The sequence below is a fragment of the Erythrolamprus reginae genome, chromosome 9 (assembly GCF_031021105.1).
Source record: "Erythrolamprus reginae isolate rEryReg1 chromosome 9, rEryReg1.hap1, whole genome shotgun sequence".
In the NCBI taxonomy this organism is placed as follows: Eukaryota; Metazoa; Chordata; class Lepidosauria; order Squamata; family Dipsadidae; genus Erythrolamprus; species Erythrolamprus reginae.
The window spans coordinates 38,828,034-39,113,464 of NC_091958.1; the positions used below are offsets into that span (position 1 = coordinate 38,828,034).

The following is a 285,431-nucleotide window of genomic DNA, read 5'->3' on the forward strand; positions in this document are numbered from 1 at the left end:
ATCTCCTCCTCAAGCAATGAGCGTCCATTTTACAGCCCCAAAGCACCTCCAGAGCTTAGTCCATAAATGGCATTTTTATCTCCCTGCTCTTCAGCAGTTTGCACACAGAAGATCCACAGGAACAGCTTCTTGCAAAGCTGCATTGCCAAGTGGATAACAATGTACACACAGTCATCCTCATATAGTGACCGGTCAACGTTATGAGGGTGATGAAAAAGTAACCGTAGGACTGTAAGACTTCCCAGGCCTGTCAAGCAACTGAAAACACTAATGCGGTTTTGCTCAGTGACCTCTTTGCTTAACGACAAGGTGGCTGGTCACAATTGTGGTCGCTAAACAAGGACGACCTTTAGTGCCAAGTGCGAGAACCTCAACAGGTTGATGAAGACTGGCTAGTCAGCGGTTCTCAACCTTTCTAGTGCCGCGACCCCTTAATACAGCTCCTCATGTTGTGGTGACCCCCAACCATAAGTCTAGCACCAATTCTCCCAACAGAGTTTGAAGCTGATTGTCAGGAAGGTCAGAGGGACAACCCCACTATAAACACCTGATTGGTCAGATTGTAAAAATATGTTCCAAAGCGCCCCAATAGAAACTTTAGTTCCTTACACCATGGGAAATTTGTTTTTTTCCATGATTTTAGTTGACCCTTGTGAAACGATCATTCGACCACCAAAGGGGTCCCGAGTCCCCAACCCCCAGGTTGAGAACCACTGGGCTAGGTGGACAAGCTAGGCAAGAAGTTGCAAGAAGCCAATGTCCAGCTGCCAAAAAATGACACAGTCAGAAGACTTCAAGGGGACTAAGATGGAAAAGTCCAAATTTGAAAGATAGGGTCTGCCAAGGGCTTCTCCCTCCCCTCCCCCCTCCCCCTTTTTGAAAGCTTACTTGTTTCCTGCAAGGCCAAACAGCACCAGCGGCTGGGAAGATGAACTCCGGCAGAGCTTCAGATGCTCCTGGATCAGTTACAGAGCCATGGGGCAAGCAGCTGAGTTTCCATGGCAAATGCTCTCCGGTAACCTAATAGGCCCATCCTTTGCATCCCAGGGAGAAGCAGGCATGGCCTGGGTGGACGGAGAAGCAGAGCCGAGAGATTGAGAGGTTCAGCAGCCGAGAGAGATGGAGGGCCCGCTCCCTTCCACACTCACATTGCCTTAAAAACAGTAGAATAGAATAGAATAGAATAGAATAGGAAAGGACAGGACAGGAATGGAATGGAATAGAATAGAATAGGAATGGAATGGAATGGAATAGAATAGGAATGGAATAGGAATGGAATGGAATAGAATAGAATAGAAATGGAATGGAATAGAAATGGAATGGAATAGGAATGGAATAGAATAGAATTCTTTATTGGCCAAGTGTGATTGGACACACAAGGAATCTGTCTTGGTGCAGATGCTCTCAGTGTACATAAAAGAAAATATAGATTTGTCAAGAATCATGAGGTAAAAACACTTAATGATTGTCATAGGGATTGGTAAGCAATGAAGAAACAATCAATATTAATAAAAATCTTAAGGATACAAGCAACTAGTTACAGTCATACAGTCCTAAGTGGGAGGAAAAGAGTGATAGGAATGATGAGAGAAAACTAGTAGAAATAGAAGTGCAGACAGTAAAAAGTTTAATAGTGTTGAGGGAATTCTTTGTTTAATAGAGTGATGGCGTTCGGGGAAAAAACTGTTCTTGTGTCTAGTTGTCTTGGTGTGCAGTGCTCTGTAGCGACGTTTTGAGAGTAGGAATGTCCCCTGGACGCAGCGGTGGGCTATGAGCCGGAACACTAAATTGCGCTCACCGCCACGGCTTGTAAGTTCTTGCGGGACCAGCGCGATTTTGCTGCTGCACCTGTGGATGAAGCAAAATCGCACACAGAGCTGCAGGTGCGCCTGTGTTTCAGCATGCACGGAAGCACAAAAACCTTGCCGCTGCCTGGACGCCACCCCCCCCAGTTCAGGCCTCACTGCAGTGAGGGAATATATAAATGCTGATGGTCAGATGACCGCAAAGAATGAGCATCTTTCCACCCCTGCCCCCCAATCCCATCAGATGAGAAGCAACCCTTCCCCTCGCTTCTTCCATCTTAGAAATGGAATGGAGCTGGAAGGGACCTTGGAGGTCTTCTAGTCCAGTCCCCTGCTCAACCAGGAGACCCTATACCACTGATGGTGAATATTATTTATTTTGTTAGAGTTGAAAGGGACCCTGTAGGTCATATTGATTGTTTCTTCATTGCTTATTTGACCCCTAAGACAATCATTAAATGTTTTTTTACCTCATGATTCTTGACAAATCTATATTTTCTTTTATGTACACTGAGAGCATCTACACCAATACAAATTCCTTGTGTATCCAGTCACACTTGGCCAATAAAGCTATTCTATTCTATTCTATTCTATTCTATTCTGCCTCAGCGCTCAGCAACCACAGGGAGGCTTCTCCAGCCGGCGTGGGGGGGGAAGCGCCTACAATTCCCATCGTGCCTTTCCTGGGCGCGGGCGCGTAACGTCACGAAGGCGTCCGGCTCTGACGCTCCCTGATTGGACACCTGCTTGCCCCGCACCTGCCTTCCCTCGGACTGTCATGGCGGCGCCCGTTCCGGGGATTGATGACATTGCCGGTAGCAGGCCCGTTGCTAAGCGACGCGGCAGCGGCTGGCGCGGCCTGGTCTCCCCTGGGGCCTTTCCTGCCCCGAAATGAGGGGCCGCCCCTCACCGTAGCTGTCGCCATAAGATATAAAGAGCGGGCGGCGGGAGAGTCTCCCCGGTCCCGGTGAGCAGCCGCAGCGGATCTGCGCGGCTCTTCTGTGGCCTCCGCCCGCCTCCTGACGTGCTACACTGATTCCCTTAGAGGTAGCGGGGGGGGAGGGGTTGAGGAGCGCAGGTACAAGTAGTCCTCAACTTATGACTGTTCGTTTACTGACCGTCTGAAATCGTAACGGGACAGCAAAGAGTGACTTGAGCCCTTTTCACATTGAGCGGTAAGACCATGACAGTATCCCCATGGTCAGGTGCATAATTCCCTCTAAGCTGAGCAGTGAGCAATCGCTCACTTAAAAATCATCATCAACTCAGAGTTTTCCAAACCTGCCCAGAAGTTGAGAGGGAAATTTTATTATTATTTCTGTGCTGCCCAGTCCCAAAGGGACTGCCGCTCAGACACTATACTTTTCCGCCCACCCCCCCAAAAAAATTAGAGGGAACACTGGTCAGGTGAACAGAGTCACATGATCCCATTTTGCGACCTTCTGACAAGCAATTGGGGAAGCCATTCAATAAACGACTGTTACTAACTTAAGAATTCTGGTTATTCGTTGAACAACTGGGAAGAAAGGTCGTAAAATGGAACAAAACGTACTTAAATGTCTCATTTAGCAACTGAAATGTTGGGCTCAGTTGTGGTCATATATTGAGGACTACGTGTATTCCCCTAGATCAGTGATGGTGAACCTTTTTTTCCTCGGGTGCCGAAAGAGCGTGCGCATGCACTATCGTTTATGTGCAAGTGCCCACACTCATAATTCAATGCCCGGGGAGGGCAAAAACAGCTTCCCCTGTCCCCCGGAGGCCCTCTTGAGGCTGGAAACAGCCTGTTTCCCAACTTCTGGTGGGCCCAGTAGGCTCGTGTTTCGCCCTCCCCAAGCTCCAAAGGCTCCTGTGGATCCAGGGAAGGGTAAAAACACCCTTCCCCATCCCCTTGGATGCTCTCTGGAAGCCAAAAACACCCTCCCAGAGCCTCTGTGCAAGCAAAAAATCAGCTTGCTGGCACACACATGCACGTTGGAGCTGAGCTAGGGCAATGGCTCAAGTGCCAGCAGATATGCCTCTGGCGTGCCACCTGTGGCACCCATGCCATAAGTTTGCCATCACTGCCCACTCTGCAGCCCATTCCCACCTTACCCCATGCAAACGCAGGCAAGGAGGACTGAGCCTGCTGCTCCCCCCCCCCACCTTTGTGGGCTTGCCTGGACAGAGCCCTGCTGACCTTCCCCAGAGAGGCAGATGTAGAAGCCGTGCTGGTGGGTCTCCTTGAACCCAAAGGGAAAGTCAGGCGGTAGGCCACAACCTGCTAAGATGCGCATGGATTTTGCAGGGCGAGATGGACTTCCTGATCCTCTTCGGCTTGTATCTCGGCCTGGTGCTGCTCAGCGTGGCTGTCTGCCTCTCCTCCCGACGGGAGCAAAGCTTCTCTTGGACACTCATCAGGGGCACAAATCAAGTAAGGGGCATCCAGCTGTGTGCTAGTTTCTGCCCTCCCAACACTGATATCCATGCCTCTGGTCACTTATTTTCTTTTTATTTGTCAAGTTTCTACACTACCCATCACACTTTATTTGGATGGTTAGGAGAAAAAAACGAAGGCCCAACATTAAAACTGCTCCTCCTTCCAACATTTTGTAGGTCAACCTCTATCCCATCCTTCATTGGCAGCCCCTATTCTAGTAAGAAGTAAAAGGAAAGTTTTCCTTTACATGGACATCAGCCCCTTCCATGGAAAAAGATGGAAATGTTTCTTGTATGTCACTTCCTGAAATGAACTTACTGATTTATAAAGTTTATGGGCTACTCCAATCTGTTTCAACTTTGGACAGCTTGCAAAATACAAAAATAAATACTACAGTATGAAAACACAAACGAAATCATGAAGCCAGGGGAGAAACCTTTGTAGAACAATAGCATACAATGGATCCACTACTGGCTTTAACCAGGCCTCAAAGGTTTGTTTAAAAAGAGTTGAAGGAGGTCCATGCCAATCTCAGGAGGGACAGGATTTCAAAGATTAGATTTCATGAGAGAGAGGACTTGCTTTCTAAGGCTGTTTCAGCCTTCAAACACTGGGACAATATTTGATAACATCGCCTGGCCAACCTTTGGCTAAGATGCACATCTGAGTATCATGCATTCCACAAACCAATGGCCTCACCCGGTGGCCTCATGTGGATGTTAACAAGAGGGATGAGAGCCTTGAGACCTGTTGTATCCAACATTGTATCTTCTCCCCCCCACCTATCCTCTCAAGCTAAACCTACCCATAGAAAAGGGAGGACACTATGAACCCCATTCTCAGCCCTTGCAGATAGCCCAGAAGCTGATGATACTGAAAATTGCCACTAGATCAAGTTGAATCAGGTGGGCTATACCTTCCCTACCCAAGCACTACCAGAAATCAGCAACAAGAATAACCAGCGTTGTCTAAATACCGAGGATATGATTAGGGTGGAAGCTGTATGGGTATCTTGGGAGATTTTATTATTATTTATTTATTTATTGGATTTGTATGCCGCCCCTCTCCGAGGACTTGGGGCGGCTCACAACATGTCACAAACAATATATCATACACATATCTAAAAATCCAATTAATATACTAAAAAACTTTTTAAAACTCTAATAAGATTTAAAGTCATTCATTACCATTCACACAGCAGGATGTACTACAGGAGGCTGGGGTCTAATGGCCCCAAGCCTGGCGGCATAAAAAGGGGTTTAAGTTTTAACAGAAGGCGAGGAGGGTGGGGGCAGTGCAAATCTCGGGGGAGCTGATTCCAGAGGGCCGGGCCCCCCCACAGAGAAGACTCTTCCCCTACGTCCCGCCAAATGACATTGTCTAGTTGACAGGACTTGGAGAAGGCAGACCCTGTGGGACCTAACCCGATCGCTGGGACTCATGCAGCAGAAGGCTGTTTCAGTGGATGACATCATTTGATGTAGGATCCTAATTTAAACAAAATATCCTGGAAGAACTGTGAGGTAGTGGCTGTCTCTCCTTGTTGATGGGATCATGTCTCTGTGTTGTCCGTCCTTTAGAATTCTAAAGATGTGGAAGATGGGTTCAGCAATGACCCTAGACCATCTTAGGGCCTCCTTAATTGCTGATTGACATCTAACAACCTGAAGGTTAGCATCAAGGCTGACATCCTGCCTTTGGTTCCTGAGGGTTCTGGAGCAAAGACCTTGCAGGTTTAGTGAGTTGATCTGTGCTCCCCACCTTTCCTTTTTAAAAATAATTTTGTTGCCTTTTTCCCATTTGACGCAGGTGTTCTCCCGTGTAATTCCGGGTGCAGTTTATAGAGCAGCTCAAAAAGCAATTCATGGACTCTTCCATTCACGGTATGTATGTATGTATGTATGTATGTATGTATGTATGTATGTATTTAGTTATTTATTTATTTATTTATTTATTTATTTATTTTTCTAATTGCCATCTGTTTTCTTTATTGGTTCTGGCATTTGTGAATATTGGCATTAATTGGCCCTCAAAATACCCGAGCTTGGCAAAATGGCTTCCTCCCAACTTGCAACGTCTTTTCTACGTACTCCCCTCCTAGTTTTATATTGCCTACAATTTTGTGGTATCAATGTTGACCATTCCGTTTTGTTTGGGATGAGGTCTGCTGGACTATTGTCCTCTTTCTTCAAGACCTTTGAGTTGTTGGAAAGAAATTGCTTCTGCCTTGGCAAGGCCTGGCATGTATTTATAATACATTCAGCATCCCCACAGCATCCCCTCAGGAGCTCCTAGAGCAGTGATGGTGAACCTTTTATTCCTCGGGTATCAAAAGAGCATGGGCACGCATTATTGTGCATTTGCAAGTGCCCACACCCATAATTCAATGCGTGGGGAGGGCAAAAGAGTCTTTGGAGAAGGCTGGCATACAAATCTAATAAATAATAATAATAATAATAATAATAATAATAATAATAATAATAATATTAATATTAATAATAATAAAAACAGCTCCCCATTCCCCCCGGAGGCCCTCTGGAGGCCGAAAACGACCTGTTTTCCAACTGCTGGTAAGCCCTCCCCAGGCTCCAAAGACTTCCCTGTAGCTGGGAAAGGGTAAAAACGCCTTCCCCCATCCCCCCGGAGGCTCTCTGGAAGCCAAAAACACCCTCCCAGAGCCTCTGTGTGAGCCAAAAATCAGTTGGCCAGCACACACAGGCACATTGGAGCTGAGCTAGGGCAACAGCTCACACGCAAGCAGATATGACTCCACGTGCCACCTGTGATACCCATGCCATATGTTCGCCGTCACTGTCCTAAAATCTAGACCAGGTGTCCTCGAACTTTGCACTTTAACATTTGTAGACTTCAACTTTCTGGAAGTCCACAAGTCTTAAATTTGAAGACCTCTAGTCTAGAATCCCACCCCACCTCCTGGCAACTCCCAGAGCAGCTATGGGACAAAAGAGGCCATTCTTCACCAAGCTTCTCAGCATTCCCTCAATACTGTCAGACTTTCTACTAAATCTGCACTTCTGTTCTACTAGTTTTTCTCATCAATCCTATCACCCATTTCCTCTCATGTTGACTGTATGACTGTAACTTGTTGCTTATATCCTAAGATTTTTATTAATATTGCTTCTTCATTGCTTATTTGACCCCTATGACAATCATTAAGTGTTGTACCACATGATTCTTGACAAATGTATATCTTATTTTATGGACGCTGAGAGCATATGCACCAGGACAAATTCCTTGTGTGTCCAATTACACTTGGCCAATAAAAATTCTATTCTATTCTATTCTATTCTATTCTATAGAGCAAAATGGCGGGCATTCTGTAGTTATAGCTCACCTTCTAATTCTTTGGGCCACCCAGTCTCAGTAGAGGTTCCTACATTTGGATGCTTCAAAGGGGATGGTCTTTGGAAATGATACAAGCCCAAAAAATTAAATGCACCACCCTAAATTTACAAAAAGTGGAACCTGCCTTGGTCAGCTGTTCAAACGCAGCTGCCAGGTGAGGTGAATTCACCTACAGCAGGGGTCCTCAATTCTTGGAGTTAAAATCCATAAGTCTTAAAGTTGCCAAGTTTGGAGACCTCTGACCTACAGTGTCTGTATTGAATTCTGAGCTAGGATTGTAAACCAAAGAACAGGTTTTGAGGCCTGATGGGCAACCTCAGGTCAGAGGCAGTTCCCTCGAAAGTGGGGAGAAGAAATGCATCTCATTCTTTCCTTGCTGCAGAACGTCTTTCTTTGTGGTCCTGCACTTGATCTTAGAAGGTCTGGTTTATGGCGAGTACACCTGGGAAGTATTCAGCTATTGCCAAGAGCTGCAGTTCAATAGGCTCCTCCTCCTCCTCCCTTACGTCCTGTTGGTTGTGAATGTGACTTTCTTCATCCTCTGCTCCAAAAGTAACCCAGGTGAGGTCCCTTCCCTTGCGATCTCAGCTCTTGGACACTATAGCACTTAGACTTATAGCATTAGCAATTATATACAGCTTCACAATGGTTTTATAGCCCTCTCTAAGCAGTTTACAATCATCATATTGCTCCCATAATCTGGGTCCTCATTTTACCCACCTCGGAAGGATGGAAGGCCGAGTCAACCTTGAGCCTGTGGTAAGATTTGAACCAGTGAACTACAGCCAGCAGTGAGCAGAAGCAGCTTGCAGTACTGCACTCTAACCATTGTGCCACCAAGGCTCATTGCCACTAACTACTAGCCCTGTCCTGGGCAATTGATGGTGCCCCACTGCCTGCTGGCTGGCAATGCACTGGACAAGCTTGTTTTCTTTCCATGCCAGTAGAACCTTAACCTTAAGGCTTGAATACCACTTGGAGTCTTACCCAATATATGTACTGTATTTTTCGGAGTATAAGACACACCTTTTGCCTCCCTAAAAGAGGCTGAAAATTCAGGTGCATCTTTGAATATATTTTTTTTCAAAGCACCCTAACCAGGTGCTCTTACTGCTTGCAAGCTCTTTCATTGTTACTCTCTCCAAATAAGTTTTTTTTAAAGCCCTAACCAGCGGATAAAATAATGTGCTGAGGTTGAGCAGACCAAGGACGCTAGCCAGATGAATATCTGATAAACAGATTCCCCTATTTTTCTCCCCAAAAACTAAGGCGAGTCTTATACTGCAGTGTGTCTTATACTCTGAAAAATACGGTACTTAAGAGGCTTTATTTTATTTTATTTTATTTTATATTTGTAGGCCACCCTTCAGAGACTCAGGGCAGCTTACAACATAAAGAATACATACATAAACATAGCACAGTAGAAATAGAAGTTAAAACCAAACCAATTTAAACACTAAAATCCATTAAGCATTCTAAATGCAATTTAACAAGCCTGAAACCCATATCATTAAAGCCCTGCAGTCATATTCATCCATATCTCTGTCATAACGTGGGCTGGACCAGAATATCTATGTTCAACAGCCCCAAGCTTGTTGGCAAAGGTGAGTCTTCAGCATCTTCCAGAAGGAGTGGGAGCGGTGCGTATCTCTAGGGGGAGTGGATTCCAATTGCTGATATACAGGTAGTCCTTGACGCTTAAAGACGCTTAAAGTGAGTTTTGTCCCATTTTGCGACCTGTCTTGCCACAGTTGTTAAGTGAATCAGATGGAGGCACGGTGCATGAAAGAATTAGCTGGGCATAACTGGGCATAAGGGATGTAAAAAGCAGCCCAGAGATGTTTTTCTTCATATAGAGCGCGAGACATTTGCTTCAGAGGAGAATGGTGGATTTTATCTCTAGGGCAGGAGTCCCCTAGGCTGGCTGGAGAATTCTGGGAGTTGAAGTCCACAAGTCTTAAAGTTGCCAAGTTTGGAGACCTCTGCTTTAGAGTGTCTCTCATCTGAACCCTCAATGCTAATTTTATGGTACTTCAGGCCTGTCCAGGAAGGAAATTTCACGACAGCAAAGACATTCTGCTGCTAAGATTCTTTGCTTTTTCCCACAAGGTATCATCACCAAATCCAACCAGCTTCTCTTTGTTGACGCGTACGCATACGATGGCCTGATGTTCCGCCAAGATGCAGAATGCCCTACCTGCGCAGTGAGAAAACCAGCCAGATCCAGGCACTGTGGTAAGAGTCTTGGTTTAGCACAGAGGTCTTCGACTTCAACTTCACCCCATTCCTAAGAGGTCTGTAAGGGGCGTATATAAGCACACCATTGTGCCTACTGTCCCTGTCCTACTGTCCTATGTCCAAATTTACCTATACCTACTTTTCTTTTGTTTATGTTTATATTAATACCTACTATCTGGTACATGCTTGATTAAATTAAACTTAAACAAACAAATAAAATCCCCATTCCCTCCCCACTCTAAGGCCAGCCAGAAGTGGTATTAACTGGTTCTCTGAACTACTCAAATTTTCACTAAGGGTTCTCCAGAACCTGCTGGATCTCACCCCTGCTTTTGCATCTGTATAGTAGTGGGTTCTAAGAACCCTTTATTACTAGTTTGTGTGTGCGCTTGTGCACAACCCAGGCGGGTGGGCAGAACCTCCCACCACTGGCTTTATTGTTTCTTAGAACCGGGCTGAACCAGAAGCAACCAAGTTTTTCCTCCTTGACCAATGCAAACCTTCTTTGCTCTTGCCCCTAGATCAGGAGTGTCAAACTCAATTTCATTGAGGGTTGCATCTGGATTGTGTTTGACCTGGGGCTGGCAGGAGTGCCTGTGGTAAAGTTGGCATGGCCAGCCCGATGTCACTAGTGTCGGTGCCTATGGTGGCCCGAGCACTCTGCCAGTGAAGAGGGGGCTCCCAAGCTCTGTTTCCAGCTGTGACAGCCTCCTTCAATCCTCTGCCAGCAAAAACAGAGCTTGGGAGGGCCGCACACGGCAGAGGCACCGCAGGTCGGTCCCTCTTCGTTTCCAGGGTGGCCCCACAGGCCAGATCTAAGCACCCTGCAGGGTGGGTCCAGCCCGCAGGACTTGAGTTTAACACCCCCGCCATAGTTCGAAATGTTGCCTTGTTTGGCTTTTGACTTTATTGTGGTTCCTTAACATTTTGAGCCTCCTCCCTTTCCTTCTCAGGCGTGTGCCGTGGTTGCATACATCGTTTTGATCACCACTGTATTTGGCTCAACAACTGCATTGGAGCCTTCAACATCCGGTTCTTCCTTTGCTACCTGCTGACTCTGACCTCCATGGCTGCTTCGATTGCGGTCGTAACCGTCGGCTTTCTCACCCAGATTGTCCTTTTGTCAAATCTGACATTGGGACATTATATCGATGACCAAGATCAAGAGCATCCAGTTGATACCTTCTTCGTGATTCAGGTAAATATTGACTAACTGCTGACTTGTGCATTTTTCACGAGGGGGAGGGGACTGGACTTCAGAAGCCTGAGAGTATAGAATAGATTGAAATCATGTCTTTGTCTCGGACACTACATGAAAACAATGATAGGACATTAAATGATTTTGCTGGCTTTTTAATCATCCTCATTACAATCTTTTTTTAAAAAACAAACAAACAAAAACATAGAAATGATGTAACATTCCAGTTTACACATTATCGAGGTACAGTGGTACCTCTACTTAAGAACTTAATTCGTTCCGTGACCAGGTTCTTAAGTAGAAAAGTTGGTAAGTAGAAGCAATTTTCCCCAATGAAAAAGCAAATAATGTGTGCAAATCCATTAGGAAAGAAATAAAAGCTTGGAATTTGGGTGGGAGGAGGAGGAGGAGGAAGAAGAGGAGGAGAGTCACTGCCGAAGGAAGAAAGGGAGGGGAATCAAAAAATTCAAAACTTTAAGGCTTTAAAAAAAAAGGTACTTTGAGGCGGCTTGGAGCCTCCAATACACCCGGGGCGAAGCTGCCTCCCATACACTGGCTCCCATAAACTGGCTGCTGCTGCTGCTGCTACCTGCTTCCTCTTCCTTTCTATGCTGAAGGGCTCCCCTCTCCTCTTGCTCGCTCACTTTGTAGCCGGCGCCTATCCTTTGTGGTGACTCAGCTACCCAGAGCGAAGGGAGGGTTTCTTTTCTCTCGGCACTGACAGAGGTTTATTCCCTGCCAAGTGCCCAGAGAAAGGAAAATGCTTCCTTAGCTCTGGACTGCCAAAGCCTCCTTAAGCGCCACCAAAAGGCTCCTCTGGCAACCTGTGGAACCAGTAATCGTGTGATATTTCCTCACAGAAGGTAGCCATATGACCAAACTGCTTCAGTAGAAGACTAGGTGAAATCCAAATGTTTTTACTACCGGTTCTGTAGGCATGGCAGGTGAAGGGTGCTGCAAAGCCTCCATTCCCACACCACTCTGGAGCTAGCCAGAGGTGATATTTGCTGGTTCTTCAAACTACTCCGAATGTCCGCTACCAGTTCTCCAGAACCTGTTGGATTTCACCCCTGCTCCATGACCACTGAAATTCTCTTCCAATTCAGATTTTACAAGTGATGTTGCCAGAAAGAAATATTTGCCAGACTAGGCTTAGGAGGGGACCTGGAGATCCCGAGCACCTGGATTTTAACTTAGTTCTCCTTCTCTTCATAGGAACTTTTCCTGACCTTTCCTAGAATTGTATTCATGCTGGGCTTTGTCATCCTTCTCGTGGTTATACTGGGCTCCTATTTCTGCTTCATACTGTACCTTATACTGACCAACCAGACAAGCAACGAATGGTTTAAATCAGCAAGATACTCAGAGCAATACAGCAGAGAGGAAGGCTATAGAAACATCTACTCCAAAGGAGTCTGGGCCAACATGGCAGAAATTGTGACACCTCTGACAGCTCTTGCAGAGAAAAGGAAGTGAATCCTTGTACACCTGGAACTGGCAAAACGAGTTTGCACATTACAAATTTATCTTCCGTAGAATGATTTTTTATTCTATCTACTAAAGCAGGGGTCTCCAACCGTGGCAATTTACGGACTTCAGTTTCCAGAATTCTGGGAGTTGAAGTCCACAAGTCTTGAAAGTTGCGAAGGTTGGAGACCCCTGTACTAAAGAACTATTCAGAAGTAAAAAATGAGTTAACCTACTAGATTGCTAATGTGAGCATCGAGTGCTATTGTTTGCATTTATAAAGTTTGCCTGCTAAAAAGCCCTGTGGTGATGCATTGTTGTGGTGGTGAGTGGTTGGTCGCAGTTAGGCGGGTGTTTAGACATGATTTGGTATTTTTTATCCCTCTATTGACTACTTCCCAAGGACCTGGGAAAAACAGATGCTGTTAAAAGGTGTCATTGCAGGATTTTTTGCCAATTACTATTGGAATTATCTTCATTCTCCTTTTGCCACAATCTATTTTTGTGTCTCTTTGTATTTTATGGTTTTCTCCAGTTCCTTCTCCTAGTCCGCTGGCTCCAAATCCTGCGATGTCCATTATCCAGACTTGTCATTTTATGGACAATTGTTAAGTCCTAGAGTATTATGTGGGAGGTGCTTTCTGTATTATATAATTATTATTATTACATATTTTGGGTGATGTAAGATGAACAGAGACCTACATCTATTTCATTTCCTGCTGCAAATTACTGGGAAGTTCCACTCCAGAGCCAATTCTGCAAGTATCTGGAACCATGCAAAGCCCTGAACTGCATTATGTGGATATTTGATGCCTCTAAGAGGTCAATTCTGTAATTGGGTTCCTCTCATTCTTAAATGATGTGGGTTAAATTTCTGTCTGAGGCTTCTACTCTGCCCTCTGTTCCTTTCCCTGCTGAATTACACCGACCAACATTCCTGGGAGAGAAATAATCAGACACATTTGAAGCCTTCAGCACTCTCCTTTAATTACATTAGAATACAGTAATGTAAAAAATTGTTTGTTTATAAAAATATTTACAAGTTAAATCAGACAATAATTAAAAGCTACATGGTTGCAAAAATGTACAGTGTGGTCTTTCTGGGTATTCTGGCAATGCAAACAAAGCCACTGGTTTTCTAAAGTGATAAAACCCACTCTCCTATGAAAAGCAGGCCAGGTTTCCTCCCACACCCGGAACCGCTCACTGCCACATCATTAACTATCCCTGCACACAATATTTTTTTCCTCTAAAGTGCTTTACTCGACAAGTGCCTGGCTTCAGCAGGCAGCCACGTCCAGGGAGGTCCAGTACTCTCTCTGACCAGAACAGGTGGCCAAGAGCTGTTGACCTGTGATGAGAAGCAGCACACAAACCTGCTCTTAGCGCAACCTCACGTTCTCTGGGACTTGGGTGCAGCCAAGCGCCCTAGACCAGTCTTTCCCAACCTTGACAACTTGAAGATATCTGGACTTCAACTCCCAGAATTCCCCAGCCAGCAAATTCTGGGAGCTGAAGTCGAGATATCTTCAAGTTGCCACGGTTGGGGAAACACTGCCCTACACAATCACAGTCTGGACTTCCAGGTCATCGTCCTCCTCATGGGCTGTGATCACAAACTCTCCCGTGTGCTCCATTATTTCAATGTCTTCGGAGGCCACCATGGTCACAGTGGCTTCCTCCACCTCCTCTCCACCCTCCGTGGTCAGCACAGCCCCTTCACCAATTGCTGAGGCCAGGGTCATGGCGACCTGCTCCGTCAGACTCTCTGGAGTTGCTATGGCGATCGTGTCGGGGTCCACACCCTCTGCTGTCAGGGTTGAATCGTCTGCCACCGTGACATTTTGGACAATTATCTGATGGCCAGAATTGGCTTGGTTTACTATCTGCTGAACAACCTTCATGATGTGACTGTCCACCTGCATGGGGGCGGGAAGACAACCAAGAATAACTTTATTGTCCCTTTGAAGGTACATTAATTGGCATGCATTAAAATGAAATTTTGTTGCGTACAGCTCTCAAAGGGCCTGCGCCTTCAATATACACCACGTGAACATAAAGGAATAAATAAATAATAAAAGACAAAATTATGCACAAATACAATACAAGGGAACACTTAAACAACACAAGATAATTCCAAGTAGATGACACGTCTGTGAAATCAAACTGTCCCCTTAGGAAGCAACACTGATGGACAATCAATTTCACATGTCAGCACATTCAACTTTGCACAGAACAAAGGATTCAATGAGAATATTTCATTCATTCAGATCTAGGATGGGTTCTTTGAGTGTGCCCTTTATTTCTTTGAGCAGTATATATGGCAGAGAGAAACAAGAGAGTCTAGATGGGATGTACATGGTGAGTAAATCAAATCGTGGGAGTTTACCAGACGGATGGCATAGGGAACAAAGCTGTTCCAGAATCTGGCAGTCCTACTAGAAATACTTCTAAACCCCCGAGAGGGGAGTCATAGAAAAAGACCATAAAGTGGGTGGTGTGGGGGTCTCTAACAAAGTCAACACTCTAAGGCCTGTATTGGCTGCCGATCAGTTTCCAGTCACAATTCAAAGTATTGGTAATGACCTATAAAGCCCTACATGGCATTGGACCAGAATACCTTCGGGACCGCCTTCTGCTGCACGAATCCCAGAGACCGATAAGGTCCCACAGAGTTGACCTTCTCCGGGTCCCGTTGACTAAACAATGTCTGGCAGGCCCCAGGGGGAGAGCCTTCTCTGTGGCTGGCCCGGCACTCTGAAGTCAACTCCCCCTGGAGATTAGAACTGCCCCCACCCTCCTTGCCTTTCGTAAATTACTGAAGACCCACCTATGCCACTAGGCATAGGCTACTTGAGGTATCCCCAGGTTAATGTGATTTATTTATGTATGGTATGATTGAATTGTATGGCTTTTAATGATATGGGTTTTTAGATGTTTTTTAAGCATTGAATTTGTCACATTGTTTATCGCTATTGTGAGCTGCTCTGAGTCTTCGGACAGGGGCGGTATACAAATCTAATAAATTATTATTATTATTACTACTACTACTACTACTACTACTACTACTACTACTACTACTATTAATGCTTTGATCTCTAAGCACATAGCCCTGAGTCTTAGGAGAAGGGCGGCATAAAAACTGAATTGAATTGAATTAAATAGGTAGGTAGGTAGGTAGGTAGATAGCATTTATAAGCAGCATTATGAATAATGGGAAGCAAGCTTCCTATAATGAGCCGGGGTGGAGCAGCAGGTAGAGTGCAGTACTGCAGGCCACTGAAGCTGACTGAAGATCTGCAGGTCAGCAGTTCAAATCTCATCACCGGCTCCAGTTGACTCAGCCTTCCATTGTTCTGAGGTGGGTAAAATGAGGACCCGGGTTGTGGGGGCAAAAGGCTGGCTCTGTTTAAAAAAGTGCTATGGCTAACATGTTGTAAACTGCCCTGAGTCTAAGGAGAAGTGTGATATAAAAATTAAATAAATAAAATAAATAAATCATCTCCGCTGTCCTCACCACTCTCTGTAGGGACTTTCTATTTGAGGCACTGCTGCCATCAAACCAAACAGATGCAATTTATTAAAATGCTCTCCATTGTGCCTCTGTAAAAAGTGGCCAGGACAGAAGGAGAAAGATGTGCTTTCCTCATCTGATGCAGGATTGCACGCTTCACTAAGTGTGGAGAGACCAGTTCTGATTGTTAGTTTTCTGCAAGGTACATTTGTCTTTGCTTATCATGTGCATCGGGACCCAGCACTTCAGAGCAGGATTACATCTTGCTGTGGAGAAAAACTGGTCCACACACAAGCTGTGGCTTTAAGGCTGAAGTCCTTGTATATACCCTGATTCCCAGGGTATTAGTACTGCTCAATCAAAAGCCCCTCGTTCAACCCACAAAATAGGAATGGGGCCCCACCTCAATCCCATCACCACATTCATGAAATGTAGCTAATCAACAAAGGATTTGTCAGGCCAATTCTGAACTAGAGACTCACAATCCAGTTTTTTAGGCTTGCCTCACACTAAAAGGAGAAACGAGAGATCTCTCAGCAAAAACAATTTCCTATTCTACAATGTTGTTCATTTTCCAAGGCACTCTCAACAAAATCTGAAATGCAGTGAATGAGATGCAATTCCATTTCTGAGAGCAAGGCCAAGTAAGGAAAGATATCCAATTTGGGGATCAGAAATTTCAATCTTGAAATTTTGCTGTTTCTCTGCGTTGTGTGAGATCCAGGAATTGGGGGGAGTGGGGGTGCGGGGGGAAGACGGGGATGGGTGATGGTATTAAACACTTGAGGAACAACCGTTCAACCTTTTCCCTCCCCCCTCAATTCCCTTCTAATTCTTCATCCCAGATTATTGCATTTATTAAGACTTATTTATTTATTAATTCGACTTCTATGCCGGCCAATCTCGAAGGACTCAGGGCGGCTTACAATATAAAATACAAGACAATAAAAAGAAGTCAAAAGTTATAAAACATTAAAACCCTAATAAACATAAGAAACTAACCCAACATGCACACTAAACATTCATACAATTTGGCCACTGATGTTGTTGGTTCATGGCCCCTAGACCTGTTGGCAAAGCCAGGTCTTCATGGCCTTACAGAAGGCCAATAGTGTGGAAGCAGTACGGATATCAGGGGGGAAGTTGATTCCATAGAGCTGGGGCAGCAACAGAGAAGGCCCTCCCCATGGCCCCGCCAGCCTGCATTGTTTGGCTGACGGGACCTGGAGGAGGCCAACTCTGTGTGTTCTTATTGGTCTCTGGGAGGTATGTGGCAAGAGGCGGTCCCGTAAATAGTCTTGCCCTGAGCTGTATAGGGGTTTATAGGTAATAATCAACACCTTGAGTTGTGCCCGGAGACTAATAGGAAGCCAGTGCAGCTCGCGGTGTGTTACAGGGGATGGACACAAAAATGGAAACACTTGACTTTTTGGCATCATGTTTGAACATGTTCAAATCAATCAAAACTTGACATATTTTAAATATTTTTTAAAAAAATCTGTTATTTGATATGCTTTTTAAAACTACCTTTTTTTAACAGAAATTTAAGGAAATTGGTTATAACTTTCTAGAAATGGCTTTCAAAGAGGCCAAATTGTTGGTGTTCGAATGGCAGGCGCTAGTGTAACAGAAAGTGCCCTAATGTTTGGCCTTTCAAGAGGTGATGTCTCAAAAGTAATGTCTGCTTTTGAACGAGAAGGGAAAACATCCTCAGCCAAGCACAGGTCTGGTCAAAAATCGAAGTTGTCTGAGAGAGACTGTCGGACTCTAAAGTGAATTGTTAGAGCGGATCACAAGACCGCAGCTCCAAAAATCACTGAAGAGCTCAATAGACATATACAGAATCCAGTTTCCACAAAAACTGTTCGAAGGGAGCTTCACAAACCTGGATTCCACGGAAGAGCTGCAAGGTGTTTCTATTTTTTTGTCCACCCCCTATGTATGGGTGCAGCTTGAATTCTTAATTTCAGCTGGCTTCCGAAATAAACCAGGGCCGAAAAGAATTTCCCTGAAGGAAAGTGGCTGACTTCAGGCATCCTAGACCCACCACAAGCTGGTGGATGAAGAGACTAAGCTAGAGATTACCTCACTGGAATTGGCAGGGCCAAATGCTGTGCTTGCCTACTTGGGGATTTAGCACTTATGGGAAAGGATTTGCTCCTTGCAGTGCCGAAAACAGCCATCACTGCGATTGTTAGAAAGCCTCCTTAGGGCAACCCACCTCGTGCCTGGTTCCTTCGATGATCTCAGCAGCTTCGCTGGTTTCCAGGTCTTCAGCAGCCGTCTTTAGGAAAGAACACACAGCAACAATTTAGCCATTCAGAGGCTCCTCAGGGATGTGACCCCTTCCTCAGCAGTCCCAACCCACATCCCTTATGCACTTCCTAGTCTTATCTGGGAGCATGCATGATGGGTCTCCATAGTTCTTGGCCCACACAAGGTCTTCAGTGGTGGGATATTAATTTCTTCCCTGGGGAGATGCGTTTACCTCAATTATGTATTCCTGTGTATCTGCCACCACGGAGGAAAACTCCACCAGGACTGTTGGGGGGTCTTCCGAAATTACCGTTGCAGCCAAATGGTCAGCCGATTGGCCCTCCTCTGACCCCACTGCTTCTTCAGCTTCTTTCAAGGCAAGCAGGCAGCCACCTGGGGAAGGTGGAGGAAAAGAGACAGCTCAGCAGCAATTAAAAGAACAGCAGGAAGAATTTGCCCTATTAAACAGTGCAACGCCCAGATGCAGAAGAGTTGCTTACCTAAATAACTGGACCCTTAATTAAGTCAGGTGGTAAAAGAGAAGTCGAAGATATCACACAAGCTTTATTACACTGAGAGTTATACAGAATTTTTAGGTCAATGCATACTCTCCCCTTATTAGAGAGATTACCCAGGAGGGCAGACAACTTTTTTGTAGACTATCTCCTCGGGGACTCAAACCCGGCTATCACATGCAGTTGCAAAATTCTGTGCAGCTGCAACAACCACAAGTAAAATCCAATTACAGAATTAAAGATGTTCACTGCACCAATTTCTTGCACTCTTACTATTTTTAGAGAATCTATACTGCTCAAAAAACTAAAGGGAACACTCAAAAAATACGTCCTAGATCTGAATGAAATATTCTCATTGAATACTTTGTTCTGTACACATTTGAATGTGTACAACAGCAGGTGAAATTGATTGACAATCAGTGTTGCTTCCTAAGTGGACAGTTTGATTTCATTTATTTAGATCAAGGATGTGTTATTTGAGTGTTCCCTTTAGTTTTTTGAACATTATTATATTACTTTGACTTCTATTTTCAAGACAACCACACCACTTATTCCAGATCTTATACTAGTGTTTCCTTTCTATTTTTTACTTACTTTTTACTTACCTTCCCCTGGGACTAACGAAGCTTCAAATGCTTCATAGCACTTGAAAGAGATCAGGGGGACTGAGACTGATGGAAGTGCAATGACCAGCTTCACTACTGGAAGCCAAGAGAGGGGTAAGAGCACACACCTGTCTTGGAGACAAACTATCCTCCGTCTCACCTTTGGTTCTCAGGTGCCGATTGAGGGTGCCGTGCTCTGCAAAACCCCGGCCGCATTTGTAACATTTGAATGGCTTCTCGCCCGTGTGGTGACGGATGTGGCGCACCAAAGAGCCTTTTTCCCGAAAGCCTTGGCTACAGAACTGGCAGACAAACGGCTTTTCATCCAGGTGTGTTCGGAAATGAACCTGCTGTGCATTCTGTGGGAAAGAAGGGTGAGTCAGCCTGGATTTCAGAACTGACAGCTTTCCAAAATTGATTTTTCAAAACCGATATACTCCCTCCCAAACCCATACAAAATAAAAATGCAATTCAGTTTTAGGACAGAAACTTCCTATCTTCCAGGAGCAAGCGCAAATAATCTTACTGGAACAGGCATCATCAAACACCATTTGGGTTTTTATGGATGGATGGATGGACAGAGAGATAGATACAGTGGTACCTAGATAAGAACCAGGTGTTCAAGATTTTTTTTGCCTCTTCTCAAAAACCATTTTCCACTTACAAACCCGAGCCTCCAAAAATTGTAACCGGATGAGGCAGGGAGAAGCCTCCATGGGGCCTCCCTAGAAAACTCCTGGGAGGAAACAGGGCCAGAAAAGGTGGGGTGAAGTCTTCGTGGGGCCTCTCTAGGAATCTCCTGGGAGGAAACAGGGACGGAAAAGACGGGGAGAAGCCTCCGTGTGGCCTCTCTAGGAGCCGGGGTGGCGCAGCAGGTAGAGTGCTGTACTGCAGGCCACTGAAGCTGACTGTAGATCTGTAGGTCAGTGGTTCAAATCTCGTCACCGGCTCAAGGTTCAGCCTTCCATCCTTCCGAGGTGGGTAAAATGAGGACCCGGATTGTGGGGGCAATATGCTGGCTCTGCTAAAAAGTACTGTTGCTAACAAGTTGTAAGCCGCCCTGAGTCTAAGGAAAATGGCGGCATAAAAATCGAATGAATGAATGAATGAATGACTAAATAAATAAATAAATCTCCTGGGAGGAAACAAGGCCTCCACCCTCCCTGTGGTTTCCCCAATCGCACGCATTATTTGCTTTTACATTGATTCCTATGGGAAAAAATGCTTCTTCTTACAAACTTTTCCACTTAAGAACCTGGTCACAGAATAAATTAAGGTCGTAAGTAGAGGTACTACAGTATATCTAAAAAAACCAAAGTAACATGAAATGGTCATACTTTTCGTCTTGAGAGGGGAGAGAGGTGGGTCAGGTTACAGGAATACAGTGAAAAAAGCCACAATTTTCATGAGATTTCCCCCTTCTGCTTTCTGATAGAAATTAATTAATCAGGGCTGTGATATTAATACTAACATCTAAGATTGATAGGTTCAGCAACAGTTAAGGCCCAAGCCCACAAAGTCTTAGAAAGGTACTAAGCTCCTACCTTGGTCTTGTACCTCTTCCCACATTTGGGGCAAGGATATGGCCGCTCGTCAGAATGCACCCGCCTGTGCCCCTTCACATGTGCAATTGTCTTGTACAGCTTGCCACACTCCCCACAACGAAACCGCCGTTCGTTCACATGGACTTCCTGATGCTTTTTCAGCAAGTATCCTTTGGTGAATTCTTTGCCACACTCATCGCATGTAAAAGATTTGTAGTCTGGGGTGGGGTGGGGTGAGAAACGAAAGGAGACAGAAATAAATTTCTTACAAATGGAAATTCCAGGACTGTTGTCAACTTTAAAGAAGGGTTTCTATTGGCCCGCTCACAAAAGCCTGGCCAAGCAAGCATGACTGCACGACTTACATTCCTCAAAACCAAGAAAAAGGAGTTTCTATGAAGATTCTCAGTCATCCAGTCAGTCATGGTTGTCCCAAAGGTGTTTTTGCAAAAAGGCAACTGAACTTTGTTTTTCCTGGCAGATGTTTCGCTTTACATCCAAGAAGCTTCTTCAGTTCTGACTAAATGGTAGAGAATGGAAGGATTTATATTCCTTGCAGTCATCTGGTCATCAGGACTATTTCTGAGAGTCGTTGAGGCCATCAGAAAGAATGCTAACAACCAGATGGCTGCAAGGAATATAAATCCTTCCATTCTCCACCACTCAGGCAGAATTGAAGAAGCTTCTTAGATGAGAAGTGAAACATTGTCAAGGAAAAACAAAGTAAGTCCAGATACCTGTGGGACAAGACAAGGAACAGTTATCTGATGATAGCTGATTGTTCAAGACTAGCTGGCTGGAGAATTCTGGAAGTTGAAGTCCACAAATCTTAAAGTTGCCAAGTTTAAAGACCTCTGGGTTAGCCCAAGCAAACAACTTACCTATTTAGCTTAACTGTAACACGGTACCTGGTTGCACAGCAACTAGATTTAAAATTAGCAGGCAGATTTTTGAACCAATAGAGGCCAGCAAAACTGCATCTGGATGACCAGGTATTTGGGTATTAAAGCAGGGATCTTAATACTCATCTGGACAAGTTAGATACACAAAGGGCAAAAGCCAGAAATAGGAATTTCAACAGGAACAAATGCAAAGTCCTGAAAGGACTTTGGTAGGAAGCTTCAAGGACACCAAAAAGAAGAAAGGCCTGGGATCTTGGGGGATCATAAGCGAAATAGGAACTTGCAAAGTGATCTAACCACAAGCAAAGGAAATCTGATTGGCTGAATCAACAGATAGAAAGTGTCCAGATCAAAAGAACTTATTGTTCCCCTTTATTCTGCATTGGTTAGACCTCATTTAGAATACAGTACAGGAAGTCCTTGACTTATAACCATAATTGAGTGTGTAATTACAAGTCATGCCAGTCAAGTAAGCAAGTCCTCCTAATTGTATAATTTTTGCAGGGAGCAAATGCCAGTTTCCAAATAATCATAAATTGTGGTCATATAACCAGCGGCTGCAAATGCAGATGAATTGCCAACCATCCAAAATGTGATCGTGTGACCACAGAGCTCTCCTGCCCTCCGCCAGCTGTTGGGACTTTGAATTTGGGGAATGTTGGAACTTCAGTTACCAAGCTCCGATCCCAAGTCAAAGACCATCTGTACATCCAGTTTCGAGCTCCATATTTTAGGAAGGAAATTAATGAACTGGAGCAAGGACCTCCCACTTTGGCAACTTTAAGACTGGTGGGTTATAACTCCCAGAATTCGCTGGCTGGGGAATTCTAGGAATTGAAGTCCATCTGTTTTAAAGTTGCCACTGTTGGAGACCCCTGAACTGGAGCATATCTAGAAGAGAGCAAATAAGATGGTGAAGAGATTGAAAATAAAATAAAATTCAGAGGGGGGTAGGGACTGGAAGTACTGCGTATAGTTACCCTGCAGGGGCTCAAAACTGTCTTCAAGTATCTGAAGAGCTGACAGGTAGAAACAGAACTGAATTAATCAGCTGTTTCAGAAGATGGCATAAGAAAGGATCTGTTTAAATTATAAGAAAGTAGATCTCATCTGGGCACCGTGAAAGTTTACCATGTGAGCTGGTCCGCAGGCTCCCTTCCCTGGACGCATTTAAAGAGGATCTCAGAACCATCCATCAGGAATGCCGCCCTGGACAGGTAAGTATACTAGATCAGGGGTCCCCAACCTTGGCAGCTTTAAGACTCCTCATCCAGCTTGTGGGCTTCAACTGCTGAAATTCTGGGACTTGAAGTCCACAAGTCTGAAAGTTGCCAAGGTTGGAGACCCCTGAATTAGATTGCAACCTTGGTACGTCTATGGAAACTATGAAATGAAGTAACATGAATACTGAAACTGTAATAATAATAATAATAATAATAATAATAATAATAATAATAATAATAATAATAATTTATTAGATTTGTATGCCGCCCCTCTCCGAAGACTCGGGGCGGCTCACAACAAGCGATAAAACAATATTGTACAGGCACAAATCTAATATTAAGAAAAAACTAAAAACCCTATCAATTTAAAAAACCAAACAGCACATACATACCAAACATAAATTATAATAAGCCTGGGGGAAAGGTGTCTCAAATCCCCCATGCCTGGCGGTATAGATGGGTCTTAAGTAGTTTACGGAAGACAAGGAGGGTGGGAGCAGTTCTAATCTCCGAGGGGAGTTGATTCCAGAGGGCCGGGGCCGCCACAGAGAAGGCTCTTCCCCTGGGGCCCGCCAGACGACATTGTTTAGTCGACGGGACCCGGAGAAGGCCAACTCTGTGGGACCTTATTGGCCGCTGGGATTCGTGCGGTAGCAGGCGGTTCCGGAGGTATTCTGGTCCAATGCCATGTAGGGCTTTAAAGGTCATGACCAACACTTTGAATTGTGACCGGAAACTGATCGGCAGCCAATGCAGGCCACGGAGTGTTGTAGAAACGTGGGCGAATCTGGGAAGCCCCACGATGGCTCTCGCGGCTGCGTTCTGCACGATCTGAAGTTTCCGAACACTTTTCAGAGGTAGCCCCATGTAGAGAGCGTTGCAGTAATCGAACCTCGAGGTGATAAGGGCATGAGTGACTGTGAGCAATGACTCCCTGTCCAAATAGGGCCGCAACTGGTGCACCAGGCGAACCTGGGCAAACGCCCTCCTCGCCACAGCCGAAAGATGATGTTCCAATGTCAGCTGTGGGTCGAGGAGGACGCCCAAGTTGCGCACCCACTCTGAGGGGGTCAGTAGTTTCCCCCCCAGGGTAATGGACGGACAGATGGAATTGTCCTTGGGAGGCAACACCCACAGCCACTCCGTCTTGTCTGGATTGAGTTTGAGTTTGTTGACACCCATCCAGTCCCCAACAGCCTCCAGGCACCGGCACATCACTTCCACTGCTTCGCTGACTGGACATGGGGTGGAGATGTACAACTGGGTATCATCCGCATATTGATGATATCTCACCCCATGCCCTTGGATGATCTCACCCAGCGGTTTCATGTAGATATTAAATAGCAGGGGGGAGAGGACCGACCCCTGAGGTACCCCACAAGGGAGAAACCTAGAGGTCGACCTCTGACCCCCCACTAACACCGACTGCGACCGACCGGAGAGGTAGGAGGAGAACCACTGAAGAACAGTGCCTCCCATTCCCAACCCCTCCAGTCGGCGCAGAAGGATACCATGGTCGATGGTATCGAAAGCCGCTGAGAGGTCAAGAAGCACCAGGACAGAGGACAAGCCCCTGTCCCGGGCCCGCCAGAGATCATCCATGAACGCGACCAAAGCAGTTTCCGTGCTGTAGCCGGGCCTGAAACCCGACTGTTGAGGCCCTAGATAATCAGCTTCTTCCAAGGACCGCTGGAGTTGGAGCGCCACCACCTTCTCAACAACCTTCCCCATAAAGGGAAGGTTGGAGACTGGATGGTAGTTATTAAGCATGGCTGGGTCCAGGGAAGGCTTCTTGAGGGGGGGGCGCACAAGTGCCTCCTTATAAGGAGCCGGGAAGGACCCCCTCCCCAAGGAGGCGGTGACAATCTCCTGGACCCAGCTCCGTGTCACCTCTCGACTGGCCGAAACCAACCAAGAGGGACACGGATCCAGTAAGCAGGTGGCAGAACTCACAGCTCCAATGGCCTTGTCCACTTCATCAGGTGTCACCAAGTCAAACTCCTCCCAGACAGATGGACAAAGACGTTTAGCCCCAGTCACCTCGACTGACTCATTGTCAGCCGATACTGCTATGCAATTGGAGTCGAGTTCCGCTCGTATCCGAGCGACTTTATCAGCGAAAAACGAGTTAAATTCCTCAGCACTGCCCTGCAAGGGCTCCCCAACTCCCCCCTGATTTAGAAGGGAGCGGGTCACCCTAAACAGAGCAGCCGGGCGGGATTCCACTGAGCATGGTACGCGCATCTTGCTGCCTTGAGCGCCACTTTGTAAGTCTTAATAAAAGCTCTTACAAGTACAGTCCTTGACTTACAACCACAACAGAGCCCCAAATTTCAGGCGCTGACACGTCTATAAGCGAGTCTTGCCCCAGTTGTTAAGGGAATCACTGCAGTTGTTAAGTTAGTCATGTGATTGCCAAGTGAATGTTGGCTTCTTCATAGACTTTGCTTTGGAAAGTCACAAGGGGTGGTCAAATGACTTGAAGACACTGAAACTGTCATAAATACGGGTCAGTTGCCCAGCCATCCAAATTTTAATCATGTGACCATGGGGGTACTGCAATGATCTAAGTGTGAAAACTGGCCGTTAAAGTCAAATTTTTCAGTGCCATTGTAACTCTGAATGGTCACCAAATGAACAGAAGTTGAGGACTGCCTGTACTGCTTAAAGCAGAGGTGTCAAACTCAATGCCCACGGGCTGCATCCAGACCGTGGGGTGCTTAGATCTGGCCCACAGGGCTGGCCTGGAAAGAGCGAATGACCTTCCCGTCGTCCTCCTGAGCTCCTTTTTCTCTGGTAGAGGGTTCCAGGAGGCCGTTGCAGCCAAAAATGGAACCGCCGAGCCCACTTTCGTTGGCAGAGTGACGCTGATCTGACCATGCCCCCCCAGCCATTCCCCCCCCCCCCAAAGGTCAAACATGAAAAACTCAATGAAATCGAGTTTTTACACCCCTGGCTTAAAAGTATCTTAACATCAACTTCAGCTTTTACACACACAAAGCACACATACACACAAAGGTGCTGTCTTTAGAGAACCCAAGGGAGGACTTTGCCTGCAGGACCCTGGACGAGGAGAAAAATGTCATTTTACCTAGATGTCCACTGATATGGAGGTCGAGACTACTCTGCTCCCTGAAGGTTTCGTTGCAATAAGGGCACGCATGTCGCTTACATTCATGGGTCGCTTCAGGATCTAGCTATGAGACAGAGGGAGCCCAGCATAAATTACTTGTGCATTTGACTGAGAAGTCTTGAATCAACACTCTATGAAGATTACAAGAGAAGGTTAAAGCAAACTCAAGAGTCCCATTCTTATACGCAACCATACCACAACACAACACAGACTATGAAAGACATGTATGGCAGGAAAACAAGAAGGCTGCATTTAAATTAATAAGGGTGAACTTACAGTTTCTATGTGCTCAATTTCCACATATTGCTCTTCACACAATTTCTCAGATGTTTCCACCTCTTTGTTCTTTAACTCCTCAGCAGCTCCAGCAATGCCGTTTTCATTGGATTTGGCACCTTCCTCTATGGAAACTCGCTCAATCACAATTCCAGAATTCCTCATGGCTTCTCGTAATAAGTTCTCATTGTCCTCCTGGTCAGCGGGCAGCTCCTCAAGACTGGACTAAAGGAAATAGGAGTGCAGCAACAATTACTGCTAACGTCAGCATGAACCCCTAAGAAAGAACCATCCTTAAGTCCATTTGCTGAGATAAGTATCATCCACTAAAGTGAAATACAGGAACGCAAAGCCAGAACTGAAATTTGCACGGCAAAATCCCCAAGTCTTTCCCTCCCTTGGGTGCCTCCAGGTGCTGCCCCCACCCCATGCCCAATCCAATTCAAAGATGTTTTTAGAGTGGTCACTCCAAGTGTGAGTTGGCATGCAGCTGTGTTGTTCCCAGCTGGTTGACTTTGGAGCACCATCTCAGGGAGATGCAGGGAATGTTTTGTTGCCCTCAAATCCTCCTCCTTCCCATTCAGTCCCCCTAGAATTCATGGCAGCCATTTTGGCGACAAAGGGCAGCAAAGCACAAGCATGAGATGAGAACTGACAGCTAAGCAGGAAGAAAAAAACATTTTCCTTTAGCTTAGAACAGTGTTTCTCAACCTTGGCCGTTTGAAGATGTGCGGACTTCAACTCCCAGAATTCCCCAGCCACTGGCTTAGAATCCTACAAGGTGCCAAAAGTTGTTCTTTCCGATCAACATTTGTCATTGTCAGGCTGGCTTCGCTCAGAATTTAGGAAAAGTAAAACTCAGAGTCCATTTTGAACTTCAAAAGTGAACTTTACTAAATCAGAAGTGAATGCATCAAAAGAAAAGAAAAGTCTGAGGAAAAAGGCCTGATATTTGCCCATATCAAAGAAACCCCAAATGCCCCCCTTGGCAATTCATCCAATCCCCATTGTCCATCTTCGTCAGGTAGATGCATCTTCACCGGCCCATCATACTTTTGGAATGCACACCACTAACTCACCCCTTATCACCCCTTCTCAGGGGGAACGAAACTCTCTTGGCCTTTACCATAGAAACATAGAAGAATGACGGCAGAAAAAGACCTCCTGGTCCATCTAGTCTGCACTTATACTATTTCCTTTATTTTATCTTAGGGTGGATCTATGTTTATCCCAGGCATGTTTCAATTCAGTGACTGTGGATTTACCAACCACGTCTGCTGGAAGTTTGTTCCAAGCATCTACTACTTTCAGTAAAATAACATTTTCTCACATTGCTTCTGATCTTTAACACCAGAAGAAACAAAACTTACTTGGACTCCTCCAGCAGACTTCCCCCTCCCAAATCCCAAACACTACCCTCGTTTCTCATGGCAGCTAAAGTGTAGTTGAAGGATGAAACACAGTGAGGCTGACAATCATACTTTTGACCTCAGGAACCCTTCAAAATGTGATCCTCCTTCCTAACCTCTGTCTGAGAGTTTTATTTGTCTGGCTTACATTTGAAATGCACTGTCCATCCTTCTCGAGACGAACCTTGAGCAGGGAGTCGCTACTGTGGCCATTCTGGGATACGGAACAGGACAGGATCCCTCGCTTGCCCCGGTGTTACAAGATCATCTTTCCCCCCACAAGAGCGATTGCACTAACCTCTTGTCCCAACGCCTTGGTTTCCGAGACGGGGAGCTCCTGCATCTGGACATGGACTTCATGGAGGACATTCCCTTTTGCATCTGTCACCAAGTGGATTACAGGGGAGGTCTCCACAGACGGAGCTGCCAGCGAGGGGATGGCTTCACTGCTGGAGCTGCTGGCCCCTTAAAAAAATAAAAGGCACATAGCTCAGAGTGCCACCAGCAGCTGAGCTCAAGGGAATGCAAGGCAAGCACTTCATCAGCTCCATCTGGATAACCTGGGCTGCTGTCCTGCCAGAGGACATAAGGCAATCCTGAACCTTCAGGGGATGCTTTCACACAACTATGGTACACCAGTGCTGTTCTATGGTAGAAAAGAGATTAATGCTTGCCTAAAGGCTTATCACATGTTCATGGCAGAATTCTGACAGGGTATGACTCTACCTGAACTATGACAAGGCAAACCCCAAGAGATTTCCCGCTCCAGAGGCCAGGACCCTGCACAAAGTCTGGCTGAGCATGGAAAACTATTTTTTGGTACGGGGTGTTGGGCTGACGAGGGCTAATTTGGGGCCGTGTCTCTTCATGATTCCTTGTTGTATGACTAACCTCTCTGTGCATCAATTTACTGAATAAATAATATAAATAATTCTTATAAATAATAAGATGAATTGGTATAGGTTCTACACTTGCACATCATGCTAAAATCAAATTTTCTGGGTTCACACAACACATTAACAAAAACAACCCAACACACTGTTCACTACAGCAGTGTTTCCCAACCTTGGCAATTTGAAGATATCTGGACTTCAACTCCCAGAATTCCCCAGCCAGAATTCCAAATATTTTCAAGTTGCCAAGGTTGGGAAACACTGCACTACAGTCAGTACATGAATAAAGTGCTCTGCATGACCCAGGGCTTATTTCTATTCTGTTCACTGGCACCAATCAAAATCCTTCACCTTTTGTGTGTGTGTGTGCTATTTATTGCCTTGCTAATCCAGAAGGCCGTGGCAACGTGCTTCCTGAACCTAAAGCCTGCTTCCATGGCATAATTAGGTGTGATTAGGACGGCCAGTTCTTTCACCCCTGTTATGGAAACTGGCCGAAAACAAACCCTCCGAAGTCCACTTCTGGCGTAGAGATCGATGGCTCTGGGTAGACAAGAACCAGATGGTTTATGGGGTTTTCAGAATATAGTGCTACCTCTACCTATAAACGCCTCTACTTACGGACTTTTCTAGATAAGATCTGGGTGTTCAAGATTTTTTTTGCCTCTTCTCAAGAACCCTTTTCCACTTACAAACCCAAGCCTCTGAAACTGTAAACGGAAAAAGCAGGTAGAAGCCTCCGTGGGGCCTCTCTAGGAATCTCCTGGGAGGAAACAGGGCCCGAAAAGGTGATGAGAAGCCTCCGTGGGGCCTCTCCAGGAATTTCCTGGAAAGAAACAGGGCCGGAAAAGGCAGGGAGAAGCCTCCTTTGGACCTCTCTAGGAATCTCCTGGGAGGAAACAGGGCTAGAAAAGGCAGGGAGAAGCCTCCGTGGGGCTCTTCAGGAATCTCCTGGGAGGAAACAGGGTTGGAAAAGACGAGAAGCCTCCGTGGGGCCTCTCTAGGAATTTCCTGGAAAGAAACAGGGCCGGAAAAGGCAGGGAGAAGCCTCCGTTGGACCTCTCTAGGAATCTCCTGGGAGGAAACAGGGCTAGAAAAGGCAGGGAGAAGCCTCCGTGGGGCTCTTCAGGAATCTCCTGGGAGGAAACAGGGTTGGAAAAGACGAGAAGCCTCCGTGGGGCCTCTCTAGGAATCTGCTGGGAGGAAACAGGGCCGGAAAAGGCGGGGAGAAGCCTCTGTGGGCCTCTCTAGGAATCTCCTTTGAGGAAACAGGGCCTCCACCCTCCCTGTGGTCTCCCCAATAGCACACATTATTTGCTTTTACATTGATTCCTATGGGAAAAATTGCTTCTTCTTACAAACCCTTCTACTTAAGAACCTGGTCACGGACAGAATTAAGTATCTAAGTAGTGGTACCACTGTACATGTTCAATCCAAATGGATCTATTTCATCCATGATCTGCCCCATGTTGTCTCTTGCCACCAATATCCAGGATTCACTTCATTAGAGTAGATCAGGGCTGTCAAACTCAATTTCATTTGAGGGCAGCATCAAGGTTGCTTGACCTCAGGGGGTATGGTGAGTGTAGCCGAAGTGGACATGACCAGCCTGATGTCACTTGTGTTGGGGGCACCTCTGGTGGACTAGGCAGGGCTGGGGGGGGGATCAATTGTCTCCAGAGGAGGACGGTGAGACCAGAGAGTGCCAAACCCTTGTCCTCCAGAGGAGCCTTGCCATCGAGAGCCTTGCCCCTGGATGGCAGCAGAGGGCAAGCAAGTTTGTTTTATTAGCACTCTGCCAATGAAAATAGAGCTTGGGAGGGCCGCATGCACCCCCCCCCCCCCAAAAGCTCTGTTTTCAGCTGTGACAGCCTTTTGCAGTACTGCGCCAGTGAAAACAGCCTCCACCAGGTTGTAGACCAGTGCCTGGATCAGGCTGGATCTGACCTCCTGGCCTTGAATTTGACACCCCTGCTGTAGATGTCCAAGTTTTAATTTTATTTATTTCTTTATTTTCTTTATTGTATTTATATGCCGCTCACTCCAAACAGACTCTGAACGGCATATAAATTAATTCTCTAACTCCTCCTTTCATTCTGAATACCACCATAATATGACTTTTCTATCAGGTATTATACTAATCAGGGAGTTTTCCTTTTGTGAATTAATATTTCCTCATTTAGTGATATTCCACTGAATTATGGCATAAATGATTCCTGTAAATTATTGCTGCATAAACCTTCGGTGCCCATCCTCCCCTCATGCCAAAGTGTATCAATTCTATTCCTTTCCCCCAAAGGCAAGGCAGACACACCTTGCAAGCCATAGGGATAAGAGCAGGGCAGGCCCTGAGCTTTTTCACTGACCTGAGACGACATCCTCTTTACTAACAACTATTTCTTTGTTCATATTGAAGCGGATTTTCTCAGTGCATGGCGTCAGGGACTTCAAATGTCGGGTCAAGGCTCCCGATTCCCGGAAGCTTTTCCCACATTTCTTGCACTTGTAAGGACGCTCATCTAGAGAAACCAAAGGAAAGTTGTTGTTATTATTATTTATTAGATTTGTATGCCGCCCTTCTCTGAAGTTACCATGTGGAGGAACGTGGCTCCACGGCCTCTAGATGAAGTTTCTGCTGCCAATCCTTCAAAAACAGAGAGACTGGCTGCGAGGCCTATATATAGCTTTTCAACAGGAGGAGCATAGAGGACAAGGTAATGCTTAAGGACAGGGAATTAATCCTGGAATCCTTTTATGCAAATCCCTCATTCGAGCTGTTCAAGTGCCATCTAACCCCCAATGTCTTCCCCAGGGCTCTTAGTTCTACTTTTGAAAGTTGCTTAATAACTGAGTCACTACATACAGCCAACCAAGTCTGCTCCTTACCTGTGTGACGGCGATGGTGTCGGATCAGAGAGCCCTTGGTCCTGAAAGATGTCCCGCATAACTTACACTCATAGTCCTTCCTGCTGCTGTGAGTGATCATGTGAGCCTTGAGAATGCTGGCCTGGAACCAAAGGATACAAAGGTTTGTTGTGCTGCCAGACACAGTGTTAGTTTTAAGCACGTGACACTTCAAACTATAACGCTGCTGCCTTTTCTTACCCAGAGACCAACAATTGTTATGTCTCCATAGCATCATCTTCCTTATCATTTATCTAATAGCACCATGAGCATTGCTCAAATTCTTAACGTACCGTCTTAAAGGTCTTGTGGCACAGTTCGCAGATGTAACGACCTTCCTTATTAACCAGCAATTTAACTTTGATAAGTTCCAGAGAAGCACCTCCTGGATCATTCTCAGTAATTCCACCGTCTTCATCGCTGTGGCCGTTGGGGCTTTCAAAGACATGATCTTCACCTACAACAACCTCCTTGATTTGCCCACTACCTGCAAAGAGGCCAGTTAGATTCTTTATAGGAGATCATGTTCCATTACCTTCTATTGGTACTTTTTGGGTGGCCGAATTGGATACACCCCCATGGTGGAGTGGTTTCTGCCATTAAATTCAACACTGAAGGAACAGGAAGGGTTCTGTCAGTAAAGAAGCACCTCAATGCAATGTTCATATTCATTTACTCTGGATCACATCAAAATATATTATGAGTCCACAAATAACTTTCTGTGAATCCACCAATACATTTCATCTCATCTAGCAATCAGATATTATTCTGTATTCTCAAGAGCATTCTTGAGCATGATGCTCAAATTTTAGGAGGAGGAAAGCACCTGGATGACTCCTACTCATTCATTCCACTTTAATCATAAAACGTTGACACATCTTTTCTAAATTAAAAAGCTTTAAATCTTTATTTTTCTTCAGGGAAAAGTAATCATGTTGTTTTCTCCAGTTCCTGATAACCTTAGGTCAATATAGATTTATAGAACTACTTTAAGATATTATTTATCTTAACAATTCGTAGCCTGACATTTTCCTTTTCACTGCACTTTATGTGAAGTACATGTTTTTATTTAACCTTCAGAGGACCTGACTTTTGATCATTATCTTTATTCAAAACAATGGAAAAGTACTGAGTTGTACAAATTGCTGCACAGAGTACCACATCATTTATCTTTTAATCCATTACTGCCAGCACTGATTGACAGCAGCACCGTTTCAAGAGGATTCCTTCCTAATACTTGGAGATGCCAGGAACTAAATCTGGGATCTTCTGCACGAAAAGCACTATTTCTTCCTCCATTATACACTTCCCCTTAAACTCTTGCAGTAGACTTATTGATTGCCTAAAATAACTTTAAGTGGCTGGTGGACCTACCTACAATTTCAGGTACACTGCCGACTTCTTCTGTTATTGGAGCTGCTTCAACAACTATATGAGCTACAGTTATAGGTGCTTCCACTGACGAAATCACCTGATGGAACAAATGGAGCTTTAATATGAAAATAACCTCTTATGGTAGGGATGTTCCAAAATATTTTTAAATAGAATTTACAATGTTGGAAGCTGTAAAAGACAGCATCGCCCATAATGCCTTATGCTAATATTCCTTCTAGGACTCAACTGAGCCTACAGAAAGCTGCAATTTATCCAGCTTGCAAACACCCCCCCCCCCCTTGTTCCTAGCCAGATCAAATGCAGAACTAAGATGCCGCTTTGAGAAACTTGCCTGGGCTGCTGCTGCTGGGGTTGCTTCCTGAGGTCTCTGGCAAAGTTTCTGAAGCTTGTGCTGCACAAATTCTTCCAAAGAAGTGAACTCGGATTGGCAGCGGCCACATTTGTGCCTGTCATCTTCATCTAGAAGGTAAGAAAATAAGGACCACTTGTCACACTTTTAAGACAGTGTTAAAAGGAGATCCCCAAATATAGCCAACCACAGCAACTGCATTCATTCCAATGTTAGTATTTACAGGCTCGGGATAATAAAACAGCAACAGCAGTTTTAAACAATTGTCAGTCATTCCACAGCAAAACACAGAGGCAGTAACTCTAAAAGAGCATCTTTTAAAGACAAGAAGAGCGATCAAGATCCTGCCTAAACAATCAGAAAAGCTGGCACTGGAACAGTTACTGCCAGGCTGGGATTCAGTCTCCACAAAGGGATGCCTGAGAAATGGGTGGCACAGTGGTTAGAGTGCAGCACTCCAGGCTGCTATCTGTAATTCAGCAGTTCAAATCTCACCACCACAAGACTGACTCAGCCTCAACCTTCCGAGGTGGGTAAATGAGGACCCACTTTGTTGGGGACAATATACTAATTCTATAAGCCGCTTATAGAGGGCTGTAAAAGCACTATGAAGCGATATATAAGTCTAAATGCTATTGCCAGCCACCACTATACAGCTCCAAAAAGCGGCGGAAGAGCTCCCTCTCCCTCCTCCAACTGGACAGCCATGGGTCAGAAACAGTCTAGCTCTCCTGCCAGAGCGGGGGTTGGACTAGATGACCTCTCCAAGGTCCCTTCCAACTCTTGTTACTGCTCCATTCCTGGCACCTGTACTTAAAAGGCAGAAGGGCCTCCCTACCCACCTTGGAAGCCTCTCCTGTCGCGGCTCCATCCACCCAAGAGAAGAGCCGCCGTCCCCTATTCCCAGGGAGGGGCCCGCCTGCCTGCGCTCCCTCCTTCCGTCCCCACAACACCCCTGCGAGGTTGGCCGGCCGCCGCAGAGAGCGCTGAGCAACCCTCCCAGTTCGACGGACCGACATCCCGGCTCCAGGAAGCTTCCATGTATAGATGGGCCCGGCCTGACGTGGGCGGGAGGCACCTCCGCCTCTCCTAGGAACAGGCCCGTCCCTACGGCGAAGACGAGGCGCCGCTTCTCTCGGAGGCCCTGAAAGGGAGCGACCCCTCCCCCGCCTGCCTGCTTCCCTCCGGTACCTTCTTCTTCGAAAGGCGTCGGGAGGCTGAGGAAAGCGGCGGCGGGAAACTGAGGGAGCCCGACCGCCGCCTCAGCAGCGTCCTGGCGTCCCCGTGGCCCAGCTGCCGTAAGCCCCGCCGGCCCAGCGCCCGTTGCCATCGCGGCTTCCATGTCGCAAGGCGCCGCAACCACCAAGATGGCGCCTTTACGGCCGTGTCGTCATAACAACGGGACGGCGCCGCGGGGGGGCGGCGGGGGACTCGCTCGAGACTCTCGTCGCAGCCTCGGCGGGCAGGCGCGGGCGCGCAGGCGCTCAGCCAACGGGAAGACGAGCTCGGCTCACCTGTGGGGGGCGGAGCCTGCGCGGCGTTAACAGCCAACGGCTGGCGGAGGGCGGGACGGCTAACCTCTCCGCTCGGCCAACCGACGCGCGCTTCTCCCCAAGCAACCAATCAACGGATTTCCGGAGGCTTCGCCGAAGCCCTGGCGCGCGGGCCAGCAGGGGGCGGGGTCTCCCGAGGGGCAGTACATCCTTCCAGCCAATCAGTGCGGGCGCAGCTCGTGAGGCGCGGTGCGATGGCGGCCAAGGAGTGCCGGCGGCTGGACGCGGCGTTGGCCCGGCAGCTGCTTTCCCAGACGGAGGCGGTGCTCTTCGACTGCGACGGCGTGCTGTGGCGGGGCGAGGCGGCGTTGCCCGGCGCGGCCGAGACGCTTCACCGGCTGGAAGCGGGCGGCGCCAAGCGGCTGTGCTACGTCACCAACAACTCCTCGCGGACGCGTCAGGCCTACACCGAGAAGCTGCGGCGCCTGGGCTTCCCGCCCGCCGAGCCGAGCCAGGTCTTCGGCTCAGCCTATTGCGCCGCGCGCCACCTTAGCCGCGCGCTCCCGCCGGGCGGGGCCGCCTACGTGCTGGGCGGACCGGCGTTGAGCGCGGAGCTGGAGGCGCTGGGCGTGGCGCACCTGGGCGTCGGCCCCGCCCCGGAGCCCGGCTCCGACCACTTCGGCGCGCGCGCCCCTCTGGACCCCGCCGTGCGCGCCGTCCTGGTGGGCTACGACGAGCACTTCGCCTACGGCAAGCTCTGCACGGCGCTGCGCTATCTGTTGCGGGGCGACGGCGACGGGCGCGGCTGCCTCCTGGTGGGCACCAACCGTGACAACCGGCTCCCGCTTGAGGGTGGCAGCGCCGTGCCTGGTACGTGGGGTCGCGGCCCGCAACCTCCGCTGGGTGGCTGCACCGGCCCGCCCGCCTTTGCAATCCCCTGGGAGCCGAAAAAGGTGGTTTGGAGGAGGCAGGGGGTGCAGGTAGACGGGGCGGGGTAGTTCTTAGCGACTCGTGCAGGTATTCCTCGACTTATCACCCTTTATGGTGCTAAGACAGACCCTAGTTTTGCCCCATATTTATTATTATTTGTTATTGTTTATTATTATTTATTAGATTTGTATGCCACCCCTCTCCCAATACTCAGGGCAGCTCACAGGATACAATATAAAACAGTGAATACAAAAACAAATCTAATTAAAGAACTACGTAAGCTAAAACCCCAGTACAGTGATACCTCGTCTTACGAACCCCTCATCGTACGAACTTTTCGAGATACGAATCCGGGGTTTAAGATTTTTTTGCCTCTTCTTCTGTACTATTTTCACCTTACAAAGCCAAGCTGCCACTGCTGGGATGCCCCGCCTCCAGACTTCTGTTGCCAGCAAAGCGCCTGTTTTTGCGATGCTGGGATTCTCCTGCTGTATTCCTCTGCAGCATCACAAAACATGGAAGTCCGGAGGTTTCCCATAGAGGGGAGCCTCAGGGGAATCCCAGCAGTGCAAAAACGGGTGCTTCGGCTGGCAGAAGGGGTGAGTTTTGGGCTTGCACGCATTAATCACTTTTCCATTGTTTCCTCGTCCTGGAACAAATTAAGTTCGTAAGACAAGGTATCACTGTATTATTAAAATCGATCAAACAATTTAATCGCCACCATACATCACATTTATTGGCCAGGGGGTCTAGATCTAATTTCCCCAAGCTTGGTGACATAAGTGAGTCTTGAGACTCTTGGGGAAGGCAAGGAAGGTGGGGGCAGTGCGAATCTGTCTGGTTGACGGGACAGGGAGAAGGCCGACTCCGTGGGACCTGACCAGCCGCTGGGATTCATAGGGCAGAAGGTGGCCCCGTAAGTAATTTGGCCCGATGCCATGTAGGGCTTTGTAGGTCATTACCAACACTTTGATATCAGCAACCAATGCAGTCTGCATTGACTTTCCTTGCCACTATTTATTTATTTATTTGAATTTTAATGCCGACCAACTCCCTAGGACTCTGGGCAGCTTACAACCAAACAACACCCCCCATACACAAAATATTTAAAATATTAAAACCCCTTAAGAACAATTGAAAAGCCACATTTTAGAACAGTTAAAACCATGCATGTCATTAGTGGCTGGATCATAGTAATGTGCCATCAGATCAACGGCCCAGGCCTGTCAGAAAAGCCAGGTCTTTACAGCTTTTCGGAAGGCAAGTAGGGTGGGGGGGTGGTGGTAATCTGGGTCCCAGGAAGTAGCTGTTTCCAGAGAGTCAGGGCAGCCACAGAGAAAGCCCTCCCCCCGCAGGCCCGCCAGCTGACACTGTTTAGCTGACAGGACCCAGAGAAGACCAACTCTGGGCCCCTATCGGTCGCTGGGAGCTGTGTGGTAGAAGGTGGTCTCAAAGATAGTGTCGTTGTTAAGTGCAATCATTGCACTTGATAAATTACCTGGGGGTGGTTAAGTGAATCTGGCTTCCCCCTTGACTTTGCTGGTCAGAAGGTTGCAAAGGGTGACTACGGAACACTGCAAGAGTCCTAAAGGTGAGTCAGTTGCCAAGCCTCTGAAATTTGATCAGGTGACCATGGGAATGCTGCAGTGGTCAGAAGTGTGAAACATAGCTGTAAGTCATTTCATTCAGGGCCTGTTGTAACTGAACGGTCACTAAGCAAACAGTTGTAACTCAAGGATTACCTGTACTTGGAACACCACCCCCACCCTGGAAGCCTGCTAACTTGGCTCAGATAACTGAGGCTCTGCAAGGTCACATCGCTTGCCTTCCTGCCTGTAAAATCTTAGGTTGATCCTGGTGACTTAGTCACTAAACTTAATCCTGAGAGTGAAAGGCATAACAATCGCTAAACAACCTTGTACTAATTATACCGGGAATAGAGTTTTGCAGAACTGCTGGTGGAAGCTGCATACTGCCCCACCCCAAGCAGGAAAGGCCTCATTCTTGGGTCCTGGACTAAAGCCAGGTATACAGTAATAATCATGTATTGTTATTTAATTGGTTTGTATCCTGCTTTTCTATCCAATGTCCATGATGTTCAAATATAAGTAAATGCCATTTAGAATGACTTTTAGTCTAATAGATGGGGCATTTTACAAGTCATCCTGTCCCAGTTCCACAATTTGTGTTGGTATAAAACAGAGTTCTTCAAACTTGGCAACTTTAAGACTTTAGCTGGCGGGAGAATTCTGGGAGTTAAAGTCCACAAGTCTTAAAGTTGCCAAGTTTGAAGACCTCTAGAGCAGGGGTCGGGAACCTATGGCTCGCGAGCCAGATATGGCTCTTTTGATGGCCGTATCTGGCTCGCAGACAGGACTCCTGCCTGTCTATGGGATAATGGGGGGGGGCGGGCCCGGCGCTTCTGCTGCTGAGCCCAGTCTTCTCCCGGTGGCTTTCGACTCCTCCCGCCGAGGAGCTGCAAGGCTGGCCTCGGCTCCCCTTCCCTAAACCCCCGCCAGCCCCCTCCTTCCCTTCCCACCCTGCCCACCTTCCCCGAGGCGTCCCTTGCCCATCATCCCCTGCCGGCCAATGGGGCAGCGGGACTGCTAGATGGGCAGCTCTTCCGGCGAGGGTAGTCCTCCGCCCGCACAGAAAGCATCCTCCCTCACACCCAGCGCCGGCTCCATTCTTCTCGCCTTTTTCCCGCCTTCCGTCTTTGGGGCACAGCAGGACAGCGCCGAAAACCGCGGCATCGAGCAGAAGCCGGGGGACAGCTGCGAGCGGGAGCCCCAGGAGGGAAGTACCGGCAGCGCCCCGCCCAGCTGAAGCTTCACTGGCGTCGGCAAGTGTCCTTTGTGGCCCGGTGGGGGGGGGGGGGGAGCTGCAGCGGCCGTAGGCAGTCATAGGGAGATGGCGGCGGCGAGAGGGAGCTCCAGCTGGGCTGGGGGTTCGGGGGGGCCATGAACGCCGCCCGGAGCCAATGGCTTCTTTTGGGCTTACTTGAATTCCTGCTGCTGGTAAGCGCGCGCGGGTGGCCGGGTGGGAAGGGCGAGGCGCGAGGGGGAGGCAAGTGGAGAAGCGGCGAGAGAGAGAAGTGGACCAAAAGAAAGAAAAGGGAAAGAGAGGGAGGGAAAGAGAAATGGAGAGGAAGGAAGGAGGGAGGGAGGGGAGGGAGGGAGAGAAGGAAGGAAGAGAAAGGAGGGTAGAAAGAGAGGGAGAGAGAGAGGAGAGAGAAAGGAAGAGGAGAGATAGAAAGGAAGAGAGAAAGAAAGAGGGATAGAAAGAGAGAGAGAGTGAGAGATGCTCAGTGAGCCTTTCTTTGAAGTTGCCTTTCTTTCTTTCTTTCTTTCTCTTTCTCTCTTTCTCTCTTGCTCTTTCATTCTTTTTTCTTTCTCTTGCTTTCTTTCTTTCTCTTTCTTTCTCTCCTTCCTTCTCTCCTTCCATTTCTTTCATTCCCCCTCTCTATTTTTATTTCTCTTTCATTCTTTCTTTCTCTCTTTCTTGCTTTCTTTCTTGCTCTTTTTCTTTCTCTCTTTTACCTTCCCTTCCTCTATTTCTTCTTTTCTTTCTCCTTCCTACCTTCTTCCCTCCCTCCCTTCCTTCAGTCCTTCCTCTCTTACTCTCCCCTTTCATAAGTTTCCTTGCTTCCTTCCTCTGTTCCTGTCCCTTCCCCCTTTCTTTCTTTCTTTCTTTCTTTCTTTCCTTCCTTCCCTCCCTCCATTTCTTGCTTTCCTTCTCCTTCCTCCCTTGTTTCCTCCCTCATTCCCTTCTTTCACTCCTTCTTCTCTTACTCTCCCCTTTCACACCTTTCCTTGCTTTCTTTGCACCCTTCCTCTGTTCCTGTCCCTTCCCTCTTTCCTTCCTTCCTTCCCACCCTCCGTCCATTCATTCACCCATTCCTCTCTTGATCGCCCCTTTTACCATTCCTTCCTTCCTTCCTTCCGATGTGGGCCTGGGCCAGCAGAGTAGTTTGCTTTTGCACCCCGTCTCGAGCTCCCTTGGTGCCAACCCGGCCCTCCCCACTTCAGAGAGAAGGGGGAGAAAGAGAGAGAGAGAAAGAGAAAGAGAGAGATAAAAAGAGAAAGATAGAGGGAGGGAGAGAAAGAGATAGAAAGAGACAAAGAGAGGGGGAGAGAAAGAGAGAGAGAAAGAAAGAGAGAAAGGGAGATACGTACGGCTCTCGCGGAATTATATTTCAAAATATGTGGCGTTTACGGCTCTCTTAGCCAAAAAGGTTCCTGACCCCTGCTCTAGAGTGTCTCTGATCTGAACCCTTAATACTCATCACATAATAGAAATGGGCCTCTTTCCACAGAGACATAAATTCTGGGTCGTCCTGAAGCCTGTTTCTCTGTTGCGTTGTGGCTTTTTCATTGCTCAGCTGATGTTCAGAATAATAATTTGGTCACATCTTATATATGCACTTCCTTCTGGTGTTGCCATCACTCCCTGGATGTGGAGATGTGCTGGCTTTGGACCTGAAGCCGAAAAAGTCCTTCTGAGCAAGGACCCCACTTCTACACTGCCTCCAAATTTAAAAAGGCATATTTTCTGGGATTGCATGGTGGCCGTGAGATCGGACAAAGCAAAGGTGATGCAAACAAATGTTGCTTCAATTTTGGGCCTGAAAGGGTAGGACATCTCCAACGTCTGCCAAATGGGGTTTTTCCCCATTAGCAAAGTAAAGACCAAGTTGTATGGCTTGCTCAGATTTGCCCCAGTTCCTCACTAGTCTTCGGAGAGGGGCGGCATACAAATCTAATAAATTATTATTATTATCATTATTATTATCAATTATTATTATTATTATTTGCCCATTCCCTGCCTTTGCCTGCTGATTTCTTCCATCTTTTATTTATTTTATTTTTTGTCTTCCTTTAGGGACGGGCTGCCTGGTCAAAGCAGTGGAGACAGCTGCAGAGAGGGAGGCCTTCATTGTGGGAAAGCCGAGCCGCTTCATGTTTGAGTGTGTGGCCAGCGAGTTTAAGATTAACCCAGCACGCACAATCATGGTTGGTGACCGCCTGGACACAGACATCCTCATGGGCAACACCTGCGGCTTGACCACCCTCCTCACTCTCACTGGGGTCACGACACTGGATGAGGTCAAGGGCCACCTCACCAGCGGCTGTCCTGAGCGCAGAAACCTGGTCCCTGATTACTACGTGGATAGCATAGCAGACCTCCTCCCTGCTCTCTCCGATTAAGGAAGGGAGATGTTCCACCCCAAGCCACCCGCAGTCTCTCTTCAGGCTGGTAGTGTTTTCTAAGTTACTGCGGTGCACACAATTGCTGCTTGCAAAAGTAAGATGATTTTCGTGCGCAACATTCAAATTGAGTTCTCTGTTTACAAATTCCTGTTTAAAAAATGCACTTTGAAAGAAAGAGGGAAGTATGTGTGTATGTATCTATCAGCTTTCAGACACATCAAACTGTCTGGCTGGTGTTCAGGTATCAGGGTGGAGACTGAGCAGGCTTCTGTTTAAACCTTGCACTGTGGTGTTTTGTAATGCAATCTTTGGAAATTCAGGGAATTGAGCAGTTTTAAGGGCAGCTGCTCTGGTATCTGAGACTTGATTTTAAGGTTGGTTTTTATGATTACTTGGGTTCCGGCTCAGTTATTTCAGGGAAATGGAAATCGGTTTTTTATCCATTCACAATGTTTTTGCTCCTGCCCAGTGGCATTTGCACTGCTTTATATGCAAAACAAGAATTACACCATCAGGCTTCATATGTTTCTTTAGAATTTCTGTTTACGGTACCTATTTTAAAAACATGTTGCAGATTGGTTTTATTGGTCAAGAAGTATGTAAAAAAGTCCACCAGAGTGAATTGTATTTGAAATATTTGAGTAACTGTCAGGATAGAATGCTGAGTTCATTTGTCAGTAGGAGTTCTTCATATCACAGTGAATTTACTAGCATTTTGTTCTTCAATATCATAAATTGTGAGCTGCCCTGAGTTTTCAGAGAAGGGCGGCATACAAATCTAATAAATAATAATAATAAATAAATGCAGGGTTTTTTTTTTCTAAAGCCATGTTGAAGTCAGTGTTGATGAAGCAACTATATTAACATATTTAGTGCTTCCCGTTGAAATCTTGTGGGTTAATGATAAAACACAAGAAAAATCTTTTGCAAATCTATCTTGGTATATGAACCATTTTTGCCTTGTTGATCTGCAGTAAACATGATTGCACTTTTCAAGTGCTCAGGTAGTTTTCTTCTAGCAGAATCAGTTGCCAGATTGTCAGCTTTAAAAAGTATGTAAACAAAGACTTTTAAAAAATGGGAACCGAGGAAAGGTACTTCTTCTTTTTGCTTGAAATGTATTTCATTTATCTTGCGTTATTGGCATTTTCAGTATTGAGGGTGCTTGAAGTTTCTCATTTTTTCATATAGCAATAATTGCGTTATCTATAACGGAAGAAATTCTGTGATTATGTTAATCTCTTCACCTCTTTTGAAGTGCTGAAAAATAGATTATTATGCCTTCAAATAATTTTTCTCTGTTTTTTCTTTTAAATTTATCAGCTTTTCCTTTGCAAGACTAAAATATTGTTCTCTTGATTATGTAAACTCTGTGAACCAATTTTTTTTTTTTTTTTACATCTCTTGAGAGGACTTGTTCTGAGACAGTTCCAGAGAGATTCAGGTCTGTGTCAAATCTACATTAAATGCTTGGGTAGTCGAAGCAGTTGTTCAAAGTAGCTAGGCACAAAGTGGAACTGGCCATCTGCTTTCATGGTATCTTTTCTTAACAAAGCTGCACTGTCAAATTCTCAAGCAGGCACTGTAAAACTGTTACTTATCTTCAATCCAGACCTTGAGCCATATTAAACATAACTCTTGCTTGCTTTTTGTGTGTCTGCTCTCTTCATTTTATACTAAAAGAAAACTTTTTTCCCTTAAAAGTATTTTAAATGGGCCATTCTTTGTCAAGTGGACCAGGTGGAATTGAAGCCTTATTTGAAAAGAAACCATCACAAAAACAACATATATGATAGAAAAAAATGTGCTCTTTCTATTGAAATAAAAATGAAGATGATTGAAGGTGAGAAAGCAGAGAGTGATAGAAAAAAACTTGCTCTTTCTGATGAAGATGATTGAAGGTAAGGAAACAGCTTTCTGTTTTCTCACCTTCAATCATCTTCATTTTTATGTCGTTTGAAAGACCACAATTTTTTTTCTATCATATGTGTTGTTTTTGTTATGGTTTCTTTTCAAATAAGGCTACAAACATCAGTGAAGTGGACACCTGGTCCACTTAACAAAGAATGACCTAAATGAGACCTCAAGGCACCCCTAAATTGATGTGTAAATTGATTTATTGATAGGTTGGTTAAAGAGAGATCAGGAGGTAAACAGTGGTGGAGTTACAAAGATATGATTTTCATCACTTCCATTTGATTGGTTACATCTCACAGCAATGCACTCATTGTGAACCACGTGGCTCATTCTCCTTCCAGAAGTTAGGGTGTCCTGGTACTGCTGGCCTTTCATAATATCCTAAAGACATGTTTCTTTGCCCAGGCAGCCCCCACTGTGTATGGTCCATATGCAGCTCAAAATTCAGGTGGTCATCTTTAAGTCTAAAGCTCCACAGTTTAAAGGGATGGGGCCAGAGGAATTTTGAGATCACCTTTCCACGTAGTTTTTACCCATCCTGCTAGATCTGGCCAGTGCTGGCGTGTTTCAGCTCCCATTTGTATTATGGTCACCTGGTAGAGGCTGGGTCTTCTCTCTTATGTCCCCTCCCCCATCCTACCCCAAATCCCATCCCATCTCCCTATTAGCCTCCAAAAAAATGGTGAGGCTCTGGCTTTTTCACCAGGCAGTGGGGCAAGGATGTTGATGAACAAGGTGTACAATGGGCGAAGGGTGATGGTGAGAATTATCAAGACCTCAACATGGCTTGTGTTAAATTATCTTGACCAATCCGGCTCCTGTAATACCGTAGTTTTCAATGTAACCCATCCCCCACAAAGGAGGCAAGTTTTGAGTCAAGTCCGCAGTTCGTTGAATTGCATCCAGACTTTCGGTGCTTCTCAACATGGGGTCAGCATGCCCAACTTCTTGTTTCCCTGAGGACCTACCAACAACTGTTGATATGCCTTACTCCAAAGCAGAGCTCTTGGGAGGCGATAACAAAAGCTTGCAATAACTTTAGCAGCATGAATAAAATAAGTGTGGGAGATGGAAGCTGGAGATGAAGTTAGCAATTTTCTCTTCCTCCAAATGAATTACAACTCCATGAGGGTATTTTGAGCCCATGCAGTAAAAATAGAGTTTGGCTAACTGCCGAGTCCCAGGCCCTGATGAGTCCAGCAAGTTCAGTTGCTGCAGCAGGATAGACTTCGGGCAAGAAGAAAGATTCCAAAACCGCATGAAAAGAACAAACAGAATACCTGGCATTCTTTTCCTCCTGCCTTGGAGACAAGGGAAAAGAATCCAATCCAGATTATCCAATGGGGCATCGAATGGCCCTGGATCTAGAGGAGACCTGCATTTTACTGGATTTGGAGCACTCCTTGCAAGAGAACCCCACCCACAATGAGCCTAGAGATTGAAGAGATTCCCCCCCCCATCCTCCAATTACAAATGAATTCCATGTGAAACCCAATACATGCTAGCACAGTGATGGTGAAACTTTTTTGGTTTGTGTGCCAAAAGGGTGTGTATGTGTGCTAGCATGCAAGCACATGCCCACGCCCATTTCCTTCACCCATATATGCGCAACCACCTCATGCTGCACCTGCGCATTTGCACAAGCTTCACTGAAGCCTGGGATGGTGAACAAATGGCCAAACCAGAAGTTTGGAAAAACTGACTTCTGGTTTGCCTGTTATGCTATTTTTTTGCACTCCGGAGCCTTCAGGGAAGCTTCCTGAAGCCCCAGAGTGCAAAAAACAGCCCAAGTCTGTTTTCCAAACCACTGGTTTGCCTGATGTAATGTTTTTCACACTCTGGGGCTTCAGAGAAGCTTCCCTGAAGCCTCCAGAGGATGAAGCGGCCTTTCCTAGTGGCAAAAATCAGTTGGCTAGCACGTGAATTTGCACTAGAGCTAACAAGACAACGCCTCACATGCCCTTCGATATAGCTTTTTTATTAGCATCTAATTTCATCCTGGGTCCCTTCAAAAACAACAACAACAACCAACCAGCATAGGATCCCTGAGTAAAAAGAGATACTGAGTAGTCATGAAACCCAGTTGTACTCCACCTAGTCCCCCCCCCCCAAAGGAACTGAAAAACAATTCCATAGGCCAGGGGTCATCAAACTTGGCAACTTTAAGACTTGGGGACTTGAACTCCCAAAATTCACCTGGAGAATTCTGGGAGTTGAAGTCCGCAAGTCTTAAAGTTGCCATGTTTGAGAAACTCTCCCATCGGCCAACTAGATTTGTCTGAAGTAGGGGAGTTAAGAAAAGAAGTTTGCAAAACAAAGGGTAAAACTGATGTCTTTTCAGCAAAGGAACTTTGTGCACCCGCAAAAGGACCAAGTTGATCCACAATTGCAAACCCAAGGATCACCATGTGATCCCTTGTCCTTCTCTTCATTAGTACCCAGTTTACTAGCAGATGGCAGGAACTGCAGAGCTCAGCTTCTCAGCCATAACAGAGTGAGGCTCAGGGTGGTGGGCTGAGGGAATAGTGCCCAGTTTTAAGCTCGAGCTGTGACGTACAAAAACACCCTTGTTTGAAGGTGGAGAATGAGAAGGCTTGGTATAAAAGCATTCTTCTCATCCGCCCCACCTCTTTGTTATCAGTGGGTCTCAGAAGACGGAGGACGGCTGCTGTGATCTTTTGCCAGGTATGATTGCTTGGCAAGAGGAAAGGGCAGGTGTGCCACAGAAAAATGACAAATGATGACAGGCCCGCGTGGCCCAGATCTCAGACCAGGCTTGCCCTGGAATCTCTTGAGTCCTCTAGCAGGACTCTATAAAGACTTAGTAAGATCATGCATAGAATACTACGTCCAGTTTTGGTCAACACACTATAAAAAAAAACCCTAAAAAAACTACAGAGAAGAGTAACCATGTTGATTAGGGAACTGGAGGCTAAAACATACGATGAAGGGTTGCAGGGACTGGGCATGGCTAGTCTAGTGAAGAAAAGGGCCAAGGGAGACAGGATAGCAGTCTTCCAATTGGAGGAGGTCAGGTTATTTCCAAAGTACCTGAAGGCCAGACAAGGAATAATGTATGGAAACTGACCAAAGAGAGATTCGGCCTGGAAGTAAGGAGGAATTTTCTTGACAGTGAGAGCAATTAACCCATGGAACAGAAGTTGCCTTTGGAGGTTGTGGGAGCTTCATCGCTTCAGGAAAAAACTGGACTACCATTTAAGAACATAAGAAGAGACCTGCTGAATCAGGCCAAAGCCCATCGAGTCCAGCATTCTGGACCTCCAACAAATGGTACTCAAGGGAACCCTGCCTGCCTCCACCAACATGGACATCCGTTTCAATAACCACCGATACACTTCGCATCCGTGAATCTGTCTAATCCTGCCTTGAAGCTATCAAGGCTGACAGCTGTCACGACCTCTTCTGGAGGTGAATTCCATAAACCAATGACCCTATGGGTGCAGAAATATTTCCCTTTATTTGTCCTCGCTTTCTTACCTATGAGCTTTAGGGGGGGGGGGCTCGTCCTAGTATTGTGTGATAGAGAAAAGAATTTTTCTCTCTCCACCTTTTCTATCCCACACATGATTTTATACACTTCTATCAAGTCACCCTTTAAATGCCGTCTTTCAAAGTTGAAGAGACCAAGGCAATCTGGTTTCATAAGGAAGGTGCTCCATTTCCTTGATCATACTTGTTGCCCTTTTTTGCACCTGTTCCAGTTCCATTATATCCTTCTTGAGGTGAGGTGACCAGAACTGTACACAGTACTCCAAGTGTGGTCTCGCCATTTGTCAGAAATGGTGTAGGATCTTTTGCTTGAGCAGGGGGTTGGATGAGTCTGTGGAGAGGGGTGGCATATAAATCTAATAAATGAATAAATAAATGACCTACAAGGTTCCTTCCAACTCTTAATCCTTTAAGAACACCAAGGAATGTAGAGAGCTGACCAGTCCTGCTGAGGGTTTACTCAGAGTGCAGAGTCGGAATGGAGATAGTTTTCTGCGTGATGGGGATATGGTGAGCTCTGGGTTTGCATCACTGTTTTCAACTCCAGCCCAGAAGAGCTTGGGCACCTGGAGTTGACCTGTGGGCGGCCCACCTTGAAAACCTGCAGTAGGCTCAAATCAAACAGCAAAGTTGTGAGCTAGGTTGTGAAATCAACATGAAAATAATCTCAGAACAAGGCAATCCCCTTCCACATTGCTGACCTGGACAGTTGCATTTTGTGCCATGGATAAACCAGGAATCAACGAAATTTGCACAGTTAAAGATGCAGCTGTTCTCGGTTTCTCAAATCAGGAAATGCAGAGCTTTTCTCCACCAAGGAAATCTTGCAATCTTGAAGGAGGTAGAAAGAAAAAGGGGAAGAGGAAGGGTGGGGGAAACCAAAGGAAGCGACTGTATTTCACAACAAACGTGTTTTTTTGTGACATATTGATTGCATGCATACAACTTTCTCAGTTGGGTCAGTGAATTCACCCAATTCCTGGACGTGGTAAGGAGTGTGCAGAGTTATCTCTGAATGGTCAAAGATACATGTACACAGAGGAAACATGGAGGTCTTGCCGATATCCAGCTGATAGTCCAGAGATACAAGTAATAATTCAATAATACAATCCAAATACATTAAATGTATAAAATATTATTTACTTTGCCAAATACCATTAGTCAAAGAACAGTCCTAATCATACACTGTTAAATCAGTCAATACATATCAATAAATATACAATTCTATAAGCTTACTTTTCCAGCTTACAAAATACAAAAACCATCATTTGAACACAGTTTCTACTACGGCACAGTCACAAAGACAAAACAGAAAAAATTAGAGAGTAGCGGAGAGAAATAATCACACTTCTGACTCCCATTTATGGCAATCTGCAACATTAGCTCTTAAAGCAATAGTGTTGTAATACAGTGGTACCTCTTTCTTTCTTTCTTTCTTCCTTTTCTTTCTTCCTTTCTTTTTTCTTCTTATTTTCTTCCTTAACTCTTCTTCTTTACCTTTCCCCTTTTTATTTTATTATTAAGGTGTTGTGTTGATTCCCCCTTTGCATTCAATTAAGACATCAACTACCTGTTATGATAGAGGTTCAATACAAAAACCATATACAGGGGTACCTCTACTTAAGAACTTAATTTGTTCCATGACTAGGTTCTTAAGTAGAAATGTTCTTAAGTACAAGCAATTTTTCCCATAGGAATCCATGTAAAAGCAAATAATGCGTGCAAACCAATTAGGAAAGAAATAAAAGCTCGGAATTTGGGTGGAAGGAGGAGGAGGAAGAAGAGGAGGAGGAGAGTCGCTGCCGAAGGAAGAAGGTGAGGTGAGGGGAATAAAAAAAATCCAAAGCTTTAAGGCTTAAAAAAAAGAAAGAGGGACTCTGAGGCGGCGAGGAGGAGCACGCGCCTCCCGTACACCTGGCACGAGGCCGCCTCCCATACACTGTCTCCCATACATTAGCTGCTCCTGCCTCTTCCTTCCCATGCTGAAGGGCTCCCCTCTCGCTTGCTGGCTTTGTAGCCGGCGCCTTTCCTTCACTGTGGTGACTCCTCAATTGCCCAGAGTGAAGGGAGCGTTTCTTTTCTCTGGGCGCTGTCAGAGGTTTATTCCCTCTCCAAGCGCCCAGAGAAAGGAAAATGCTTTGTTCACTCTGGACTGCCAAAGCCTCCTTAAGCGCCAGCAAAAGGCTCCTCTGGCAGCCCAGATGGCTGGAATTAAAGGGGGGAATGGCAGGAAACTGGACGGGCCTTCATGCTGCTCTCAAATTTCCTGGGAAATGTTTCCGGGCTCGGGCTCTTAAGTAGAGGCAAAAAAATCTGGAACACCCGGTTCTTATCTAGAAAAGTTCTTAAATACAGGCGTTCTTAGGTAGAGGTACCACTGTACATGTAAGCATGCATTGTTGATTTATTCTATGTATTGCCAAACCCAGCTAGTTATGTACACAGTACTAACAGTTCTCTTCAAAACCAAACCATAAACTAATCCAAAAGTCATTGGAAACGAATCATCAAACATCCCACACAAATGGGCTCTACTAAAATGAAAGTTGCGGGAGAAAACTCTTCCCTTATCTCAGTGATGGCGAATCTTTTCTGGTTTGCGTGCCAAAAGGATGTGTGTGCGTGTGCTAGCATGTGTGCAAGTGCCCACACCCATTCTCCCATACATATCCATACCCCCTGTACTGTTCCCTCTAAATGCGCACAATCCCCCCATCACATATGCACACAGGCCTCACTGAAGCCTGGGATGGTGAGAAAACTGTCCAACAGGCAAAACAACCGAAAGTTCAGAAAAACTTCTGGTTTGCCTGTTGTGCTGTTTTTCACACTCCGGAGCCTTCAGGTGAGAGCTGAAGATTTTAAAAATTAAAGTTTAGTATATAAAAATATGTAGCCGTTGTATGAACTTTCCTTTTGAGACTGATTAAAATCTCACACTAGTAAGCGTCCTTGTGCAAGACACTTGTGTAAATGGTGTGTGCGTGTCTGGCGCAGGCACGCATGTCCATTGGCGCAAGATTTTGCTTCTGCCCTTGCACTGCAAGCACAATCTTGCACGCTTACTCGCATGGGATTTTGCCTATTTGGGCCATTTCTTTGCTTCTGCGCATGCGAGATTTTGCTTATGGTGCATGCGCAGAAGCCGAATCTTGCACCGACGCACACACGCACCTGCACCAGTCTCGGAGAAGACGCCGGTAGCACTGAAGAAACGTGGCCCTTCACTAAAGCCGGGCATTCACCCCCCCACCCCTAACCTTGGCTCCCTGGGCCCAGTTCCTTCCTTCCTAAGAAAGGGCCGCGGAGCCCTGGACCCCACCTGCCAGCCTCAAGGTCCCTGACACAAAGACCTCGATTGTCCTCCCATGAATGCCTTGGCTGTCTCTCGGGGCCGGGCAGGGCAAGCATCTCACTGGGGCCTGGCCAGCATCTCTCTGCAGCCCCCCCCCTTCCCTCCACCCACTGAGTAGTGTAGTTTCACCTCCACATGCCTCTGCCCAGGCTGGGAATCCAGGTTCACGGCTCAGCTGGCTCTCCTTGGGACATTCTTGAGTTTCTCACTGGACGCTCTGGGATTGGAAAGCCTCGACTCCGTCGGAGGAAAGGGGGATCCGGGATGGAGGAGCAGGCCGTGGCCCACCTCTCTCTCAGTGCAGTAAGTAGCCTTCCCTCCGCACCAAGTTTGCCCCCCCCCCAGGAAGCACTGCAGCCCCGATTTGCTGCCTGCAAATAAGGCTCCTGACTTAATGGTGGTGGGTGGATGGATGGATAGATGTAGGAAAGATAGATTAGATAGGTAGGTAGGAAGGTAGGTAGGTAGGAAGGTAGGAAGGTAGGTAGGTAGGCAGGTAGGCAGATAGATATATGAATAGGTAGATAGATGATGGATGGATGGGTAGGTAGGTAGGTAGGTAGGCAGATAGATGAATAGGTAGATGATGGATGGATGGATGGATGGATGGATGGATGGATGGATGGATGGATGGATAGATAGATGGCATGTATATACAGCTGCAGATTGAACTTTGCACAAAATTGGAAAACAGAAAATATGCCAACAGAACATAAGATACTAGAATGTGCAAAAATGAGTAAAATGACAATGGAATTCCAAACTGAACAGGGAAATTATTATATGGTATGGGGAAAATTATCCAATTGGATAGAGAAAAAACCAGAAATGAAAAAAACCAAACAAAATAAAAGAGGACAATGTAGAAAAGGCAATGTAAAAACAACTTTCTTTCAAAATGCACAAGTTTCCGTAAACTGCTTGTATGTATTGTGTGATGTGTCGACTTTTTGTATGTTTGTTTTTGTTTCAAAAAATTTGATAAAAATAATTTTAAAAAAAAGATGGATGGATGGACGGACGGACGGACAGATAGATAGATAGACAGATAGATAGATGATAGGATGGAGGAATGGATGGATGGATGGATGGGTAGATAGATGGATGATAGATAGATAGACAGAGAGAGGGAGAGAGATTAGGTATATGGATTAGATATATGGTAGATACAGATAATATATTTCATTTTTTAAGGGTACAAGAAGACTGTACAATGTATAGACTACTTACATGCTGTGGCCAAAATGGGACAAATTTCTCTAACTGTTGGAGACACCTATAGCTTTTGGAAGCTTGCACATCAAGCAAATTGATTAGAGATTACAGCACGAGAGATTAGTCTACATTATCTTACATAATTCTGATAACATAAACGGAGGAGATAAGCTGCTCCCACGCTGTGGTGATCACACCGCTCAAAAATAAGTGTGCGTTCTCTTCATTGCTCAATCAGCTGGTCCCCAGAATGTCGTTACACACAATGGTTATGGATGAAACCAACAATGGAATCTAGGCTCTTTTTTTGAGGACTAATTTTCCCTTTTCCTCTGTTTAGGAAAAGCCCCCTCCAGCAGAATCCCACAGGCCCTCCAGGATATTTGGGGCCATCCTCTCTATTATGTTGACCTGTGGAATTATCTGCATCACAGTGGCAGCGACGGTCAGCTTCACCCAGGTTTCGCCCAAGGTAAGAGTTCGCCTTTTGCCAGAGGGCCCTTAGCCCCGATTCTCAATTTTTATGCAGGGCTAGCTGAAAATGTTCTCTCCATCTGAGCAAGATGTGGCTGCGGCCAGAAGTGGGCTGCTAAGGTGACACGTGCTCACCCCCATGGCTCTGAGTGCTAGCGGAGTCCAGCGCAATGATGCCACTGGCCAGGTGGAGAAATTGTATGTGGACACATAGGTGCGCCTGTGACCTGCGTGTCCGCATGTGATTTCGCTAACTGCCCAGGTGCAGTAGCATTATTGCACTGGACTCTGCTAGCACTCAGAGCCACGGAGGTGAACACTTGTCACCGTTCCCCCTTAGCGACCCACCTCTGGCTGCAGCCCTGCAAAGAACATGCTGGAGTCATTCTCAGTTTGAAGAATGTTAATTCCATTAATCATGTTAATTCCACTTTATAATGCCTTGGTAAGGCCACACTTGGAATACTGCATTTAGATTTTACAATGGGAAAAGGATGTGGAAACTCTAGAAAGAATGCAGAGGAGGGCAACCAAGATGATTAGGGCAGCGTTTCCCAACAGGTGTGCCGCGGCACACTAGTGTGCCGCGAGACATGGGCAGGTATGCCGTGAAGCTTCTAGGGAAACTCCAGCTGGGCGGGACGCTGCCGGCGCAAACCTGCTGGGCCCCACAGGAGGAAGGCAGGAAAAAGGAGAGCTTAATTCTTCTGTTCCGCGTAAGGAGCTGGGCGTTGGAGTTTGGGATGGGGAGCGATGAAAGTGCAGAGGCCGGCTCCGCGGCTGCCCCCACCCCCCAGTGCCTCCGCTCCCCTCGCGCCCCTGGCTTCTCAGCGCTGACGCCCGCCCGCCCGATCTGCCCCTTTCTCCAGCTCCTCCCGCAGTGGTGGCTGCAACGGCAGCGAGCGCTCGGAGAAAACCTTCTCACAGCGGAGGTCGGAGAAGGTTCTTTGGAACGTCGGGGGTGCGTGCGCGCGCACGCCCTATCCCCCAGCCAGCCTACCCAGAAAAAGCTTTGCCGGCCTCCGCAGAGAAGAAAGGAAGAGAGGGAACAAGAGAGAGAAGGAAAGGAAGAGAGAGAAAGAGATAGCAAGAGAGACAGAATGAGAGAGAGAGGAGAAAGAAAGAAAGAAAGAAAGAGACAGCAAGAGGGGGGAAGGAGGGAGAGAGAAAGAGCAAAAGACAGGAAGGAAGGAAGAGAGAAAGAAAGAGATAGCAAGAGAGACAGAATGAGAGAGAGAGAAAGAAAAAGAAAGAGAGACAGCAAGAGGGGGGAAGGAGGGAGAGAGAAAGAGAACAAAAGAGAGAGGAAGGAAGGAAGAGAGAAAGAAAGAGATAGCAAGAGAGACAGAATGAGAGAGAGAGAGAAAGAAAGAAAGAAAGAAAGAAAGAAAGAGACAGCAAGAGGGGGGAAGGAGGGAGAGAGAAAGAGCAAAAGACAGGAAGGAAGGAAGAGAGAAAGAAAGAGATAGCAAGAGAGACAGAATGAGAGAGAGAGAGAAAGAAAAAGAAAGAGAGACAGCAAGAGGGGGGAAGGAGGGAGAGAGAAAGAGCAAAAGAGAGAGGAAGGAAGGAAGAGAGAAAGAAAGAGATAGCAAGAGAGACAGAATGAGAGAGAGAGAAAGAGAAAGAAAGAGAGACAGCAAGAGGGGGGAAGGAGGGAGAGAGAAAGAACAGAAGAGAGAGGAAGGAAGGAAGAGAGAAAGAAAGAGATAGCAAGAGAGACAGAATGAGAGAGAGAAAGAAAGGAAAGAAAGGAAAGAAAGAAAGAGACAGCAAGAAGGGGAAGGAGGGAGAGAGAAAGGGATGGAGAGAAAGAGGGAGGGAGAGAGAAATAGAGCGAAAGGGAGGAAGAGAGATTTTTTTTGTCCAAACTCCCCCCCCCCCCCGCTCAATGTTCCCCAGGATTTTGAAAATGTGAATAATGTGCCGCGGCTCAAAAAAGGTTGGGAAACACTGGATTAGGGGACTAGAGGCTTATAAAACATATAAATAACAGTTGCAGGAACTGGGCATGGCTAGTTTAAGGAAAAAAAGGACCAGGTGAGACGTGATAGCAGCCTTCCAATATCTCAGGGGTTGCCACAAAGAAGAGGGAGTCAAACTATTCCCCAAAGCACTTGACAAGAAGCAATGGGTGGAAGATGTTGGATAACCATCTGTCTGAAGTAGTGTAGGTTCCTGCTTGAGCTGGGGGTTGGATTAGAAAACCTCCAAGGTCCTTTCCAACTGTGTTGTTGTTGTTGTTGTTAATATCATCATCATCATCATTATCATCATTATTTTGAAGAATGGAAAATATACTGCTCAAAAAAATAAAGGAAACACTCAAATAACACATCCGGCATCTGAATAAATGAAATATTCTCATTGAATACTTTGTTTTGTACGAAGTTGAATGTGCACAACAGAATGTGAAATTGATTGTCAATCAGTGTTGCTTCCTACGTGGACAATTTGATTTCACAGAAGTTTGATTTACTTGGAGTTATATTGTGTTGTTTAAGTGTTCCCTTTATTTTCTGAGCAGTGTAGTTAGAATGGTTTCTGTTTAAGAATGTAGCAGCTGGAAGAGCCGCCCCGAGTCTTCGGAGAGGGGCGGCATACAAATCTAATAAATTATTATTATTATTATTATTATTATTATTATTATTATTATTTTAAAAAAGCATATTTCTTTTATCCTATCTTTATATTTTTTGTAAATAACTCAAAACACCAAGAATGCATTCTTCCTCCTCCTATAACAACCTCCCCCATAACAACCTATTAGGTGGGTTGGGCTGAGAGTGAGTGACTGGCCCATAGCTACAGCTGGCCTTCATGTCTAAGGCAGGATTAGAACTCACCACCTCTTGAGTCTTGGCTCCTAGGCCAGCACCTTCATTACTGCACCAAACTGGCTCTTTCCTCCTATTATTTTCCACAGTCGTTACATTTGTATAAAAGCAAATTTCCCCACCAAATTGTATTGATGATACTAGAGGTATATCATCATCCATGGAAAAATGTAGAAGACGATAGAGTTGAAGGGGCCTTTTGAGGCTGTCAGGTCCAACCCCCTGTTCAGGGCAGGAATCCAAAATCAGTCAACCCATGTGAAGGGCAGCCCCTCCTCACGACCCTCCTTGATAATTGGCTGCCCTGTCAAACTGCTCTTAATAGCAATATAGTGATGCCTCGTCTTACGAACTTAATTCGTTCTGTGACCAGATTCGTAAGTAGAAAAGTTGATAAGATGAATCAACTTTCCCCATAGAAATCCATGTAAAAGCAAATAATGCATGCAACCCCATCCCAAAGGTCACCCCTTTTGCCTTCCACCACTGGGAATCCCCGCCTCTGGACTTCTGTTGCTAGCCAAAGCGCTGGGATTTCCCTGAGCCTCCCCTTGCTGGGATTCAAAGCAGTGCCGGCAAAAATGAAGGGAATCCCAGCCAGGGGAACCTCAGGGAAATCCCAGCAATGCAAGAACGGGCGCTTCGGCTGGCAATGGAAGTCCGGAGGCGGGGATTCCCAGTGAGGAGAGGCTCAGGAAAATCCCAGCGCTTTGGCTGGCAATGGAAATCCAGAGGTGGGGCATCCCAGCGGCAGTGGCTCGGGTTTGTAAGGTGAAAATAGTTCAGAAGAAGAGGCAAAAAATCTTAAATACCGGGTTCATATCATGAAATGTTTGTATGAAGAGGGGTTTGTAAGACGAGGTATCACTGTATACTGCTTCACAGTGCTTCACAGCCCTCTTTAAGCGATTTACAGAATCAGCATAATTGTCCCCAACAATCTGGGTCCTCATTTTACCCACCTCGGAAGGACAGAAGGCTGAGTCAACTTTGAGCTTGGTGAGAATCGAACTGCCAAATTACAGGCAGCTGGCAGACAGCAGAAGTAGACTGCAGTATTGCATTCTAACCACTGTGTCGCCATGACTCATTAATCATATAATACCACTGAAGTCTATGATTGCTCACGCAGAGAGTCAAGGCCTTGTGACTCTGGACACACCAAGAACTGAGGATGCCCCTCTACTACACAGCCATCCATACTCGTCTCATCTCTCCCTTATTGCATAAATACCTAGGCGTGTAGGACAATTCTACACACATACACCCGCTTTCACATAGCAATCCTGCTATGGTATGTAATGTTGCCAGGATGTGCGCAGGAGTGCTTAAAATTTGTGGGATGACGGTCCAAGCCATAAATTAGACTTAATGAGCATCTAATTTGCCACACTAGAGTGCTCTGTAATTTGATATAGAAGTCTTCCACATATAAACCGTTACGCTCCCCTACTCCTCAATTTTTAGACTCATTTTAAAAAATTGTTTATTTATTTATTTATTTATTTATTAGATTTGTATGCCGCCCCTCTCCGAAGACTTGGAGCGGCTCGCAACAAGAATACAAAACAAAAATCCAATGATTAAAACAGGAAAACAGTTAAAAACCCTTGATTTAAAAACACTCATACAACCCAAACAAACCATACATAAAACGGAGCGGCCGAGGGGAATCAATTTCCCCATACTTGGCGGCAAAGGTGGGTTTTTAGGTGTTTACGAAAGGCAAGGAGGGTGGGGGCAGTCCTAATCTCCGGGGGGAGTTGATTCCAGAGGGTCGGGGCCACCACAGAGAAGGCTCTTCCCCTGGGTCCCGCCAGACGGGATGTACACCTTTTCTTTTTTAATGTATTTCCTTGCTTCTTCTAGAATTCTTTTTTTTAAAACTGTGATACACTTTAATTGACTGTTCCCCAAATGTTTTATGCTGGTCCTTTAGAAAAGGAAATAGAATATAATTCTTTATTGGCCAAATGTGTTTGGACACACAAGGAATTTGTCTTTGGTGCAGATGCTCTCAGTGTTGCCAAGAATCATAAGATACAACACTTAATGATAGTCCAGATACAAATAAGCAATCGAATCATATTAGGAACCAGTCAATATAAACCATAAGGACACAAGCAACAAGTTACAGTCATAAATGGGAGGAGGTGGGTGACAGGAACAATGAGAAGATTAATAGTAATAGTAATGCAACCTTAGCGAATAGTTTGACAGTGTTGAGGGAATTATTTGTTTAGCGGAGTGATGGCGTTCAGGAAGAAACTGTTCTGGTGTCTAGTTGGTATGCAATGCTCTATAGCAGTGTTTCCCAACCTTGGCAACTTGAAGAGACCTGGACTTCAACTTCCAGAATTCCCCAGCCAGCATTCGCTGGCTGGGGAATTCTGGGAGTTGAAGTCCAGATCTCTTCAAGTTGTCAAGGTTGGGAAATACTGCTCTATAGTGTCGTTTTGAGGGTAGGAGTTGAAGCAGTTCGTGTCCAGGATGTGAGGTGTCTTTAAATGCTTTCACAGCCCTCTTTTTGACTGTTGTGTTGTGTTATTGTAGCCTCTTTCTCAGGTAATGCGACTAAACTTCCAGAATCGCCCGGGATCCTCAATGAACCAGTCCATAGTGATCAGCAAGGCCAAGAAAACCATCACCTACTACATCACCTCTTCCAGTAACCAAAGCACCGCCATTTTGTTTGACTGCAAGAATGTGAGCACGCACTGGGCTGCCTTTCCCAGTTAAAGGGGAGAAAGTGTGTCTACCTATGATTGTGTCTGTTTCATAGGGATGTGCAGAAAAGAGGCACGTTCTATGACTAGCAGGGTCCCCAAACTCGGCCAATTTAAGACTTATTTATTGTGTTTATTATTTATTTACTTATTTATTTACTGTGTTCAGTTCTAGAGACCTCACCTACAAAAAGAGATGGATCAAATTGAACGGGTCCAAAGATGGGCTACAAAAATGGTGGAAGGTCTCAAGCATAAAACTGATCAGGAAAGACTTCATGAAATCAGACTATATAGTCTGGAGGACAGAAGGGAAAAGGGGGGACATGATCGAAACATTTAAATATGTTAAAGGGTTCAATAAGGTTCAGGAGGGAAGTGTTTTTAATAGGAAAGTGAACCCAAGAACAAAGGGGCACAATTTGAGGTCAGTTTGGGGAGAGATCAGAAGCAACATGAGAAAATATTATTTTACTGAAAGAGTAGTAGACTCTTGCAACAAACTTCCAGCAGACATGGTTGGTAAATCCACAGGAATTCAATTTAAACATGCCTGGGGTAAACACATATCCATCCAAGATAAAATAGTATAAGGGCAGGAAATAGTATAAGGGCAGACTAGATGGACCATAAGGTCTTTTTCTGCCATCAATCTTCTGTCTGTCTGTCTGTCTGTCTGTCTGTCTGTCTGTCTGTCTGTCTATTTATTTATTTTATATGCCGCTCACTCCAAACGGACTCTGAGAGGCTAACAATCAGAATAAATACAACAACAATAAAAACAGTTAAAATCTAATAATAAAAAACAATAATAACAATAATATAAAAAACATACATAGTTACAATCAGCCTAATTCCAGGCCTGCCGGAAAAGCCAGGTCTTAACGGCTTTCCGGAAAACCACTAGGGTGGAGATAATGCGGATCTCTGGAGGCAGTAGGTTCCAAAGAGTTGGAGCCACCACAGAGAAGGCTCTTCTCCGAGGTCCCGCCAGCCGACATTGTTTGGCAGACGGGACCTGGAGAAGGCCGACTCTGTGGGCCCTTACTGGCCACACGAGGTATGAGGGAGGAGGTGGTCCCATAAATAGTCTGGCCCTGAACAATTTAGGGCTTTAAAGGTGATAACCAACACCTTGAATTGTGTTTGGAGACCAACTGGCAACCACATAAAGTTGGAGTAATACGGGTGTACCTTGTCACATCCGTAATAGCACGCGCTTCTGCATTCTGCACCAGCTGAAGTCTCCGAATCCTCTTCAAGGGTAGCCCTATGTAGAGCACATTGTAACTTGCAGACTTCAACTCCCAGAATTCCCCAGCGGCCTCCTTATAAAGAAAACAAGACTTGCTGCTCATTGGACCCTCCCGGAGACACAAGTGAACTTTGGGTGTCCCAGACTTGAGAACCTCGCCTGATCCCCAAACCCCCAGAAACTGGGAGAACCCCAAAAACCTTTTTCCGTTCCCCACATCTGCAGCATATTTGAAGGATAGAGATGCTGAGATCGGTTTCCAGTGATGCTGCCGGGAAGGTCATTTACTGCAGAAGTCTCCAAACTCGGCCACTTTATGACTTGTGGACTTCATCTCCCAAAATTCTCCAGCCAGCTGGGAGTTGAAGTTCTGCAAGTCTTAAAGTGACCAAGTTTGGAGACCCCCCCAATTAAATCTTCCAGAAAAGGAGACAGTTTGACTCTGGTGACCCTTCCAATTATAGTGGCACCTCTACTTACTAACTTAATTCGTTCCGTGACCAGGTTCTTAAGTAGAAAATTTTGTAAGAAGAAGCAATTTTTCCCATAGGAATCAATGTAAAAGCAAATAATGCATGCGATTGGGAAAACCATAGGGAGGGTGGAGGCCCTGTTTCCTCCCAGGAGATTCCTAGAGAGGCCCCACGGAGGCTTCTCCCTGCCTTTTCTGGCCCTGTTTCCACCCAGGAGATTCCTAGGGAGGCCCCACAGAGGCTTCTCCCCGCCTTTTTCGGCCGTTTCCTCCCAGGAGATTCCTAGAGAGGCCCCATGGAGGCTTCTCACCTTTTCCAGCCCTGTTTCTTCCCAGGAGATTCCTAGAGAGGCCCCACAGAGGCTTCTCCCCATCTTTTCTGGCCGTTTCCTCCCAGAAGATTCCTAGATTGGCCCCACAGAGACTTCTCCCCACCTTTTCCAGCCCTGTTTCCTCCTAGGAGATTCCTAGAGAGCTCCCAGGGAGGCTTCTCCCTGCCTTTTCCGGCCCTGGCTCCAGGTGACTAGCAGGCGCGGACGCATGTCCAATGTGCGCATGCACATGTCCGAGCGAGATTTGAGTTCCGCACATGCGCAGGAAGCCAAATCTCCCAAGTGGACACGTGGGTGTGCCATTTTCTTGGTTTCTGTATGTGCGCAAAAGCACAACAAAATGCCAAAAATTGCCGTGCATGCGTGTCCTCTCACAAAAATTTGCTTCCCACGCATGTGCAGAAGCCCAAACTCATCCACCGGCCAATCACCCAGAGTTATGCGCACAGGTCCATTTTCACTACCGGTACGATGGCATCCACCGCCCCAGTAGCAACCCAATACTGGAAGAGTCTCCCCCATGATTGGGTTGAGGTCTGGTGTAACCCCACGGGGAAGCCATGCAATCCTTTCCACTCTTCCCAGTAAGATCTGGGAACATCATTAGCACCTGGAAAGAAACAGTCTGAGCAATGGAAAAAAACCATGAATGTTTAAAATACAATAAAGTTGGGTAAAATAAAGGGAATTTGGATAAATAAGTTAAAATGCAGTATAATATGCTAAAATTGAGTAGCAAAACATGAGAATATCACTCATGCAAAGGATTATATTAAACAAACGTAAGGTACTGATATAAAATATTCTTAATTGATCTCCTTTGCATGCCCCCACAATATGTTCTATAAAACGTATTCTCATCTCAACAGCCCTGACTATAAACTTAACGGTTCTAGAAACTACATACTGTATACATATAGCGTTTCTACAAATGGCGTTTTATGCACAGGCTGGCCTGCCATTTGCGAGGCGCGTTTCCAAACAGGCTGTGGATCTCTGCTCTAATGGTCCTCATGTTTTTCCTGGTTCTCTGCGCAGGGATACGTCTGCTATAAGCTGTCGGGCCACAGCAATTGTTACCTGAAGAGGATGAATGCCCAGGATCAGGAGGCTGCCCAGGCTGCGTTCAACCTATCCAAGCACAAGGTGAGTGCCTGCAACAGCCTAGCCCAGGGGTCCTCAAACTTGGCAACTTTAAGACTTGTGGACTTCCACTCCCAGAATTCTCCAGCCAGCTATGCTGGCTGGAGAATTCTGGGAGTTGAAGTCCACAAGTCTTAAAGTTGCCAAGTTTGAAGAACTCTGGCCTAGCATGAGAAGAATCTAGCCAGTAGTGGAGAACCTTTATTGGTTCACGTGCATGTGCTAGCATGTGTTCATGTGGCTACACACATTCCCTCCCACACACACACATGTGCACCCCCTGCGCTGCCCCTGTGCATGCACATAATCCTCCCCCCCCGGTCTCCATACATGCACAGAGGCCCTTTTGGGCAAACCAGAAGTTCAGAAAAACAGACTTCCGGTTTGCCTATTGTGCTGTTTTTTGCACTCTGGAGCTGTCAGGGAAGCTTCCTGAAGCCTTCAAAGTGCGAAAAACAGCACAATGGGAAAACCGGAAGTCTGTTTTTCCAAACTTCTGGTTTTCTCATTGGGTGGTTTTTTTGCATTCCGGGGTTTCAGGGAAGCTTGGCCTTCCCCAAGGCCGAAAATCAGCTGGCTAGGAGCTGGGATAGGGTAATGCCTCATGTATCCTTGGATTCCTGCGGCATGCATGCCATAGGTTCTCCATCACGGATCTAGCTGATGTTGTGTCGGAGGCAGGAATGCATGTTGTTGGGGAAGGCACATATTTATTTATTTATTCATTCATTCATTCATTCATTCATTCATTCATTCATTCATTCAATTTTTATGCCGCCCTTCTCCTTAGACTCAGGGTGGCTTACAACATGTTAGCAATAGCACTTTTTAAAAACAGAGCCAGCCTATTGCCCCCACAATCCGTGTCCTCTTTTTACCCACCTCGGAAGGATGGAAGGATGAGTCAACTTTGAGCCGGTGATGAGATTTGAACTGCTGACCTACAGATCTACAGTCAGCTTCAGTGGCCTGCAGTACTGCACTCTACCTTCTAAGCCACCCTGGCTCATTTTCTTTCCTTCCTTCCTTCCTTCCTTCCTTCCATCCATCCCCTTCTTCTCTCTTTCAGCATGAGGGCTGCCTCCATGGGGCAAGGTACCCTCTCTTGCCAGGCATCTTTGGGTGCAGGGGAAGGCTAGTCTCCCAATCTCCAACAGGCATCTCTGGGGCACTAAATAGGAGAAGGCTGGTATAGCCGAAGGGCACAAGGCATCCTGTTTCCTTCTCCAAAAGTTAATTAATCACCCCATTAATCAGTTCCAACTGGCCTCAGTGGCTGAACTCCCTCCAGGCTGTGTTTTTTAAAAAGCACAAAAACACAAACGCCATTAAAAACAGGTATAATGCAGCTTTTAGTAGGTTGGTGGGGAGATTTCTGATTAGCTGTCAAAGCAAGATGACCTTCCATGCACAGGAAGAGTTATGTCTCAGAATGTCAGATGCGTGTTCTCAGGATCAATGCACAAATCTCATGGTTGCCTCAAGGGCTTATTTTGCAAGCTGCTGCTAGTAACCCAACCAGCTGGTGGCTTCCGTTTCCTCATTCTCTTTTCTGAGCTGGTGAGACACTTTTAACTCTCTCCAGGGCTTGCTCTCAGTTATTACAACATAATAACAGAGTTGGAAGGGATCTGGGAGGTCATCTAGTCCAACCCCAAGCGCAAGGAGGAGATCCTATAACATTTCAAGACAAAGGGCTGTCCAGTCTTTTGTTGAAAGCTTCCAGTGATGGAGCACCCACAACATCTGGTGGCAAGTAGTTCCACTGGTTAATCCCCAAAAGTGGTGTGTCCGATGGCTCCCCAATCTAGCCTACCCATTGCTTGTTCCTTAGCCGGGATATGATGATCAATTATTCCCCCTAATCAGTGGTGGGTTCCTACTGGAACGGTAATGGATGCAAAAGTTGAGCTTGCGCACCCAGCTTTGGGTATCTTGCGTGCGTGCATGTCCCAGCATGTTCTTGCTTCTGTACATGTGCAGGAAGCAAAAATCTCCTGAGGGGATGCGCATGCGAGAGATATTTCGGTGGTTTTTTTGTATCTACGCATGCACACAAGCTAAAACACGCTGGATGCGCACGGAGCAATCTGCCCCTTCCCCTAATGCAGGGGTAGGCAAAGTTGGCTCTTCTCTCACCTGTGGACTTCAACTCCCAGAATTCCTGAGCTAGCATGATTGACTCAGGAATTCTGGGAGTTGAAGTCCACAAGTCATAGAAGAGCCAATTTTGCCTATCCCTAGGCTAGTGGAGTTGAGGGGCTAGCAGAGGGGTAGGCAAAGATGGCTCTTGTATGATATGTGGACTTCAACTCCCAGAATTCCTGAGCTAGCATGACTGGCTCAGGAATTCTGGGAGTTGAAGTCCACAAGTCATAGAGGGGCCAACTTTGTCTACCGCTGCCTTAATGGAAGAAGCAATAGATCACATTCTGGGGGTTGGCAACTCATGGCTGGCTTTGGGTGAATTCCCGTCAGCGAAAACAAAGCTGCATTGTCCTAAATGCTGCTGCCCCTGCAGGAGTCGGACCGAGGGGGGCGCAAAGCGTTGGAGGGCAGAGGTCCGATTACAGGAAGACAGAAGGTTCTCTTTACTGCAAATGTCAGAAGGAATCTGGCTGGAGGACTCAGGTTTCTGCTCTGCCCAGTCAGGAGCTGGCATTCCTCACCAACGCGGTTAAGCCGCCTTCGGGGACAGAGAGGGAAGGGGGGGGGGAATGCAGGGCACATTCTCACACGTCCCACCCCCTGGATATCCAGCTCCTTAGGGTGGCCTTAGGACACGGGTGTCAAACTCAATTTTATTGAGTGCCGCATCAGGGCTGTCAGTCTTAAAATGGGTGAACAGTGTGGTCAGGCGGTAGGGAAAGCGAGTAGAATGCTTGGCTGCATAGCTAGATGTATAACAAGCAGGAAGAGGGAGATTGTGATCCCACTGTATACAGTGCTGGTGAGACCCCATTTGGAATAATACTGTGATCAGTTCTGGAGACCTCACCTACAAAAAGATATGGATCAAATTGAACGGGTCCAAAGACGGGCTACAAAAATGGCGGAAGGTCTTCAGCATAAAATCTATCAGGCAAGACTTCATGAACTCCATCTATAGTCTGTCTAGAGCAGTGTTTCCCAACCTTGGCAACTTGAAGATATTTCCCATTCGCTGGCTGGGGACTCCTGGGAGTTGAACTCCAGATACCTTCAAGTTGCCAAGGTTGGGAAACACTGGTCTAGGACAGAAGGGAAAGAGGGGGATTTATTATCAAAACATTTAAATATGTTCAAGGGTTCAATAAGGTTCAGGAGGGAAGTGTTTTTCATAGGAAAATGAACACAAACACAAGAAAATGAACACAAGAACAATCTGAGGTTAGTTGGGGGAAAGATCAGAAGCAACATGAGAAAAAATTATTTGACTGAAAGAGTAGTAGATGCTTGGAACAAACTTCCAGCAGATGTGGTTGGTAAATCCACAGGAAATGAATTTAAACATGCCTGGATAAACATATATCCATCCTAAGATATAAGGGCAGACTAGATGGACCATGAGGTCTTTTTCTGCCGTCAGTCTTCTGTGTTTCTATGTTTCTAGGGCTGTGGTTGACCTCAGGGAGGGGCTGGGCGAGCATGGCCAATGTCAGGGTTCCAGGTAACATCCAAATTTAAATCAAAGCTCCAATTTATTTGCAGAACCATCCTGGCACCTCCACTGGGAAACCCCGATCTGAGCTCCCCACCCAATTGAAAATTCACATCCCTTGTCCCCCCCCCCGTCCCCCCCCCCAAAATGTGTCACATTGCCCAAATCAGATTGTGCCAGAGTGGCAAGTCCTCCTTCCGCTTCCGCCCAGGTGGGTGGTGGTAGGGTGACCTTGAACCACTCGAGAGAATGCTTTGTTGCTGCATCTGTTCCCTCATGAAAAACACCCCTCCAAAGTTCCCATAAGCATCAAGCCTTCTACAGACAGTGTGGCTAGCCCTTGATTTATCCCCAAGTTCTGCACCGGCTTGACAGTCAATTGGGTGGGTGTGTCCACCATGACACCACACCCCCAAATTGCTAGCAAGTTTCAGATCAGATTAACAAGACTCGGAAGGGACCTTGCAAGTCTTCAAATCCAGGGGTAGGCAAAGTTGGCTCTTCCATGACATGTGGACTTCAACTCCCAGAATTCCTGAGCCAATCATGCTAGCTCAGGGACTCTGGGAGTTGAAGTCCACATGTCATTTGAAGAGCCAACTTTGCCTGCCCCTGATCCAGTCCAACCTTCCTGCCCAAGTAGGAGATCCTTTACATATGCCTCTACCTAGGATTGAACTCACCACCTCCTGATCAGAGGTCTTCAAAGTTGGCAACTTTTAAGACTTGTGGACTTCAACTCCCAGAATTCTCCAGCCAGTGGGTGAATTTCTGGGAATTGAAGTCCACAGGTCTTCCATTGGCTAACTTTGGAGACTCCCCCTTGGGGCTGCAGTCTAGACCAGGGATGGCGAACCTTGTTTTGGTTCGTGGGCCAAAGGGTGTGTGTTCTGGGTGTGCTAGCATGTGTCTACGTGCCCACTCCCCTTCCCTCCCCTGCACACATGCACACCCAACCTGTGCTGCCCCCTGCACATGCGCACAGGCCTTTCTGAAGCCTGGTAAGGGAGGAGGAAATGCCCAAGCAGACAAACCAGAAGTTTGGAAAAATGCACTTCAGCTTCTCTGAACCTTCCGGAGTGCACAAAAACAGCACAACAGCAAAATGGAAGTGCATTTTTCCCGATTTTTTTTTTTTTTTTTTTGCCTCTGGGGCTTCCTGGAAGCTTTTGTCCAGTGGACAAAACAGCCTTTCCCAAGGGCAAAAATCAGTTGACGCGTGTGCGCATGCACGCTGGAGCCGAAACATGGCAAAGTGGTGCCATAGGTTTGCCATCACAGGCCTAGAGCAGTGATGGGGAACCTATGGCACAAGTATCAAAGGTGGCATGTGGAGCCATATCTTGTAATCAACGGTTTTTAACTGTTTTGCTTTTTTAGTCATTGGATTTGTATTTTGTATTCTTCTTGTGAGCCGCTCCAAGTCTTCGGAGAGGGGCGGCATACAAATCTAAATAATAATAATAATAATAATAATAATAATAATAATAATAATCTGCAGTCACTGGAGCTTTTACCCTAGCTCAGCTCCAACGTGCATGTGTGTGCCAGCCAGCTGATTTTTGGCTCCCAGAGGCTCTGGGAGGGTGTTTTTGGTTTCAGGGAGCTTCCGAAGGATGGGGACGGTGTTTTTACCCACCCTCAACTCCAGGGGAGCCTTTAAAGCCCGGGGAAGGCGAAACACGAGTCTATTGGGCCCACCAGAAGTTGGGAAACAGGCCATTTCCAGCCTCCAGAGGGCCTCTGGGTGGCGGGGGAAGCTGTTTTTGCCTTCTCCAGGCATTGAATTATGAATATTGGCATGTGAATGTGCGATAGCACAAACTCACACTCTTTCGGAACCCGAGGAAAAAAAGGTTCACCATCACTGGCCTAGACAGTACTCCCAGGGCTATTCTGGCCTTTAAACAGTTGGGGAAAGCAGCATGTAAACAATGCAGGCAGACTCCTTGGGGGATGCCAGGCAGGCAGAGGGGTCTTGGTACCCACTGGCTGCCTCTTTCAGGAAGTGCTTTCCATAGTGCAGTGGCCTGGAATGGGGACCCTGCAGGACGCAGAGGTTGAGTGGGCCAGCCTGTTCCTGGAGCCGTGCTGAGGTGCCTTCACCATCCTTCTTTTCTCTGCCAGGAGGATCCCCCGCTGCTTCCCAGCCATGCTTCCCAATACTACCAAGAATTCCTGGGTGTTGTGCCAGGGAGCCTGGTGCAGCCGGTGGAGGCAGGAGAGGCTGCCCGGACTCTGTGTCAGCAGGTGCCCATCCGCTGGGTTAAGAAGAAAGATGGTAAGTTAAGGGGGGCCAAGGCCCCCACCCAGGGCTGGTCTCTGCTCCCTTTGAGTGAAGCTGAACCAGAACTCCCCCAGTGCCAGTCAGCCATGCCAAGGCGGGTGTTGGTTCCTTTTATGTCCAATGGACTTCAACTCCCAGAATTCCTTTTATGGCCAATGGACTTCAACTCCCAGAATTCCTGAGCCAGTGTGGTCAGGTTACACAATCCAGTCTTGCACAGTTAAATCAGTCAAAAATGCCCAATACATATACAATACTACAAGCCTTACACGCTGTTCTTACTAGAGCAGTCACAATGAAACAACACAAAATGAGCAGGAAAGATGAAATGTTTGCCACGGGGGCAGGAGGGGGGAGGTCCATGTGTGGAGCCTCAGAGGTCTAGAGCAGTGTTTCCCAACCTTGGCAACTTGAAGATATCTGGACTTCAACTCCCAGAATTCCCCAGCCAGCATTCGCTGGCTGGGGAATTCTGGGAGTTGAAGTCCAGATATCTTCAAGTTGCCAAGGTTGGGAAACACTGCTCTAGAGGGTCTTAAAATCAAAACAGTTTGGAGGGGGCTCCTCCAGATCCCAAAGAGGAGCAGCTGCCATTGCAGCCTGTCCCTGTCAAACATGTATAGCTTATATCCAAAGGACTCTGTGGCCCGCCCACCACAAAACCCCCTTTCTACACACTTGTTGCTCCTTACAGATCCTCCAAAGCAGCGGCTCATCTACCTGTGCATTGACATCTGCTTCCCGAACAACGTCTGTGTCTCCATCTGTTTCTACTACCTCCCCGAGTGAAGAAGGTCCACAGAGCTTCCGGGGTTCGGCTCAGCTGTCCTTGAACCGGATCAGAACCTGAGGTCCCATCCCTCGTGCTCGGCCCAAATCCTCCAACCTCAAAAGAGAGAGCCTTCCATTCTCATTCAGGACTCTGGACCAGCCAGAAGAAAAACAACAAGAACTCCACTACTTGGTCATCTTGTGCTCGCCACTATATATATATACATACATATATACATACATTTATGAAGTTTGTCGCTTTCAACCGTCAATCGCTTTCAACTGTCACATGTAAATAATTGTTTCTGATAGAAGCAGCTTTATGATGAGGTCAGATCTATACAAGCATTATGTGAAAAATCAATCCTTCTTTTCTAAAAAAAATAACCCATTATGTACTGGATTCTCTGATTTGGGATGTGAGCATGTTGGGTTAGAGCAGGTCTTCAACCTTGGCAACTTTAAGACTTCAACTCCCAGAATTCTCCAGCCAAATTCTGTCTCTGTTCTTTTACTCTTTTATTTTGGGGTGGGGGGGGGGGTGTCTTTTTGAAATTCCCTTTCTATTTCTATTTTATTAAATTCATTATTTAATTTAAATTAAGTACAAGGGATTGACACTAAACCTAATATTTGGGCAGATCAGAGTCCCTTAAGAATAATCTGGAAAGAGAAGGAGAACTAGATGGGCAATGAATCAATTGATATATCTAAGATATAGAGTACAGGGGGTCCTCGACTTACGATGTTGATCTGTTCCTACGGTGGATCGTAAGCCGAATTTCGGTGTAAGTCGGGATCTTCCTCCATTTCGCTCTAACGCTGTCTCGTCTGATTCCCCCCAACCCTGTAGCATGGCCAGCTACACTAAAGCTTGATTTGAGCTTTGAATACGCAAATTTGCATGGCCTCGCTGCCCCTGGGTCGCCACATCATGACGTCACCGCGGTGACTAAAAAATTGCCTGCTTGCTAAAGCGCTTCATTCATGCCTTCTTCCAACCCCCGCAGTTCAGGAAGCACCGGAACCGGCGAATGCCAGCAATTCCGAAGCCTGCTGCCAAAATTTGGGGCAGTGAGAGCAAACCAAGCGAGCGCAGTGTGGCAGGAGGAGGGGGCCGGTTTCGTGTCATAACCATGAAGCATCGTAAGTCGGGGAGGGTGTAACCCAGGGACCTCCTGTATTGAGACATGCTAGAAAGGGAGCCAAGAATATATTTTAAGAACGAGGAAACATTATTACAAAGCCTCTGGGATACAACAAAAGCCTTTATACATTCTTGGCAAGCAAAAATAAAATATTTCAACAAGAGGCCTTATTGGGATGAATTAAATAAAATGGAAATGGACTTGGGCGTCGTCCTCGATCCACAGATGACCTTGGAAGGGGGACGTTCGCCTGGGTGCGCCAGTTGCGGCCCTACTTGGACGGGGAGTCTACTCAGTCACTTATGCCCTTATCACTTCGAGGTTCAATTACAACGATGCTGTCTCAATGGGGCTAACCAGATTAATTATGGGACCGCCTTCTGCCTCATACATCCCAGCGGCCAGTCAGGTCCCACAGTCGGCCTTCTCCAGGTCCCATCAGCCAGGCAATGTGGTCAGGCGGGCCTAGGGGAAGAGCCTTCTCTGTGGTGGTCCCGGCCCTTGGAATGAGCTCCCCCCAAAGGTTTGTACTGTCTCTACCCTCCCTGTCTTCTGTAAAGTTTTAAAGGCCCATCTCTGCTGGCAGGCCTGGGGCCACTGAAAATTTAATACCTTGCCCCGCCCAATGAATGAGTGTCGGAAGCATGATAGCTGAATCTGTTTGGTTGGTTTTTAACTATGGGGATTTTTAGTCGTAATTTTATATAGATTTCTATCATGTGTATATTACTTGTTGTAAGCCGCCCCGAGTCTCAGGAGAAGGGTGGCATAGAAATCGAATAAATAAATTGCAAAAAAATCCCTTCCCCCAAATAATAGAGTAAAACCCCCCCAAAGAAACACAGAATGGTGGCTGGAGAATTCTGGGAGTCCACAAGTTTTCCAGTTGCCAGGTTTGAAGAAGACCTCTGGGTTAGAGAGAGACTTCGGCCCTGAAGGTTTGGTTCAACCTCTTCTCTTCAGCCAGATGAGCCAGCATGGGGAAGGGAGGGCACCCTGTTCAGTGGCAGCCTTTCTCCCTTGGCCTGCCTGGTCCTGGCTGGACAGGAGGCAGAGCGCATAAGCAGCCTGGAGTCAAGTGCCTGCTCCCAAATGAAGTCCAGGGAGGGGGGGAGGAGAGGGGCAGAAAAGGGGCCCTTGGGAAGGACATCCAGCTCACCCCAGGGCACAGGAGGCTCTCTCTAGAGACAGCCAAGACAAGGAAACCCATCCCTGCCCTCCTTCAAAATCTTCTCTACCAGCTCCATCCTGGTTTTAAGCAGCACTTGCCAACTAAACCAAAGGGCAGAGAGTGCGGCCTCGGCTGAGTTCGACCAGAGCCACCCCCTCCACACAGATGGAGGCTGCTTAGGTGGAACGGTGACGTGTGCTCGCCCCCCGTGGCTCTGAGTGCTAGCGGAGTGCTAGCGAAATCGCGTATGGACACGCAGGGGTGCCTCTGGCCCAGGTGCCGTAGCAGAATTGCGGTCGACTCCGCTAGCACTCAGAGCCACGGAGGGTGAGCACACGTCACCGTTCCACCTTAGCAGCCCACCTCTGCCTCTGCAGGAAGAAGCAGTGGCTGATGGGTCCCACAGGAATCTTCTCCTCTGCCCGGAAGGCAGGCCGGATGGTAAAGAGGTGCCGTCCCAAGCTCGCTCCTCAGCCCAAGACGCTGTCATTGAACGCCAGGCAGACGACCGCCTTTTGATGCCCGCTGTATTCTCGCTTGATCTCCCCCGTCTCCACGCACCAGAGCCTGGCTAAGTTGTCTGACGAGGCTGCAGGGGGGAGAGAGAGTTCAGGGGAGCAGCACCCAGAAAGGAGAAAGAGACAGAAACAGAGACACAGAGAGAGACAGAGAGAGGGACAGAGAGAGAGACACAGACACAGGGACACAGACAGACACAGACACAGAGAGAGACAGAGAGAAAGTGACAGAGACAGACACAGAGAGAGAAAGAGACAGATGGAAAGAGAGACACAGAAACAAAGAGAGACACACACAGAAAGAGAGACGGAAAGAGAGACAAAGACAGGGAAAGAAAGACACACAGAGAGAGACAGACAGGGAAAGAGACAGAGACACAGAGAGAGAGAGACAGAGAGAGGGAAAGAGACAGAGAGAGAGAGAACCAAATTTAATTGGATTTAATTGGATTTGTATGCTGCCCCTCTCCGAGGACTTGAGGTGGCTCACAGCATATATAAAAACAGGACAATAGTGTAAATCCAATTAATACTACAATTTAAAAAATTAAAAGAAAAACTTATTGACCAAACATTCAACAATCATACTTAAGCATTCAGTGGTCAGGGGGAATCTAAAAGTCCCAAACCTGGCAGCAAAGATGAGTTTTTAAGCTCTTTCGGAAGGCAAGGAGGGTGGGGGCAGTGCAAATCTCTGGGGGGAGCTGATTCCAGAGGGTTGGGGCTCCCACAGAGAAGGCTCTTCCCCTAGGTCCCGCCAGCCGACATTGTTTGGTTGACGGGACTCTAAGGAGGCCAACTCTGTGGGACCTCACCGGTCGCTGGGATTCGTGCGGCAGGGGGCAGTCTCAGAGATAATCTGTTCCTGTGCCATGTAGGGCTTTATATGAACCAAAGTCTGACCATTTCTCTTAAAACAGGACTCTCCGAACTTGGCAACCTTTTAAGACTTGTGAACTTCAACTCCCAGAATTCCGCAGCCAGATTGAGTGATTGATTCATACATTCATTCATTCCGATTTGTATGTCACCCAACTGGGCGGCTCACAACCAAAGAATAAAACATAGATGTAACATTGAAACCCCTTAAAAAACAATAAACAATTTTAAACCAACGAAACAGTTAAAAAACCCATACATGTCATTAATTTGCTGGCTGGGGAATTCTGAGAAGTTGGAAGTTGCCAAATTTGGAGACCGCGGCTCTCGAAGGGTCCAAGCCAGAGGTGGGCTGCTAAGGTGGAATGGTGATGTATGCTCGCCCCCCATGGCTCTTGAGTGCTAGCAGAGTCCAGCGCAATGACGCTACCACACCTGGGCAGGTAGCAAAATCACGCACAGACACACAGAGGTGCCCATGGCTCAATTTGCAAGTCAGGGACTGCTTGTACTTCTCTAGGAAGATCAGGAGGGCTCAAAATGCTATTTGGATATTTATATTTTAGGCAAAAGAGAAAAGGGGCAGGTGGTGCTCTTCCCTGCTCCAGGAATGGCCACCCAAGAGCAACTTCCTTGCCCAGGCGGGCTCCACCCTTCTCACCAACAAAATGCACAGGCACAGTGGTACCACACTCAATAGTAGTAACTGTTGAGAGGAATCTTGGAGTCCCAGTGCACAACCATTTAAATATGAGCCAGCAGTGTGCAGCAGCTGCCAAAAAAAGCCAACACAGTTCTGGGCTGCATTAACAGAGGGATAGAATCAAGATCGTGTGAAGTGTTAATACCACTTTATAAGGCTTTTGTAAGGCCTGAGTACTGCATTCAGTTTTGGTTACCGTGATGTAAAAAGGGCGTTGAGACTCTAGAGTGCAGATAAGAGCAACAAAGAGAATTAGGGGACTGGAGGCTAAAACATATGATGAACAGTTGTAGGAACTGGGTGTGCCTAGTTTAATGCAAATAAGAACCAGGGGAGACATGATAGCAGTGCTCCAGTATCTCAGGGGTTGCCACAAAGAGGAGGGGATCAAGCTAGTCTCCAAAGCACCTGAGGGTAGGACAAGAAGCAATGGGTGGAAACTAAACAAGGGGAGAAGTAATTTAGAACTAAGGAGACATTTCCTGACAGTCAGAACAATTAATCCAGAGAACTGCTTCCCTCCAGAAGTTGTGAATGCCCCAACACTGGAAGTTTTTAAGAAGATGTTGGATAACCATTTGTCTGAAATGGTGTACAGTGATCCCCCGGTTATTGCGTCCCCGACCATTGCGAACAGGGTACTTCGCTATTTTTCAACCCGGAAGTCAAAATACCATCTACGCATGCGTGCCGGGCACGCATGCGTAGATGGCAGCGGCTTCCCTGGGTCTTCCCCCTCTTGCTGGCGTCAGCGAGGAGTTTCCCAACCGCCCACACAAACTCCTCGCTGCCGCTCGCCCGCCCTTCGCCTGCCCACGCCGTTCGCTCCCCCCTCTTGCTGTCGGGAGGGCGAGAAGCCCTCCCCAGCACCCGCTCGCCCGCCCTTCGCCCTGGCGGAGAAATTCCAGCCCCCACCTGGTCCCGCCCGATCCTCCTCCCTGAGGCAGCTCGCCCTCCCATGGCCGCTTCCTCCACCCTCTATTGCAAGCCTCTCTCCTCCCATATTCTGCCCCCCCTCCCAGCTTCCAAGCCGCATTCGCCTTCCTCCGCCACCACCAGCATCCAGCTCCCGGCCAAGCAGCCAGGAAAGCCGAGCCGGGCGTGGCGGAGAACATCGGCGCGGGAGGCAGGAGACGGCCGCCGTCACCGCCATACGCGGCTCGGCTTCCCTGGCTGCTGCTCCGGTCGCCCGATCGTCTCCTGCCTCCCGTGCCGATGTTCCCTGCCAAGCCTGGCTCGGATTCCCTGGCTGCTTGGCCGGGGGGGGGGGCTCGGCCGAAAGGAGCTGGAGACGCAGAGCTGAACACACCCCTTCATCCCCAAAGGCCGGCCTTTTTGTCTGGGAAGGAAGATGACGTGCCGGTGGCACAGGGGCGAGGGGCGGGAGGCAAATCGCTGCGTCTCCAGCCCCTTTTGGCCGAGCCCCCCCCCTCCGGCCAAGCAGCCAGGGAAGCCGAACTGGGCTTGGCGGGGAACATCGGCACGGGAGGCAGCTTCTGCCGGACATGGGCAATGGGCGGGACAGAGAAGCGGGGAGAATCAGGAGGCTCCTTTGGCAGCTGGGGGCTGCCCTGCTTTGTTGTTTTGGCTGCAGCGGGTGCCAGGCAGCCTCCAGCCGCCAAAGGAACCTCCTGATTCTTCCCGCTTCTCTGTCCCGCCCATTGCCCGTGTCCGGCAGAAGCTGCTGCCTTATTGCTCTTTGCCGGCGGGATGCAAAGTGCTGGGGTGGGAGGGTGTCCAGCCCCCCCACCCATATGCTTCGCCTCCCGCCGGGCAAGAGCGCTCGGGTGGCAACTTCTTCTAGATACGGGCGATGGGCGGGACAGAGAAGCGGGGAGAATCAGGAGGTTCCTTTGGCGGCTGGAGGCTGCCTGTCACCCGCTGCAGCCAAAACAACAAAGCAGGGCAGCCCCCAGCTGCCAAAGGAGCCTCCTGATTCTCCCCGCTTCTCTGTCCCGCCCATTGCCCGAATCTAGAAGAAGCTGCCACCCGAGCGCTCTTGCCCGGCGGGAGGTGAAGCATTGGGGTGGGGGGGCTGTCAGGACACTCCCCCACCCCAGCACTTTGCATCCCGCCGGCGAAGAGCAATCAGGTGACGGAAGGCAGCCGCTTGGGCCGAGAGGAGCCGGCCTTGATCCGCCAACGCGCGCTACGATCTTCCGGGCCAGCCAGGCTCAGCGGATCAAGGCCGGCTCCTCTCGGCCCAAGCGGCTGCCTTCCGTCACTGAGCCTGGCTCGCCCGGAAGATCGTAGCGCGCGTTGGCTGCAGCGGCGAGCGATTTCGCCGCCGGTGCAGCCAACGCGCGCTACGATCTTCCGGGCCAGCCAGGCTCAGCGGATCAAGGCTGGCTCCTCTCGGCCCAAGCGGCTGCCTTGATCCGCTGAGCCTGGCTCGCCCGGAAGATCGTAGCGCGCGTTGGCTGCAGCGGCGAGCGATTTCGCCGCCGGTGCAGCCAACGCGCGCTACGATCTTCCGGGCGAGCCAGGCTCAGTGACGGAAGGCAGCCGCTTGGGCCGAGAGGAGCCGGCCTTGATCCGCCAACGTGCGCTACGATCTTCCGGGCCAGCCAGGCTCAGCGGATCAAGGCCGGCTCCTCTCGGCCCAAGCGGCTGCCTTCCGTCACTGAGCCTGGCTCGCCCGGAAGATCGTAGCGCGCGTTGGAGACAGGCTTTGAGTTTTGGCTGCGGGGCGAGGGAGTTAGGAAAGTCCTACTTCTCCCCCCGCAGCCAAAACTCAAAGCCTGTCTCCTGCTGCCCGGTTTAGCCAGGACACGAGCGGCGAAATGACTTGGAGGAATGGTTTCAGCTTCACATTCCTCCAAGTCATTTCGCCGCTCGTGTCCTGGCTAAACCGGGCAGCAGGAGACAGGCGGTGGGCTGGGAGCCGCAGGCGAAAGGAGCTCGGGCATTGTTCTCCGGACCCCGCCCGCAGCCTGGAGAGGGAAAGGGCCACCGCGAGGCTGAGCGGGCGGGGTCCGGAGAACAATGCCTGGCGCCGCGCTCCGATGCCCGAGCTCCTTTCGCCTGCGGCTCCCAGCAGCACTTTGAATCCAGCAGCTTCTGCTGGATACGGGCGGTGGGTGGGACGAGCAGCGCCTAAGCCAGGGGCTGTGGCAGCTCGCCCCCCCATCGCCCGTATCCAGCAGAAGTGGCGGGATTCAAAGGGATTCAAGGCTAACTTCTGCGCTTGGCTTGAGGACTCAGCTCGGAAGCTGCACGGGTGTTTTAAAAGGTCTCCGCCGGCATGGGGGGCTTCCTACCACCTCCCGAACCCCCAACTCGGGTTTGGGGGGGTGCTAAGAAGCCCCCCATGCCGGCGGAGACCTTTTAAAACACCCGTGCAGCTTCCGAGCTGAGTCCTCAATCTTCGGCTCCTCGCTAGCGCTGCGGAAGTAAAAATACCATCTGCACATGCGCAGATGGTGTTTGTACTTCCGCAGCGCTACTTCGCGAAAACCCGCTCGTTGTATAGGGTGTCCTGCCTAAGAGGAGGGTTGGACTAGAACAGTGTTTCCCAACCTTGGCAACTTGAAGATAGCTGGACTTCAACTCCCAAAATTCCCCAGCCAGCATTCGCTGGCTGGGGAATTCTGGGAGTTGAAGTCCAAATATCTTCAAGTTGCCAAAGTTGGGAAACACTGGACTAAAAGACCTCCAAGGTCCTTTCCAACTCAGTTGTCATTATTATTATTATTATTATTATTATTATTATTATTATTATTACCTGTGACAATGTACTGGGAATCCCCTGAAAAGGCACAGTCCCACATCCAGCCGCGAGACGTCTCCCCGGGGTTGTTGCTCTTGATGCTCAGCTCCGTCATCAGCGAGAAGTTGGAGGTCCTCCATATTTTGCACGTCTGGTCAGCAGAGCAAGTGGCCAAAAGCCTGGAGAAAAGAGAGAAGGAAAAGGAGCTGAAGGCAGGAGCCTGACCGATCCATCCCACGACTCCAAATCGGAGGCGGTTAGATCCTTTCCTAGCCTTATCGGAGGAACTGGGAAGTGTCTTCTCACCTCTTTGGATGAAAGGTGGTTCAAGACGGGTCCCAGGCAGATCAAGAATTGATGAAAGGAGCGGCTACATCAGGCCTGGCTAACCGGGCCCATAATTGCAGGGAAGTTCTCTGCCCCCTAATATGGGTAAGGCTTGGTTATGACCTATAAAGCCCTACATGGCATCGGACCAGAATACCTCCAGGACTGCCTTCTGCCACACGAATCCCAGCGGCCAATTAGGTCCCACAGAGTGGGCCTTCTCCGGGTCCCATCGACTAAGCAATGTCGTCTGGCAGGGCCCAGGGAAGAGCCTTCTATGTGGCAGCCCCGGCCCTCTGGAACCAACTCCCCCGGGAGATCAGAACTGCCCCCACCCTCCTCGCCTTTCGTAAGTTGTTGAAAACTCACCTTTGCCGCCAGGCATGTGGAAATTGACATCTCCCCTAACTATTTTGGTTTATGTATGGCCTGATTGGGTTGTGTGATTATTTTATTGTAAGGGTTTTTAAATTGTGTTTTTAAATATTGGATTGTACATTTTTTATTATTGTTGTGAACCACCCCGAGTTTTCGGAGAGGGTCGGCATACAAATCTAATAAATAATAGTAATAATAATAATAATAATAATAATAATAATAATAATAATAATTATTATTATTATTATTATTATTATTATTATTATTATTATTAACTAGCTCCTTTGGAAGGACCTGTCCCATGCCCCTGACTCCCTTTCTGATTACAGATTGAAAGGGACCTTGCAGGTCATCTAGTCCAACCAAATAAATCAGAGTCCAAACCTTGGCCTTCATCTAAGTTCCAATTTATTAACAGAGCCATGTTGGATATGAACTGTAGTCAACCTGATACCAGTTTGCCCTACAGTTCTCCACTCAGGTTAAGGTTCATCCCCCAACCCCACACCCACAAGTTCATCACGTGGACCACTCCGGTTCCCTCAACATCCAGAATCCTCCCATGTATTTCTGGCTGGTGCTGAACAAAGGATGACCTTGTAGCAGGAGACCCTACAGCTGCCTCTACCTGTTCTGCCTGGGCCCGGCAACTGTCAGAAATAAAGAACGACCCACACTGATCCACAGATGATCATAGGCAAAATCTAATGGTAAAACAATTGTGCAATTCACCGGTTAATTTCTAAGGAATTTCATGCTGGAAAGGGCTGCGAGCCAGAGAGCTATCAATCTTAGTCCTGGGAAGTGTCTCTGGCAGCTTGAACAGACTCACAGTTTATCGAAACTGTGCAAAGTGTATCACTGGCATAAAGGAAAAGGATTTGAACTCAGAAAGTCCTCTCAGCTCCAAGTCTCCGGCATCCATGATGAGGAACGTTGTCTGCCACGCCCACCTTCCCTTAGAAAGTCCCTTATATACTGGCAAGGCGTGGCCAAGTGTCCCATAGATCTACTAACGCCAAGAACCCCTTCTTTTCAGATATTCCTGTCTAGACCACATTCTCCTGACCTTTGCATCTAACAGGGGGGCATCTTCCTCTATTTCCCCATCATCCTCTGACTCACTAAGTCCCATAACTGGGGGTGCTAAAGTCTGTGGTGGTTCCTCCGTCTCCAGTTCCCCTTCATTCTCACTCTCAGATGGCAAGAACATTGGCTTGCGATGCCAGTATTCCTCCATCTTCTGGTCCTCAAAATCTGTGACCAGCTGAGCCGGACGTGGACCACTCACAACACTACCTAGGACTGAACTCACAACCTCCTGATTGTGAGGCAAGAGCTCCACCTCTAGGCCACAGCATCTCTCTGCCAGCTTCTCCATCACTGGACAGGACTAGAAAGAAGGAGTCCGTGCTCCCCTCCCAGTTATGACTGGACTTGGGTTTAAGGTCAGATTTTAGAGCAGTGAAGCCTGAAGTGCAGCAGGGCTTGGACAGAGGATGCCAGGAGAGGCAGGCCTACTACAAGAGGGAGATGCCACCCAGTCACGGCCATAGTTCAGCCCATATGTTGCATGCCGGCCCTGTTCCTCTTGCCCAAGTTTGGTATGCCAGTCAATATTTCTCCTACCCTTCCCCAAGATGAGAGGTCTTCAAAGTTGGCAACTTTTAAGACTTGTGGACTTCAACCCCCAGAATTCTCCAGCCACCCGTGCTTTAATATCCAGATATCTCTCTTCCAGATAAAATTTTGCTAGCTTCTATTGGTGCAAAAAACTGACTGCTAGGAGAACTTTTAAATCTAGTTGCTGCATAGCCAGGTGCCGTGTTTATGTTTAAGCTAAATACAGTGGTACCACTACTTACAAACTTAATTCATTCCGTGACCAGGTTCTTAAGTAGAAAAGTTTGTAACAAGCATTTTTTCCCATAGGAATCAATGTAAACAAATAATGTGTGTGATTGGGTGGATGCCGTGTTTCCTTCCAGGAGATTCCTAGAGAGGCCCCACAGAGGCTTCTCCCCGCCTTTTCCGGCCCTGTTTCCTCCCAGGAGATTCCTAGAGAGGCCCCATGGAGGCTTCTCCTTGTCTTTTCCAGTTACAGTTTTGGAGGCTCGGTTTTGTAAGTGGAAAATGAGGCAAAAAAATCTTGAACACCCAGTTCTTATCTAGAAAAGTTTGTAAGTAGAGGCGTTCTTAGGTAGAGGTGCTACTGTATGTAGTCGTCTACTTGGGCTAAGCCAGAGGTCTTCAAACTTGTCAACTTTTAAGACTTGTGGACTGGCAGGAGAATTCTGGGAGTTGAAGTCCACAAGTTTTAAAGTGGCCAAGGTTGGAGACCCCTGCCCAAGAGGGAAATCTCTTCTTTCCCAGGGCCAAATAAAAGAGAGCAGTCTGACCAACTACTCACGTGGAATCCGGGCTGAATTTGCACTGGAGTGCGTAGCGGTTGTGCGCAGGGATCTTGGTCTTGGGGATAAGCTGGGTGACCTCATCTCCGATGCCCCCCGTCAGATTCCACACGTAACAGTTACCCTGCAAGAGTAGAGGTGGCTGAAAGGACCTGCTCCACTGGCTCTATACCACGGCAAAGGAGGAACTCCAGTTCATACGGCCTAGGCTGTCCTTACCAAACTGTTGACCGCAGCCATGTAGCTGGCATCCGGGTCAATATGGACCGCGTTGACCGAGACCTCTGGCTCTGGGATGAGCTGCTCGTTGTGGTCTGTTTTCAGGTCCCAGATGTGGATAGCGCCACTCTGGTCTCCCACAATGAGCTCAGCCTGGGAGGAAACAAAGCAGAGGAGACTTTTTTGCCCCAGTTACAAACATAGCAAACACATAGGTTGAACAAACATAACCTAATAAATAAATCACTAATAACTGGCTTAGCAGTAGAAACACACACAAATCTAAAAGCAATCTTTTCAGCTGCCAATTTTATAGCCAGAAATTTCCAAATCCTACACCGGAAGAAACCCGAATATAGCAAGACCGTCATACCTCTACCCGTGAAAATCTACGAAAACAAATATACAATCTACATATATATATATATATATATGTATATAATATATATAATTTTCAAATTCAGCAAAAAAACATGACATATATATATATATATATATATATATATATATATATATATTTGTTTGTTTTCGTAAATTTTCACGGGTATATGTATGTAGATTGTTCTGAGTTCGGGTTTTGCCCTGTGTAATATTTTGCATGTCTATGCGACGTTTTGGTGAAATCACATTCACCATCATCAGGCTGAAGTTTCAAGCTTCGTGCTGTTGTACAATATTACACAGGGCAAAACCCGAACTCAGAACAATCTACATATATATATATATATATTTTGCATGTCTATGCGACGTTTCAGTGAAATCACATTCACCATCATCAGGCTGAAGTTCCAAGCTTCGTGCTGTTGTAAAATGGAATGTTTGCAACTGTCATTTCTTCCTAGTATATAGTGTGGGGGTGGAGTTTTGTTTTGAATGTAGGAAATAGATTGGGTGATTATGTTTTAGTGATCTGATTGGTTGGTGTAATCATAATTATTAGAAGGATTGACATGGTGATTTTTATGAAGTGTTGTTTTTTTTTTGTTTAAGGCTGGTTTCCAAATTTCAAAATTCCAAAATCATAATTATTAGGATTGACATGGTGATTTTTATGAAGTGTTTTTTTTGTTTAAGGCTGGTTTCCAAATTTCTGGTAGGCGGGACGTGTCATCTCTTTTATTTATGCAAAGGGGGCTCCTCTCAATTTCTATGGCTTCCAGAGCAATTCTTCTATATAAATTCTCTGTTTTGTGAAGTAATTTAGTTTTTTCAAAGTCAATTTCGTGCCCTGTTTTTTTAATGTGCTGGACAAGGGAGGAAGTCTTTTCTTCTTTTTTAACTGCATTCACATGTTCTGCAATGCGTTGGCTCACTCTTCGGTTGGTTTGTCCAATGTATGTGGCTGCACATGTTTTGCAAGGGATTTCATAGATTCCTTGGTATTCCAATTGGATTTTATCTTTGGGGCTCCTTAGGATATTTGATATTTTTTGGTTAGTGCAAAATGAAGTTTTGATGTTATGTTTGTGCAGAATTTTACTAATTTTGTCTGTGGTGCCCTTGATGTAAGGGAGGATGGTGGTACCATTGTCCTGTTCTTGATCTTGTTTTTTGGGGAGTGTCTCTTTTTTGATTAGGTTTGTGATTGTTTTCCCTTCGAATCCATTAGAAATTAATACATCTTTGAGTTTGTTCAATTCAGTTTTTAAGTGCTCATGGTCAGCTAAGCGTTTGGTTCTGGTGATGAGAGTTTTGGCCACTGAGGTGATTTGTGCGAGGTGGTGGTGTGAGTGTGCATTTAGATAAGGGTTGGTATGGGTTTTCTTTTGGTAGATAGTGTGTCCTAGGCTGCCATTGGGTTTTTTATAGACCAGTACATCTAGAAAGGGAAGTTGATCATTGATTTCTGTTTCCATAGTAAACTGTATTTTGGGGTGTAGGCTGTTGAGATGTGTGAGGAAATTGTCTAGTTTTTCCTTACCATGTGGCCAAATTACAAAGGTATCATCAACATATCTCAGCCAAAGTTTGGACTTCTCTAGGAAGTTTACTAACCAAACGCTTAGCTGACCATGAGCACTTAAAAACTGAATTGAACAAACTCAAAGATGTATTAATTTCTAATGGATTCGAAGGGAAAACAATCACAAACCTAATCAAAAAAGAGACACTCCCCAAAAAACAAGATCAAGAACAGGACAATGGTACCACCATCCTCCCTTACATCAAGGGCACCACAGACAAAATTAGTAAAATTCTGCACAAACATAACATCAAAACTTCATTTTGCACTAACCAAAAAATATCTAATATCCTAAGGAGCCCCAAAGATAAAATCCAATTGGAATACCAAGGAATCTATGAAATCCCTTGCAAAGCATGTGCAGCCACATACATTGGACAAACCAACCGAAGAGTGAGCCAACGCATTGCAGAACATGTGAATGCAGTTAAAAAAGAAGAAAAGACTTCCTCCCTTGTCCAGCACATTAAAAAAACAGGGCACGAAATTGACTTTGAAAAAACTAAATTACTTCACAAAACAGAGAATTTATATAGAAGAATTGCTCTGGAAGCCATAGAAATTGAGAGGAGCCCCCTTTGCATAAATAAAAGAGATGACACGTCCCGCCTACCAGAAATTTGGAAACCAGCCTTAAACAAAAAAAACACTTCATAAAAATCACCATGTCAATCCTTCTAATAATTATGATTTTGGAATTTTGAAATTTGGAAACCAGCCTTAAACAAAAAAAAAACAACACTTCATAAAAATCACCATGTCAATCCTTCTAATAATTATGATTACACCAACCAATCAGATCACTAAAACATAATCACCCAATCTATTTGCTACATTCAAACCAAATCTCCACCCCCACACTATATACTAGGAAGAAATGACAGTTGCAAACATTCCATTTTATTTTGGCCTCATCAGCTAGCCATACCCACTGGGACCTGAACCTGCAACCTTTGCCTTGTAAGGTAGAGAATTATCTTCTAGGCTACAGTATCCAATCCCTTCAGCTCTGCACCAGGGAAGGGTTACATATTTTTGTGTCGAATCACCCTGGTGTATTGAAGGAACATAACAGCTCCTTATTTGCCTCTCGGCCCAACCCAGGGCCATTTACAAGGCAGTTAATTTTATTGATAGCCAACAATTCTATCTGTATGTGTCACATGTTTTTTTTGCTGAATTTGAAAATTAAGGGAGACTAGGATAGATAGATAGATAGATAGATATGTTGTGAATTGTCTTGTGAATCTCTGTTTCTCTGCTCTGGATTTCTTATCAAGGAGAACTTCATGGCATTTTACCAAGCCTCTAGACATTATGTGAGATAACAAGAACTATACTCAATATATATTGAATATAGTTCTTATTATCTCACACGTCTCACATATATATATTGAGTATAGTTCTAATTATCTCACATAATATGTAGAGGCTTGGTAAAATGCCAAGGAGTTCTCCTGGATAAGAAATCCAGAGCAGAGAAACAGAGATTCACAAGACAATCCACAACAGATACACAAGAGTAAACTATTGTTTCCTGCAGCTTTTCAGCTGCCTCTACTGTTCTTAAGTAGACTCGGGGAATGGCCAATTAGCCCACAGTCTTACTCCCGAGGAGACCTCCTCTAGAGTAACCTCTCCTGCCACTTGGCAACTCTGTGTGCTCAGGCATTAAGAAGAGGATTAAGCCTCTTCTCCCTCATCTCTGCCAAGAGTTGCTGGAGGTTCCAAAGGCCCTGGCTGAACCTCTGCCCCTGGCATGGAGTCCTCACCAGCCTCCTCCCTGTCCGACTTGGGTGCCAGCCGCACAGGCCACTGGTGCATCACCAAGTTGGTCTCCTCTCGAACGGGGTCGGCTATCAGCTGCATGGGCAGGCCACAACAGAGATTTCGGTCCTTCCTGCACCCTCTACCCCAGGTACCTGATTGGGATGCAGGCAGACGCAGTTGATGGGCGCGTTCACCTGGAAAATGCGCTGGCACTGAAGATTGCGTGACCTAGGAAGAGACAAGACACAAACAACCTGACGGGGGGAGCCAAGGGCTTGCTGGGCCTTCTTGCACCCCAAAGAGCCTAATGGCGATGGCTGTGATGCTGTCCAAGGCTGGCTCTGTTCAAAAGCGCTATTGCTAACATGTTGTAAGCTGCCCTGAATCTAAGGAGAAGGGCGGCATAATAAAAAAGTTCAATAAATAAAAACTGTTCTCTTTAATTGTAAGAATGATCCAACTTTAACAAGGGAGCAAAGTCTTACAAGATCTGTAACATGTTAAGACCTCATGAAATTCGAGGCATCTGCCTTTCTAAATCGTCATTCGGCCAATTTTACTCCTTTCCTCACTTTCTGCAATGTGCAAAAGTGACCACTGTGTTGGCAAAAAAAATGTCTGATTCTTCCTCGGTTGCCCCCTTTCCACCTCTGCCTATTCCCTGTCCATCTGGGGGCTTTCCCCGAAACGGACGAGGTCAAGAATAAAAGCCCCACCGGAGATCCCAGATGCGAGCCATACAGTCTTCGCCCCCTGTGTACATCCACCGTCCGTCTTCGTGGAAGCCGACCGAGGTGATGTTCTTGCTCACTCCATCGTAGTTGATCACCGGGTTGGGGTTATTGGAGTTCAGGTCATACATGCGGATGTGCTGGTAACCTGGACAAGAGACACTGACTAGGTCATGAGGGGTCAAAGCAACAAAACAGTTTCAGACAGAGTGAAATAGCACTGGATCAGCATTAGGCTCCTTCTGAACTTTTAAAGCATGGGTCCTCAAGCTACGGCCTGCAGGCTGCATGCAGTCAGCCAAAGACGTCATCATCATCATCATCATTATTAAAATTTATATGCCACCCCTCTCCAAAGACGGCTTACAACATATAAAAACAGTATACATCAAGGTATGATTAATTAAAATTAAGAATTAAATTTAAAAAACTAAAAAAGCCTATTAGCATACACACATGTCCATTCAAACAAGCCAGGGGGTAGAATCTAATGACTCCAAGTGTGGCAACATAAATGAGTCTTTGGACTCTTATGGAAAGCGGGGAGGGCGGGGGCAACACGAATCTCTGGGGGAAGCTGATTCCAGAGGGCTAAGGCCCCCACAGAGAAGGGTCTTCCCCTAGGTCCTGCCAACATTGTCTAGTTGACGGGACCTGGAGAAGGCCGACTTTGTGGAACCTATTCAGTTGCTGGGATTCGTGCGACAGAAGGTGGTCCCGGAGGTATTCTGGTCCGATGCCATGTATGTAGGTCATTACAACAACAACAATAATAATTTGGTTAGTTGGGGGAAAGATTAGAAGCAACATGAGAAAATATTATTTGACTGAAAGAGTAGTAGATGGTAAATCCAGAGTCACTGAATTTAAACATGCCTGGGATAAACATATATCCATCCTAAAATAAAATAAGAGGAAAGAGTATCAGGGCAGCCTAGATGGACCAGGAGGTCTTTTTCTGTCGTCAATCTTTTATGTTTCAATAATAATAATAATAATAATAATAATAATAATAATAGTAGTAGTAGTAGTAGTAGTAGTAGTAGTAGTAGTAGCAGCAGCAGCAGCAGCAGCAGCAGCAGCAGCAATCTATGAGCTATTGCTATTGCTATCCCCAGAGCAGCCGAGCCCCCTCCCCACCGTCCCAGCCCTCCTTCCTTACCAGCCGCGGCCACCATGGTGCGGTCGGGCGTGATTTCCAGGGCGTTGACCTGCTACGGCCGAGGTTAAGGAAGATCTGCGGGGGAACGCGGTGGAGGACCCCACCCCCACGCCCCCCCCCCAACCAAGGATACCGAGTCCTGGTGCTGGACGGTCCGCGTGCAGATGCCGCTGTGCGCCTGCCAGAAGCGCACCGTGTGGTCGTAGCCGGCCGTGGCCAGGATGACCGGGTCGCTGCCCACCGTGCCCTGCGCGGGGTTCATGCCGGCGGCCCTGCAAAGGGAGGGAGGTGGGCGCTGGCAAGGAGAGCCCCGCCCCCTACTGCTTAGGCCCACCTGGCAGGGATGTTGTGGGTAGGCGCCCCCCTCCTCCTCGCTATCCCTCTTCAGGTCAGCTTACCTGCAGCGCTTCGCTAGCACCCTCGCGCATGCGCGAATCGCCCAGGGGATATAGTCTTCGAAATCTCAGGGTTGCGGCGCCTCCTACGCACGCGCGCGGGACCGCCCCTTTCCGAGTCAAAATCCAGTATAGAACATTCAAATAGAACATTCAAACTTCGCCTCTTCCGAAGAGAGGCGAATTCCGGGTTCCTTTCCAATTATTTTGATTTTCCTGCCGTGGGGCCTGTGACAAAGGATGGGGTTGCAAGGGCTGCTCCTCTTTTCAACCACCAGCCTTCTTGGAAGCGCCGTAGGATTGACTCGAGAGCGCTTCAGCGTAGGCTGGAGAACCCGTCGAGGAGCGATGTGGAGCAGCCCTCCGATAGAGCCACAGCAGGGGACACTTTTCTGACTCCGGATCAGAAGAGCGCAGCCGGCCTTCATCAATGCCCCCCCGCCCCGCCTTTTAATGCACCCCCCCCCCGTCAGTTTTCACTTCAGCTCTCGCCCATCAAACGGCAGCGCGCGGCCTCCTCTGAATTTAGTAGCTCTACTTGTCTTACGTCCCCCCGCAGAAGAGCGCCCTCTGGCGAGGCGATTGGCTTTCGGCCTCGACTGGGCGGAGCCTCGCAGATTGCCTGGTCCAGTGTTTGTCGGAGGTGGGCGAGTTACAACTACCTATGGAATTCTGGGAGTTGAAGTCCACAAGTCCACAAGAATTCAACTACAGTGGAAATCTGGGAGTTGAAGTCCACAAGTCTTAAAGTTGCCTGGTTTGGGGACCCTTGGAATAAATGATCTGGAAGGGACGTTTGGAGGTCTTCTGGTCCAGCCCCCTGTTCAAGCAGGAGGCCCTATGCCATTGTTGGCGAAGCTTTTTTTCTCTCAGGTGCCGAAAGGTGGATGAAAAGCACCGAGTGGCACCAATCTAGGAAATAGGAAGGAGGACAAGGAGGTTCATAACAAGGTTGCAGAGAACCCAGGAAGTTGGAAGAATGGACAGTAGCTGCAAGATGAGAGTTCAACAAGGACAAACATGCAGCTCTCTATTTGTGTAGGGAAAATATTACCCAGCATCGCGTGGCAATTAATTGATGGATTGGGATTGGGATTTGTATGCTGCCCCTCTCAGAGGACTCGTGGTGGCTCACAGCATATACAAAAACAACAGAACAATAATATAAATCCAATTAATAGTACATTAAAAAACAACCATTAAATTCAATTTAGAAGAAAACCTATTGAACCAATCACTCAACAATCATACTTAAAACATTCATTAGTCAGAGGGAAGATCTAAAAGCCCCAAGCCTGGCGGCAAAGATGAGTTTTTAAGCTCTTTTGGAAGGCAAGGAAGGTGGGGCAGTGCAAATATCCAGGGGAGCTGATTCCAGAGGGCTGGGCCCCCCACAGAGAAGGCTCTTCCTCCTAGGTCCCACCAGCCGACATTGTTTGGTCGATGGGACCCTAAGGAGGCCAACTCTGTGGGACCTCCCCGGTCACTGGGATTCCTGCGGCAGAAGGCAATGAGATGGGTAGGGTATACATTTAATAAACAAATAAATAAATACAAAGTTTTTAAAAAATCAAAGGCATAACTGCACTGGCTGGACTTCATATGAAAAGGAATTGTATATCATTCTGAATCTGAATCCCAACCTGCATAGGAACCAAAAGAGTGATTCAGCTGCAATTTAAACATTTTATTAAGAGCCTCGGTGGTGCAGTGGTTAGAGTGCAAGCTACTTTTGCTGATCACCAGCTGCCAGCAGTTCCTGTAAACATTCTTCATATTGTTAGGGACTCTGTCTAACAGTTGGGTTGGCAATACATACTGCTCAAAGAGATAAAGGGAACACTCAAAGAACACATCCTAGATCTAAATGAATGAAATATTCTCATTGAAGCCTTTGTTCTGTACAAAGTTGAATGTGCGCAACAGCAGGTGAAATGGACTGTCAATCAGTGTTGCTTCCTAAGTGGACAGTTTGATTTCACAGAAGTTTGATTTACTTGGAGTTATATTGTGTTGTTTAAGTGTTCCCTTTATTTTTTTGAGCAGTGTATAAACCAACAATGCGTGTTAATGTACGGTATATAGCTCTAACTGAGCTATGCCTGATTGGCTGATGGTGTTGCAGACTACCATAAGAGGGAGCTAGAGGTCATAGTTTATTCTGTCATTCTCTAGCATTCTCTCTGTTACTTTGCTCTTCTCTGCATTCTATGTGTTGTAGTTAAACTATGTGTAGGCTTGATATCTTTGTTTACTGTTTGTGATGAAAGACAACTGGTAAGACTTTGTAATTTGATATTCTTTGGATTGTTATTCTGACTATTACATGTATGACTTGGATACACTAATTTACATTAATGTATCCAAGTCATACACGTAATAGTCAGAATAACAATCCAAAGAATATCAAATTACAAAGTCTTACCAGTTGTCTTTCATTCAGTCACGCATAGATACACTAATTTACATTAGTGTATCTATGCGTGACTGAATACTCATAACTACTCAGTAAAACGTTTTTAAGTGCACATCCTTGGTAAACAGGGATTACTCTGTGCATATATAAATATGGGTTGCGGGCGCAGAGAAATATTGAGAGTTAGTGTGAATATTCAGTTTCATATTCAAACAGCTAGCTGGTGGTCTACTGTTAAACTAACAATAGCACAAGAACAGTCAACTAGCTTATCCCCGATAACCCGGTTGGATGGAACAAACTATGTTTCCTGGTCTATGAAGTGCAGCTTACTTTTGCGGAAAGAAGGCTTATGGACTGTAGTTAATAATCCACCGGATGTTACATAAGAAGAAAATAGCTGACTTTAACCGGGATAATAAAGAGGCTCTTAGTATAATTAGGCTGACACTGAAAGTTCGGCAGCTAGTCCATATTCGTGGTGAAGATTCAGCTGCCAGGTGTTGGAATACCTTAAAAATTCATGTTCGAAATACTGTGGGTGCGCGCATACACCTTACACGTAAACTGTTCAGAACACGTCTCTTAAAAGGTGGTGATATCTTGGCTCATTTGGAGTTTATGAAAAGAACTTTACAAGAGCTACAGGAAAAGGAGCTGATTTTCTCAGGATTGCAACAAGTTTATATTATTCTTGCTTCTTTGGATGACTCTTATGATGGTTTTGTGTCTTCACTGGACTTTTTAACCAGAGATGAACTGACACTAACTGATATAATTGGAAGAGTATTAGAAGAGCCTAGAAGAAGGCAAGATAGAAATGAACTGAGAGAGAGACAACCGCAGGAAGAAAGACAGTCTTCAACTGCCTGTACGGTTAGGAAATGCTTTTCTTGTGGGGCTAAGGGTCATATAGCCAGATTCTGTAAAAAGGGTTAAAAAAACCCAACAATGCTTATTAAAATACATACAGTACTGTATATATATAGCTATGCCTGATTGACTGATGGTTTTGCAGACTGCCATAAGAGGGAGCTAGAGATCATAGTTTATTCTCTCTTGTTACTCCCTCTGTTACTCTCTTTTACTCTCTGCAGAATTCTCTCTGTTTGCTCTACTCTTCCATTCTATGTGTTATAGCTAAACTGTGTTTAGGCTGGATATTTTTGTTAAACTGTTTATGATAAAGACAACTGGTAACACTTTGTAATTTGATATTCTTCGGATTGTTAGTTCTGACTATTATGTGTATGACTTGTACTGTTTATTGGACTGTGCTATTTCTCAAAGTAAACTTTAACTTACGTTAGTGTATCTGTGTGTGACTGAATGATTACTCATAACTACTCTCCATAAAACGTTTTTGTGGGCACACCCTTGGTAAACAAGGATTACTCTCTGCATACATTGACACACATTTAGCTTCCAATCCTCTAATCCAGAGATCTTCAAACTTGGCAACTTTAAGACTTGTGGACTTCAACTCCCAGAACTGGAGAATTCTGGGAGTTGAAATCCACAAGTCTTAAAATTGCCAAGTTTGAAGACCTCTGCTGTAACCATTCTTGTTGGTCTTCTCTGCAATTAGAATGGAACTGCTCCACCACTGGTCTCCTATTTCCAAGTATGATCAACGTCAGTAGCATCAAAAGAAGCAGAGAAGTCTAGGGCACAGATGTTCAAACTTGGCAACTTTAAGACTTTTTATTTATTTTTATTTGTTTTGTCAAGTACATATTGGTGGTATACAAAGATTTAATAATATTCGTATACATGATACTAGTAAAAAAGAAACATTAGGACAGGGGACGGAAGGCACGCTGGTGCACATGCACACCCCTTAATGACCTCTTAGGAATTGGGAGATGTCAACAGTGGAAAATCTAAGGGTAAAATTTTGGGGGTTGGGGGATGATACCACAGAGTATGGCATAGCATAGCTGACTGGAGAATTCTGGGAGTTGAAGTCCACAAGTCTTAAAGTTTCTAAGTTTGAGGACCCCTAGTCAATGCTTTCCTTGGCAGATCCCAGGGATCTTCCATCCAACCAGTTAAGGCAATCCCAATCTGTAGGCTGCCTTGAAATGGATCTGTAAATTAATTTATTTGACTTCTATGCCGCCCAATCACAATGGGACTCAGGGCGGCTTACAACAATAAATAATACATACAATAAACAAGTCAAATAATTAGTCATAAGAACATTAAAACCTATAATAAACCAAATTAGCTTTCTTCCAGGCCTGCCCACAATGGAAAATAATTGAAAATAACTGAAAAGCCAACTATGCTAAATGTGTTGATCTCTATTTAATATTTCTTAACCACTCATCTCTGTCAAAAAGTTTTTGGACAGTATTAGGTGAACACGGTGTTTCTGAAATTGTGTATACATACCAAACTGAGAAAGATGCCAGACAACTGCAGGTTTACAATAGGTGCATAGGCAGCGATAGTACCGGTATTTGTAGCTTTGACAATTTGGAATGGACTTTCCTTTTAGAGACAAAATGAAAACCCTGGCCGTTGGGGGGAGGAGAGGGTGTATATATATATATATGTATATGTCCCAGTGAGGATATGGCAAGCTGATGAGGCCAGAACAAGGCCCAAATGGATCTATCCTAGTCTCCCTTAATTTTCAAATTCATCAAAAACATGTGACATACACACACACACAAACAAGCTGTTTTTTTTCTGAAGCAATCAGCTTACCAAGATACATGTTAACTGTGATAAGAACATTTTTCCCAATATTGGAAAAGTAAATCCTTGCCCACAATATCAGAGCAAAATCAGAAAAAAAAAATGCAGCAATGGCAAACCTGACTGTATACAGTGGTACCTCGAGATACGAGTTTAATTCGTTCCGGACCTGGGCTCTTAAGTCGAGCAGCTCTTATCTCGAACGACTTTTCCCCATAGGAATTAATGTAAATAATTTTAATTGGTTCCAGCCCTCAAAAAACTCACAAAGTTAGTCTAAATTATGCAGAAAGACATGTTTTTAATGAAGAAATGTACATGTACATATAAATGAATAATGAAGTTTCTTTCACTTAACTTGTAAACTTTCTTAAACTTTTAAATTTACATATGTTCAACTTCTCTGCCACCCAATCCTGTAGGACAGAGGTCCCCAACCCTTTTTGCACCAGGGACCGGCTTTAAGCGATCAAGAGAGGAATGGGTGAATGAATGGATGGAGGGTGGGAAGGAAGGAAGGAAAGAGGGAAGGGACAGGAACAGAGGAAGGAAGCAAGGAAACTTATGAAAGGGGAGAGTAAGAGAGGAATGAGTGAAGGGAGGGAGGGAGGGAAGAAGGTGGGAAGGAGAAAGAAAAGAAGAAATAGAGGAAGGGAAGGTAAAAGAGAGAAAGAAAAAGAGCAAGAAAGAAAGCTGCAAGCACCCCCCCGAGCCCCCCAGGCCGGCTGCAACCTTTTAAAACACGCGCGCCGCTTCGCAGCTGTCTCCTGAAGCCGAACGCGGAAGTTAGCGTTTGGCTTCAGGAGACAGCTCCTTGGCGCTTGTATCTCGAATTTGGGCTTGTAAGTAGAACAAAAATATCTCTCCCCTCCCAGCTCTTATCTCGAGTTGCTCTTAAGTAGAGCAGCTCTTATGTCGGGGTTCCACTGTATATTGAAGTCAACAGAAGTTTAACCAACTTAAGCCAGAGTGGCTCTTGCATTGGCAGATTTCAACATTTTGCACGGAGCTTCTCAGAAAAAGACACAGGAGCCACAACAAGGAAAAGAGGCCATGTAAAGGTCCAGCAACCTCAGCAACTTGAAAACTCCCAGAATTCCCCAGCCAAGTGGAATCTTTAATGGATCCAAGCAATAACCTTCATCCTTGAAGAAAACTGCAAATAACCTGAGTATTGATTGGGGATAATGGAAGGGGAAGGAGAAAATATGTCCCATTCAAAGCATTTCCTTACCACATATTTGAATCAGGTTTCCTACGTTGCTTATAGCGCTTTTAGGCATCTATGTTTACACTGCTCAAAAAAAAAAAGGGAACACTTAAACAACACAATATAACTCCAAGTAAATCAAAGGTCTGAAATCAAACTGTCCACTTAGGAAGCAACACTGATTGACCATCAATTTCATGTGCTGTTGTGTGCATTTAACTTTGTACAGAACAAAGTATTCAATGAAAACATTTCATTCATTCAGTTCTAGGATGTGTTATTTAAGTGTTCTTTATTTATTTATTTTGAGCAGTGTATTACTGTGTGCATAGAATCAAATATTCCTGCACTCATGGAGGAACCAAAGCCTCCTGTGTTTGTGTATGTGTTTTTCTCTCTTCATTTGTGTGTGTGTGTCTGTGGCTCTGTTTGTGTTTGTGTTTGTCTCTGTGTGTGTCAGTGTGTTTGCATGTGTGTTTGTGCTGTGTGTGTTTCTGTGTCTGTGTGTTTGTGTCTATTTTTCTCTCGCTCTCCATGTGTGTGTGTCTGTGTTTGCACGTGTTGGTGTGTCTCTGTGTGTTCTTTTGGTGTCTGTGTTTGCGTGTGTTTGTCTGTCTTTTTGTGTATTTGTGTGTCTTTGTTTTCTTTCTCTCTTCTCTGTGTGTCTGAGTGTTCGTGTGTGTGTATTTCTCTCTCTGTTTGTCTCTGTGTTTGCATGTGTGTTGGTGTGTCTGTGTATGTTTCTCTCTGTGTGTGTGTCTGTGTTCGTCTGTGTTTTTGTGTTTGTCAGTGTGTATTTATGTGTCTGGTTTCCCCCCCTCTCTTCTCTCTCTGGGTGTGTCTGTGTCTGAGAGTTGGTGTGTGCGCGCGTTTCTCTCTGCCCCTCTGTGTGTGTGTGTCTGTGTGTGTTTCTCTCTGTGTGTGAAAAGCCTGGCTGCCCAGAAGGGGGTCCGGCCCGGGGAGGCCTGGATCCACCAGCCAGCCCACCTTGTGTGGAATTCCCTGCATCGGGTCAGCCCTGGTTGGGGGCGGCCCCCTAGCCCTCCTCCTCCGCTCCCCCCCCCACCGGCTGCACTCAATGGGGCACAGCTGAAGGGGGCAGGCGGGGTCTGGGAGGCTTTGGCCCAACGGGAAGGAAAGCAGGACGGAGCCGATCCCCGGGGCCGCCGGAAGAGGGGGTCGATCGCGTTCGGGCCGGTAGGCTGCCGCTGGGAGGGGAGGCTCCACCGAGCCAGAGCCGCTTCCTCCTCCTCCTCCTCCGGGCCAGTCTAGCGGCTCTTCCAGGGCAGGGCGGGGGCTGCTGCTGCTTTGGCCCGCCCGCCCGGCTGCTCCGCCCTCGAGCCGGCTCCCGCCGCAGCGCCGACCGAGCCCCCGAGCGGAGCTGCACCTGCACCGGCTCAGGTAGGGCTGCGGAGGCGGCGCTGGATGCGCGGGGGCGCCGCTTGGCGGGACGACCCTTCCCCGCTGGAAGCAGGCGAGGAGGAGGAGGAGAAGGAGAAGCGCCCGGGCTGGGCGGCACCTTCCAGGCTTCTAACGGCCCTGGAGGCACGGGCGGCGGCGGCGCGGGGGTGGCATCCCCGGAGGCGAAGCGACGCAAAGGCTCGGCGGCAGCCGCCTCCTCTTCTTCCTTCTCCTCCTCTTTCTCCCGCCGCCGCGGGGCCGCTTTCTGGACCTGCTGTTCTGCGCGGCGTTAAGGCATCTCCCCCCCGGGTCCCTGCTGCCGATCCTGGTTACGGCTCCCCGGCCGGCTGCAGGTGAACAGCCCGGGCGGGGGCCGCCGGGAGGGGGAGGAAGGGAAGCCTGGCGGGAGATGCGGCGGCCTCCCCGAATGCAGTCCCCTAACCACCCATCCATCCCCAGGGCGTCTAGGGCCGCCTTCCCTGCGCCCCCTGAATGCGGCCCTAGACGCCCCGGGAGTGGGTGGATGAGGGCTGGCTCCCTCGGCCTGCCCGGGCGGGAGGGGGCTTCCCGGGGTGGGGCTGGGGTGGGCAGCCTTATGCCCCGAAAGGGCCACCCCGGCGGATTCCCCCCACCCCGCGGGGCTTCTCTGGCCCTCATTGGGATTTCGCTGAGCCACCCCAGGGCTTCTAGGAGGCGCTTTTCCCCTCAGCGTCCCCATTGCATTACCTGGTCGGCCCCCTCCCGCTTGACCTGAGGCCCCAGGCCTTTGACCCAGGGCAGGGATAGGCAAAGTTGCCTCTTTTTCTATGACTTGTGGACTTCAACTCCCAGAATTCCTGAGGCAATTATGCTAGCTCGGGAATTCTGGGAATTGAAGTCCACGTGTCATAGAATAGTCGACTTTACCTCCCTAGGCCTGCCCCCCTCGGGGTCGGGGGCTTGTTGGGATTTGCTTTCGCTGAGCCACCCCAACGGCTTCTAAGGAGGGGCTTTTTCCCTCAGAGTCCCTATCGCCCCACCTGCTCGTCCCCGCTTGACCCCAGGCCTCAGCCCTTCGACCCAGGGGAAGCCGTTCTGAGGCAGGTGGGTGGGTGGGTGGGGAACCGGGGTCCAGAGGCCTGAGGTAAAAATCAACCTTGGAGCAGGTTCTGCAGCTCTCCCGCGGGGAAGCCCGCTTTTCTCCCCTCCCTATTCTGCCTCTTTTCCTCTTGGCCGAGCACAACTGCCGCCTGAGGGGAAATCTCTTCCCGCAGTGGGGGGAGCTGTGCACCTGCCGTTCCTGGGCTGCTTCTGGCCACGGTGCCCCCGGAGAGAGCGGAAAGGGCTTTTAGGGGCTCAAGGCTGGGCCTGGAGGAGAGTCCCTGGGCAGCTAGAAACAGAGGGCTGGTTTCTGCTGGATTTGGGGCTGATGAACAGGCGTGGGCGGGCTCCATCGCTGGAGGTTTTAAAAAATAGACCGAACAACCTTCTTTTTGGTGCATTTTTAAAAATAATTTCTCCACAATCTTCATGTATGCATTTGTGCATATTCCATAAGTCATATAAAAACATATATAATTATATATTTCTATCCAATATTTCATGAATCAATATCCCAGTTTTGCACCTATTTATATTACTACTTATCAGAATAGAATGGAATGGAATTCTTTATTGGCCAATTGTGCTTGGACACACAAGGAATTTGTCTTAGTGAATATGTTCTCTGTGTACATAAAATATACAATTGTCAAGAATCATGAGGTGCAACACTTAATGATTGTCATAGGGGTTAAATAAGCAGTGAAGAAACAATCAATGTTAATAAAAATCTTAGGATAGAAGCAACAAGTTACAGTCATACAGTCCTAAGTGGGAAGAAATGGGTGATAGGAATGAAGAAAAACAAATTAGTAGTAATAGTAGTGCAGACTTAGTAAAAAGTGACTGTTGAGGGAATTATTTATTTAGTAGAATGATAGTGTTTGGGAAAAAAACCCTGTTCTTGTGTCTAGTTGTTCTGCTGTGCAGTGCTAGTCTATAGCATCATTTTGAGGGTAGAAGTTGAAACAGTTTATGTACAGGATGCGAGGGGTCGGTAAATATTTTCCCCACCCTCTTTTTGACTCGGGCAGTATCCAGGTCCTCAATGGAAGGCAAGTTGACAGCAATTGTTTTTTCTGCAGTTCTTATTCTCCTCTGAAGTCTGTCTTGGTCTTGTTGGGTTGCAGAACCGAACCAGACAGTTGTAGAGGTGCAGATGACAAGTAGTGGTGTATTGTGTATGTCAGCCAGACATCTTGAATTAGCTTGGCGTTATGTGCACGTTCATCTTTGGGTACATGTGGACCCCATCTGGGCTGCCCAGTGATTCCCCTGGCATCGAGCACTTTCATGTGCTTATCTTCACGGAGGACCTCTCTCTTCTCCCCCCCTCACTGCAAGGGGCCAAACGGGCAGGAATGAGCCATAGGCCCTGCAGTGCACGAAGGGTGAAGGGCCCCTGAATGGGGTCTTTGGGGGCTGGTTGTCTCCTGGGCATTCAGCTTGAAGAGCGGATCTGGAGACCTGGACCTGAAAGGGCGCAGGAACTTGGTGCTGCTCAGTACTGCAGGGGTGCCTTTCCTAGGCACCGACCCAGCTGCCCCAGACACATTAGTGACTTTTGAGATCCCTTCTGTGATTCTGTGTCAATGGCCCCCAGCTGCTTTCCTGGTGCTGCTTCAAACGGCTTTCTTAAGCTGTCACCGTTTGCCTCGATTTGTGATTTCTTCCTTCCTGCCTAGGTTGCAGCAAAACAGGAAACACCTCTTTTCTTTATATTTCAGGATTAGCAAAACCTGATTGCCCTGCCTGACTAGTGATACGCATGCAAAAGACTAACTTTATTGAGCCCATTGTTGAACAAGCCAAAAATATTATTTTCATCTCCACAAAGATGGCTTTGACCCAAAGCACCTATAAAGTTTACCTTTTCTCAGACCCATGAGAATGAAACAGCGAATTGTTAAGTTATGTGCTTCAATAATAAGTATATGTGCATGGAAACGCTTATGACAGTAGTTATGAATAATTATTCAGCCATACACAGATACACTAACTTGAGTTAAAGTTTATTTTAAGAAATAGTACAATCCTATAAATAGTCCAGGTCACACACGTAATAGTCAGAATAACGGTCCAAAGAATATACAATTAAAAAGTATTTTCACCAGTTGCCTTTGTCATTCACCGTAAACAAAGATATCAAGGTATAAACACAGCTTAGATACAACAGAACGGAATGTCAAAGAAAGTATGCCAGACAGAGAGAGAGTTATGATCTGTAGCTCTCTCTTATGGCAACCTACACACTTAACCAATCAGAAATAGCATACAGTTAAAGCTACATGCATCAACACAGCTAAACCTACAGCAGTGTTTCCCAACCTTGGCAACTTGAAGATATTTGGACTTCAACTCCCAGAATTCCCCAGCCAGCGAATGCTGGCTGGGGAATTCTGGGAGTTGAAGTCCAAATATCTTCAAGTTGCTAAGGTTGGGAAACACTGACCTACAGACATACATTGTTGGTTTATATATTGCCAACTCAACTGATTGACAGAGTCCTAACAGACATAACCACAAAAAGAAATGGTGAACCTTTGGTTGATCACAGAAATAAAGTGCCCTTAGATTGACCATCCTTTGTATCGTCCTAAAGGTTTATGGTAGCTTGACAGCTCAGCCATTGTCTTTCATTACTGGTTCAACTTTTCCTTCCTCCTTGGATTATGTGTGCAAAAAATCAAGCTTGGGGTGCTGCCTCTTGTATTCAGCTGGTTGGCAACAAAGGAAAGGGGGAAAAAAATGATACCCAACAGAGTCTGGGAATTGATGGAAACCATGTTAGCCAGATTTTGCAAGCATGTCTACACTACACTGGAATTTTCCAGCCTTGGCAATTTCAAAATGGGTGGAATATAACTCCCAGAATTCCTCAGCCAACATGATTAAGAGCCGTGATAGTGCAGTGATTAGAATGCAGCATTGCAGGCTGACTTTGCCCAAAGCCTGGAGTTTGATCCTGACCTGTTCAGGATTGACCCAACTGTTCATCCTTCCGAAGTCAGTAAAATGAGGAGCCAAATTGTTGGGGATAATGTGTAACATTGTAAACTAGGGGTGTCAAAGTCAATTTTATTGAGGGGCACATCAGGGCTGTGTTTGACCTGGGGGGGGGGAACAGGGATGGGGTGGGCGTGGCTAGCTCGATGTCACTCATGTTGGCACCAATGGTTGGCTGAGCACTTTGCCAGCGAAAACGGGCTCCCAAGTTCCGTTTTGGGAGCAAAGCCTCCTGCAACTCTCTGCCAGCGAAAATGGAGTGCAGACGCAGCCCTCGCGAGCTCTGTTTTCGCTGGCAGAGACATGGTCTGGTCCTTTGATATTTGTAGGGTGGTCTGGGCCAGATCCGGCCCCAAGCCTTGAGTTTAACACCCCTATTGTGAACCATTCAGAGGGTGCTGTAAAGTTTTATGGAGTGGTAGATAAGTCTTAAGTACTATTGCTTTCTTCAATTTACTCAGGCTGGGAAATATTGTACTACGCAGTCAACAGCAAAACAATAGTCATATACAGCCTAAAACAACTCAGCCCGTAAAATTACTCTTGGATTCCTCCCAAGATTTTGTTCCAACCCAAATCAAAATGTTCTGAGACTTTCTTCTGCAAGACCTTTGTCTACCTAAAATTATTTGGCAGTAGTTCCAGAATGTAGTTTTTATGGGGCGGGGGTGGGGGATGGGTTGAAAGCAAACCTGTTTTGTTTCGTGTACTTGGCTGGTTCTTGTATCACTGAGGCATCCTGAACCTGGCACTTCCGGGTTTTTGGAGTATTAACTGGGTTTAAATTGGATGTAGCCTCACTTTGCACAGAGGAGGTTCTTGCTTGCATGGGGTATAAGTGCATAAGTGCACCAGTTTGCCTACCGTCCCTGTCGTAATGTTTCCCTCTTATTCGTACCAATATCACGTATAGAAACAGTGTTATATCTTTGTATACTACAAATACATGCTTGACAAAAATAAATAAAAATAAAATAAATAAATTTCAGTTTCAGGATTGGAGGAAACGGGTATATATGCGGCGTTCTTCCTTAAGACGAATGGCTAAGCTCATGTTTTTCTAACAGTTTCCTCATGTGTTCTTTTCCGCACCCCAAAAGGACAAATGCAATGGGATGATACGATTATAGAAACGTTACTGCTATTTTTCACTATCGCATAATATTTCTGTAATCATATAATCCCATTGCATTTGTCCATTGGGGAAAAGACGTTTTTGCAATCTGATGCTTAATGTCTGTAGGAGAATGTACGGTGTATAATGGAGATTGATTGAGTATTGACCCATTGGTTGGAATAGAAATTGACTGACTGGCCTGCCATCCTAATCTGACACTAAAGAGATTGTCACTAAATAAACTACCTTTATAAAAAAGGTGATTGTTCTGCTTATCTAAATAAGGTTGTAAATCTAGCAAAAACCAGGAAACTTTGGCACGGTCTAGATCCAGAGGCAATGAAATCTCTGATGCAAGCAGGAAGAGTCGCCTGGGTCACGAAATCGTCACAGAAGGGAGGTCCCAGGCTGCTGGAGCTAGCAGTTATTTCAACACCAGGCCACACTTGGGCACAACCAGGCTAGGAAAAGCATGATGGACGCTAACCAGCCGGACCCCCCCTCGATCTTTGCAAGGTGCATCTCGGTATTTCTGCTAGCTTTGGTGTCTGTCCTCCCTCCGTTCTGAGTCCAGGGTCCAAATCTCAAGCTTTGATTTGCCACCGTGGCACTCGTTGCTCTTCCAGATGTTATGGGTTTGCTAGCTGGGTTTGCTTTGTGCTCAGTTGTTCATTTATGTTCTGTTGTGTGGTTTGGTTGCTAAGATTTATTGATCTGGGATGGGGTTGGAATGCAGTAATTGGGGGGGGGGGGAGAAATAGAGGCCGAAATGGCTCCTTGCTTAAAAATCGGGAGAAAGCAAAGACTTTTTCAACAATCCAAATTGTGTTTTGTAGAGGGTGGTTCTGGTTTGTGTCTTGCGTTTAAGAGTCCTTTTCATGTGGATTAAGCTAGTTTGTGCTTTGAAGTCAGAACGGCAGACTTAAGGCACCTGTGTTGAGGGGCAGGGGTTGGGGCAGAAGTTACCATTCTAAGTCGGGGTTCCCTAAACCTGGCAACTTTAAGACTTGTGTACTTCAACTCCCAGAATTCTCCAGCCATCATAGCTGGGAGTTGAAGTCCACAAGTCTTAAAGTTGCCAAGTTTGAGGATCTTTCTTCTAAGCAGCATTTTATGAAAAATAAGTTAAATTACTGTCTACATGTTTAAAATAGCTGCAGTGACTTAAATACCTCACTGTTATTATTTATATTTCCATAAGAATAGGGACATATACCAGTAATATTATGCAGCATTTTTTTCCTGCCAAAGCTACATGAGGGGTCTGGTCTCTCAAACCAGGAGATGGTGAGTTCTAGTCCTGCCTTAGGTATGAAAGCCGTCTTGGGTGACTGAGCCAGTCGCTCCTTCTCAGCCCAACTCACTTCGCCGGGTTCTTGTGGTGGGGAAAGTAGGAGGAGAAAGGCTTGTTGGGAGATATTTGCCACCTATTGTATATAAAAAACAATAAAGGCAGGTTATTAAATGCATGTACAGGTATATAGGTATCTGCTGGACTTTTAGGTGCCCTCAACAAAAATCACTTACTCTGGGAGTTGAAGTCCACAAGTCTTAAAGTCTTATTTTTAAATGCACCTCAGTGGTGCAGTGGTTAGAGTACAGCACTACAAGCTACTTCTGCTGATCACCGGCTGCCAGCAGTTTGGCAGATCGAATCTCAGTAGGCTCAAAGTTGACTCAACCTTTCATCCTTTCAAGGTCAGTAAAATGAGGACCCAGACAGTGTTCCCTCTAATTTTTTGGGGGGGTGGGCGGAAAAGTATAGTGTCTGAGCGGCAGTCCCTTCGGGACTGGGCGGCACAGAAATAATAAATAAATAAATAAACAAGCAAACAAACAAATAAATAAAAAACCCACCCTGTTTTGCCTCAGAGAATTTCAAAATAAAATACTGTACTGTGTGTCTATAACAGTGAGCTCATAATAGGGCAACTCTATCAATATCAAAATGCCACTTAAATAGTTGAGCTAGTTTCAAACTAGATTTTGATTTTCTTTCTCTCTTCCTTACTCCCATTCTTTTTCTTTCTCTTTTCCTTCCTCTCTTTTTTCTATCTGTTTCTCTCTCTTCCTCTCTTCCTCTCTCTCTCCTTCCCTCTCACTCTTTCCTTCTCGGCTTCTGGGCAGGTTTGGAAAACTCTGAGTTGATGATGATTTTTAAGTGAGCGATTGCTCACTGCTCAGCTTAGAGGGAACTATGGACCCAGATTGTTGGGGGCAATAGGCTTACTCTCTGTAAAATGTCTAGAGAAAGCTATAAAGAATTGTGAAGCAGTATATAAGTCTAAATGAGCAATGGATGGAAATTTGACCAAGGAGAGATTCAACCTGGAAATAAGGAATGATGATGAGAGCAATCAATCAGTGGAACAGCCTGCCAGCAGAGGTTGTGAGCGCCCCATCACTTGACACATTCAAAAGAAAATTGGACTGCCATCTGGCTGGGGAGGTGTAGGATTTCCTGCTTGAGCAGGAGGTTGGACTTGATGACCTGCAAGGTCCCTTTCAACTCTAATAATAAGTAAGTAAGTAAGTAAGTAAGTAAGTAAGTAAGTAAGTAAGTAAGTAAGTAAGTAAGTAAGTAAGTAAGTAAGTAAGTAAATAAATGATGGATGGATGGATGGATGGATGGATGGATGAATAAATAAATAAATACTAATGCTATTAAGGTTGCCAGGGTTGGAGACCCCAGCAGTAGGTCACTCTTCTGGATGGTGCCTTTTCTTGACTTTGCCAGCCAGCTCCAACTCCAGCTCCGTAGGCTGCGACCCACCTGCTCATATGGGAGTTGCAGTTCAAGGGCACCTGGTGGGGAAGGTTGACTTCTATGCCAGGATCCTTGCCTGGCCTTGAGTGGGCCTCCTGGTCAATCCTTGGTGTTTCACCTTTGCTCCCCTTCTCTTTGGCAGGATGGCCCTTCACCGCAGCCAGAAGCTGAACCTGCTGCGTTTTGCGGTCCTCCTGACGGTGGCGCTGGCGGGCGTCAAGTTCTTCTTCCGGGACAGGTGGGTGCTGGGCGCCGGAGGGCGCAGACTTTCTTCCCGCGGCCTCTGTGGTGCTCTGGGTGGAATGAATTAGATCAGCCCTTCCTGATGGTCTCTCTCTTGACTGATTTCCTATCTGTGACAACTGGAGCCCAAAATTTATATCTGTTAGCCAGACATATGTCTATAATATTTTATATATTTAATATTTTGTAGGGTTTTTTAAAAAAAAAAATCAAAATGAGATGTGAATGTGCTATACGATTAAAACAAAGTCTTTTTATGTTTGGGTCTGCATAATGTTGGGGAAGTCCTAAGGAAGGATCCTTCCAACCTAGAACCAAGGGGAAATTTCCCAATGATGAGATCAATCAGTGAAACAACTTTGTCTTGAGAAGTGGGTGCTCTATCACTGGAGGCTTTTAAGAGGGGACTGGACAGCCACTTGTCTGGAATGATATACGGCAGTGAGGATGAACCTTTTTTTCCTCGGGTGCCAAAAGAATATGTGCGCGTGCTATCACGCATGCGCGAATGCCCACACCCATAATTCAATGCCTGGGGAGGATGAAAACACCTTCCCCCACCCCCCAGAAGTCCTCTGGAGGCCAGAAATGGCCTGTTTCCCAACTTATGGTGGACCCAGTAGGTTCGTGTTGAACCCTCCCCAGGCCCCAAAGACTTCCCTGGACTCGAGGAGGGTACAAATGCCCTCACCATCCCCCTGGAGGCTCTCTGGAAGCCAAAAATGCCCTCCCAGAACCTCTGTGTGAACCAAAAATCAGCTGGCCACACATGCACGTTGGAGCTGAACCAGGACAACGGCTTGTGTGCCAGCAGATATGGCTCTGAGTGCCACCTGTGTCACCTGTGCCATAGGTTCGCCATCACTGATGTAGGATTTCCTGCCTGAACAGGGGGCTGGACTAGAAGACCTCCAAGGAACTTCTAGCTTTGTTATTCTGTTATTCCCTGCCCGTGGGTGCATCTGCAGGGCTGCCTGCTTCCTTCCCACGCTGGTCTAGACCTACAACTCCAGAACCGTTTTCCTTTCCCTGATCCCCTTCTAGGGCCTGCTAGGTGTCTCGCGCGGCTAATTTGTCCATCTCCCACCATGTCTCCAACATTATGGGTAGGGAACCATGGCAACTGGGGTTGTTGCAGGGCACGTTATCAGAGGACAGCATCTTCCCAAATCTGACTTCTGCCATGAGGGGAGAGGTCTAGTCCTCTCAGGGGGGCAGTATCAGGTTCCTACTGGTACGGATGAGGATGCCACACTGGTAGTAAAATAGGAGCTGCGCCTGCAGCTTTGGGTCTCTGGCATGTGCGCATGGACGCATCCCAGAGAGCTTTTGCTTCCATGCATGCACAGGAAGGAAAATCTTGCAAGGGGATGTATGGGCGAGAGAGATTTTGGTGATTTTTTTTGCTTCTATGTGATAGCAAAAAAAATAGCCAAAATCTCTCTCTTGCACGCATCCCCTTGCAAGATTTTGCTTCATGCGCAGAAGCAAAATCTCACTGGAATGCTTGCGCGCACATGCCAGAGATGCAAAGCTGTACATGCAGCGCACCAGTAGCAGCGGTAGCGGCAACCCCCATGTGCTCAGGAGTTCCAGCCTGGGGAAGGGTGTTCTGCATATTAGGGAGGGAGAGGAATTTTGGGAGGGCTGTATCCCATTGCCCTGGCCCAAGGCTTCTCAACCATGCCACCTTGAAGAGGTTGAACCTCTACAAGATGCCAAACTTGAGAAATACCACCCTGGCATCTACCTGCCCAACATGGCTGTGAGGAAGCAACGGAGTCCAGAGTGTCCTCGACTTATGACCATTTACTTAGTGACCATTCAAAGATACAATGGAATTAGAAAAAGTGACATCGCATGACCCTTTTTTACACAGCACGCCCATCATCAAAGCTCACTTAACTTTCTTAGGTTGCCATGGGAAATTTGGGCTCAGTTGAGGTTGTAAGTCGAGGACTACCGAATAGCAATAGCACTTCAGGCTTTTACAGCTCTCTCTAAGCAGTGTACAGAGTCACCCTATGGCCCCCAACAACCTGGCTCCTTATTTTGCCCATCTCGGAAGGGCGCAAGGCTGAGTCAATCTGGAGCCTGGTGAGATTTGAATGGCCAAATTGCAGGCAGGCAGCAGAAGTAGCCTGCAGTTCTGCGGTCTCACCACTGTGCCGTCGCAACTCATAAGTGCATGCACACTCTTTCCTGTTTAGTCACGTCTCTTTGCACATCGTGCACATGGCAAGAGGCTCCTGCTGACTAAATGGCGTCCTTGCCCATCTCTGAATAGCCCAGGCTCCTGGGGTCTTTTTCCTGGCCCTGAGCTGCCTCTCTGTTCCTCACTGCAGCTTTACGCTGGACCAGCGCAGGGAAGTTAGCGGGGAAAGCCACTTCTGGGGCAGTGCTCAGGACGTGAAGCAGCCAGGCAACACCCAGGCTCGACCGCCGGGACAGTCAGATCGCCAGGCAGCGGTTGGAGCCCCTGGCCCGGAGTTGAAGAAACTGCCCCACCGGGATTTTAGCTCCACGCAGATGCGGTTGGTCCATCTGGACCTCAAAGGAGCAGCTCCTAAAGTCTCCTACCTGGAGCAGGTGAGTTGCAATATGAGCGGGACCCTGGCGGGACACGGGATTATATCTGACTCCATTTCCAAGTACCTAAGATAGTGATGGTGAACCTTTTGGTCTCTGCATGCCCAAAAAATCAGAAAATGTCTAACTTGACCCTGCCAGTATATCCCACCCCCAAACAACCCCCCCCCCCACACACACAATTAGCAATGGCAGTAGCATTTAGACTTATATACCGCTTTGCAGTGCTTGTACAACCTTCTCTAAGCAGTTTACCAAGAGTAAGCATATTGCCCCCAACAATCTCCTTAGACTCAGGGCGGCTTACAACATGTTAGCAATAGCCCTTTTTAACAGAGCCAGCCTATTTCCCCCACAATCCGGGTCCTCATTTTAGCCACCTCGGAAGGATGGAAGGCTGAGTCAACCTGGAGCCGGTGGTGAGATCTGAACTGCTGAACTACAGCTAGCAGTTAGCTGAAGTAGCCTGCAGTGCTGCACTCTAACCACTGCACCACCCCGGCTCTATATTCTTTACATATTTATTTATTTTTTAAAAAATACAGTTTAATCATATGTGGTGCTATCTATTACACAAAGAAATGTCAAATAATTACAAAAACGAAATACAGTGATCCCTCGTTTTTCGCTGGGGAGGCGTTCCAACATCACCCGTGAAAAACAAATTTCCGTGAAGTAGAGGAAAGATATTTTTTAATGTATTTAATGAGTATTTGGACTTTTAAAACCCACCCTTTGCATTAAACAGTCATCCTATAATGTTTCTCAGCTGGAACTACAGGTGATATCCTGCCAGTTTCTTTAATAGAGTACAATAGTACTGTAGAAGAATTTTATGAATTTTTAATGGATTTAATGGATTTAAGCCCCCTTTGAAAACCCGTGAAATAGCGAATCCGTGAAAGATGAACCGTGAAGTAGTGAGGGATTACTTTACAAGTAAAACAAAATCATTTTTGGAGCAATGCTTTTGAGAATAATTGTTGTCAGGGGTTGGTGGTGAGCACTATTGTATCACCAAAACATGGCTTGTCACGCACGTCATGGGTTTGCCATCCCCTTTCTAAGAACCACACTGTTTATAAAAACTGCAGACCGTTGTTTTGTGGCCCTTTGTGACACAAAAAGCTTTGTGTCTGTAATTTGCTTAGGGTTTTTTTTCTGTTAGTTCAACACCCTCACTACAGATATGTATTTAGAAACACACGCCTCTTCCTGCAATAATAATAATAATAATCTAGATTTGTCAAGTCTTTAAAGGGGGAAAAAATCCTTCATCTGAAAGATCTACACCTGCAGAGCTGTGAAACAATTGCAGGTGTTTTAATTTCCAAGAACTCCCTTTCAAGCAAGGTGGTTGGAGTGCAGGAAAAAGAGAAAAAGATGTTGAGACTCTAGAACAGTGTTTCCCAACCTTGGCAACTTGAAGATATCTGGACTTCAACTCCCAGAATTCCCCAGCCAGCATTCGCTGGCTGGGGAATTCTGGGAGTTGAAGTGCAAATATCTTCAAGTTGCCAAGGTTAGGAAACACTGCTCTAGAAAGAGGGCAGAGAAGAGCAACCAGGATGATGAGGGGACTGGAGGTTAAAACATATGAAGAACGGTTGCAGGAATCAAGCATGGCTAGTCTAGTGAAGAGAAGGACCAGGAGGCACAGGATAGTTGTCAAGCCAATGCAGAAGTTGGTGATAAATTAACGGCTTAGCCACCCTATCTGTAGAAGGCCTGATGTTTATGGGAACTTGGGAGGGGTGATTTTCAGGAGGGAACAGATGCAGCCACCAAGCATTCTTTCAAGTGGTTCAAGGACATCCTATGCCCACCCACCTGGGGGGAAGTAGAAGGAGGACTGGCCATGCTGGCACAATCTGAATGGGCAGCATGACAAGTTTGTGGGTGGGGGAAAAGGGATGTGAACTTTCAACTGAGTGCCAGGCAGTCTTGCAATGTTTAAAGGGCTGCCAGAGAGAGGAGGGGGTCAAGCTATTTTCCAAGGCACCGGGAGACCAGACAAGGAATAATGGATGGAACCTGAACAAGGAGAGATTCAACCTGGAGATAAGAAGACATTTCCTAACAGTAAGAACAATCAACCCATGGAACAGAAGTTGCCTCCGGCAGTTGTGGAAACTTCCTCCCTGGAGGCTTTGTTACTTTCCTCTGTTTTTGCTGTTGGGAAATTTCTCCTTAATTCTAGGTTTTCTCTCTCCTCAATTAGTATTTTGACATTTCTTTCCTGGTAGGGCAAAGAGAGAAGGATTGGGCCAAATCCCCCAACCAGCTTCATGCTCAAAGGAGAACTAGAACTCAGGTCTATAGTCCAGGCCTTTGGGTTCACGCATCTGCCTCTGAGCAATAAATCTGTAATTGTAATACGTTACAGAATTCCCCCAAATAGCTCATCCCTCCCTGCTGGATTCTGCTTCCTTCCCCCCCCCCCGCACCTCCCCAGCGCTGAGCTGCTCTCACAGCCCTCGGGTGTCCTTCCGCACAGGTCTTTCCGCTCTTCTCCAAGATGGGGGCCAACGGAGTCCTGATCGAGTACGAAGACATGTTTCCCTTCAAGGGAGAGCTGGAGATCCTCAGGTCTCCCTATGCTTACAGGTAAGGCCGACTGGAGGGTTTGGGCAAGGGCTGGGGTGGGGTGGGGGAAGGAGAGATGGAGGAGCCGGGCCAGGGGCGGCTCTGGCCCTCAAGCTCAGGAACAGTTCATGCAGGGAGCCTAGACCAGAGATGGGTTCACATAGAAACATAGAAGATTGACAGCAGAAAAAGACCTCCTGGTCCATCTAGTCTGCCCTTATACTAGTTCCTGTATTTTATCTTAGGATGGATCTATGTTTATCCCAGGCATGTTTAAATTCAGTGACTGTGGATTTATCAATCATGTCTGCTGGAAGCTTGTTCCAAGCATCTACTACTCTTTCCATCAAATAATATTTTCTCACGTTGCTTCTGATCTTTCCCCCCCAACTAACCTCAGATTGTGCCTCCTTGTTCTTGGGTTCACATTTTGGTTCTAATCCAGTGATGATGAATTTTGTTTGGTGCGCGTGCCAAAAGGGAGTGTGTGTGTGTGTGTGTGTGTGCGTGCTAGCATGCATGCACATGCCCCCACCCATTTCCTTCCCCCTCATTCATGCGCACCCCCACACTGCCCCATGCGCATACGCACAATCCCCCCCTTCTCCTGTGCAGGCACACAGTCCTTACTGAAGCCTGGGACGATGAAAAAAACAGGCAAACCGGAAGTTCAGAAAAACGGACTTCCGCTTTGTCCCTTGTGCTGTTATTTGTCAGAAATTAAACATCCCTAGGTAATATCATAATGCAGAAAATAGGCCTCAGGTAAGAATGCTGAGTCATTCAGAGGCAGTTGAGCGAGCAGCAACCTAGCAATTATGTGAAAAGTATTTAACTAGGCAAGAGCTCCCTGCTCTTTCTCTCTGTCTGTTTGCTGTTAGCTGTGTGCTGTTGCTGTTCATGAGAAGTATGTTCTGAAGGAGCTGCAATGCTGTATAAATTGGTTCCTGTGAGTTCTCTGAAGCCTCCAGTGTGAAAAACAGCACAATAAGCGAATCGGAAGTTTGTTTTTCTGAACTTCCAGTTTGCCCTTTGGGCTGTTTTTTGCACAGGGGCTTCAGGGAATCTTCCCTGAAGCCTCTGGAGGGCGAAATGGCATTCCGCAAGGCCAAAAATCAGCTGGCTGGCATGCGCATGTGTGCTGGAGCTGACACAGGGCAACACCTCGCATGCCCTCTGATATGGCTCCGTGTGCCACCTGTGGCACCCGTGCCGTAGGTTCGCCATTGCGGTTCTAACCAGTTTTTTAGAACCATTAATAAACCAGTGATGATATCACAGAGCAGGCTCTGTCTGTGCTGATCCGTGGGCGCCACCATCTTGGATTGTGTTTCTTCGCGCGCACAGAAGCTAATTTTTCATTTCTGTGGGCGCACATGCAAAACGCAACCCTGAGCGAACCGGCAGCAAAAGGATCCAGAACCCACCGCTGGCCTAGAGTCGCTTAAATGGGGGTGGGGAGGGGAACCAAGAGCTCATCTTCCATGTTTTTGGTGTATGGGCATTAGCATTTCACAATGGGCTGTGTAGTCACCGAGCTGGGTTAATGAGTAGCTGGAAAGCCAATAGGCCATTCCTTTGGTTGATTCAAGGAAGGGTAGGGAACCTATTTGTTTCTTTACTGCAAGGGCAGGTCACATGCATCTAGCCAGCATCTTTTCAGGGCTGCCTGTATTTCAAGAGGGGATGAGCACGTGTGTGTATTTTGTGAATTTGAGAAGAATTCTACAGAGCAAAATGGATGGACACTGTGCGGGGGGGCAGGTCTCTCCTCGTTTCTCTTTTTTAAAAAACTGATTCATTTCTGCCAGACTCCCTTTGCAAACCTGGCCTGTCCGTGTTTAGCAAGTGGCACTCTTACTGTATCCACAGGTGGGCTGCTAAGGTGGAGTGGTGACATGTGCTCGCCCCCATGGCTCTGAGTGCTGGCAGAATCAGTGCAATTACACTAGTGCACCTGGACAAGTAGCAAAATTGCGCGCAGACACGCAGGGACGTCTGTCTCTGAGTGCTGATGGAGTCCAGTTCAATTACGCTACTGCACCTGGGCAGGTAGCGAAATTGCACGCGCATGGCACCCCTGCGTGTCCGCGCGCGATTTCGCTACCTGCCCAGGTGCAGTAGTGTAATTGCACTGGACTCCACCAGCACTCAGAGCCACGGGGCCGAGCACACGTCACCTATTCCACTTTAGCAGCCCACCTCTGGCTGTCTCCCTTTTGTCAATGGAAGTGATGCTTCCCCCGCCCCCTCCTGTCCTCCCTCCACCCCTTTTTCCTTCCTGGGTTCGTGGCCACCTTTGAATATCCTGAGCTGTCCTGGATCTGTGCAGGAACGGGAGATTGGGTCTCTGACATGTCCCCCCTCCCTTAAGACGTGTGGCCAGAGCTTTTTATTGAGTGGGCCAAAGCGGTCCCTTTGGGTGGTCTTAGCAGGCTCCCTCCCCTCTCGTCCCTTCTGTGATCCAAGGCAGGGCTGGCCCAGTGCTGATTGCTGTTTTTCTCTCTTGACAGCGAAGAAGACATCGCGAAAATCCAGGAGCTGGCAGGCCTCAATAAACTGGAAATAATCCCGTTAGTGCAGACTTTTGGGCACGTGGAGGTAGGAGCTGCCGATTGTCCTTAATCTGTCCCCTGTGTACTTTTGAGGAATGCACAAGGACTGGCCTCTGTGGCTTTGCACACATACTGTGGTTTCACTCTTTGATGTTTGCATATGGGGTTTGAATTGAATGGGGCAGGGAGGACACGCAGCTGTGGCTCAGCCATGGCCAACAAATTGTTCAGGCGTTTCAACAACACATCGAAGTCGACTAGAGAATTAAGCCTCTCTCTGGTTTTGCGCAATCCATCCAACCATAAACTCAACTGAATAGGCTGGACTTGCATAATGTGCCCAGCCACAAAATCTAAACCAGGCTCACTGCAACTCACTTGGCTGATTCCTTCGTTTAAATTGCCACGATTTTGTGAGTAGTAGATTTTATAGGTCACATTCTCTGATTTCACATGCGGATTTTCATTTGGGAGTCTTTTCCCTCTGCCTCTGTTCCTCAGAATTAGTTGTGGGCCATTCAGGGTCGCAGTGGTACAAAATCTACGAGATACTCTGGTCGCCAAGACAGGTAAAATAGGCTCACCACAAAGCTTATGTGTCATTTAATTACATTTGCTAGTTGGAAAAGGGGCTAGAAGACCCCTGAATTCTGCCCAATAGAGTCATAAACCAAGGAGAAGGCCTGCTCCATTTTGATCTGGCTTTAGAATAGAATAGAATAAATAGAATAGAACAGAACAGAATAGAATAGTAATTGGACACAATTTGTCTTTGGTGCATAGGCTTTCAGTGTACATTAAAGAAAATGTACAGGACCAGCAGCCACCAGCCTTAGAAATTGACACTGAAGATATTGAAATGGCAGATAGATTTTGCTTTTTACAACTTACTGTCAACAATAAAGAAGCTGGCACTGAAGGGATGTGCTGTTTGGAATAGAACTCGGTAGGGGGGTAAAGAAAGCCTTGGAAGAGATGCCAGGATGGATCTGCTTCTACAAAGCTTAGGTTCACTCAGGCAGTGGTTTTCCTTGTGACCTCTAGAGGAGTGAAGGTTGGCCTTTGAAGAAGCAGTATAAGAACGAGTGTTCAATACTTTTGAACGGTGGTGGTGAAGATCACTCTTGGCAGTGTTTTCCAACCTTGGCCACTTTAAGCGGTGGTGGCTGGGGAATTCTGGAGTTGAAGTCCGCAAGTCTGAAAGTGGGCAAGGTTGAGAAACATTGCTTTTGAGAATTAAAAGCCATAAAAGCCATAAATCAGATAGATAGATAGAATAGATAGATAGATAGATAGATAGATAGATAGATAGATAGATAGATAGATAGATAGATAAATAGATGGTAGGTAGATAGATAGATAGATGGTAGGTAGGTAGGTAGTTAAGTAGATAAGATAGATAGATAGATAGATAGATAGATAGATAGATAGATAGATAGATAGATCTTCCTAAAGGATCAGGTTCTTCCCTGTGATGGCTAAATAGGGATGGGTGGGAAGATCTTCCCGGAGAAAATCACTGTGTGCTTGCTAAGGAGTCAACATCACTTTGAAGGCACACAATTAAATCTCAGGCTTTCTCTGTTTCTAATCTGAGACCAAAGACAGTGCAAGTAAACAAAAACCCCAGAATGTAAGGCGATAAAACATCAAGCACTTCAGAATTGAAGCTAGGTTAAGTACATATGTTAAGTACAATCTAATAAATAATATCATCCAGGTTATCAAAAACCAGGGAATCAAACCCACATCTCCCTTTTGTCCAATCTGTTGAGCAAAATTAGCCACCTTCCTGGTTATATGCAGAGAGAACCCCACTCATAAAAATATATATTTTCTTCATCTGTCTGGCCCTGATCAGCAACTATTGAGGGGGCACAATTAGGAGGGTATGCCAAGGCTGACATAGGGCCATGATGGCAAACCTATGGCACACGTGCCCAAACCAGCATGTGAAGCCATGTCACCCGTCATGCGTGGCCTTGTCGGTTTGTCTTCCGGGTTTTTAGTATTCATGTACACACAACAATCAGCCGTCTTTCGCATGTGCAGCAGTGTCAAAAGTCGGTGTGTGCATGCATGCCAGCCAGCCATCTGATCGTCGGGTGCGCTTGTGTGCTGGAACCCAGAGGTTCAGCTTTTCCAGAGCGCAATCCCTTTGCGCAAGGCAATGCCAAAACCTGCCCTGCGCATGCACGCCAGCCAGCTGATCATTGGGCGCACATACATGCTAAAACCCAAAACTTTGGCTTTTCCGGAATGTGGCCTCAACGAGTGTGCATGCACAAAGGTTTTGCACAACCTTTTCAGCACCCGGTGCCAAACGGGTTCTCCAGGGCATTGCACTAATAGCGGGACATTCTCAAGGTTTTTCCGAGCAAGAAGAGACTCTCATGTGCAGGAATCTGATTCTGCTGTGGTGGCACAGTGGTTAGGGTGCAGTACTGCAGGCTATCAAGGTGGGTCAAATGAGGACCCAAATTGTTGGGGGCAGTATGCTGATTCTGTAAACCACTTAAAGAGGGCTGTAAAGCACTGTGAAGCGGTGTATAAGTGCTATTGCCTTTCTTTGCAACCCCAGATGAAGTCTAGATGGCCAGAAACATGTCCTGTGTAGAAAAGACACCAGTGATGAAGATGGTGGGCTGGAGAAGACTGTCTCCCATGCCACCTGTCCAAGGTGCTGCCAAGAATGCCCTTTTCCCATACGCGCGGGAGCAGAAATAGAGATGAAAAGCCGCTGTGCCTTTAATGCGTCTCTTCCCTCAAGAGGCAAAACTCTCAGTGGGACCCAGAATGACTCTGAGCAATTTCACTGCAGCACTTCAGCTGGTGTGTCCTCCTGGGAGCCTCTGGGAGCCTGTGTTTGGTCTCCACCAGTTTTGCTCTTACATAATCCAGGAGCTCTTAGGCCTTTCAATAGTCAGACTTGCCTGCCATAACACAATAGGCTCTGTGGCAGCGTCAGAATTATTGTCTGTGCAGGGACAAAGCCTATGACTCTTTGTGCTCAACAGAAATGTGATGTATTTGCTATTTTCCTGCTATGGATCAGAGGTTTTTAAACTTGGCTGGCTGGCTGAGGGATTCTGGGAGCTGGAAGTCTACAAGTCTTAAAAGTGGCCAAGGTTGCAGACGCCCGCTCTGGATCAGTGTGGCTGGGGAATTCTGGGAATTGAAGGCCACCCATCCTAAAAGTCGCCAAGATTGAGAAACTCTGCTGTGGACATTCTTGACTCTGTTCTCGTTCAGTATCAGTATTGCTCATCTTCTAATCATGATTCCTGCTCCTTTTAATGAGCAGAATAAATTTAGTTTTGCCTTAATTCCTTTCTAGGTTTTTGTTGCTCTGTCCAGGAAAAATATTAGTAATAATCTTATGGTGGGCTGGTATCTTTTCTAGCCTTGAATGCAAGCCTTGCCTCCAATGAGTGCTACACTGGCTTCTTCCTTGTGTCCACTTTTCCAAGGCTTGACAAATTGTGCAAAATGCAGCCGCGCAAGCAGTCATGGGCCTTCAGCATTCCGTGGACTGCACTGGCTGCCAATTGGTTTCCAGGCACAATTCAAAGTGTTGGTTATGACCTATAAAGCCCTACATGGCATCGGACAAGATTACTTGCGGGACCGCCTTCTGCCGCATGAATCCCAGAGACCAGTTAGGTCCCACAGAGTCGGCCTTCTCCAGGTCCCATCAACTAGACAATGTTGCTTGGCAGGCCCTAGGAGAAGAGCCTTTTCTGTGGGGACCCCGGCCCTCTGGAATCAGCTCCTCCTGGAGATTCATACTGCCCCCACCCTCCCCTCCTTCCGTAAGAGTCTTAAGACTCACTTACGTTGTCAGGCATGGGGGCATTAGACCTCAGCCTCTGGCCATTGAATGTTTAGTATGCTTGTGGTTGTAATTGCACGAATGATTTTTAATGGCTCGCCTTTTATAATGTTTTAATTAACTGCTTATGTTAATTAGATTTAGCTATGTTATTGTACACTGTTTTGGTCACTGATATGTTGTGAGCTGCTCCGAGTCAACGGAGAGGGGCGGCACACAAGTCCAATAAATGAATGAATGATTCAATCAATCAATCAATCAATCAATCAATCAATCAATCAATGACCAACAGCTGTTTTCTTTCTTTTTTCACTCTTGCAGTTCATCCTGAAGCATGAGAAGTATCGGCATCTGCGTGAGGTGGAGCGTTTCCCCAACAGCTTCAACCCTCACCTGCCAGAGACACTGGCTCTCCTGAAGGCCCTGCTCACCCAGGTCCTCAGCAAGCACCCCCACTCCAGTTGGGTGCACATCGGAGCCGATGAGGTACACAGAGGGAGAGAGTCTGCTGCATGGTTGTGGAATCCCCACCCCTCTGGACATTGCCCTTGTCTAGAAATGATTTGGTGGAGGGAGCAGTTTACCATTCATTTGAGTTAGTTGCAAAAAGAATGGCTCTGAAAGCATGAACAACAATAACAATAACAACAAAGTTTGAAGGGATCTTGGAGGTCTTCTAGTCCAACCCGCTGCCTAGGCAGGAAAGCTACACCATTTCAGACAGATAGTTATCCAACTTTTTCTTAAAAACGTCTAGTGTTGGAGCATTCACAACTTCTGGAGGCAAGCTGTTCCACTGATTAATTGTTCTAACTGTCAGGAAATTTCTCCTTAGTTCTAAGTTGCTTCTCTCCTTGATTAGTTTCCACCCATTGCTTCTTGCTCTATCTTTTGGAGAATAATTGGACTCCCTCTTCTTTGTAGCAACCCCTAAGATATTGGAACACTCCTATCATGATCCTTCTTCTCATTAAATTGGACACACCCAGTTCTTGCAACCGTTCTTCACATGTTTTAGCCTCTGGTCCCCTAATCATCTTTGTTGCACTTCTCACACTTTCTAGAGTCTCAACATCCTTTTTGCATTGTGGTGACCAAAACTGAATGCCGTATTCCAGGTGTGACCAAGTGGTATTGTTCTTTTTTGGCAGCTGCTGCACACGGCTGGCCCCTATTTAAATGGTTGTCCACTAGGACTCCAAGATTCCTCTCACTATTTGAGCAATGTACCACATATACTGTACCCGTGCTTTTTGTTTTTCTTGCCTAAACGTAGAACCTTATTTTTTTTCACCATTGAATTTCATTCATTGATCCCATTCATTGGTGCAATGTATGGTGAACGCACCAAACCCAACCTTATTCTCTCTGTCGGAGGTCTTCAAATCTGGCTTTCAACTCCCTGAATTCTCCAGCCATCCCATCTTTAGTTGGACAAGAGTGTCCAAACTTGTCAAGTTTAAGATTTGTAGACATGGCTGGCTAGGGAATTCTGGGAATTGAAGTCCACACGTCTTAACGTTGATAAGTTTGAGGGCCCCTACTCTATGTTAACCTCAAGGTCATGTTGCCAACATTTGATGGGCAAAAGAGTCATTTTCTGTAGTGGGTTTAAGCTAGGGCCAGAAAACATATGTGAGGCTCAAATGGATCTATTTTAATTTGATTTGGCACCCACCCACCATACTTGTCCCCCTAAGAGCCGGGGTGGCACAGTGGTTAGAGTCTAGCACTCCAAACTCCCTCAGCTGTTAGCTGTAGTTCAACAGTTCAAATCTCACCACTGGCTCAAGGTTGACTCAGCCTTCCATTATTATTATTATTATTATTATTATTATTATTATTATTATTATTAATTAGATTTGTATGCCGCCCATCTCTGAAGACTCGGGCAGCTCACAACAATAAAGACAGTACAAATCCAATAATTAAAACAGTTTAAAACCCCTTAATGTAAAAAAACCCCAATCATACGTCTCATACAAACCATACATAAAACGGAAACGGCCCAGGGGAATCAATTCCCCATGCCTGACGACAGAGGCGGGTCAAATAAGGACCCAGATTGTTGGGGGCAAGAGGCTGATTCTGTAAACCGCTTAGAGAGGGCTGTAAAAGCACTAGGAAGCGGTAGATAAGTCTACATGCTGTTGCTATTGCTTCATCCTAGCCTGCCTGGGGCCACAGTTGTGCATGGGAATCGTAAATGGGTTGAAAGCAGCAGTGTTCAGCAAAACAGTCGTTCTCTCTGTAATAACTGCAGAGATGAGACAACCATCTGTCTCAAATGGATTGGAAGTCCTCCAAGGTCCTTTCCAACTCTTCTCTTCTGTTATTCCCAGCTATTTTCCCAGTTCTGGGTCTTTAGAAGGAAGTTGCTTCTTTCTCGTCCACTAAAGAACAGATTTTCTGCCTCTTGCTTTCAAGAGACCTTTCTATCCCCAGCAGTCCTTGGGGAAATTACGCACGTAGCAAAGCAGCACATAACATTTTCCACCGTTCTGTGTCACAGAGACAAGGTTTTGTTGGCAATCCAACCAATCTTCCCTTTGGGCAGGCACAGATTTATGGAATCTGTTTTTGTCATTACCCAAGATCGTTCAGAAACATTCTCTGGGAGGTTATTGTCAGATTTCTAAAACAAAGTTTCTTTTAAAAGGCTGATACCTACTTTTTTATTTTATGTTTTTTAATTTTTTCCCAACTTTAGCAATTTTGATAACGTTTGGGAACCAAGCCACGCTCATTTATCAGCCTGCTATTAGCGTAAGCCGTGATTAGCACAGCTCTGTAAACAAAGTGTTCCAAAGTTACCCACCCCATTGCCTTTTACTAAAATTGGCCTCTTTGATGTGTTAAAAACAACAGTTGGGCATATCTGTACTTCTGAGTTTCCAAGTTAATCATTCCCCCAAGCATTAATAAGCATTCATTCAATGACTTGTTTCATATATCTGAACAGGAAACTGAAGCAGGATGATAGCCATGGGGAGGGGGGGTTTACCCCCAAGGAGAAAGTCTTGGGCTTGTAGATGAGGGCAGGAAGCGAGAATACACTCTGCCTTTTGGTAGCCCAAGCTGGAGGGAGCATTTAACACAATAATAGAGCTAGAAGGGACTCTCAGAGGTCTTCTAATCCATCCCCTGCACAAAGCAAGAGATCCTATACCAGGGATGGTGAACCTATGGCATGGGTGCCACAGGTGGCATGCGGAGCTATATCTGCTGGCACATGAGCCATTGCCCTGGCTCAGCTCCAATGTGCATGTGTATGCCAGCCAGCTGATTTTTGGCTTGCACAGAGCTTCCAGGGGAATGGGGGAGGGCGTTTTTACCCTCTCATAGCTCCAGGGAAGCCTTTGGAGCCTGGGGAGGGCGAAACATGAGCCTACTGGGCCCACCAGAAGTTGAGAAACAGTCTCTAGGGGGCGGGGGAAGCAGTTTTCACCCTCCCCAGACATTGAATCATGGGTGTGGGCACTCACGCACACGCGATAGCATGCGCCCATGCTCGTTCGGCACCCAAGGGAAAAAAGGTTTGCCATCACTGCCCTATACCAGTGATGGCAAACCTTTTTTTGCTTGGGTGCCAAAGGGGAGGAGGGCGCACACGCGATAGTGTGCCCACACCCATAGTGCAATGCCCTTTCCCTGCAAATGCATCCATAACCCTCCTCCCCCCTGCCCCTCCCGCCATACACGCAGGCCTCACTAAAGCCTCCATTTGCAAACTTCCGGTAGGCCCATTGTGTCTGTTTTTCGTCATCCACAGGCTCTAGAGCAGTGATGGCGAATCTTTTTTCCCTGAGGTGCCGGAAGCGTATCACGCCTGCACGAGTGCCCACACCCATAATTCAATGCCTGAGGAGGGTGAAAATTGCCTTCCACTGCCCCTCCCCCTCCTGGAGGCCCTCTGGAGGCCAGAAACAGCCCGTTCCAAACTTCTGGTGGGCCTGGGAGGCCCATTTTTCCCCCTCCCTGGGCTCCAGAGGTTTCCCTGGAGCCTGAGCAGGGCAAAAACACCCTCACCCATCCATCCCCAGTAGCCCCCCGGAAGCCAAAAATGCCCTCCAAGAGCCTCCGTGTGAGCTGAGCGCACATGCGTGCTGGAGCTGAGCTAGGGCAACGGCTCATGTGCTGGCTGGCAGATATGGCTCCACGTGCCACCTGTGGCACCCATGGCATAGGTTCGCCATCACTGCTCTAGAACCTTTCCTGAAGCCTGGGGAGGGTGAAAACAGCCTCCCCCAACTCTCCAGAAGGCTGGAAATCAGCTAGCTAGCGCACATGCACACTGGAGCTGGTATAGGGCAATGCCTCACATGCCTTCAGATATGGCTCTGCGTGCCACCTGTGGCACTCCTGCCATAGGTTCGCCATCCTGGCTCTGTGCCATTCCAGACAAGTAGCTGTCCAGTCTCTTCTTAAAACCTTCCAGTGATGGAGCACCCACAACTTCTGGAGGCATGCTGTTGGTTGTTCTCATCGTTAAGAAAAATTTTCCTTAGTTCTAGATTTCTTCTCTTCTTTGATTTGGGAACTTCTGTCTGGAACAGCTGTCAGAGTTCCGAGCAACAGGCCCAACTATAATAATAATAATAATAATAATAATAATAATAATAATAATAATAATAATGCCAACTATAATAATAATAACAACAACAACAACAACAATAATTTATTAGATTTGTATGCCGCCCGTCTCCAGTCCCCAGCTATCTCTGTTCTCCCCTTGTGTTCTCACAGCTTCAATTAGCCCGGCTGTGGCAGCCCTGAAAATGCTGCAAAATGGCTTCGGGGTTGACAACAGCCTCATTTTTCTCAAGTGCAGGTGGGACCCCTCCGCCTTTCAACCCACCTCAAAATGATGGATTAAGTTGCAGTCAGCAGAGTCGGACAGTGAGGAAGTTGGGGAGAAACACGGGCCAGTCCTGGAGTCTGGGGAAGGCTCGGATGAGGGGTCTGTGTTAGAGGCAGAGAGAGAGCCAAGGCCGTCTGGCAGTTATCAGCTGCCTTCGGAGTCAGACATCCGTGAGGCAGAGGAACAGCTGGGGTCTGTTCTCAGTGTGTGCATGCACAAATAGCCAGAAGATAACAATTGGAGATGATTGGCCCTTCCCAGAGGTCAGTGATGGCGAACCTTTTTTTCCTCGGGTGCCATCTGGGTGTGTGCGCATGTGTGAGTGCCCAAACCCATAATTCAATGCCTGGGGACAGCGAAAATGCTCCCCCCCCCCGAGGCCCTTTGGAGGCCTGAAATAGCCTATTTCCTAACCTCTGGTGGGCCCAGTAGGCCCATTTTTCACCCTCCCCAGGCTCCAGAGGCTTCTCTGGAGCCTGGGGATGGCAAAAATGCCTTCCCCCATCCCCCTGGAGACTCTCCGGAAGCCGAAAGTGCCCTTCTAGAGCCTCCAGGTGAGACGAAAATTAGCTGGCTGGCACGCACACTGGAACTGAGCTAGGGTAACGGCTCATGTTCCAGCAGATATGGCTCCGTGTGCCACCTCTGGCACTCGTGCCATAGGTTCGCCATCACTGCCATAGGTCATAAAAGAGGCACGAATAGCACGTGGTCTTTTGCAGGAAGCAATTAGTTCATTTGGTCGGTTCAAGATTGGAAAGTCCTGCTTGTGACTCGAATAGACTCTTGCATTTGGAAATTAGTTCTCTGGCAGCGTTCCAAGTGAGAGAAGGTTTGCGTTGATAAACATTCCTCTGGAAGATTATTTGCCAAGCCTTGCGAACTGTGAATGAAAGGAATTCACAGTGGTGTAAATAAAAGAGGTTTTGCCGGGACTAAGGCTCTGCTTCATGTTTTCCAAGGAAGCCTGGGTCAGAACAGATTAGGATGGTCACTCCAGCCACTATGGAAGGGCAGAAGCTGCTGGGAAAAAGAGCCTCCCGTCCCTCCAGCTTCAGCCCCCACCGCACCCCAACCACCGCTCAGGCAATTCTTTGGCCCTGCAGGTCTTCCACTTGGGGGAAGGGCTGGATTCCAAGAACTGGATGAGTCGCAACGGAGGCGATATGGGGAAGATGTACCTGAACCACATCCGGGAGGTGGTGCAGTTCATCGCCAGCCAGCCATGGGGACTGCAGGTGCTGCTGTGGGATGACATGCTGCGGAAGGTTGGCGTCGCAGCCATCCAAGGTCAGTGCCATCTGCCGGGACTTTCCTGGGCCGTCGCTGGCATCAGCCTGCCTGTCTGCACACCTGGCCGATAGGATCCATGTCTGTGATTGGCTGAGCTGCCTTTAGAATAGAATAGAATAGTATGGAATGGAATGGAATGGAATAGAGTAGGGTAGGGTAGGGTAGAACAGAATTCTTTATTGGCCAAGTGTGATTGGACACACAAAGAATTTGTCTTTGGTGCAGATGCTCAGTGTACATAAAAGAAAAGAGACATTCGTCAAGAATCATGAGGTTCAACACTTAATGATTGTCATAGGGGTCAAATAAGCAATGGAGAAACGATCAATATTAATAAAAATCTTAAGGATACAAGCAACAAGTTACAGTCATACAGTCCTAAGCGGGAGGAGATGGGTGATAGGAATGATGAGAAAAAACTAGTAGTAATAGAAGTGCAGACTTAGTGAAAAGTCTGACAGTGTTGAGGGAATTATTTGTTTAGCAGAATGATGGCGTTCGGGAAGAAAACTGTTCTTGTGTCTAGTTGTCTTGGTGTGCAGTGCTCTGTAGCGATGTTTTGAGGGTAGGCGTTGAAACAGTTTATGTCTAGGATGTGAGGGGTCAGTCAATATTTTCACAGCCCTCTTATTGACTTGTGCAGTATACAGGTTCTCAATGGAAGGCAGGTTGGCAGCAATTGTTTTTTCTGCAGTTCTGATTCTCCTCTGAAGTCTGTGTCAGTCCTGTTGTGTTACAGAACCAAACCAGACAGTTATAGAGGTGCAGATGACAGACTCAATGATTCCTCTGTAGAACTGTATCAGCTGTATTATGTCACGGAGGGTGACTGTGCAAGCAAAAAAGTAAGAGCAGATTTTGTTTGATTAACAGAAACAGGCAAACAGAAATATTTAGATTGAGATTAATTTGGAATAACTACTCAGCCACACACAGATATACTAACTTGAATTAGCGTTTACTTTGAGGAATAACATATTCAGATAAACAGTCTAAAGCCATACACATAAGTCAAAATAACAATCCAAATATTACCAAGTACCTAGTCTTTCTTACCAGTTGTCTTTGTCATAATCAGTAAACAAAGATATCCAGCCTAAACTGAGGTGGCACAATGGGTAGAGTGAGGTACTGCAGGCTAAATCTGCAGGTCAGCAGTTCAAATCTCATCACCGGATCAAGGTTGACTCAGCCTTCCATCCTTCCGAGGTGGGTAAAGTGAGGACCTGAATTGTGGGGGCAATAGGCTGGCTCTGTTTTTAAAAAGTGCTATTGCTAACATGTTGTAAGCCGCCCTGAGTCTAAGGAGAAGGGCGGAATAAAAAAAAAATTGGATAGATAGATAGATAGATAGATAGATAGATAGATAGATAGATAGATAGATAGATAGATAGATAGACAGACGAATACATTTAACTATAATATATGACTACGATACAGAGAGATTGCAGAGAAAATGCAGAGCAAACCTAACAGTGAGTAGTCAGAGAAAGAGAAACAGTCTCCAGACCTATAAGCAATGAACTCTAGCTCCCTCTGCAACACCTCAGCTAAGTAGACATAGCTCAATTATAATACACATTGTTGGTTTATATATTGCCAATCCAACCGTTATGGATAGAGTCACCTGTGCCATCTCACCCAAGGATTGCCTTTCCTGTCTTTCAGATTCCGGCATTGCCAAACATGCGTCTCCCGTGCTCTGGTTTTACGCTCCAGATTTTGACACGCAGCAAATAGGTGAGCTTGCCATCTTTTACTTTCCTTTCATCTCTTTGCAGGGCAAAGTGTAGGGAGGTTTAAAAGCTGAATAAAACAAGATGTTTGTTTTTCTTTCTTGAAAAGATCCCTTGGGGTCCCAGTTGGCACACAGGGGAGAGTCCCTGAAATTGTTGGTTATGACCTGTAAAGCCTTACATGGCATTGGACCAGAATACGTACAGGACCGCCTTCTGCTGCAAGAGTCCCAGCGACCGGTCAGGTCCCATAGAGTCGGCCTTCTCCAGATCCCATCAACTAGACAATGTCAGTTGGCAGGGCCTAGGGGAAGAGCCTTTTCTGTGGGGGCCCCGGCCCTCTGGAATCAGCTCCCCCGGAGATTCGTACTATCCCCCCCCTTCTCACCTTCTGCAAAAGTCTTAAGACTCATTTTTGCCGCCAGGCTTGGGGTCAGTAGATTCTTGCCCCCTGGCCCATGAATGTGTTGAGATAAAGTTGATCAAATGGGAATGACTGTTTTTTAAATGGTTTTGTTTTTTTTTTAGATTTCTTAGATTTTATATTTAATTAATTGGATTTAGGATGTTATATATACTGCTCAAAAAAATAAAGGGAACACTTAAACAACACAATATAACTCCAAGTAAATCAAACCTCTGTGAAATCAGGCGGTCCACTTAGGAAGTAAGACAGATTGACAATCAATTTCATTTTGCTGTCAGCATATTCAACTTTGTACAGAACAAAGTATTCAATGAGAATATTTCATTCATTCAGATCTGGGATGTGTTACTTGAGTGTTCCCTTTAATTTTTTTGAGCAGTGTATAATGAGGCAAGGTGGCGTAGTGGGTAGAATGCAGTACTGCAGGCCACCAAAGCTGACTGCTAGATCTGCAGGTCAGCAGTTCAAATCTCATACCCGGCTCCAGGTTGACTCAGCCTTTCATCCTTCCGAGGTGGGTAAAATGAGGACCCGGATTGTGGGAGCAATAGGCTGGCTCTGTTAAAAAGTGCTCTTGCTAACATGTTGTAAGCCGCCCTGTATCTAAGAAGGGCGACAATAAATAAATAACTAAATACATACATACATATATACTGTACATACATACATACATTGTTTTATTATATGTTGTGAACCGCCCCGAGTCCTCGGAGAGAGGCGGCATAAAAGTTCGATTAATAAATAAATAATACTTGATAATAATAAATAAATTTTCCCTTCCCCCCTAGGCTTATAGAATTTATACATGGTATGTTTGTATGTATGATCGGTTCTTTAAATTGGAGTTTTTTACATTATTTTTAATATTAGATTTGTTTACATTGTCTTTTTATTGTTGTTAGCTGCCCCGAGTCTTTGGAGAGGGGCAGCATACAAATCTAATAAATGAATGAATGAATGAATGAATGAATGAATGAATGAATGAATGAATGAATGAATGAATAATAAATTGGCATGTGCGAGAACGGGGAGCCCTGGGTGTTGCTTTGCCTGGGATCTCTCCCCCCCCCCCCCAAAAAAACCCCCACACCCTGAAGTTAACTCCTGGGCACCTTTTCAGTTCTGAGCAGCCTTCAGCCCAGGGCTGGCGTGGGGCATGGATGACCCTCTCTCTCCTTACTCTAGGAAGGTACATTGAAAAGTACGCCGAGTGTGGCTTCCACACCATCTGGTTTGCGAGCGCTTTCAAAGGCACCACGGGCCCCGCCCAGGCATGGACCCCCTTGAACACCCACCTGCAAAACCACCTGCGATGGCTGAAGGTCATCCAGTCCATGGAAAAGACGCCCTCCATCCATTTCCAGGGCATTGTTCTCACCGGCTGGCAAAGGCAAGTAGAATGGGTGGTCAGGGGGGGGGGAGAGGCAGAGGGGAGGGGAGGGGAGTCTACAGGAGATTAGAGTAGCCAAGTGTGATTGGACACACAAGGAATTTGTCTTTGGTGCCTATGCTCTCAGCGTACATTTGTCAAGAATCATGAGGTACAACATTTAATGATTGTCATAGGGGTCAAATATGCAATGAAGAAACAATCAATATTAATAAAAATCTTAGGGATTCCAGCCCTCCATCAGCTTCCCCCGGGAGGAGGAGGAGGAGGAGAAGAAGAAGGGCCCCAGGCTGGGTTTAAGGCTCCTCCACAGCCAGCTAGGCCCTCTGCCAAGGCTTTACTGTGGGCGGGATGCAATCCCTTTCCACTTACCCAATGCAATGCTTGCAAAAGCAGAACTGGGATCCTCCCCCCCCCCCACAGCCTTGCATAGCTGCCCAGGGAGGACAAGAGAGGAGGGATGGGGTCTGAGCCTTCTGCTGCTGTCTTCCCCAAAAGAAATAACCAGGCTTTTAGCATCAGGCCGGGGTTCCTACTTACCACTGTTATCAGTGCGATGTGCGCAGAGCTCTGGGTATCCAGCAGGCGTGCGCATGTCCAAGTGAGATTTGGTTTCTGCGCATGCGCAGGAAGCGAAATCTCATGAGAGAAGTGCGGCCACACAAGATTTCTATGGTTCTTTTCCTTTGCACATGCGCGGAAGCAAAAAATTGCCCCAAATTGCAAAAATCTCGCATGCACAAGCATCCCCTTGCCAGATTTCCCTTCTTGCGCATGCGCAGAAGCCAAATTTCGCTTGGACACGCACACACACACACACACACCGGTCACTCGGAGCTGTGCACGCATCGACATTTTCGCTACGAGTACGCAGTGTGGCTAGTGTTGGACGAACCGAACTTGCAAAGTTTGGGCTTGTGCTGAACTTTGCAGTGTTCGGCATGCCGAACCCAAACCCGAACTTTTTTAAAAGTTCGGTTTCAGCGTTTGCTCGAACGCCGCAAAGTGCTGCCTCCCAGGAGGAGAGTGGGGAATCTCATTGTGCAAGCAAAAGGAGGTGGGGAATCCCACGATGGGATTCCGGGGGGCTGGTCTTTGACGTCACAGAGACTCCTTCCTGGCCGGCCGAAACAGGGAGGAAGGAGTCTCCGTGACGTCAAAGCCCCGCCCCCGGAATCCCATCTTGGGATTCCCCACCTCCTTTTGCTTGCAGCACCGCTGCAGCATCCTTTTCTGTAAAAATGAAAGGAAGCAAAAGGAGGTGGGGAATTCCCCACCTCCTTGTTTATTTTTATGGAAAAGGATGCTGCAGTGGCATTGCAGCTGTTCGGGATGGGGTTTGGGTTCGGTGAACTCACCCGAACTTCATGGCAAAGTTTGACCGAACTCACCGAACCTGAACTTCGTTGGGTTCGCCCAACACTAATTGCGGCCCATACTGGGTTACTGTTTAACATTGACCCTTTTCTACAGCTTTTTATAGTCTCTTTTAAATAACAAGTAATATTATCAGTTTTAGTTTATATTATCAGAGTTAGTTTATAGTCTTTTTAAATGGGTGTCATCTGTCCTCAGTCTGATAAATTTGAAATGAACTAGGATAAGAAGCACTCGGGGAGAGCGAAAGAGGAAAGAAGAGGAAGTAGAAAGGTGAAGGGAAGGAGGAAGGAATGGAGGAAAGTAGGAGGGGGAGAGAAGGAGCAAGAAGCTAGAAGAAGGAGATGGAGAGAGAAGGAGGGGAGTGTAACGGAATGAAGGAAAACAGACTGATGAACAGGATAAAAATAGGTGCGAAACAGGATATTGGTTTTTGATTGATTGATTGATTGATTGATTGAACAAAAATGTATAAATATGTATGTTATTTTGACATTTTAAGGTATATGTGTTGACATAAAAATGTAAATTGTGGAGGAAAAAATAAAATAAAATTACACCCCCCCCAAAAAGAAATATCCAGGTTTAGCACCTTCTCTTGCCTTTAGAGTAAGAGGTCTTCAAACCTGGCAACTTTAAGGCTTGTGGACTTCAACTCCCAGAATTCTCCAGCCAGCTTTTGCTGGCTGAAGAATTCTTGGAGTTGAAGTCCACAAGCCTTAAAGTTACCAAGTTTGAAGACCTCTGCTTTAGAGGTCCCTCACCCAAAGGAAAACAGAGGCCTTCTGCAGCCTTGGGGTCTCCTCCCACCCCCACCCATTGCTTTTTGCATTGCCAGCAAGGAGGAGGAGATCCACTGCCCCGATAGGCAAAAATGGGGGGGTCTATGGGTCACAAAGGAGCAACCATCTCCTATTCTCTGTGCAGGTACGACCACTACTCTGCTTTGTGTGAGCTGCTGCCGGTTGGGATCCCCTCGCTGGCCGTGTGCTTGCAGACCCTGGTGAACGGTGAGAGGGGAGCCTGGGCATTTATGGGGAGGGGGAAGGTGGGCAGGAATTGATGTCAATCAGAATGCAGCTGGAAGAGGCCTTGGGGGTCTTCTAGTCCAGCCCCTGCTCAAGCAGGAGACCCTATACCACTTCAGACAAGCTTCTTGAAAGGCTTCAGTGGTGGAGCACCCACAACTTCTGAAGGAAAAGCCCTTCCATTGGTTAATTAACAGATTAAATAGATTAACAGAGTTGGAAGGGACCTTGTAGGTCATCTAGTCCAGAGGTCCCCAACCGCCGGTCCGCGGACCGGCACCGGGCCGTTGGGGGTTTTCAGCCGGTCCGCGGCGCCAGGGCCCCCTCGGCCTTTCCGCACCACCAGCGGCGCTCCCCCCGCCAGCCAGCCAAGCCCCGCGCCCGCCGGAACCGGCTCCTCGCTCTCCCCCCGCCGCCCGCCGCGTTTGCAGGAGGTGGGGAGGGTCGGGCGGCCCGCCAAGGCCAGGAGGGACGCCGCTGCCCCCCCCCTTCCCTCTCTCCGCCCGCCGCTGCGCCTCCTTGACGCCGAGAGGAAATGCCGGCAAAGGCTTTTCTCAGCGGAGGTCTTCAATGTCGGGGGCGCACGGGCGGTTGCACGCGCTCCCTATCTCCCTGCTAGCCCACTCGGAGTATTCAAAATAAGAAAAGCCTTTGCCGGCGAAGGCTTTTCTTATTTTGAATATTCCGAGTGGGCTAGCAGGGAGATAGGGAGCGCGTGCAACCGCCTGTGCGCCCCCGACATTGAATATCACCTTCGCCGGCCCCACCTCTCCTGCAAACCCCCTTGCTGAGAGCCCGGGGCGAAAGTGCTCTCCCAAAGGTGAGGCGGGCAGGGCGTGCGCGCGTCACCGCTGAGAAGAACGGAGAACGAGAGTGAGTGAGAGCAACAGACAGCAAGATAGAGAGAAAGTGAGAAAGAGAGAGTGAGAGAAAGGGGGGAGAAAGAGATAGCAAGAGAGAGAACAAGAGAGAGAAAGAGCGTGAGAAAGAAAACAAGAAAGAGTGAGAGAGAGAGAAAGCAAAAGAGACAGAAAGAAAACAAGAGAGAGAAAGTGAGAAGAAGAGAGAGAAAGAGGGGGAGAGAGAGAGAAAGAGAGGGAGAGGGGGGAGAGATAGCAAGAGAGGGAGAGAGAGAAAGAGAGAGGGAAAGGGGGGAGAGATAGCAAGAGAGGGAGAGAAAGAGAGAGGGAAAGGGGAGAGAGGGGGGAGAGAAAGAGAGAGGGAGAGAGAGGAGATAAAGGAAGAGGAGAGAGAGAAAGGAAGAGAAAGAAAGAAAGAGGGATAGAAAGAGAGAGAGAGTGAGAGATGCTCAGTGAGCCTTTCTTTGAAGTTGCCTTTCTTTCTCTTTCCCTTTCTTGCTTTCTTTCTTGCTCTTTTTCTTTCTCTCTTTTACCTTCCCTTCCTCTATTTCTTCTTTTCTTTCTCCTTCCTACCTTCTTCCCTTACTCTCCCCTTTCATAAGTTTCCTTGCTTCCTTCCTCTGTTCCTGTCCCTTCCCCCCTTCTTTCTTTCTTTCCTTCCTTCCTTTCCTCCCTCCATTTCTTGCTTTCCTTTTCCTTCCTCCCTTCTTTCCTCCCTCATTCCCTTCTTTCACTCCTTCCTCTCTTACTCTCCCCTTTCACACCTTTCCTTGCTTCCTTTGCACCCTTCTTCTGTTCCTGTCCCTTCCCTCTTTCCTTCCTTCCTTCCCACCCTCCGTCCATTCATTCACCCATTCCTCTCTTGATCGCCCCTTTTACGGCGCCGCTGACAGCTAGCTCCCCCCCCCCCCACCGGGCCATGGAAAACTGGTCTAGCTTAAAGCCGGTCCCTGGTGCAAAAAAGGTTGGGGACCTCTGATCTAGTCAACCCCACCACCACCACCCACTCAAGCAGGAGACCCTACACCACTTTTGACAGATGGAAGTCCAGTCTCATCTTGAAAGCTTCAAATGATGAAGCTCCCACGACTTCCGAAGGCAACTTCTGTTCCATGGGTTGATTGTTCTCACTTTCAGAAAGTTTATCCCTATTTCTAAGTTGAATCTTTCCTTGATCAGTTTCCATCCATTATTCCTTGACTGGCCTTCAAGGGCTTTGGAAAACAGCTTGACTCCCTCCTGTCTATGGCAGCCCCTCAAATGTTGGAACACTGCTATTGCGTCTCCCCTGGTCCTTCTCTTCGCTAGACTAGCCAGGCCCACTTCCTGCAATAATTTTTCGTTTGTTTTAGTCTTCAGTCCCCTGGTCATCATGGTTGATTTTCTCGGCACACTTTCCAGAGTCTCAGCACCTTTTTTACAGTGTGGTGACCAAAACTGGATACAATACTTTAGATGTGGCCTAAATAAGGCTTTATAGAGTGTTATTAGTACTTCACTTGATCTAGATTGTATTATTATTATCATCATCATCATCATCATCATCATCATCATCATCATCATCATTCAAAGTGTTGGTAATGACCTTTAAAGCCCTACATGGCATTGGGCCAGAATACATCCGGAACCGCCTTCTACCGCACGAATCCCAGCTGCCAATAAGGTCCCACAGAGTTGGCCTTCTCCGGGTCCCGTCGACCAAACAATGTCGTTTGGCGGTCCCCAGGGTAAGAGCCTTCTCTGTGGCGGCCCCGGCCCTCTGGAATCAACTCCCCCCAGAGATTAGAACGGCCCCCACCCTCCTTGTCTTTCACAAATTACTCAAGACCCACCTTTGTCGCCAGGCATGGGGGAGTTAGGATATTCCTTCCCCTAGGCCATTGCAAGTTATGTATGGTATGTTTGTGTGTATGTTTGGTTTTTATAATAAGGGTTTTTAGTTGTTTTATTAAATTGGATTGTTACATGTTGTTTTTTATCATTGTTGTTAGCTGCCCCGAGTCTGCGGAGAGGGGCGGCATACAAATCCAATAAACAAACAAACAAACAAATTATCATTATCATTATCATTTATTAAAATTGTCCGAAAATCCAGGGCAGCTCACAAGATGCAACCCCCCCAAAAACCCCACAACAACAAGTCTAATTAATTAAAAATTACTACTATCCCTCTGTTAATGCAGTTTAGGATTGTGTTGGCTTTTTTGGCTGTTGTTGCACTCTGCTGGCTCATATTTAAATGACTGTCCACCAGGTCTCCAAGATCCCTCTCACAGTCACTGCTATTAAGCCATGGTGGTTTTTTTGTTTTTTTGTCCTCACTGCCATGAAATTTTTCCTTAGTTCTAAGTTGCTTCTCTCCTTGTTCAGTTCCCACCCATTGCTTCTTGTTCTACCTTCAGGTGCTTTGGAGAATAGCTTGACTCCCTCTTCTTTGTGGAAATTTCCCTGAGATATCGGAACACTGCTATCATGTCTCCCCTGGTCCTTCTTTTAATTAAACTAGACATACCCAGTTCCTGCAACCGTTCTTCATATGTTAATCCTACAAGACATTTAATCATCCTAGTTGCTTTTCATTTATTTTTATTTTATTTTATTTTATTTATTTGTCCAATACACAAATACATAGGAAGAAAATAGACATGTGGTAATATATATAAGGGTAAAAGTGAACTTAGAGGAGAGGATATATGAAAGGAAGAGAATATATATGATAGGCGAAAGAGAGGAAAGACAATTAGACAGGGGACAAAAGGCACACCAGTGCACTTATGTACGCCCCTTACTGGCCTCTTAGGAACCTGGAGAGGTCAATCATGGAGAGTCTAAGGGAGAAATGTTGGGGGTTAGGGGTTGGCACAATTGAGTCCGGTAATGAGTTCCACGCTTCGATAACTCGTTTGTTGAAATCATATTTTTTACAGTCAAGTTTGGAGTGGTTCGTATTAAGTTTGAATCTGTTGCGTGCTCTTGTGTTATTGCGGTTGAAGCTGAAGTAGTCATTGACCGGTAGGACGTTGCAGCATATGATCTTGTGGGCAATACTAATCGTGTTTTAGGCGCCGTAGTTCTAGGCTTTCTAGGCCCAGGATTGTTAGTCTATTTTCGTAGGATGTTCTGTTTCGAGTGGAGGAGTGAAGGGCTCTTCTGGTGAAATATCTGGATGACTTTAACTGAAAGGCCAGGGATTTTTGCACGGGAAGCCAAACCTGCAGCTTGTAGCATTTCTAGCCTTTTTAGGTTGCATAAATCCACTGAGCGGATGGGATGCAAACCATTGGCTGCTTGGAGAGGGGTGGGCAGGTGGGGGGGATCCATTCCTCCCCCCCCCCTTGTTCTCTGGCATCCTCTCCAACTGGTAGGACTCTGGGGGCCCCCAGCGGTGCATTGAAGAATGGCGGCCTCGTCCTTGGCAGATGCCAGAGCCTCCTCTTATGTTTGTGTGTGGGTGTGTGTGTGTTTGTGTGTGTGTGTGTTGTTCCTCCCCTTCCAGCTGCTCTCTAACACCCTGCCAGAAGTGGGGCTGGAACGCCCCCCCCCCATGCCTTTGTGGGGAATGAAATGCAGGGTTTGTGTCGCTTATAGAAAAAAGCTTTTCCTAAATTCTGGTCCATTGGGAGAAATTTCCCTTCTCATCATATTTGAGGGGTTCTTTAAATAACACAGGTCTACAAAAAAATATTTTTTGCAATGATCACAGTTGACCTTGTACTTTTCTAAATCATTTTTTGGTTCTGATTTCAAACATGTATATAGTTTTTCTGTAGCAGGTATACTTTGCATGGAGCAGCATCGTTATTATAAGGTATAGGAAATATACTGGCGACATTAAGAAAACAGTCATCTACATATCAGAAATAACATAATAACAAAAATGCTTCTATATCAGGTACTTGATGTGATATCACATCATAAAACAGACATATTACTTTCTGGAGTCAGCACATCATAAATTAGACATACATTACTTTTGCTGCTGATTTTTGTATGTGTTGACCAGTGTAATTTTATTACAGGCATATGAAGGGATTAAAAATTCTGTGTGTGTGTGTGTGTGTGTAACATAATTAATTTCCAGGCTCTGTCCTAGGAAGGATAGGCAGGGCCACTTGATGGCTGTAAAGAGATTAAAACAGATCAAGTGACCATCCTGGTTTGAAGCCAGGGTTAGCCTGGGGAATGAATGTAGCTACTCGGGTTTGTAAAAATCCGGTTTCCGGAGACAGGGGTTCCTGTATGTGAACAGGGCAGGAGGGTTTTCTACACATTTGTTGCCCCTTGGCACTTAAGCGATGAAGGGGCTCCCTTAGCCAGATGTTCAGAAAATTGGACCGTGTCCCCTAGCTACGTCTATCACTGCCTCTCCGGTCCAAAGAGAAAAATGTCCAACTTGGTTCCTCCCTCTCTCTCTCTCTCTCTCTCTCTCTCCCTCCCTCCCTCCCTCCCTCCCTCTCTCATGTTAACTCAGTCAAGGTTAGTTTTAGCTGTTAGCTCTACATAGGCAGGTTGTGGCTTCGTGCGAGGTCCGATCTGGGTCAGGGATTACAGATGCAAAGATTAAAGAGCTGGCAGAACAACTGGCGGAAGAGGGCTGCCTTGGTGGAACAACGGGGCAAGGAGGGATGATCCACAGGGCTGCAACTCTTCTCTGGGGTCAAAAGACCCCCAGGCCTGTTCGGAGGTTGCAAATCCAAAAGGCACCCACGGCTATTGCAAAACCCATTCCAAGATGGGTCAAATGAGGACCCAGATTGTTGGGGGCAATAAACTGAGTCTGTAAACTGCTTAGAGAGGGCTGTGAAAGCACTATGAAGCAGTAGATAAGTCTAAATGCTCTTGCCATTTTTCTTCATTCGTTCCTTCGTTCGTACCTTCCTTCGTTCCTTCGTTCCTTCGTTCCTTCGTTCCTTCGTTCCTTCCTTCCTTTCCCTCTGCCCACTGCCCACTGCCAGCAGTTCAGTTCTTGACTCAGCCTTCCATCATCCCAAGTTGGGCCAAATGAGGACCCAGATTGTTGGGGGCAAGAGGCTGATTCTGTAAAGCGCACAATGAAGTGGTATATAAGTCTAAATGCTATTGCCCTTTCCTCATTTCCCCCCTTCACCTCCCCCCGCTGCTTCTGTTCCCCAGGAGGCTTCACTGACGGGGCCAAAAAGAAAGTCCTGGCCATCCTTGGCTTCCAGAACCTGCACCCTGAAAAGAATACCTGGTGTGTATACAAATGGGGTGAAGGTGGGGGGTGGGCTTTGCTCTTCCAGGGTTGAGGCTATTTAAGGGAGTCTGTCTTTAAGTCAGCCATGCCTAGTACTCCAAAGCTCATCATCCCCAGCCAGGGAAGTGCACGATGGGCTAACAATGGCCGGGATAAGAATCTGGGCAGGCGCTTAGGAGTTGGGAACGGCTGTTCCTTCAGTGTAAAAATCCCACTTTCCTCACTGGAGAGAATGGGAGTCCCTAGAGTTGCTGCTGAACATCGCTTTGCCTCCCCTCAGTGAAGGAACCGGGACGTTTCCAGGCTCTGATATCTACCGCATGGTCGAGCAAGTGGACGGACAGCTGAAGGAGTCGGTCAACAAAGTCTTGGAGGATGAAAGGTATGTGTGCCAGCAACTGTGGGACCTGGTACTCCAAGGCAGCGGCTTGGCTAGGGAGGTGGGCTGGACCCAGGGGTGGGCGACTGCCCGGACGGGGGGAAGCACAGTGGGGTAGCGAAAATGGAGCTCCACCCCAGAGCACCCAATTTGCACCGAAACCTGTTGAAAGAAAATGCAGGGCGTCCTCTTTGGGCAGCTTCTGCGTTCTTCCCGAAAGCGGCAATTCCGCTATAAACAAAAGCGTCTAGGAAAGGTATAAGGAGGTAAAATCTGGAATTAATTCTATGTGATCTGGGTTTCTGCCTCCCCCTTCTTTCCGAACGGCTATAGTATCCTCTAGAACAGTATTTCCCAACCTTGGCAACTTGAAGATATCTGGACTTCAACTCCCAGAATTCCCCAGCCAGCATTTGCTGGCTGGGGAATTCTGGGAGTTGAAGTCCAGATATCTTCAAGATGCCAAGGTTGGGAAACACTGCTCTAGAACAGAGATTGAAATTCACAAGTCTTAAAGTTGCCAAGTCTGAGGACCCCTGCTCTAGAAAATAAAATGAATAATGCAAACCACTCCTACCCAGTCACATGACCATCAAGCCACACCCACAAAATAAGCCATGCCCGCAGTGTGGTAGTAAAAAATTTGGTAGCCCTTCACTGGCCAGACCCCAGGTTTCCTTTGTCTTTGTGGAAGGGCCTTGCCCTTCCAAGGCAAAACTTTCCCTAATTCTGGAGGGCAAAGAAGTAGGGTGCAGTTTACATCAGTGGGCCTTGGTTTGGGGGCTTCTCAAGAACGTCAAGAGAGGTCCGTGGTTCTGCATCCAGCAGCCGGAAGGGATCTCTCAGTTCAGTGATGGTGAACCTATTGCACAGGTGTCGCAGGTGGCACGTGGAGCCAGCTGTTGCCTTCGCTCAGCTCCAACGTGCATGTGTGTGCCGGCCAGCTGATTTTTGGCTCAGACAGAGGCTCTGGGAAGGCGTTTTTGGCTTCCAGAGAGCCTCCTGGGGATGGTGGAGGGCGGTTTTATCCTCCCCCGTCTCCAGGGAAGCCTTTGGAGCCTGCAGAGGGCGAAACACGAGCCTACTGGGCCCACCGAAGTTGGGAAACAGGCTGTTTCTAGCCTCCAGAGGGTCCCCAGGGGGTGGGGGAAGCTGGTTTCGCCCTCCCAGGCATTGAATTATGGGTGTGGGCACTCACGCATGCGCGATAGCACACATGCACGCTGTTTCGGCACCCAAGGAAACAAAGGTTCGCCCTCACTGTCTTAGCTACTTCTAACATTTTGTCCAAAGTTCTTAAGAGGAGCCTTGCTTCTGTCTGGTTAGGCCTCCTGCTCTGTTTTCAGCTAGTCCTCATCTCACCCCCACAATCGAGACCCAGAATTTCTGTGCCTAACGCTAGATAGTTGTGTCTTTTGTCCCATTTTATGATCTTTCTTGCCACAGTTGTTTAGTGAATTGTGGCAGTTAAGTGAGTAACAACGGATGTTAAGCGAATCTGGCTTCCTCATGGATTTTGCTGGTCAAAAGGCTGCAGAAGAGGGAAATTGAAAATGTCCATAAATCCCAAGGGTACTTTCCAAAAGGCAACTGGACTTCCTTGGGTTTAAGCCAGTGGTTAGAATGCAGCATTGCAGTTCAATCCTGACCGAATTAAGATTGACTCAGCCTTCTGTCCTTTCGAGGTGGATAAAATGAGGGTTCAGATTGATGGGGGCAATAGGATGACTCTGTAATCCGCTTAGAAAGGGCTATCAGAGCAGTGTGAAGCGGTATATAAGTCTTAATTGCTGTTGCTATCTATCTAGCGATCATATATATATATACATATACATATACATATACATATACATATATATATATATATATATATATATATATATATATATATATACACAGTGGTACCTCAAGATACGAACCCCTCGTCTTACGAACAACTCGAGATACGAACCCGGGGTTCAGAAAAAATTTGCCTCTTCTTACGAACTTTTTTCGTGTTACAAACGCCAAACCCGAACTTCCGGGTTCGGCGTTCGGGAGGCTGCTGGGAAGCCCACCGGCTGTTTTAAAAGGTGACAGCCGGGCGGCGGGGCTTCCCAGCAGCCTCTGAACGCCGAACCCGGAAGTTCGGGTTTGGCGTTCGTAACACGAAAAAAGTTCGTAAGAAGAGGCAATTTTTTTCTGAACCATTCGGAGGCTGCTGGGAAGCCGCGCGGCTGTTTTAAAAGGGGACAGCCGGGCTGGGGGGCTTCCCAGCAGCCTCCGAACGCCGAACGCGGAAGTTCGGATTTGGTGTTCGGCTTCGGGAAGCTGCTGGGAAGCCGCGCGGCTGTTTTAAAAGGTCACAGCCGGGTTGGGGGGCTTCCCAGCAACCTCCCGAACCCCGAACTTTTGCTGAACTTCCGGGTTCGGGGTTCGGGGTGTTGCTGGGAAGCCCCCCAGCCCGGCTGTCACCTTTTAAAACAGCCGCGCAGCTTCCCAGCAGCCTCCGAACGCCGAACGCGGAAGTTCGGGTTTGGCGTTCGGCTTCGGGAGACAGCTGGGAAGCCGCGCGGCTGTTTTAAAAGGTCACAGCCGGGCTGGGGGGTTTCCCAGCAACCTCCCGAACCCCGAACTTTTGCCGATCTTCCGGGTTCGGGGTTCGGGAGGTTGCTGGGAAGCCCCCCAGCCCGGCTGTCAACTTTTAAAACAGCCGCGCGGCTTCTCAGCAGACGCCGAACGCCGAACGCGGAAGTTCGGGTTTGGCGTTCGGCTTCGGGAGACAGCTGGGAAGCCGCGCGGCTATTTTAAAAGGTCACAGCCGGGCTGGGGGGCTTCCCAGCAACCCACCGAACCCCGAACCCGGAAGTTCGGCAAAAGTTCGGGGTTCGGGAGGTTGCTGGGAAGCCCCCCAGCCCGGCTGTGACCTTTTAAAACAGCCTGGGGGCTTCTCAGCGACCTCCCGAACGCCGAACGCCAAACCCGAACTTCCGGGTTTGGCGTTTGGGAGGCTGCCAAGAAGCCCCCAGGCTGTTTTAAAAGGTGACAGCCGGACGGCAGCGGTTTTTTTGCGGTTTTTTTTTTGGTTGCACGGATTAATTGACTTTACATTGTTTCCTATGGGAAACAATGTTTCGTCTTACGAACCTTTCGTCTTACGAACCTCCCCCTGGAACCAATTAGGTTCGTAAGACGAGGTATGACTGTGTGTGTGTGTGTGTGTGTGTGTGTGTGTGTGTGTATATATATATATAATCTCTCTCTCCCTCTCTATCATCTATTTGTCATCCACCCATCTATCTATTTATCTTCATCTATCCTCTGTCATCTCTCTCTCTATCATCCATCCATCCATCTCTATCTATCTTCATCTATCCCTGTTCTATCTATCTATCTATCTATCTATCTATCTATCTATCTATCTATCTATCTATCTATCTATCTATCTATCATATCTATCATCTATGTGTCTATCATCTATCATCTCTATGTCTGTCTGTCTATCATTTCTCTCTCTCTCTCTCTCTCTCTCTCTCTCTCTCTCTCTCTCTCTCTCTCTCTCTCTCTCTATCTATCTATCTATCTATCTATCTAATCTATCTGAGCCACGGTGGTGTAGTGGCTAGGGTGCAGTACTTCAGGCTATTTCTGCTGATCACCAGCTGCCAGCAGTTTAGCAGATCAAATCTCACCAGGCTCAAGCCTTCCATCCTTCTGACGTATGTAAAATGAGGACAATAATTGTTGGGGGCAATATGCTGACTCTCTGTAAACCACTTAGAGATGGCTGTAAAGCACAGAGAAGTGGTATATAAGTCTAAGTGCTATTGGTTTTCCCTTCCCTCCCTCCCTCTTTCATTCCCTCCCTCCCTCCCTTCCTTCCTGCACAGTGGTTAGTATGCAATGTTGCAGGCTAACACTGCCCACTGCCAGGAGTTCAATTCTCACTGTAAACTGTGAAGCGGTATATAAATCTTAGGTGCTACTGCTATTACTTTATGGCTGCTGTCCAGTTCCAGGGTCTTTTTCAACTGACTTTCTTGTCTCACCTGCAAGGATTTTGTCCAAGCTTCACCGAATCTTTTTCTCTCTCGAAAACGACAGCTCCGTCAAGGGATGGTTCAGCCCATATCACCGCAAGCATCATTTCGGCAACCCACGAAACATGGAAATTTTTGGAAGCAAGGTGCTCAAGTGAGTGGGCAGGGGAGGGACTGAGATGTTGTCCAGAAAACGTTCCCTGTCCTAGTTCTTTCCCCTTCCCACATTTGTGTAAAAAGCACAAATCTTTCCCTTCACTGGAAATTCTCTCTCAAATTCGGTACATTTTCCAGAGAAATTGCATCTTCCAAGAGCCAGTGTAGAAATGGATTGAAAGAGAAAGGAAGGCAAATACCACATTTTCCCGTCTATAAGATGCCCCCGTGTATAGGATGCCTCCCACCATTTCTTACCCAAAATTTAGAAAATAATACGTTAAATATTAAATAAGGTAAAGGTTCCCCTCGCACATAAAACAGCCAGGGTGGTGCAGTGGTTAGAGTGCAGCACTGCAGGCCACTTCAGCTAACTGTTGGCTGTAGTTCAGCAGTTCAAATCTCACCACTGGCTCCAGGTTGACTCAGCCTTCCGTCCTTTCTAGGTGGGTAAAATGAGGACCCAGATTGTTGGGGGCAAGAGGCTGATTCTGTAAACCGCTTAGAGAGGGCTGTCAAAGCACTGTGAAGCAATATACTGTATAAGTCTAAATGCTTTTGCTATATCCCGCTCTCCCCCCACTCCCCCCCCCAGAGTCCACGAAGACTGGGAGGGCATCATCCAGACTCTGCGCTCACACATGGAGAGCATCTACTTCCCTGACACCGTGGAGGAGTGGATGGAGGAGAACGTCAACCCCCACATGGACCGCTTGCGCGAGTTTGTCCGGGACTTCAAAGAAGTCATCCGCCTGAACGCCCGGCCCAAGGCCCTCTAGGGAAGGGGCCCCCTCCTCCCAGGCACAAAGGGGGGGCCCATCGGTGGTTCAGTCCAATTTGTTTTTTCTTTTAAACTTGAAAGAACTTGACGCCGGAGGAGAGGTGGGCACTGCCTTCCAGGACAGGGTCCAGTGCTTCTTCTAGCCAGTTTGATGGATTCACCCCCTCCCTGGGCTGGGACCTGTCTCCCCCCCCCCAGCTATGGTGAATCTGTGGATCTGGCTGGAGAGGGAATAGTAATTCTGGTGGGGCGCTTGCCAGAAAGAAGGGAAGCTTTGGTCCTGGTTTCCATTCCTTTCTATTTCTTCCTTTTCAATGTGGTTTAGCATTGGGGACTGACACTGTTGGTAGACTGGTCTTCCGCCCCACCCCCCACCCCCAGGGCTGCTCCTGGGCAGAGCAAATGCCACAGGGATGATGTGGGGGAACAGCTGTCGCATTCTGATAGAGACGGAGGTGGGGACATTACTGTCACAACGTTGAAAAGGGCAGAAGAGAAGGAGAACTTCCATCTTTCAAGTTTGAAAAGTCCCTTCTCTGGTCTGAAAAATCAGTAGATTTAACTCTCCCCCCCCCCCCCCCTGGAACTTGAAATCCATTTCTCGTCTTTCATCGGTCACTGCGTTCTTTGTTTTTGATTTTGATTTCGGGGGGGGACGAAAACGACACTTTTTGCTGAGTCAGGATAGTGCAATGGTGGCATCTTGAAACACAGAGGCCACAAACGGGGGGGGGGGGGGGACTTTGGAGCATTGCTCAGAGTCAGCAGATGGACCGGGCCTTGGTGGTAACCCACGTTCTCCAGAACATGAGATCGAGGAAGCAGCCCTGGGGAGGGAGGGGAGGGCAAAACAGCCACCCCACGTCTTGCTGCCGCCCCTAACCCCATCCGGCAGCTCCTGGGGTCTCTTGTCCCCAAAGCTGCCTTGCATTCCTCTCAGCCAGAGTCTTCCTGAGGGTGAGAAAAAGCCTGTGTGTCATTGTGGACTGTGAATTTATTTACCCAGGGAGTCTGTAGAAGGCTTTGCCACCCATCCAGTGAAGGGCTGCCCGCCACTGGCACTACTGGTGCGCTCCTGGAGGCTGGTGCGGGCGGCGGACATGCATAGGTGTGAAATTTGGCTTCTGCGCATGCGTAAGGATGCGTGAGCGATATTTCTGCAATTTTCGCCAATATTTTTGCCTCTGTGCATGCACAGAAGCAAAATAAATAAATTGACGAAAATCGCTGAACACCTCACTTGCGTGAGAGTCTTCGCATAAGATTTTGCTTTCGGTACAAGCCGAATCTTGCGCTGGGGTATGCGTGGAGCATCGGTGACTGCCTACGCATCCGAATTTTTCCAACCAGGACTGTGCACCGGTCCATCCATGGAGCAGCCCATTACTACACCCATCCCAGTGTCTTGGTGAGACCCCATCTGTTGCCTCTGAGGAGGGGGTGGAGGAAGGGGCTAGAGAGAAATGGGAATTGCAAAGGCACCCACCCCCCCAACCTCCTGCCGAAGGGGGCCCTGTCTGGCCTGTTTGCAGCTGCTTGTCCCACAGTGGGGCTGGCTTGGTTCCCGGGCAGCCCAAGCGATTGGCGGGCATGTAACCGAGCTGCCCACAAGGCTGCCAGGTGAAAGTGATCAGGTGAGGAAGCAGCCCGGGAGGGAATGCCCTGCAGAGGTGAGAGGCGCGAACAGGTAGCTGCTCCCAGGGAGTCCCTGCTGCTCCCTGGATCTTGCCAGATCTCTCTTTGCCGATGTGCAGCTCAGATGCACCTTGTTCTGGTAATCCTGTGGCTTTTCTCGTAATCCCATCCTGGCTGGGAGTCCAATTCTGTACGCGAGGAGCCCCAGGGCTGCTATTTGGCTCCTCTGGAGCTGCGCGGAAGTCCTGTAATTCTGGGGCAGGCACGAAGGCCGAGGCTGCTTCCCCCCAAGGGAGGAGGGGGAATATCTCGACTCCCCAGGGTGGTCCCTGACATTTCTTCCTCCTTTGATGGACAGCTGTGAGGGTCCCTTCCCACTACTGCAGGTGTCTCTCCAACCTTGGCAACGTTAAGGCTTGTGGACTTCAACTCCCAGAGTTCCTCAGCCAGGTTTGCTGGCTGAAGAACTCTAGGAGTTGAAGTCCACAAGCCTTAACGTTGCCAAGGTTGGAGAGACCCTTGCGAAGACACTGGATCCATCGCCAATGGATCTGTTTTATAAGGCAGACTCAGAATCAGTTGCTATCTTGAAGAGTTCGCTGTACAGTTGCTGCTGTGGTGCCGAGAAAAATAAAGTATTTTTTTATAAGGATGGGCTCCTCTTGTTGGGACAAAGGCGGGAAGTTTTGGGGTTCAATGGGCAGGAAAAAAATAACAGAATCCAAAGCAACTTCTGGTTCAAAGGGGGACAATTCTTGAAGAGGGGGTTACGCAGAGCTTCAGGATTGGCCTCTTGGGAAACTATGATATACATTTATTTATGGTTTGGACTCTTAGGCCGCCCTTCTCCGTAGATTCAGGGCAGCTTACAGCACAAAAATACAAAATTACAGCATATGAGGAATCCAAACATTAAAATCTATAAAACTAACCATAGAGCCTAAAACCTATTATTAAATATTAAATTAGTTCTAAAACCCCAATAATAACCAGTCGACCACATTCATCCATACTTCAGTCAGTGTTCAACGGCCTCAAGCCTGCCGGCAAAAGTAAGTTTTAAAAGCCTTCCGAAAGACCGGGTGGGTGGGAGCAGTGCAAATCTCTGGGGGGGGAGTTGATTCCAAAGGGTCGGAGCCACCACAGAGAAGGCCCTTCCCCTGGGCCCTGCCAGGCGGCATTGTCTAGCTGAGGGGATCTGGAGAAAACTGATTGGGATCTGATCGGCCACTGGGATACATGAGGCAAATACTAATGTCAAAACAACAATTTTAGATTTTTTTTTAAAAAAAGCTACACAACCATCGAGGTTAATCACAGGGTAGCAACCTATTCAGAGACTGATGGTAAATAATGTTGCACAGCTACACATGTTGATCCATTGGGAACAAAATCTGTAAACCATCTAGTCCAGTGATGGTGAACCTTTTTTCCCCACAGGTGCAAAAAATGTGCATATGCTATTGTGCGTGCGCAAGTGCCCAGACCCATAATTCAATACCTCTGGAGGATGAAAACAGGTCCCCCCCCTGAGGCTCTCTGGAGGCCGGAAACGGCCTGTTTCCCAACTTCTGGTGGGCCCAGTAGGCTCGTGTTTCACCCTCCCCAGGCTCCAAATGCTTCCCTGGAATGGGGGAAGGTAAAAACGTCCTCCCCCATCCCCCTGGAGGCTTTCTGAAAGCCAAAAATGCCCTTCCAGAGCCTCTGTGTGAACCAAAAATCAGCTGGCTGGCACACACATGCACGTTGGAGCTGAGCTAGGGCAACGGCTCGCCTGCCAGCAGATATGGCTCAGCATGCCACCTGTGGCACCTGTGCCATAATTTGCCATCACTGATCCAGCGTCAAATCCGAAGTGTGGCTTCATAGATAAGCTCACAGACCGTGTTGGGTGAGCTCAGCTCTCGTGATTGTGCACACTCAACCCGTTGTGGTTTACGAAACTTGGCTCAGCGCGGTTCCTAAAAGCAAGAAATTGGTTGTCTGTATAGACCTCAGCTATTCGAAGTCTGTGCTGAAAGCTCATTTTTTCTCCAGCTAATAAGCAGGTTCCTCCAAAGCCGCCCCACCTCAAGAATGCAGAAACATTTTGGGGTTGGGTTTTGGTTTCCATCCTATCCTGGCAGGCATTTTTGTGGCTTCTCTGCAATTCTGCAAGAGCTGAAGGCCAGACAGAGATTTCTTGCTTAACTTTCTGATAAGGAGATGATCTGGGCCAGGGGTAGGTTCCTCCCAGTTTGGACCAGATTCCCCGAACCATTAGCAACTCACTAGTGACACAACAATGATGTCATGGATCCACTTCAGTCGGCACTGGTCCGTGGGGGCCATCATCTTTTTTTCGTGAAATGTTTGTAAATGTTTCTGGTTTTTTATGGCTTCTCTTCTGCAGCTTGAAAAAGGGCCTCCTGGGTTAATATTGACCTTTATTTCTTCGTCTGAAGCACAGCTGATCTGCTGCTCAGTTGTGCTTCGGGCGATTAATTTAATTTAATTTAATTCAATTTATTAGACTTGTATGCCGCCCCTCTCCGAAGACTCGGGGCGGCTCACAACAGCAATAAAACAGTACAATACAAATCTAATAGTTAAAACTATGACTAAAAACCCGCTATTTAAAAAAAACAATACTATACAATCACAACCATACATAACTCTTAATGGTCAGAGAAGGGGATACATTAATTGTCCCATGCCTGGCGACATAGGTAGGTCTTCAAGGTATTGTGGAAGGCGAGGAGAGTGGGGGCAGTTCAAATCTCCGGGGGGGAGTTGATTCCAGAGGGCTGGGGCTGCCACAGAGAAGGCTCTTCCTCTAGGCCCCACCAGATGACATTGTTTAGTCAAAGGGACCTGGAGAAGACTGACTGTGGGACCTAATTGATTCCAGCTACTGAGCATGCATGGTGGCCAAATTATTTTATTTTTTTATTAGAGTTTGAAGGGACCTTGCAGGTCGTCTAGTCCAACCCCTGCTGGTATAGGAGACCCTACATCACATTAGTCCAATAGCAGTTCAGTCTCTTCTTGAAGGTCACCAGTGTTGGAGCGTTCACCACCTCTGCGGACAAGCCGTTCCACTGGTTGATCGCTCTCACAATCAGAAAGTTCCTCCTTATGCCCAGGTTGAATCTCTCCTTGGACAGCTTCCCACCGTTGCTCCTTGTCTCACTCTTTGGTGCTTTGGAAAATAATGTGTTGCCCTCCTTCCTGTGGCAGCCTCTCAAATATTTGAAGACTGCTCGCATGTCCCCCCCTGGACCTCCTCTTTGCTAGACTATTTATGCCCAATTCCTGCAACCTTTCCTCGTATGTTTTAGTTTCTAGTCCCTTTATCATGCTGGTTGCTCTCTTCTGCATTAGGAAAATGCACGCACACATGAACAAAGCATGCATGCGCCAAACATTGTGATACGAACCGGCAGCGAGGTAAGTAGGAACCCACTCTGATCTGGGTCCAGTAACAATATCCGTTTCAGCCATTTATTGCTCCTGCCATTTGCTAATGGGGGGGGGCAGCTGATTGACCCAGAGTTTTATGCTCCTGGGATTTTCTCCTCTTGAATGGAGAAAATGTTAAATGAGGTCAGAGGCCCTTTGGTGAAGGTGCCCGGCCGTTCCCTAGTTTTAAGCTTCCACGAAGCTACCGTAATTTTTATTTTAATGCTTCTAGGCTGCAGATTAGCACTCGGCAATTAAGCCTTGGAAGGGACATCCAGATGCCCGCCACGCTGTGTCTCTGGCTCCAAAAGTCAAGGATCACGTGGCGGTCCCCCGTGGCCCTCTATTCAGTAGGAGCAAAGGTTGGCCTTGAAACAGAAACATAGAAGATTGACGGCAGAAAAAGACCTCCTGGTCCCTCTAGTCTGCCCTTATAGTATTCCCTGTATTTTATCTTAGGATGGATCTATGTTTATCCCAGGCATGTTTAAACTCAGTTCCTGTGGATTTACCAACCACGTCTGCTGGAAGTTTGTTCCAAACGTCTACTACTCTTTCAGTCAAATAATATTTTCTCTCTTTTCTTTTCTTGCCAGGCAGCCATTAGCATCAAATTTATTTATTTATTTGGTTGGATTTCTATGCCGCCCTTCCCCTGAGACGCAGGGCGGCTTACAACAATAAGAACAAAATACAATACAATATAAAAAGTGAAACCCAACCTAACACTAAACCTAATAAACGAAACCCCTATAATATAAGAAAGCCCTATAATGTAAGAAAAAAAAACATTCATTCAACAACAATCAGACAGTCGCATCTACCACCCGAGCAAGCAAGGTGTTAAGCTCAGCGGCCCCAAGCCTGCCAACACAGGTAAGGTTTTAAATTTAATAATAATAATTAATAATAATTTATTGGATTTGTATGCCGCCCCTCTCCATAGACTCGGGGCGGCTAACAACAACAATAAAAACAGCATGTGACAATCCAATAATAAAACAACTAAAAACCCTTATAATAAAACCAAACATACAAACAAACAAACATACCATGCATAACTTGTAATGGCCTGGGGGGAAGTAATATCTCAGCTCCCCCATGCCTGGCAGTATAAATGAGTCTTGAGTAGTTTACGAAAGACAGGGAGGGTGGGGGCAATTCTAATCTCCGGGGAGAGTTGGTTCCAGAGGGCCGGGGCGGCCACAGAGAAGGCTCTTCCCCTGGGGCCCGCCAAACAACATTGTTTAGTTGACGGGACCCGGAGAAGGCCAACTCTGTGGGACCTTATCGGTCGCTGGGATTCGTGCGGTAGCAGGCGGTTCTGGAGGTAATCTGGTCCAAAGCCTTGTGAAAGTCCAGGAGAGTGGGGCAATGCAGATTTCTGGAGGGAGCTGGTCCCAAAGGGTTAGGGAAGCCACCGAGAAGGCTCTTCCCCTAGGCCCCTCCAGCCAGCATTACCTAGCCCAGTGATGGCCAACCTATGGCACGGGTGCCACAAGTGGCACACGGAGCCATATCTGCTGGCACATGAGCCATTTTCCTGACTCAGCTCCAAGTACATGTATGTGCCGGCCAGCTGATTTTTGACTCACACAGAGACTCCGGAAGTGCGTTTTTGGCTTCCAAGAGCCTCCGTGGGGATGGGGGGGGTGTTTTTACCCTCCCCTGGCTCCAGGAAAGCCTTTGGAGTCTAGGGAGGGTGAAACACGAGCCTATTAGACTCACCAGAAGTTGGAAAACAGGCCATTTCCAGCCTCCAGAGGGTCTCTGGGGGTGGAGGAAGCTGTTTTTGCCCTCCCCAAGCATTGAATTATGGGTGTGGGCACTTGTGCATATGCAATAGTGTGTACCCACGTTCTTTCAGCACCCGAGGAAAAAAAGGTTCGCCATCACTGGCCTAGCTGAAAGAAGCAAGGAGAGAGGACGTGCCTTTGATCTTGGAGAAAACGCCCAGAAGAGAAAACCTATGAATCATTGATCAAAATGACCCAGATTCTCGGGGAAGGCACCGATGGCCAGGCTCAACTTCTCATATTTAAACACGTCCTGTGCCAGCCGGGCTCCCTTGAGAAATCTCCAAAGCTAGGAAGGGTGGAAGGAAAGAAGAGGATGACCAGCAGGAAGGTTGGGTAGATTCAATTACAGCCGCAATTAATTCACTGGGATAAATTAAAGGTTCAGGTCGAGGACAGATCAGACTTCTGCAGAGAAAGCCAGCCAGCCTCTGTGGCTGTTAAGAGTGAACATCAATTTCAGAGCACCTAGTTAATCAGTCAAGCCTGCCTTTCCATTCCTGCTAAAAAAAATACTGTACTTAAAACTGGGCAACCACAGAACTATGTGAATAATAATAATAATAATAATAATAATAATAATAATAATAATAATAATAATAATAATTTAAAAACAAACATGTGTTTAAATGCAGGTAATGATGAGCTGCTGCCCAAGAAGTTACCTTAAAATATTCAAACATACAATGGTACCTCTACCTAAGAACGCCTCTACTTACAAACCTTTCTAGATAAGAACCGGGTGTTCAAGATTTTTTTGCCTCTTCTCAAGAACCATTTTTCATTTACAATCCTGAGCCTCCAAAACTGTAACTGGAAAAGGCGTGGAGAAGCCTCCGTGGAGCCTCTCTAGGGATCTCCTAGGAGGAAACAGGGACAGAAAAAGCATGGAGAACCCTCTGTGGGACCTCTCTAGGAATCTCCTGGGAGGAAACAGGGCCAGAAATGGCAGGGAGAAGCCTCCGTGGGACCTCTCTAGGAATCTCCTGGGAGGAAACAGGGCCAGAAAAGGCAGGGAGAAGCCTCTGTGGGGCCTCTCTAGGAATCTCCTGGGAGGAAACAGGGCCTCCACCCTCCCTGTGGTTTCCTCAATCGCACACGTTATTTGCTTTTACATTGATTCCTATGGGAAAAATTGCTTCTTCTTACAAACTTTTCTACTTCAGAACCTGGTCGTGGAATGAATTAAGTTCATAAGTAGAGGTACCACTGTACTTGAAAACTGGATAAAATTTAAGTTTTTGAGTATGTGCATTTCCATTATAGTAAGTGGAGTCAGTGGACGGCAGGGAAGAACTTCAGGAGACCTCCATATGTTAACCACGTTCCCAAAAAGAGATTGAGACTCTAGAAAGAGTGCAGAGCAAGGCAAAAATAGTTTAACATCTTTGCTGATGATGTTAAACTATTTAACAACACTGACAATGCTGCTATCCTTCAAAAAGACCTTGACCATACAGCAGAATGGTCAAACAACTGGCAACTTCAAAGCTCAACAAACAAATGCTCTGTTTTACACATTGGCAAAAAAGAATCACAATACAAAATACAAACGTGGAGGAAACAAACTTGTGGATAAACCTCCCTCTGTCAAAGACCTTGGAGTACTCATATCCAATGACCTAAGTGCCAGAGCCCACTTTAACAACATTGCCAAAAAAGCACTAAGAATTGTTAATCTAATCCAATGTAGCTTCTTCTCTGGCAACATTGCACTGCAAAAGAGAGCTTACAAAACATTTGTTAGACCAATTCTGGAATACAGCTCACCCGTCTGACACCCGCACTGCATATCAGACATTAATACAATCGAGGGAGTCCAGAAATATTTCACAAGAAGAGTCCTTCAGTCCTCCGCTTGCAACAAGATACCTTATTCCACCAGTTTTGAAATACTGGGATTAGAAAATTTACAACTGCGTCGCCTCCGCAATTCATAAAATCATATACTAAAATGTCCTTCCTGCTAATGGCTACTTCACCTTCAACTGCAGCAATACATGAGCACGAAATAGAGATGAATGCCTGGAATGCCCTACCTGACTCTGGTTTCTTCCCCAAACCCCAAAACCTTTAACCTTAGATTGTTTACAGTCGACCTCTCCCCCTTTCTAAGAGGTCTGTAATGGGTGTGCATAAGCGCATCACTGTGCCTACCATCCCTGTCCCACTGTCCTATTATTGTTACTTTTTACTTATGTTTATACAAACTACTACGATCCTATACATGTTTCACAAAAATGATGAGACTGGAGGCTGAAACATGAAGAACAGTTGCAGGGACTGGGTATGTCTAGTTTAATGAAAAGAAGGACTAGGAGTGACATGAAGTAGCAGATGGGAATTTATTAAAGAGAGATCCAACTTAGAACTAAAGAGAAATGTTCTGACAGAACAATTATCCAATGGAAGTTCAGAAGTTGTGAGTGCTCCATCGGAGGGGTTTTCAAGAAAGAATTGGGCAGCCATTTGTCCAGAACGATACAGGGTTTCCTGCTTGAGCAGGGGGTGGGACTAAAACAGTGTTTTTCAACAAGTGTGCTGCCGTACACTAGTGTGCCGTGAGACATGGTCAGGTGTGCCATAGAGAAATTAAACATGGGTCCCCAAACTACAGCCCACATGCTGGATACAGTCCATGGAGGCCATTTATCCGGCCCATCGCCAGCCGCCTCCATCAAAACATAAACATTCCCCTCACAATCCCTCCAGCTATCAGCAACAGGAAGAGTGGAGGCACAGGGAACGCTCACTGACCAATCACCTTCTAGGATTCATCCCGACCACTAGCAATGAACCAATAGCAGGCCGCCTCTCATTCACACCTAGGAAGGTCCCCTCTCAGGCTGCCGTGCACTTGTCATTGTGTGTCTGTGGCGAGTAGTTGAAGCTGCTACTCCTCCCCATGGTCTCGATTTCTAATCCTGGTCAGGACTGGAGGTAAATGTTGCCATCACTAGATGCAGCCTCAGCTGGTCATGGTGTATATAGATATTTGACCTTTTTCTTTTAACTCTATGTATAATATGTACGGTGTTAGAGTGCCATTTTGTGTCATTTTGGTTGGTGGTGTGCCCCAGGATTTTGTAAATTTAAAAATGTGCCACAGCTCAAAAAAGGTTGACAATCACTGGACTAGGAGACCTCCAAAGTCCCTTCCAACTCTGTAATATTTAGAGGAACAGGTAATTCCCCCATTCTTCCAGTCCACCTCAGCAAGAAGAGAGCCTACACCAGTGATGGCCAACCTTTTTTCTCTCAGGTACCAAAAGTGCATGCGCATTATTGTGTGTCCACCCAAACCCATAAATAAATGCCTCCCCGTGCCCTGCCTCGTGTGCATGCACATATGATGCCCCCCTGCACCAGCCCATCTCCTGTGTATGTGCACATGACCCCCCCTCCCTCGTCTTACAGTAGATCCTGTAGGCCAATTTTTTGCCCTCCAGAGGCTTACCTGGAGCCTGGGGAGGGCAAAAACAGCCTTCCCTGCCTCCCAGGAGGCTGGAAATGGCCCATTTTCCAACTTCCGGTGGGCCCAATAAGCCCATTTTTCACTCTCCCCAAGCTCTAGAGGCTTTATTAGAGCTTGGAAAGGGTGAAAATGACCTTCTTCGCTCCCTCAGAGGCCTTCTGGAGGCCAAAAACACCCTCCCAGAGCCCCTCCGCGAGCAAAAAATCAGCTGGCTGGCGCGCATATATGTACTGCAGCTGAGCTAGGGCAATGGCTTGCGTACTGGCAGATATGGCTTCACATGCCACCTGTGGTACGCGTGCCATGGGTTCGCCATTGTGGGCCTACAGGTTTTGTCGTCCCCCCCTTCACCCCCCAGCAAGAAGACTATTCCAACTCCTGAGCTGTTTCTTTTCAGCGGAAGAAATGTGCGCTCGTCCCCCAGTAAAGAATCTGGGTCATTCTCTCACGAGCAAAGGAGACGCGCTTCTTTGGCACAAAGGCAGCCAGCTTTGTCTCCTGCAGGGAAGGACTCCTTCTGCCCGAATCCCCTGTGGCAGAGGCTCACGGCTGAATCAGTCCTCTGGCCCTGGGCCTGGGGCCAGCGTTCCCTGGGCAAAAGAACTGGAGGAAAAGGCAGCCATTCCTTGTGCTTAGAAAGCCCTCGTGCAAGGAGAAACGATCCCTCAAAATGAGCGGATGTATAGAGCAGGTTTTCCTCCACGTTATTAGCTTAAAGAAGGGTGGGCTTCAACTCCCAGAGTTCCCCAGCCAGCTATGGGAGGGAGCGAGTGAGTTCGTTCATTCGTTCCTTGTTCGTTTGTTTGTTCATTCATTCATTAAATTTTTAAGCCGCCCACTCGCTAGGTCAGTGATGGCAAACCTTTTTCCCCCTCAGGTGCCAAAAGATTGTGTGTTCGTTTTATCGCACACGCGCAAGTGCCCACACCCATAACTCAATGCCTGAGGAGGGCAAAAACAGCTTCCCCTGCCCACATGGAGGCCCTCTGTAGGCCGGAAATGGCCTGTTTCCCAACTTCTGGTGGGCCCAATAGGCTTATATTTCACCCTCCAAAAGCTTCCCTGGAACAGGGGAGGGTAAAAACGCCCTCCCCCATTCCCCCGGAGGCTCTCTGGAAGCCAAAAATTCCCTCCCAGAGCCTCTGTGCGAACCAAAAATCAGCTGGCTGGCAAACACATGCATGTTGGAGCTGAGCTAGGTGGCGCGGCAAAGGCTCATGTGCCAGCAGATATGCACCCGTGGCACCCATGCCATAGGTTCACCCTCACTGCTCTAGGGACTTTGGGCAACTCACAACAAAAAATAAACATATAAAATACTAAGAAACCTATAAAAGCAGCTTAAAAACAATTAAAATAAAAGAATGAAACCCATACATACCGTATATGGCCAGATCATTCTGCAACCGAGACTTTTCTAAGATGGGGAATCAATCTCCTGTTGGTGGCTCTTCTTATGCAGGAAACTCTTAAGCCAGGGGACTCCAACCTTGGCAACTTTAAGCCTGGAGGACCTCAACTCCCAGAATTTTTTGCTGGCTGGGGGAATTCTGGGACTTGAAGTCCTCCAGACTTAAAGTTGCCAGGTTTGGAGATCCCGGCTTTAAGCAGGTGTTTAGAAACATAGAAGATTGACGTCAGAAAAAGACCTCCCTCTTTCTTTCTTTCTTTCTTTCTTTCTTTCTTTCTTTCTTTCTTTTTTATTTATCTATTTATCTATTTACTTACTTACTTTTACTTACTTACTTACTTACTTACTTACTTACTTACTTACTTACTTACTTACTTATTAGATTTGTATGCCGCCCCTCTCCGTAGGCTATTATACTATTTCCTGTATTTTATCCTATGATGAATCTATGTTTATCCCAGGCATGTTTAAATTCAGTTACTGTGGAATTTACCAACCACATCTGTTGGAAGTTTCTTCCAAGCATCTGCTACTCTTTCAGTCAAATAATATTTTCTCACGTTGCTTCTGATCTTTCCCCCATATAACCTCAGTGCCCCCTTGTTCTTGTGTTTACTTTCCTATTAAAAGCACTTCCCTCCTGAACCTTATTTAACCCTTTAACATATTTAAATGTTTCGATCATGTTCCCCCCCCCCCTTTCCCTTTTGTCCTCCAGACTATACAGATTGAATTCATTAAGTCTTTCCTTATGCTGGAGACCTTCCACCATTTTTGTAGACCATCTTTATACCCATTCAATTTTATCCATCTCTTTTTGTAGGTGAGGTCCCCAGACTTAACGTTGCCATGGTTGCAGATCCTTGGTTTTAAGCAGGTGTTTCTCAACCATGGAAGCTTTCAAATGGGTGGACTTCAACTCCCAGAATTCTGCAACTGGCTGAGCAATTCTGGGAGAGGAAATCCCATGGGAAAGCCAAGGTTTAGAAAAACGCTGCTTAAGGTAGCAGTCTGAGCCACTTTATCCTGACTTTTTTGGAAAAAGAAACCATTTGTTTATAGGTGGGACTTAGCCATTGCCATTCGGAGATGGGCGGCCTACAAATCTAATAAATTATTATTATTATTATTATTATTATTATTATTATTTATTATTATTATTATTATCCCCCACAGCTTCCCACCATGGGGCAGGGGCAGTGAAGGGCTACAAAACTTTTACTACCACACTGTGGATGTGGCTTATGCAGGACGCCCTGCATTTTCTTTTAACACCTTTCAGTGCAAATTGGGTGCTGGGCAGGGGTCTCTCTCTGTCTCTGTCTCTCTCTGTCTCTCTCTGTGTGTGTATTGGGTGCCAGCGAATAACTGGCAGTCTTCTTAGGGAAACTATCCCAGTTCAGCCAGAGGACAAGAAATGGAAGCTTTGTTCCTTTAACCCATGTTTCTGTCCCACCGTTAAACCGAGAATGTTTCTCTGGAATTCTCAGTCCCCCCAGAAATTGGGGGCGGGGGAAGACAAGAAGACCACCTTGTCTCTTGCAGGGCTGGATGGGGAGATCAACAGCTGAAGGTCCTGCCTGGGGTCAGTGCAAGTTGACTCATGGGTCCTCGAAGCCAGCCACAGGGCTGGATTCAGTTAAACCACGGCTTGGATTAAACTAGGTTCACCGCCAAACCACCAGTGGCTAGGTGCGTACCAGGTGTTCGGTGGGCAATATTTATTTTATTTATTAATCTCATTTATATGCCGCCCACCTCCGCACGGACTCAGGGTGGCTCCCAGCAAAGAGAACAATATCTAACAGGGACCATTTATATATTATTTACTGTAGTATATTATATATTAATTGGATTTGTATGCCGCAGCGGCTCAATTTTTTAAAAGGACAATTTTAAATGTGCAATGGTGCCAGGCGATAGGCAACCCACTGGAGAGGGTTTTTTTCTTAACTGAAGAAAAAACAACACAATACATGTGTCTACATGTACAAATTGTAAAAGATAAATTTGAACATTGAGGATATAAAAAAACACACATACAAATACAGTGGTACCTCTACTTAAGAACGCCTCTACTTAAGAACTTTTCTAGATAAGAATCGAGTGTTCAAGATTTTTTTGCCTCTTCTTAAGAACCATTTTCTACTTAAGAACCCGAGCCTGGAAAAATTTCCCAGGAAATCTGAGAGCAGCAGCAAGGCCCAGGCACAGTTTCCTGCCATTCCCCCTGGGTTTCTCTCTCTGGCGCACCTCACCTTCCTCCTTCGCCAGCGACTCTCCTCCTCCTCCCACCCAAAATCCGAGGTTTTATTTCTTTCCTAATGGGTTTGCACACATTATTTGCTTTCACATTGATTCCTATGGGGAAAATTGCCCACAACCTTTTCTACTTAAGAACCTGGGCACGGAACGAATCAAGTTTGCAAATAGAGGTATTTTTGTGCTCATTGGTTTGTATAGGAAGAAGTTCAGTTTCTAAGACTGGAGAGTTTTGCAGACCGGGGAAATCCACCCGGGAGCCGGCTCGGCAAATGCTGAGCTTGTGTGTGTGTGTGGGGGGGGGGGGGGGGGTGGTATCCGAGGGGCGGTGGAGAGGGGGAGGTCTGGGTTCAGATCTTCGTTGGGCTATTTGGACTTGCCAGGGATGAGCAGCTGTGGGAGGGGGTGAGGAATTGGGCCAAGGAACCAGTGGCAGGGACGCCTCTTCGGGCAACCCGCCCCCCCCAAAGCTCCCCAAGGTCCCGCGGCTCTCGGCCACCCTTCGCTCCCCATCCAGGCAATCTCGGGCGGCTTCCCCGACGACCCCGCTGGGCTGCCCCTTTTTCTTTCCTCCCCCGCGCTCGGAGCCTCCGCAGTTGCGCTTCGCCTGCCGTCCCAAACCCCCCCCCCCAGCTTGGGATCCAGCCGTAGGAGCTACGGCCAAGTCCTCTGCACATGTTCGGCCGCCTCTCTTCGCCGCCCAGGAGCTCCGCCGTCGGCAACGGAGCGCGTAGGGCCGCTTGGGAGGCGCGCCGAGCGTTCTGCACGCGCGTAGAGGCGCTCTAGGCCGGCTCCCCGCGGCTCCCCGATGCCAGAGCTTGGGGAGGGGGCAGAGGTAGGCTGGTAAAGGTGGAACGGTGAGGTGTGCTCGCCCCCCCCCCCCCCGATTTCGCCACCTGCCCAGTGCAGTAGCATCATTGCGCTGGACTCCGCTAGCACTCAGAGCCACCTCACCATTCCACTTTTAGCAGCCCACCTCTGGGGGGGCCAGACCGGGCATCGGGTGCCACGCCGAGCCGGCCGAAAGCGCCTTTACGCGGGTGCAGAGCGTTCGGCGCGCCTCCCAGGCGGCCCGACGCGCTCCGTTGCCGACGTCTCAGCTCCTCAGCGAAGAGAGGCGGCCGACCATGTGCAGAGGGCTTGGCCACGGGCGCCCATGCGTGTCTCCGCGCGCGATTTCGCTCCCTGCCCAGGTGGAATAGCATCCTTGCGCCGGACTCCGCCAGCGCTCAAAGCCCCGGGGGCGAGCCACACCTGGCCGTTCCACCTTAGCAGCCCACCTCTGGCTGGGGAGGGGGCTGAGCCGGCTTCCCCCCTCCCCGCCCTAGCCTAGCCGACCTGGAGCCGCCTCCTCTTTGCCCAGCGACGCCTCAGCAGGACGACGGCGGAGACGGTGGCGCGGCGCAGCTCCGGCGCGCCCGGCCGCAGAGGGCTGGTGGCCGGCTCCGGCGAGGCTCTGGGCGGCGGCGGCCGAGTGAGGACTCCTCCGCCGCCGCCGCCGCTGCAGAGGAGGAGGCGGAGGAGGCGGCGGTGGCTGTGCTGAGCGAGCCCCCGCCGGAGCCCGGCAGCCGCCTTGTCCCCGCCCGCCGGCGAGGCGCTGCGCCCCGGCCGCGCGTCTCCAATTGCGCGTCGCGACCGCGGCAGCCGCTGCAGCAAAGGAACCGCCGCCGCCGCCCCGTCCCGCCGGGCATGAGCCGCCCCTGAGGACCCCGCCCGGGCTCAGCCCCGCCGCTTCGCCCGCCATGGGCAAGGACCAGGAGCTGATGCAGGCGGTGAAGGCGGAGGACGTGGGCGCCGTGCAGAAGCTGCTGCAGAGGCCCAAGCCGGGCAAAGCCAGTGAGTGCGCGGCGGGGGTGGCGGCGGGGCGGGGGGATGCCAAGCCCGGGTGAGGGACCGGGACGCTCCGCCGGATGGGAACCGGGCATCGGGGAAGGGAAGGAGGGCTTCCTCCGCCTCGTCCTGCTCGCCAGCCCCGGAGGTCCGGCCGGAGGAATCCCGCGCCTCCTCCTCCACCTCCTCCAGCCCCGTCGAGCCTAAGCTGTCCTTGGCCGCTGCCCTCTTGCTCTACTCTGCCCGGCGCGGCGCCCCCCACCCCAACCTTTCCTTGGCTGGCGCGGCGGGCCCGGGGAAGCTTCCGCGGGCGCGGAGGGGACCTGAGATGCTGCGTCCCGCCGCTGCTCCACCCCCTCCGGGCAGGCGGGTAGGCAGGCATCGGGGCTGGGGATGGAAAGACACCCTTGGCACAGGTGGAGGCCCGTCCCTATAACTATGGGGGGGGGGGGGGAAGAGAGGGTAACCCATCCCGGGATCTGCCCCGATTGTGCTGCCGTTGGCTGTCCCCGAATGGGGGAGGCTGGAGAGGCCTGGGGTGGCCCAGCCAGAGGGTGAGGGAGGCTGGATGCAGCAGCGCGGAGGAGCACCCAGCCCTGGCTCGGGCTCTGCCTTGCAGCTGGGACGGGGCCAGCTCTCTGCTGTTGGGCTCTTGCGAGTGTGAGACCGCTTGGCCGGGAAAGCCAGCCTTGGCACAGGGCACGGGCATCTTTCCCAGGATGGCCTCTCTCCTCCTCCTCCTTGGCCTAATGCCTCCCTCTCCGGCCAGGCCTCTCTGCTGCCCGTCCTTCACTGATACCCCCTCCCCCCCGCCCCGGGGTGATTTGGAAGAGGGGTCCCTGGCTTGGTTGCCACTTCCCTCCTGGCCTTCCTCCGGGGGAGGGGGCAGCCACACCGGTCTGCCGCAGGTCCCATCTTTGCTTTCTCCAGCCTCCTCCCTTCAAGCTGTGAGAGTTCCAATGCCTGGAATTCCCAGCCGTGGCCTTATGGGCTAGGGAGTTCTGGAGAGAAGGTTGCTAGTAGGGGATGAAGGGAGCCCAGTCAGTATACCTGGAGGCTGCTGCCGAGCACGAGGGCCAAGCTTTGGGAGAGTCCCCGTTTCCAATCCCTGGTGGTGAATGATGATGGGGACCATTTCTCTGCCTTTTGGGTCTGGGAGAAAAAAAAAGAATTAGGGAGTCTGAGTTTTGTGTAAACCTTCGTTCTGGACTTCCCTGCCTTGCTTGAGTCGAGCACTGGGGCTCAGCCTCTCTCCGAAGGTGGTCAGTGGAGTGTCCTGAGAAGAGGAGACGCCTCTTTGGGCACTTCAAAATGCAGAGCCCACTGGGGGGGACACCTAGCCCTCCTGGGAGTTCAACCAGGAGACAGTCTGGATGGTGAAGAAACACTTGAGATACTTGGTAGCCCCCCTCCCCCCCATGGGGAGAGCAGGTGCCCTAGATGCCAGGATTATGGGGCTGCTTCACTCAGTGGCGGAGCAGATCTCCTAGGCCAGGGATGGTGAACCTATGGAATGGGTGCTACAGGTGGCACACGGAGTCATATCTGCTGGTACGTGAACCGTTGCCCCAACATGCATGTGTGTGCCGGCCAGCTGATTTTTGACTCGCACAGAGGCTCTGGGAGGGTTTTTTTTGACTTCCAGACAGCCTGGGAGGGGATGGGGGGGCGTTTTTACCCTCCCCCAGTTCCAGGGAAGCTTTTGGAGCCTGGGGAGGGCAAAACAAGACCCTACTGGGCCCACCTGAAGTTGGGAAACAGGCCTTTTCTGGCCTCCAGAAGGCCTCCGGGGGGGGAAAGCTGTTTTCTCCCCCCGCAGGCATTGAATTAAGGGTGTGGGCACTCGTGCATGTGCGATAATGTGCACACATGCCCTTTTGGCACCCAAGGAAAAAAAAAAGGTTTGCCATCACTGTCCTAAGCCAGTGTTCCTCAAGTTTGCCAACTTTAAGAGGTGTGGACTTCAACTCCCAGAATTCCCCAAGTCCACTCATCTTAAACATGTCAAGCTGGAGAAACCCTTTCCCAGAGCAGATGCTAAATGGCTGCCTTCGCCTGGGGCTTGTGGGCTGCTTTGCAGTCTGTCTGTCCAGGCGCCTCACCTTCTTTTCCGCAGTGGCCACTCCTGTTTTTCTCCTCCTCTTTTTTCCTCGAAGTCCATCCTGTCCCAGTGACACACTAGCTTCGGGGTGAGTGTGTGGTTCTGTGTTGGAGGTGGTGGTGGTGGAGGGGAGGGAAGAAGCAGGAGCTATGGGCCACCCGCCAACTCTGTTCGGAATTGATGCTTGAGCTGCTGCATGTTTCTGAGCACCTGAGACCTGGGGGGTTGAAAGCGGCGCTAACCTTGGACCCCTCCTGTCCCCATAGAACAGCACCTGTTGCTTTTGGAGGCCGGCTGGTGGAGGGTTCGGAAGCCCCTTCAGAAAGAATAGAATAGAATAGGATGGGATGGAATAGAATGGAAAGGAATAGGAATAGGAATAGGAATAGGAATAGGAATAGGAATAGGAATAGGAATAGGAATAGAATAGAATAGAATAGAATAGAATAGAATAGAATAGAACAGAACAGAACAGAACAGAACAGAACAGAATAATAAGATAGGATACAAATAGAATAGAAATAGAATAGAATAGAATACACTGTAGGGTAGAATAGAATAGAAATAGAAATAGAATATAACAGAACAGAATAGAATAGAATAGAATTCTTTGCTGGCCAAGTGTGATTGGACACACAAGGAATTTGTCTTTGGTGCAGATGCTCTCAATGTACATAAAAGAAAATTTACATTTATCCAGAGTCATGAGGTACAACACATAATGATTATCATGGGGTCAAATAAGCAATCATGAAGTTACAGTCATACGGTCCTAAGTGGGAGGAGATGGGTGATAGGAATGATGAGAAAAAACTAGTAGTAATAGTAGTGCAGACTTAGTAAAAGGTTTGACGGTGTTGAGGGAATTATTTGTTTAGTAGAGTGATGGCGTTCGGAAAAAAACTGTTCTTGTGTCTAGTTGTCTTGGTGTGCAGGGCTCCGTAGCATCATTTTCAGGGTAGGAGTTGAAATAGTTTATGTCCAGGATGCGAGGGGTTGCCAACTTTGAAGGCCTCTGCTTTTAGGTATCCTGGCCTTTGGCATTTCCAGGCTCCACGCAACCTTTCCCTTCATGGCCCCGGACTCTGAACAGGTTGCCCAGCAAGGAAAGTGGACTGAGGAAGGAGAATAAAAAAGATGCTGATGCTGATGATGATAATAATGATAATAATGATAATAATAATGTATGTACAGTATGTGTGTGTGTAGGTCACATGTTTTTGCTGAATTTTAAAATTAAGGGAGACTGCGATAGATCTATTTCGGGCTTGTTCTGGCCTCATCAGCTAGTCATACCCTCGCACTGGGATTTGAACTTGCAACCTTTGCCTTTGCCTTTGCCTACATATATATACATACACACACACACACACTCATATATATGTATGTATGTATATATAATGGTGGGCTACGAGCCAGAACTCTAAATTGCGCTCACCGCGGCGGCTTGTAAGTTCTTGCAGAGCCAGTGCAATTTTGCTTCTGCACCTGTGGAGGTAGCAAAACCGTGCACAGAGCCACAGGTGCGCCCGTGTTTCAGCATGCGCGGAAGCAAAAAAACCTTGCTGAAACACGCGGGTACCTGCGGCTCCGTGCACGATTTTGCTACCTTCACAGGTGCGGAAGTAAAATAGTGCTGGTCCCGCAAGCACTTATGAGCCACGGTGGTGAGCGCAATTTAGCATTCTGTCTCGTAGCCCACCGCTGTATACATACATACATACATACATACATACATACATACATACATACATATGAAGCCAGTGCTGGAGAGGAGAACCTGGCAAACAGGGCCTGTGGCCACCTGCTGCTAGCGTTGAGCACTCTTTCGGCACTTCCTGAAAATTCCATCCCTTGGGAGCCTCAGCCACAGTTCCCAGGCGACGTCGCTTTGCCTCCCCCAGGGTGGATGTCCTCAGTTCACTCCGATTTGAAAAACCTCAAATCCCGCTGAAATTTGACTGGGAGAGAGTGGCCTATAATTTGCAGCAGGTAGACTTTTAAGAAATGCTTCGGAAGTTTGGATCGTCTCCGGAGACGCGTTTTTGTTTAAAAATAAGTCGTGCTTCCCTTTTTTGGCGCTATGGAAGATTTGGCTAATCGGTGGGCTTGCTGGCAATGCAGCTCAGGTAGTTTGCCTCGCGGATGGTAATTTCCGGCGAAAGTACCTTGGGAGAGGTTGCATGTTGGAATGTGAGCAGCAAAGTCTTGATTAAAAAACTATATACAGGGTTAATAGTAATAGTAATAGTAATAGTAATAGCAATAGCAATAGCAATAGCAATAATAATAATAATAATATATGTCTATGTAAGTGTACAGTACATCTCACTCTCTCCCGCCCTTCAAGCCCCAATAAAATTAGGCATTTCAGGTGTTGGGGCTGTTGTAAGGCAGGATTTGTGCTTGAAAAGTCAACCAAGTAGAGCTTTTGGGGTACCACTGCTCCATCCCTGTCGGGGGTGGGTGTCTCCTCCCATTCTGGGACATCAGTGAGAGGGAGGCAGGCACTTCTAGCCAGAGAGCCTTTCAGGAAGAAGAGAGAAGGGAGACCACACAGTGCTGATGGAGGTCAGGACTTCTGGGCATCTCATAGAAACATAGAAGATTGATGGCCGAAAAAGACCTCCTGGTCCTTCTAGTCTGCCCTTATACTATTTCCTGTATTTTATCTTAGGATGGATATATGTTTGTCCCAGGCAGGTTTAAATTCAGTTCCTGTGGATTCACCAACCATGTCTTCTGGAAGTTTGTTCCAAGCATCTACTACTCTTTCTGTCAAATAATATTTTCTCACATTGCTTCTGATCTTTCCCCCAACTAACCTCAGATTGTGGCCTCTTGTTCTTGTGTTCACTTTCCTATTAAAAACACTTCCCTCCTGAATCTTATTTAACCCTCTAACATATTTAAATGTTTCAATCATGTCCCCCCTTTTCCTTCTGTCCTCCAGACTATACAGATTGAGTTCATGAAGTTTTTCCTGATCAGTTTTATGCTTAAGACCTTCCACCATTTTTGTAGCCCGTCTTTGGACCCGTTCAATTTGATCAATCTCTTTTTGTAGCTGAGGTTTCCAGAACTGAACACAGTGTTCCAAATGGGGTCTCACCAGCACTCCATTCGGCGGGTTCACAAGTATGTTTGAAACTACCCAGGCAGAAAAGTGAGATATAACTCCCAAAAATAATACGTTGGAGATGCAGCTCAAACTCTGCTGGAACCTGCATTCCCACAGTCTCGAAGGCCCATCGCTGGCTGCTTAGCTGATTATGCGGCTCTGGGTGATTCTCCCCTGAATGCAGAAAACTTTAAAATGTGTTTGCAATTTTCAGAGCGTTTCGCTGTTTGCCGTGCGATGTTGCTGATTATTCTTTTCCCCCACGGGGGTTGTTTTAATTTCTCTCTGATTTTAAATGGCTTCATTGTGTTTCTGCGTTCGAGGGCTTTAAACTTTATTTGGTGGACCGCTTAAGAACGTGCCGGCTGTTGGGCGAAGTAAAACTGCAATTAAAAAAATTAAATGACGGCAGGTGAGAGAAGGCTACATGGGTCAGTTACCTGCAGAACCTCCAAACAGACTTTGGAGTAGGGTTGACTACCCAGCCACTGACAAAGCCTCTTCCCGAGCCACGTGGGAGGGTCCCACATTCTAGCCCTTCCATGGTCCTCTCGGGGTGGGGGGCTTCGCCAAGACAAACATTTGTTTGTTTGTTTGTTTGTTTGTTCATTTGTTTGTTCGTTTGTTCATTCATTGGATTTGTATGCCGCCCCTCTCCGTAGACTCGGGGCAGCTAACAACAGTAATAAAAACAGAATATAATAATCCAATATTAAAACAGTTAAAACCCTTATTATAAAACCAAACATACATACAGACATACCATGCATAAAATTGTAAAGGCCTAGGGGGAAAGAGTATCTCAGTTCCCCCATGCCTGGCGGCAGAGGTGGGTTTTAAGAAGCTTATGAAAGGCGAGGAGGGTGGGGGCAATTCTAATCTCTGGGGGGAGTTGGTTCCAGAGGGCCAGGGCCGCCACAGAGAAGGCTCTTCCCCTGGGTCCCGCCAAGCGACATTGTTTAGTTGACAGGACACAGAGAAGACCCACTCTGTGGGACCTAACTGGTTGCTGGGATTCGTGCAGCTGAAGGCGGTCCCGGAGATAATCTGGTCCGGTGCCATGAAGGGCTTTATAGGTCATAATCAACACTTTGAATTGTGACCGGAAACTGATCGGCAACCAATGCAGACTGTGGAGTGGTGTTGGTGTAACATGGGCATATTTGGGAAAACCCATGATTGCTCTCGCAGTGGCATAGGGCCACTGCAGGCATGTTTGGGGACACCCCTCTGAAATAGAGGGCTGGGGTTGGGGCATGTTTGGCAGGGGTCTAGGACAGTGATGGTGAACCTATGGTATGGGTGCCACAGGTGGCACACAAAGCCATATCTGCTGGCACGCTAGCCATTGCCCTAGCTCAGCTCCAACGTTCATGTGTGTGCCAATCAGCTGATTTTTGGCTCACACAGAGGCTCTGGGAGGGCATTTTTGGCTTCCAGAGAGTCTCCAGGGGGATGAGGGAGGGCGTTTTTACCCTCCCCTGGTTCCAGGGAAGCCTTTGGAGCCTGGGGAAGGCAAAATACGTGCCTACTCGGCCTACCAGAAATTGGGAAACAGGCTATTTCCAGTCTCCAGAGAGCTTTGGAGGGCAGGGGAACTGTTTTCACCCTCCCCAGGCATTGAATTATGGGTGTGGGCACGTGAGCATGCACAATAGTGCGCGCATATGCTCTTTTGGCACCCGAGGAAAAATGGGTTCAATATCACTGGTATAGGGCTTCCTGCCTTGAGCAGGGGGTTGGCTAGAAGACCTCCAAGGTCCCTTCCTTGAAACGAGAGAGTTGTTGCTGCATTTGGAGTCTGTAAACAAAGCTTTTAGGGGACAAAAATCCTCAAGAGATGAGCGAGAGCATCTCTTCAGAGTTACAGATTTGACCAAAACATGTTTTATTAGATCTCGCGAAAGCATAATGCTTTTGAGTCTGAAAAGGTACTTGCAAATTCCTCCTTGTTTAGTGCCATCATTGACTACCATGGTTGCCCTCCTATAATTAAAGACCCAGGTAATCTCTTAAAATGCCCAAGGCCACCTCTCCAAGTTGGAATGGGACCTTTTGTGTCCTACCCTTGGCCATGCCTCCTTCCCACCAGTATTCCACCCAGACAATTGCCCAAGGCAGAACGCTGGAGGAGAAGGTGGCAGGGCCAAGGGTAGGGGATGGAAAGTCCTAGACCAGTCATGGCAAACCTTTTTCTCCTAGGGTACCGAAAGAGCGTGCATGCAGGCTATTGCACATGCACGAGTGCCCATACCCATTATTCAAGGCCTGGGGAGAGTGAAAACAGCTCCCCCCCCATGGAGGCCCTCTGGAGGCCAGAAATGGCCTGTTTCCCAACTTCTGGTGGGTCCAGTAGGCTCGTGTTTCGCCCTCCCCAGGCTTCAAAGGCTTCCCTGGAGCTGGGGGAGGGTAAAAATGCCCTCCCCCATTCCCCTAGACTCTATAATATATATGATTGACAAAATAAATAAATAACATAAAATAAAACTTTGCTTCCCAGCTTTTTTTTAATTTTTAGATTTTTAATTACGGTAGTTAATTGGATTAAGATATTGTGTATTGTACAGGGTGTGTTCCAAAAATAATGCAATTTTTAAAAAGTAATTTATTGAACAGATTTGCACAAACACGTAAAATTCTTCAAAGTACTGTCCTTGGGCCTCTACACATTTTTTCCAGCAACTCTGCCATGACCAGTACGCACCCTAGAAGGCATCTTCAGGAATCTCTCACAAGGTCTTCGTCATGGCTGATTGGATCTCTTCTATGGATGAAAAACCGGTTACTTTCAGGGCTGGGAACAAAAAGAAGTCTGCTGGGATGACGTCAGGACTATAAAGGTGGGAGTGGGGCAGCATTGGCACCTGGTATTTGGCCAGGAACTCACAGACTCGTAACGCGTTGTGGCAAGGCGCGTTTTTCGTCCATAGAAGAGATCCAATCAGCCATGACGAAGACCTTGCAAGAGGTCCCCGAAGATGCCTTCCAGGGCGCATACCGGTCATGGCAGAGTCGCTGGAAAAAATGTGTAGAGGCCCAAGGACAGTACTTTGAAGAATTTTAAGTGTTTGTGCAAATCTGTTCAATAAATTACTTTTAAAAAAATAATTGCATTACTTTTGGAACACACCCTGTATATTTTATATGTTGTGAGCTGCCCTGAGTCCTTGGAGAGGGGCGGAATAGAAATCCAATAAACAAACAAACAAACAAACAAACAAACAAACAAACAGGCTGTCCATGATCAATCTGTAGAGTCAGAGGCTCTCAGACAGAGACCTGGCCAACTTTGTTGGTTGTCCAATCCAGAGGCAAAGCTTTGGTTGAGGTTCCTTGTTCTTCTACTGGAGCTGCAACAAGGCCTGGATGGGTTTCCCCCTGCCTTCCCCTTTGGCAGAGCTCCCTGCTGGGTGGGCCCCTAGCATTGCCAGCAGTAGCTCCAACCGCGGAGGTCAGTGGACCTCTTGCCGGCTCATCCACTGGCTCCTTGATTCTTGCTCCTTAATTATTGCAAAGCTGCCCACAATCTGCTTAAAGCTTTTGAAAGCAGCTTAGCCACGAGAGCTGTTGTCGGTGGGTTTCTCTTCCACTTCGCCAGAAAGTTGAGGTTTTTCCCAAAAGTCCAAGGAAGAGGCTGAAGAAAGAGGCTTGCACCTGGCCGAGCAGAGAAGGCTGAGAGAAAGACCCCTGCTTGCTCCAGATCCTCAGCACCACCCCTTCCTCTGGCTGTTTCCACCCTGGCCTGAAGCCCTGACCTGCCTTTGCAAGGCCCTTGGGGACCCATGGCTTTCCAAGGCCAGAAGAGGCCCTGCTAGGCAGCGGGCAGCCCACACAAGAGTGACCCATCATTGCTCCTGGCGGTCTAGGCCTGGGTGAGAAGGACAGTGTATATATACCATATACATATCTAAAAATCCAATTAATATAGCTAAAAAACTTTTAAAAACACAAATAAGATTTAAAATAATTCATTACCACTTACACAGCAAAACACGCTACACTCGTTGACCAGGGGGCTAGGGTCTAATGGCCCCAAGCCTGGCAGTATAAATAAGCTTTTACGGAAGGCGAGGAAGGTGGGAGCAGTGCAAATCTCTGGGGAAAGCTGATTCCAGAGGGCCGGGGCCACCACAGAGAAGGCTCTTCCCCTAGGTCCCGCCAAATGACATTGTTGACGAGACCTGGAGAAGGCCGACTCTGTGGGACCTAACCGGTCACTGAGACTCATGCGGTAGAAGCGGTTCCGGAGGTAATATGGCCCAATGTCATGTAGGGCTTTATAGGTCATAACCAACACTTTGAATTGTGTCCGGAAACTAATTGGCAGCCCGCGGAGTGATGGAGAAATATGGGTATGCCTTGGGGGGCCCATGACTGCTTGCGTGGCTGCATTTTGGACGATTTGAAATGTCTTCCCTTCTTGCACTCCCCCCCCCCCCACCCGAGAGCCAGCTTCATCTTTCGCTTCATGCAGGTGAGAGTCCGGGAGTGAAGGAAAGCAATCGGTACATGCTCAGAGGCAGTCTTGGGAGTTGAGTTTCCCTTGTTATGCCAATGCTGCTTTTTCGGTCTTTTGCTGGAGAGGATTTTGCACACATTCTGAAAATGCGGAGGATTTTGCTGACTGAAACATGACTAGGTGAGTTTTGAAAAGCGGCACGATGCGCCCTTATTCAGGGCCAAATTGTGCGAGGAGAGGGCCCTTTGGTGTTTGGGCCTTGATGTACTGGACGAGGCAACTCCTTTCCTTCTTTTTGTCTGTGAGTGATGGTGCTTCTGAAGTATGGGGGACAAAACAGACATCAGATCCGAGACACTCAAGCTATGATGGTTTGGCAACGTGGTTTGGAAGTCTGGGACTGCAGCTGATTAAACATGGAATAGAAACATAGAAGACTGACGGCAGAAAAAGACCTCATGGTCCATCTAGTCTGCCCTTACACTATTTCCTGTATTTTATCCAGTGAACAGCTATCAAAATTTTTACTACCACACTGTGGGCTTGGCTTATGCAGGGTGCCCTGCATTTTCTTTCAACATCTTTCAGTGCAAATTGGGTGCTCTGGGGTGGGGCTCCATTTTCGCTACTCCACTACATTCCCGCCCCCCTCCGTCTGGGCAGCAGGCCATCCCTGATTTTATCTTAAGATGGATATACAGTGTTCCCTCAATTTTCGCGGGTTCAAACTTCGCGAATAGCCTATACCACGGTTTTTCAAAAAATATTAATTAAAAAATACTTCGCGGGTTTTTTCCTATACCACGGTTTTTCCCACCCAATGACGTCATATGTCATCGCCAAACTAATAATTTTTGCAAATAAATAACAAAAAAATAATTATTGTTAATAAATAATTATGTTTATAAATATCAGGATCACTAAGTGTCTTATTCAATGATGAGTACCAGTAATAATAGTGAGTAAATGGTTGTTAAGGGAATGGGAAATGGTAATTTAGGGGTTTAAAGTGTTAAGGGATGGCTTGTGATACTGTCCATAGCCCAAAATGGTGTATTTACTTCCGCATCTCTACTTAGCGGAAATTCGACTTTCGCGGGCGGTCTCGGAACGCATCCTCCGCGGAAATCGAGGGAACACTGTATGTTTATTCCAGGCATGTTTGAATTCAGTTTTATTTATTTATTTTATTTATTTATTTGTCAAACAATTATAGGGTGATAATTTGTACATAAAAAACATTAGATAAGTAATGATAAAAAGTAGACAATAGGACAGGGACGGTAGGCACAATGGTGCACTTATGCACGCCTCTTACAGACTTCTTAGAAAGGAGGAGAGATCTATTGTAGATAGTCTAAGGTTAAAGGTTTTGGGGTTAGGAGTAGAAACCACAGAATCAGGTAGTGCATTCCAGGCGTTAATTACTCTGTTGCTGAAGTCGTATTTTTTGCAGTCAAGTTTGGAGCGGTTGACATTTAGTTTAAATCAATTTCATGCTCGTGTGTTGTTGCGGTTGAAGGTGAAGTAGTCGTTAACAGGTAGGACATTTTGGTATATGATTTTATGAACTATAATTAAGTCGGAATGGAGACGACGGAGTTGTAAGTTGTCTAAACCAAGAATTTCAAGTCTGGTGGAGTAAGGTATTTTGTTGTGAGAAGAGGAATGAAGGACTCTTCTTGTGAAATATTTCTGGACTCTCTCAATTGTGTTGATGTCAGATATGCAATGTGGGTTCCATACAGGCGAGCTGTGGATTTACCAACCACGTCGGCTGGAAGTTTGTTCCAAGGAATTGAGACATTTCCCCCAGGCTTATATAGTTTATGTATGGTATGCTTGTGTTGTATGGTTTTATATAATGGGCTTTTAGATATTTTTCTTCTTTTAAATATTAAATTTGTCTATTGTATGCTGTTATTATTGTTGTGAGCCGCCCCGAGTCTGCGGAGAGGGGCAGCATACAAATCTAATAAATAATAATAATAATAATAATAATAATAATAATAATAATAATAATTATTATTATTATTATTACTACTACTCTTTCAGTCAAATAATATTTTCTCACGTTGCTTCTGATCTTTCCCCCAACTAACCTCAGATTGTGCCCCCTTGTTTGTGAGTTCACTTTCCTATTCAAAACACTTCCCTCCTGAACCTTATTGAACCCTTTAACGAATTTAAATGTTTCGATCATATCCCCGCTTTCCCTTCTGTCCTCCAGACTATACAGATGGAGTTCATGAAGTCTTTCCTGATCAGTTTTATGCTTGAGACCTTCCACCATTTTAGTAGCCCGTCTTTGGACCCGTTCAATTTGATCCATCTCTTTTTGTAGGTGAGGTCTCCAGAACTGAACACAGTATTCCAAATGTGATCTCACCAGCGCTCTATACAGCAAGATCACAAGTATGTTTGAAACTACCCAGACTGGGAACCCACCAAGCACGATGGGTTTTGAAATTGTTTCCCCTCTTTGGCATTTGCATTTCAACAATGGGGGCTCGTTTGCTGCATGATGGGTTTTGAAGTTCTGCGTTTTAGACATTGGCCAGCTGTTCCCGGACACCTGCCTTAGTCTGGCTGACAACGCTGTTGCTTACATAATCATCTCTTGACGTCTTGTTTTACGTGCATTTTTCCAGCTGAGGGGATGTGGGTAGCCCCAGGGGGGAGGAGGATGGAGATGCAATGACACAACCATGGAGTGGATTGGTAGGAGGATGTTTCTTGGCAAACGGGCAAATCGGCTGTGCTTTCTCTCCTTTTCAAATGTGTTTGGTCAGCTAAGCTGAAGGATGCAGGCTTCTTCGTGCTGCTCACTGGCAGTTTGAGAGCCTGGCTGTTTTTCTTTTTAATATATATTTATTGATTTGTTTTGTTTTTAATATTTACATATTAATGCTCACAGGTGAATCAACATCATATATTTACATTCATCTCTATATTTTCTGTAATTATACATTTTATTTATTTATTTATTGAATTTTTTGCCGCCCCTCTCCATAGACTCGGGGCGGCTAACAACAGTAATAAAAAACAGCATGTAAATCCAATACTAAAACAACTAAAAAACCCTTATTGTAAAACCAAACATACATACAAACAAACATACCATTTGTGTACATAAAATACTATTCCATCCCTTATTGTGAATTCTCATTCCTCTTCTGTATCCATGTGTACCACTTTGTCCAGACTGAATAATAGTCCGAGTCTTTTTGGTCATTTAACTCCATAGTTAATCTGTCCATTTCTGCGCAGTCGTATATATTTTTAAATTACTTCCTTATCATCGGGTATCTGAGAGTTCTTCCCTTTTTGCCCGTACACAATTCTTGCAGCCGTTACAATGTGCAATATTAAGGATCTTACATTTTTAATATATGATCCTCTAAAAATGCCTAATTTAAAAAAATTCTGGCGTGAATTCAATTGCTGCATCTGTTATTTGTTGTAACCAATTTCTGAATTTCCTCCAGTATTTTTTCACTTCTGGATATAGCCATCATAGGTGGAAGCAGAGCTGTTGGTTCTGTCTCTCTTGCTCTGCCCTTCTGCAGGGCTGCCCTTCCCCAGGAGAGGAAGGGGAGGGCATGGCAGGACCCTCCAGGGAGCCTCTCGTGGCTGCAATTACCTTCCAGGGAGACTGCAGCAGCCGAATCCTCTCCCCCCCCCTCTTCAGACCAAGGCCTCTCCTCCTGCGCTGCCTTAAATCAAAGACGAGACAGATAAATATTTAGTGTTTCGACTTGAGCCAGAAACGACAAAGCCTTTGCTGTCAAGTGGGAACCCATACCACATTTCGGACATAAACACTCTAGAAAATGTCCAGAGATACTAGACATAGAAGAGCCCTCCACTCCTCCACTCACAACAGAATACCCTACGCCAGTGTTTCCCAGCCTTGGCAACTTGAAGATATTTGGACTTCAACTCCCAGAATGACTTTCTACCATTCCTGCCCTTTTGTGTTCATTGAAACAGGCCTAGGTTTCACACTAAGTGAGTATAAATACATTTAGAAACTATATTATTAGCTGCATATGTATAATATGTACTGTGTTAGAGTGTTATTTTGTGTCATTTTGGTTGGTGGTGTGCCCCAGGATTTTGTAAACGTAAAAAATGTGTCGTAGCTCCAAAAAGGTTGAAAATCACTGCTGTAGATGAAGCTGCTTGATTGGTGGGCTTTTGCTGGCCCTAAGCGGGATCATGGGACCCACAGGGGTGTCAGAGCCCAAGTAGAGGCTGACTCTTTGCCTCTCTCTCCCCTGCTGTGCCAGGGAAGGCAGCCATGCTGTCCTCTGAGCTGGGGTTGAGCAGCATGGAGTCTGCATTGCTTTGCAAGCCGGTGTCAGTTTATGACTTGTGGACTTCAACTCTTTATGACTTATGGACTTCAACTTCAATCGTTTCCCCTACGCCAGTGTTTCCCAACCTTGGCAACTTAAAGGTATCTGGACTTCAACTCCCAAAATTCCCCAGCCAGCAAATGCTGGCTGGGGAATTCTGGGAGTTGAAGTCCAAATATCTTCAAGTTGCCAAGGTTGGGAAACACTGCCCTACGCAATTAGACTTACAATCTTAGGTTTGGAAAGCTTAGAACTACTGTACGTCGCCTTAAACAGGATCTAAGCACAGCCCATAAAATCATCTGCTACAACCTCCTTCCTATCAACGATTACTTCAGCTTCAACCACAACCACACACAAGCACACAACTGATACAAACTCAAAGTAAACCGCTCCAAACTGGACTGCAGGAAATACGACTTTAGTAATTGATTAGTTAACGCATGGAACTCATTACCTGACTCCATAGTATCATTATCTAATCCCCAAAACTTTACTCTTAGACTATCCACTCTTGACCTCTCCCGATTCCTAAGAGGTCAGTAAGGGGCGTGCATAAGTGCACCAGCATGGCTTCCGTCCCCTGTTCTAATGTTTCTTTTATTTTTTTCTACTAGTACCATGCATATGAATATTATTATATCTAAAGTTTCTCCTTATTTTTTCTTGTTATTCATATCATGTGTATGAATATTATTATGCAGTATCTTTACATACCTCAAATATGTACTTGACAATACATTTTTAAAAAAGTTCCCGAGCTGCAGTATGACGTCTGCTGCTGGGCTGACCTCTGACCTGAGGATGGACACCTGAGGCTCCAACCCAGACAATCCCTCTTGATAGGAAGAACAGTGCAGTAGGTGACTGTTCCACTGTCGCAGTGTGTGACTGTTCCACTGTCGTCATGGAGCGTACCAGATCCAGAGCAAGAGATGGGAAAGAGCAACATCATGTAGTAAGGAGGAGGACCAAGAATCCGGTGTCCTTCTCAGAACTTGAGAATTTGAAAGAAATTGACCCGGAAGTCCTCATGTGGGAGTTTCCTATCTGAGAATACGAATACAGTGTTCCCTTGACTTTCGTGGGGGATGCATTCCAAGACCACCCGTGAAAGTCAAATTTCCGCAAAGTAGAGATGCGGAAGTAATTACACTATTTTTGGCTATGAACAGTATCGCAGGACATCCCCTAACACAGTGTTTCCCAACTTTGGCAACTTGAAGATATCTGGATTTCAACTCCCAGAATTCCCCAGCCAGCGAATGCTGGCTGGGGAATTCTGGGAGTTGAAGTCCAGATATCTTCAAGTTGCCAAGGTTGGGAAACACTGCCCTAACACTTTAAACCCCTAAATTACAATTTCCCATTCCCTTAACAACCTTTAGATTATTACTCACCATTATTACTGGTAATCACCATTGAAGAAGATACTTAATGATCTTGATATTTATTAGCAATAATTTGGCGATGATGTATGACATCGCAGGCAGGAAAAACCGTGGTGTAGAAAAAAACCCGCGAAGTATTTTTTAATTAATATTTTTTAAAAAAACTTGGCATAGACTTTTCGCAAACGTCGTATGTCGAATGCCGCAAAAGTCAAGGGAACACTGTAGTCAGCATGTTCTGAATAATAATGAAATCATGAACATTAATCACGAACATTTATTTTACTCTATTTATTTATTAATTGGACTTTTTTGCCACCCCTCTCCAAGGACTCAGGGTGGCTTACAACATATAATAAAGCAATGTATAACATTTTAGATCTAGTTAATTAAATATAAAAACTAAAAACCCAAGCCATAAAAAAAACAGTCATTCCCATTCAATCAACATTCTCTCAACACATTTCTTGGCCAGAAGGCAAGAATCAAATGGCCCCAAGCCTGGCGGCGTAAATGAATCTGAAGACTCTTGCGGAAGGCAAGGAGGGTGGGGGCAGTACACATTTCCGTGGGGAGCTGATTCCAGAGGACAGGGGCTCCCACAGAGAAGGCTCTTCCCCTAGGATCCGCCAAGCAACATTGTCTAGTTGATGGGACCTGGAGAAGGCCGACCCTGTGGGACCTGACCGGTCGCTGGGATTCGTGCAGCAGAAGGCGGCCCTGTACATATTCTGGTCCGATGCCAGAATACCTAAAACTTATACCTAAAACATTAATGTTTTGCATATAAAACACAAAATGCCAGTCTAAAAGCTAACGAAATAGCAATGGAATGAAGTTTTGATTTAAAGGATTTTAAAGAATGCTGTATTCACAACAATAATTAACGTTCTTGTTAATTAACATTACAGACATTGTAATGATTATCACAGACCTAAGATATAACTCTTGCTATATTTTGATACTGTATTTTATTCCCATTTTTGTAAGCCGCCCTGAGTCTGTGGAGAAGGGCGGCAGAGAAATCCAAATTGAAAACCAAACAAACAAACTTTGCAAGCACCATCGCTGCTTCTTAATGAGAATGTGGAGACGTTTGCTTCCCTTGGTGGATGCCTCCGATGGCCCAGTGGGAGGGGTCGGTTGCGTGGCCTTCTTTCCCTTCTGGTCCTGCCACCCTATTGAGAAATGAGTGCTTCTGGGGGAAACAGCAGGGTCACCTGTATTATTCCTTGTGTAGGTCAAAGGTCATATGGATGGGCACGCCCAGATATTTCCTGAAGCTGCACATGAGTGCTTCGTTCACATTATGCTGTTAGCATAAGTTATCATGTGTTTTGCTCAGGCTTTGCAATTATAGACTTCTGGGTAGGCCTGGAAAGTTCAGGGAAAGTTCATGTTCTCAGGAACAGACAGTGTTGTATGAGACCATGAGAAGGGATGGGAGTACTAGCTGGTACCATCAGACAAATTCCTTTGCCTGGCTTTCTCACAGGTTTCCTGTAAACTCCTATCATATACATGCAGCCTTATCTATGATATTGACATGCTTATGAATTACAGCATCATGTAAAACTGCGCAAGTGTATTAGCTGCATTAGGTCATAAACGTAGAAACATAGAAGATTGATGGCAGAAAAAGACTTTGTGGTCCATCTAGTCTGCCCTTATACTATTTCCTGTATTTTATCTTAGGATGGATCTATGTTTATCCCAGGCATGTTTCAATTCAGTGACTGTGGATTTACCAACCACGTCTGCTGGAAGTTTGTTCCAAGAAATTGAGACATTTCCCCCAGGCTTATATAGTTTATGTACGGTATGCTTGTGTTGTATGGTTTTATATAACGGGCCTTTAGATATTTTTCTTCTTTTAAATATTAGATTTGTCTATTGTATGCTGTTATTATTGTTGTGAGCTGCCCCGAGTCTGCGGAGAGGGGCGGCATACAAATCTAATAAATTATTATTGTTGTTGTTGTTGTTATTATTATTATTATTATTGTCTACTATTTCAGTAGAATAATATTTTCAGAACAGATTATTATAAAAGGGTGCTGTGTGAAATAACTTAGGATAAGTTTAGGATTAGTTAGGGTAAATTAGGATAAGATGTTTATTTTGGTTGTTTTGGCTTCTTGGCCTTTAGTAAAGTAAGGATTTTGGCTTTTTTCACCCTGCAATGATCTTTGTCTACCTTTGAATTCTTCGCAACGACACAACAATCGCCCAGTCTGCTTAGGAGAAGGAAATTCTCTAAGGTGTCGTCTGATATATATAAAAAAATTAACTGGTGCAAATCGAGCCTCCTGGCTGTGCTGATGCGACCAGAGCCGGCTGAGAGAAAGGGATTAAGAGAGCAGGTTCAGTCAAAAGTGGATTCATGATGCAACTGCGGTGATCAAGGGATGTTCCATGTTGGAGATCTTGATTGGCGGGGATGATGTGGCTACTGTGATAAGAGCTGATGCCAAGCTGAGTGGTTTGATCGCTTGCCCAAGCAAACTCGAGGCCGCTGTTGAATACTCTAGCCCAGGATTTAATACTTTAATGCCACCCAAGTCGGTCTTAGTGCACAAAATTGTACCCTTGCATTCCCGGTAATTACATCCATAGTCACTACTGCCTTCTTTTGATGTGGTGCTTGCAATCTTGAAAGCAGTCCTTTGAAAGCACAGAAGAAGCAACCAGGGATGGGAAGATGTTGCTCTCAATAATGGCTGTTGCCTTGGATGGCTTTTCAGTCAGAATAGAGGTGGAAGCAGAAGACCCTATACCAGTGATGGCTAACCTATGGCACGGGTGCCACAGGTGGCATGCGGAGCCTGATCTGCTGGCACACGAGCCGTTGCCCTAGCTCTGCTCCAATGTGCATATGTGTGCCGGCCAGCTGAATTTTGGCTCGCACAGAGGCTCTGGGAGGGTGTTTTTGGCTTCCAGAGAGCCTCCAGGGCAGGGGTCCTCAAACTTGTCAACTTTAAGACTCGTGGACTTCAACTCCCAGAATTCTCCAGTCAGCAATGCAGGCTGGAGAATTCTGGGAGTTGAAGTCCACGAGTCTTAACGTTGCCAAGTTTGAAGACCTCTGCTCCAGGGGGATGGGCGAGGGCGTTTTTACCCTTCCCCAACTCCAAGGAAGCCTTTGGAGCCTGTGGAGGGAGAAACACACCAGAAGTTGGGAAACAGGCTGTTTCCAGCCTCCAGAGGGCCCCTGGGATGTGGGGGAAGCTGTTTTCGCCCTCCCCAGGCATTGAATTATGGGTCTGTGCATGCACGATAGCACATGCCCATGCTCTTTCGGCACCCAAGGGGAAAAAAGGTTCGCCATCACTGTCCTATACTATTTTAGTCAAGTGGCTGTCCAGTCTCTTCTTAAAAGCCTCCATTGATGGAGCGCCCACAACTTAATTGTCCTCCCTCTAAAGAAGTTTCTCCTTAGTTCTAAGTTGCTTCTTTCCTTGTTTAGTTTCCATCCATTTTTCCTTGTCTAGCCTTCTGATATTTTGGAAAACAAGTTGACCCCCCTCCTGTTTGTGGCAGCCTCTCAATTACTGGAATGCTACTATCATGTCCCCCCTAGTCTGTTTTCTCTCTACACTAGTCATACACAATTCATGCAATCATTCCTCGCGTTTTAGTTAGGGATGGATTCCATTTGGATTGGATTCCACTTACCTTCGTCATGGGTTCACATCACGATGCTTTTGTGCATGTGTGCACGCTTTGTTCACACTTGTGTGTGCATCCCCTCGTGTAATTTTGCTTCTGTGCATGTTCAGTAGCTGGAATCAGCCCAAAAGCACAACTGAGGAGCTGATCAGCTATGCTTCGAGCAAAGAAATAATAGCAATAGCATTTAGACTTATATACCGCTTCCTGGTGCTTTTACAGCCCACTCTAAGCGGTTTACAGAGACAGCATATCACCACCAACAATCTGGGTCCTCATTTGACCCACCTCGGAAGGATGGAATGCTGAGCCAACCTTGAGCCGGTGGTGAGATTTGAACTGCTGAACTACAGCTAGCAGCTAGCTGACGTAGCCTGCAGTCTTGCACTCTAACCACTGCGCCACCCCAGCTCATAGTAGTGTCATAGTAGGTCAGCATTAGCTGGGTTGGCTGAGCAATGACACAAACTGAAGTTGAGTAGTTAGGGTGAAGTTTCCAAAGTCTGGAAAATAGCCTGTCTCTTTCTTCCCAGTTCTGCCTCATTTTAGCTTGTTTCCAAGAGGGAAACTTAACTCCGGGATGCCAGATACCAGAAGATCTTGTGGCTGACAAAATTTAGCAAAAGGCTTTATAGATGCAAAGAAAAGATGTGAAAATCTCAGCCCCGTGCATTATGGGGACCATCCATTAACCAGCTTTGAACACATTTGGGAATCTTTTTAAAAAAAAATTATTTAAAAGGTTTTTTAATTAATAATACATTTTAAAAACATAACATATACATAACAATATAACACAATACAGATGGATAACAAAAAAAGGTACATGATGGTCTATTCACTATATAAACTATTCCCTCCCCCCCCCAATTAATTTTCCAATATTTGTTTAAGTTTGAATTGATTTAGAACTCCTCCATCATACTTTCTAGCCTTTAATCTTGGTTTTCCTCTCTATCCAATTATATAATTTATTCCAGGTTTCAAAATAATCTGTACCCGATTTGTCCTTTAACTCTAACATTAGTTTGTCTATCTCTGCGCATGTTGGGATTTTGAATGCCCCTACAGAAGAATTTCTTCTTCGGTAGGGGCATCTTTATTTTTCCATTTCTGGGCATATGCTATTCTTGCCGCAGTTAAAAATCACATTTGGGAATCTTGTGGTAATTACATGCTACACAGCTAAACATTCCCAGTGTGGAATGTCAGTGGAATGGCTTTAGAAATATAGAAGATTGACGGCAGAAAAAGACCTCCTGGTCCATCTAGTCTGCCCTGATACTTTTACTATTTCCTGTATTTTATCTTAGGATGGATATATGTTTATCCCAGGCATGTTTAAATTCAGTTCCTGTGGATTCCAAGCATCTTCTACTCTTTCAGTCAAATAATATTTTCCCATGTTGCTTCTGATCTTTCCCCCATCTAACCTCAGATTGTGCCCCCTTGTTCTTGTCTTCACTTTCCTATTAAAAACACTTCCCTCCTGAACCTTGTTGAATCCTTTCACATATTTAAATGTTTTGATCATGTCCCCCCTTTCCCTTCTGTCCTCCACACTATACAGATGGAGTTCATGAAGTTTTTCCGGATAAGTTTGATGCTTAAAACCTTCCACCATTTTTGTAGCCCGTCTTTGGACCCGTTCAATTTTATCCATGTCTTTTTGTAGGTGAGGTCTCCAGAGCTGAACACAGTATTATTCCCAATGTGGTCTCACCAGCGCTCTATACAGCGGGATTACAATCTCCCTCTTCCTGCTTGTTATACCTCTAACTATGCAGCCAAACATTCTACTTGCTTTCCCTACCACCGGACTCCATTGTTCACCCATTTTGAAACTGTCAGAAATCACGACCCCTAAATCCTTCTCTTCTGAAGTTTTTGCTAACAGAGAACTGAAGCAAGGAAGCCGCTCTGAGTCCCTGGAGAGGAGTGGCAGAAGTTTTCCTCCAGAATTTGGAGGTGCTCCTTCACTGGAGGTTTTACAGAAGAGAACGGACAGCCATTTGTCCAGAATGATACAGGGAGTCCTGCTTGTGCAGAAGGTTGGACTAGAAGACCTCCAGGGGCCTTTCCAACTCTGTTTTACTGTTATTCTGTTATTCTTCTCTCTTGAAGGGCACATTATGACAAAAAGGAAAATGTACTTTCTCAGCATTTGATTCCTAGTGAGGTTGGAGTTGCAGTCTTTACATAAAAATAAAAAAAATAAAAACCTGCCTGTTGGACAGCTTTGAAGTTGCAAAACCTCTTGCATGATTTTGGAGGACATTTCCCCCCTTTCTGGTGGGCATAGATTCATTCAGAGTGTTTGCAGAATGGCCGGTCTGATCATGTCGTTTTTATTGTGTTAAATTTCTCCTCCCCTACTCTCCCCCCCCCCCAAATTTTAAGCATCCACCAATCATCTGCATTTTGCATCTGTTGGAGGAGTCTTAAGAACATCTTTGCGTATGTGCTCTGCGTGATCTTTTGGAGATGTAGATATTTTGCCTTCGTGTCCTACATGATCAATTCGGAGGAGACGTTGGACTCCAGCTCTGTTTCCTTTCACATTTTGATTGGAAAGCGTGGCACGGGTTGCATGAAATCAGAAGTGGAAAAAGTTCCTTCCTCACGCTCAGCCAAATCTCATTTCCTACCTTCTCGGATACAATTGATTGGCACGTTCAGCAAGCCAGGTCATTAAGCCCATTAAAAACAGATTACATAAGTGCATGTATGAAGGGAACCCAGTTGCCAGCGCCAGGCAGGAAATACTCACACACTGGGAGAAATAGCAGGTGATTGTTGTTGCCATGACTTCAGGTTCGTTTTTGCTGTGGTAGCAGGAGACCTGAGGGAGCGGCAGTCTAGCAGCCTGGAAGAAACACCCATTCTTTCTGCTGGATCGGCGGGTTGATATTCTGGGCAGAATCTCCATCTGTCTGGGAATCGGCGTGGGCCAGCTTTGCCATCCAGGTGCTCCAGATGTGGCTGGCGCAGATTGGCTGGGAATTTGGGGCACTTGCACTCATAGAAACATAGAAGATAATAATAATAATAACAACAACAACAACTACAACTACAACAACAACAAAACAACAACAACAACAACAATAATAATAATTATAATTATTATTATTATTATTTATTAGATTTGTATGCTGCCCCTTTCCGAAGACTCATACAACCCAACAAACCATACATAAACCATAATAGCTGAGGGGTATATATCAATTTCCCCATGCCTGGCGAAATAGGTGGGTTTTCAGGAGCTTACGAAAGGCAAGGAGGGTGGGGGCAGTCTCCAGAGGGAGTTGATTCCAGAGGGCTGGGGCCGCCACAGAGAAGACTCTTCCCCTACGTCCCGCTAGACAGCATTGCTTAGTCGACGGGACCCAGAGAAGGCCAACTCTGTGGGACCTAATCGGTTGCTGGGATTCATGCAGCAGAAGGCGGCCCCGAAGGTGTTCTGGTTCGAAGCCATGTAGGGCTTTATAGGTCATAAACAACACTTTGAATTGTGACCGGAAACTGATCGGGAGCCAGTGCAGGCTGCAGAGTGTTGATGAGACATGGGCATATCTAGAAACGCCCCGAGTCTACGGAGAGGGACGGCATACAAATCTAATAAATAAAATAAAATAAAATAAATGCCCATGATTGCTCTCGCGGCTGCATTCTGCACGAAGATTGATGGCAGAAAAAGATCTCATGGTCCATCTAGTCTGCCCTTATACTATTTCCTGTATTTTATCTTAGGATTTATCCTGTGGCACCTTTTGCAGGGAGCAAAATCGCGCACAGACATGCAGGGGCAGGTCCACGTGTAATTTTGCTACCTGCCCAGGTGTAGTAGCGTAATTGCGCTGGACTCTGCTAGCACTCAGAGCCAGAGGGGTAAGCACACATCACCATTCCACCTTAGCAGCCCACCTGGGAGTAGCAATCGAGTCTTCGGAGAGGGGCGGCATACAAATCTAATAAATTATTATTATTATTATTATTATTACTATTATTATTATCATCATTATCATCAAAGGGGATGACATGAGGGAGTAAACGTGGCTGGCCCCCTTTGCAAGGCCAGGCTGCAGGCAGAATGCGGTGGTGAAAGATGCTTGAATCCTACACACCATAACATAATCATAAATATAACATCATTAGCTTTAGCTAGCCTCACTGGCTTGGAGGACAGGTCCTATCAGTGGTCCAGTGGTCCAGTACTGAAGACTACTTCTGATCACCAGCTTCCAGCAGATCGAATCTCACCACCGGCTCAAGGTTGACTCAGCCTTCCATCCTTCCAAGGTGAGTCAAATGAGGACCCAGATTGTTGGGGGCAAGAGGCTGATTCTGGAAACCGCTTAGAGATGGCTGTAAAAGCACCATGAAGCGGTATATAAGTCTAAATGCTATTGTTATAAATGCTATTTATAGCCATGGCTGTGGGCCATGTAATTTAATGATGGGTACTGCAGTCAGCCCTATTGGAGGGCACCCAAAATTATATCTAGTTTAATTTTCATATGAAAACTACAAGCCAGTTTTGGTCTTGCCTCATCTTGGAAATGGGCAGTTGCTTGGAAACAGCTTCTGTTTTCTATTCTACCCCTGGCTAGTCTGGTGAAGAGAAGGACCAGGGGAGACAGGATAGCAGTCTTCCAATATTTGAGGGGCTGCCACAGAGAGAGGAGGGAGTCAAGCTATTCTCCAAAACCCCAAAGGCCAGACAAGGAAGAATGGATGGAAACTGAACAAGGAGAGATTCAACCTGGAAATAAGGAGGGATTTTCTGACAGTGCTCTCTGTCAGAAATGGTGTAGGGCAGGGATGGCTAACCTATGGCATAGGTGCCACAGGTGGCATGCAGGGCCATATCTGCTAGCACACAAGCCATTGGCCTAGTTCCGCTCCAACGTGCACGTGTGTGCCAGCTAGTTGATTTTCGGCTCATATGGAGGCTCTGGGAAGGCATTTTCGGCTTTATAGAGGGCCTCCGAGGGAATGGGGGAGAGCATTTTTGTCCACTCCAGGCTCCAGGGAAGCCTCTACTCTAGAGCCTGGAAAGGGCAAAAACCGTGCCTACGGGGCCCACCAGAAGTTGGTAAATGGGCTACTCTCTTCCAGGGGGAGGGAGAGCTCATGTTCACCCTCCCCAAGTATATAAAGCTCTGCATGGCATCGGGCCAGAATACCTTCGGAACCGTCTTCTGCCGCATGAATCCCAGCGACCGATTAGGTCCCATAGAGTCAGCTTTCTCTGGGTCCTGTCGACTAAACCATGTCGTCTGGCGGGACCCAGGGAAGAGCCTTCTCTGTGGCAGCCCCAGCCCTCTGGAATCAACTCCCCCCGGAGATTAGAACCGCCGCCACCCTCCTTGCCTTTCGAAAGCTACTCAAAACCCACCTATGTCGCCAGGCATGGGGTAACTAGGCTGTGTTAGATTTGTACATGGTATGACTGAGTTGTATGGTTTTAATAATGGGTTTTTTATGTGCTTTAAAACAAAACATATTGGATTTGTGATATTGTATTCTGTTGTGAGCTGCTCTGAGTCCTTGGAGAGGGGCGGCATATAAATCTAATAAATTAAATTAAATTAAATTGAATTATGAGTGCGGGCACTTGTGCATGCACAACAGCGTGTGTGCACGCACTTTCAGCACCCATGGGAAAAAAGGTTTGCCATCCCTGGTATAGGGTCTCCTGCTTGGGTGAGGGGTTAGACTAGATCAGCGTTTCCCAACCGGTGTGCCGCGGCACACTGGTGTGCCGCGACACACCGTCAGGTGTGCCGCGGCGAGAGGCGGCGGAGGAGAGTGGGCGGATCGGGCGGGCAATGGGGCAGGGGGGAGAAGCCAGGGGCGCGTTTGGCCGGGAGTCCGGGACTGTGTGGCTTTGCGCCATGAAGAGAAAACGGCCGACTTTTCCCTGCTGCCGTTTTCTCTTCATGGCGCAAAGCCACACAGTCCCGGACTCCTCGCCCCAAGGCAGGAGGCGGCGGCGGAGGAGAGTGGGCAGGCAATGGGGCAGGGCGGAGAAGCCAGAGGCGCGTTTGGCCGGAGGCACCGTGGGGAGGCAGGGGCAGGGAGGTGCGGCAGTAGGAGTAAAGGGAGCCGCGGCTGCCCCTGCCTCCCCACGGTGGCAATGGCATCGGGAGTGCTAATAGCGGCGGCGGCGGGAATAGGGGGGGGGGCCTGCAAGTGGAAGCCTCAGCCCTGGAGCCCCCTCGCACCCATGGCTTCTCATCGATGCCTCTGCCTGCCCGATCCGCGGGAGTGCTAATAGCGGTGGCGGCGGCGGGAATAGCGGGGGGGCTCCTGCCCGCCGCTGCTATTAGCACTCCAGCGGATCGGGCAGGCAGAGACATCGACGAGAAGCCATGGGCGCGAGGGGGCTCCAGGGCTGAGGCTTCCACTTGTGGCTGTCCCCGCCAGCCCGATCCTTCCTTCTCTCAAGCTTTTTTGGGGTGCGGCTTCTTCCACAGCGGTGGCTGCAGCGGCGCTGGCGATCCGGCCGCTAGCCGCTCCAAGCGCTGTGGGAACGCCCACCCCTCTCACAGTCCTGTCCCGGGCTGTCAGTAAAGGGGCTGCTTGCTCGGAACATTCAAACTAAGGGAAACCTTCGCTGGCCTCCACAGAGAAGAAAGGAAGAGAGAGAACGAGAGAGAGCAACAGAGAGAGAGAGAGAGAGTGATAAAGAACAAGAGAGAGAAAGCATGAAAGAGAGAGAAAGAAAATAAGAGAGAACAAGAGAGAGAGAGACTAAGAGAGAGAGAAAGAAAAGAGAGAGAGAGAGAAAATAAGAGAATGAGAGAGAGCAACAGAGAGAGAGAAAGAACAAGAAAAAGCACGAGAGAAGAAAAGCAAGAGAGAAAAAGAGATAGCAAGAGATACTGAAAGAAAGCAAGAGAGAGAGAGAAAAAAAGATAGCAAGAGAGACAGGAAGAGGAAAGGAGAGAGAGAGAGAAATGAGAACAAAAAGGGGAGGAGAAATGAGAAAATGATTGAGGCAGAGAATGAGAGGAGAGAGAAACAAGAGAGAGAGAGAGGTGATTCTTGAAGCATATGGTAAAAAGCACCCAAATAATAAGAAAAAAACCCCAGCCCTCACCTGTTTTTGAAAAGAATAAAAGAGAATTAAACCCCAGCCCTCACCTGGTTTTGGAAATGGTTGGAGTGTGTATACATACACACACATAAGGGGGGGAGAGAGACAGGGATGGAAAAAGAGGAGAAGTGAAAGGGAGAAGGAATGAGGGAAAAAGGGAGGAAGAGAGAGAAATGAGAAACATGAGAGAGAAAAGGGGGAAAGACAGGAGAAGTACCCAGAAATGAGACAGCGGTATAAATTTCAGGAGGGATGATTGATGATTGACTGTATTTATAAGGGGATGTTACATGGGATTATATATATGAGGGGGTTATTTATGTATGTATGTATGTATGTATGTATGTATGTATGTATGTATGTATGTATGTATGCATTTATTTATTTATTTATTTATTTATTTATTTATTTATTTATTTATTTATTTATTTATTTATTTATTTATTTATTTATTTATTTATTTATTTATTTATTTATTTATTTATTTATTTATTTATTAGATTTGTGTCATTTTGGTTGGTGGTGTGCCCCAGGATTTTGTAAATGTAAAAAGTGTGCCGCGGCTCAAAAAAGGTTGAAAATCACTGGACTAGATGACCTACAAGGTCCCTTCCAACTGTGTTGATCTGTTAGAGAGGGACTGGCCTAAAACCACCCGGCCAGCTTAATTTTCTTCTTCCATCCTAACCTTCTGTCTCCTGCTGCACATGGCTGGCCGGCTGGAGGGGAAGGGAGGTTTTGGGGAGAGGAAGGGAGAGGGAGGCTTCCTCTTCCGTAGTAGAGTCTCCCTGGGCCACTGGAGAGAAGGAGGAGCTGTGTTTACACACTTGGCAAGAAGTGTAACGTGCAGTTTCGCTGTGAGCTATTTTCAGCACCACATCTGGTTAAGCGTGAAAATGTGTAAAGGTTCTGCAGAGAGCACACGAACATACCTCCCTTTCCTCCTTGTATTCGGAGTATCTTTGATGTAAATACGCTCCAGGCGGCATCGCGGCTCGCTGGGGAAAAAAAAAGAAAATAAAATCTACACAGTAAAAAAGAGTTTGCCAATCAGGAGCAAGTATAAAAATAAAACAGCAGCGGGATCAGGAGCAGATTAAAACCTTTCTCTGTATTTACTCGGGGCCGGGAAAATCGGGCGAGTTGGGGCTCGAAAGGCCCAGGCGTTGGGCTGGATCCTCTTGGGGGGGGGGTGTCAGGGGAGTCCTGTGGGATTGGTGGGACTGAACTGAAGCCCACCCACCCCCTGTACACAGTCACACATCACAGGGGTTTTTGAGGGGCTTCTTCAGTAAACCACGGCTAAACGAATGATGACTACATGCCATGTGTGGATCTGGAGACCCTGGGTGTATTTCTTACATTGGCAATTTGGCTGCTTTGTGTATTTTTCCAAGCCCTTTTTTTGCATTGAGGATGGAACAATGTAGGTAGAGGTTATGATTGCACCCAGGACTGCGCAGTTAAAGCTCCGCCAACCTGAACATTGGCACAGGCCATCTTGTATTTCCGGGCCTTGCCCATTGCTGTAGAAGAAGCTGCTTGATTGGTGGGTTATTGCTGGCCCTAAGCCATTGCTGTAGAAGAAGCTGCTTGATTGGTGGGTTTTTGCTGGCCCTAAGCCATTGCTGTAGACCAGTGTTTTTCACACTAGTGCGCCGTGAGACATGGTCAGGTGTGCCGTGGGGAAATTAAACATGGGTCTCCAAACTATAGCATTTATCTGGCCTGCTGCCAGCCGCCTCCATTCGAACATAAACATTCCCCTCACAATCCCTCCAGCTATCAGCGATAGGAAGAGGGGAGGCACAGGGAACGCTCACTGACCAATCACCTTCTAGGATTCATCCTGACCACTAATGATGAACCAATAGCAGGCTGCCTCTCATCCACACCCAGGAAGGTCCCCACTCGGGCTGCCATGCACTTCTCATTGTGTGGCTGCGGTGAGTAGTTGAAGCTGCTACTCCTCCCTATGGTCCCGATTTCTAATCGTGGTTTAAAGCTAAAGTTTGCTGATCTTCCTTTGGACAGTTTTTGGTTATCTGTTGCCAAGGAGTTCCCCATTCTGTCCAACAAAGATTGCTCCCGTTTTCAACTACATATCTATATGAGCTGAGTTTCTCAAGCTTGACTGCGATAAAAATTAAAAACAGTGAGAGATTTGAGAACTGTTGAAGAAGAGCTTCGTGTGTGTCTTTCTACCATTCCTGCCCTTTTGTGTTCATTGAAACAGGCCCAGGTTTCACACTAAGTGAGTATAAATACATTTAGAAACTATATTATTAACTACATGTATAATATGTACTGTGTTATAGTGTTATTTTGTGTCATTTTGGTTGGTGGTGTGCCCCAGGATTTTGTAAATGTAAAAAATGTGTCGTAGCTCAAAAAAGGTTGAAAATCACTGCTGTAGATGAAGCTCCTTGATTGGTGGGCTTTTGCTGGCCCTAAGCGGGATCATGGGACCCACAGGGGTGTCGGAGCCCAAGTAGAGGCTGACCCTTTGCCTCTCTCTCCCCTGCTGTGCCAGGGAAGGCAGCCACGCTGTCCTCTGAGCTGGGGTTGAGCAGCATGGAGTCAGCATTGCTTTGCAACCCGGTGTCAGTTTATGACTTGTGGACTTCAACTTCAATCGTTTCCCCTACGCAAGTAGACTCACAATCCTAGGTTTAGAAAGCTTAGAACTACGTCGCCTTAAACACGCCCTAAGCATAGCCCATAAAATCATCTGCTACAACGTCCTTCCTGTCAACGACTACTTCAGCTTCAACCAGAACAACACACAAGCACACAACAGATACAAACTTAAAGTAAACCGCTCCAAAGTAGACTGCAGGAAATACGACTTTAGTAACTGAGTAGTTGATGCACGGAACTCACTACCTGACTCTGTAGTATCATCGCCTAACCCCCAAAACTTTACCCTAAGACTATCCACAGTTGACCTCATCCAATTCCTAAGAGGTCAGTAAGGGGCGTGCATAAGTGCACCAGCATGCCTTCCGTCCCCTGTCCTAATGTTTCTCTTTTACTAGTATATCATGAATATAAATATTATATCTTTGTGTACCACCAATATGTACTTGACAAAACAAACAAACAAACAAATAAATAAAAATAAAACTCCCAGAATTCCTCAGCCAGTATATGCTGGCTCAGGAATTCTGGGAGTTGAAGTCCACAAATCATAAAGTTGGCAAGGCTGGATGGAGACCCCTGAACTAGAGCACTGTTTTCCAAACTTGGCAACTCTTAAGATGGGCAGACTTTAAGCCCTAGAATTCCCTAGCCATCTTCTTCCTCTTCACGTTGCTGAGGTTGAGAAAGGCTGAAGTAGACCAGCCGTTGCCTGAAAACAGACCCAAAGAGAGCAGTTGTGCTTCTTCCTCTAAGACCCTTGCAGCTGAATCCTTATTGAAATTCCGCACATAAACTTTAGGTTGACCTTGGGAGAGAACTTGGAGCAAACGTTCTCTCTGTCACAGATTTAGTTTCTGTTTTATCATATTACTGAGTTTTATGGTACTCCTGAGTCGTGATGTGACTCAGGTAGCTATGCTTGGGGCATGGATAATGATGGCTTATCGCACCTTGCAGGATTTAGAATTAGAATAAAATAGAGCTGGAAGGGACCTTGGAGGTCTTCTAGTCCAGCCCCCCACTCGAGCAGGAGAACTTGTACCCTTTCTCATAAGCAACTGTCTAATTTCTTAAATTTATTTAAATTTAAATTAATTTCTTAAAAATCTCCAGTGATGGATCACCCAGGATTTCTGGTGGCAAGCTGTTCCACTGGTTAGTGATTTTATACATCTCTGCCTTACCTTATAACAAGTAGGAAGAGGGAGATTGTGATCCCGCTGTATAGAGTGCTGGTGAGACCACATTTGGAATAATACTGTGTCCAGTTCTGGAGACATCACCTACAAAAAGATAATGATCAAATTGAACGGGTCCAAAGATGGGCTACAAAAATGGTGGAAGGTCTTAAGCATAAAACGTATCAGGAAAGACTTCATGAACTCAAACTGTATAGTCTGGAGGACATAAGGGAAAGGGGGGACATGATCGAAACATTTAAATATGTTAAAGGGTTAAATAAGTTTCAGGGGGGAAATGTTTTTAATAGGAAAGTGAACACAAGAACAATGGGGCACAATCTGAGGTGAGTTGGGGGAAAGATCATAAACAACATGAGAAAATATTATTTTACTGAAAGAGTAGTAGATGCTTGGAACAAACTTCCAGCAGACTTGGTTGGTAAATCCACAGGAACTGAATTGAAACATGCCTGGGATAAACATAGATCCATCCAAAGATAAAATACAGGAAATATTGTAAGGGCAGACTAGATGGACCATGAGGTCTTTTTCCTGCCGCCAATCTTCTATGTTTCTTTGCTTTAAGCAAAAAAGCCTCAGTTAGTGTTTTGCCTGGGAGGTCCTTACACCTTGTCCAGCTCTTCTTGGAGGCCATAAATGTGGACCTCTTTCCTCAGAGGAGGCCACAGTTACTGTGAAGGGAAGGAAGAGAGAGAGAGCTCAGGGCTATCTAGCTTTGCTCTGTGATAACCATCCAGGAATTTGTAGCTACCGCTGCTCAACTCTGAAAACAAGGCTCACCTCAAGAGATTGGAAGAGAGCTGTTTCTGACTGCGTAATAATCTAGACTGTCTCTTCACTGCTGAGTAACTGCACAGGTTAGAGGTGCAGATTGCAAGATGGAGAATGTTGCTTCAGGGGGATTGAGGTCCTGCCTCCTTGCGTTGGTCGGAAGCAGATAAGCATGAAAACATAGCAGCGTCAACAGGAAGTTTTGAGTTAGAGACTCAGCAGCATTTCCAAATCAAATCCCCTTTCCAAACCGACTCAGAATAAAATTAGATTTAGATGTAGAATTAAGAATGGAAGGGAAGGGAAGGGAGGAGAGGAGAAGAGGAGAGGAGAGGAGAAATTAGGAGATTAGAAAGAGCAGAGAAGAGAGAAGAGAATAAAGAATAGAATACAACAGAACTTAGAATAGAATAGAAAATGGAACAAAGAATAGAATTAGAGTTAGAATTAGAATAGAATAGAATATAAAATGGAATGAAGAATAGAATTAGAACAGAATAGAAAATGGAATAAAGAATAGAATAAAATAGAATAGAATAATAATAAGGTTAGGGTTAGGGACCTTGGAGGCCTTCTAGTCCAACCCCTTGCTCAAGCAAGAGAGCCTATATGCCTGTGACCCTAGCCTAGACTCTAAGGTCAAACTGAATCCTACAATTGCACTGAATGCCTCTGAGCAAGTTTGGGCATTTCTGAATGGCTTCTCCAAAACAGCTCAGAGGGATGGGATGGGATTCCAGCGCCTGTGTAGAATCAGGTTGGCTTTCCGAATTGATTGTTGACCGGTGTTGCATCTTGTTTTGTTAAAGCAAGTCAACAGCGCAGAGCCTAATCCCAGTTCCCTGGTTGACCTCCGCGGCCTCTTGGAGATTTAACTGAGCCTGGAGCCCTGGTGGGGAGATGGTCTTCCTGGGCCACAGAGGGGCCTGTCTTGTGTCTTGTCCTCTCCTCTGAGACATTCCTCAGGGATTGAGCCTGCCTGGCGTGTCTTTTCCAAGCTGGAGGGCCTCGAATTCCTTGCCACGCGCTCCAAGTTCCATGCTGGCTGGGAGGTGCGATTAGTCAGCCTTGGAAACAGGGCAGGCATTGTGTGTTTGTTCCTTCCCTTCTTTGGAAGCCAGGAACATCTTGCTGCTGTGGCCAGACAGAAACATCTAGGCCATGGCACCACAGAGACCATGCGCACCTCCAAGAAGACGCCGAGAGGCTTGTCGTTTTGAGCTCATGCGTCTGCCCTGCGGAAGAAACATCAGAATGAACTTTGCTCCTTGAATTGCTAGCTTTCCACACACTGGGAGATGTCAGATTTTATGTTTAACACCGGGGGTCATGTGCTAGGCACATTTGGTGCCGCGCACTGAGATTTGAGTGGCACACTTTTTAGGATCAGATTACTTTAGGTTGTTGTCATTATCTGACTTACACCGGACGGTGGGTTTATGCTTTGCTTGCAGTTCCTGGAAATATAGAGCATGTATTTAAAATTGCCTAGCGATCTTGCAGATTTTGTCAAGTTGACATTTTAATTTGTTAAAGATAAGAATAGAAGCAACGGGAGACGGAGAGCGGGGGCTGGACTGTTTTTAGAGAGGTAGATAGAATAGATTGCTTGGCCCAATTTTGTGTGAGCTCTTCTCACGGCCATGTTAAAGCCGCCCCGAGTCTTCGGAGAGGGGCGGCATACAAATCCAAATAATAAATAAATAAATAAATAAATAAAGAGGCAATGCCCAGTCCCTGAGATAGCCAAAAGCGAGCTGACTGCTGACTGAAGGATTGCCCCGAGTCTGCGGAGAGGGACGGCATACAAATCTAATAAATAAATAAATAAATAAAATTGCCCTTATTTACTGGGCAGTTAATAGCCGGGATTGGGGGTTCTTCTCCTTTGATCCTATTGCCCTTCTTAGTGGAAGCAAACCTGGGACCATGGAGGAGGCAAGTTTTGATTGATTGATTGATTCATTCATTCATTGATTGATTCATTGATTCATTGATTCATTCATTTGTCATACAAATATAGTATTATAGTATGTTTAACATAATATAAGTATAAAGTAGAGATAGAAAAGACAAAAAGACATTAGGACAGGGACGGTAGGCATGAAGGTGCATTTATGCACACCCCTTACAGACCTCTTAGAAAAGGGGAGAGGTCTATTGTAGATACTGTAAGGTTGAAGATTTTGGGATTGGGGGAAGAAACAACAGAGTCCGGTAGTGAATTCCAGGCATTGACCACTCTATTGCTGAGATCGTATTTTCTGCAGTCTAGTTTGGAGCGATTTACATTTAGTTTGTATCTATTGTGTGCTCTTGTGTTGTTGTTGTTAAAGGTGAAATAGCCGCTAACAGGGACATTGTGACGTTTGATTTTATGAACAACAGTTAAATCAGTTTGGGGGTGGCATAGCTGTAAATTTTCTAAACACAGTAATTGAAGTCTGGAGGAGTAAGACAATTTGTTGGGTGAGGAGGAGCTGTATTCAAGAATTGGTCTGACAAATGTTTTGTGTGTTCTAGTTAGTAGATCGGTGTTTCTAGAGAAGAAGCTCTAAGTTTGTGGCTCTTAGTGCTTTTTTGGCAATGCAGTTGCAGTGGGCTCTGGCACTTAGGTCATTGGAAATGAGTACTCCAAGGTCTTTGACTGAGTGAGGGTCCTCTGCGAATTCTGTTTGTCCAAGTGTGTATTTAGTATTCAGATTCTTTTTACCAATTTGTAGGACAAAGCATTTGTTGGATGAGATTTGGAGTTGCCAGTTGTTAGACCATTCAGCTACATGGTCAAGGTCCTTTTGAAGGGTAGAAGTATTATCGGAGATATTAAATTTTATTTTTATTTTTTTATTTATTGGATTTGTATGCCGCCCCTCTCTGCAGCTTAAACTCAGGGTCAGGAGAGTAGATTAAACAGATTAACAGAGTTGGAAGAGATCTTGTAACACCACACCCAAATAGGAGACCCCACAACATCTCTGACAAATGCAGTCCACACTCTTCTTGAAAGTTTCCAGTGATGAAGCTCCCACAACTTCAGCTTCCATCCATTCTTCCTTCTCTGGCCTTCGGGTGCTTTGGAGAATAGCTTGACCCCTTCCTCCTCTCTGTGGCAGCCGCTCAAATATTGGAAGACTGCTATTGTGTCTCCCCTGGTCCTTCTCTTCGCTAGACTGGCCATGGCCACTTCCCGCAATTGTTCATTGTATGTTTTAGCCTCCAGTCCCCTCATCTTCTTGGTTGCTCTTCTCTGCCCTCTTTTTAGAGTCTCAACATCATTTTTATAGTGTGGTGACCAAAAATGGATGCAGTATTCTAGGTGTGGTCTTACTAACGCTTTATAAAGTAGTATTAGTACCTCATTTGATCTTGATTGTATCCCTCTGTTAATGCAACATAGCATTGCATGGGCTTTTTTGGCGGCCACTGCACACTGCTGGCTCATATTTACATAAGAACCTAAGAAGAGCCCTGCTGAATCAGGCCAAAGCCCATCAAGTCCAGCATTCTGTGTCATAGAGTAGCCCCCCAATTATCCATGGGGATCTTGAGCAGAAAGAGAAGGCAAGACCCTCCCTTTCCCTTGACCCCCAACAAATGGTACTCAAGGGGATCCTGCCTGCCTCAACCAACATAGAGGCGGCCCATGGACATCCATTTCAATAACCACCGATACACTTGGCATCCATGAATCTGTCTAATCCTGCCTTGAAGCTCTCCAGGCTGACAGCTGTCACAACCTCTTCTGGAAGGGAATTCCATAAACCAACGACCCTCTGGGTGAAGAAATATTTCCCTTTATTTGTCCTCACCTTCTTACCTATGAGCTTTAGGGAGGGCCCCCTCGTCCTAGTATTGTGTGATAGAGAAAAGAATTTTTCTCTATCCATCTTTTCTATCCCATGCACGATTTTATACCCTTCTATCAAGTCACCCCTTAAACACCGTGGTCGTCCAGTAAGACTCCCAAGACCCTTCTCTCCGCTACTGCTATTAATCTATACCCAGTTTATATGTGTACTTTTGGCCTTTGGCTTTTCTTGCCTAAATTTACTTGTTCTCTACATTGAATTTCAGTTTGTTAGATAGGGCCTAGTGTTCAAGTCTGTCAAGATCCATCTGGATCATGTTGATCCTGTCGTCTAGGGCAGCAGAGCTGCCTGAGGGATTCTGAGAGTTGAAGTCCACCATAGGACAGTAGGACAGGGACAGTAGGCACGCTGGTGCGCTTACGCACGCCTCTTACAGACCTCTTAGGAATGGGGTGAGGTCGATTGTAGACAGTCTAAGATTAACGTTTTTGGGGTTTAGGGAAGAAACCACAGAATCAGGTAGTGCATTCCAGGCATGGATCACTCTGTTGCTGAAGTCGTATTTTCTGCAGTCGAGTTTCAAGTGGTTTACATTGAGTTTGAATCAGTTGTGTGCTCGTGTGTTGTTGCGGTTGAAGCTGAAGTCCCTCTGCTGCTTTCCACAACTGCTTCTTTGGGATCTGTTCAAGTCAAAGGGGGCTGTGCAGAGGTGGAGTCCTCCCCCGGTGGGCTCTGAATCACCTGCCCTCTTTGAGCAGCCCTGCCAACTCCTGAGTTCTGAGTCAGACTCCAAAAATAGTGCCAATAAAGGGCTTGCTAAAAAGCATGGCTTGTAATGGGTTGTCTTAGTGGTTTCTGAGTGTTTTAGAAAAAAACAGAAATTCTTCATCATCGGCAATCAATCGAGACCCAGGAAGGTTTCGGGCCGGGGAGGAAAAATGATAAATAGGAACGACTTCAAACAAAGCTAGGAAGTTGCTAAGGAAGGCTTCGAGGACAAGCGTTGCGAGGGACTTTTCAAGTTGTGTTTTCATTGCAAAACAGTACAAGGTGGGCAGGTTGTTGCCACGGAGGTTTGCCGGTCTGACTTTCCCTCTGACTCAGTTATGTGACATTGTCATGAGGGACACAACGACATCTGTGCCCTTCCCACCGCAGAAAAGACGCCGCCAACTTCGTCCCACTGAGTAGACAAGATGAGGCCTCTTGGTTGGGTTACTAAGGAGATTGTGTGGTGGTTGTGTGAGCAGGTTGTCATCCGTGAGGTTGGGTGCCAGGGCAGGAATAAACCTATCTTGTGCCCAAGGAGACCTTCTGGCTCTTGAAGCCTTAAAAGACAACCTGAAGGATCTTAGGCTGCAGCTAGATGGATCTAGTCCAGTGATGGAGAACCTATGGCACGGGTGCCACAGGTGGCACATGGAGCCATATCTGCTGGCACACGAGCCGTTGCCCTAGCTCAGCTCCAATGTGCCGGCTAGCTGATTTTTGGCTCACACAGAGGCTCTGAGAAGGCGTTTTTGGATTCCAGAGAGACTCTGCGGGGATGGGGGAAGGTGTTTTTACCCTCCCCCAGCTCCAGAGAAGCCTTTGGAGCCTGGGGAGGGCAAAACACGAGCCTACTGGGCCCACTAGAAGTTGGGAAACAGAATGTTTCCAGCCTCCAGAGGTCTTCCAGGGGTGGGGAAAACTGTTTTTGCCGTCCCCAGGCATTGAATTATGGCTGTGGGCACTCGCGCATGCGCAATAGCATGCGCCCACATTCTTTTGGCACCCTAGGGGGAAAAGGTTCACCATCACTGATCTAGTCTAATGTCAAGTGTCAAGTGGCAAATGGCAGGTATTTAAAGTAAGCAGGCAACAACTTTAAAGATATTGTCGAAGGAAGAAATGAAAATTCCTTTTCTTACCAAGGGCTCCTGCTTAGCGGCTTTGGTTCAAGGGAAAACAACAACCCAAAGATGATTCTTTTGTTCTTGGAGGGAGCTAAAGTATAATTGGATAAATTCATACTTTCAGAAGTCATCTAGTTCAGATTTCCCCCCAACCTATCTGGCTTTGTGGACCCGCAGAATGGAGAAAGGGATTATATTAGATTATTTATTTATTTTATTTATTAAATTTGTATGCCGCCCCTCTCCGTAGACTCAGGGCGGCTCACAACAGTAATAGAAAAAACAATGTAGAATACAAATCTAATAATTAAAACTAAAAACCCATAATTTAAAAAAACATGCACACAACATACCATGCATAAACAATATAGGTCTGTGGAAGTTATATCAGTTCCCCCATGCCTGACGACAGAGGTGGGTTTTAAGGAGTTTACGAAAGGCAAGGAGTGTGGGGGCAGTTCTAATCTCAGGGGGGAGCTGGTTCCAGAGGGTCGGGGCCCTCACAGAGAAGGCTCTTCCCCTGGGGCCCGCCAAACAACATTGTTTAGTCGACGGGACCCGGAGAAAGCCAACTCTGTGGGACCTAATCGGTTGCTGGGATTTGTGCGGCAGTAGACAGTCCCGGAGATATTCTATTATATTAGATTAACGGAGTTGGAAGGGAATCCATCCATTCATCCATACTGCACAATGCTTAGAATGCAGTATTGCAGGCTGACTCTGCCCATAGCCAGGAGTTCGATCCTGACCAGCTTAAGGTTGACTCCCATCCTTCCGAAGTTAGTAAAATGAGGACCCAGATTGTTGGGAGCAAGAGGCAGACTCTGTAAGGGCTGTAAGGCACAGTGAAGCGCTATATAAGTCTAGGTGTTATTGATATTCGATCAAATATTGATATTTGATATTGATATTTGATCCCTTTGTGACTGTCTAACAAGCAAATTCGACGAAGAAGTCAAATTCACATAACAACTAGGTTACTAAGCTGACAACTGCAGTGATCCAGTGAACAACTGTGGCAAGAAAGGTCAGAGGAAAAAAATCATTTAATAATTGTCTCACTTAGAAATGGAAATTTTTTTGAGCTGAATTAACCATTAACCATCTGAAGTTGAAACAGGCTTCAAGAGTTGTTAACTTAATCCTATGTAGCTTCTGCTCCGGCAATCTCACACTACTAACCAGAGCATACAAAACTTTTGCCAGACCAATCCTTGAATACAGCTCATCTGTCTGGAACCCACACTACATTTTGGATATAAACACTGTAGAAAATGTCCAGAGATACTTTACGAGAAGAGCCCTCCACTCCTCCACTCAAAATAGAATGCCCTACACAGCTAGACTTACAATCCTAGGCTTAGAAAGCTTAGAACTATGTCGTCTTAAATACAAGCTAAGCATAGCCCATCAAATCTTCTGCTACAACGTCCTTCCTGTCAATGACTACTTCGGCTTCAACCACAACAACGCATGAGCACACAACAGATACAAACTTAATGTAAACCGCTCCAAACTCGACTGCAGGAAATACGATTTTAGTAACCGAGTAGTTGATGCATGGAACTCATTACCAGACTGTAGTATCATCTCCTAACCCCAAAAACTTTACCCTCAGACTATCCACTGTTGACTTCTCCCAATTCCTAAGAGGTCAGTAAGGGGCGTGCATAAGTGCACCAGTGTGCCTTCCGTCCCCTGTCCTAATGTTTCTCTTTTACTAGTATCATATATGAATATTATTTTATCTTTGCATACCACCAATATGTTTAATATCTACATGAAACCGTTGGGTGAGATCATCAGGGCACAGGGTGAGTTACCATCAGTACGCTGACAATACTCAGCTGTACATCTCCATCCCATGTCCACTCAGCGAAGCAGTGGAAGTGATGTGCCAGTGTCTGGAGGCTGTCAGGGTCTGGATGGGTGCCAACAGACAAGACAGAGTGACTGTGGGTACTGCCTCCCAAGGACATGTCCATTTGTTCGTCCATTACCCTGGGGGGGAATTATTGACTCCCTCAGAGAGCGTCCGCAACTTGGGTGTCCTCCTCGATCCACAGCTGACCTTAGAACACCACCTTTCGGCTGTGGCGAGGGGGCCGTTTGCTTGGGTCCACCTGGTGCACCAGTTGCGGCCCTATTTGGACAGGGAGTCTTTGCTCACGGTCACTCATGCCCTTATCACTTCAAGGTTCGACTACTGCAATGCTCTCTACATAGGGCTACCTTTGAAGAGTGTTCAGAAACTTCAGATCGTCCAAAATGCAGCCACACAAGTAGTGTTGGGTCTTCCAAGACATGCCCATATCTCGTCATCACTTCGTGGACTGCATTGGCTGCCAACCTGTTTCTGGGCACAATTCAAAGTGTTGGTTATGACCTATAAAGCCCTACATGGCATTGGACCAGACTACCTCCGAGGCACCTTCTGCCGCACGAATCCCAGCGACCGGTGAGGTCCCACAGAATGGGTCTCCTTAGGGTCCCGTCGATCAAACAATGTCGGCTGGCGGGACCTAGGGGAAGAGCCTTCTCTGTGGGGGCCCCGGCCCTCTGGAATCAGCTCCCCCCGGAGATTCACACTGCCCCCACCCTACTTGCCTTTCGTAAGAGTTTAAAAACTCATCTTTGCTGCCAGGCCTGGGGTTACTAGATCTTCCCCCTGACCAAAAAATGTTTTTAGTATGATTGTTGAATGAATGTTTAATGGAAGTTTTTTAAAATTAGAATTTAAGGATTGTTTTTTAATATATACTAATTGGATTGATCTACTATTGTTTTTTGTATATGCTGTGAGCCGCCCCGAGTCCTCGGAGACGGGCGGCATACAAATCCAATTAAATAAATGAAATTAAAAAAATAAAATAAAAGTACTTAACAAAACAAATAAATAACTAAACAAAATAAGTAGTGTAAGGTCTCCTGCCCAAGCAGGAGGTTGGATTAGAAGACCTCCAAGATCCCTTCCAACTCTGTTAATTTTATTTATTGATTTTGTCCATTATACAATGAGGGTTTTAGTAGGTATACACATAATAAAATATATAATGAAGGTTATAGAGGATATACTAATAGTAAAATATATCTAAGAAAGAATAGAAGAGAAGGTATAGGAATAAAATATATCAATGAAAGAATAGAAGAAGAGATATAGGAATAGAAGGAAGGTATAGGAGATATAGGAGAGCAATAGGATAGGGGACGGAAGGCACTGTAGAGCACTTATTTATTTATTTATTGGATTTGTATGCTCACCCCTTACTGACTTGTTAGGAATCTGGAGAGGTCAACCGGGAATAATCTAAGGGTAAAGTGTTGGGGGTTTGGGGATGACACTATGGAGACCTGTAATGAGTTCTACGCTTCGACAATTTGGTTACTGAAGTCATATTTTTTACACTCAAGTTTGAAGCGGTTAATATTAAGCTTGAATCTGTTGTGTGTTCTTGTGTTGTTGTGGTTGAAGCTGAAGTAGTCGCCGACAGGCAGGGCGTTGCAGCATATGATCTTGTGGGCAATACCTAGATCATGTTTAAGGCATCTTAGTTCTAAGCTTTCTAGGCCCTATTTCAAGTGGAGGAGTGAAGGGCTCTTCTGGTGAAGTATCTTTGGACATTTTCCAGGGTGTTAATGTCTGAGATGCGATATGGGTTTCAGACAGATGACCTGTATTCGAGGATGGGTCTGGCGAAAGTTTTGTAAGCTCTGGTAAGTAGTGAGAGAGTGCCAGAGCAGAAGCTACGTAGGATTAGGTTTACAACTCTTGGCTATGTTGTTGCAGTGGGCTTTGGCACTTACATCTTTCGTTATTAGTATACCGAGGTCTTTAACCGAGTGGCGGTTATCTGTGATAATTTGATTATTCAGTTTGCATTTGGAGTTTCAGATTTTGTTGTTATTATTATTATTAATTGTGGATAAAATATCAAGGACTCCCTGCATGCTGTTTTACAGCATCGTCTTTGTCTGAATCTTGTTTCTGAAACAACCCAGAAATGTAGGTCACATTTATATGACAGAGCACCCACGTGGCAAAGCAAACTCCCATAAAAGGTTGGAGAAATCCTCCGATCAGTGGGGTGGGTGGACTCTATTCTGAGGAATGCCAACCCAGCCAGAAATGCTCATACAATTTTTATTGGGGACAAAATCTCCTTGCTGCATCTCAGGGGGGGTGGGCTGCGCTTTTGTTATCATTTATTTTTGTTATGTTTAATGTGATGGATTTTTAAATGTTGTAACTTGTAAAGCCACCTGGAGTCATCTGCGTGTGCGTTGGAGGGCTGTATAAATTTGTTTAATAAATAAGTAAATTAAGAATAGCTTTGCAGCCGCTGAAGGCTTTTTCCCCCTGGGAAGCGAGCGTGTAGCGGTGAACACGCCAACACAGGCTTAATTGCTGCTTTAAAGGTTCATGTAAAATATTATTTTACCCTGCTAACGGGGTTTTCTGCAGCTATGTATTATTTTTGGATGTATATGTGCATTTTAGCTGGGGGTTTTATTGGTTGTCCTGCGGTGTCTCAAAATTTTTTAAATGGTAAGATGCGTTGAAAGGCAGTCATTTCAAACAACAGCCGAGTGGTTAGAATTTTTCAACTTTGGCCATTTGAAAATGCATGGATTACTCAGAATATTATAAGATACAGGAACTTTTAGAATTGGCTAGAGGAAACAAAGGACAAAAGAAAAGAAATTACATAGAAAGATAATCTAAGAAATTAATAAATAAAATGTAAAGATAAATATCTAAAAATGTCAAAATGCAAGGCAATACGTTAACAAGCAAACAAAAAAGGAAAAAAATCGAAAATTCTCCGATTGAAAATTCTAAACAAGTAGGGAATGCAAATTTCCCAAATGTATGTTTTATGTTTTTTCCTTTGTTTTGTTTGTCATTGTAATGTGTGTGTATGTATAAAAAAATAAAAATAAAAAAAGGAAGAAAGGAAATGGGTGGATTAAAAAAAGATGCGTGGAATTAAAAAATGAATTCTGGGGGATGAAGTCAACGCATCTTCAAGTGGCCAAGTTTGAGAAGCACTGAGTGAGCTCTCGAACAGAAGGAGACTTTGGGGGTCTCTCTTAAGTGTTTTGGACTTCATTTCTCATCAGCCTCAAACAGACATGGTCAGGGACTGGGGGAAGTATAATTCCAAAGATACTTCACCAGAAGAGCCCTTCACTCCTCCACTCGAAACAGAATACCATACGAAAGTAGACTAACAATCCTGGGTCTAGAAAGCTTAGAACTACAACGTCTAAAACACGATCTAAGAATTGCCCACAAGATCATATGCTGCAACGTCCTGCCTGTCAATGACTACTTCAGCTTCAACCGCAACAACACAAGAGCACGCAGCAGATTCAAACTTAATATTAACCGCTCCAAACTTGACTGTAAAAAATATGACTTTAGCAATCGAGTTGTCGAAGCATGGAACTCATTACTGGACTCAGTAGTGTCAACCCCTAACCCCTAACATTTTTCCCTTAGACTATCCACGATTGACCTCTCCAGGTTCCTAAGAGGTCAGTAAGGGGCGTACATAAGTGCACTAGCGTGCCTTCCGTTCTCTGTCCAATTGTCTCTCCTTTATCTCATATATCTTTTCTTCCTTTCATATATCTTCTCCACTATTTTTATATCTTTTATTCTATCCTTTTCTTTATATACATTACTAGTTGTCTATTCTCTTCAATGTGTATCGGACAAAAAAAAAAAAATAAAATCCAGAGGCACTCCTGTTCTAAAATCTTAGCAGGCTGCAGCTCCCATTAAAAAAAGGAAGAAAGAAAACACAACAGTAAATCTTTATGGCTTTGAAGTGGATGTAAATTACTTCGGTATGAAAAAAAAGAGAAGGAAAAATGCAGAGCACTGAAATCAGAATAACTAGAAGGCATTTAGATCACTTGCTCGAGACATTATCCTTTCCGTTTGAAGAATCTGCCCATTTCTTGAACAATGTAGAGAAAATGTGAACTAACATGGTGATCAGGTGTCTGCAAGATGTGGTTTAGAAAATCAAGATGGAGGGGACAACCATTCCATTGGAACTTTATTATATATGTTTATGTTTATGTTTATTAGATTTGTATGCCACCCCTCTCCGTAGACTCGGGGCGGCTCACAACACAATAAAAAACAGTTTATAACAAATCTAATAAATTTACAATTTAAAATATTTTAAAAACCCCATTATTAAACAGAGATACACACAAGCATACCATATATAAATTGTATAGGCCCAGGGGAGATATTTCAGTTCCCCCATGCCTGACGACAAAGGTGGGTTTTAAGGAGTTTACTAAAGGCAAGGAGGGTAGGGGCAGTTCTAATCTCTGGGGGGAGCTGGTTCCAGAGAGTCGGGGCCGCCACAGAGAAGGCTCTTCCCCTGGGGCCCGCCAACCGACATTGTTTAGTTGACGGGACCCGGAGAAGGCCCACTCTGTGGGACCTAATCGGTCGCTGGGATTCATGCGGCAGGAGGCGGTCCCGGAAATATTCTGGTCCAATGCCATGAAGGGCTTTAAAGGTCATAACCAACACTTTGAATTGTGACCGGAAATTGATCAGCAACCAATGCAGACTGCGGAGTGTTGGAGTAACATGGGCATAGCTAGGGAAGCCCATGACTGCTCTCGCAGTTGCATTCTGCACGATCTGAAGTTTCCAAACCCTTTTCAAAGGTAGCCCCATGTAGAGAGCGTTACAGTAGTCGAACCTCGAAGTGATGAGGGCATGAGTAACTGTGAGCAGTGAGTCCCGGTATATAACAGAATAACAGTTGGAAGCAGTAAAAATTTTGCGCCTTAATTAAAAATTGGTTGAAAGAAATTCTAAATTATGAACTGGAACTAAAACCGGAAATATACCTACTAGGTATTATCAGTGGGCATCATAAAAAGGCAAACTTATATCTTATAATCCATACAGTGGCAAGATTGAGTTTTGCACAAAATTTGAAAAAAGATAATATACCGACAGAACAAATGGTAATCAGAAAGATACTGGAATGCGCAAAAATGAGTAAAATGACGATGGAATTGCAAAATGAACAGGGAAATGACTATTTTACCATATGGGGGAAATTATACAATTGGAAAGAGAAAAAAACAGAAATGAAAAATCCAGACAAAATAAAAGAGGACAGTCTAGAAAATGCAATGTAAAAACAACTTCATCTGACAATGCACAAGTTCCCGTAAACTGCTTGTATGTATTGTAAGATGTGTCTACTTTTTGTATGTGTTTGTTTATGTTTTTTGTTTCAAAAAATTCAATGAATTTAAAAAAAAAGAGTTGGAAGGGATCTTGGAGGTCTTCTAGTCCAACCCCCTGCTTAGGCAGGAAACCCTGCACAACTTCAGTCATATCGTTACCCAATCTCTTCTTTAAAATGGAGGCAAGTTGTTGCACTGGTTAATTGTTATGTGTGACAGAGCTTCAGTTACATGGTGGCCATTTTGCCTTTTTTGACCCTTCTGGGGAACTGCCGCAACTTTCCAAGTTCTGCGAGATTCTGCTGAGTTTTCTGAGTTTTCCCCAAGAGGTTTTCCATATTTTTCCCCTGACTCATTTTGTAGGGTGTCTGTTATTTATGTTTTTTCTCTGCATGTTGTGCCCAGATATCACCTGGGGTTCAGAACCCAGAATCGTAGGGCTGAAAGGAACTTGAGAGGCCTTCTAGTCGATCCCCCTGCTCAAGCAGGAGACCCTATTCCATTTCAGACAGGTGGCTGTCCAGTCTCTTTTTAAAAGCCTCCAATGATGAAGCTCCCAAAACCTCTGAAGACAAGCCCTTCCGTTGATGGATTGTTCTCACTGTCAAGAAATTTCTCCTTAATTCCAGATTGCTTCTCTCCTTGATTAATTTCCATCTGTTGCTACTTGTATTGCCTTCTGGTGCTTTGGAAAATAGCTTGGTCTCCTTATCTATGTGGAATGGAGTGGAATGGAATGGAATGGAATAGAATGGAATGGAATAGAATAAAATAGAATAGAATAGATATTAGAGTGGAATGGAATAAATAGAATGGAATGGAATAGAATAGAATAGATATTAGAATGGAATGGAATAAATAGAATAGAATGGAATGGAATAGAATAGAATAGAATAGATATTAGAATGAAATGGAATAAATAGAATAGAATGGAATGGAATAGAATAGAATAGATATTAGAATGGAATGGAATAAATAGAATAGAATAGAATAGATATTAGAATGGAATGGAATAAATAGAATGGAATGGAATAGAATAGAATAGATATTAGAATGGAATGGAATAAATAGAATAGAATAGATATTAGAATGGAATGGAATGGAATAAATAGAATGGAATGGAATGGAATGGAATAAATAGAATGGAATGGAATGGAATGGAATAAATAGAATGGAATGGAATGGAATGGAATAGAATAGGACAGGACAGAACAGAATAGAATCTGGAAGGGGCCTTGCCCTGCTCATGTAAAATAACCGATACCAGTGATGGCGAAGCTTTTTCCCCTTAGGTGCTGAAAGAACATGGGTGTGCACTATTGCACATGCACGAGTGCCCACATCCATAACTCAATGCCTGGGGAGAGTGAAAACAGCTTATCTCGCTCCCTGGAGGCCCTCTGGAGGCCAGAAAGACCTGTTTCCCAACTTCTGGTGGGCCCAATAGACTCATGTTTTGCCCTCCCCAGGCTCCAAAGGCTTCCCTGGAGCTGAGTTAGGGCAACAGCTCAAGTGCCAGCAGATATGGCTCCGTGTGCCACCTATGGCACCCATGCCATAGGTTCGCCATCACTGACCTATACTGTTTCAGATAAGTGACTGTCCAGAGACTCTTCTTTAAAACCTCCAGTGATTGATCATCCATGATTTCTCGAGGCAAGCTGTTCCACTGGTTAATTGTCCCCCACTGTTAGGAAGCTTCCTCTTAACTCCAGGCCGATTCTCTCTTTGGTTAGTTATCAACCATTGTTTCTTGTCTTTCCTTCTGGTGCTTTGGAAAATAATTTGCTTCCCTCTTCTTTGCGGCAGCCCCTCCAATGCTGGGATGCTGCTGTCATGTCACCCCCAATTCTTTTCTTTAGACGGGATATCTTCAGTTCCTGCAGCTGTTCTTCATATGGTTTAGTCTCCAGGCCTTTGATATTCCTAGTTGCTCTTCTCTGAACTTTTTCCAAGGTCTCAACATCTTTTGTGTGATATGCTGACCAGAGAGAGAGAAAGAATTGTGGAACAAAAGAAGGGATGATCCCTCTTGCCCTTCCCAGCGTTTCAAACAGTTCCAGACCGGAGCGTAGACCATTTTATACTTATTAGGAAATTGTCTCAAAGATGCTTTTATTTCTTTCAGAGAAGAAGGAGGAGGAGGAGGGAAAAGGAAAAAGACTGTGGGGTCTTCTTGCAGATCATCAGTGCTAGAGGGAGTGGAGTTTGCAGAGAGGAGAAAGGAGGAGGAGGAGGAAGAAGGAGAAGAGGAATTGTTATTAGTGATGGGCAAACCCAACGGTGTTTGGGTTCGGCAAGTTCAGACGAACTTTACGCAAAATTCGGCTGAACCCGAACCCAGGAAGTGATCACCTTGGCGTCCTTAGCAACCTGCCGGTGATGTCAAAGCTCTGAATGCCGAACGTGACCCTGAACTTTACCCGAAGTTTCAAAAAATTTCGGGTTCGGGTTCGGCATACCGAACACCGCAAAATTCAGTACGGACCCGAATTGTGCGGGTTCGGTTCGCCCATCACTATTTGTTATTGTTATTTTGTTCTTTTGTTGTTGTTATTATTGTTATTACTGTTGTTGTTATTATTACTAGTATTACTATTACTATTATTATTATTTCACTTCTCATCCAAGAAACTTCATTGGTTTTATTTATTTATTTTGTCAAACAAGTGTAGGAATGTAGTTTGTATAAGCATAATATAAGTAGTAAATAATGATTAAAAAAAACAATAGGACAGTAGGACAGGGACGGTAGGCACAATGGTGCGCTTATGCACACCCCTTACAAACCTCTTAGAAAAGGGGAGAGGTCAACTGTAGACAAGCCGAAGTTGAAAAGTTTGGGGTTTGGAGAAGAAACCACAGAGTCAGGTAGTGAATTCCAGGCATTGACCACTCTATTGCTGAAGTCGTATTTTCTGCAATCTAGTTTGGAGCAGTTTACATGAACTTTGAATCTATTACGTGCTTGTGTGTTGTTGTGGTTGAAGGTGAAGTAGTCTGTAATAGGAAGGACATTTTGGTATATGATTTTATGAACTACCGTTAGATCAGATTGGAGGCGACGTAGTTGTAAATTGTCTAATCGCAGTATTTCAAGTCTGACGAAGTAAGGTGTTTTGTTGCGAGAGGAGTGAAGGACTCTTCTGGTGAAATATTTCTGGACTCTCTCGATTATGTCTCTCTCATATGCATTTATGTCTGATATGCAGTGTGGGTTCCATACAGGTGAACTGTATTCTAGAATTGGTCTGACAAAAGTTTTGCAAGGATAGAAAGTGATGTTGAGACTGGATGGTGGTGTGGGGGATGGAAGGATAGGTTCAAATAGGTTGGTGGTTCCCCCCCTGCCCAAGAATTTAAGGAATGTATTTGCAGTCATCTGGTCATTAGTATTCTCTGAGAACTGTCAGAACTGAAGAAGGTTCTGTTCTACAATCTTCTATAAATCAATGTTGGTTTGATTAATCTGCAGTCCATTCTCCCCTTTTTGAAGATAGGGGCAGATTCTATCCCCCTTTGGCTGTGTGGGACATTACTCACCATCAGGGCTTCCTAAAACCAATTCCTTTAATATCTAGGATGTAATTAATCTGAGTTTGGATATTTACACTCATTCAATGTGAACAGATACTGTCAGATCCTGCTTCTGTCTGTGTTGGTCTTCCCAGCTTCCTGATGGAAGAGAAACCTTGCTGGAGAAGACTGAGGTCAAATAGAAACGGGGCAATTCTGCCATTTATTTGTTGCTAGTTTGCTATGTTTTTTTAACATGGTACTGAATCCATTCTTTCTAATAATAATTAATAATTTAATAATAACAACAACAACAATAATAATAATAATAATAATAATAATAATAATAATAATTTATTAGATTTGTATGCCGCCTCTCTCCATGGACTCAGAGCGGCTCACAACAAGCAATACAAAATACAAATCCAATATTAAAAACAGTTTTAAAACCCTTATTAAAAAACAATCATACAACCCAAACAAGCTATACATAAAATGAAATAGCCAAGAGGTATATGAATTTCCCCCTGCTTGGAGACATAGGTGGGTTTTCAGGAGTTTACGAAAGACAAGGAGGATGAGGGCAGTCCGAATCTCCGAGGGGAGTTGATTCCAGAGGGCTGGGGCTGCCACAGAGAAGGCTCTTCCCTGGGTCCCGCCAGATGACATTGTTTTGTCGACAGAACCCGGAGAAAGCCAATTCTGTGGGACCTAATTGGTCACTGGGATTTGTGCGGTAGAAGGCGGTCCCGAAGGTATTCTGGTCCGAAGCCATGTAGGGCTTTATAGGTCATAACATAGAAACATAGAAGACTGGCGGCAGAAAAAGACCTCATAGTCCATCTAGTCTGCCCTTATACTATTTTCTGTATTTTATCTTAGGATGGATATATGTTTATCCCAGGCATGTTTAAATTCAGTTACTGTGGATTTATCTACCACATCTGCTGGAAGTTTGTTCTAAGGATCTACTACTCTTTCAGTAAAATAATATTTTCTCATGTTGCTTTTGATCTTTCCCCCAACTAACTTCAGATTGTGTCCCCTTGTTCTTGTGTTCACTTTCCTATTAAAAACACTTCCCTCCTGGACCTTATTTAACTCTTTAACATATTTAAATGATTCGATCATGTGCCCCCCCTTTTCCTTCTGTCCTCCAGACTCTACAGATTGAGTTTAACCAACACTTTGAATTGTGACTGGAAACTGATCGGCAGCCAGTGGAGGCTGCGGAGTGTTGACAAGACATGGGCATATATGGGAAAGCCCATGATTGCTCTCGCAGCTGCATTCTGCACGATCTGAAGTTTCCAAACACTTTTCAAAGGTAGCCCCACGTAGAGAGTGTTTTTCCTTCACTTCTTTTGCTGGATTTATCCCATTTCAGCTTTAATTTCCTTGGCACTGCCTTAGTGACTTTTTACAGAGCCGCCTTCTACCTCATACTTCCCTACGACTGTTGTGAGTGATCTTTGTCCGCCTCAGGACATGACATGCCTGATCCTGAGGACGATGAGCCAGGTCCCTCAGGTTATCCTGGGTTAGGGAGGCTGTCAGAGGAAATGGAAGCCGAGAGTGAGGCAGATGGTGATTTGGGAGTGCCAGAGGGGGCTGATGTGACAATGGGAAGTTGGTGCCTGTCAGATAGTGATGAAGGTTTATCAGGAGATGAATCGATTGATCCTAGATATAGAAAGATAGCCATAAGAAGAGAAGAAATCCAAGGTAAAAAGTATTAATCCATTTTAGTAGCTCCGTGGTTTGTTTGAGGTCACTTCCAAGTTATAGTAGGAAGTGAAGGTATGATCTGACAACGTTGATCAAAGAATGGCGGAGATTTTGTGGCGTTCCTGAACAAAATAGTAAAAAAAATGAGCTGTGTATTTCCAAATAAGTTGGAAACCGCCTTGCTGTGTTTGTTATGAACTCCATTGAGCAAATTGACCCTAAATGGTGATTTATATCCTTGTAATCTCAGAGCCAGATGAGAATAGAATGTTGGAATGCTTCCCAGAAAATTTGAGTTTAAGCTGATAGAAACTGTATTATTTCTTGCTGTTTGCATTTACCTTGATAAAGATTCATATATTTAAGCTTGTGTGGAAACAAATAAAAGAGAATATTACTTCAAGAAGTGGGTTTTAGAAGTTTTGGAAAAATACCGAAGCCGTGCATAGAACAATGACAATAAGGAGAGTTGACCTTCTCCAGGTCTCGTCTGTTAGACAATGTTAGTTGGCGGAACCTCAGGGAAGGGCCTTCTCTGTGGTGGCTCCGACACTTTGGAACCAACTGCATTTAGAGATCCGTGTTATCCCCATCCTACTGATCTTCCGAAAAGCCGGTAAGACCGGGCTTTTCCGGCGGGCCTGGGATCAATGAGTGAGGGTTACAATGTATTTTATATTGTTTTATTGTATTTACTGTTCCTATTTGTTCTATATTGCTGGTATTTATTGTCATTACTGTTAGCCGTCCAGAGTCCAGTTGGAATTGGGCAGCAGATAAATCCCATAAATAAATTAAGGTTCTGGGCTACCTGTCCAGACTCTTCTTGGTGACTTCTTACCACTACCCATGGACATTTCCAGATCTTCACACAGGTTTCTTCTCTGTACAGTAGCTTCTCCTACAAAGGGAAGAGGCACAGCCCAAACATTTTTCTCCAGCTTTTGTTTGGCAACTGATAATAATAATATAATCAAGGAGAGAAGCAACTTAGAACTAAGGGGAAATTTCCTCACAGTGAGAACAATCAACCAGTGGAACAACTTGACTTCAGAAGTTGTGGGTGCTCCAACACTGGAGGCTTGTAAGAAGGAACTGGACAGCCATCTGTCTGAAATTGTATAGGGCAGGGGTAAGCAAAGTTGGCTCTTCTATGACATGTGGACTTCAACTCCCAGAATTCCTGAGCCAACCATGCTAGGTCAGAAAATCTGGGAGTTGAAGTCCACATGTCATAGATGAGCCAATTTTGCTTACCCCTGGTATAGGGCAGTGATGGCGAAACTTTTTTTCCTCGGATGCTGAAAGATTTTGTGCACGCTATCGCACATGTGCAAGTGCCCACACCCATAATTCAATCCCTGGGGAGGGCAAAAACCGCTTCCCTGCACCCCAGTGGCCCTCTGGAGGCCAGAAACGGCCTGTTTCCCAACTTCTGGTGGGCCCAATAGGCTCATGTTCTGCCCTCCCCAGGCTCTAAAGGCTTCCCTGGAGCTAGGGGAAGGTAAAAATGCCCTCCCCCATCCTCCTGGAGGCTCTCTGGAAGCAAAAAACACCTTCCAAAAGCCTCTGTGCGGGCCAAAAATCAGCTGGCCAGCACACTCATGCACGTTGGAGCTGAGCTAGGGCAACGGCTCACGTGCCAGCAGATATGGCTCCACGTGCCACCTGTTGCCCCCGTGCCATAGGTTCGCCATCACTGGTGTAGGGTCTCTGACTTGAGGGGGGGTTGGACTAAAAGAGATCTGTCCCAACTCTGTTATTCTGTCATTCTGAAAGCTGGATTTGTACAAAAGACGTAGTCCATGTTGCTCCCTACTAGTCGCAAGGGTCTGTTTATTTCTGCTGTCAGTTCCAACCGAGACTCAGCTTCAAAGCTCTGGAGAGAAAATAGATTTCCAGCCAGAAGAAGCAGCCTCTGCAAAAATCTCAGTATCCTTGCAAGAAAGAACAAAAGGCGTTTAGTTTCTCCTGTAGTCCTAGGCCTCCTACTGTGGACTGGAGAAAATTGAGCCATTCATCTTGGTTAGTTTAAGAATAATTTGCTGCTAAGGCCCAGCTTTCCTTCTGCCTCGTGGAAAGAGAATAAATGATGCAAAAGGATGCAGATTTCTCTGGATTTGCATAAACTGCTGCACGTTGGCAAATTCCAGCTTTTCTGGCCAGCCTCCTTTGGTCTTTTCTGTCTTCTTTGGCTGGACGGTCCAGCTTGTTGGAAAAATAGGGTCTTTTTCAGGTGTTCCGTTGTTTTCCACATATTGTAGGGTGGGACGTTGAAAAAAAATTCTCAATGGATCTGAAATTTTAATGCAAGCAGTCCTCAACTTGCAACAGTTCACTTAGTGACCATTCAAATTTATGACAGCACCAACAAAAGGGACTTACAAGCATTTTTGACACTTAACAACCGTTGCTGCATCCCTGTGGTCACATGATCAAAATAAATAGTGTTATATCTATGGATACTACCTGTTCTGCCAGGCTCTCTGGTAGAAGCCTCCGGAAAATTCACGGGTACAAATTTCAGACACACACACGTTTGAAAATTCAAAAAAATGTCCTTTATCACAAAATTCAAAAGAAACAAAGCACCCTTTTTGTATTGCAAAGAGCACTCTTTCCCAAAACAACCGTGTCGGCTGTACAAGTCCCTTAATCAGTTCTTAAGTACTTAGCTAGTAGCTGTGAAGAAACGTCACAGCCCTCCTTCTTCCCACGAAGTGAAACACACACACACTTTACTCTGCTTTAGGGTCAAAGGCGTGAAAAATCCACAAACAAAGTTCAGACACAGCGAGGCACGATCCTGAAGAACTGCGATCAGATAATCTTCCACAACGGCCAAACTAGCATGCTGCTATTTATAGCAGCAGCTCTAATTACTGGAGCCCCACCCAAACACAGGTGGCCTCTCTTATCTCCTGTAATATTTCCTCAATTGGTCTCTTCGGTGCATAATTCTGCGCATGTGTGGGTCTAACACTTCGTCATCCGAATCGACCGAAGATAATGGTGATTGGCTTCCTGAGCTGTGTGCCAAGCCCCCCTCTTCCAAGTCACCCCCACCTTCTTCTTCGTCTGAGGAAACTGCACTCCCTGACTCTGCCGGCAACAAAACAGGTCTAGGACATGTTGACGTTTCCCCTGCCTCCACCTCCACATTCCACCTCCACAACAACTACCAATACATACTTGACAAAATAAAATCAATAAATCAAAAAGGACATAGAATGGGGCAAAATTTAACTTAACAACTGCCTCACTTAGCAACATAAATGTTAAGCTCGATTGTGGTCATAAATCAGGGACTACCTGTAGTGGGTAGACTGAACCAGAGTTAAGGGAGGATCATGAACCACAAATTGATCTGGAGGATTGCCATAGCTGATGCCTTCATCACAAACCACAATGACAACTCCCCGTTTCCATTTTTCAATCCCTGTTTAAGGATCTGACTAGGCCTGATGCAAAGTGCAGCTATTGTAAATATAGCATTGATGCGCACTTTTAATAACGTCCTTTTTTTGGAAACACAATTGCTTGAAATAGTTGGGAAATAATATCCCTCCATTCATATTTTGCCCAGTGGAGCAGCCATTTGCCTGTTTCTGGTGGTCTTCGTCCAATAATTCATTTATCTGGCGCCTTTAATTAGCAGAATGCTCCGTTATCTGTTATTATATTCCTTCTCAGAAGACTTCGGTGAGGGTCATTTTTGTTCCTGGGAAATGGAGGATGAAATACAGATTCTTTCTGGACCATCTAATTTGAGGAGTGAATTTGAACTCCAGCTAATGGATAATTGACATTTCCCATTTCGGTTTCTGAGCCACTCATTTGGTAAATCATTCGTTTGTCCTGTGCTGCAGATTTGAGGCTTTTGAAAGCGTGTATGAGAAACATAATACCCTCCCAAAAAAGACTCTCATAATATACAACCTTTCATTATATAAATAGTAGCTGGATACCCATGCTTCCCTACATGTGGTCAGGCTTGATAAATTGACAGTTGAAGACATAGCAATCTTCCACGCTTGAAAATTTATGTAGAATGCGTAAATCTTTAGCATCAGAGCGAATTAATATAAGGCAACTGGCAGTTGGAACAGAGTTCTTTTCAGGTAGGGAGGGGAAATAGAATTTCTAAACTTGCAGCTCGTAGACTGTGCTGGCTACGCCCATGCCCGCTTTGGCAAAGGGGTAGCCTCAGAGCGTGTTAATATAAGGCAACTAGTAGTTGGAACAGAGTTCTTTTCAGGTGGGGAGGGGGAGTAGAACATCTAACTCAATTTGCATCAGAGCATGTTAATTAATATAATACTGTGTAAGAAATACTAATGATCTGATGGTCATTTCAAAAAAATCCTTTCTTAGCGAACATCTTGAAGCAAAGAGGAACATAAGAGTCCGAGTCTTCGGAGGGGGCAGCATAGAAATCCAATCAATCAATCAATAAATAAATAATTTTAAAAATTATTTTATTTTTATTTATTAGATTTGTATGCCACCCCTCTCCGAAGACTCGGGGTGGCTCACAACAACAATAACAATACAAATCTAATATTAAAAAGAACAAGTTAAAAACCCATTATTAGTAAAAACAATCAATGCTACACAATCACACCATACTCAAATGCTACAAGTCAGAATGGGGGGGATTAGTCCTGGCGACATAACTGGAAGGCGAGGAGGGTGGGGGCAGTTCGAATCTCCGGGGGGAGTTGATTCCAGAAGGCCGGGGCCGCCACAGAGAAAGCTCTTCTCCTAGGTCCCGCCAGACGACATTGTTTAGTCAACGGGACCCGGAGAAGGCCAACTCTGTGGGACCTAATCGGCCCACTAAGAAATACTAAATAATAAATATGTGACAAATTTCAAGTTCGTAGGCCAGTGATGGTGAACCTTTTTTCCCTCGGGTGCTGAAGGAACGTGTACACACCCTATCGCGCACGGGCGACTGTCCACACCCATAATTCAATGCCTGGGGAGGGTGAAAACAGCTTCACCTGCCCCCTGAAGCCCCTCTGGAGGCTGTAAATGGAGTGTTTCCCAACTTCTGATGGGGCCAGTAGGCTCATGTTTCATCCTCCCAGACTCCAAAGCAGTGATGGGCTACCAAAGGTTTTACTACCATACTGTGGGCGTGGCTTATGCATTTTGTTTCAACATCTTTTAGTGCAAATTTATTTATTTATTTATTTATTTGATTAATTGATTTGTTTATTTATTTGTTTATTTGTTCATTTATTTATTTATTTATTTATTTATTTATTTATTTATTTATTTCTATGCCGCCCTTCTCGAGCCGTACAACAATTGGGTGTTCTAGGGTGGAGCTCCATTTTAGCTACCCGACTGGGTTCCCACCCCGCTTCCGGGCAGTAGCCGACTCCTGATTACTATATAAAGTGTATGTACACACGCGCACACACAGCTCTTCTTCAGCATTTCTTCCTTCCTTTCTTTCCTGCCATCTGAGGCCAAACACCTTGAGATGTCAGCACGAGTGAGGGCAACACAGTGTTGAGCCCACCTCGAGGCATGGTGTCAAACAACGGCAAATGCTTCCTTCTGCAGGAGCGGTGCTGGTGACACAGCGGTGGGCTAATTTTGTGGGGAGGAGGGGTTAGAAACATAGAATAAACATAGAAGATTGACGGCAGAAAAAGATCTCCTGGTCCATCTAGTCTGCCCTTATACCATTTCCTGTATTTTATCTTAGGATGGACAGATGTTTATCCCAGGCATGTTTAATAAATTCAGTGACTGTGGATTTACCCACCATGTCTGCTGGAAGTTTGTTCCAAGCATCTACTACTCTTTCAGTCATATATTTTCTCACATTGCTTCTGATCTTTCCCCAACTAACCTCAGATTGTGCCCCCTTGTTCTTGTGTTCACTTTCCTATTAAAAACACTTCCCTCCTGAACCTTATTTAACTTTTAATGTACTTAAATGTTTCGATCCTGTCCCCCCTTTCCCTTCTGTCCTCCAGACTATACAGATTGAGTTAATTAAGTCTTTCCTGATAAGTTTTATGCTTAAGACCTTCTACCATTTTTGTAGCCCGTCTTTGGACCTGTTCAATTTCATCCATCTCTTTTTGTAGGTGAGGTCTCCAGAACTGGACACAGTATTCCAAATGTGTTCTCACCAGCCCTCTATACAGCCGGATCACAATCTCCCTCTTCCTGCTTGTTAGACCTCTAGCTATGCAGCCAAGCATTCTACTTGTTCTTCCTACCGCCTGACCGCACTGCTCACCCCTTTTGAGACTGTCAGAAATCATGACCCCTAAATCCTTCTCTTATGAAGTTTTTGCTAACACAGAACTGAAGCAAGGAAGCCGCTCTGAGTCCCCGGAGAGGGGTGGCGTATAAATCCAATCAATCAATGAATCAATTAACAAACAAATAAATAAATAAAAATAAGAAATTCAAGCAGGTCGACACACTGCCAGCCAGGGGAAGAACGCCAAGGCCACATTCTCACAATATTGTACAGCCGGCTTAATCCGCCGTTCCCTCAGGGGGGTGTTTGCCAGCCTTGGCCATTCAAAAGATGTGTGGACTTCAACTCCCACAATTCCCCAGCTGGCAGGGGGATCAAAAGCTCCCTGCCCCAAAGATGAGGGGACTGGAGGCCAAAACATGTGAAGAACGGTTGTAGGAACTGGGCATGGCTGGTCTAGGGAAGAGAAGGACCAGGGGAGACATGATAGCAGACTTCCAATATCTCAGGGGTTGCCACAGAGAGGAGGCGGTCAAGATATTCTCCAAAGTACCTGAAGGCCCAACAAGGAATAATAGATGGAAACTGATCAAGGAGACATTCAACCTGGAAAGAAGGAGGAATTTTCTGACAGTGAGAACAATCAACCGATGGAACAGAAGTTGCCTTTTGAAGTTGTGGGAGCTTCATCAGTGGAAGCTTTGAAGAAGAGACTGGACTGCCATCTGTCAGAAAATGGTGTAGAGGGGTTGGACTAGATGACCCACAAAGTCCTTTCCAAATCTATTAATCTGTTGAAGCATCTTAACCTCTAAGAACCTCTTCCAATTCTTATTCAAATTCTTCTTCTTCTTCTTCTTCTTCTTCTTCTTCTTCTTCTTCTTCTTATTATTATTATTATTATTATTATTATTATTATTATTATTATTATTATTACTGTATTGTTAAAATTTATATGCCGCCCATCTCCGAAGACTCAGGGTGACTCACAACATATAAAAAACAGTGTACATTGCTTGGGGTTGGACTAGAGATGACCTACAAGGTCCCTGTTAGCATGCATTACTGCTTGGGCCTTCCTTATGCTGCCAAGTACATTTCATTCCATAGTTTATTTACTGAGTGAAATGTTTAGACTGCATAGCGCTTAATCGTATAAGCATTGCAACATCTCCTTTTATGGAAACATAGAAACATAGAAGATTGACGGCAGAAAAAGACCTCCTTGTCCATTCAGTCTGCCCTTATACTATTTCTTGTATTTTATCTTAGGATGGATATATGTTTATCCTAGGCATGTTTAAATTCAGTTACTGTGGATTTACCAACCACGTCTGCTGGAGGTTTGTTCCAAGCATCTACTACTCTTTCAGTCAAATAATATTTTCTCACGTTACTTCTGATCTTTCCCCCAACTATCCTCAGATTGTGCCCCCTTCTTCTTGTCTTCACTTTCCTATTAAAAACCTTAGTTAACCCTTTAACACATGTAAATGTTTTGATCATGTCCCCCCTTTCCCTTCTGTCCTCTAGAGCAGTGATTTTCAACCTTTTTTGAGCCGCGGCACATTTTTTACATTTATGAAACCCTGGGGCACATTGAGTGGGGCGGGGGCGGGGGGGCTAAAAAAAGTTTGGAGAAAAAATTCTCTCTCCCTCTTTCTTTTTCTCTCTCCATCCCTCTTTCTCTTCCTTCCTCTCTTTTTTGCTCTCTTTCTCTCCCTCCTTACCTCCCTCTATGTCTTTTTCTCTCTCTCTTGCTTTCTTTCTCTTGTTCTCTTTCTCTCTCTCTTGCTTTCTGTCTCTCTCTTGCTTTCTTTCTCTTTTTTTCTCTCTCTTGCTTTTTATCTCTCTGAGCTTCGCGGCACACCTGACCATGTCTCGCGGCACACTAGTGTGCCACGGCACACTGGTTGAAAAACACTGCTCTAGAGAAAGTGCATCGTGGAGCAACTAGGATGATAAGGAGGCTGGAAACTAAAACATACAAAGAGCGGTTGCAGGGACTGGGCATGGCTAGTCCAGCAAAGAGAAGGTCCAGGGGAGACAGGATAATAATTATTATTAATAATAATTTATTAGATTTGTATGCCGCCCTTCTCCGAAGACTCGGGGCGGCTCACAACAATAATAACAAATCCAATATTAAAAAGAACAAGTTAAAACCCATTGTTACTAAAAACAATAAATGCTAAACAATCACACCACACACAAATGTTACAAGTCAGAAGGGGGAGGATTAGTCCCCCCATGCCTAGCGACATAAATGAGTCTTCAACATCTTGCGGAAGGCAAGGAGGGTGGGGGAAGTTCGAATCTCCAGGGGGAGCTGATTCCAGAGGGCTGGGGCTGCCACAGAGAAGGCTCTTCCCCTGGGTCCCCCCAGACAGCATTGTTTAGTCCATGGGACCTGGAGAAGGCCCACTCTGTGGCACCTAATTGGCTGCTGGGATTTGTGCGGCAGAAGATGGTCCAATAGGATAGCAGTCTTCCAATACTTGAGGGGCTGCCACAGAGAGGAGGGAGGTCAGGCTATTTTCCAAAGCTCCAGAAGGTCAGACTAGGAATAACGGATGGAAGCTGTCCAAGGAGAGATTCAACCTGGAAATAAGGAGGAACTTTCTGACAGTGAGAGGGATCAACCAGTGGAATAGAAGTTGCCTGCAGAGGTTTTGAGAGCTCCAACACTTGAGACTTTCAAGGGGAGATTGGACTGCCATTTGTCCGAAATGGTGTAGGGACTCCTGCTTGAACCTTAGCTACTACGATTTATGTATAGTTTGCTTGGATTGTGCGATTATTTATTTATGATAAGGGTTTTATTCTATTTTTAATATTGGATTTGTACATTTTATATTATGTTGTGAGCCGCCCCAAGTCTTCGGAGAGGGGGGGGCATACCAATCTAAATAATAATAATAATAATAATAATAATAATAATAATAATAATAATAATAAATTATTATTATTATTATTATTATTATTATTATTATTATTATTATTATTGAAGGGGCGGGGGAGAGTTGGAGTAGATGACCTACAACAGTGATGGTGAACATTTTTTTCCTTGGGTGCCAGAAGAGCGTGCATGCGCGCTATCATACATAAGCCTGTGCTCACACCCATAATTCAATGCCTGGGGAAGGTGAAAAGAGAGACCTCTGGAGTCCCGGAAATGGCCTGTTTCCAAAGTTCTGGTGGGCCCAGTAGGCTCGTGTTTCGCCCACCCCAGGCTCCAAAGGCTTCCATGGAGCCAGGAGAGGGTAAATATGCCCTCCTCCATCCCTCCGGATGCTCTCTGGAAGCCAAAAGTGCCCTCCCAGAGCCTCTGTGTGAGCCAAAAATCAGCTGGCCGGCACATACATGCATGTTGGAGCTGGGCTCGGGCAACTGTTCGCATTCCAGCAGATATGGCTCCGCGTGCCACCTGTGGCACCCATCCCATAGGTTCGCCACCACTGACTTACAAGATCTTTTCCAACTCTAATAATCTAATCTAATTTTTTAAAGAGTTGTTCATGATGACAGCCAATTGCTTAAAAATAGCTACCTCCTGTGATACAACTCAAGTTCTCCACTGGCCATGCTGGGCCAAGCATCTGGGCAACATCTGTTGAATTTGCACAGGGCGATAAGAACAGAAATTGCAGGAGCTCCAACTGGCCAAACTTCACTCCTGAAGCGTGCAGAGCAATAGAGCCCGGGTGGGAGCCACTTTATGGAGGAAATTACAGCAGTTTTAATCTGGAGATGTGGGAAATAGTGTTGTTGTCTGAGAAAAAGGAGAGTTCTGTTGATAGAAGCAGAATTCAGCACTGATCTGATGACACGATTAGGAGCCGATCGGAAGTGACACTGATTTGGTCTCTGATTTTGGATTACAGTCATTATCTGCATCCCCCATATTCCACCATGTCTCACTTCTCCTTAATCCCAGCCATTTATAGCACTATAAAGTTATATAAGTGGCGCAGCAGGTAGAGTGCTGTACTGCAGGCCACTGAAGCTGACTGAAGGTCAGCATTTCAAATCTCACCACCGGCTCAAGGTTGACTCAGCCTTCCATCCTTCCGAGGTGGGTAAAATTAGGACCCGGATTGTGGGGGCAATAGGCTGGCTCTGTTAAAAAAAAGTGCTATTGCTAACATGTTGTAAGCCGCCCTGAGTCTAAGGAGAAGGGCGGCATAAAAATCGAATAAATAAATAAATAAATTAAATAAATAAATATATACCGCTTTGCAGTGCTTTACAGCCCTCTCTAAGCTGTTTACAGAGAGTCAGCCTCTTGCCCCCAACAATCTGGGTCCTCATTTGACCCACCTCGGAAGGATGGAAGGCTGAGTCAACCTTGAGCCTAGTGAGATTTGAACTGATGAACTATAGCTAACAGTCAGCAGAGGCAGCTTGCAGTACTGCACTCTAATCAGCCAAGGAATTGAGATACCACAGACCCTAGCTCCATCCAGATTTGAACTTCCCAAAATAAAGAAATGGGGATCATCAATACAGCTGGTCCTCAACTTACAACAATTCATTTAGTGACCGTTCAAAGTTGCAAGGGCACTGAAAAAAGTGATTTATGACCGTTTTTCACACTTAACAACCATTGCAGCATTCCTGCAGTCACATGATCAAATTTTTGATGGTTGCAGTGCCCGGGGGATACATGATACATGAATTAATCCACAGTAACTGAATTTAAACAATCTGGGATAAACATATATTCATCCTAAGATAAAATACAGGAAATAAGGGCAGACTAGATAGACCACAAGGTCTTTTTCTGCTGTCAATCTTCTATGTTTCTATGATCCATCTTTTGCGACGTTCTGAGAAGCAAAGTCAATGGGGAAGGCAGATTCACTTAACAACTAAATTACTAGGTTAACAATTTAAGGATTTACATGTGGCTGTTACGTATAAGTTGGGTTGACAAAATCAGAAATGAGGAAGTGATAAGCCACCTGGGAAAGCAAAGGAAAACCATCAAAACCATCACAAAGCAAAAGTTAGAATATTTTGGACATCTGATGCGACATTCAGAAAAATACGTCATCCTTCACTTAATCCTCCAAGGAAAGATTGATGGTAAACGAGGTCCAGGCAGAAGAAGAACAGCTTCATGGCTTCAAAATCTAAGGGACAAAAAGGGTTGGACAAAAACAGCAGCCCTTTTCTGTGTGGCTGTTGATAAAAATAGGATCTCCGACATGATCTCCAATTTCCGATGATGGATATGGCAGAAGAAGGAAAAGGAGTAGAAGGAGAAGAGAAAGAAGTAGCAAGAGGAGGAGGAGGAGAGGAGTAAGAGAAGGAAGAGGAAGAGGAAGGGGAAGGAGAGAGTAAGAAGAAGGAGGAGAAGGAGAAGGAGGAGAAAAAGGAGAAAGAAGGAGAAGAAAGAGATGGAGGAGGAGGAGGAGGAGGAGGAGAGGAGGAGGAAGAGAAGGAAGAGGAAGAGGAAGGGGAAGGAGAGAATAAGAAGAAGGATGAGAAGGAGAAGGAGAAGGAGGAGAAAAAGGAGAAAGAAGGAGAAGAAAGAGATGGAGGAGGAGGAGGAGGAGGAGGAGGAAGAAGAAGAAGAAGAAGAAGAAGGAGAAGAGAAAGAAGTAGCAAGAGGAGGAGGAGGAGAGGAGGAAGAGAAGGAAGAGGAAGAGGAAGGGGAAGGAGAGAGTAAGAAGAAGGATGAGAAGGAGAAGGAGAAGGAGGAGAAAAAGGAGAAAGAAGGAGAAGAAAGAGATGGAGGAGGAGGAGGAGGAGAGGAGGAGGAAGAGAAGGAAGAGGAAGGGGAAGGAGAGAATAAGAAGAAGGATGAGAAGGAGAAGGAGGAGAAAAAGGAGAAAGAAGGAGAAGAAAGAGATGGAGGAGGAGGAGGAGGAGGAGGAAGAAGAAGAAGAAGAAGAAGAAGAAGAAGAAGAAGAAGAAGAAGAAGAAGAAGAAGAAGAAGAAGAAGAAACCTTCTTAACAACTGTGGCACCAAAGGTTGTAAAATGGGGCCTAATTCACTTAACAAATGTTCCGCTTAGCAACAGATATTTTGGGCTGACTTGTGGTCCTAAGCCAAGGACTTTCCTGTATGTTTATGATTTAGCAACCCAGGCAAGGCAGGGCCTCATGGAGATGTTAACTAGGGGGGAGGAGAGGATGGAGAGATACCAGGGGAAAACCAGGGACTGAAGAAAAGCCTTCTTTCTGGAAGCTCCAGAGATGAAGAAGGAGCATCCGAGACCAAAAACATTTGCAACATGATTTCTGGGGTCAGCTGTAGCAACGTCCCCATTGTTTTCTTACTCCCAGAGGAGCCATTTTGGAGTCAGTTGTGTTACAGTATAGGGGAAATTGAGAGGCACAAACTTGGGAAACTTCAGATGCTCATAATTCACACACGACTCTCAGGATCCTCTATATCTGAGCCCCTACAAGTCTCCTGACTGTTTCCAGAAAAGCAAAACAGAGAGGATGAAACATTTTAAAAAATCCACAACAAATTAACAGAGTTGGAAGGGTCCCTGTAGGTCATCTAGTTCAACCCGACCCTGCCCCACCTAAGCAGGAGACTCTACACCAGTGATGGCGAACCTTCCCCCCCTCAGATGCCAAAAGAGCATGTGGGTGCATTAGGGTGCATGTGCGAGTGCCCACACCCATAATTCAATGCTTGGGGAGGGTGAAAAAAACTTCCCCTGCCCCTCGGAGGCCCTCTGAAGGCTGGATACAGCCTCTTCCCAACTTCTGATGGACCCAGTAGGCTCGTATTTCACCCTCCCCAGACGCCAAAGGCTTCCCTGGAGCCGAGGGAGGGTAAAAACGACCTCCACCATACCCCGTGAGGCTCTCTGGAAGCCAAAAACGCCCTCCTAGAGTCTCTGTGCAAGCCAAAAATCAGCTGGCCGGCACACACAGGCACCTTGAAGCTCAGCTGGAACAACGGCTCACGTGCCAGCAGAAAGGGCTCCATGTGCCACCTGTAGCACCCGTGCCATAGGTTCTCCATCACTGTCCTACACCATTTCTGAAAGATGGCAGTGCAGTCTCTTGGGTTTTTTAAATCACCTTACAAACTGGTGTGTAACTCTTGGATCAGTTTTTTGGGATGCGTGTGCAGCTGCGTACCCCTGACCCCTGCGTGAGATTTGGCTTCAGCGCATGCGCAGCAAGCAAAATCCTGCGTGAAGATGCTCACGCAAGCTAGATTTCAATGGTTTTTCACTGATCTTTTGCTTCTGCGCATGTGCGCATGTCCTTCCATGAGATTTTGCTTGCTTCGCATGTGCAGAAGCCAAATCTTGTGCCAACAGTGCTTGGATGCGCACTGGACACGGGCGGCGCCAAAAGCCTCAGAGGGTGCACCAGTAGTGCCAAGATGGCAGTCCTTTGCTGACCAGAGCCACAGCAGAGAAGGCCCTTCCCCGCAGTCTCACAAGCCGGCATTGCTTGGCCGATGGGACCTGGACAAGGCCAACTCTGTGATCTAATCGGTTGCTGGGACATCATCATCATCATCATCATCATCATCATCATCATCATAACAACAACAATAACAACAACAACAACAATTTATTAGATTTGTATGTGGCCCCTCTCAGAGGACTCGGAGCGGCTCACTACAACAATAAATACAATAAAATACAAATCCAATATAAACTATATTAAAAAACCCATTATTATAAAAACTAACAATTCTAAAAACAATCATACCAATATCATATGTTGAGTCAGAAAGGTAAGGGGAGACATTAATCCCCCCATGCTTGGCGGTATAGATGGGTCTCCAACATTTTACGGAAAGCAAGTCAATCTCACGTGTGAGATTGACTGGAGACGGTGAGATTCTGGACGAGTTATGCAACCCTTTGGCTGGAGAGAGAGAGAGAGAGCGCGTTGGCCTTGGAAGGATCCGGTCAGCCTCTGTTTCCTCCCTCTCCCCCCATGGCTCACGGCGTGTGCAGCCACTCCTGCTCCCTCTCCAGCCTCTGGTTGTGTGCCTGCTTCTGTGTCAGCCGCTGAGCAGCTAAGGAGCCTCCGATTCAACCCCCCTCCTCGCCCCCCCTGAGTCCTTCTTTGCTGCCAGAACAGTGAGGAGGGAAGCCTGCCAGTCCCCCGGATGGGCCAAAAGGCTCCAGATGTCTGGCCAATGAGGAGGAGGAGGAGGAGGAAGAGGCCAAGAGCACCACTACCCTCAAAACGTCGCTACAGAGCACTGCACACCAAAACAACTACACACAAGAACAGTTTTTTTCCTGAATGCCATCAACAAATAATTCCCTCAATACTGTCAAACTTTTTACTAAGTCTGCACTTCTATTCTACTAGTTTTTCTCATCATTCTTATCATCCTTTTCCTCCCACTTAGGACTGTATGATTGTCACTTGCTGCTTGTATCCTTAAGATTTTTTATTAATATTGTTTCCTCATTGCTTATTTGACCCCATGACAATCATTAAATGTTTTTTACCTCGGGATTCTGGACAAATCTATATATATTTTTAATGTACACTGAGAGCATCTGCACCAAGAAAAAATTCTTTGTGTGTCCTGTCACACTCGGCCAATAAATTATTCTATTCTATTCTATTCTATTCTGTGTGCCTTGGCTTTGGAGCAGTTGCTCCAAGTGGCATCTTTTTAAAAAAAAAATTATTAGAAAATAGATTAAATTACAACGATACATTATATTTCATTCAAAAATATACATAGATAGAAATAAAAGGGAAAAAAGAAACACACAACGAAATTACATTAAAAACAAGAGAGATAACCTTGTTCTCTCTTTACTAAATCATTTTTACTTATATCTTTCTAGATCTTTGCAGTTCTTCATATCTATAGCTTATATTTAACTTAATGATGCATGGCTCTCACTACCAGACTCTGTAGTATCATCATCTAAGCCCCAAAACTTTACTCTTACACTATCCACTGTTGACCTCTCCCGATTCCTAAGAAGTCAGCAAGGGGTGTGCATAAGTGCACCAGCATGCCTTCCATCCCCTGTCCTAATGTTTCCCTTTTACTAGTATCATGTATATAAATATTAAAGCTTTGTATCAACCAATACCTATGTGACAAAACAGACAAGCAAATAAACAAACAAACAAACAAATATGCTGCTCAAAAAAATAAAGGTAACACTCAAATAACACATCCTAGATCTGAATGAATGAATTATTTTCATTGAATATTTCATTTGCACAACTATTCCATTTGCACAACAGCAGGTGAAATTGACTGTTAATCAGTGTTGCTTTCTAAGTGGACAGTTTGATTTCACAGAAGTTTGATTTACTTAGAGTTATATTGTGTTGTTTAAGAGTTCCTTTTATTTTTTGAGCAGTGTAAATAAATAAATATCCTAGCGGCATCTTAAGAGCACCAGTGGCAAATCGCCTCAAGCAATAGTCTTGGCTCCTGCCCCAGAGAAGGGGGTGCCCCGCTCGGGTTTTGCTGCACGATTGGTGGTGGGCCCAATGGGCTCTCGCGTTCTGGAAGGATCATGTAGGATTTATGGATTCTTCGTGGCCACCTTGCAAACGATGACCTTAATAAGCATTGCGCGTGTGGAAATCATGGCTCTTAATATCTCTCCATGTTTCTCTGGTGCTCAGTTCAGACCACTGGTTTTTTAAAAAATCTTTAAATCTTTCTGTGACTTTTGCAAGTGGGCTAGAATTTATATCTTCCCACTCCACCCCATCTCTTCCCTCCTCACCCAGAGGAATCGAGGGGGACTCCGATCTTTAACATTGCTGCCGCTTCAATTGCTATTATGGGAGTGGGAGTGAGGCTTGCAAGGAAAAGGTTAGATTTTTAAAGGGGTCCCCAAACTTGGCAACTTTAAGACTTCAGCATAGCTGGCTGGAGAATTATGGGAGTTGAAGTCCACGGGTCTTAAAATTGCCAAGTTTGAAGAGCTCTGGGTCAGAAGATTCAGCTACTGGTCCCTGGAATAGATTTAATCTCGATATGGATGGCCACCTGAAATTCTTCTCCAGAATTAAAACCCAACAGAGGGATGGAATCAAGCTCACGTGAAATGTTTGTACCATTTCATAGTGCCCTTTTTTAAATTTAAAAATAAACTTTATTTGTAACACACAAAACACAAACAACAAAACACACACAAAAAGAACATTAAAATAAAAGTGGACAGTTGGTGACGTGCCTGTAATACAATTCTAACACTGCTTATTTTCTATTACAGGGATTGTATTTACATAATATACATCAAGTTTTAGCAAAGGTTTTATTCTGGTATATCTTTTTCTTTGTTTTCCTTTTGTGACCGGTCCTCTGACATAATGCCTTGTTAAGGCCACACTTAGAATACTGCATCCAGTCCTGGTCAATGGTCACCACACTATAAAAAGGAGGTTGGGGCTCTAGAAAGAATATAGAGAAGAGCAACAAGCATGATCAGGGGGCTGGAGGATAAATTAAACAAAGAACAATTGCAGGAATTGGGCATGTTCTGTTTAATGAAAGGAAGGACTAGGGATGATGATATGATAGCAGTGTTTCAATATTTGAGGGGCTGCCCCAAGGAAGGCGGGGGGCCAACAGTGGCGCAGTGGTTAGAGTGCAGTGCTGCAAACTATTTCTGCTGATCACCAGCTGCCAGCGGTTTGGAAGATCGAATCTCACCAGTGTCTCAAGGTTGACTCATCCTTCCATCCTTCCAAGGCAGGTAAAATGAGGACCCAGATTGTTGGGGGCAATATATGGTGTCTCTCTAAACCATTTAGAGAGGGATGTAAAGCACTGTGAAGCTGTATATAAGTCTAAATGCTAAATGCTATTGCTATTGTTTACCAAAGCACCTGAAGGCAGAAAAGGAACAGAAGTTGACTTCGGAAGTTGTGGTAGCTTCATCACTGGAAGCTTTCAAGAAAAGACTGGACTGCCATTGATCAGCAATGGTGTGGGTAGGGTCCCCTGCTTGGTTGGGGTGGGGGGTTGGACTAGATGACCTACAGGGTCCCTTCCAACTCTTGTTATTCTCTTCTGTTCTTCCTCTCCTGCGTCTCCAAAGTCCATCTTTCGTTTCCATAGAGCTTTAGAGAGAATACCATGGCTTGCAGGAAGCAATGGATGGAAACTAATCCAAAAGAGAAGCAACTTAAAATTAAGGAAAAACTTCCTGATGGTGGGAAGAATTAAGCAGTGGAACAACTTGCATCCAGAGGTTGTGGGCGCTCCATCAGTGGAGGCTTTTAAAAAGATATTGGACAATGGTCTGAAATGATCTAGGGTGAACCTTTTTTCCTTCAGGTGCCGAAAAAGCGTACACGAACGTATTGCACCTACGAGAGTGCCCACACCCATAAGAGGGCGAAAAAAGCTTTCCTTGCCCCCCTGGAGCCCGTCAGGAGGCCAGAAATGGCCTGTTTCCCAACTTCTGGTGGGCCCAGTAGGCTCGTGTTTCACTCTCTCCCAATGCCCTCCCCAATCCCTCTGGAGGCTCTCTGGGAGCCACAAACGCCCTCCCAAAGCCTCTGTGTGAGCCAAAAATCAGCTGGCCAGCACACACATGCACGTTGGAGCTGAGCTAGGGAAACGGCTTGCGTGCTGGCATATATGGCTCCGCGTGCCACCTGTGCCATAGGTTCACTACCACTGGTCTAGGGTTTCCTTCTTGAGCAGAAGACTAGAAGACCTTCCAAGCTCCCCTTCCAAATTTGTTACTCTGTTAAATTGGGTAGATGGTTTCAACCAGGCAAAATAACATTTCCCAGCAATTTCCTGATGGCAGGGCTCCTCCCCAGCAGTGCCATGATTTAAAAAAGAACCCTCTGAGGAATTTCCTCCCAATGGCTTCTTTGGAAATTTAAGAGAAACCAGAACAAGCATCTACAGATCACTGGAAAGATGAGAGGGACAGGCTAGAGGTCTTGCCAGTTCATCGCATAGTCTTCCCTGCTTTGAAAGCTTCTCCAAGGTCTTGTATTAAACGAGCCAATAGAACAGAAGTATTTTCATTTGGCAGCAAGAAAAATGTGGACCAGTCTGGTTCCTTGTTGCTGTTCTGACCTAAGCTTCACCAAATCACAAAACAGACTCCTTGTCCCAACCCCCAACCCCTTTTTTGGAGAGGGTTGGTAGTTTCAAAATTCTGGGCACTTATATCTCAGAGGACCTCTCATGGACCATGAATGTTAATATGCTTGTGAAGAAGGCACAAAAGAGGCTGTACTTCCTGAGAATGCTCAGGAAGATAAATTTATCTCAGCATCTACTGTTGTCCTACTATCGCAGCACCATTGAGAGTGTCTTGACATACGGCATACTAGCTTGGTATGGGAGCAGCTCTGTAGCGAACAAAAAAGCTCTACAGAGAATTATTAAAACTGCCCAGAACCTCATTGGGCTCCAGCTACCTGCCCTGGATGACATCTTCACATTTCGCTGCTCTAGGAAGGTGCATAACATTCTCAAAGACTCTTCTCATCCTGCTTACAATCTTTTTGAACTGTTGCCTTCTGGCAGAAGATACAGAACAACTAGAACTCGGACCATAGTTTTTATCCCAGAGCTATACTCGCACTTAACAATGAACTAAAGGGTCACTTTCAGTGAACTGTTGGACAATATTACTTGGTTTGTCATGTGGATGGTTGAGTGGTTTAGGGTGGGGAATTTGTAGTGGGTGGGACATTTTATTCTATTTTTTAATTCTATTTTTTATTCTATTTTTAAATTTACCTATTCTAATTTTATGTATGGTGGGACTGGTCTCTGGGTGTCACACGACTTTCGTTGCCAATGACAATTTGTTGTTTTGACAATGACAATAAATTTACTATTATAATGTGAATTCCTAGCATTCACATCCAGCAAAGTCCCAGCAAACAGTCTTTCAAGGCAACCACAGACCTTATCCATCCTTGGAGAGTTGCCAGGCCGAGAGCTTCCAAGCACAACACCGAACTAGGAAATACTTGGCAAGGAGTCTCTGTGAGGCACGAAGCAAATCTTCACACTAATGAATAAACTACTTGTCTCCTGCAAACCCCACTCCCCTTTCACTGAGTCTTCCTCCCCTTGCCCTCCCTCCCTGGCTCCCTTCATAAACTCTCAGTCCGGAACAAACCCATCACAGCCACCCCAAAAGCTTTTTGAGATTACTACTAGAGTTGGAAGGGACCTTGTAGATCCTCTAGTCCAGTGTTTTTCAACCAGTGTGCCGTGGCACACTAGTGTGCCGTGAGACATGGTCAGGTGTGCCGCGAAGCTCAGAGAGAAAGAAAGCAAGAGAAAGAGAAAGCAAGAGAGAAAGAAATCAAGAGAGAGAGAAAGCAAGAGAGAGAGAAAGAAAGCAAGAGAGAGAAAGAGAGAGAAAGAGAACAAGAGAGAAAGAAAGAAAGAGAGAGAGAAAGAGAGGGAGGGAAGGAGAGAGAGAGAGAGAAAGACAGAGGGATTTAGGGAGGGAGAGAGAAAGAGAACAAAAAAGAGAGGAAGGAAGGAAGAGAAAGAAAGGGTTGTAGAGAGAGAGAAAGAAAGAGGAAGGAAGGGAGAGAAAGGGGGAGAAAGAAATAGAGCGAAGGGGAGGAAGAGAGAGAGAATTTTTTTGTCCAAACATTTTTAGCCCCCCCCCCCTCCATGTGCCCCAGGGTTTCGTAAATGTAAAAAATGTGCGCGGCTCAAAAAAGGTTGAAAATCACTGCTCTAGTCTAGTCCAACCTCCCTGCTCAAGCGGGAGTCCCTTCACCATTTCAGACACCATTTCAGTCAAGCTGCGCTGGTCACACCTTGTTCTTAGCAAAGGTCCAGCAACGTTGACAGAGGCATGGACGTGTCGTGCATAGCCGCAGAGTGGAAGATCTAAGTTGCCATATGGAGCGTTTAGTTTCAAAAAAGGCCCTGGTGTTGCAGACAAGTTATTTTTTCCCCCCTTCATTTTTGCTCCAAGAATCAGGAGGGGAGCAGACATTTTGCCAACTCTAGTTTTCTGACTGACTCAGAGCCCTCTTTCATTTGCCCAGCAAGCCTTAAACGAAGAAACGAGAAGCCGGGAGAGCAGCGTTCCACAAGGCTGGATGATTCTTTTGCTCGATTTAATGAGAACTCTGTGGGTTGTGCCCCCGTGGTTGAGTCTCACTACTTTCGGTCTGCCAAATATTTCACAAAAGCTTGCTGCAATTCAGAAACTTAAATGGGGTTTTTTGGACACTTTAAAAATAGGCTTGTTTAATCTGAGGCTGCAGGAACGCTATGCCATCAGCGAGACTTTAGACGGAATCCTTGGAGCATTTCAAACAATGAGAGCAAATTGGAATCTATAATGAGACAAAAAGATTGAACTGATTTCGTTCTGTGCCATCACGCCAGTGTTGCATCTCGATGGCCACGTAAGTAGAGTTTCCGAACAAGGACCTCAACCCAACGTGTTCCTTTAGATCTGCCAAAAGTATAATTCAAGGGTGTCAAAATCAATTTCATTGAGGGCTGAGCATCAGGTGTGTGTTTAGCATATAATAATAATAATAATAATAATAATAATAATGATGATGATGATGATGATGATAATAAATTAGTCTTCAACATCTTGCCGAAGGCTTGGAGGGTGGGAGCAGTTCGAATGTCTCTGAGGAGTTGATTCCAGAGGGCCAGGGCCGCCACAGAGAAGGCTCTACCTCTAGGTCCTGCCAGACGACATTGTTTAGTCGACGGAACCCGGAGAAGGCCAACTCTGTGGGACCTAATTGGCCGCTGGGATTCGTGCGGCAGAAGGCTGTCTCGTAGGTATTCTGGTCCGATGCCATGTAGGGCTTTATAGGTCATTTCCAAAACTTTGAATTGTGTGCCCAGAAACTAATTGGCAGCCAGTGCAGGTCATGGTGTTGATGAGACGTGGGCATATCTATTTAGCAATAGCACCTAGACTTATATACCACTTTACAGTGCTTTTACAGTCCTCTCAAAGTGGTTTACAGAATCAGCCTCTTACCCCCAATAATCTGGGTCCCCATTTGACCCACCTTGGAAGGATGGAAGGCTGAGTCAACCTTGAGACTATGGTGAAATACAGCTAGCAGTGTTCGACTTTAGCCGGCGAAAATGGAACGGTTTAAAGTTTTCTCGCTTTATCAAGGGGTTGGACTAGAAGACCACCAAGGTCCCTTTCCAACTCTGTTATTCTGCCTTTCTCTCTTTCCTTATGGACTTCTCCAGCGAGCCAGGTCTTCACGTATTTGTGTGGCACATGGGCCTTTGTAGTTTTCTGGGAAAGATTTCAGAACTGAGTTGGGTATCTGGAAGGATTCAGGACCAAGGCCAGTTGCCAGGCTTTCAGTTATGGGGCTTGGGATGTGCCAGGAGCTCCTGGGAAGAACTGCGGTGGCTGTTTGGGGGAAAGTGCCATAGCAGGTGAATCAGTGGAAGCCTCACCAGCAGAGGTGGGCTGCTAAGGTGCAAAAAAATCAGAAGAGAAGGATTTAGGGGTCGTGATTTCTGACAGTCTCAAAATGGGTGAACAGTGCAGTCAGGCGGTAGGGAAAGCAAGTAGAATGCTTGGCTGCATAGCTATAGGTATAACAAGCAGGAAGAGGGAGATTGTGATCCCGCTGTATAGAGCGCTGGTGAGACCCCATTTGGAATAATACTGTGTTCAGTTCTGGAGACCTCACCTACAAAAAGAGATCGATCAAATTGAATGGGTCCAAAGATGGGTTACAAAAAGGGTGGAAGGTTTTAAGCATAAAACTTATCGGGAAAGACTTCATGAACTCCATCTGGAGAGTCTGGAGGACAGAAGGGAAAGTGGGGACATGATCGAAACATTTAAATATGTTAGAGGGTTAAATAAGGTTCAGGAGCGAAGTGTTTTTAATAGGAAAGTGAACCCAAGAACCAGGGGCCACAATCTGACATTAGTTGGGGGAAGGATCAGAAGCAACATGAGAAAATATTATTTGACTGAAAGAATAGTAGATGCTTGGAACAAACTTCCAGCAGACGTGGTCGGTAAATCCACAGTCACTGAATTTTAAACATGCCTGGAATAGACATATATCCATCCTAAGATAAAATACAAGAAATAGTATAAAGGCAGACTAGATGGACCATAAGGTCTTTTTCTGCTGTCAATCTTGTATGTTTCTATGTTTCTAAGGTGGAATGGTGACGTGTGCTCGGCCCCATGGCTCTGAGTGCTAGCGGAGTCCAGCGCAATTCTGCTATTGCACCTGGGCAGGTAGCGAAATCGCGCACGGACACACATGGCAGAGGAAAAGGGGTGTATAAGTCACGTGTCAGTAAGTCATCAGTGTAGGGAAAGTCCTTAGACTTGTTTCAGGGGGCAAGATGAGGTGGAGTCCAGTGGTTCTGCAGGACTACCATATTTTTGCACCTTTTTCCTCCCTAAAAGAGTCTGAAAATTTGGATGCGTCTTATACTTGGCATCTAGCTTTTTTGAAGCTCCCCCCCTCCAGGCCTAACAAGGTGCTAACCATCTTACCTTGCAGGCTTTTTTATTGTTACTCTCCCCGAAGAATGTTTTTCCAGCCCTAAGTCTTTGCAGGCTTTGTTTAATTGCTCTACTTGCTCCAAATATGTTTCTTTCCTGCCCTAACTAACTAGATACTAACAATGTTCCCAGCTTTTACCAGTTTGCAAGCTCTTTCATTGTTACTCTCTCCAAATAAGGCTTTTTTAAAGCCCTAACCAGGGTATTAAATCATGTGCTGAATCTGACCAGACTAAGGCAACCAAAAGAAGATCATTACTGATTAGGACAGAGGGCAGATTTGCCAACCTTCTTGGCCCCACCATGCCCTGCTATCTATTAATCGGGGCCCGGAGAGCTTTTCCCCAAGCTTCTCCTATTTATATCTAACCATATGAGTCATATGTCCACCCCTCCCACCCCCGTGCATTTTTTTGGGGGGGGGAGGGGGTTTGCTCTGCTTCATCATTTCCCTCTTCAACCCTTGCCAGAATCTCCTGCCAAGGGGGCAGCTATGCAAATCCAACCCAAAGATAAATAAACACGTTTCAGGCTTCTATTCTTACCACATTCAATTGCTTGGCAAGGCAGTTATTTCCATAGCGTTTGTCCTCCCTTTCCCGAGTGAAAGATTTACTTCTATGACTGATCCAGGAGCATCCTGAATGGGGCTTTGGAAAATGGTTCTGCATGCTGGCAGCCGAGGGAGGGTCTATCTCTCCCTCTCTACCCACTCTTCCCCCTTGAATACAAGAGTAGTTGCTTTGGGGGCTTCCAAATTTTGTCTCCCAAAACGTACTAACTTGACTGGGGATCTCCAACCTTGGCAGCTTTAAGACTTGTGGACTTCAACTCCTAGAATTTTGGGAGTTGAAGTCCACAGGTCTTAGAGCTGCCGAGGTTGGAGACCCCTGAACTAGACTACAGTTTTTAGTTCAGCATGCCCTGGGATCCAGCCACTTTGAATTCTAGAGGGATCTTAGAGGTCATCTAATTCCACCCCTTTCCATCGGTTATCGTGGCGCACTGTAGGAACATAGAAACATAGAAGATTGACGGCAGAAAAAGACCTCCTGGTCCATCTAGTCTGCCCTTATACTATTTCCTGTATTTTATCTTAGGATGGATCTATGTTTATCCCAGGCATGTTTAAATTCAGTCCCTGTGGATTTACCAACCACGTCTGCTGGAAGTTTGTTCCAAGCATCTACGACTCTTTCAGTCAAATAATACTTTCTCACGTTGCTTCTGATCTTTCCCCCAACTAACCTCAGATTGCGCCCCCTTGTTCCTGTGTTCACTTTCCTATTAAAAACACTTCCCTCCTGAACCTTATTTAACCCTGCCTTGAACATATTTAAATGTTTCGATCATGTCCCCCCTTTTCCCTTCTGTCCTCCAGTCTATACAGATTGGTAAATTAGATCCTTTCAAAAATGCATGCTGCGCTTTGAAAGCACAACAATGCTCATCGCATTGTGCAAGGTAACTTAGTCTTTGGTGAGACCTTAGACGGGTGAGGATTCACCTTGTTGCAGATTTGGGGAAAGCAGTTGGCGCGAGGCTGCCAAGTGGGGCACAGGAGCTGCCCTGCCTTTTCCTCCCTTCCGGAAATCCCTCTTCCCAAGCGCTTGGCTCTTTCCTGGAGGGACGGTGTGACTCGCAGGGCACAGAGTGGCAGGAAACCGTCTGCTTGCACGCTCGCTCGCTGGGGGTGTGAAAGACGAAAGGCCCTTTCTGACAGCTATTTGGGCTCGGAGGCTGGCAAGTGTTTGCCCACAGCAGACGGCTTGTTTGCCATCTCTCTGGGTGGCAGATGGCTGCCTTCCTCTCCACGTGTGTGTGTGTTGGTGTGCATTATTCCAAAGGGTGATGAGAGTTCTGCATAGAACTTTTAGAAATCAGCTGTTTGGATAGAACAGGGAAATTCCCTCCCTCCTACTTCCTTCTTTCCTTCCTTCTTTCCCTTCCTCCTTCCCTCCCTCTCTCCTCCTTCCTTCCTTCTTTTCCTCCCTCCTTCCCTCCCTCCTTCCCTCCCTCTCTCCTCCTTCCTTCCTTCCTTCTTTCCTTCCCTTCTTCCCTCCCTCCCTCCTTCCTTCCTTCTTTCTTTCCCTCCCACCTTCCCTCCCTCCTTCCTTCCTTCTTTCCCTCCCTCCTTCCCTCCCTCCCTCCCTCCTTCCTTCTTTCCCTCCCTCCTTCCCTCCCTCCTTCCTTCCTTCTTTCTTTCCCTCCCACCTTCCCTCCCTCCTTCCTTCCTTTCTTCTTTCCCTCCCTCCTTCCTTCCTTCTTTCCCTCCTTCCCTCCCTCCTTCCTTCCTGCCTTCCTTCCTTCTTTCCCTCCCTCCTTCCCTCCCTCTTTTCTTCCTTCTTTCCCTCCTTCCTTCCTTCCTTCCTTCTTTCCCTCCCTCTTTCCCTCCCTCTCTCCTCATTCCTTCCATCCTTCTTTCCCTCCCTCCTTTCCTCCCTCCCTCCTTCCTTCCTTCCTTCTTTCTTTCCCTCCCACCTTCCCTCCCTCCTTCCTTCCTTACTTCCTTCTTTCATTCATTCTTTCCTTCAAGGAGATAACAATAATAATAATAACATTAATAACAACAACAACAACAACAATAATAACAATTATTTTTATTTTTTCAATATTATTATAGCCTCTTGCACTGTCTCGTCTTTTGTCTTTGGGGAACCGAGACTCACATCTGGCTTCTTCCAGTCTGTTACTTCTCAGATCAGGCTAATGCTTCTGGGATCAAGGGACGGGCAAATGTAGGAAATGATACGGCTTAATGGTTCTTTTACCTATAAATGTTTGAAAAGCATTTTTTTAAAAAAATCAGCTAGTGTATAGAAGAAGAGGGTCTTTTTTTTTTGCTAAAGAGAAGCCGAGAAATGATGGCATGAATATTCTTAGAACGTGGCATTCCTTTCTGACACAAAAGCAGAAAAGGGCAACACAGATATAACAGGAGATTTTGCACTAAAGCCCATAAGGAATGGCCATTTCAGGGCGGTTAAAGGGTTTGAAACAAATCGGTAGGAAACTGTTCTGCAGGCTTTTGAGGTGCGAAAGATGAGGTGCCTTAAAAGGGAATCTGACCAGTGAGTGAACCTCTGTAAGATGTTTCCAGATGTGGTTACACTTTTCACTGACTATTTTGAGGAGTGTGTGGAGGGATCTTCGCTTTCATCAAAACTCAAGATTGGAAGCCCCCAACCCCTTTCATCTAACCGATCAGCATCAAAAGAAAATAGATTGTGCTTGTCCTGAGCCACCTCTCAGGCCTCTGGCATGGCGGCTCTTTGAAAGAAGGAATTTCCTAAGCAAGCTTCTCAAATTTGGCTGTTTGAAAATACAGTGGTACCTCTGCATACGAACTTAATTCATTCTGTGACCAGGTTCAAAAGTAGAAAAGTTTGCAAGTAGAAGCAATTTTTCCCATAGGAATCAATGTAAAAGCAAATAATGTGTACAAACTCATTAGGAGAATCCAAACTTTAAGGCTTAAAAAGAAAAGCGGCTGGCGGACAAAGTGAAGGCTAATGAAGTGGAGACGGACAGTGAGGAGAAGCAAGGAATGGAGGTCCTAACCAAGGCTAACGCCACCCCAAATCGCTCCCCAAATCACCCCTCCAAACGCTTCCTATGCCATTTCAAATCGCTCCCAAAATCACCCTTTCAGACGCTTCCTATGCCACCCCAAATTGGATGGCGTAGGAAGCTTTTGGAGGGGTGATTTTGGAGGCGATTTGGGGTGGCAAAGGAAGCATCTGGAGGGGTGATTTTGGGAGTGGTTTGGGGCGGCATAGGAAGCTTTTGGAGAGGTGATTTTGGAGGCAATTTGGGGTGGCATAGGAAGCTTTTGGAGGTGATTTTGGAGGCAATTTGGGGTGGCATAGGAAGCATCTGGAGGGGTGATTTTGGGAGTGATTTGGGGTGGCATAGGAAGCATCTGGAGGGGTGATTTTGGGAGTGATTTGGGGTGGCATAGAAAGCATCTGGAGGGGTGATTTTGGGAGTGATTTGGGGTGGCATAGGAAGCATCTGGAGCAGTGATTTGGGGAGTGATTTGGGGCGGCATAGGAAGCATCTGGAGGGGTGATTTGGGGAGTGATTTGGGGTGACATAGGAAGCATCTGGAGGGGTGATTTGGGGAGTGATTTGGGGCGGCATAGGAAGCTTTTGGAGGGGTGATTTTGGAGGCGATTTGGGATTGGAAACCAAGACATACGAAGAGAGGTTGCTGGAACTGGGCAGGGATAGTTTAGCAAAAAGGAAGGCCAGAGGGGGACATGATAGTAGTATACAGGTATTTGAGGGGTTGCCACAGAGAGGAGGGGGTCACACTGTTTTCCAAGGCACCAGTGGGCCAGACCAGGAGCAACAGATGGAAACTGACCAAGGAGAGTTTCATTCATTCATTCATTCATTCAGTCCAATGCACAATAATACACAATGAAGGTTGTAGAGGATGCACTCGAGTAAAATATATTATAGAAAGAATAGAAGTGAGAATAAAGGAATAAAATATATCAATAAAAGAATAGAAGAAAAGATATAGGGATAGTAGATACTACATATGAGATATAGGAGAGGGGATGGGAGGCATGCTAGTGCACTTATGCACGCCCCTTACTGACCTCTTAGGAATCTGGAGAGGTCAACTGTGGATAGTCTAAGGGTAAAATGTTGGGGATTAGGGGAAGATACTACAGAGTCTGGTAATGAGTTCCACGCTTTGACAACTCGATTATTAAAGTCGTATATTTTACAGTCCAATTTGGAGTGGTTAATATTAAGCTTGTATCTATTGTATGCTCTTTTGTTGTTGTTGTTGAAGCTGAAGTAGTCGTTGATGGGCAGGATGTTGCAGCATATGATCTTGTGGGCAATACTTAGATCATGTTTAAGGCGTCGTAGTTGTAAGCTTTCTAGACCCAGGATAGTAAATCTAGTTTCATAGGGTATTCTGTTTCAGGTAGAGGAGTGCAGGGCTCTTCTGGTGAAGTATCTTCGGACATTTTTGAAGGTGTTAATGTACAAGATGCGGTATGGGTTCCAAACAGATGAGCTGTATTCGAGGATGGGTCTGGCGAAAGTTTTGTAAGCTCTGGTAAGTAGTGTGAGGTTGCCAGAGCAGAAGCTACCTGGAAATAAGGAAGAACTTCCTGATGGTCAGAGCTATCAACCAATGGAACAGCCTGCCAGCAGAGGTTGTGAAAGCCCCATCACGTGACACATTCAAAAGAAAATTGGATTGCCATCTGGCTGGGGTGGTGTAGGGTTTCCTGCTTGAGCAGGGGGTTGGACTTGATGACCTGCAGGGTCCCTCCCAACTCTAATAATAAATAAAATAAAATAAATCTGGGTCCTCACTTGACCCACCTCGGAAGGATGAAAGGCAGAGTCAACCTGGAGCCGGTGGTGAGATTTGAACTGCTGAACTACAGCTAGCAGTCAGCTGAAGTAACCTGCAGTGCTGCACTCTAACCACTGCGCCATCCGGGCTCATGCCCATCCGATGTCCATTTGGCAGCCAAGCTAATGCAGAGGTCAACCTGGAAGTATTGCCACTTAGCAGAATCTACCCTGCGGGAGGATTGTGAAATGAAGCCAGCATCCAGATTGGCTGTGTTCTTAAGACTCTGTTCCTCGATAGAATTGATATCCTCTTCCAGGATGTAGGCCCGCTGTTGGCATCAGACGCATCTCGCCCACCCTGTCTGGTCCCACTAGATGCGTGGATGCCGTGCGGCGCGCGTGGAGTTGGCAGCGCCACTTGGAACAAAAGCAGACGGGAGGGGGCACCTCGCCAGGGAATTGACGTCCCAGATTGGGTTTTTAAAAAGCCTCTTTGAGTTGTAAAATGCCAGATAATTAGTAGCTGCTCCTAGGGAATTAGAGTTACTGCATAATAATCTATTACTTGCATGCTCCTTGCTTGAGCTCCGTCTTTTCCATGCTGAAAGACCCCCACCTTTCCTTCACCAGCGGGAATGTTGATCAGGCATTCCCAGGTCAGAGTCGGAGTGAGCATAGGAGAAGAGGCGGTAGGAACGGAGGCTTCGGGATGCTTCCTTGTTGGATCCCCCCCTCCCCCACATCATACACAGTGATGGGCTCCTACGGGTACGGTAATGGAACGCAGAACCGGTAGAAAAAAAATGATTTTTTTTTCTTTTTTTCCCTTCTGGGCTCTGGGTATGTTTTTCCTATCGCAGTAAATGAGGTTGAATGTGTATAATTTTAGAATTGTTGTGTGTGCGCGTGTGCGTGTACATACACATAAACAGATAGATAATGTATATTTTTGTGTGCCTGCATGTAATGTGTATGTACACAGATGGCATGTATACAGTGATACCTTGTCTTACGAACTTAATTGGTTCCAGGACGAGATTCGTAAGGTGAAAAGTTCGTAAGACAAAACAACGGAATCAATGGAAAAGCGATTAATGCGTGCAAGCCCAAAATTCACTCCTTTTGCCAGCCGAAGCACCCATTTTCACGCAGCTGGGATTCCCGAGGCTCCCCTCCATGGGAAACCCCACCTCCGGGCCTCCGCGTTTTTGCAATGCTGCAGGGGAATCCCACCAGCGTGAAAGCAGGTGCTTTGCTAGCAACGGAAGTCCGGAGGTGGGGTTTCCCAGCGAGGGAAGCCTCAGTGGAATTGCAGCATCGCAAAAATGCGGAAGTCCGAAGGTGGGCATTCCTATGGAGGGGAGCCCCAGGGGAATCCCAACAGCACAAAAATGGGTGCTTCGCTGGCAACGGAAGGTCGGGAGGTGGGGTTTCCCTATGAGGGGAGTCTTTGCCTGGCAATGGAAGTCCAGAGGCGGGGCGTCCCAGTGGCGGCGGCAGGTTCGTAAGGTGAAAAATAGTTCGGAAGAGGAGGCAAAAAAATCTTAAACCCCGGGTTCATATCTCAAAAAGTTTGTATGACGAGGGGTTTGTAAGATGAGGTATCACTGTACTTAGAATTAAATAGTATATTTTGGATGTTCATTAATAGTAAATAGAGAGGGAAATTGTATCTCTTTGAGGTGAGGAGAGGCCAGGCACCCTAACCCAAACCCTTGACATGAGTGATGTCAAGTTGGCCACCTTTAAGCCAGTCACGTGACCTTTAAGCCACACCAGGTCACATGACCGTCAAGCCACTCCCACCTGGTCACATGGCTGGCAAGCCACACCCACAAAACAAGCCGCGGTCCCAGTGTTGTAATAAAATTTTTTGCAGCCATTCACTGACCATGCAGTAATAGCATACATCAAAGAAAATGCATCCTACATGCCTAACATTATTTATATATGGAATTTTCTTATCTGATAAAAAACATAATAAATAAAAAGCTTTCAGGAGCCACTTCTCTTTGTTTTAACATTTAAAACAATTACATCCCATATTTCCAAAATCTAAACTCCTAATTATAAAAAAAAGAAACATAACATTTAAGCACAAAATTCAAAGCTGCAAATATCTCTCTATCCTTATATCGTTTTATTATTATTTAAAACAAAAATATTTATTATTTAACCCTTTCACACATTTAAATGTTTCGATCATGTCCCTCCTTTCCTTTCTGTCCTCCAGACTATACAGATGGAGTTCATGAAGTCTTTCCTGATACGTTTTATGCTTAAGACCTTCCACCCTTTTTGTAGCCCGTCTCTGGACCCGTTCAATTTTATCAATATCTTTTTGTAGGTGAGGTCTCCAGAACTGGACACAGTATTCCAAATGTGGTCACACCAGCGCTCTATACAGGGGGATCACAATCTTCCTCTTCCTGCTTGTTATACCTCTAGCTATGCAGCCAAGCATTCTACTTGCTTTCCCTACTGCCTGACCGCACTGTTCAGAAATCACGACCCCTAAATCCTTCTCTTCTGAAGTTTTGCTAACACACACCTGCCAATACAGCAACCTCTTGCACCCCGGTTCAGGAGGCGCTGAGGGCACAGATAAATCCCAAGTGGCCCCAACGGGTGTCACCGAGAATGCTAGCAACCAGATGACTGCCAAGATATTTGATTGTTCCATCTCCTCCCCCCATTATCAGAACTGATGAAGCTTCTTTGAAGAGAAGTGAAATGTTTATTTATTTATTTATTTTATTTGTTTTGTTAAGTACGTATTGGTGGTATACAAAGATATAATATTTATATACATGATACTAGTAAAAGAGAAACATTAGGACAGGGGACGGAGGGCATGCTGGTGCACTTATGCACGCCCCTTAATGACCTCTCAGGAATCGGGAGAGGTCAACTGTGGAGTGTCTAAGGGTAAAGATTTGGGGGTTTGGTGATGATACTACAGAGTCTGGTAGTGAGTTCCAGGCATCAACCACTCAGTTACTAAAGTCGTATTTCCTGCAGTCGAATTTAGAGTGGTTTACTTTAAGTTTGTATCGGTTGTGTGCTCAAATGTTGTTGTGGTTGAAGCTGAAGTAGTCATTGACAGGAAGGACGTTGTAGCAGATGATTTTATGGGCTGTGCTTAGGTTGTGTTTAAGACAATCTAAGAAAAAACCACCTTTGAGACAGCACTCCTGTCCGTTTGCTAAATCGGCAGTGAATCCCTGATTGTTACACGCACAAAAAACGCTCAGTTTTAGGTCTCTTGTCCCCTGATGCCTGTGACGATGAGGTGGAGGGCTTCCAGGCCTGGAGGAAGGGTGGAGGTTTGAGTGGCAGGTGGGCTGGAAGCAAAAGTGACAGAAAGGTTGGGGGCTCTGGAGGGAGGGGGAGCCCCCAACTGGGAGCTGTGAGTCAGCACAGCTGGGGGGAGGGGGGACTTTGGTTGTCACCACCCAAAAGAAACCAGGTTGCGGATGACAGTTAAAAGCTCTTCTCCCTCTCCCTCTCTTGTCTTCCCTCCCTCCTCTCTCTCTCAGAGAGAGACAAAGAGAGAGGGAAGGAGGAAAGAAAAGAAAGAAAGAAAGAAAGAAAGACAGACAGACAGAAAGAAAGAAAGACAGACAGACAGACAGACAGACAGAAAGACAGACAGACAGAAAGAAAGGAAGGAAAGAAAGAAAGACAGGCAGACAGACAGACAGAAAGAAAGAAAGAAAGAAAGAAAGAAAGCGGGAGGGAGGGAAGGAAAGAAAGAAGGAGGGAGGAAGGAAGGAAGGAAGGAAAAAAAGAAGGAAGGAAGGAAGGGAGGAAGGAAGGAAGGAAGGAAGGAAGGAGTAATCTCATTCACCTTCTCTTCCATTATGACCTGCATTCTAGCAAAGCCATGCGTTGATGCAACCAATAGTTGATGCATCTATCTATCTATCTATCTATCTATCTATCTATCTATCTATCTATCTATCTATCTACCTACCTACCTACCTATCCATCTATCCATATATCTATGAACAGAATAGAATAGAATTCTTTATTGGCCACGTGTGATTGGACACACAAGGAATTTGTCTTTGGTGCAGATGCTTTCGGTATTTGCAAAAGAAAATATACATTTGTCAAGAATCATGAGGCACAGCACTTAACGATTGTCGTAGGGTACAAATAAACATTCAGGAAAAATCTATATTAATATAAATAGTAAGGATGCAAGCAACAAAGTTACAGTCACGCAGTCATAAGTGGGAGGAGATGGGTGATAGGAACTATGAGAAGACTAATAGTAATAGTAATACAGCCTTGGTGAATAGTTTGACAGTGTTGAGGGAATTTATTCATCCATCCATCGATTCTTTCATGGTTATGTAATGTATATTAGATGTGGTGACCCTTTGCTTTTTTTATACAATGAAATTTCATTTTAACGTATGCTGATTAGTGTGCATTCAAAGTTATTATTCTGTTCTATTCTGTTCTGTTCTGTTCTATTCTATTCTATTCTATTCTTCATTCCAATATTCTATTCTATTCTATTCTATATTATACTATTCTATTCTATTCTATACTATACTATACTATACTATACTATACTATACTATACTATACTATACTATACTATACTATACTATACTGTACTCAGGATGCTGCAAGATCAGGCCACATGCCCAGAGGGAGTGCAATTCCCAACGACTCATTGTGGGCCCCCCACATGGGGGCAGGTCCCTTCTGGCAAATCCCCCAGCAACTCTGGCTTTGGGCATTGCGGAAGCTCTGCTGCCCGGAAGCCTCCTCCGTCTCCCTCTTTCTCTTTTCAAGAAACTCCAGGCTTGTGGTCAGCCGGCATCTCTTCTGCTGGTGGAGATGCTAAGAATAAAAGCAAACGAGAATGTGTTGACGAGCAAAAACTGTTCCAGCAGCCCTTGCCCTCCCCTCTCAGCTTCTCTGCGCTCCCTCTCCCCCCTCCCCTCCTTTCACTTCAACACACATCTCCTCTGCTGGCTAAAACCTGCAGATTCTTCCTCCTTCTGGAAGACGGATGGCCCTTCTCCGCTCCTGTTGCTGCCAGCCAGCCTCTGCCTCACCCTTCGCCCTTGGGGGGCACCTTTGCTGCTCCTTCCTTGGCAAGGAGGGATGGACGGTGAAGGTAGGAGGGGCTGCAAGGGAGATTTAATCCTGAGCGCTGGGGAGACCCCATTTGGAATAATACTGTGTTCAGTTCTGGAAACCTCACCTACAAAAAGATATCATCTGTCATCTGCACATCTATAATTGTCTGGCTTGGTGCTGCAACCCAACGGGACCGACACAGACTTCAGAGGAGAATCAGAACTGCAGAAAAAACAATGGCTGCCAACCTGCCTTCCATTGAGGACCTGTATACTGCACGAGTCAAAAAGAGGGTGAGGAAAGTATCTACTGACCCCTCGCATCCTGGACACAAACTGTTTCAACTCCTCCCCTCAAAACATCGCTACAGAGCCCTGCACACCAAGACAACTAGACACAAGAACAGTTTTTTCCCAAACGCCATCACTCTACTAAACAAATAATTCCCTCAACACTGTCAGACTTTCTACTAAATCTGCACTTCCATTTCTACTAGTTTTTCTCATAATTCCTATCATCCTTTTTCTCCCATTTAGGACGGTATGACTGTAACTTGTTGCTTGTATCCTAAGATTTTTATTAATATTGATTGTTTCTTCATTGCTTATTTGACCCCTATGACAATCATTATGTGTTGTACCACATGATTCTTGACAAATGTATCTTCTCCTTTTATGTACGCTGAGAGCATATGCACCAAGACAAATTCTTTGTGTGTCCAATCATACTTGGCCAATAAAATTCTATTCTATTCTATATGGATCAAATTGAATGGGTCCAAAGACGGGCTACAAAAATGGTGGAAGGTCTTAAGCATCAAACGTATCAGGAAAGACTTCATGAACTCAATCTGTATAGTCTGGAGGACAGAAGGGAAAGGGGGGACATGATCGAAACATCATTTAAATATGTGAAAAGGTTAAATAAGGTTCAGGAGGGAAGTGTTTTTAATAGGAAAGTTAACACAAGAACAAGGGGAGGAGGTTGTCCAACCACCTCCCCCGTCCCTCCGGAGGCTCTCTGGAAGCCAAAAACACCCTCTCAGAGTCTCTGTGCAAGCCAAAAATCAGCTGGCCGGCACACACATGCATGCTGGAGCTGAGCTAGGGCAACGGCTCACGCGCCAGCAGATATGGCTCCGTGTGGCACCCATGCCATAGGTTCGCCATCACTGTCCTAGAGGTTGGCTTCTATGGCACTGTTGAGTGCAAGGATGCATCGTTGAAGGCGAGCCGTCGTGGCACCTTTTCCAACTCTCACATTTTATTGAGAAATTCAGGTGAGCGCCGTTTATGAAGGCTTCTTTTGGCTTTTTTTTCTTACTAAAGCTTGCTATTTGGCAGAGGGGATCTGTTGTGTTCGTTTAAAGAAATCACAGAAAATCGCTGATTGGTTAAGACGCGGCTAAGTTTAGATTGCCGCCAAAAACAAACGGTTGTCAGTAAAAAGCCCGCGCATAAGCAAATGTATAAATAGGGCAACGGATTAGCCGTTGCCCTTGTTGGGAATTGTTATTGAGAGGAACAGTTGGTTGTTATACTCTGTTAATAAATAATGATTGAATGAACAGAAGTCTCCGGTGCAGTGATTTAACAGGATCCCTGACTTCAGCTTGGGACCAGTGCGCAGTAGGAGCAAGGCTGCCTGTCCCGCCAGTGGCCAAGTGGACGGCAGGGTCAGCTGAAGGGTCAGCTGAGGTCCTGTGTGACTTCTCCTCTGGAGGAAATAAGGCGCTGGCAACCAGCTACATTTTGTGGCACAAGTGATGTACTGTATTATGTATTGGACAAAATGAATGAATGAATGAATGAATGAATGAATGAATGAATGAATAAAGTAAGTAAGTAAGTAAGTAAGTAAGTAAGTAAGTAAGTAAGTAAGTAAGTAAGTAAGTAAGTAAGTAAGAAGTAAGTAAGTAAGTAAGTAAGTAAGTAAGTAAGTAAGTAAGTAAGTAAGTAAGTTAGTTGCTGGCAGCCCGTTCACTGGTAAAGCAAAGGCAGAAAGAAAAGCTGCCAGTCCCTGGTGAGGAGAGTTAGGTCATTGTCAAAAAAGAAAGAACTTCAGGGACCCCCAGCTATCCCTGGGACCCTTCCCCAGGTTTCATCCCATTATTACAACCTGTTCTTTTTTCTCTGGCCACAGATGAGCTGATTTGTTTCTCTGGCCACAGATGACCTGATTTATTGGTTTGTTGGTTTGTTTGCTTACTTACTTATTTACTTACTTACCTACCTACCTACCTACCTACCTACCTACCTACCTACTTACTTACTTATGGATTTCTAAGCCACCCTTCTCCAGGGTACTCCAGGTGGTTTACAGTAGTGTTTCCTAATCTTGGCAACTTGAAGATATCTGGACTTCAACTCCCAGAATTCCCCAGCCTGCATTCGCTGGCTGGGGAATTCTGGGAGTTGAAGTCCAAATATCTTCAAGTTGCCAAGGTTGGGAAACACTGGCTTACAGAATAAAAAGAATACAAAATACAAAGTTATAAAATCCAACCATAAAAGCTAAATTTTGAAAATCCAAACATTTAAAAACTCAACTTAAGAACCCAAAACATTTAAAACTATTCAACTGACTTCATCCCACTCTCAATCATACTATTGGCTGGAGCAGAATGTCAGCGCTCATCAGCCCCAGGCTTGCCAGCAAAGATGTGTTTTTAAAACCTTTCCAAAGGCGAGGAGGGTGGAGGCAGTGCAAATCTCCAGGGGAAATTGGTTCCAAAGGACTGGAGCCGCCACAGAGAAGGCTCTTCCCCTAGGCCCCGACAGGCGACATTGTCTAGCTGACAGAACCTGGAGAAGGCCGACTCTGTGAGACCTGAACGGCCGCTGGGACACACGAGGCAGAAGACGGTCTTGTAGATGGTCTGGTCCCACAACCTGCTCATCTGGGCTAAAATTAGGAAGGAGAACCTGTGGCACAACGTGTTGTTGGAACCCAGGCATTGTGTTACCCCTTGGGCATGTGTGTGTGTGTGTGTGTGTGTGTGAGAGAGAGAGAGATAGTGTGTGTCATATCCCATTAAACCACTAAGTATGTGAATGCAGCGATTGTACTTGATTCCACTTGAGTTTACAGCCAGTTGTGTGAATCCAGCTGTGGACTGTCCTTTTCTAGCCCAAAACTTTCTTAGCTGCTGTTTTGGGCAGCCAGATCATGCCAGGATTTATACCTTGTCAGAAATAAGTTGATTTCTGAAGGTAATATCACAATGCAAGTAAATGGTTTGTAACCATGGGAGAGGCTGATGTACGCCATAGTCAGCATGTAATCATGGGTTTGCTAATTGTGCTGCAATCTGATTGGCTGTATCCTATATAAGGAGGAACAACCTTGCATGGGTGTGGTTTGTTACTGAGTGGTTTGTTACAGTGGGTGGTTTATTATAGTAGTGAGTAGTTTGTAATTTAGCAGTTCGTGCTTAGTGGTTGCAGTGGTGGATATTATAAGAGTTATATAAAAGTATAGTATGATAGTTTATTTAGAGAAGCAGTTTGATAAAAGAGAAAGTAAAATATATTTTTACAAGAAAGCCTGCTGCTGGGTTTAATTGAAGGCTTCAATTAGGCATAGTGGTTAACTGTGGCTACTTGGTGGGTTAACTTCCGTGTGCGCAAAACTCTCTCTGCCCAACAGGTTATAAGCCCAGTAGCTATGTGCAACATACCTAGGATTTAGGGCCAGCAGAGCTCAGCATGAAGTCTTGGCTGTTCTCCTTCCAAAGTTTCTATGGAGAATCTTCAGGAGGATCCCAATCCGCCTAAACAGGGGTGTTAACCACCCTCAGCCTGACTTCCTGGTCACCTGCATCCTATTCCTAGTATGCCTCAATTGCTTTAAACGTGAAAAATGATATTGCCGCACATTATGTAAATGCATTAGTATTTATCAGCTTATTATTTCATTTAGGAACACCAGGGGTGGGGCATGGCTCTTGTGAGGCAGCGCTTCAGATAAAAAGTCCATCGAGAGAGTGGTAAGGACGTTGGAGAAGATTACAGGAAATTTATTCAGGACGCTGCTTATAAGTGCTATGTGCTTGGAGCTCAAAGCATTGGGAGAGACCCACATACATCAATTCCGCGGCCTGTTTCTCTTGCTCCACTCTGACAGGAGGTTTCAAAGTATTTCTAGCAGGACTACCAGATTCCGGAACAGCTTTGTTCCCTATATGCCATCTGTCTGGTAAACTCACAGGATTTGTTTTTCTCACCATCTATATGTATACATCCGGATTAGACTGTGTTGTTTCTCTGGGTCATATAATATATGTGGATATAGGCATAATTTTGTATTTATTTCTTTATTTTGTCATGTTTATGTGGTTCATATTGGACATGGTAACCCTTTGAGAGCTGTATGCAACAAAATTTCCATTTTAATGTATGTGTTTGATTATTCAAAGTGACAATAAAGTTATTGTTCTGTTCTGTTCTATTCTATTCTATTCTATTGAAGACAGATACATGTATGCACAATATGACTTTTTGTACCCATTACTTTAAAAGTAGCAATAGCAATATAAATAAATAAATTAATAAATTAATTAATTAATTAATTAATTAATATTTGGATTTATATGCCACCCCTCTCCAAGGACTGATTTAGACTTATATATTTTATTTTATTTTTGTTTATTCGTTTTGTCAAGTACATATTGGTGGTATACAAAGATATAAGAATATTCATATATATGATGATACTAGTAAAAGAGAAACATTAGGAGAGGGGACAGAAGGCACACTGGTGCACTTATGCTGACCTTTACTGACCTCTTAGGAATCGGGAGTGGTCAACAGTGGATAGTCTGAGGGTAAAGTTTTGGGGGTTAGGTGATGATGATACTACAGAGTCAGGTAGTAAGTTCCATGCATCAACTACTCGGTTACTAAAGTCGTATTTCCTGCAGTCGAGTTTAGAGCTGTTTGTTGTGGTTGAAGCTGAAGTAGTCATTGAAAGGAAGGACGTTGTAGCAGATGATTTTATGGGCTGTGCTTAGGTTGTGTTTAAGACGACATAGTTCTTAGCTTTCTAAACCAAGGATTGTAAGTCTAGCTGTGTAGGGTATTTTGTTGCGAGTGGGGGAGTGGAGGGCTCTTCTGGTAAAGTATCTCTGGACATTTTCTAGAGTGTTTATGTCCAAAATGTGGTGTGGGTTCCAGACAGATGAGCTGTATTCAAGGATAGTCTGGTGAAAGTTTTGCATGCTCTGGTTAGTAGTGTGAGATTACCAGAGCAGAAGATGCATAGGATTAGGTTAACAACTCTTGAAGTCTTTTTGACGATGTTGTTGCACTGGGCTTTGGCACTTGGATCATTTTATATGAATATTAATAATAATAATAATAATAATAATAATAATAATAATAATTTATTAGATTTGTATGCCGCCCCTCTCCGAAGACTCGGGGTGGCTCACAACAACGATAAAAACAATATTATAATGGCACAAATCTAATATTAAAAAACTAAAAACCCTATCATAATTAAAAACCAAACAGCACATACATACCAAACATAAATTATAATAAGCCTGGGGGGAAAATGTCTCAAATCCCCCATGCCTGGCAGTATAGGTGGGTCTTAAGTAGTTTATGGAAGACAAGGAGTGTGGGAGTAGTTCTAATCTCCGGGGGGGAGTTGATTCCAGAGGGCCGGGGCCACCACAGAGAAGGCTCTTTCCCTGGGGCCCACCAAATGACATTGTTTAGTCGACGGGACCTGGAGAAGGCCAACTCTGTGGGACCTTATCGGCCGCTGGAATATTCCAAGGTCTTTAATGGAGTGAGGGTTGTCTGCAAGGTCTTGTTTATTCAGCTTGTATTTGGTGTTTTGATTCTTTTTTGCCAATGGGTAGGACAGAGCATTTTTTAGTTGAGGTTTGGAGTTGCCAGATGTTTGACCATTCAGACACAAAGTCAAGATATTTTTGGAGAGTAACTATGTCATTGGTGGTGTTGAAAAGTTTTACATCGTTGGTGAAGAGAACGCAGTTGCTTATAATATGATTGCAAAGGTTATTTATATAGAGTATGAAGAGTGTTGATCCAGGCACGCTGCCTTGGGTACGCTGCCAAGTATGCTGTTGCTTCAAAGTGCTTATGCAGCCCTCTCTCAGCTTCTTGCCCCCAACAATCTGGGTCTTCAGCCAGCAAAGCTGTTCTGGGCGTTGAAGTCCACAAGTCTTAAAGTTGCCACAATTGGAGACCCCTGATTTAAAGCACTGCCTTCCTTTTACCCACCACCTCTGTTTGAAAAGATGGCCCGGATGAACAAAGGCTTGCGTTGTGTTATTAGCCAGCAGGTGGGTTGTAAAGATGGGAAAAATAAACCTCAAATTCTTAATGTGTGTATGTATGTATGGATGGGTGGGTGCATGTATTCTCTCTCGTGCCTGCTTCCTATGCCTTTGCTGAGGGTCCCTTTTGCAGAAGGGCCAGGGGTGCAGGGCCCTAGCCTCACCTGGCTCCAGTAGCTCCGCGTCACCAGCAAGGAATTTGATGGATTGTTTTGGTTTTTGACCAATCCAAACATCCATTTTGCTGGACCCTCCGGGCAAAACCGAGCGAGCCCCAGCTCAGAGTGCATCCATTTGTCGAGTTACCAAATTGCTTAAATCGCTTCGTCCTCACAATGCCCAGTGACGTACAGCATCGCATGAAAAACATCCAGAGAATAATACACCGGAGCCAAACAATGCTTCATAATAACCACGACTGTAGAACAGGGGTAATAAAAATAGACCTCCACCTCCAAAGACCCTCCGAGAAAGCTTCTTCCTTTAAAAGCTTTTCAAGGAACGTCGGGGAGGCGGCTGGCTTCTGTTCGGAAGGAAGCGGGCTTTATAATGGAGGTGCTGTGATGGAAATGCACACCAATTATTCCCAAAGTGGGTATTTTGGGCAGCCGATGCATTTCCGGGAGTGCCTGGAGAGATTCCCAGGGAAAAGGCTTCCCCTCCTCTAACCCATCTCTCTTCTCCCTCTTCCCCCCCAGAGCTCCTTGGATCAACCAAACGGGTGAACGTGAACTTCCAGGACACGGATGGGTGAGTTGGCAAAGCCCGGCTCTCTGTGTGTCTCCCCATGATCGGTGGGTGGCCTCTTATCCCAGAGGACTCCATAGAATATCCTCTTTTCTCATGGAGGCTCACAAGCATTTTTGTGGGGAGTTTCTCTTCCTTTTAGAATGGAATGGAATAGAATAGAATGGAGTGGAATGGAATATAATAGAATAGAATTCTTTATGGGGCAAGTGTTGTGGAGTGGAATGGAATGGAGTAGAGTAGAGTAGAATAGAATTCTTTATTGGGCAAGTATTGTGGAGTAGAGTGGAATGGAATTAGAATAGAGTAGAATAGAATAGAATAGGAATAGAATAGAATTCTTTATTGGGCAAGTGTTATGGAGTAGAGTGGAATTGAATTAGAGTAGAGTAGAGTAGAGTAGAATAGAATAGGAATAGAATAGAATTCTTTATGGGGCAAGTGTTGTGGAGTGGAATAGAGTGGAGTGGAATGAAATGGAATGGAATAGAATAGAATAGATTTTTTTATTGGCCAAGTGTGATTGGACACACAAGGAATTTGTCTTTAGTGCAGATGCTCTCAGTGTACATAAAAGAAAAAAGATACATTTGTCAAGAATCATAAGGTGCAACACTTAATGATTGTCAAAAGCTGTCAGGAAACAATCAATATTAATAAAAGGATATATATTAATTATAAATATTAAGGATGCAAGCAACAAGTTACAGTCATACAGTCATAAGTGGGAGGAGATGGGTGATAGGAATGATGAGGAAAAAACTAGTAGTAATAGTAGTGCAGACTTAGTAAATAGTTTGACAGTGTTAAGGGAATTATTTGTTTAGCAGAGTGATGGTGTTTGGGGGAAAAACTTTTCTTGTGTCTAGTTGTCTTGGTGGGCAGTGCTCCATAGCATCATTTTGAGGGTAGAAGTTGAAACAGTTTATGTCCAGGATGTGAGGAGCCAGTAAATATTTTCACAGCCTTTTTTTTGACTCGTACAGTATACAGGTCCTCCATGGAAGGCAGGTTGGCAGCAATTGTTTTTTCTGTAGTTCTGATTATCCTCAGTCTGTGTCTGTCTTGTTGGGTTGCAGAACCAAACCAGACAATTATAGAGGTGCAGATGACAGACTCAATAATTTCTTGCAAAACTGAGTTGGCGCAGAAAGAACATTATGAGAGTTCCTACAATCTCTTGGTGGATACTGGCTCCATTCCCCTTTTCAATTGTTAAAAAAATATTATTTCTAGAGTTCTAGAATCCCAGGGGGGGACACACATGAAAAGGCTGTGTGGGAGGGCCTTCTTTGTGGTGGCTCCAGATCTCTAGAATCAACTACCTCCACAGATCTGCTTTGCTCCCACTCTCCTGGCCTTCTGGGAAGCCTTAAAAACCTGGCTCTGGCAGGCTTGGGGGCTGTGAGCAATAGCATCAAGTTCCCGCCCAGAAGTACAAATATTTTTATTAAGGGGATTTTACACTGTTTTTATACCATTTTATTGATTGTATGCTGCCCAGAGTCCAAAAGGAGTTGGGCAGCTCAAAAATTGAATAAATTAAACAAATTAAATAAAATTCTGAGAATCTATCCAATGAATACCCCTCGAATACCAGATAAACAATCAAAGCTAGAGAATAAATTTAAAAATGGATGGAAGAAAGAATTTTATCCGCCAGAAGAAAGTTAATTCGACCGGAATTTTTGGGTTTTGTCCATGGCTGGCAGGTCAAAATCGGTCTGGATCGGTTGGAGGTCACACGGACAACTGTGGAACAAACAGATCTTTTCCCCCAGGTTATAATTGCATTGCAATTTCCTTCTCTGGTTCCGTTTTTGGCTTGTGATTTGCTTCCTGATGGACTCCTGCCTGTTTGTTAATCAGATTCATGGCTCACTTTTCTCTCCATCAGACAAACAACAGAATAACAAGAGTTGGAAGGGACCTTGGAGGTCTTCTAGTCCAACCTCTTGCTTACCAGCATCCCGGAATTTTCTACCGGGACTGCGCACTTGACCGCACCGACTGCTGCCCATCATTGCTCATATGGCTACTGGTACTGGTTCTCTGAACCACCAGCGGCAGTATCAGGTTCCTACTGGTATGGAATATCAGAGCTGCATTTGCGGAAACTAGCCAGCCCAACCAGCCAGCCACCCACAGACCAATAGATATGGAGTTGAAGTCTTCAATGAAACACAGCAGCATTAGGAAGTCTTGGAAAAATATATTTACTTCTTTATACTACTACTATCTATCTATACTATACATACAATAAACTAGTATCTTACTATTACCTTGGTACAACTATCTTAGTTCAATAACTCACAGGAACCAACTTATACAGCAATACTGCTTCTTCAGAGCACACTTCTCACAAACAGAGCACAGCTAACAGGGAACAGAGAACAGAGAGCTGTTGCATATACTATTTACATAATTACTAGGTTGCTGCAGGCTCAACTGCCTCAGAATGACTCAGCATTCTCAACAGGGGCCTATCTTCTGCATTAAAATATTATCTCAGGATTTTTAATTCCTGACATGGAAGAGGATGCTGAACTGGTAGTAAAAATGAAGCTGAGCATGCAGCTTCAGATTTGTGGCATGCACACATGCGTGTCCCGGCAAGATTTTGCTTCTGTGCATGCGCAGGAATCAAAATCTCAAGAGGGGTGAAATTTCTGCAGTTTTTTGCTTCTGCGCATGCACGGAATGAAAAAAAATTACTGAAATCTCTCGTGCGCATGCATTCTCTCACAAGATTTTGCTTCCTGAGCATGCGCAGAAGCAAAATCTCACCGAGTGCACGTCAGAAACCCAAAGCTGTGCATGCAACATACTGAAAGCAGCAGGAGCGGCAACCTCTAACTGATCGGCAGCCACCGCTATTGGTACGCCCGAACTGGGCCGAACTGGCAGCATTTCACCCCTGCCCCAAACTCTTGGCCATCTGCAGTTGCAGTGACTAGTTCTCCCACCTACTGACCCTTCCCCTGGAACCCGGGGTGGGAGCAGGCAGGACGGGGTAGAATGCAGTTCCACCAGTGAAAATTTATTTATTTATTTATTGGATTTGTATGCTGCCCCTCTCCGAGGACTCGGGGCGGCTGACAACATAAATGAACCTGAGTGCCCAGCTCCAGCTGTCCATCCCACCCTCCCATCCTCCTCCTCCTCCTCGGAAAGCGGCGGGGAGACCAGCACCGGCAGGAGTTGCAGGGGGCCTATTTCCTTCCTCATCTTTTCTCAACAGCTGATTGGCACCCGTTCACCTAGCTACCCAGCCTGAGGCAGGGAGTGACCCAGGAAGGAGAGCACAGGAAACACAAAGGAATTTTTCACCCCAGAGAGCAACACTGGGGAGGTTGTAAGTCGAGGATTTAACTGTTCACTTGAACGATGATGATCGTTCAAGCCACTCCCACCTAGTCACATGGCCAGCAAGCCACTCCTACCCAGTCACATGACCAGCAAGTCACACCCACAAAATAAGCCACACCCACAGTGTGGCAGTAAAAATTTTGGCTGCCCATTACTGCCCGGAAGGTTGCTGTATTTAGAGGAGCGTGCACTCCTGCTGCCCTTGTTTTGAGGTCAGGAGGCCGATTCCCTGCCACCTTCCTGGTAACCCCCAAAGTCCAGAAAACTGGTTGGAGACAGGATTTGGGGTGTCTGCAAGCCAACTCAAGGCTGGTGCTTCAGGGGCTGCTCTACCGGACTTGGTGAAGCGCCTTTTCTCTTCCTTTGCTAATGACCTCAGCTATGAAATTACCCTCGTTCCCAGAGGCGGCGGCTGAACTATATTCTCTTTCTTCTTAAATAAAATTTTAATTAAAAGTTTTATAAAGCTAACATAAAAGCTAACCAAGTAATAAGGAGTGAAAGAGGGAGGGAGGGAGGAATGAGGCTGGGAAGGAAGGGTGGGAGGGAGGAAGATGAGAAGGAAGGAAGATGGGAAAGGGACAAAGAGGGAGGGAGGGAGGGAGGAAGATTAGAAGGATGGAAAGTGAGAAAGGGACAAAGAGGTGAAGGAAGGAAGGAAAAGGAAGGAATGAGCATTAGAAGGATGGAAGGAAGGAAGGAAGGAAGGAAGATGGGAAAGGGACAAAGAGGAAGGGAGGAAGGAAGGAAGGAACATTAGAAGGATGGAAAGTGAGAAAGGGACAAAGAGGAGAAGGGAGAGAGGGAAGGGGCAAAATGCAAAAAAACAAAAATATAAAGAATTAGAAGCAGCTTCCTATTTCCTTTGCAGCAAATATGAGCACAATTACAAAATTCTCTTCCCCTGTGATTACAAAAAAAGCTCACATTTTTCTATTACCCATTTTTTTAAACCATCAAAACCACAATTCACCGCTGCATCTCCCCCCCCCCTTGTTTCATGCAAAAAAGGTCTTCAACAAGGGGGTTTCCAGTCAACCATAAGTGGAGATAATGTCTTTTTGCCGATCAAGGAAGTCAATTTAGCTGTCACTGCAAATTCCATCGTCCTCACCAACCCTTCCCTCTATTGTGGGTAGCTTCAGTCCATGTTTTCATGATGCATCTTCTATCGATGGTTGTCAAATCACAACCTCTTCAATCCATCTGCAGAGCAAGAGGGAGGCCTGGGATTAGAATTGGCCAATTTCCCATGAAAGATCTCTAAAAAGGTCTAGAACCTCGAATTAAGGAGAAACTTTATAAAAGTCAGAACAATAAACCAGTGGAACGGCTTGTCTTTAGAAATTGTGGGTGCTCCACCACTGGAGGCTTTTAAGAAGAGACTCATCAATCGCTTATCTGATATGGTATAGGTCAGTGATGGCGAACCTATGGCACGGGTGCCTCAGGTGGCACACAGAGCCGTATCTGCCGGCACAGGGCCGGAAAAGGAGGGGAGAAGCCTCCGTGGGGCTTTTATAGGAATCTCCTGGGAGGAAACAGGGCCAGAAAAGGTGGGGAGAAGCCTCCGTGGGGTCTCTCTAGGAATCTCCTGGGAGGAAACAGAGCCGGAAACGGCAGGAAGAAGTCTCTGTGGGGCCTCTCTAGGAAGATAGAGAGCGCCACTATGCCTATCGTCCCTGTCCTATTGTCTTCTTTTGTTACTTTTTATCATTACTTATCTAATGTTTTATTTGAACAAATTATCACCCTATAATTGTTTGACAAAATAAATAAATAAGTAAAATAAAATAAATCTCCTGAGAGGAAACAAGGTCAAAAAAGGCGGGGAGAAGCCTCTGTGGGGCCTCTCTAGGAATCTCCTGGGAGGAAACAGGGCCTCCACCCTCCCTGTGGTTTCCCCAATTGCACACATTATTTGCTTTTACATGGGAAAAATTGCTTCTTCTTACAAACTTTTCTACTTAAGAGCCAGGGTCACGGAACGAATTACTTTCGTAAGTAGAGGTACCACTGTACATCTGAGTTGTATTTAAAAATGGAGGAGCTTTGATCACGTGATCATGGGCTGCCATCTTGACTTTTAGGACTAACCCATTGCATGGGCATCCTTTCACCTTGGAGTAGGATGCTGGGCCCGCTGGAGAGTCCTTGCAGGGGGTGCTGGGCCATTCCCCCTTCTCCCTGCACCGTTGCTGCCCAGGGCTCACCGGAGTTATTGTGCTCACCATTGTAGAGACAGGAATGTTTTTTCTTTTTTAAATTATCTCTGGGTGTTTTCATTTCAGATTCCCCCTTCTGTGCCAAGCTGCACATTATGCAGCTGAGGATTAAAAACTAATAAAGCAATCGTATAATGCTGACAAGAAAGAGCTGTTCCGGAAATCAAAAACCCAGCTAGACTAAAAGAGAAGCAGGCTTTAAAAAATAAAAAAATAATCAGGAGTTTTAATTAGACAGAGGAAAGTGGGGAGGGGGGAGATAAAAAATAAAAGTCTGCAGGTGAAATGAGATTTAAGAGGGCTGGGAGAAAGACCTGCAGAAATTCTGGCCAGCCTCTTGCTGAGAATAGAAGAGCCACCCTGCAGGTACTGAGTCCAGCTTTGCAATCCAGAGCTCGGTTATTAAGGAGCATCAGAATCAGAAGACAGCTGGGAAGGATCTGAAAGGTCTTCTAGCCCAACCCCCTACACCAGTGATGGCGACCCAGTTGGCTTGACCAAAATAAATACAGTAGTACCTCTAGATACGAGCTGCTCCACATGCAAGTATTCCAAGATATGAGCCACGAGGGGAGGGAAATTTCTGTTCCAGACCGGAGCTCAAATTCGGGATACGAGCCGAGCGTCCACTAGGTGGCGCAAGAATCCTTGCTTCTGGTTATCTCGGAGGGGAAAAACAAAGTCTAAAGCCATTTGTTCCAGATACAAGTTGTTTGACATACAAGCTCCCTTCTGGAATGAATTAAACTCGTATCTAGAGGTACTACTGTACTTAAAACATTAAACCAGACAAATGCCGTGATAACCAGCAGTGAGCTACGAGCCGGGATGCTAAATTGAGCTCGCCACCGCGGCTCGTAAGATCTTGCGGGTCCAGCGCGATTTTGCTGCTGCAGCTGTGGAGATAGCAAAATCGCGCATGGAGCCGCAGGTAAAACCTCGCCTAAACACAGACGCAATTTTGCTACCTCCACAGGTGCAGCAGCAAAACCACGCTGGTCCCGCAAGAACTTATGAGCCGCGGCGGCAAGCTCTATTTAATGGTTCAGCTGGTAGCCCACCGCTGGTGATAACATAAATACAGAAGAAACCTAATTGTTAAACCTTCTTTTCTTCCACATGAAAAGAATCAAAACGAATCCAATTAATTCAAGTATTAGATTAACATACCAGTTATCGAACAAAGATAAAACTCTGAAGACATATTCAGAGTTTTAAAACCAAATTAATACATTGGTTTAATTAAAAAAACAACTTAAGTTAAACTTATAAACATGAACAGGATACTTTTGAAATAGATATTTTATCTTTAGGTTGCATAGTATAAGAGTTAACAAGATGGTTAACAAGTGTGTAGGAATGTCCTCTATATTAAAATGTAGAGAGATTTATAAGTGACAACTAATGACAGATGTAAATATGTACATATGAACATCTTCTTTTATGTGAATGTATGTTTGTTAGTCTTTTTCTTTTATGTGCCATATTTTTCAGAGTATAAGATGGACCGGAGTATAAGACGCACCTTAGTTTTGGGGGAGGAAAATAGGGGGGAGGAATCTGCTTACCAGATATTCATCTTGATAGTATCCTTAATCTGGTCAGCTTCAGCACATTATTTTATCCCCTGGTTAAGGGCTTTAAAAAAAACTTTATGAGAGTAACAATAACAGAGCTTGCAAGCCAGTAAGAGCTGGGAACATTGTTAGCTCCTGGTTAGGGCTGGAAAGAATCTTATTTGGAGCAAGTTAGAGAAATGAAAAAAAAACCGCTGCAAAGACTTAGGGCTTGGAAAACATTCTTTGCAGAGAATAACAATGAAAGAACCTGCAAGGTAAGAGCTGGGAAGATCGTTAGCACCTAGTTAGGGCTGGGGAAAAAGCTTCGAAAAAGGCTACACTCAGAGTATAAGACACACCCAAATTATCAGCCTTCACAGCCCTATGCCATTCCAGACAAGTGGCTGTCCAGTCTCTTCTTAAAAACCTTCAGTGATGGAGCGCCCACGATTTCTGGTGGCAAGTTGTTCCACTGGTTAATTGTCCTCACTGTTAGGAAGTTTCTCCTTAATTCCAGGTTGCTTTTCTCTTTGATTCGTTTCCCTCCATTGTTTCTGGTGCTTTGGAGAATAATTTGACCCATTCTTCTTTGTGGCAGCCCCTCAAAGATTGGAATTCTGCTATCATGTCACTCCTAATTCTTCTTTTCTCTAGACGAGCCAAACCCAGTTCTGTTCTTGATATGTTTCCGTCTCCAGCCCTCTAATCATCCTGGTTGCTTTTCTCTACACTTTTTCCAAGTCTCGACATCTTATGTTATCGTGGTGACCAAAACAGAGATGCACCATTCCAATAGCGGCTTTCCTGTGACGAGATCAGCTTGAGGTTCGCAGGGAAGGGAAGGGAGGCCTTTGGTGACTTTTGCTCCTGTCGTGGCAGGTTCTCCGCTTTGCATCATGCTGCCCTCAACGGCAACACGGAGCTCATCCTGCTGCTTCTGGAGGCCCAGGCTGCGGTGGATATCAAGGACAACAAAGGCAAGCATACGCAGGCTGGTGTGTGTGTGTGTGTGTGTGTGTGTGTGTGTGTGAAGGTGGCATGCAAGGGCAGGGGCCACTTACATTTGCCACCGGTTCGCATTGCGATGTTTCCACATGTGTGCATATCCTCATGCAATTTCGCTTCCGTGCATGGTCAGTAGCTGGAATCCCCCCCGGAACACAGCTGATGGAGCTTATCAGCTGTGCTTCGGGTGGAGGAATAAAGGTCAGACTCAGTTTCAACCCCGGGGCTGGGTGGGTGGGCCCTTTTTCAAGCAGCAAGGGAGAAAACAACGTCCAAACAATTTTTTTAAAAATGTAAATTTTGGTTATTCCGATAAATCCCTACCCTCCTCACGTTTCGCAAACTCCTTAAAACCCACCTTTATCGTCAGGCATGGGGCAACTGAGATATCTCCCCCGGGCCTATACAATTTATGTATGGTATGCTTGTGTGTATGTCTGTGTAATAATGGGGGTTTTAATATTTTATATTGTAAATTATTAGATTTGTTATAAACTGTTTTTATTGTGTTGTGAGCCGCCCCGAGTCTACGGAGAGGAGCGGCATACAAATCTAATAAATAAATAAATAAAATGAATAAAATCTAAATGAATGGGAAAAACTTTGGAACCAAAATTATAAGTTAACACTGGCAATCCCTTATTTTTTTAAAAAAATGGCACTTCACACCCATCGCGCATTGCTAAGATGTTTCCAAAATTTTCACCAAAAGGTTGGAAGGACAAGGAAAAAGTGGGCACTTACTATCATGCCTGGTGGACGTGGGGAAGAGCCTTCTCTGTTGCAGCTCCGGTCCTCTCTCCAGAGATTCGCACGGCCCCCACTCTTCTCACCTTTCAAAAGGCGTTTAAAAACATATCTTAATCCGGCAGGCCTGGGGTCCATGAGCGAGCATCAGTATGAATGTGGGATGCTTGATTGTTTTAGATTGGGTTTTATCTAATTTTCTAACGTTTTAATTGCACTCTATTTTTACTGTGTCTTTTTATCCTTGTAAGTCACCCTGAGTCCATGAGGAGAAGGGCGGTCTATAAACCTAATAAGTAAATAACAAATTTATTCATCTACTCCATGGGTAGATGTCCCACTGTTCATTGGAGCCAAAACCAAACAAATACAGAATATATCGGACAGGAGAAGCTTAAACACCTGATTTCAATAACTGGCAACGGCTCACAAAAGCTGCCAGTCACATCTGCTTCCCTTCAGAATCCAGGAAAGTAAAACTCAGAGTTCATTTGAACTTAAAAGAGTATTTTTACCGGATCAGAAGTGAACACATCAAAAGCAAAGCAAAGCCTGAGGAGAAAGACACGTAGAACGTGTATTACAAAGATCCCAAATCCGTCCCAGCAACTCCCCTGGGTCATCCATCCAATCCCTATGTCAGTGATGGCAAACCTATTTTTCCTCAGATGCCAAAGGAGCGTGCGTGCATGCTATCGCACATGCGTGAGTGCCCACACCCATAATTCAATGCCTTCGAAGGGCAAAAACAGCTTTCCTCGCCCCCACCATAGGCCCTCTGTCTCCCAAGTTCTGGTGGGCCCAGTAGGCTCGCATTTTGCCCTCCCCACCCTCCAAAGGCTTCCCTGGAGCGGGGAGAGGATAAAAACACCCTCCCCCATCCCCCTGGAGGCTCTCTGGAAGCCAAAAACGCCCTCCCAGAGCCTCTGTGTGAGCAAAAAATCAGCTGGCCGGCACACACATGCATGTTGGCCAAGCTAGGGCAATGGCTTGCGTGCCAGCAGATATGGCTCCACGTGCCACCTGTAGCACCCATGCTCTAGATTTGCCATCACTGCCCTATCTCCTTAGGTGTCAGGTGGGAGCATCATCCATGAGGTTCTCCACAAAGGGTTAAATAAGGTCCAGGGGGAAAGTGTTTTTAATAGGAAAGTGAACACAAGAACAAGGGGACACAATCTGAAGTTAGTTGGGGGAAAGATCAAAAGCAACATGAGAAAATATTATTTTACTGAAAGAGTAGTAGATCCTTGGAACAAACTTCCAGCAGACGTGGTTGGTAAATCCACAGTAACTGAATTTAAACATGCCTGGGATAAACATATATCCATCCTAAGATAAAATACAGAAAATAGTATAAGGGCAGACTAGATGGACCATGAGGTCTTTTTCTGCCGTCAGACTTCTATGTTTCTATGTTTCTATGGTATGCAATGGCCATTGACCTTGATCCTGTGATAAACAAGTCCAAGCTACATAGCAGCGCCTGGCAGAAAAGGGGGATGCCATTACTCCCTATTACTTTTTCAAACTTTCTCAGCAGGGCCCTACAGCACATCTTCCTCCCCGCCCCCCTCCCCCAGAATTCCAATGTCCTCTCCCCTCCCACCATTTCAAATGGAAGCCGATACAAGCAGGCTGAAGGAGAAGGAAGGCAGAAGCCGACACTGCCCTCGCCTCTCTTCAGATTAATCCTTAATCTGGGTTCGTCTCTTGGCTTTGCGGGACGGCTGTTCTGTCGAAGGACCTGCTCCCTCTCTCTCCGTGGCTGAATTTCTGCCTTTTCTGCAGGGATGCGACCCTTGCACTACGCTGCCTGGCAAGGGAAGAAGGAGCCCATGAAGCTGGTGCTGAAGGCCGGCTCCTCGGTCAACATCCCTTCGGACGAGGGACAGATCCCTTTGCACTTGGCGGCTCAGCACGGGCACTACGACGTGGTAAGAGCCAGCACGAAGCCGTCTCCGTCGGAGGAGCACCGCAAAGTATACGAGGGTGGGAATTGAAGTTCACACCATCTTCAAGGTGCCAAGGTTGAGAAAAGCTGCGTTGGCAGAATCTTGGAAGTTGGAAAGGGCGGTTCCCCCCCACACCCCATCGCCTTTTACAGCTCAAGAAACTTTCAGACCATTATATTTTTCCTCTCCTGGAAGCCCATGGAGTGTGGGCGGGTGTGTGTGTGTCTGTAGCAGTTTTTTCTACACCATAATCATATACACTGCTCAAAAAATTAAAGGGAACACTCAAAAAACACATCCTAGATCTGAATGAATGAAATATTCTCATTGAATACTTTGTTCTGTGCAAAGCTGGGTGTGAAATTGATTGTCAATCGGTGTTCGAATATTTCATTTGCACAACTATTCCATTTGCACAACAACATGTGAAATTGATGGACAATCAGTGTTTCTTCCTAAGTGGACAGTTTGATTTCACAGAAGTTCGATTTACTTGGAGTTATATTGGGTTGTTTAAGTGTCCCCTTTATATTTTTTGAGCAGTATATATATATAAATGCATGTACCTTAATAAAGGGATGGCGAGCCTTTTTTTACTTGGGTGCTGAAAGCATGCCCACACACGTGGTAGTACACGTGTGCATGCCCACACCATAATTCAATGCCCCCCATACCCCCTGTCCCCATTTGCATGCATGTGTGACTCTCCACAGTGCCCCACCCCTGGGCATGCATGCACAACCCCCACACTCCCCCATGCTCCATTTTGGGTTTAGCAGCCTCCCTGAAGCCTCTGGAGGTTGGAAATGACTCATTTCCAAACTTCTGGCAGGCCCATTAGGCCCATTTTTCACCCTCCCCAGGCTACAGAGGCTTTCCTGAAGCCTGGGGAGGATAAAAACAGCCTCTCCCACCCCCCAGAGGCCCTCTGGAGGCCGGAAATGGCCCATTTCCTGACTTCCCTTGGGCCCGGTAGGCCCAATTTTCACCCTCCACAGGCTACAGAGGCTTTCCTGGAGCCTGGGGAGGATGAAAACAGCCTCCTGCACCCCTTCAGAGGCCCTCTGGAGGCCAGAAATGGCCCATTTCCTGACTTCCCTTGTGCCAAATAGGCTCATTTTTCGTCTTCCCCAGCCTTTCTTGGAGCATGGGGAAGGCGAAAACAGACTCCCCTGCCCACCCGGACGTCCTCTGGTGGCCAGAAACGGCTCATTTCTTGACTTCCTGTGGCCCCATTTTTTGCCCTCTCCAGCTCCATAGGTCTCTGAGAGCCTCTGTGCGAGCCCTGTACTTACTTAGCATCCAAAGCAGGCCACATGGAGACTCCTGGGAGGGGAGGGGGCAGCATAAGCTGGCCGGCACATGCATGCACGCTGGAGCTGAGCTAGGGCAACGGCTTGCGTGTCCACGGATATGGCTCTGCATGGCACCTGTGGCACCCCTGCCATAAGTTCACCATCATGGCCTTAATATATACTGCTCAAAAAAAAAGAAAAAGGGAACACTCGAAGAACACATCCTAGATCTGAATGAATGAAATATTCTCATTGAATATTTCATTTGCACAACTATTCCATTTGCACAACAGCATGTGAAATTGACTGTCAATCAGGGTTGCTTCCTAAGTGGACGGTTTGATTTCACAGAAGTTTGATTTACTTGAAGTTATAGTCTGTTTTTTAAGTGTTCCCTTTATTTTTTTGAGCAGTGTATATCAATAATATACTTTATTATACCTTTTCCCCCTCCATCATTCTAAAGTCAACCTCATATTATGTACTTATTCCTTCTAACCCTCACTCTGTTATTCTTCATTTCTTCGCACTCCCCTCCCTCTTCCTCCATCCTCTACTTTCCTTCTCCTTCTCTCCCCTTTCCTACTCCCCTCCTTCTACCTTTCTCCTTCCTCTTTCTCATTCTTTATCTTTCCCTGAGTGAATCTTGATTTAATCCCTCTCTCATTTAACAGACTTTACCCCCACCCCCACATTACCAATATCTCTTCTAAGTTTATTATTATTAATCATTTCTATGTATACGGTCCTTCGTTTTAGGCATATGCTGCTCCTCTAGCGCTTCCTCCTCAAAACCTAGTTTTGTCCTCTCCCATAATTCATTCTCTATTTTTCCTTTTTAAATGTAATTATTCTAATTCAACATTTATGCATATCCATTCTCTAGCCCAGTGTTTCCCAACCTTGGCAACTTGAAGATATTTGGACTTCAACTCCCAGAATTCCCCAGCCAGCAAATGCTGGCTGGGGAATTCTGGGAGTTGAAGTCCAAATATCTTCAAGTTGCCAAGGTTGGGAAACACTGCTCTAGCCAATCATAAAATATTCTTATAATATTCTGTGTCTTATCTTTAATTTTCATTGTCAAATCCATTGTGCTTTTTCAAGAAGCACCTGGGTGTTTTTTTGAAGACATTTTGCTTTTCATCCAAGAAACTTCTTCTTTGATGTTGAAGAAGCTCCTGGGATGAGAAGCAAAACATCTTCAAAGAAAAACCGGAAAGTCCAGGTGCTTCTTAGGACAACCAAGACCTGGGTGACTGAGACTGCCATAGACATCTAGCAGGGGTCACCCCATCCATTGGGCAAGTGTGCCTTGTGGGTAATACACATTAAAAGGAGGTGGGGCTTGGATTGACAGGTTGTACCCACTGTTTTGCCCCTTGGTGTGGCTGCTCTTTGGAGGTGATTAGGGGAGGGGGGGTTCCGGGGACCTAATGGGTACATTTGGCAGTTTGGGTCTGTGCCAAAGGGGGGGGTGTCTCTGGGTTTCCCACTCTCTCTCTCTCTCTTTCTCTCCATCCCCCAGTCAGAAATGCTCCTCCAGCACCAGTCCAACCCTTGCATACTGGACAACTGTGGGAAGACTCCTCTGGACCTGGCCTGCGAGTTTGGCCGTGTTGGGGTAAGACCAATCTTTGGGGTGGGGGGGCAGGATTGTGAAAGAGGACCGGGCACAAACCCAGTTACGAAGCCTCACCTTCTCTGTGCCAAAGATGCTGTTGGGAGGAAGCTGGTGGGGCCATTAGGATCTCTGTTAATGGGAAATATATATACGGTGGTACCTCTACCTAAGAACGCTTCTACTTAAGAACTTTTCTAAATAAGAACTGGGTGTTCAGGATTTTTTTTGCCTCTACTTAAGAACCATTTTCTACTTAAGAACCCGAGCCCGGAAAAATTCCCCAGGAAATTTGAGATTGGCACTAAGGCCCGGCCAGTTTCCTGCCATTCCCCCTTTAATCCCGGACATCTCGGGCTTTTCTGGCTGCCAGAGGAGCCTTTTGGTGGCGCTTAAGGAGACTTTGGCAGTCCAGATGAGAGGATCATGCTCCTCCTTGCCACCTCAGAGTCCCTCTTTTATTTTTTTAAGCCTTAAAGTTTTGGGGTGTTTTGATTCCCCTCACTTCACCTTCTTCCTTCAGCAGCGACAGTCCTCCTCCTCTTCTTCCTCCTCCTCCTCCCACCCAAATTCTGAGCTTTTGTTCTTTCTTTCCTAATGGGTTTGCACACATTATTTGCTTTTACATTGATTCCTATGGAAAAAATTGCTTCTACTTAAGAACGTTTCTGCTTAAGAACCTGGTCACGGAATGAATTAAGTTCTTAAGTAGAGGTACCACTGTGTGTGTGTATATATATATATGATAAATGTGTATGACTGGTCTACAATAAATATGTAAAAATAGTTGTGTAATAGGTGGTGAGCACAATAAGAATTGTAACACAGATTGGCTACACAAATGTCCATGTTTTTAAATGTCTTTGTTTTGTATGTCATGTATATATATGTTTATAAATAAAACTTAAGAATAAGAATAAGAATAAAAGGATCTTTGTCAGGGTTCCAAAAAGCACCTGAAATTAAATCAAAAGTCCAAGGCAAAGTATTCCTCAAAGTTCCAACTTATTAGTGGAGCCATTTTGGCACATCTGTGAGAAACCTGAATCTAAAGCTAGGTGAGTTTTTCCACTCCGTTTCAAGTTCATTCCCTTGCTCCCACACACACAAGTTCATCACATTGACCAGTCTCCTTATGCCAACGTGTCTGTTACTCCTATCAACTTCCGTGCAGGTGTTGAACAAAGGATGACCTTGAGAATCCAGAGAGAATTTGTTATGGCTACATCTCTACATTCCTCATGCAGCAGCCCCTCCCAAATTCCCACAGCAAGAATGCTTTCTAAAGCAGTGTTTCCCAACCTTGGCAACTTGGCAACTTGAAGATCAAGATGCCAAGGTTGGGAAACACTGTTCTAAAGAATAAAGTGTGGCGGGCCAAAGTCTCCAAGTCCTGTCAGCCACACTGCCCTCCCCCCGTTCCAAGCGTCCAGCACTCTTTGTTAGAACTGTCCCCACTTTCTTTGGTCCTTTCCTTTGAGATTTGGGGGTGGGAGGTCATATGTTCCTTTGATGTCCCGTCCCCCCTCCCGTGAACTTCCTGCTTAACAACTGAGTAGATCGTTGCATTGTTGGCCACAAGACCAGGATTTGGGGCAAAAGGGGTTATGCATTATATACTGCTGGAAAAAATAAAGGGGACACTTAAATAACAGAATATAACTCCCAAGTAAATCAAACTTCAGTGAAATCAAACTGTCCACTTAGGAAGCAACACTGACTGACAATCCATTTCATCTGCTGTCGTGCCTATTCAACTTTGTACAGAACAAAGGATTCAGTGAGAATATTTCATTCATTCAGATCTAGGATGTGTTCTTTGTGTGTTCCCCTTATTATTTTTTTTGAGCAGTGCATATTAAATTTGAAACCTTGGTGATTTCTGCAGGGTGGTTTGTCAAAGCTTTTTTTTTTTAAAAAAAATCTTTATTAGTTATTTACATTTAAAAAACAAACAAGCAAAATAGTCAACTACAAAAACAGGCAAAACAGAAAAGAAAAAGAAAAGAGAAGAAAAAAAGAAAAAGAATAAGAAAGAGAAAGAGATGAGGGAGAAAAAAATAAAGAAGGGAGAGAAAAGGGGGGAAGGAAACAGAGAAGAGGAGAAGAGAAGAGAGAAACAGGGTCAACTAATCTGCTGACTTTCATCATTACTTAGCCTTTAAGTAGCATTATATGACTTCCCTTTACTCTTTGTTATTAGTTAAAGAGAAATACAGTGGTACTTCTACTTACGACCTTAATTTGTTCCATGACCAGGTTATTAAGTAGAAAGGTTTGTAAGAAGAAGCAATTTTTCCCATCGGAATCAATGTACAGTAAAGGCAAATAATGTGTGTGATTGAGGAAACCACAGGGAGGGTGGAGGCCCTGTTTCCTCCCAGGAGATTCCTAGAGAGGCCCCGTGGAGGCTTCTCCCCACCTTTTCCGGACCTTTTCCTCCCAGTAGATTCCTAGAGTGGCCCCACACAGGTTTCTTCCTGCCTTTTCCGGCCCTGTTTTTTTCAAGGAAATTCCTAGAGAGGCACCACTGAGGATTCTCCCCGCCTTTTCCGGCCCTGTTTCCTCCTGGGAGATTCCTAGAGAGGCCCCATGGAGGCTTCTCCCTGCCTTTTCCGGTTACAGTTTCGGAGGCTCGGGTTTGTAAGTGGAAAATGGTTCTTGAGAAGAGGCAAAAAAATATTGAACACCCGGTTCTTATCTGGAAAAGTTCGTAAGTAGAGGTGCTTGTAGGTAGAGGTACCACTGTATATATAGGAGCTTTATGTTTATGGCCAACCCTGGGCTTTTCTTAAGGGTACTAAGTGATGTGTGTTCCTTACGTTGGGTGGGAAGTGGGAGGATTTGGCTGCTTTGGGGACCTTTGGCTGCCGTCTGTGTGTGAGCCGGGGGGAATGGGGAGATGACCCAGGAGGAAATTCTTGGGCACCTCCTTTCTTTCTCGGCCTGCCAGGTGGTGCAGCTGCTTCTGAACAGCAACATGTGCGCAGCCCTGTTGGAGCCCAAGCCGGGGGACATCACTGACCCAAACGGGACCAGCCCGCTGCACTTGGCTGCCAAGAATGGGCACATTGATGTCATCAGGTGAGCGGAGGGAGGGATCCGGGCCCGGAGAGGCTGGGCAAAAGGGAGGGTCAGGATTCTTGGCCCCTTCTGACAACGCACAACCTGGGTAGCAGAGGTGGGTTCCTACCTGTTCAGATTGGATCTACAGAACCGTCAGTAACTTGGCAGTCTGAATCGCTGGAACTGGTGGTGACCCAGTTGTTGCCATCTTGTTTTTTGCTTCAGCACATGCGCAGGAAGCAAAATCTTGCGAGGAATGTGATTTCGCCCCCCCTTTTTTTTTTTTTGCTTCCTTGCATGTGCAGAAGCAAAAAATCGCCAAAATCTCTCACACACATGCGTCCCTTCGTGAGTCTTTGTTTCCTGCACATGCACAGAAGCAAAACTATGCTGTGACACGCGTGCGTGCATGCCAGAGACCCAAAGCTGCACACACAGTTCAACTTTTACTACCGGTGTGGCATCGTTTACCATTCCAGTAGGTATTCACTACCGCCAAAGAGGAACAGTTGCACACAGGGACCTGAGGGGGAGGTCAATGAAAAAAGCAAGGTGACAGCCATGGCTGGCTCAGAGGCCCATCCTGCTTGGCCTTCATCCAGGCCTGTAAACAATGGAGGTATGTCAGTCACACGATGGTAGCCATCTTCTTCATGATCAATGGCCTGGAGACTAAAAAATACGAGGAACAGTTGCAGGAACTGGGCATGGTCAGTCTGGTGAAGAGAAGGACCAGAGGAGACATGTTAGCACCTTTCTTTCTTTCTTTCTTTCTTTCTTTCTTTCTTTCTTTCTTTCTTTCTTTCTTTCTTTCCTGTCTATCTATCTGTCTGTCTGTCTGTCTATCTATCTATCTATCTATCTATCTATCTATCTATCTATCTATCTATCTATCTATCTATCTATCTATTTATTCAATTTTTATGCTGCCCTTCTCCTTAGACTCAGGGTGGCTTACAACATGTTAGCAATAGCCCTTTTTAACAGAGCTAGGCTATTGCCCCCCTAGGCTATTGCACCTACCTGCCTACCTACCTACCTACCTACCTGCCTGCCTACCTACCTACCTACCTACCTACCTACCTACCTATCTATCTATCTATCTATCTATCTATCTATCATCTATCCAATTTCTAGGCTGCCCTTCTCCTGAGACTCAGGGTGGCTTACAACATATTAATATTACATAACAATGGAAGAAATCGAAATTAAATAAACCAACACTATAAAACATCATTGTAAAATAACCCTTAACTTAAAACATCTCACAGACAGTCCACCTCTCCAACAATCATACGTTGATGGGGCTGGCACAAAGCAACCAAGTTCAGCAGCCCCATGCCTGCCAGCATAGATGTGTTTTTAAGCTCTTTGGGAATAGTACAGATCTCTGGAGGGAGTTGATTCCAGAAGGCAGGGGCAACCACAGAGAAGGCTCTTCCCCTAGGGCCCACCAGCCAGCATTGTTTGGCTGACGGGACCTGGAGAAGGCTGACCCTGTGGGCCCTAACCGATCAATGGGATACAGGAGGCAAGAGATGGTCCTGTAGGTAATCAGGTCCTAAGCCATCTTCCAATATTTGAGGGGCTGCCATAGAGAGAAGGAGGGGGTCAAGCCATTCTCCAAAGCACCCGAAGGACAGACAAGGAATAATGCATGGAAACTGAACAAGGAGAGGTTCAACCTAGAAATAAGGAGGAACTTTCTGACAGTGCGAACAGTCAACCTTTGGAAGTTGTGGGAGCTTCATCACTGGAGGTTTTCAAGAAGAGACGTGACTGCCATCTGTCCGAAAATGGTGTAGAGGGATTGGACTAGATGACCCACAAGGTCCTTTCCAACTCTATTAATCTGTTGAAGTGTCTTAACCTCTAAGGACCTCTTCCAATTCTTATTCCACTTATTATTATTATTATTATTATTATTATTATTATTATTATTATTATTAAAATTTATATACCGCCCATCTCCGAAGACTCAGGGTGACTCACAACATATAAAAAATAGTGTACATTGAGATAAAAGTAAGTTAAAATTAAGAGTTACATTTAAAAAGAAATTTAAAAGCCTGTTAACATGCACACATCCCATTCAGCAAGCTTACTATATATTCGTTATGACCCCAAGCTTGGCCGCATAAGTGAGTTTTTAAACTCTTATGGAAGGCGGGAGGAGGGTGGGGGCAACAGCAATGTCTGGGGGGGGAGTTGATTCCAGAGGGCCGGGGCCCCCACAGAGAAGGCTCTTCCTCTAGGCCCCGCCAAGTGACTTTGTCTAGTTGATCGGACCCGGAGAAGGCCGACTCTGTGGGACCTAACCGGCCGCTGGGATTCATGTGGCAGGAGGCAGTCCCATAAGTAATCTGGTCCCATGGCATGTAGGGCTTTAGAGGTCATAACCCACACTTTTCTCTCTTGCAGGCTTTTGCTCCAGGCTGGCATTGACATTAACCGACAGACGAAGGCAGGAACGGCGCTGCACGAAGCGTCCCTATGTGGCAAGACGGATGTGGTGCGCCTCCTCCTGGATGTAAGCCCCCACCCACCCCCATTTCCCAGGGAGGGAGGGACCCATAGATTTTCCCAATGGGTCTGCAGGCCCCCTGGCGATTGTGACTGCTGGTGACTGGCATCCAGGGTCAATTCCAACTGCTCTTCACTCAGAGGCCTCCCCCCTCCCGTGTCCTCACATAGATACCCCTCCCCTTCTCTTCCATAGAGCGGGATCAATGCCCACATCCGGAATACCTACAGCCAGACCGCCCTGGACATTGTCCACCAGTTCACGGCCACACAAGCCAGCAAGGAGATCAAGCAGATGCTGCGAGGTGAGGATAGGTGGGAGTCTTGGGGGGGGGGGCTGTTCTGCTGGGCTCTCTGGTAGGACCCTCCCGAAAATTCAAAGGTACAAATTTCAGACACACACACATTTGAAAATTCAAAACAATGTTCTTTATCACAAAATTCAAAATAAACTAAGCACTCTTTTTGTATTGCAACAAAGTGACACACACACACACACACACGTTGCTCTGCTTTGTCTTCAAAGGTGTGAAAAAGCAACAAAAGTCCAGCAACACAAGATTCCTGACGAACTGCGATCAGATATTCTTCCACAACGGCCAAACCCACATGCTGCTATTTATAGCAGCAGCCCTAATTACTGGAGCCCCACCCAAACACAGGTGGCCTCCCTTATTTTCAGTAATATGTTCTTACTTGGTCACTTCTACGCATAATTCTGAGCTTGCGTGGGTCCAAAATATCATCATCTGAATCAACGGAAGATAAGGGAGAGTGACTTCCTGGGCTGTGTGCCAAGCCCTCCTCTGCCGAGTCACTCCCACCTTCTTCTTCATCCAAGGAAACTAAACTCTGGACTGATTCTGTCGGCATTAACACAGGCCTGTGACATGTTGAATTTTCCCCTGCATCCACCTCCCCACTCACTGGGGCAGGAGCTGGGCCAGAGCCAACCACAACAGGGGGCATAGCCAGAAAATCCTCTACAGCTGAGCTGCCCCTGGTGGTGCCCTTTCCTTCCTAAATGGGAGGGGCTGTGCAAAAGTAGCTGACACCATTGTTCTATGTTTTTCTTTTTTTTTAATTAATATATTTTTTATTAATTTACATACCTTCAAAACCATACAAAAAAAAGAACTACATACTACACAAATAACTTATACATACAAAAACAACAAAAACAAAAGAAAAACCTAGTTGAATGAATGCGGGTGATTGTGGTTTTTTAGGAATAATGGGGGTTTAGAATTTGTAGTATTTTTAGTCTCTGATTTCTCACACGTTTTGTATTGTATTTGTGCTGTTGTAAGCCACCCTGAGCCAGTGGAGAAGGGCGGCATAGAAATCTAATGAATGAATGAATTAATTAATTAATTAATTAATGAATAAATAAATAAATAAACAAACAAACAAACCTTCAAACAATAAAAAAGACAACATCCCAATATAGATAAATACAGTTACATTTATACAATTATACACCTCGGGGTTCTCTTACGGCTATTCATATCGACATATTAACTAATATGGTTATATAGAATAGAATCATTTTATTGGCCAAGTGTATAAAAGAAAAAAGATACGTTTGTCAAAAATCAAGAATCATGTGGTACAACACTTAATGATTGTCATAAAGGGGTCAAATAAGCAATGAGGAAACAATATTAATAAAAATCTTAAGGATACAAGCAACAAGTTACAGTCATACAGTCCTAAGTAGGAGGAAAAGGATGATAGGAATGATGAGAAAAAACTAGTAGCAATAGTAGTGCAGACTTAGTAAATAGTTCGACAGTGTCGAGGGAATTGTTTGTTTAGTGGAGTGAGGGTGTTCGGGGAAAATGTTCTTGTGTCTAATTTTCTTGGTGTGCAGTGCTCTGTAGCGATGTATTTTTTTCCATTTAAAAATAAACTTTATTAAATAATTAAGATAAACAAAATTAACAAATATGTTTGACATTGGTTGAGGTTTTACATTTCAGCAGCTTTTACATTTCAGCAGTTTTGATGGTAGGAGTTGTAACAGTTTATGTCCAGCATGCGAGGGGTCAGTAAATATTTTCCCCACCCTCTTTTTGACTCGTGCAGTATACAGGTCCTCAGTGGAAGGCAGGTTGGCAGCAATTGTTTTTTCTGCAATCTTGATTATCTTATATATTATTGTTATTATATATTATATATAAAATATATATTATATATTATCTTATATATTTTCCTATTGATGCTTTTTCCGCCTTGACATTATCATTGTTTAAATAGGTCAGTTAATACAAATAATGTCTGTAATTGAGTACCGTTTTAGGGCACTTCTGCTCAAGACAGTAAAGTTTGCATCCGTCTCCGTTCCCCATCCCCGGCTTTCTGGATTTCCTCCCAAGAACCTTTTGTGTGCCAAAAAGGAACTGGCTCAATGCCAGCTCACTGGGTCTCCCTTGTCCCAAATCTACCTGGGACACCTGCATTACGTGCATCGCGGTGCCTCTTCTGAAAATGAGGCCATTTTGACCATCTCACATCTATAAATCTAATGTTGGGATGAAGCTCGTGGCTCTGCCGCCATCTACTGGCTCAATTTAGGGGAGACATGCCAAGAGTGACGATGGTGGTGGAAGACCATTTTATTTTTATTTTTATTTTTATTTATTTATTTAATTGGATTTATATGCCACTCCTCTCCAAAGACTTACAACACATAAAAAAGAAGAACAATACAATATAGTTGTCATTTGTGTCCCTCTTGGGAGCAGTTCTGGGGGATCCTTAGTAGTTGGGAGGGCTTAAGAGCTGCTGGCCTTCAAGGAAGGGATGGTCAGCCTTCTCATGAATGATAGCAGGCCTGGAGGGCAAGGCTAGCAGTGGGAAGGGGTGCCCAGAGCACATCAGGGGCTGCCTGACCTAGCCAATGATACAAGGAGCAATAGCAATAGCACAGCCCTCTTCCTTCCTTCCCTCCCTTTGCTTATTGCCCCCAACAATCTGGGTCCTCATCTTACCCACCTCGGATGGGCGGAAGGCTGAGTCAACTTTGAGCCTGGTGAGATTTGAACTGCCAAATTGCAGGCAGCCGTTAGTCAGCAGAAGTAGTACTATATTGTAACCACTGCACCGTCTCTCCTTCCTTCCCTCCCTCCTTTCCTTTTTCCTCCTTCTTTCCTTTGTTCGTTCCTTCCCTCCCTCCCTTCCTTCTTTCCTTTCTTTCCTTCTTTCCTTCCTTCCTCCCCTCCCTCCCTCCTTTCCTTCTTTCCTCCTCCTCCCCTTCCTTTCTTCTTCTTTTCTTCCCAGATGCTTCGGCCGCCCTGCAGGTCAGGGCCATGAAAGATTATTGCAACAACTATGACCTGACCAGCCTCAACGTTAAAGCTGGGGACATCATCACGGTGAGTCCCTGCGGGCACTGAGTTCGAACGCTCCTGGGCCAAAGATGGTTGCAGACATGGTCCAGCCTTGCCCCCAACAGATGCCCGCCTCCCACTTGAAGGCTTGACTGGACCACGTTAACAATGCCCAGTTACAACTGTGTTGGGCAAACTCCAGCATGGTCGTAACTTGAGGATTACCCATAATAAGTATTAACCTGATGCCCTAGGGCAAGGATAGGCAAAGTTGGCTCTTCTGTGACATTTGGACTTCAACTCCCAGAATTCCTGAGCTAGCACAACTGGCTGAGGAATTCTGGGAGTTGAAGTCCACAAGTCATAGAAGAGCCAAATTCCCCTACCCTTGCCCTAGGGTAGTGATGGCGAACCTTTTTTTGCTTATGTGCCCAGCACCCATCATGCAATGACATACCCACACACGTTTGCACAACTCCCCTCTGCCCCCCATGCATGCTCAGCTGATTTTCAGCCTTCCAGAGTGGCCTCCCTGAGGGGGTGGTGGAATAGGCTGTTTATTGCCCTCCCTAGGCTTCAGGAAAAGCCTGTAAATGGTGAAAAACGGTCCCAACGGGGCTAATGGAAGTTCAAAAACAAACTTCCGGTAGAGCCGTTGGGCTGTTTTTTTCCCCCCTAAGGCTTTAGGAAGCTTTTGTTAAGCCTGGGGAGGGCGAAAAGGGACCCAACGGGCCTACTGGAAATTCATTTCCATTTTCGGAAAGTTCGTTGGGTCCGATTTTTGCCATCCGCAGGCTCCGGAGGCTATCCTGAAGCCTGGGGAGGGTGAAAATGGCCTCCCCCCACCCTCTGGAAGGCCGAAAATCAGCTGGAGCTGACATAGGGCAATGCCTCATGTGCCCTCAGGTATGGCTCCATGTGCCACCTGCGGCATGCTTGCCACAGGTTCACCATCACTACCCTAGGGCACGTGCAGAGTACAGAATGGTGATTGGGGGTGGCTCTGGGTTCAAGAGAGGAGAGGCCACATTTTTGGTGGCGGAAACATTTGTGGAGGCAAAACAATCAAGATGGCGGATGAAAACTTCCTGTCGCCATTTTGACTTTCTGTTTCCCTCTCGCAGGGGACCGTGTCCCGGCTATTCCTTGCTCCCTGGCCGCTGACCAGTCTCTGCCTCCTCTCCTCCCCTCTCCCTGCCCTTCCCACAGGTCCTGGAGCAACACGCCGACGGCCGGTGGAAAGGCTGCATCCACGACAACCGGACAGGCAATGACCGTGTGGGATACTTCCCGTCCACCCTGGTTGAGGCCATCAGTAAACGCACAGGCAAATATCACTCCTGGGGGGCTTCCCAGCCTTCTGAGGGGTGGAAAGGCACTTGGGGTGGGGGGGTTTCACTCCTTGTTCTCTTTCTGGCTGCCTGGGTTTGCTCTGCTTCCACTGGGGGCTTCCAGATAAGAATTTTAGACATCGTGGAAGTTTAGGCTTGGTGGGAGCAATGTGGTCTTTCCTTGCACCACTAAGCCTCTATCTTTCTCTTTGGTTCCATTTCCGGTCTCTTCAGTTTTTGACCCACACACACACACAAGAGAGAATTGGGAACACCCCCTATTCTGTACCAGCGATGCACCTCCCCCCCAAGAAGTAGGTCCACACACACGGATTTGACAAGATTTTATTTTAAATAAATAAATAAATTTTAATTATTTATTTATTTATTTTAATTAATTAATTAATTTTTAATTAATTATTTGATTTAGTTAATTATTTAATGAAATTTAATTGATTGATTGATTAATTAGAGTTGAAAGGGACCCTGCAGGTCATCACGTCCGACCCCCTGCTCAAGCAGGAAATCCTACACTTCCCCAGTCAGATGGAAGTCCAATCTCCTCTGGAATATGTCCAGAGTTGGGGAGTTCACAACCTCCGCTGGCAGGCCATTCCACTGGTTGATCGCTCTGACCGTCAGGAAGTTCTTCCTTATTTCCAGGTTGAACCTCTCTTTGGTCAGCTTCCAACTGTTGTTCCTCCTCTGGCCATGTGGTGCTCGGGAGAATAGTGTGGCCCCCTCTTCTCCATGGCAATCCCTCAAGTACCTGTGTACTGCTATCATGTCCCCCCTGGCCCTTCTTTTCACTAGACTATCCATGCCCAGTTCCTGCAACCTCTCTTCATATGTCTTGGTTTCTAGTCCCCTTACTATTTGGGTTGCTTTTTCTGCACCTTTTCCAGAGTTTCTATGTCTCTTTTGAAGTGTGGTGACCAGAACTGGATGCAATACTCCAGCTGTGGTCTGACAAAGGCGTTATAGAGTGGTGTTAATACCTCCCTAGTCTTGGAGTGTATCTCCCTATTGATGCGGCTTAAGATCGTGTTGGCTTTTTTAGCTGCTGCTGCACATTGCTGGCTCATATTTAGTTGGGTTATCCACCAGGGCTCCGAGATCTCTTTCACAGTCACTACTGCTAAGCATGTAATTCTAATAGTTTAGTAGTGGGGAGGTTTAGATGTTTTAAATGCATCAGCAAAGCAAGAAATAAGTCCGTTCAGTCTCAGCTGTTCATTAGAGTATCTAACAATAAATCACCCCCCCCCAAAAAATACTTCTCTTTGATCAACCATCTCTCATTAACATGACTCACTCTGAGTTAGCAGAGACAAAGATTCCACTTTCTAAATTTGTAATTCAACATAAATATTCAAAGCGCCAGATCTGAACATCCATTTACCGTGTTTCCCCGAAAGTAAGACAGTGTCTTACTTTCTTTTTATCCCCAAAAGCCCCACTATGTCTTACTTTCGGGGTATGTCTTATATTGGAAAAAACGGTGCCCGTTAAGTTACCTCGTTGAGCAGGAAGGTAGCGCTGGAGTCAGAAAAAGACATAGACAGATGAGGAGGGAGCCGGCCGGCCGGCGAGGCCCAGAGTGCGCTGCCAGCTGGGAAGGAAGGAAGGAGGGAGGGAGGCGGCCCCCGCCCCCGCTGCTTTCCCCGCCGCGCCACTCCCAAGCGCCTCCCTCGCCCTCGCCGCCGCCGCCTTCTCGCTCTCCAGGTCCAGCTAGATGAGAGGGAGGCGGCAATACCCCCGTGTTTCCCCGAAAGTAAGACATATGTCTTACTTTTGGGGTACGGCTTATATTAGCCGACCCCCCTGAAACCCCCGATACGTCTTACAATCAGGGGTGTCTTACTATCGGGGAAACACGGTAGTACATTTGAAAGTTGACTTCTGCACTAACTCATCACGAAGCCCACCCTTAAAAAGCCAAAAGGCTTGGCTAATTGTTCTATAGAGCTATTCATGCATAGATCCTTTTCCTGTTCAGCCATTCCTGCCTGCTAATACTTCTGCGCACTCTAGCTCCGAGAAGAGGCTCTTTCTCTTCTCCTGAGTCACTCATAGGCACCTCTAGAGGTGCAACAGGGCCTGGTTGGCTTTCATCGTCTGACCCCACTTCCTCTACGACCTCCTCACTCTCAGACTCTGGTGCCAAGTAACTGGCCTAGGATACCAACTCACATCCTCAGAATCCATGATCAGCTGCGCAGGACGTGGACAGGCCACAACAGCCCCCCAGTCTACGGTTTGGTTAACATTTGGAAGCATTCAGTGGGTGCTCAGATACTGCATGCATTTTATTTTACTCCCATTAAAGGTCACCTCAAAGCTGATAGTGAAAAACATGACCCAGAAAAGAAAGCCAGTGATATCCAATTCCAGCCAGCACAATCAAGCAATGACTGAGCATCTCTTGAGGGCTGGAGACCTCCAGGGCTTGATGGGTCTTCAATGGGGGCCAGCTGGGAGCCATCGTGGGGTGTGAAACGGCAGCCAGTCGAGGCGGTCAGGAATGATGGCAGTGGTTTCTAGAGTTTCCTGAATGGGCACATACTGGAGATGTGCCCAGACAGCTTGGCCAGAGAGAATGACAGAGAAGGAAGGGACCTTAGAGGTCTTCTAGTCTAACCCATCTGTTCAAACAGGAAACCTTGTACCATTCCACATAAGTGGCTCTCGAGTCTCTTCTTAAAAGACTCCAGTGATGGAGTACCCACAACTTCTGGTGGCAACTGGTTGATTGTTCTCAGTGCCAGGAAATTTATACTTAGTTCTAGGTTGGATCTCTCTTCAATATCTTCTTGCCGTGTCTTCCAGCACTTTGGAACAATAACAGAAACAGAATAACAGACTTGGAAGGAATCTTGGGGGTCTTCTAGTCCAACCTCCTGCTTGAACAGCAGACCCTACACCATTTTGGACAGGTGGCTGACCAGTCTCTTCCTGAAAGCTTCCAGTGATGAAAGCTTCTAGGCCCTACAACTTCTGAAGGCAATTTCTGTTCTACTGGTTGATTGTCCTCACCGTCAGAAAATTTATCCTTATATCCAGATTGGAAAGATCACCTCTAGGATCTTTCCCCAACGCTATGCAGACCTAGAGCCAAAAGAGAAGGGATGATAAAAACCCGTTCCACCCAGAGTTGTAATTGCAGCATACCCAGAGAGCAGGGGGTTGGCAAGGACTTCAGTCTGCTTCGAAAGCAGCTGCACTTGTCGGATCTTTGAATCCAATCCAGATTTTCCATGTGAAAACCTGGCCTTGTATCCTTTTCTGTGGCTCCTTTCCACATCGTGCAAAAAGAAAAAAGGAGCTACCATCCAGCCTTGGTCATTTGAAGATGTATGGACTTCAATTCCCCAGCCAATCTGAAGGATTCTGGGAGTTTGAAGTCCATACATCAAGGGGCCAAGGTTGAAAAAAAAATTATGTCTCTAGATTTGCCAAAATTCAGATATCCATAAAAGGGCATTTTGGAAGCTCTCTGGCACCCTTGCCTGGCTGCTTGCTGGAGTCTCAAAGGTGTGGGTCCCCCCCCTCCCAAAAAAGCAACTGGACTGTTTTTGGGAGGAGCTTCATCAATTGTGATTGCAAATAGGTACCATCTCCATAAACCCTTGTTAGAAGTTTGTGAGACAGGAAGGTCTTTTGCACCAGATCAGTTGCAATTTGGAAACTCAGTTTCTCAACCAAGAATTCCCGGAGGCTTTTAAGAAGAGACTAGACAGCTACTTGTCTGGAATTATGCCAGGGGTTCTCAATCTTTCTAATGCTGCGATCCCTTAGTACAATTCCTCATGTTGTGGCAACCCCCACCCATAAGTCTAGCGACAATTCTCCCAACTGAGCTTTAAGCTGATTGGCAGGAAGATCAGAGGGACACGCCCATCGTCAATGCCTGATTGGTTGGATTGTCAAAATATGTTCCAAGGCGCCAGAATAGAAGCTTTAGTTCCAAACACCATGGGAAATTTGTCTTTTCCCAGGGTCTTAGGCAACCCCTCTGAAATGGTCATTCAACCCCCAAAGGGGTCCCGACCAGTAATGGGCAGCCAAAATTTTTACTGCCACACTGTGGGGGTGGCTTATTTTGTGGGGGTGGCTTGATGGTCATGTGACTGGGTAGGAGTGGCTTGCTGGCCATGTGACCAGGTGGGAGTGGCTTGAACGATCATCATCGTTCAACTGAACAGTTATGTCCTCCGCTTACAACATCTCCAGTGTCGCTCGCTGGGGTGACAATTTGCTTTGTGTTTCCCGTGCTCTTCTTCCTGGGTCGCTCCCTGCCTCAGGCTGGGTAGGTAGGCGACCGGGTGCTGATCAGCTGTTGAGAAAAGAGGGGGGAGGAAATGGCCCCCTGCAACTCCTGCTGGTGCTGGTCTCCCTGCTGCTTTCCAAGGAGGAGGAGGAGGAGGAGGTGGGGATAGTCAGCTGGAGCTGGGCATACGGCTTCATTTCCGCTGGTGGAACTGTGTTCCACCCTGTCCTGCCTGCTGCCCACCCCTGGTCCCGACCCCCAGGTGGAGAACCACTGGTCTAGGTGGATCTTCTACTTGAGCAGGGGTTTGGATTAGAAGATCTCCAAGGTTCCTTCTAAGTTCCAACGCTCTTCTTCTGCATTCTGTAATTTGTAGCCTGTGGCCTCCACCCAAATCTTACTCTGTATCTGGAGGAAAGAAACCAGCCACTTATATGCAGCCAAAGCCTTAAATTGGAGCTGGCTGATATTCCCGTCCTACTTTCTGAAGGTTGGATGCCTCGTAATTAATTTTTCTACCTCTCCCCTCCTGATTATTTCCTCTCCCACCCCACATCTAATACTTTGCTTTATTGCAACTGGAGATTTGGCGCTGGGGGAAAAAAAAGAAGAAGTAGATTATCCCTATTTAAATTCCGTTAGAATCCTGTTACACGTATAATTAATATTGTAAGCCCCAATCTTCTTTGAAGGCAGATTAAATCCTCAAGAGCGGGTAGGTGGGAGAGAGGAACGGAGGCCTTAAAATCAGGGAGGGCCACCCCGGTGTGTGTGTGTGTGTTTCCCTTAAACCTGGCAAAGTGCATTTGACAAGAGACGGTGGCTTCAAGCACATCCTTCGCCAGCAGGGATGCCCCTGTGGTTTGCAGCCGGCATCATTTTCCTATCCCCATAATCACCTGGGGATCCCTTGGGGAAGGCTTGCGATTGCTCAGGAGCTTTTGCGTACCAGGCAATTTTGCAGCCATGTTGCAGGTACAGTACAAAGAGGGGTGGGCTGCTGCCCAGACCGGGGGGAGGAGAGCGCAGTGGGGTAGCGAAAATGGAGCTCCACCCCGAGCACCCAATTTGCACCAAAAGATGTTGAAAGAAAAATGCAGGGCGTCCTCTTTGGGCAGCCTCTGTGTTCTTCCCAATGTGTTTAAAAACCCGAAAGCCGGCGATTCTGCTCCAAACAAAAGTGTCTAGGAAAAGTATCAGGAGATAAGATCTGGAATGAATTCTATGTGATCTGGGTTTTTGCCTCCCCCTCCTTTCCGAATGGCTGTAATATTCTCTAGAATAGTGTTTCCCAACCTTGGCCACTTGTTGAAGATATCTGGACTTCAACTCCCAGAATTCCCCAGCCAGCATTCGCTGGCTGGGGAATTCTGGGAGTTGAAGTCCAAATATCTTCAAGTGGCCAAGGTTGGGAAACACTGCTCTAGAACAGAGGTCTTCATCGCTGGCTGGAGAATTCTGGGAGTTGAAATTCACAAGTCTTAAAGTAGACAACTTTGGGGACCCTCTGCAAGGGACACTGTAGATTGTTGCCTTTGAGTAAGTGATTACTTTGTGAATGGCCATTTTAATCATGAAGGCACCTGTATGACAGTGCTCAAAATGTGCTTTCAAAATTCTAAGTGGGATGTTTCTGTCCTTTCATTGTTCTATGGCTGCTCATTTCTAGGATGGGGGTGAATTCGGTGACCTGGTTGTTTTGAGTCCATTGATATGGGGATTGTTTTGAGGTTCTTGGAAATTCCTTGATTGTCAAGCCACATGATTGTCAAGCCACTCCTCCCTGGTCACATGACCATCAAGCCACACCCACAAAATAAGCCACGCCCGCAATGTGGCAGTAAAAAATTTGGTTAGCCCTTCACTGAGTACCAATTGACATTGGGCTCCCTTTCAGTAGGGGAAAAATTGAAGGAGAACGAGAGAAAGAGGTTTACCAGTGAGACCGTAGCACACACACCCCTGAGATTTCAATGGTGTGTGTGTGTGTGTATGACACACTTGGCTGTGTGTGGCTCCTTCCTTCCCCCAGTAACCCCACTCCTGGCTCTCCCTCCCAGCTTGCAACCCCCACTTCATGTTGCCTCTTGTCTTTCTGTTGTCAGGTCCGTGGGATGCAGAGTCAGACCCTTCCCCAGGGCAGTATCAAGCCATCTCCCTCCCAGCTCGGGGGGCTGCCCTACCCAACGGCCTCCCTGCTTCCTCCTCCTCCTCCTCCTCTCCCCGACTCCATCAGCTCCATTGCCTGCCTCCATCTCCAATGCTCCCCCATCATCCGCCTCTTTTCAGTTCCTTCGGCTACCGCCAGCTTTCCCAGGGCGGTGCGGAAAGGCCTGGCGTCAATCCAGGTAGACCCTCCATTCATTTTATGTTATGTTCCGTTATGTTTTGGCCATATTTGGGTGTGTGTGTGTTTGTGTGTGTCCTTCCAAACATTTGTGCAGCTTTTCATTTGGCCGTCGTTCTTTTGGGTGAGTCCGCCTGTGCAAGCCAGGGGTGGATTCCTATTACTGCCACTACCGGTGCGCTGTGCATGCAGCTTCGGTTAGCTTGCATGCGCATGCATGCATTCCAGCATGCTTTTGCTTCTGTGCATGCGCAGGAAGCAAAATCTTGCAAGGGATGCGCGTGCAGGCGTGAGATTTGGGCAATATATTTTTTTGCTTCCACGCATGCAAAAAAAATTAGCTGAAATCTCGTGCGCGCATCCCCTGGAGATATTTTGCTTCCTGTGCATGCGCAGAAGCAAAACCATGCTGGGACATGCACACACACATGCAAGATAACCAAAGCTGTGGTGTCTTTTAGCAACCCACTACTGCTGTGCCACTACTATTTGTGCGTCAGCGTCCGTGGTCGGTGGCTCCCAGTTCAGTCCAGTTCTGGTAGTGCTGCCAGTGGTGGGAGACTCTGCCTGTCCACTCAGGACGCTTCTGCGCATCACATGTTCATGCTTACACACGGATGAACCGGTAGTAAAGGGGTTTAGAAGCCACTCCTGGCCAGGGTGTGTGGTTGAGTTGATGAAGATGAGGAGTAGGTTGATCCAGCAGGCGAGGCAGAGAAGGAGGTGAGAGGCGGTAATGGGTTGCTAGCCGGTATGTGCCACGCTGCATACCGGTAGCTAAAATGCGCTGCATGTGCAGCTCCAGGTGACCGGCGGGCAGCCACGTGCATCCGAACGAGATTTGGCTTCTGCACATGTGCAAGAAGTGAAATCTCACAAGAGGACAGGTGGCCAAATGAGATTTCAGTGATTTTTGGCGATTTTTGGCTCCTTCACATGCGCGGGTGCAAAACTCTCACCAAAATCTTGCACGTCCACGCCTCCTCTCGTGAGATTTCATGTCTTGAGCATGCGCAAAAGCCAAATTTATTTATTTATTTATTTATTTACTTACTTACTTACTTACTTACTTACTTACTTACTTACTTACTTACTTATTTATTTATTTATTTCGACTTCTATGCCACCCAATCCCGAAGGACTCGAGGTGGCTTACAATAACATAAAAAATACAAATGCAGTGGTTCCTCTACTTACGAACTTAATTCGTTCCATGGCCAGGTTCTTAAGTAGAAAAGTTTGTAAGAAGAAGCAGTTTTTCCCATAGGAATCAATGTAAAAGCAAACAATGCTTCTGATTGGGGAAACCACAGGGTCCTGTTTCCTCCCAGGAGATTCCTAGAGAGGCCCCATGGAGGCTTCTCCCCGCCTTTTCCGGCCCTGTTTCCTCCCAGGAGATTCCTAGAGAGGCCCCACGGAGGTTTCTCCCTGCCTTTTCCGGTTACAGTTTCAGAGGCTCGGGTTGGTAAGTGGAAAATGGTTCTTGAAAAGAGGCAAAAAAGTCTTGAACATCCAGTTCTAGAAAAGTTTGTAAGTAGAGGCGTTTTTGGGTAGAGGTACCACTGTACAATAAAAAAGAAGTCAAATCTCACTTGGACGTGCGCACCTGCCTACCAATCACCTGGAATTGCACACTCATCGCACTAATAGCGGCGGTAAGTAGGAACCCCCACCTGGTGAGAGGAGATCAGGTTGACTGAGGGCATCTCACAAAATGGCTGCCATGTGAGGGCGGGGCCAGTTCCAACACCTGTAGATTAGAAGACCGCCCACCTGCCATCACTTCTAGACCAGAAAACTCTCATCCCCTTCTGCCGATGTTCTAGTTTAGCCATTTTAAGACTTGTGCACTTCAATCCAGCAACAGTTAGCTGGGGAATTCTGGGAAATTGAAGTCCACAAGTCTTAAAAGTGGCCATGTTTGGAGATTTCTGTTCTAAAGGCCAGGACAATGCTTCTGTCAGCCAGCCAAAATATAGCATTTATTTATTTATTTATTTATTCATTCATTCATTTATTCATTCATTCATTCATTCATTCATTCATTCATTTATTTAGATTTGTATGCTGCCCCTCTCCGCAGACTCGGGGCGGCTCACAGCAAAACAAAACAATTCATGACAAATCTAAATATAATTTAAAATATTTAAAAAACCCCATTTACTAAACAAACATACCATGCATAAATTGTATATGCCCGGGGGAGATGTCTCAGTTCCCCCATGCCTGACGACAAAGGTGGGTTTTAAGGAGCTTACGAAAGGCAAGAAAAGGCAAGAATCTCTGGGGGGAGCTGGTTCCAGAGAGTCGGGGCCGCCACAGAGAAGGCTCTTCCCCTGGGGCCCGCCAACCGACATTGTTTAATTGACGGGACCCGGAGAAGGCCCACTCTGTGGGACCTAATCGGTTGCTGGGATTCGTGCGGCAGAAGGCGGTCTATCAAGATATAAAAATCAGAGCAGTGAATTATTTTAAAAACACATGACCTGAGTGATGAATAAAATTATTGATAAAATTAAATTAAGTATGAGCAGTTCATGGGTGGCTAAACCAATGGCCAGCTGCCTAGATCATTTGGCCCAGCTGAGAATCGTAGGTGCGGATGGGATGGAGGATGGAGGGCCAGGAATTAGTCCAGAAATTACTTTCAGGAGAAAGCACAATTTGGAGGCACGTACAGAAAGTGGTTGGGGGAGGAATTTGGAGAGCCTGGTTTGAGAAATGGGAGAAGGCAGAGACTGCAGAAGATGGTCAAAAAAGTCAAGATGGCACCACCACGGTGCAATCAAATCTCGTTGTGGCTCTCTTGATTTTCTTGGCCAGGCCCTGCCGATCTCCTGGGGGAAGAGACGGGGGCGTGAGAGCAAGTGTGCTTGCCTTGGTTTCTGTTTTGTTTTTATCATTTTTATCATCTTCCTTCCCTGACTTTCCGCCACCCGAGCCAACCCTTTCCAGCCTCCGATGCTTGTTCAAAGATTTGGGTCTTGTTTTCTTTTCTTTATTTTTTACACCACATTTATTCACTCCATGACAGTTGGCAGATTATCATTGTGCTAATGATGCACACTGCTTACAGAATAATTAGTTTCCCATGATGTAGCTCGGCTCATTGACAGCTCGGATGACAGTTCAAAAATTTCATACTGAAGATTGCAAGTTTTAATGGTGCTGAGGCCTGTCTCCCCTCCTCTTTTTTTCTGCTGCTCTTCTTTCTGCTCCAAATTCAATTTTGTAAATAATGATGATGATGATGATGATGATGATGATGATGACATCATGCCAGTGGAGCAAAAGGGCAATAAAAGACGAAGCAGAGGTACGAAAGACCAGCTCCTAATTGATAAAATGATTTCAGAGAACTGTAAGAACAGGAAAACAAACCTATACATGACCTGGATTGACTACAAGAAAGCCTTTGACTCATTGCCACACAGCTGGATCATAAAATGCCTGGAAGTCATTGGCGTGAATGAAAACATCAGGAAATTCATAGAAAAGGTGATGAAATATTGGAAGACTGAGCTTTTTGTTGGGAATGTAAGCTATGGACTGATCAACATCAGAAGGGGCATCTTCCAGGGGGACTCTTTGTCCCCATTGCTATTCATCATCGCTATAATCCCGCTGTCACTCATCCTACAGAAAACAAACCTAGGCTACCAAACTGCTAGGAATTCACCAAAAATCTCACACCTGTTGTATATGGATGACCTGAAGTTGTACGGAAAATCAGAAACTGAGATACAGTCACTAACCAGCACTGTGCGAATCTTCAGCAATGGCATCAGCATGGAGTTTGACCTGGATAAATGTGCCACAGTGGCCCTGAAAAAGGGGGAAATCACTGAAAGTGAGGGCATTTAAATGCCAAATGGTCAAACCATCAAGTGCCACCAGCCAGAAGCCTACAGATACTTGGGCATCTTGCAACTGGATAATATCAAGCATGGCCATGTGAAAACTGTGATCAGCAAAGAGTACATCCAGAAGACCAGAAAAATTTTGAAGAGCAAACTGAATGGTGGCAACACTATCAAGGCTATAAATACTTGGGCCATACCTGCCATTAGATACACAACTGGACTCAATCAGAGCTGGACAACCTGGACAGGAAAACCAGAATTTTTTTAAAAAAATATAATTTATTTATAAATACAGAAGAAAAGAAAAAAAAGGGGGGAAGGAAATGATGAACAGAAGAGAAAAAAGGGGTGGGGTGGGGAAAGGGGATACAAAATCAAGGAATTTGGAAAAATAGTAACATTATACATCATAGTACGTAAATTCCTTAGTATCATTATAATGTTTCTTAAATTATGTAAACCAGAAAATTAATGACGATCCATCATGCACCACACCCTCACAGTGACGTTGACAGGCTGTATTTACCAAGGAAAATAGGCGGCAGAGAACTTTTGCAAGTGAAGCAGACAGTGGAAGAAGAGAAGCATGCATTAGCTGACTATGTGAAGGAGAGCAAAGAGTCAGCGTTGATGGAGGTCAACAATAGGAAGCTTCTCAAGGTGAAGCAAACCAAGGACCAGTATAGAAAAACTGTAACTCAATGTCGTATGGACAGTTGGCGGAACAAAACATTGCATGACCAGTTCTTGGAGAAGATTGAAGGCAAAGTTGATAAAGAAAAGACCTGGTCATGGCTTACAAGTGGAACACTCAAAAAGGAGACAGAAGGACTGATACTGGCGGCACAAGAACAGGCCATTAGAACAAATGCTGTCAAAGCCAGAATTGAAAAATCAACAGACGATCCAAAGTGCAGACTCTGTAAAGAAACAGATGAAACAATCGATCACATACTCAGCTGCTGCTAAAAGATCGCACAGACTGACTACAAGCATAGACATGATGCTGTGGCACAGATGATCCACTGGAACTTGTGCTGGAACTACCATTTCCCAGTGACAAAGAATTGGTGGGATCATAAGCCTGAAAAAGTGGTCGAAAAGGAGCAAGCAAAACTACTGTGGGACTTCTGACTTCAGACTGACCGAATTCTGAAGCATAACACACCAGACATCCTGATTGTGGAGAAAAAGAAAGTATGGATCATCGACATCACAATCCCAGGGGACAACAGAATTGAGGAGAAGCAGCTAGAGAAATTAGTGAAATACGAAGATCTAAAATTCGAGCTGCAACGACTCTGGCATAAGCCAGTGAAAGTGGTCCCAGTGGTACCTGGCACGCTGGGCACAGTGCCAAAGGATCTCAGCGGACATTTGAAAACCATCGGAATTGACAAAATCTCCATCTGTCAATTGCAAAAGGCCGCTTTACTGGGATCGGCAAACATAATTTGCCGCTACATCACGCAGTCTTAGGTGCTTGGGAAACGCCCGACTGGTGATGAAATACGAAATCCAGCATAGTGATCTCGTTTGCTGTGTCGTATTGATAATAATAATAATAATAATAATAATAATAATAATAATAATAACTTATTAGACTTGTATGCCGCCCCTCTCCGAAGACTCAGTATCCCGTTAAGATCGCAGAAACCACGATAGGCTGAAATTCTTTTGAAGGTTTATATATAGCCCACAACTTTGAAATATTAGCCAGCATCTTCTCAAAGTCAGAAAAACCCCAGGAAAGAAAGATCACAAACAATTGATTGTGAAGTCAGGAGGCCGTAACGGTTGCTGGGTACGGAAACAGCATCTGCCTAGAGCAGCCTATTTGGGTCTTGTTTTCACCAGTGTTTAATTCAGTGTTTTTCAAATTTGACAACTTGAAGGTGTGTAATGTCAACCCATTCCATCCAATCATCATATAAGGAAGGACTCCTGTCCCATTCTTCACCAAGAGTACACTTTTATTTATTTATTTATTAGATTTGTATGCCGCCCCTCTCCGAAGATTTGGGGCGGCTCACAACAACAACAATACAGTACACAGAGTACAAATCCAATACAAGTTAAAAAACGAAATTTAAAACCCATAAATATTAAAAACAATCATTACTGCACAATCACACCATTCTCATGTATTACAGTCAGGAAAAATAAGGTTGTGGTGGGGAAAGAGATAGTTATTTCCCCCATGCCTGGCGACATAGATAGGTCTTCAACATCTTGTGGAAGGCCGCAATTTGAATCCCCAGGGAGAGTTGGTTCCAGAGGGCCAGGGCCGCCACAGAGAAGGCTCTTCCCCTGGGTCCCGCCAGATGGCATTTTTTTGTCGACGGGACCCAGAGAAGGCCAACTCTGTGGGACCTGATTGGCCGCTGGGATTCGTGCGGCAGAAGGCGGTCCCACAGGTATTCTGGTCCGATGCCATGTAGGGCTTTGTAGGTCATTACCAACACTTTACTAAAGCTTAAGTGGTTTCAGAAAATAGATGTGGTGTTTTCCTGTGCAAACAATACAATTAATTCTCCATTCTCCCCGGCCATCCCCATGTTGTCAATCACTGTCCAATCAGGTGCTCCTATATTGTTTGGGGAATGGACTCTCAGTTTGTGGGCTTTCCAGCTCTGTATTCTGATGGTTGACCTTGGGCTGGTTTACTTTATTTTATTTATTTTATTATTTTATTTTATTTTATTTTATGTTTTTATTTTATTTTATTTATTTTATATTTTATTTTATTTTATTTTATTTATTTTATTTATTTTATTTACAATATTTTTCGGAGCATAAGATGCATCAGAGTATAAGACGCACCTTAGTGTTTGGGGAGGAAAATAGGGAAAAGAATCTACTTACCAGGTATTCATCTGGCTAACGTCCTTAGTTTGGTCAGCTTCAGCATATTATTTTATCCCCTGGTTAAGGGCTTTAAAAAATTATTCTGAGAGAGTAACAATGAAAGAGCTTGCAAGCTAGTTAGAACTGGGAACATCTTTAGCATCTGGAAAGAAATATTTGGAGCAACTAGAGCAATGGAAAAAAACCCTGCAAAGACTTAGGGCTTGGAAAACATTCTTCTTCGCAGAGAATAACAACGAAAGAGCTTGCAAGCCAGTAAGAGCTGGGAATCTTGTTAGCACCTGATTAGGGCTGGAAAGAAACATTTGGAGCAAGTTAGACCAATGGGGGGGAGGGACCTGCAAAGACCTAGGCCTTGAAAATATTCTTCACAGAGAGTAGCAATGAAAGAGCTTGGGTAAATTCATAGCTCCTGGTTAGAGCTGGAAAGAAATATCTGGGGCAAGTGAAGCAATGGAAAAAAAACCCTACAAAGACAGGGTTGGGAATACATTCTTGGCAGAGAGTAACAATGAAAGAGCTTGCAAGCCAGCAAGAGCTGGGAACAACATTAGCACCTGGTTGGGGCTGGAAAGAAACTTATTCAGAGCAAGTTAGAGCAATGAAACAAACCCTGCAAAGACTCAGGGCTTGGAAAACATTCTTCATAGAGAGAAACAATGAAAGAGCCTGCAAGGTAAGAGCTGGGAAGATCATTAGCAGCTAGTTAGGGCTGGGGGGGGGGAACCCTACATTCAGAGTCTAAGACGCACCCTGATTATCAGCTTCTTTAAGGGAGGAAAAAGCTATGTCTTATACACCGAAAAATACGGTATTTTATTGGATTTCTAGGCCGCCCTTCTCCTGCGGACTCAGGACAGCTTTCATAATTTATTTATTTTATTTATTACTTAGATTTGTATGCCGCCCCTCTCCGAAGACTCGGGGCGGCTCACAACACGTGGAAACAAATCATAAATAATCTGACAATTTAAAATATTAAAGATTTAAAAAAGACTCCATATACTAACAGACATACACACAAGCATACCATACATAAATTAGACATGCCCAGGGGAAGATGTTTCAATTCCCCCATGCCTGACGGCAAAGGTGGGTTTTAAGGAGTTTACGGAAGGCAGGAAGAGTAGGGGCAGTTCTACATACAAAATCTAGGAAACCCAATATGAAACCTGAAAAACAACGTAAAACCTAATCTAAAACCCGACATAACTAAAAGCATTTAACTAACATTCATTCATGATCATTCATTCATACCATTGGCTGGAGCATGAAGGCAAAGCTCAATGGCCCCAAGCCTGCCGTCAAAGATGTTTTTTAAGAGCCTTATGAAAGGACAGGAGGGTGGGGGAAGCACGAATCTCTGTGGGGAGCTGATTCCAAAGGGTCGGAGCTGCCGCAGAGAAGGCCCTTCCCCTGGTCCCTGTCAGGCGATATTGCTTGGCTGACGGGACCGGAGAAGGCCGACTCTGTGGGCCCTGACCAGTTGCTGTGATATGTGAGTGGCTAAGTTTGAGAAATACTATTTTAATTAATACAGGGTGTGCTAGGGCATCAGAATGGACAGGAAACCCTCTTTTCCTCCTGAATGTCTATGGGAATTCTCAGTCCTCCACGTCAGGGTGGTCCCAAAGGTGCTTTTTCAAGAGGCACCTGGACTTTCTGGGGTTTTTTTTTTTTTTTGGTCTTTGAAGAAATTCAAATGCGGCCGCCAGAACAATTGTGGGGCTAGATTTGCCCACGTTTTGTCAACACTTCGCGGCCTGCACTGGTTGCCGATTAGATTCCGGTCACAATTGGTAATGAACTATAAAGCCCTACATGGCCAGAATAACTCCGGAACCGTCTTCTGCCACACGAATCTCAGCGGCTGCTATTCGGAGAGAGTAACAATGAAAGAGCTTGCAAGCCAGTAAGAGCTGGAAACATCATTTGCACCTGGAAATGATGGAGCAAGTAGAGCAATGGGAAAAAACCTAGGGCTTCGAAAACATTATTTGCAAAGAGTAACAATGAAAGAGCTTGCAAGCCGATAAGAGCTGGAAACATCATTTGCACCTGAAAAGAGACATTTGGAGCAAGTAGAGCAATGGGAAAAAACCTGCAAAGACCTAGGGCTTGGAAAACATTGTTTTCAAAGAGTAACAATGAAAGAGCTTGCAAGCCAGTAAGAGCTGGAAACATCATTTGCACCTGAAAAGAGACATTTGGAGCAAGTAGAGCAATGGGGAAAAACCTGCAAAGACCTAGGGCTTGAAAAACATTGTTTTCAAAGAGTAACAATGAAAGAGTTTGCAAGCCAGTAAGAGCTGGAAACATCATTTGCACCTGGAAAGAGACATTTGGAGCAAGTAGAGCAATGGGAAAAAACCTGCAAAGACCTAGGGCTTGGAAAACATTATTTGCAAAGAGTAACAATGAAAGAGCTTGCAAGCCGATAAGAGCTGGAAACATCATTTGCACCTGAAAAGAGACATTTGGAGCAAGTAGAGCAATGGGAAAAAACCTGCAAAGACCTAGGGCTTGGAAAACTTTGTTTTCAAAGAGTAACAATGAAAGAGCTTGCAAGCCGGTAAGAGCTGGAAACATCATTTGCACCTGAAAAGAGACATTTGGAGCAAGTAGAGCAATGGGAAAAAACCTGCAAAGACCTAGGGCTTGGAAAACATTATTTGCAAAGAGTAACAATGAAAGAGCTTGCAAGCCAGTAAGAGCTGGAAACATCATTTGCACCTGGAAAGAGACATTTGGAGCAAGTAGAGCAATGGGGAAAAACCTGCAAAGACCTAGGGCTTGGAAAACATTATTTGCAAAGAGTAACAATGAAAGAGCTTGCAAGCCGGTAAGAGCTGGAAACATCATTTGCACCTGAAAAGAGACATTTGGAGCAAGTAGAGCAATGGGAAAAAACCTGCAAAGACCTAGGGCTTGGAAAACATTGTTTTCAAAGAGTAACAATGAAAGAGCTTGCAAGCCAGTAAGAGCTGGAAACATCATTTGCACCTGGAAAGAGACATTTGGAGCAAGTAGAGCAATGGGAAAAAACCTGCAAAGACCTAGGGCTTGGAAAACATTATTTGCAAAGAGTAACAATGAAAGAGCTTGCAAGCCGATAAGAGCTGGAAACATCATTTGCACCTGAAAAGAGACATTTGGAGCAAGTAGAGCAATGGGGAAAAACCTGCAAAGACCTAGGGCTTGGAAAACATTATTTGCAAAGAGTAACAATGAAAGAGCTTGCAAGCCGATAAGAGCTGGAAACATCATTTGCACCTGAAAAGAGACATTTGGAGCAAGTAGAGCAATGGGAAAAAACCTGCAAAGACCTAGGGCTTGGAAAACATTATTTGCAAAGAGTAACAATGAAAGAGCTTGCAAGCCGATAAGAGCTGGAAACATCATTTGCACCTGAAAAGAGACATTTGGAGCAAGTAGAGCAATGGGAAAAAACCTGCAAAGACCTAGGGCTTGGAAAACATTGTTTTCAAAGAGTAACAATGAAAGAGCTTGCAAGGCAGTAAGAGCTGGAAACATCATTTGCACCTGGAAAGAGACAGTTGGAGCAAGTAGAGCAATGGGAAAAAACCTGCAAAGACCTACGGCTTGGAAAACATTATTTGCAAAGAGTAACAATGAAAGAGCTTGCAAGCCGGTAAGAGCTGGGGACATCATTAGCACCTGGTTAGGGCGGGAAAGAAACATTCGGAGCAAGTAGAGCAATTAAAAAAACAAAGGCAGGGTTTGGAAAACATTCTTGACAGAGAGTAACAATGAAACACCCTGCAAGGCAAGAGCAAGTTTAGCAAGTTTAAGACTTGGGGACCACTTATCTTCGCCACCGGTTTGCATCACAATGTTTCGTGCATGAACACGCATTCCCTCGTGCAATTTTGCTTGCGCGAGTGCCCACCCCCATAATTCAGTGCCTGGGGAGGGCAAAAACAGCTTCTCCGACCCCCTGGAGGCTGGAAATGGCCTGTTTTCCATCTTATGGTGGGCCCCGTAGGCTCGTTTTTCACCCTCCCCAGGCTTCAAAGGCTTCCGTAGAGCCAGAGGAGGGTAAAAACGCCCCGGAGGCTCTCTGGAAGCCAAAAACGCCCTCCCAGAGCCTCTGTGTGAGCCAAAAATGAGCTAGCCGGCACACATATGCACATTGGAGCTGAACTAGGCTCCAATGACTCCCGTGCCAGCAGATATGGCTACGTGTGCCACCTGTGGCACCCATGCCATCGGTTCGCCATCACTGTCCTAGATCTTTTGATCTTGGTCTATTGTCCCACAAAGCTGATCTTTCCAAGCTGGGAAGGCAAATGATTTTTTCCCCCTGAGATACAGGGAATCTGTTGGTCTTTAAGTCTCCTTCTTTTGGACCCAACCCATAGAAATGGCATTTAGCAATAGCATTTAGACATATACTGCTTTGTAGTGCTTTACAGCCCTCTCTAAGCATCAACATGTTGCCCCCAACAGTCTGGACCCTCATTTGACCCACCTCGGAAGGATGGAAGTCTGAGTCAACTTTGAGCTGGTCAGGATTGAACTGCTGGCAGTGGGCAGAATTAGCCTGCAATCCTGCATCCTAACCACTGTGTGGGACAGGTTCCTCTGACCTTTTCCTACCGGCGGGCTGCGTACGCATTGTGATGTTCCCCCTAGCGCGATTTCACTTCTGCGCATGCACAGAGGGATGATTTTACTTCTGCGCATGCTCAGAGAGCCTAAAAATTGCCAAAAATTAGAAGAAAAAAAGATTGTGGTGCACACAGACTGGCAAAGACAGCACTGGAGCCATCGCACTTAAAATTGCACATTTGGCGGGCCAGTGCACCGGACCGCCCCAGTAGTAAACCTACTTCTGCCGTTGTGCCAGCACGGCTCTTATACTGACTGTCCCAGACTTTGCGAGGGTAAAAATGGTGGCCAAAGCCCAGACCCTCTCCAACAAGTCCCTCCCTTCTGCCTGGGGCTTGGCTGGGGTCCAGAGGCGGCTGCTGAAACACCCCCTCCCCAAACCCCCTCTTTTGTGAAGCAACGTTCTCGCCTCCTCTCACTTCTTTCTTTCTCTTTTTCTCTTCCTCCCTTGGCTGCGTCATGGTGCTGTCTTTGACCCCAAAGGTTCCCGGGGGTCAGATGCCAGCCCATCCCACTTGTCCCCCGGCAGCTCTGCGACCACGCCGGCCCCGCCCGAAGAAATCTGGGTGCTCCGGAAGCCCTTCGCAGGTAGGAGGGGGAAAAAGTGGATTGGGGGGTCAGGGGGACAATCTGGTTTCAGAGATTCGAGGGGCATCCAAAAAGATTTGGCTGGGGCATGGTCAGAGTGGGCAGCTAAGGTGCAATGGTGAGGTGTGCTCACCCCTGTAGCTCTGGGTGCTAGCGGAGTCCAGCGCAATTATGTACTGCACCTTAGCAGGTAGTAAAATTGCGCACGGACATGCAGCAGAGTCCAGCACAATTACGCTACTGTACCTGGGCAGGTAGCAAAATCATGTGCGGACACCGCGCGTGATTTTGCTACCTGCCCAGGTTCAGTAGCGTAATTGCGCTGGACTCTGCCAGCACTCAGAGCCACGGGGGCGAACACACATCACCGTTGCACCATAGCAGCCCACCCCTGGACACGGGGATGGATGGTGGGGAGTGCCTTCCCCTGAGGGGAGCCGGTGTGGGGAGGTTGGGCAGTGGCTGACTGAGGTTGGGGAGAGGCAGCGGGGAGGAGGGGTGTCATGGAGAATTATTGTACCAGCTGTTCAATTGGGAGAGGTCAACAGTGGATAGTCTAAGGGTAAAGGTTTGGGGGTTTGGTGATACTATAGAGTCAGGTAGTGAGTTCCAGGCATTAATCATTTGGTTGCTGAAGTCATATTTTGACTTCAAATTTGGAGCTGTTTACTTTGAGTTTGTATCTGTTAAGTGCTTGTGTGTTGTTGTGGTTGAAGCTGAAGTAGTTGTTGACAGGAAGAACGTTGTAGCAGATGATTTTCTGAGCTATGCATAGGTCGTGTTTAAGGCAGCAAAGCTCCAAGCTCTAAGCTGCTTGGAGAATTCTAGGACTTGACGTCTACAAGTCTTAAAGTTGTCAAGTTTGAAGACCTCGGATTTAAGGCTTCAAGACCCTCAGGATAGTATTTGGTTTAATGGGGTTTTTTGAACAGGGAAGGTGGGGTGGGGTGGGTTTTTTGGGCCCATTTGCCTGTTTTTGGTGGGCAGCAATCTCACCTGTAATCTGGGGCTTGCCTGAATTTCAGCAGCATGGATAGGGGTGGCCAGAAAATAGGCATGTGGGATCCCCCTTTCCCCTGGATCTTTGGTTGTGGGTGCGAGTCCTGAGCAAAGCATGGAGCCGTCCTTGCTTTGTCCTGCCAACTGTCTTCCCCTCCCCCCCGACTAGGAGGTGACCGCAGCAGCGTGGGCAGCACTGGAAGCATCACCAGCGGACGGAGCTCGGGCAGTGGGCAGAGCACTGGAAGCGGGGGCCACGGGGCCCTTCATCCCGGTTCCGAAGGCGTGAAGGTAAGCCCTGTTCCGTGGATGTGCCACGGAGCTAAATCTGGAGCTCTCTGAGCCCACCGGCTGGCCCACGTCTCACCTGAGAGCCCTTGTCTAGTTGTATATTTTAAATCTTTTTAAAGACTGCTTGTAAAGTAGAATGCTTGGCTGCATAGTTAGAGGTATAACAAGCAGGAAGAGGGAGATTGTGATCCCGCTGCATAGAGTGGTGGTGAGACCACATTTGGAATAATACTGTGCTCAATTCTGAAGACCTCACCTACAAAAAGATATTGATCAAATTGAACAGGTCCAAAGACGGGCTACAAGAATGGTGGAAGGTCTTCAGCATAAAACTGATCAGGAAAGACTCCATGAACTCAATCTGTATAGTCTGGAGGACAGAAGGGAAAGGGGGGACATGATCAAAACATTTAAATATGTTCAAGGGTTAAATAAGGTTCAGGAGGGAAGTGTTTTTAATAGGAAAGTGAACACAAGAACAAGGGGGCCCAATCTGAGGTTAGTTGGGGAAAGATCAGAAGCAACATGAGAAAATATTATTTGATTGAAAGAGTAGTAGATCCTTGGAACAAACTTCCAGTAGACATGGTTGGTAAATCCACAGTAAGTGAATTTAAACATGCCTGGGATAAACATAGATCCATCCTAAGATAAAATACAGGAAATAATATAAGGGCAGACTAGATGGACCAGGAGGTCTTTTTCTGCCGTCAGTCTTCTATGCTTCTATGACTGTTAGCTGCCCAGGAGAATTCTGGGATGGGATGGACAGCCAAGAAATGCTACAAATAAACAAGATAGCAGTGTTCCAAGATCCCACAAAGAAGAGGGAGTCAAGCTATATTCTCCAAAGCACCTGAGGGTAGAACAAGAAGCAACGGATGGAAACTAAATAAGGAGAGAAGCAACCTAGAACTAAGGAGAAATTTCCTGACAGTTAAAAACAATTAAGCAGTGGAACAGCTTGCCTCCAGAAGTTGTGAATACTCCAACGCTGGAAGTTTTTAAGAAGGTGTTTG

The 285,431-nt window shown here is 46.1% G+C and overlaps 7 protein-coding genes across 15 annotated transcripts in view; 5 read left to right on the forward strand and 2 right to left on the reverse strand.

Moving 5' to 3' along the window:
• Positions 1-2,562: 2,562 nt before the first annotated feature.
• ZDHHC4 (zinc finger DHHC-type palmitoyltransferase 4) lies at positions 2,563-13,576 on the forward strand. 5 transcript variants are annotated; one of them, XM_070760884.1, is made up of 7 exons: positions 2,563-2,852; positions 4,093-4,218; positions 6,034-6,107; positions 7,973-8,151; positions 9,700-9,825; positions 10,782-11,026; positions 12,242-13,576. In XM_070760884.1, exons 2-7 carry the CDS (start codon positions 4,099-4,101, stop codon positions 12,500-12,502), a joined length of 1,005 nt encoding a protein of 334 aa, XP_070616985.1. In that variant the 5' UTR covers positions 2,563-2,852; positions 4,093-4,098; the 3' UTR covers positions 12,503-13,576. The 5 variants fall into 5 exon arrangements, with proteins under 5 accessions (XP_070616985.1, XP_070616986.1, XP_070616984.1 ...); XM_070760885.1 differs by having other exon boundaries at positions 2,563-2,772; XM_070760883.1 differs by having other exon boundaries at positions 2,599-2,620.
• Positions 13,455-35,450, reverse strand: E4F1 (E4F transcription factor 1). 4 transcript variants are annotated; one of them, XM_070760880.1, is made up of 14 exons: positions 34,603-34,816; positions 33,394-33,521; positions 33,042-33,138; positions 31,961-32,154; positions 31,650-31,770; positions 31,130-31,282; positions 28,169-28,335; positions 26,462-26,686; positions 26,144-26,249; positions 20,928-21,145; positions 19,544-19,742; positions 18,496-18,656; positions 18,229-18,291; positions 13,455-14,412 (listed from the first exon to the last, which is right to left on the reverse strand). In XM_070760880.1, the coding sequence occupies exons 1-14, from the start codon at positions 34,751-34,753 to the stop codon at positions 14,053-14,055; spliced, it is 2,343 nt and encodes a 780-aa protein (XP_070616981.1). In that variant the 5' UTR covers positions 34,754-34,816; the 3' UTR covers positions 13,455-14,052. The 4 variants fall into 4 exon arrangements, with proteins under 4 accessions (XP_070616981.1, XP_070616980.1, XP_070616983.1 ...); XM_070760879.1 differs by having other exon boundaries at positions 31,961-32,150; positions 33,038-33,138; XM_070760882.1 differs by lacking the exons at positions 33,042-33,138; positions 34,603-34,816 and adding an exon at positions 34,926-35,450.
• On the forward strand, positions 35,126-42,691 carry PGP (phosphoglycolate phosphatase). The gene is made up of 2 exons (XM_070760891.1): positions 35,126-35,774; positions 40,716-42,691. Exons 1-2 carry the CDS (start codon positions 35,159-35,161, stop codon positions 41,039-41,041), a joined length of 942 nt encoding a protein of 313 aa, XP_070616992.1. The 5' UTR covers positions 35,126-35,158; the 3' UTR covers positions 41,042-42,691.
• A 7,064-nt stretch (positions 42,692-49,755) lies between these two features.
• BRICD5 (BRICHOS domain containing 5) lies at positions 49,756-68,287 on the forward strand. Its single transcript, XM_070760892.1, has 6 exons — positions 49,756-50,129; positions 51,382-51,513; positions 56,906-57,058; positions 60,176-60,283; positions 66,048-66,201; positions 66,902-68,287. The coding sequence occupies exons 1-6, from the start codon at positions 49,962-49,964 to the stop codon at positions 66,994-66,996; spliced, it is 810 nt and encodes a 269-aa protein (XP_070616993.1). The 5' UTR covers positions 49,756-49,961; the 3' UTR covers positions 66,997-68,287.
• Positions 67,169-84,865, reverse strand: MLST8 (MTOR associated protein, LST8 homolog). 2 transcript variants are annotated; one of them, XM_070760889.1, is made up of 9 exons: positions 84,466-84,865; positions 84,201-84,339; positions 84,068-84,119; positions 82,891-83,053; positions 82,327-82,402; positions 78,442-78,594; positions 78,222-78,346; positions 75,122-75,285; positions 67,169-69,886 (listed from the first exon to the last, which is right to left on the reverse strand). In XM_070760889.1, the coding sequence occupies exons 2-9, from the start codon at positions 84,327-84,329 to the stop codon at positions 69,768-69,770; spliced, it is 981 nt and encodes a 326-aa protein (XP_070616990.1). In that variant the 5' UTR covers positions 84,330-84,339; positions 84,466-84,865; the 3' UTR covers positions 67,169-69,767. The 2 variants fall into 2 exon arrangements, with proteins under 2 accessions (XP_070616990.1, XP_070616991.1); XM_070760890.1 differs by lacking the exons at positions 84,068-84,119; positions 84,201-84,339 and having other exon boundaries at positions 84,466-84,863.
• A 12,922-nt stretch (positions 84,866-97,787) lies between these two features.
• LOC139172101 (hexosaminidase D-like) lies at positions 97,788-137,776 on the forward strand. Its single transcript, XM_070760848.1, has 15 exons — positions 97,788-97,914; positions 100,308-100,403; positions 102,754-102,997; positions 105,495-105,604; positions 108,097-108,184; positions 112,292-112,456; positions 117,938-118,121; positions 119,793-119,864; positions 121,473-121,677; positions 123,982-124,064; positions 130,076-130,154; positions 130,438-130,539; positions 134,620-134,709; positions 135,307-137,535; positions 137,601-137,776. Exons 1-14 carry the CDS (start codon positions 97,871-97,873, stop codon positions 135,488-135,490), a joined length of 1,746 nt encoding a protein of 581 aa, XP_070616949.1. The 5' UTR covers positions 97,788-97,870; the 3' UTR covers positions 135,491-137,535; positions 137,601-137,776.
• A 13,478-nt stretch (positions 137,777-151,254) lies between these two features.
• The window catches only part of CASKIN1 (CASK interacting protein 1), a 160,551-nt gene continuing 26,374 nt past the window's right edge, over positions 151,255-285,431 (forward strand). The window contains exons 1-13 of the mRNA XM_070761710.1: positions 151,255-151,348; positions 240,478-240,529; positions 248,559-248,656; positions 251,223-251,368; positions 254,210-254,305; positions 257,256-257,386; positions 259,790-259,898; positions 260,088-260,196; positions 263,174-263,268; positions 264,433-264,550; positions 270,930-271,172; positions 283,018-283,122; positions 284,291-284,412. Of these exons, the coding sequence (XP_070617811.1) occupies positions 151,255-151,348; positions 240,478-240,529; positions 248,559-248,656; positions 251,223-251,368; positions 254,210-254,305; positions 257,256-257,386; positions 259,790-259,898; positions 260,088-260,196; positions 263,174-263,268; positions 264,433-264,550; positions 270,930-271,172; positions 283,018-283,122; positions 284,291-284,412 (1,518 nt within the window). The remainder of the gene's footprint in view (positions 151,349-240,477; positions 240,530-248,558; positions 248,657-251,222; positions 251,369-254,209; positions 254,306-257,255; positions 257,387-259,789; positions 259,899-260,087; positions 260,197-263,173; positions 263,269-264,432; positions 264,551-270,929; positions 271,173-283,017; positions 283,123-284,290; positions 284,413-285,431) is intronic.

Excerpts from the sequence above, each read along its gene's own strand:
- BRICD5 (XM_070760892.1), top strand. The coding sequence starts at position 49,962 with ATGCCTCTGCCCAGGCTGGGAATCCAGGTTCACGGCTCAGCTGGCTCT. Across the intron at positions 50,130-51,381 it reads CCCACCTCTCTCTCAGTGCA|GAAAAGCCCCCTCCAGCAGA; the intron begins GTAAGTAGCCTT and ends TCCTCTGTTTAG. Across the intron at positions 51,514-56,905 it reads TCACCCAGGTTTCGCCCAAG|CCTCTTTCTCAGGTAATGCG; the intron begins GTAAGAGTTCGC and ends GTGTTATTGTAG.
- MLST8 (XM_070760889.1), bottom strand. The coding sequence starts at position 84,329 with ATGAACCCCGCGCAGGGCACGGTGGGCAGCGACCCGGTCATCCTGGCC. Across the intron at positions 83,054-84,067 it reads CACCATGGTGGCCGCGGCTG|GTTACCAGCACATCCGCATG; the intron begins GTAAGGAAGGAG and ends TCTCTTGTCCAG. Across the intron at positions 69,887-75,121 it reads TTCCCAGTACATTGTCACAG|CCTCGTCAGACAACTTAGCC; the intron begins GTAATAATAATA and ends TCCCCCCTGCAG.
- LOC139172101 (XM_070760848.1), top strand. The coding sequence starts at position 97,871 with ATGATGGACGCTAACCAGCCGGACCCCCCCTCGATCTTTGCAAG. Across the intron at positions 119,865-121,472 it reads TTTTGACACGCAGCAAATAG|GAAGGTACATTGAAAAGTAC; the intron begins GTGAGCTTGCCA and ends TCCTTACTCTAG. Across the intron at positions 121,678-123,981 it reads GTTCTCACCGGCTGGCAAAG|GTACGACCACTACTCTGCTT; the intron begins GCAAGTAGAATG and ends TTCTCTGTGCAG.
- ZDHHC4 (XM_070760883.1), top strand. Across the intron at positions 6,108-7,972 it reads CATGGACTCTTCCATTCACG|AACGTCTTTCTTTGTGGTCC; the intron begins GTATGTATGTAT and ends TCCTTGCTGCAG. Across the intron at positions 8,152-9,699 it reads CTGCTCCAAAAGTAACCCAG|GTATCATCACCAAATCCAAC; the intron begins GTGAGGTCCCTT and ends TTTTCCCACAAG.
- E4F1 (XM_070760880.1), bottom strand. The coding sequence starts at position 34,753 with ATGGAAGCCGCGATGGCAACGGGCGCTGGGCCGGCGGGGCTTACGGCA. Across the intron at positions 33,139-33,393 it reads CCCCAGCAGCAGCAGCCCAG|GTGATTTCGTCAGTGGAAGC; the intron begins GCAAGTTTCTCA and ends TTGTTCCATCAG. Across the intron at positions 21,146-26,143 it reads CCATATCAGTGGACATCTAG|ACTACAAATCTTTTACATGC; the intron begins GTAAAATGACAT and ends ACCCCACCCCAG.
- PGP (XM_070760891.1), top strand. The coding sequence starts at position 35,159 with ATGGCGGCCAAGGAGTGCCGGCGGCTGGACGCGGCGTTGGCCCGGCAG. Across the intron at positions 35,775-40,715 it reads GGGTGGCAGCGCCGTGCCTG|GGACGGGCTGCCTGGTCAAA; the intron begins GTACGTGGGGTC and ends GTCTTCCTTTAG.